At 42.2% G+C, this 288358-nt stretch overlaps 2 protein-coding genes across 3 annotated transcripts in view; both read right to left on the minus strand.

Moving 5' to 3' along the window:
• Nucleotides 1-1587: 1587 nt before the first annotated feature.
• MGAT4A (alpha-1,3-mannosyl-glycoprotein 4-beta-N-acetylglucosaminyltransferase A) lies at nucleotides 1588-123758 on the minus strand. Of its 2 annotated transcripts, XM_080814884.1 has the most exons (16): nucleotides 123673-123758; nucleotides 118894-119223; nucleotides 70122-70289; nucleotides 67847-67987; nucleotides 54173-54306; nucleotides 38563-38609; nucleotides 36751-36864; nucleotides 35073-35148; nucleotides 21051-21165; nucleotides 19813-19943; nucleotides 16217-16324; nucleotides 15893-16086; nucleotides 11124-11202; nucleotides 10330-10396; nucleotides 2055-2167; nucleotides 1588-1907 (listed from the first exon to the last, which is right to left on the minus strand). In XM_080814884.1, exons 2-16 carry the CDS (start codon nucleotides 118985-118987, stop codon nucleotides 1881-1883), a joined length of 1608 nt encoding a protein of 535 aa, XP_080671010.1. In that variant the 5' UTR covers nucleotides 118988-119223; nucleotides 123673-123758; the 3' UTR covers nucleotides 1588-1880. The 2 variants fall into 2 exon arrangements, with proteins under 2 accessions (XP_080671010.1, XP_080671011.1); XM_080814885.1 differs by lacking the exon at nucleotides 123673-123758 and having other exon boundaries at nucleotides 118894-119422.
• Nucleotides 123759-183653: 59895 nt separating this feature from the next.
• The window catches only part of CRACDL (CRACD like), a 130377-nt gene continuing 25672 nt past the window's right edge, over nucleotides 183654-288358 (minus strand). Inside the window, exons 2-10 of the mRNA XM_080814501.1 lie at nucleotides 239008-239087; nucleotides 227710-227878; nucleotides 220858-220993; nucleotides 220357-220521; nucleotides 214667-214894; nucleotides 207824-209459; nucleotides 186453-186625; nucleotides 185342-185486; nucleotides 183654-184485 (exon numbers count right to left, since the gene is read on the minus strand). Of these exons, the coding sequence (XP_080670627.1) occupies nucleotides 184343-184485; nucleotides 185342-185486; nucleotides 186453-186625; nucleotides 207824-209459; nucleotides 214667-214894; nucleotides 220357-220521; nucleotides 220858-220993; nucleotides 227710-227878; nucleotides 239008-239077 (2865 nt within the window). The 5' untranslated portion in view covers nucleotides 239078-239087 and the 3' untranslated portion in view covers nucleotides 183654-184342. The remainder of the gene's footprint in view (nucleotides 184486-185341; nucleotides 185487-186452; nucleotides 186626-207823; nucleotides 209460-214666; nucleotides 214895-220356; nucleotides 220522-220857; nucleotides 220994-227709; nucleotides 227879-239007; nucleotides 239088-288358) is intronic.

Below are 288358 nucleotides of genomic sequence, written 5' to 3' on the forward strand. Positions count from 1 at the left end.
CCCTAAAATCAGAGTGGGCTCCTGGGGAAGCAAGGAGAGGAGAGGACTTCTTAACCCACCCAGGGGTTTCCCTCCCGATACTTGGTGGTTCTAGCAGTCCATAATGTTCAACAGCTGCCAAAGTTTTACAATGAAAGGTTATTCTTTTCAAATGAAATTGGCCTGTGGGCATCAGGCCAGGGAAATGTAAGGACAACATAAAAAGTAAATTAAAAAGTGAAAAGTAAATCTAAAAAGCCCAGCAAAAATGTTTCACTAGACTTGGACGTAAAAATTATTCGTGGCCATGTGTAACTTTTTAATCAAGGAAAGTAACTGACAATGATTCCAACAGAAGTAATGGAAAGAAGTGTACCCTATCCATGTTTCCCAACATTTTCCACTCCCAACATACTGTACAGAAAACAAGGCTGTCTAGAAGCTCTTTGTTCAGCATCCTGGGTAACTGCGGGAGGCTCCCCCAGGCAAGAGGCAACCAGCGGGCACCTCCAGCACCCGGAGGCCTCAGGCACTGGCTAGTCCGAGAACTCGGGGGGTCAGTCTCTGCATATCTCTCCGGAACCCACCTGCAAGCCCCCTGATGCACTGGTTGGGAGCTGATGCTGATCATTCAGAACTTCTTAAAAGTAAAATACTTTTGTAAAGATCGCTGATTGCTAAGGCTGATAGTCTTTTTGTTTACAGTAGTAATAACATTTGGAATTACATGATTAAGAGCAATAAATGCTCTTCGGATATGAATTTACCTGTAAGTTCATAAAGCCAACAGAGCAAGTCACTTTGCAAAAACATACAACTGCTACAATATCTCTCCCTAAAAACCAATATTACATTTTTTTCTGTAAAATTCAATGATTTTGACTCATACAATAACATCACCTAGAAAACATTTTGTCAGAACTCACTAAATGGGTGCAGATATAAAAGGATCAACAAGAGATAATGCATCTAACTCATGGATTAAAGACACAGATTTAAAAAGAAAAAATAGTTTGTCATTTTACATATCAGAGGGAATGTAATGAGTAGAGTCCATGATAATTTGGGCTGAATGCATGACCCCTGCACATTAAAATTTATCAGACTGATTTTTTTTTTTTTACACCATAAACAGTATAGTAAAATAACCCTCAAGAAGGACGTTGGTCTTTAAAATCTTGGCTTTAAGGAATGACAAATGCCTTTGAAAATATTTTGTTCAGAATCACTGCAATTATAAAAGTACTTCAGTTAGGAAATCAATCTAGAATCATTCTTAAATGGCAGTGCATTGGAAAATGGCATTCATTTGTAATGTTTGCATTTCCAAAGAAAAATATAGAAAGAACTTAAAAAAGCAAGGTAACTTTTCAAAAAAAGTACTGATTCAAAAATTTACTGCACAAAAATATGTACTTCTTAAATGTTTCTAATAAATTAACTCCATAACATTTTTATGTATATTTATATATTTATATATATATATATAATCCCTGATAATCTATAAAAGAGGGTCTACAATAGTAAAATAAATGAACTTCAAAAGTACCCCCTTCATAAAATGTATTTAACATTAATTTTTCTCAAATTTAAAGAATGTAACAATATGTACAACTCTTATGTATTAGTATAATACCAAAATAGTACAAGTCATATTAACAGGCTGTCGTAACTGTAAAATGTTTGAGTCAAGTTAAAATTGGAGGACAGCTTAGGTTCAGAATGAATGCAATTATCCATGGGAGCTTCACTTTCCAAGTGGAAATGACAATCATCTTATCTACAGTAGATTTCACAAGAGGTAGTGTTCAAGTAAAAAAAAAAAAAAAAAAAGTACATGCTTAACTATCTTTAATTAACAAATTCACAGGAAAAAAATGTACTGGTTTCTTAGCAGATGATCAGTTGGTGACTTTTTTAATATGAATCTGAAATACAAAATAACGAGAAGTACAATAAAGGCCTTATGCATGAAATAAAAATGTGGTTAAAAAAAAAAACACAAAAAAACCCCACAGAAAACCAACAACAACGTACCATCTAAGCTTTATCACTGATAGCACACATTGTCTTACCTCATTAAGAATGGCCCAAACGGCAGAATTCTGAATAACTGAAAGTCGAAAGGCTGAAATGGGGTTTAGGCTAGGATCCACCATTCCTTCGGCAACACCATTCTCAAATTTTCCTTCAAAAGAAAAATCAACACGTGTTGGATAGCCTGAAATCAGCAAGCATAAAGTATCATGGACTTAAAACAGGGAAGAAAAACACCAAAACATTTCCAGTGGGTGTCGTCAAGACAGGCCTGGGTGAATTTTTTCCCTTCTTTCTACTTTTATTGAACTTTCAAATTTCTCACGAAGTGTATGCTTATATTAAAAGCACCTAATAAGAGAGGCAGAGCTATACTTTCTCTTACTGCAAATTAAACGTGTGTGTGTATATTCTTGCATCAAAAATATTTAACATGCAGGTTTTTAACAAAATGTGACTTAACCAAACCTTACCAAAGCGTACTCTGTACCATGGCTCAGTCCAACCCTTTGAAGGTTAAGTCAGTAATAGCAAATTTCAGTGCTTTCAGACGTAACATATAATGGTTGGCCTTGAGCAGGCACTCAATCTGTATGTATCCATTCCCATGTCACATCTAGAAGGAATTAAGAAGTGATACCTCCTCCAGGAGGTTCTAATAGAAAACTGCTATTACAAATGACAAGTTGAAAAAGCTAGGACCAAGAGGTTCTATAAAAAGGTAGCATGCTCCATATCCAATTTTTCTTACTGTGAGGAATATTCTTAAAACAAAAAAATGCAATGGAAAAAGTGACAGACAAATGGTTTGTTCTTGGCCATGTTTCTCTAAGCCAGGAGCTGGCAACCCTTTTATTACACAGGGCAGAGGGTAAATATTTTGGGCTTTGTAGACCAAGAGGAAAAGTAAAGATATCAGGTTGGCACTTCTACACGGGAAGAGGGGAAAAAAATGTCCACAAAATTTTTATTGATGAAATTCAAATTATAAGAACCACCATGCAGGTGTACCAAGGAGAACATAATTCCTTTTAGGATGGTGCGGGGCGGGGGGTGGTTAACATCCTTCAGTTAACTGGGATTCAAAGTGATCCTCCTCATTAAAATCGATTGTAAATGTTCATCTGTTCATATAAATCCATGAGATTTTACATATTCTATCTTGACTAATTCCTTTCACACAGCCTAAGTGCTGTGAAACACATCAGTCCACTAGCACGTGATTTTACTGGAGCATATTCATCACTTGGATGGTATTCATGGAATTCCATTAGGTTCTTCTCCCCAGTACTTGCCTGGCAAGTGTCACTACACTGCAGATGAGTCACTTTTGATCAAAAGTCAGGTGGAAGCTTCTTGATCAGTCTGATATTGGAGCTCAAATAATCACGGTCATCAGTGGCTTGGCTGGAATAAAAGGTCTGCATGGAAGTGCTATTTTGTCTTGTAATTTTAGCTTGAATAAAACGTTATCAAGTCTGCACCAAAAACTAACTTTCAAAGAGATAATAATGGTTAAGGGCAGTCCTCACTGGGAAAAAATTTCAATAATGTTCCTGGGCTTAAAAAAAAAGTTCTTGTTTTGTTTTGTTTTGTTTTTTTTCATTATAAAATTGATCACAGCTAAGCCCCAGAGCTGCTGTGTGGTCCAGAAGGTCATACTGTTCAGTTCCTATTTCTGACAAAAATTCACAGAACTGATCTTGGCAGAGTTCATGAGAATGAATCAAGTTCACTGATGACTCTGCTGGTTCAATAAAATAATGATACGTGACAGATTCAAGTAGTTCCTGTAAAGTACCAGATGAATAATAAAATAACCACTGGCTTCGCTTACATTTCCACAAGCTCTGTACATGTATCCAACTAAGCCTTCTTCTTCCTGGGTATCTTCACCACCATTCAGTCACATTTCACTTTAGGTTGTACTCAATTTGTGTTTTCTCAGCTTGTTGGAAAATATTCTTGCCTGTACTTGGTTCCATGCAGACTTTTCAGAGGCCAATGCTTCGGTTACTTCAAGGTTGGCATTGACTCCAAATAACTAGGCAGTACCTATAACCTCTATCAACTCATCAAGAGACCAGGAAACAATTTGCTTTGTTTTTTTTTTAATGGAAATGATAGAATTCAGCCTATTTTTTTTCTAGTGTTACCTTAGGGCAAGATTTTTTAGGCTTTCTTTGTACTGCAGGTCTAGATCCAATTTCCCACATAAATTATATTTGTTATGACTTTTTGTGCACTGAAATACCCCCAGATACTGTGCACTAGCAGGACTTCTGACCGTGATCTTGCAAATATCCTCATCCAAAACGGTTCAAAATGTGTTAGTGTATCTAATCCCTCACACACACAAATGCACAAAGACCAGGAAAAAAACAAAAACAAAAAAACAAAAAAAGGAGTGTCAAGCACTTGGGAGTCAACTAAATAAAGAACATTTAGTGATAATCAGGATTAATTTTGAGGAAAATGACACTATTGGGGTTTTAGAAAGAATAAACACCTGGCATAACGAAGTATTTGCAGTATTTTTTCCACCTTCTATGAAGGGAGCTGTTTTCCCAACAAGATGTGAATATCTGTTACATAAATATTAAATATAATTCTTAAAATTACAATGGGGAGGAAACCTTCAAGTACTCTAGGCTTAAATTTATTTTCTCTTTCCAACTCCTCCCCCTTTTTTTTAACATATCCATTTACCTATTTGTGTATATGTTTATATTTATATATATACTTTATTATTTATTGGTACTCTATGTACTATGTACAATGCACTTAACAGTCTGACTTCAAAAAAATTCTATCTTGCCAATTAGTAATAATCTTACAATGATATATTTAGTTGTTACCTTCCTGTCTTGTGTTCTCTTGTTTTCATGTAGTTTATCTTAAAATACGCTATAAATACCGTATCACATTATTAACACTTAGGCAGTCAATGGTCTTGCTTTGTCTTCTGACTGATTGTGTTCCCAGTGTCCTCAATTCTTCAAGCAGTTGATTGTGAGTTAAAGCTTGATGGTCTTAAGTTTATTTTATCTGCACACACATCTTTGGCTGCTCCAATTAAATACGATGTAACGTACCCCTGGTCATTGGCTTCATTTACTTGGCTAACACCCGAGTCACCCCGACACTCACTCTGGTTACAGCCTCATGGGCATTTATTTCTGGGAAGAAATTCTGCTGTCATGAAATACTGTCTGTTAAATCTTCTGATTTCCTGACCTCTGCTTTCCTGTGAGTTGGGAACAGCATGAGTGCTCAGGATGGCAATGTGTTCCCCAGACCAGCTGTCACATCACGGCGTAATAACCATGGCGATCTGCCATCCGATCTGGTCAAATACGCCTCATTTTCACGATGTTAAAAAGCACTGACATTCAAAGTCCACTTTCACAGTTTTCGGCATCATGGGTAAGCACTGGTTATTATTATTATTATTTTTTAAACGTCACAGGACGGTGGTGTGCAGGGACACGGTCGTATCATAACTGCATTGCCACTACCTGGAGCGCCCCAGCGCCACCTCCTTCTTGGCTGCAACTCTGGGCTCTTCTCTCCCGCTGGGGCATCAGAGTGCATGGACTGCACAGAAGTAAGCGAGCACCAATAAAGTGTTCCAATCAAACCTTTTTATCATTTTTACATGGCACAATATATAATTTTCATTTTTTTCAAACCATTGAAAAATAAAAACAAAAAAAAATTAAAACATTCTAAGCAAAAACAGGAAGTAGGGGGGGAAAAAAACCAAGAGGAAGAGGGCCAGACTGAGGCTATCTGGTGTGGAGATTATGCAGCCTAATCTAGAGTTTTACAAAATAATGATAGGCTTTTAGTAAGATATGTTCAACCTGAAAATCATACCAGAGAAAACTTGTAATATATTTTTTAAAGATTTATTTATTTATTTCAGAGAGAGAATGCACACATGCAAGCTGGGGCAGGGCAGAGGAAGAGAGACAAGTGGACACCACACTGAGTGCAGAACCCCACGTCAGGCTCAATCCCACAACTCTGAGATCACAATCTGAGCCAAAATCAAGAGTCCTACATTTCACTAAGGCACCCAAGTGCCCCCAAGAAGACTTGTAGTATTAAACGTATTTCTTATTTAAAAGTTATTAATAAACTTTTTTTTTAAAAAAGATCTTACTCATTTATTTGACAGAGAGAGATCACTGAGAGGATCACAGAGAGAGGAGGCAGAGAGGCAGGCAGAGAGAGAAGAGGAAGCAGGCTCCCCCACTGAGCAGAGGGCCCGATGTGGGGCTCGATCCCTGGACCCTGAGATCATGACCTGAGCTGAAGGCAGAAGCTTAACCCACTGGGCCACCCAGGCGCCCCTATTAATAATCTTATTTCATGAAAGTATGTCCATGCTGGGGCTAGACTGGGGTAGGAAGTATATGCTACAAAAAAGTATTATTGAATTATTGAGTTAGGCAGGGAACTTAGGGCTGAAAAATACTGTGAAACTTGAAACACTTTAATGAGGTATCATACTATCATCTGATGAGCTCATTTAATTAGAAAGATAATTACCTAATGATATAACTGGTCTCTTTAAAACACCTGCATCCAGGACGCGCCTGAGTGAGGCAGTCAGCTAAACGACCAACTCTTGGTTGTGGCTCAGGTTGTGATCTCAGGGTTGTGAGACTGAGCCCTGTGTTAGGCTCCGGGGTCTGTGAGGAATCTACTTAAGACTCTTTCTCTCTCCCTGCCCCTTCCCCCTGTGTGCATGCACACGCTCTTTAAATAGGTAAATCTTTAAAAAAAACAAAACAACAGGGGCACCTGGGAGTCTCAGTGGGTTAAGGCTCTGCCTTCAGCTCAGGTCATGATCTCAGGGTCCTGGGATGGAGCCCTACATCGGGCTCTCTGCTCTGCAGGGAGCCTGCTTCCCCCCCTCTCTCTGCCTGCCTTTCTGCCTATTTGTGATCTCTCTCTCTGTCAAATAAATAAATAAAACCTTTAAAAAAACAACAACAACAAAAACACTTTCACCCAGGATTTTATCCTGCAGATATCCTCTCACATGTCCAAAAAGACTACAAATTGTAGCAAAAACTGCCAACAACCATCCATCACTAGGTGACTGCCTATGCGAATTTTGATATATTAATCCATGGAAATACTAGGCAGCCAATTTAAAGAATGAAGAAAGAATACAAAGAATAAAGTACAACAGAAGATAATGTAGCTAAAGATCTACTTGCACTCTCAACGCAGAGACACTCTCATACATGTGCAGAATTGTTCAAACAAGCATTCTTTATAACGGGGGAAAAAGGAAACAAACTTTATAAGCAAACAAGAGGACAGACAGTGATATATCCGCTGTGAACATTTACACAGCAAGTAAATGAATGCGCCAAAGATACATGCATCTACATGGGTGAATCTCATGATGGGGAGAGAAAACAAACTGTAGACTACAGAAGGTTATTATTTCTCTCAGATTTAACAAGTGAAATAACACTGCGTGTTGTTCAGGAATACATTGTACATACGTAGTAGAAGTGGACACGCAAACAGTAACCACGAACCTTAGGACAGTAGTTCTCCTTGGATGGAAGGGGGAAAGAAGATATTAGGGAAGAACAAGTGAATTGGCCAATCTTAAGCCAAACACACAGATGCTCATTACATTATTATTTGTATCTTCTGTGCATCTGAAATGTTATGACCTTTTGGAATGTTCCTCTTCCATATATAATACTTGTGTATTTGATCAGGGAAAAGATGCAGAACAAAGGTCATACGGCATGTTATCACTCCTGTGTGATTGTGTGTTTTTAAAGAATATGCTCATATCTTCATTTCTGAACAGAACACTTCTGGAAGGACACAAATCCTTAAAGGAACTGCCTCTGGGAAGTACTGGGGAGGATGGAAAAGAAGAGCAGAGGAGAATGAAATTTATGTTTTCAGATTTGCGTTTGGTACCACGTGCCTGTACCAGCTTCCCAAACAAGAAATTTAATTTTTGCTCTTGACCCAGTGAACTGGTAGGTCAGCACTGAGAGACAGGAAAGAAGGGGGAAAGGAAGGAGGAGCTTACTGGAGAGTGACTAGAACTCCCAATTCCTGGTACTGGCCGAGACTTGCAAAGTCACGCCCTGCGGGGCTCCCCCTCCTACCGCACCCTGACCGCGCACCAGTCTGTCCTTCCAGTGTTTCTCTGATGGGCTCTTTGCCTCACCACTGGAACTGACTAGAAAGTGTCGAGAATAGTGCTCCAGTCTCACTGAGCTCAGGCAGTGTGGGGAATGCAGTGGGTCAGGTGTCTAAGGCCAAAGACTCTTCATGTTCTTACTCAGATTCAGATTTTCATGAGTAATGTCTCTCCATCTGCTCTATTTTTTTGAAAATAATTTTCGCCAGGTACGGCTGTTCCACTATGAGGAAGGTCTGCGAAGCTACTCCACTACGGCATACTTAAGGGAGTGGAATTGTTTCATACTCAGTTGAAAGAAATCAGTTGCTCCTTGTTTCTGATGCACCTTTTCATTATACAAGATCCTAGGCTGGCTGATTTACACATTCTCTTCTGTTCTAAACATGTCTGAGCTGCTGTCTTAGATGGTCATTATCTTCAAGTTACTACTGATGGTCAATTTCCTAGGCTTTCCCTAATCTAGAACACAACAGTCTCAGAAACTAAATAACGGACAAGTAATAGGGTTAATAAATGTCTTGGATATGCAGCCAACTTTTTGTACATTTCTAGATGTAACCCAAATATGAAAATAATGAAACTCATCTATTCACCAAAAGTACACAAAATCTAGGGCTATCACACAATCCTTGTAGCAGAAACCATGACACCAGATGTGAAAACTCTCAAGACAGTTTTCTGATTGTATCCGTCCTGTACACCTACAGTGTAAACTTACCAATATTCTCTTCTGCCTACCACTAAGAAAAGCATTACTTTTAAGAAAAAGAAAATACATCCTCATTCACTGAGTTGACACCTATCCAGCAACAGACCGTATGTTAACTGCAAGAGACGGCCAAGGGCCATCGCCGCCTGCCTTCCCCGCCAAGCACACAGGACCGCACTGTGACAGGGGACCACGCTGTGACAGGGGACCGCGCTGTGACATGGCAAGGCCACACAGTAAAGCGCACGCAGTGTGTTAGGAAGAGCAGACAAGAGGGGCAGCTGCAGTGTTTAACAGAAAATGAGAAAGCATTCATGAGGAGAAATATCAGGTGGAGAAAATGGCCAGAGGCACAGCTGCACATGAGCGTAAGGAGCATGAGAGGAACAAGAGACTCAGGACAAGGGAAACTGAGAATCAAAGGAAACATGATGTGAAAGTGGATGGAAGCTAAGGAATGTGATCATGGAAAGGCATTAAGATCTCTCCCCAGGCTAACATCGTGGTAACAGGGATGCTTTAGAAAGGCAACTGCTGGGGCTCTGGGCAAAGCGAGCGGAAGGACGCAGGGAGAGGCAGTCCTTCTCTGGCCCAGACCCAGAGGCAGAGGCCTGAGCACCAGCCCGGGGCAGGTGACTAGGCATTCCCAGATGGACATACTTTATGCTAACTGACAGTACAAAGTGGGGTGTGTGTTCAGGGTGTCTCCCAAGGTTGGGCTTAGGCAACCAGGTGAATAGTGACAGCAAAAACTAGGGTGACCAAAAGATATGACCCTGGCACAGATGCTCAGAGCAAACGGCTGTGTGGCCATGTCAGAAAGCATCTCAGGGGGTGTCCGGGTGTCTGCCTTCGGCTCAGGTCATGATCTCAGGGTCCTGGAATTGAGCCCCGTGTGGAGCTTCCTGCTCTGCAGGTGGCCTGCTTCTCCCTTATCCCCACCCCCTCTGCTTTGGTGCTCTCTCTTTCTCTCTCTCAAATAAATAAATAAAATCCTTAAAGAGAGAGAGAGAGAAAGCATCTCAGTACAGACCTGAAGCTCAGGAAGGAGGCAGGGGCTAAAGGCACAGAGCTTCTGGCACACGGACGTTGCTGGGACCTTGCAAGTAGCTACCATCGCCCGGTCAGAGAGGGCAGGAGACAGCTGAAGGCAGAGGATCTAGCAGTGACTATCAACCACGAAACAGCAGGTGGGGAGAGAAAGAGGAACCAGCAAATGAACCTCTGATCTGAAATCCTGGTTGGGTCAAGACAATTAAAGTATGAAACATGAGAACATACACAACTTGGGAGGACCTTGGTAACTGTAACCCTAAAGTGCTTAACATCCAACGAGAAGTTATAATTACTTAGGAGTTAGTCCAGAAAAGTCAAGGACATTCTACTAGGTTAAAGTAGGAGGTATTACCTATTCTGAAATAACCATCTTCTAATCGTTTGTCTTTGGTTTCTTTGCTTATTTCCAAACCTTCACTCTAAAATAGAACAAAAACATTAACTTTGCAAATCATTACTTCTATTTACAACAGATCTAATATATCTTAATAAACATAAAAGTGATGTTTGCAGCTCAGCTATTTCTAAAAAAGAAAAATGTCATCTCAGTCTTGAATCTTAAAAAGTTTATCAATACAAATATTCTTTTTTTTATAACTATCTGAATCTATGTATCTTTCTAGATTGGTTAGAAAATTTAAATATATAAATATAAATAAATAGAGATAGATGATACATTGATTAGAAAATTTAAATTTTAATTAATTTAAATTTAAACCAATTTAATAGGATACTATTTTTTTCACTAAAAATAAAAAACTGTGTTAACCTGAAAGAAAACTAAGCACTCCTTAAAGACCAGTAAATTAATTTTGTGTACTAAACAACAGGCATTCAAACCACATGGCATTTTGGGACTCAAAATATAAATACCAGTTAAGCACTAAAATAAAATGATGATTCACTTATTTTCCTAGTAGGAACTTCCAAGTTATTTTCCAACAGGAAACAAAATGGAGGCTCTATGAATAAGACAGATGGGACAATATACTAAGTGTTCCATATTTCAAAACAAAAATTAATATTGCTCATCACGAAGGTCCTGCAAACGAGAGAATTTTCTTTCACCTCGTCAGTAAAGATAACCTCAAACCAAGTCTCCTGGTCTTAGTTCTGAAGAAGAATTAGGGGAAGAAACAGGCATACCTTTAAAGGCAAAACTTCCACAGTTGTGTTGAGCAGGATATCTCCTGGATGTTCTTGGTTGCCACTGTGGAACAAGTAACTGAAAAGACAAACATAAAAGTATGAGTCAGACTAGACTTGACGAAGATTCAGGAAGACAGCCTCACCTCACAGTGAGCTTTCCCAGCAAGGCTCGGGGTGAGCAGGAACTGCACCAGAGCGCGTAGTGAGGGCACGTTACTGTTCCAAATAGTTGCAGGGAACCTAAAAACCCAAGGATGCAACCCTGAGGGGATGTGTTCCTTCCATCGGAAGGGGCATGTGTGGTGCTTGACGTAATAATGTATTTAACAGACTTTAAAAAAAAAAAGACAGTTTTAGGCTGCGGTTCACACTGTTTTAAACATACACTACTCTCGAGGAGTAATCGAAGCTGCAGCACCTACAGAATACTACTGTATCTTGTGCCCGAGAAAATTTTCACCAGGACGGCCATGAGCCATGGCAAGTTCAAAGACTAGCTTTATCCAATACAAATAATTTCAGTATTAGGAGCCTGAGAGTAAATTAACCAATTACAAATATCTGAATAATTCCACTTATCACTATGAAGAAACATCTGAATAGCAACTATGATCAATCTAAAATACTCCCTGGGTATGAGGATAATGTCCTCAGGTTCTGACACCCTGAAAACCAGTGTGTGTCTAACTGTATGTGGGGAAAGGAGGGAGGGAGGGCGGGTGTAAAACCCAGACAGGGCATCCAAAGCATATCTAAATCTAAACTGAAAACTTAAGTTTAGGGGTGCCTGGGTGGCTTAGTCTGTTAAGCGGCTGCCTTCAGTTCGGGTCATGATCCCAGGGTCCTGAGATCGAGTCCCCACACCAGGCTCCTTGCTCAGTGGAGAGCCTGCTTCTCCCTCTCTGCCTATGGCTCTGTCCACTTGTGCTTGCTCTCTCCCTGTCAAATAAATGAATAAAATCTTAAAAAAGAAAAAAAAAAAGAAAGAAAACAAGTTTAACTAAGTTAAACGGTTAAAAGTTTAGATTTAGAAAGACCTGGATCCAAATCCTAGATCTCTCATTTAGTCTCTCATTTAGAGAATTCTCACCTTTAGCAAGTTACATTAGCTTCCTGAGCCTCAGTTTCTTCTAAAAGTGCAGAGATTCTCACCCACCTCACGGGACTGTAGCAAGTTTATGAGTTTATGAGAACTGACAAAATACCCTGCCTATTCAAAGTACTCAGCAAGGAGCAGTGACAGGAGGCTAACGGTACAGTATGGTATTGGTGGGCAGAAATCATCTGGGATGAAGACCGGATTTTCCAGTGTTACAGAGGGAAGGGCACCCTCAGCTCCCTCTAGGCTACGCCAAAGATTAATTCCAACATTTTCAGATGAGAGACACCTTTTTTTTAAAAGACATCTTTGACTTGAAATGCTGCCTGCTATAACTATGGGCCACTCATGACCTCAGCTACAGACCAATACAAAACAGGGGAAGCCACTTTTAAGAAAGGAATGATGGACAGAATTTGCCGTTCAGACTGATTCAGAGGTGTTTACTATGAAATTACAGTGGAAAAGTCAGTATGATCTACAAAGTTTAATATCAGAAGAAGTAAATGATGGTATAGCCAACAGTGGGGAGACCGTGCAACTATTAAAATGTTTACGAGGGGCGCCTGGGTGGCTCAGTGGGTTGGGCCTCTCCCTTTGGCTTGGGTCGTGGTCTCAGAGTCCTGGAATCAAGCCCCACATCAGGCTCTCTGGTCAGCAGGGAGCCTGCTCCCCCGCCCCCCGCCTGCCTCTCTGCCTACTTGTAATCTCTCTCTGTGTCAAATAAATAAATAAAAAGCTCTTTCAAAAAAGGTATTAAAAAATGTCTATGAATCATTTATGACAAATTATGATGGAAAATATAAAACATAAACATAAATATAAATATAAAACATAAAATTACATATGTAATTTTATGAAAGCCATAATGGCTTTCAAAGTAGAAAGTGCCAACATGATCACAATGGTGTCTACGGGGTTGTGATTTTTTTCCCTCATTTTTTCATATTTTAAAATTTTTATGTAATCAAAACATATCATAATATGTAGTCAGAAAATATTTTCTCTACCACTTAATTTCTGTACTGATAAATACAACTTCTGCTTTTTCCCCCTTCTCAGCAAGTCCATTACTGTGCAAGTCAAAAGTGATTCCTTTTCCCTATTCTAGGCAAGGGGGGGGGGGTCTCTCCATGAACTCTGAGAAAATTCAGGTATACTCTGATTTTAAAAGAACTGTTTTACTAGAAATGGGTCCTCAGTGGGATCATATAAATTACTTTATAGAAGTTTATTGTAAATACATTTATTAAGAAATCTGATCTCCAATACAGGAGTTCTTTAGCAGATTCTTTGCTGGCACAATTTTAACTTGTTAAAAATAAACCATCAGAAATGGTCTGAGACTATTCTGATTTATGGAGGTGAAAAAATTGTTTCTAATTGTATGATGACTCTTTGTTTAGAAGTCTCTGAGTATAGCTGACCCACAATGCTAAATTAGCTTCAGGTGTACAACACAGTGATCCGCCATCTCTGTGTGAGTCTGAGCTCACCACAAGGGCGGCTGCCATCTGTCACCATACAGGGCTGCTACACTGTCACTCACTGTATTCCCTACGCTGTGCCTTTTATGCCAGCAACTTATTCATTCCATCACTGGAAGCCTGTAGCTCCTTCTCCCCTTCACCATTTTGCCCAACCCCCCCAAACCCCCTCCACTTGTGGCCACCAGACTGTTTTCTGTATTCACAGGTCTGAGTCTGCTTTTTGTTTACTTGTAGGTTGTTTTCTTTTAAGATTCCTGAGTGGAATTATGTGGTATGTGTCTTTCTCAGGCTGACTTACTTCACACTTAGCTTAATACCCTCTAGGTCCATCCACATTGTCACAAAAGGCAAGATCTCATCCTTTGTGTGGCATATTCCCTCATGGGTACATATACCACAATCTCCTTATCTTATCCGTATGTCCACTGATGACACTTGGGATGCTTCCCTATCATGGCTACTGTTAATCATGCTGCAGTAAACACAGAGCTGCAAGAATCCTTTTGAAGTAGTGTTTTCCTTTCCTTTGGTAAGTACCCAGTGGTGGAATTACTGCATCATACTGTACTTCCATTTTTAATTTTTTAAGGAACCTCCATATGCACCAATTTACATTCCCACCAACAGTGCACAAGGGGTCCCCTTTCTCCACACCCCTGCCAACACTTGTTCTTTCTTGTCATTCTGATTTTAGCCATTCTGACTGGTATAAGGTGAGAGCTCACTGTTTTGACTTGCCTCTCCCTGACGCCTATTGATGCTGAGCATCCTTTCATCCATCTGTTGGGCATCTATATGTCATCTCTGGAAAAATGTGTCTTCAGGTCCTCTGCCCCATTTTTTAATCAAATCATTTGCTTTTTTGGTATTGAGTTGTGTAAGTTCTTTACATATTTTGGATATTAACCCCATTTCAGATATTTATGATGACATCTTTTTTTTCAATGTAGGCTCCACACTCAGCACGGACCCCAACACAGGGCACGGACCCCAACACAGGGCCTGAACCCCTGACTCTAAGGTCAAGACCTAAGCTGAGATCAGGAGTCAGACGCTCAACCAACTGAGCTGCCCAAATGCCCCTATGATGACTCTTTTAAGTGTGGTAAATACTACCTCAAAGTGCTGAATATCATACTATCTAGTATAAAAATGAATATTAAATTTAACAACAAAATATTATACACTCATAAATGTGAAATATTACTCCAAAGTATTTTTAGGTTTTTCCAGGGATAGTCCCATTGCCCAAAACATTTTTTTTATTTTTAATTTTTTTAATAAACATACAATGTATTATTAGCCCCAGGGGTACAGGTCTGTGAATCGCCAGGTTTACACACTTCACAGCACTCACCATATTGCCCAAAACATTTTTACACACTTAAATTCCTCTTCAGAATCAGTTTAGAGTAATAAAATAAAATCAATAACATGATAACTATGCGCTATTTCTGAAAACCTTAGGAAGAATTATTCCAAATGAGTTTTGGTGGGTTCTAACAATGGGACACACCTCACACAAGAACACGTAACACAATGTGCTCCAGGCTACAGAATTATATTCCATCCAGGGATTACATTTAAGTGTACCACAGATGGTTTATAGTCTGGGGAATACACCCCAAACTGAGGAAAGGTTGGGAGAAATCATGACTGTTAAAAAAGGCAGAAAAGAGTCCTAAATTCTGTTAAATGAACATAAATTCTGAAAAACACAAAAGGGTTATAAATTCTTCCACGGTGGTCTAAAAGCAAGCCAGCATTTGTAAAATCACTGACTAGGGATGGTCACAGTCTGTCAAAAGTATCATTTCAGCCAATTTGCTAGGCAACTGACTAGCTCTCAGTCAAACCCTGAGGGATATTCTAGAATAAGGACATGAAAACTAATCTATATTTTGAGGAAGAGTTCTGCCTGGAAGTACTAAAAAACTATACTAAATATCTGTTCAACGATACCAAGAATTTACCAAACATGCTAAGAGCTGATGTCCTATCTAAAAACAACACACCCATTTTACTTCCAAGTTGTAGGAAAGTATTTTATAACCTAACACTTGGGACCCACTGTCTCCTCACATCTGTTATACACATAAAAAAAAATCCATCATAAATCACACTATGAAGAAGAGGTGTAAAATTTTAACACCAAATAGATTTCAACAGTCACCAACCTTTCTACATTGACTGGCTTATCAAATTTGAACAAGATGTAGTCTCCGGCTACTGGGGTTATAGCCCAGAAGAAATCCTCCCCCATGTAAGTTTTCTCCAGTGTATGTCCTTGGTAGACCTTCAAAGAAGTAGATATCTCTGCAGGTGGATTTACATGGATTTTAAGAATTAATGGTTTCATGTAATCTTTATCCTAAGAGGAGAAACACATAAGTTGTTAAACATCATATAGCTTATTTATACTTAAGAAGAAGAATAATCAGTAACTAAGCACTAAATAACAAACTGTATGTGCATGAAGAAAATAAAATTACATCACCAACCGTGAGTTTCTGTATTTTTCCTGATAGAGAAGAATGCAGACCAACATGTTGGAAAAGCGAAGGTCTGAAGCGAATTCGTAGATTTGCTTTCTGTCTATCACAATGTTTCTAAATATCAAAAAAATCATGTCAGTGTCACATTACAAAATGAAATCTTGTCCTCATCAGAAAAATCACAAGTCCTTTTATTTTCTTTTTCTTTTTTGGGGGGACAGAGTATGGGTCAGGGAGGGGCAGAAGGAGAGGGAGAGAGAGAGTTGTAATTAGGCTCCACATCCAGCACGGAACCTGAGATGTGGGGCTTGATCTCACAACCCTGAGATCATGACCTGAGTTGAAACCAAGAGTTGGACACTTGACCAATTGGGCTACCCAGGTGCCCCTGTCAGAAGTCCTTTTCAAGAATATTGAAAAGAAAATTCAGCTTATCTCATAATTCCAAATCACAATTCTTAGGGTCCTTTTTAACACATTGAGATTTGCTACTTACTAGATAAAAATATTTAATATGAAAAAAATTTAAAATAAGCACAGCTAAGAGAAGAGTTCAGGATTTAAGTTCAACCACCTTCAGGATACGTCAAAATGTCCATTTGACTTTTAATATTAAAATGCACACACTATAACCTAGAGGTTTGGTTCAAATATATATAATGTCTTTAATCAGATGATATATCGAAGGATTTGCAAATAATAAAAGGCATATTTTGTTGTATCAAAGTTATCTGAAAATGCAAGGCAACAGCTTGACCATAAGCATTCAGTTGGTCTTCTGCAGTATTTTATCTCCTATAGGGTTAGGTTCTAAACTGAGTCTGGGAGGTGAGAATCTCTGATAGTAGAAATTAAAACCATTTAAATCCTCTATAAATTTTAGCACACAGCCCTTTGGCCAGTTTGATCAATCTTTTCTGTCACTGCTCCTTAGGTATTTCAAGTTTCACAGTTTAACTCAGCACAGTTAACAGGACAACTTGTGTTTTCATGTGAAGTGCCTCAGGGCCCAGACTTCAGATTACAATCTGTCCTCACGCTTGGTCCCGGTATGGGAAACCCGGAATGCCAGCAGGGCGCCCCCTGTGGGTTAACTCAGTACTTGAAGACAGCCTCAGCTGTCGTGTCAGGCTTTTATCAACTCTTCTCATTTTCAGTGACTTTTACAAGTTCTGGGCCAAGAATGTACTTTTATTTGTAAGACATTTCCACTTGGAAAGGCCTCCAATAGTTTCCTGGGTACTAAAATGCTTAATTTTTCTCAAGAGGTTTTACTTCATTACTGTTATTACTAACACTACAGTAGAGATAATAGAACATACTCTATTTACACAAAATTCAACTACTCAAATGGAAGGTGAGGGAAAGGAAGGGAGGAAGAGTGAAGGAGAAGAGCAAGGGGGAGGGAGGAAGAGAGGGCAGGGGAGGGAGGGGAAGAAGAGAATGACCAGTGCCCGAGACTGAGCCCTGTCAACAGGCAATGGACTCACTGGTGCCTGAAGAGTCCAAGTGGGTTGATAAACCTGTTGAATTTTCCAGCCCAGTGTCAAAGAGCTACTGTTCTGGAGGCCGCCAGCATGTGGAGACAGTTTCCCCGACATCCTAGCAGAAGCACCTGAAGAATTACAGGCCACAGAAAAACATGGCCTAAGAAGCAGTGACAGAAAAGATTGATCAAACTGGCCAAAGGACTGTGTGCTAAAATTTATAGAGGATTTAAATGATTTTAATTTCTACTATCAGAGATTCTCACCTCCCAGACTCATTTAGAAGCTAACCCTATAGGAGATAAAATACTGCAGAGGACCAGTTGAATGCGAGTATACTGTAGGAGTGAAACGAACACCTGAATTTTCCTATGTCCTACAATAAAAATGCCTGTAAATCACAAAGAAAATACAGGTCAGGACTTACATCATAAAAATGAGTTGTTCAAATCAATTTATATGTTCAATCATTGTTGGAAAGTAGCTACTTTGCTATTTGGTTCTGTTCCATAAATTGCTCTAAGAAAGTGGTTTAAGAACAAACAAACAGACAAAAAGGAATGTAACAATACTTTACAAACACCAGAAGGCAGTGTCCTAAAAACTAAGTGGCAGGTAGGATGATCAAACTATTCTAGATAATAAGGTCATGAAGTCAAATTAAATGTTTGTTAGAATGAATATTAAGTCATCCCTGTAAAGACACATTCCCATAATAAAGACTTCCTGTTACTACATGTCAAAAATCACTTATTTTAGGGGATGCCTGGGTGACTCAGTCGGTTAAGCGCCTGCCTTCGGCCTACATCATGATCCCAGAGTCCTGGGATCGAGTCCTGCATCGGGTTCCCCGTTCCTCAGGAGCCTGCTTCTCCCTCTGCCTCTCTCTCTCTCTCTCTCATGAATAAATAATTAAAAAAGAAAATGACTTATTTTTAAGAATGTGTATTCACATTTACGTTTAAATTAAAAAAAAAAAGAATTTTTTTCCAGAGGTACAATTCAAACTGGACAAGGAAGACATAGCTAATTACTTTTTACAACAAGATTTCTATGGAAATAACATGATGAGACAAAAATCATCATTGACTCATTTACCTGCTACCATCACCCCAAAGGTCAGCATATGAACACTGGTTTCTTGCAAGTCATATACTAAAGCGCTTTTTGACTTGCCACTGCTTTGGTATAAAATAATCACTGCTATTTTATTTCTTATTTCAGATGTGCTGGGCCCGATATTGTCCCCAAAGTATTTGAAAAAAGAAAAATGACAGAGTATGAAGAAAGCTGAAATAACCCCAACCCAGGACAGATAGGAGAACATCTATAGCCCAGAGTAATGAAATACCAGAGCCTAATGACACCGCTAACACTTATCAGCATCTGAAGAAAGGTGGACTTCACTGATTTAAGGGATTTTTCCACTGTTATTTAAAAGTCCCTCTAATTTAGGGATTTTCTGTCAGTTCAAGAAAGCAAGCAAGCACTTCAAATGTCATTGCTTTCATTCAGCTATCTATTTAACTGTTTGTTTACAAAATCTGGCTTCTTGAAAGTCACTTTCACAAGATACAAAAAAGAAGCCTCTTCCCTTGGTAGAAGGTAGGGGAGGGACAGTAAAGTATCCCTCAAACTGGGAAAGCACGGTTTTATTCAGGGTACCTGATGGTGTAGGGTGTATTATGGGGGAGGGGTGGAATTGGGTGGGGTGACGATCCAACCATGCAGTGATTCTCTACAAGATCTGGACCTTAGTCCACAGGTTTTATAGAGCAAGAGAACACACTGTAGTGAGGAAGAACCCTGGAGTGATATCAAAGGGTTTGCAGGCACTTAACTGACAGCTAGCCCTTAATTAGCTCTCGTAGTACCACCTGGGTGTCAGGAAGGGCAAAGACTCTTCTCTCCAACAGATACAGGGGAGACCAGAACAAACCTCTCTCCAACCCAGCCTAAGGTGGCATTTCTAAACTATGTATATTAATCATCACGAGCCCTGAGCACGTGGCCCCAGGAGTGGTCATGGAATGAACACAAAAAAAATGATAGGCCTAAGATGGAAGTCATATTTGTCAGCACTCCTATATCCACCCTCATAAGAAATCAACTTACTGCGTCTTTTTCAGGGTTGCAGACTTTGACCCAGAGTATATGGTCCAAGAGCCAATCAATGGGTTTCTCCTTATAGAACATAAATATGAATTCCACGATCAGAGTGAGGTCTGGTGCTTGAAACATTTTACCTGGAAAAAAAAAAAATTCTCAGTCAACAGCTGTTATGAAGAAACAAGCAACAAAATGGCTTAAATAATGAGATCTAACAACAAATATATAAAAGCTTGTGCTTTCAAACAGAAGTCATGAAGAATAACTTCCCTACTTGTCTCGTGAAAAGCAAACAAACTTGCTTTAGCTAAACATTCTGGGTTGTCACCTGGGGATAAACAGATCTACTGAACTCCTGACTTTCTCCATTATAAAATCTATCATTCAGCTACTGGCTCGAAGGATTCAAGAACCAAGTCAGAGACTTTTCCTTCACGTCTTATTAAAATTCTTCCCATTTAAAAAAAAAAAAAAGGAAATTTAGGTTCTTTTAGGTTTAGGTAAAAAAAAAAAAAAATTTACCAAATCAGTAACTGCAGAAAAACAAGATTTCCTAATTCTGTCTGCAATGAAACTTTCACAAGTAAAGATGTTTTTTGCTTCTTAAGTTTTGAGATAAACGACCAACAAGGTCAAAGGCCCAGCCTCTAATACTTAAAGTTTTAAAGTACTACAGGAAGTGAAATGTTATTCTCTAGGTGTTTTTCTAAAACCTGTAAACTTCCTGCAATTCTTCAGCTTTCAATATGTTCTTTTTAATTACAGAATTTAGGGATTTTAGTGGAAAAAATATTTTAAATGAGCACCTTAGTCAGTCTATGAAAGCAACAAATGAGTACAAATTAATTCCTGAACAAGAACTTCAAGGACTACATCAAACACCAGGAATTCATACTAGAAAACATTTAGTGTGGCATTCTTTTTAAAAGAACCCCAATCCTACTAGAGCTCTGGGCACTAGAAGAGTGACTAGAGGGGTCAGAGAAGAAATCAGACATGCTGGAGACCATGGCTGGCCCTGTGTGTGTACTCCACAGTAAATACTGCAATCTTAGAAGTATCCAAATATTATTTTGGGTTGACTTTCATCATTTCATATGCAGGAGTTTACCTAAAATTCAATTTCCTTAAAAGCAATCCATTTCTGGGGGAAAAAAGACAATTTTAAGGTAAAAGAAATTAGTTTAAGATTCCAAGAGTCACAGTTATTTCTGAAAAGTAGGTAAATCTGACACTTTTCTTACCAATGAAGCCCAGCTGGGAGAACTCGAGTATCATCCATTCTTCAGAAGAAAGTTGAAGTGCAAAATTTTTTATAGTGTTAAAGTAATTCTGTTTGACAATAATATCATCTTCAAGCTAAAAAAAGTTGATCAGATTAATAAATCAGAGATGAAAAGATTCAGACAAAAGGACATTCTTTATTATAAGAAAACTCAAGCATACTTCATAATGCAAATCAAAAAATGGTAAAAAATGATGAAAATATAAAAATAAAAATTTTTGAAAGAAAATGAGGAAAACAAAAGGAAGAGGCACACAGCAAGTCACCTGAACCACTCCCTTACTGTGGGAAATCAGTCCACTCCATGAATACCCTTTTTTGGTCCTTTCATAGTGCCCAACATGATTTCACATTACCCTTTTTACTTTTCAAAGGAAAAGAATTTTTATAAGCCTTTAAATTTTTTTTTAATTTTTACATAATACATGTACTAAGTCAAAAAGCCAGTAGCTTTCCTCCTCTGCCCTCCAGCCTGCCAGCTGTGGCAACCAATGTTAAAAGCTGGGTGGGTGGGTGCCTAGGTGGCTCAGCTGGTTAAGCAACTGCCTTCCGCTCAGGTCATGATCCCAGAGTCCCAGGAGAGAGTCCCTCATCGGGCTCCCAGCTCCACAGGGAGTCTGCTTCTCCCTCTGATTGTCTCCCCTCTCATGCTCTATCTCGCTCGCTCTCTCTCTCTCTCTCTCAAATGGATAAATAAAATCTTTAAAAAACTAAAAAAAAAAAAAAAAAAGTAAAAAAAAAAAGTTGGGTGGGCATCCATTTGATGCCTTCTATAGGGCCACACAGCACAAAAAGACCCATCTGTACTCAGGTTCCCATTCCCATTTACATTTTTGTAAATAAGGGATCTTATTACCACACTGTCTTCTTTTCCTCTTACTGTATCATGAATATCTTTCCAGGTTAATAAATATTTAGTAGATGCATAATATTCCATGATATCAACTTAAAACAATTCAGTCAACTCTTCCCTCACTGTACGCATACATCCAGCTTGTTTCTCATTTCTTGACAGTGCAAACAATGATGCAATAAATCTGCTTATATTTACGAATTAGTGCTTTTCATTTCTGTAGGACAGATTCCGGAAAGTTCACTTTTGAAATTTTAAAAGCTGTTTTCAGGGGCCCCTGAGTGGCTGAGCTGGTTAAGTGTCTGACTCTTAATTTCAGCTCAGGTCACAGTCTCAGGATTATGAGATAGTGCCCCACATCAGGCTGTGCTCAGCTGGCGGTGGGTGGGGGGGGGTCTGTTTAAGAGTCTCCCTCCCCCTTCCTCTGCCCCTCTCCCTGCTCTCTCTCCCTCTCTCTAAAATAAATACCCTGTTAAACAATATAAACAAACAAATGATATCTTCAAGATACTTAAGAAACTGTGGTGATTCAGAGTGCCAGTTAACCCCATATGTTCGGCCAGCACCACGTGTTACTTATGCTTGGAATTTTTACCAACTGGGAGCTGACAAAGATCAGGGACTGTACTTATATGCATAAGACTTCCTCCCCAGGATCTCCTCTCATAAAATTTCCAAGTCACAAGGTGATTTTAATACCCTAAAAATTTTTTTCCTGTTCTTAATTTCATGTTCTCACTTCTAGTTACCTGGGCTAAGCAATTTTCACTTATTTTGATACGTAAATTTTTTCATGTATTTAAATCCTACAAGCTTTCTTTGTCTTACCCTGTGAAGAAACAGTAGGAGTATTTGGAAAGACAGGACATGGACCCACCAAATGTTACACTGAGCTTCTATTATGTACTAACCCTAGAGAATACTCTGGTGAACAGAAGACATGTTCTATGCCTCCCGAACTTTAGGGAAGCTGGAGGGGAAATTAGACAAAGCACAGAACCACACTGACACCTTACTTTCCTCTGAAAGAAGAGGGGCCCACGCTCAAACCTAAACACCGTCTACATCCAAAGCCAAGATGATCCCTAGTATCAGGCAGCTACAAACTTTTCCAATAGGTAACTTCAAAAACAAGTTTGGGACTAATTACATGCACAAAGATGTAGATGAAATAGTCAAAGGCCTATCTAAAAGTTGGTACACTCATTTTGGTTGCCAACTCACATTTTACATTCAATTAGGAAAATTGCTTTGTTCCACTCTCACGTCTCACTGAACAACTTCACTTTTACTTCTGGGTTCTCTATTCTGTTCCATTGGGCCATGTGTCTGTCTCTGAGCTTGAACCAAATTGTTTTCATTCCTACAGCTTTCCAGTCTTGGGTAGCTTGAAGTCTGGGATTGTGGTACCTCCAGCTTTGCTGTTCTTTCTCAAGGCTGCTTTGGCTACTCAGGATATTTTGTGGGTCCATGCAAATTTTAGTATTATTTGTTCGAGTTCTGGGGGAAACGCCATTGGTAAATGATAGGGATTGCACTGTAGGTTGCTTTGGGCTCTATGGACACTCTAACAATACTAATTCCTCCACTCCATAAGCATGGAATATCTTTCCATTTGTTTGTATCATCTTTAAGTTCTTTCATCACTGTCTTACACTTTTCAGAGGACATGTTTTCGTCTCCTTGGTTACAGTTTAACCTTAGGTACTTTATTCTTTTTTGGTGCAACTGGAAGCCAAATGTTTTCTTTAATTCCTTCTCCTGCTACTTTGTTATTAGTGTACAGAAATCCAACAGATTTCTGTATATAAGCAACTTCACTTATAAAAAAATTGGTAACTGTAGATTCCCATGTGGCTCTAAAAAAAATACAGAGATCCCGAATACCTTCCACCCAGTTTTCCCCAGTCTAACATCCTCCAGTATAACTGCACTACACTTGATTGACCGTATAATTCATTAATCTTCTTAAATTTCACCAGTTTTGCAGCATTCAGGTGTGTTAGGGGTGTGTGTGTGTGTGTGTGTGTGTGTGCGCGTTTGTGCATGCATGTGTATTTAGTTCCATGTAATTTTCGGAGACAGAACAATTCCATCATGAGCATTCTTTTGCTACTGCTACTCCTTAGATCGACAGCCACCTCCTCCCTTCCACACTTTCAGCATCCAGTAACCAACAGCCTGTTCTCATTTCCACAACCCTGTGATTTCAAAAATGCCATACAAATAGAATCGTACAGTACGTAAGCTTTCAAGATTGGATTTTAAAGTCCCCACGGGGAGAGGAGTCAAGATGGTGGAGAAGTAGCAGGCTGAGACGACATCAAGTAGCAGGAGATCAGCTAGATAGTTTATCTAACCATTGTGAACACCTACAAATCCAACGGGTTATCAAAGAGAAGAAGAGCAACAATTCTAGAAACAGAAAATCGATCACTTTCGGAAAGGTAGGACCTGCGGAGAAGTGAATCCAAAGCGACGGGAAGACAGACCTCGGGGGGAGGGGCCGGCTCCCGACAAGCAGCGGAGCACAAAATCGGGACTTTTAAAAGTCTGCTCCACGGAGGGACATCGCTCCAGAGGCGAAACCGGGGGGAAGCCCAGGCGGGGTCAGCGTAACCCCAGGTCCCGTGGGGTCACAGAAGGACCAGGGGTTTCTGAGTGCCACAGAGCTCGCAGGTATTAGAGCGGGGAAGCCGGCTACAGCAACAAAGCCAAGGAGTGAGCTCTCAGCCCGGGGTTACCTTGTGCCGGTTGCAGGCTGGGTGGGCTCGGAGCACGGCCGGAGGCCATGGAGATGGAAGCGAAAGGGCACTTTTCTCCAACTCCCAGCAATTGACTGTTTTCCTCTAGGTGTGACTAGAGGCCAGGGAAGCAGGGAAGGTTGGGCGCTTTTCTCTGAGGGTGCACTGAGGAGCGGGACCCCAAGCTCTCGGCTCCTCCGGGCCGGAGATTAGGAGCCCGCCATCTTCATTCCCGTCCTCCGGAACTCTACGGAAAGCGCTCAGGGAACAAAAGCTCCCGAAAGCAAACCCGAATGGATTACTTAGCCCGGCCCCTGGCAAGGGCGGTGCAATTCCCCCTGCGGCAAAGACACTTGAGAATCACTACAACAGGCCCCTCCCCCAGAAGATCAACAAGAAACCCAGCCAAGAACAACTTCACTCACCAATAACAACGGGATTCCAGAGGAGGAGAAAGCAAATCTTATCTGGACAAAATGACAAGGTGGAAAAACTCACCACAAAAAAAAAAAAACAAGAGGCAGTACCGAAGGCTGGGGACCTGACCAATACGAACATTGGTAATATGACAGATCTAGAGTTCAGAATGACGATTCTCAAGGTTCTAGCCGGGCTCGAAAAAGGCATAGAAGATATTAGAGAAACCCTCTCCGGAGAGATAAAAGCCCTTTCTGGAGAAATAAAAGAACTAAGATCTAACCAAGTTGAAATCAAAAAAGCTATTAATGAGGTGCAATCAAAAATGGAAGCTCTCACTGCTAGGATAAATGAGGCAGAAGAAAGAATTAGTGACATAGAAGACCAAATGACAGAGAATAAAGAAGCTGAGCAAAAGAGAGACAAACAAATACTGGACCACGAGGAGAGAATTCGAGAGATAAGCGACACCATAAGAGGACACAACATTAGAATAATTGGGATTCCAGAAGAAGAAGAGAGAGGGGAGCAGAAGGTATATTGGAGAGAATTATTGGAGAGAATTTCCCTAATATGGCAAAGGGAACAAACATCAAAATCCAGGAGATGCTAAAAACGCCCCTCAAAATCAATAAAAATAGGTCCACACCTCGTCACCTGATAGTAAAATTTACAAGTCTTAGCGACAAAGAGAAAATCCTGAAAGCAGCCCGGGAAAAGAAGTCTGTAACATACAAGGGTAAAAACATTAGATTGGCAGCGGACCTATCCACAGAGACCTGGCAGGCCGGAAAGAACTGGCATGATATATTCAGAGCACTAAACGAGAAAAACATGCAGCCAAGAATACTATATCTGGCTAGGCTATCATTGAAAATAGAAGGAGAGATAAAGAGCTTCCAGGACAAACAAAAGCTGAAAGAATTTGCAAACACCAAACCAGCTCTACAGGAAATTTTGAAAGGAGTCCTCTAAGCAAAGAGAGACCCTAAAAGTAGTAGATCAGAAAGAAACAGAGACAATATACAGTAACAATCACCTTACAGGCAATACAATGGCACTAAATTCGTATCTCTCAATAGTTACCCTGAATGTTAATGGGCTAAATGCCCCAATCAAAAGACACAGCATACCAGAGTGGATTTAAAAAAAACAAAACCCATCAATATGCTGCCTACAAGAAACTCATTTTAGACCCGAAGACACCTCCAGATTTACACTGAGGGGGTGGAAAACAATGTACCATGCTAATGGACATCACAAGAAAGCTGCGGTGGCAATCCTTATATCAGATCAATTAGATTTTAAGCCAAAGACTATAATAAGAGATGAGGAAGGACACTATATCCTACTCAAAGGGTCTGTCCAACAAGAAGACCTAACAATCTTAAATATCTATGCCCCTAACATGGGAGCAGCCAACTACATAAACCAATTAATAACACAATCAAAGAAATACATCGACAGTAATACAATAATAGCAGGGGACTTTAACACTCCCCTCACTGAAATGGACAGATCGTCTAAGCAAAAGATCAACAAGGAAATAAAGGCCTTAAATGACACACTGGACCAGATGGACATCACAGATATATTCAGAACATTCCATCCCAAAGCAACAGAATATACATTCTTCTCTAGTGCACATGGAACATTCTCCAGCATAGACCACATCCTGGGTCACAAATCAGGTCTCAACCGGTATCAAAAGATTGGGATCATTCCCGGCATATTTACAGACCACAATGCTCTGAAGCTAGAACTCAATCACAAGAAGAAATTTGGAAAGAATGCAAATACATGGAGACTAAACAGCATCCTTCTAAAAAATGAATGGATCAACCAGGAAATTAAAGAAGATTTGGAAAAATTCACGGAAACAAATGATAATGAAAACACAACGGTTCAAAATCTGTGGGACACAACAAAGGCAGTCCTGAGAGGAAAATATATAGCGGTACAAGCCTTTCTCAAGAAACAAGAAAGGTCTTAAATACACAACCTAACCCTACACCTAAAGGAGCTGGAGAGAGAACAACAAAGAAAGCCTAAACCCAGCAGGAGAAGAGAAATCATAAAGATCAGAGCAGAAATCAATGAAACAGGAACTAAAAAAACAACAGAACAAATCAACGAAACTAGGAGCTGGTTCTTTGAAAGAATTAATAAGATTGACAAACCCCTGGCCAGACTTATCAAAAAGAAAAGAGAAAGGACCCAAATAAATAAAATCATGAATGAAAGAGAAGAGATCACAACCAACACCAAAGAAATACAAACAATTATAAGAACATACTATGAGCAACTCTACGCCAACAAATTCGACAAGCTGGAAGAAATGGATACATTTCTAGAGACATATAAACTACCACAACTGAACCAGGAAGAAATAGAAAGCCTGAACAGACCCATAACCAGTAAGGAGATTGAAACAGTCATCAAAAATCTCCAAACAAACAAAAGTCCAGGACCAGACGGCTTCCCAGGGGAATTCTACCAAACATTTAAAGAAGAATTAATTCCCATTCTCCTGAAACTGTTCCAAAATACAGAAATGGAAGGAAAACTTCCAAACTCATTCTATGAGGACAGCATCACCTTGATCCCCAAACCAGACAAGGATCCCATCAAAAAAGAGAATTACAGACCAATATCCTTGATGAACACAGATGCAAAAATTCTCACCAAAATACTGGCCAATAGGACCCAACAGTACATTAAAAGGATTATTCACCACGACCAAGTGGGATTTATTCCAGGGCTGCAAGGTTGGTTCAACATCCGCAAATCCATCCATGTGGTACAATACATTAACAAAAGAAAGAATAAGGACCGTATGATACTCTCAATAGACGCTGAAGCATTTGACAAAGTGCAGCATCCCTTCCTGATTAAAACTCTTCAAAGTGTAGGGATAGAGGGCACATACCTCAATATTATCAAAGCCATCTATGAAAAACCCACCGCAAATATCATTCTCAATGGAGAAAAACTGAAAGCTTTTCCGCTAAGGTCAGGAACACGGCAGGGACGTCCGTTATCACCACTGCTGTTCAACATAGTACTAGAAGTCCTAGCCTCAGCAATCAGACAACAAAAAGAAATTAAAGGCATCCAAATCGGCAAAGAAGAAGTCAAACTATCACTCTTTGCAGATGATATGATACTATACGTGGAAAACCCAAAAGGCTCCACTCCAAAACTGCTAGAACTTGTACAGGAATTCAGTAAAGTGTCAGGATATAAAGTCAATGCACAGAAATCAGCTGCATTTCTTTACACTAACAACAAGACAGAAGAAAGAGAAATTGAGCAGTCAGTCCCATTTACCATTACACCCAAAACCATAAGATACCTAGGAATAAATCTAACCAAAGAGGCAAAGAATCTATACCCAGAAAACTATAAAGTCCTCATGAAAGAAATTGAGGAAGACACAAAGAAATGGAAAAATGTTCCATGCTCCTGGATTGGAAGAACAAATATTCTGAAAATGTCTATTCTACCTAAAGCAATCTACGCATTTAATGCAATCCCTATCAAAATCCCAACCATTTTTTTCAAAGAAATAGAACATATAATCCTAAAATTTATATGGAACCAGAAAAGACCTCGAATAGCCAAAGGAATATTGAAAAAGAAAGCCAAAGTCGGTGGCATCACAATTCCAGACTTCAAGCTCTATTACAAGGCTGTCATCATCAAGACAGTATGGTACTGGCACAAAAACAGACATATAGATCAATGGAACAGAATAGAGAGCCCAGAAACAGACCCTCAACTCTATGATCAACTAATTTTCGACAAAGCAGGAAGGAATGTCCAACGGAAAAAAGACAGCCTCTTCAACAAATGGTGCTGGGAAAATTGGACGGCCACATGCAGAAAAATGAAATTGGACTATTTCCTTACACCACACACGAAAATAGACTCAAAATGGATGAAGGACCTCAATGTGAGAAAGGAATCCATCAAAATCCTTGAGGAGAACGCAGGCAGCAACCTCTTTGACCTCAACCGCAGCAACTTCTTCCTAGGAACATCGCCAAAGGCAACAGAAGCAAGGGCAAAAAATGAACTATTGGGATTTCATCAAGATCAAAAGCTTTTGCACAGCAAAGGAAACAGTTAACAAAACCAAAAGACAACCGACAGAATGGGAGAAGATATTTGCAAACGGCATATCAGATAAAGGGCTAATATCCAAAATGTATAAAGAGCTTAGCAAACTCAACACCCAGAGAACAAATAATCCAATCAAGAAATGGGCAGAGGACATGAACAGACATTTCTGCAAAGAAGACATCCAGATGGCCAACAGACACATGAAAAAATGCTCCACATCACTCGGCATCCGGGAAATACAAATCAAAACCACAATGAGATACCACCTCACACCAGTCAGAATGGCTAAAATTAACAAGTCAAGAAATGACAGATGCTGGCGAGGATGCGGAGAGAGGGGAACCCTCCTACACTGTTGGTGGGAATGCAAGCTGGTGCAACCGCTCTGGAAAACAGTGTGGAGGTTCCTCAAAAAACTGAAAATAGAGCCACCCTATGACCCAGCGATTGCACTACTGGGTATATATCCTAAAGATACAAACGTGGTGCTCCGAAGGGGCACGTGCACCCAAATGTTTATAGCAGCAATGTCTACAATAGCCAAACTATGGAAAGAACCTAGATGTCCATCAACAGATGAATGGATAAAGAAGATGTGGTATATATACACAATGGAATACTATGCAGCCATCAAAAGACATGAAATCTTGCCATTTGCGATGACGTGGATGGAACTAGAGGGTATCATGCTTAGCGAAATAAGTCAACTGGAGAAAGACAACTATCATATGATCTCTTTGATATGAGGAAGTGCAGATGCAATGTGGGGGGTTGGGGGGAGGTAGGAAAAGAAAAAATGAAAGAAGATGGGATCGGGAGGGAGACAAACCATAAAAGACTCAATCTCAAAAAACAGACTGAGGGTTGCTGGGGGGAGGGGGGACTGGAGAGGGTGGTGGGGATATGGACACTGGGGAGGGTATGTGCTATGATGAGTGCTGTGAAAGGTGTAAACCTGGCGATTCACAGACCTGTACCCCTGGGGATAAAAATACATTGTATGTTTATTAAAATAAATTAATTAAAAAAAAATAAAGTCCCCACGGTTCCCTCAGATCCACGATGTGGTTTGTACCAACAGTTTGTTTCTTATCATTATTTCATGTCTGTGGTGAGATGTGTCACCTGAGGAACATCTGGCTTATTTCCAGGTTTTGGTTAGCACAAATAAAGCTGCTATGAACCCTCAGGTACAGGATTTTTAGGAACATATGTGCTTCTATGACATAGGTGTTTTGGAATGGCAAGAGCCGGTCTTGAACTAAAATCTTACAACTCACTAGTGATCACTAGTTTACAGAGGGAAGTTAAAACACAAGATGTAAAATACTGATTTTATAATATGTAAATGTGCTATCAGAAACCAAGCATTATATATTAGAATATTATATATGGAAGACTTTATATATTACATTTGGCTTAATTTTTTTTTTTTGAAGTACAAAAAGAAATAAAAAAAAAAAACAAAACTAGGGGTGCCTGGGTGGGTCAGTCTGTTAAGGGTCTGCCTTCTGCTCAGGCATGATCTCAGGTGCTAGGATGGAGCCCCGCATTGGGCTCCCTGCTCAGAGGGCAGTCCACGTCTCCTTCTCCTGCCACACACCCTGCCCCACCCCATGCTCACTCTCTCAAATAAATAAAATCATAAAAAAAAGAAAGAGAGAGAGAGAAAGAAAGAAAGAAAAAAACTAATGGTGGTTACCCATGAGGAAGGGAGAAAACAGAGTGATGGGAATGAAAGTGAGACTTCTGTGTATCTTACTTTATGCAATTCTGACTTTGGAATTTTTTTTTAATTACTAAAAAGGATAAAAATTCCTAAAAACTGAATATGAAATGAAACAATTAAATAAGTTTCATATCAATTTGGCAGCATAGTCAAAGAGTATAAAGAATTTCTTCCAGTGGCTTTCAAACACAGAATTTAGGATTAGGATATAGTCTAAGGAGGGAAAAAAAGGACAAAGAAAATTTAAATAGCATTCAGCAGTCTAAGAGTCAGTAGTGATAATGGTATTACTATTTTGAAACTATTTCAGACATACTGCAGAATAAAAGAATTATGTTAACAGGATAATGTTACTAAAAACCAAGACTTTTAATGTTATTAAAAACAAAGTCCTAAAATCTTCATTAGACTTGGGACTATCAATACGAGCTTATAGTTTTCCCCCTAAGAGATACAATACTCTTTTCTTTGCTAAAAGGCCTAGAAGCAAAGACATCTTAAGAGCAATGAGCATCTCACGCACCCAGACTGTGGTCCTAAATACTGTTTGCTTCTACAAAGAACAAGATTCCTTAAGAGAAATGACCGATTCTAGGAAATGTGCAAATCTTGTGCCAGTCAGCAAAGAAGTGATCAAAGACTGCTGGACTTACATGGAAGGAATATAAGAACCATTTTTTTTTAAGATGTTATTTATTTGACAGAGAGATATCGTGAGAGAGACAAAGCACAAGGAAGGGGGGTGGCAGGCAGAAGGAGAAACAGGACCCCTGCTGAGCAGGGAGCCCAATGCGGGGCTCGATCCCAGTACTCTGGGATCATGACCTGAGTTGAAGGCAGACGCCTAACCAACTGAGCCACCCAGGCATCCCATGAGCCAACGTGAAGAGATTCCCACTGGTTTCTGATGTACCAATCATAAATAACGATTGCAAGGACTAAGGCAAATCAAATCTATTTTAAAAATCCATGAGTTCACAATAATGTTTTTTAAATGACCACCACTGGAGATTTCTCAGATACCAACTTTAGAAAAATTAATGAAGAGAAAGAATAGGCATTTATTCTGCCTTTCCTTAGTGAACTATTTTTTAAGGTAACCAAACAGATAAGGAGGGAAAGTTCTTTACACAAGAACTCAGCTTCTAAGAACATTGCAAGTTACAGAATTAGAAAATTATCACTTGGCCACCTCTAAGGAAATGACTTATCTGGGGAAAAATAATCAATGATTTCAGAAATCACAGGGGGAGTGGCTGCTGGGGAGCTTTACATATCGGAGAGATGAGGCTGGCCACCAAGCCCACTGATTAATGTCAGCATCACTACAGCTGGGACAACTGCACGAAATGGGCATTGTGACACGATTCGGCAGCAAACACCCAACAGCATTCTAGAAGACACTCTTCAATTCCAAGTCAGCTGTGATACAGCACTTACCAAAGTGTGAGATTCTGTGACAGGAAACTTCATTCCAAGCCATAAACATAACACTAGAACAGGTGGCCTTTTTTTTTCCTCCTTTAGGAATACGCCTGTGCTGACCATAGAGTTGGCTGCCTTTTTAAAAGCACTCTCTCAAAGTCCTGGGTAGGCTACACCCCAGCAGATTTAACACGAAGACACACATCTAGCATAATTATCAAGTCTGTACTAAATCCCTTTGCTTCCTCACACTAATTCTCCCCCATTTTGCTGGGTGACCTCTATCCTTCACAAATAGTTAAAACCAATATTAAACTGAGGACTTTTCAGGCTAATCTGTTTTTCCCACTTTGTAGCTCATAATGAACTCAATGAGAGAATTCTATATAATATGAAATCATGTGAAGACTTCCATATGAAGCAACTCCTTTTTGGAGGCATAATTTTTGAGAAAATTGGGCAATTACAGGGATGTTCACTGGATTCATCTGTGACACAACTAAAGAGTTGGGAACAATCTCAATGACCAAGAATAAGGTCATTATGATATCTGAATAATGATACTTCAAAAAGTGATTAAAAAGTATTCCTACCTGTAATCACTGGCTTGTTAAGGTGTCTACCATAAGTGAAACAACAGTACAACAGGCTATGAGACAGCAGGTACAGTATGATCTTGTTCTTGCAAAAAAGAGTTGTATTAAATGAGTAAGTATGTGTAAAGCCTAAGTTGGAAAGAAAAATGTACGATGTGTGAAGTGTGTCTTAAGTGTCAGTTCATAGCTACTGTGGTTCTAACACCACATATACACACCCTGCTTAACCAAAGTTTTCTTTATCCCCCCCCCCCTTTTTTTTCCCTAAAGATTTTAAGAGAGAATGGGAGAGGAAGCACAAGCAGGGGGAGCAGCAGGCAGGGGAGAATCAGACTCCCCACTGAGCAAGGATCCTGACATGGGACTCGATCCCAGGACTCTGGGATCATGACCTGAGTCGAAGGCAGATGCTTAATGGACTGAGCCACCCAGGCACCCCCTGCCTTATCCTTTTTCTTCACCCTATCCTTTTGTTAATTTCCTAAACACTTACTTTTTCTATACTCCACGTATACAAAAAAAAAGCTTTAAGAGTCTATGAATTCTACGGTTAGAGATAAATTTAAAACCCATTTTAAAAGCAACGTAATTACACTTTTAAATGCTCTCTATAAAGTTCTTGACCATCGTGTAAATATACAGAGGCCCTAAAACAAACAGCAAGATTCAACTACAATAATATGGGGCACATGAAATAAAATGTTTTGAAGCTATTATCTTAAAATTAAAGTAAGACTTTTCTAAGACATTTAAAGGATACCATGTTTTTATACTCCCAACTCTTGTATACACAATGTTGTATTCTGACCCTATCATCATTAACATTTCCCAACCTGAGAACCAAGAAAGGGTGCCTGCACATTTGAATGCACGTGGCCCAAGATAAAATGTCCAAGGAGACAAAGTGTGTGCTCCATAAGACTGCCCTATCATAGAAAAGCAGGCTTTTCTTTCTTTCCTTCCCTCTCAAATCCCTGTCAGCAGCTGCAAAACCATTTACTTCCTTTCTGATTCAGGGACCCAGAGCCTCTTCTTGCAACTCTCATCAAAACCTCCTTTCAGGGAAAGATCTAATAAACTTTTTATACTAAAAAAACAAAAAAAGTAACTGACAGGCTTAGTGTGCTTCGCCACTCAGGGGTATCTGCATTTTGAACAAGGAATAAAGACGAAATAAAGATGAAATTCCAACTATAAAATTTAAGCTTAAGTCACTAGGGAGAATGAGATTTGGAAGAAATAAGAACCTCCTACAATTATTTAAGTTGTTGCCTACTGGCTAACTTAAAAGCCATATCATTACAGACTTATTCTCGGAGCCTCGCTGCTAAAAGCTGGACCATTACAGCTAAACGTCAGTTTACTATCTTCAATATAAATGTTCATGTATTGTAATATTAAAAAAAAAAAAGAAGAAGAAGAAAGAAAACTGTATTACTGTAAGACCAACAAAAAACTATCAGAAAATCCGGGTTCCTGGGTCGCTCAGTTGTTAAGTGTCTGCTTTCGGCTCAGGTCATGATCCCAGGGTTCTGGGATCGAGCCCCACTTTGGGCTCCCTGCTCAGTGTTCCCACTCTCCCTGCTTGTGTTCCCTCTCGCACTGTCTGTCAACTAAATAAATAAATAATAAAATAAAATATAAAATATAAAATAAAATATAAAATAAAATAAAATAAATATAAATAAATAAATAAAATATAAAATATAAAATAAAAAAAAAACTATCAGAAAATCCTTCTTTAAAGTTTGCCAAGTAATTAAACCTTAGCTCTTTTTAACAGGGGAGAGAGGGAGAATGAGAGCAAAGATGAAGGGATAGGAGAAGAGGAAAGAGATGAGTGACCTGCCCACCATCACACCATTAAGTGGAAAGCTAGTGTTTGTGCTAAACCAGAGAATGGAACAGCAGAGCCCACATTATCAGTGATTGTGACTGTGACAGACCCTTCTGCTCTCTGATATACTGTTATAATCTTATACATCTTAGAAGGCTTACACTTTCAAAACTTCTTGTTTTAATGAACATATACTCTGGATATTACTTTTTCCTTAAAAGTGTGAAAAAACATTACAGGACAAACCATACTTACCTGAATGTAATATATTCCCTTTTCCTGAGCATACATCATTAGAAAACAATAATCTAGGTTTTGCTTTGTTCTCCATCTAAAATAAAAATTTTCAGAAATGAGTTAGGAATCAGACTCAAATTTAGCAAAATAAGATTCATGCATACTACATGTTATATTTTATAATATATATACATACATTCCATACACACAGTAGACAATATATACAAAATATCTGTCGACCCACAGATACCTGTGTATCTATATACATACATATAGAATACACCCATGTAGGAGAGCATGAAAGAGAATTCACTTTCTCTAATGAAACCTTTATCAAAACACTAATAGTCAAGATGTCCTGAGGAAAAAAGGAGTCTAATGTCAAGTACATTTGCAAAGCATATATATCCCCCTTCTGGAGACATATTCATATATCACAGGCACTGAAACATCCAACAGTGAATAGATTTGTTGAATAAAAAACTTTTCAGTCTATTATTTTCCAAACTCCTTCGACTGAAGGCCCTTTTTTCAAATGTAATATCTTAGTGTTTCTGGGAAATGGTGCTTCAAGATTTTTGAGGATTTGAGACTCTGAGGATCACTGCTTTGCATGAAGGCAGAAATTAATAAAATATTGTACTGAATGCTTAAAAAAACCAAAACACATTAAAGTTTACATTATTAAGTCCTTTCAGGGAATTCCTAGTAACCTACAGAAACAGACTAATGCTGAATAAGAGAAGTAGTTGTAAAAACTAGTTAAAAAACAAAAAACAAACAAACAAAAAAAGGGTTTGAATCATACAAAGTAAACTTCTCCAGAATACACCTTGGAAGTTGTTCTGAATTTAATGAGACCACCTAGAATTTACCAGAACCATTCCCAAATTTTTTAGAACTAAAATATTCTTGAGAGACAACCGATTAGATGGTTATATCTATCTTTCAGACAAATAACTCAAGAAATATAATCTCTTCCCAAAACATGATTTTTTCCTTTTTTCTGGTGACATAAAATTAAAAACTAATGTCAATATCTCTTGGATTACATTGTTTTTAATAACAACACAATAAAAGTTTTCAGTCCTTCAATTTTAGAGATTTAGAAACAAATCCAGTTGACTGGATTTTTACATTATTACAATATAATTCTGCAAAACAGTAATATTGTTTTTATCACTTCCACTGAATCAGTACTCATTTACTTTGCATACAGATGTTAGGTTTCTATCTGAACTAGCTTTTGCATTATTCTGAATATACTCTTAAGTCATAACCCACAGAACAGCAGTTATAAAAGTTACTGAATGGAGTGGCTGGGTGGTTCCATGATTAAGTGTCTGCCCTCAGCTCAGGTCATCATCCTGGGGTCCTGGGATTGAGTCCCTGCATCAGGCTCCCTGCTCAGTGGGGAGCCTGCTTCTCCCTCTCCCCCTGCCACTCCCCCCAGCTTGTGTGTGCAGTCACTCTCAAATAAATAAAATCTTAAAAAAAAAAAGTTATTGCACAGAGCAAATTCAACCTCTCATTATAAACTGCATATTTTCCAATCAAATAACCAAAAATGCATTAGCTCTCACAAATTAGCTGAGCCGTAAAATGTGTTACATTTCAGTAAATACTTATTACATGGTAAACATTTATTCCATATCATACTCACAAGGGTGGGGGATCTTAAACAACACAGGCTCACCTTACTCTTTCTTTGGAGTCTCCAAATGTCTCCTTTAAGTTTGTCAGGTCAGGGTAATAGCTTTCAGGAGGGGATATTATTTCCACCAAACCAGAACTGATTTCTTTAGAAAATCTGTCATAAGAAAGATTAGCTAAGTTATTTAAGTTCTGTGGGATTTTATTTATCTTAATGCTCAACTTAGTGTGCTTAACATAAAATACATCAGTGAGGTATACTGTTAGGGTCACTGTGTGCTCATGGAAGTAGCTCATTGATTTTACTTGTCAGAAAATATGAATTTTTCGAATAATACAAAGGGGTTTTTTTAAATAATGCTTTAAAAACAGTGTAAAAAATGCTACTATCCCTAGAGAAGCATAGAAATCCTAAGCCAACTGCACGTATTATATTCCAAAAAGTATCAGAATTTTAAAAAATCAAAATGAAGGTATCACAGACAATAGAGAATTAAAGAAAAACAAACTAACGAATGTGTGTGTGTCTGTCTCGTACATGGAGCAACGTCTGGAGGAATCTGGTTGTCCTAACTGTGGGCTGTACTACTGACCTTAGCGGCAGACATCAGGGAGGTTGCTCAGTACCCTGGACACATAAGGGGATCCTCACAACAAAGAATTATCTCGCCTCCCGTGTCAATAATGCCAAGGTTGAGAAAACCCGTTCTAAAGCTTTTGTGATCAGCTTAACTAACTCAAGTGTATTCCTTCCACGTTTGCATTCCCCTCATTTAGTTTTTGCAAATCTCCACAAAATCCTTGTGCAACTACTCGCATTTACATAAATGTGGTTCATGCTTAGTCGTACTTTATTCTGGGCTTGGTGTTCCTACACACTGAGGAAGAAGAGAAATGATAAAAATCACAGCATAAACCCCAAAGACCTGACCATGTGGCCAAGGGGAGGAGGGGCCAATAATTAGTGCCCTGCTCCTAAATTTGAGGAATCTATACTAAATTCTGTTTATATAAAGGGCTGCCAAGAAATTGAGCACTTGAAGAAAAAACAACAACAACAACAAATGCACAACTTAGTTCTGCACTCTTCACAGGTTTTTAAGAAGTTTCTGGTTTCAGCATTTTGATAGACAAAGTAAGAACCACATTATTTTAAATCTAGGGTTGACAAATAATGGTTGCTTCCTTTTGGCTTTTTAAGTAAAAGATACATCTTTAGGGCAAAAATGGGTAAATGTCAATGAAGAAACCCGTATCATGACTAGTTTTTATGGTATCACCATTAAAACTATGAAGGCAGTATTACAAAAACTAATCATATCAGAAACTTACTAAGCTTTCCCCCTGTTAGCTGCTAAGTGCTTGCTCACAGTAAATTGTTACTCAGTCTTTGCAGAATAGAACAGATTTAGCCATAGTTTAGCACTGAGGTTTGGAACTACTACAACTACAACAAGCTACAACTACTACAAGACTATCCACCCTGACAGAGTGGTTTTTTGGTCGACTGAGGGTGAAAGACATAAGTAATCTTGTATGATCCTCTCTGTGGTCTTTAAGATCAATAATTCATTGACAGAGTTACATATGTATGGCATTCAAATCTTTTCTATACTGAAATACACCAATTCGTCCATGATCAGAAAACCGTATATCCACCTACTTTATGACAATGTAAAAGACCAATGATAGTGACCCAATGAACACTAAACACATATAGTTCCAGAAATGAACTATAAAAGAGGCATTTTCTTTTAGCAAAAAGCCAGCAAGTAACAGTAACTAAAACATTATCAAAAAAAAAAAAAAAAAAAAAAAAAATAAAACATTATCATTTTCATAATTAAGAACTTACTCTTTTTCCAAGTTGGCTACAACACTGTGTACATAATCACTATCTGTCTGGGAAAAGAAAAAAAAATTACACATACGTTACTGTTTTTAAATTTTTATTTAACTTTTAATACTGAATTCAAATAAATAATTCCAACATTCAAGGAAAGCATGGCATCTAATTTTGAGACATGGATCTGCATTTCTGTATTCTATTTTGTTGCATTACAGTATATCATGGAGGACTTACTAATACAATAAACAGAGGTCAGTTTTTATTACGTTCAGTGGTCTCTGATTCAGCAGAAAAAATGGTACAGAAACTATTTTTGCTTCTTCTGAAATACCCAAACTATAAGCAGTGAGTTAATCTCAGATGTACCACGCTATAGGGAAAGATTTCTCCACTTACAATCCTAAAACCTAGGTTCAAGATGTCTCCATAGGTACTTGGCCTGTATTAAGTGAAAGTAAGTCACTCTCGTGAGCCCTCCTTTCCTATCCCATTAAAAAGAAAAAAAAGGCAGGAGGAAAAAACACCTTAGTGTTATGACACTTAATGATAAAACCACTAATAAAAAGCTGTTGTTGTTTGTATTATTATTATCGTCATTATTATTAGGCTGATAATGAGAACCCAAGTCAAAAGCACTTTACCCAGAGTTAGAAATAAATGCTTATCAGACCTGTGTATTTAAAATTATATACAAACAGAGGTGCCTGGATGGTTCAGCTGGTTAAACCTCTTGATTTTGGCTTAGGTCACAATTTCAGGGTCCTGGAATCAAGCTCTGCTTTGGGCTCTGCGCTGGGTGTGGAGCCTGCTTGGGATTCCCTATCTCCCTCTCCTTCTGCCCCTCCCCACCACTTGTACAGTCTCTCTCAATCAATCACTCAATCAATAAATTATATACAAATAGAGATCTAATACTCCCTACCAATTTTAAATACATTCACGGCTTATATTAAAATGCTCAATTGTCAAAGGAATCAATGACCCATAAAATATGATCTAGGGTATAGAGACTGCCAAAACACTTAATACTGGAGAAAAACAAACTGAAAAAAAAAAAAAGATTAAGCTTAACCCTGGAAATTACAAAACTATTAAGCTACAAAAAGTTGTATAAAGGATTTTCTGGAAAAGTGTTTTACCTTTAATTTCTGTTAACTGAAAGTGATTTCTATTTTTATTACTAAACTTAAAGAATGAGGAGTGAGGCAGTAAGACCACATCCTTCAAACTCCTAACAGCTACAGAGATAAAACGGGCACATAACTCAAATCCCTCCGTATTCTCCCCACATAAACTCAAACATTAGTCAGTGATCTCTCTTTTAATAAATTATTCACAGACATGTGTAACCAACGAGTATCTTACCACTCATCAGCTCTAATTTTGGAGAATATGATCAGAATTTGTTTATACAAATTTTAATGTTTAAGCAACAACCTGATATGCAATATGACAAGCATTTATGAAGGGCCACTGATTTGCCGAGCCAAGGGAAAAGGAATACAGAGATGAACAAGACCGGTTCCCTCTCCCCAACAGGCTGTTCAAGAGGTGGGCTAAGATGAGTGGATGCAAGTGCAGATTTATTGTGCAATACATAATAAAAAGTATGGAACTCAAGTGAACCATATCTAATATCTAATTACACAGAATCCTTATTTTGCATGTTAACTGACATAACTTGCAAAAGATTTGCTTAAATGCCTGTTAACTGGTGTCACTTTTCTTTTTTTTTTTTTTTTAAAGATTTTATTTGTTTATTTGACAGACAGAGATCACAAGTAGGCAGAGAGGCAGGCAGAGAGACAGATGGGGAAGCAGGCTCCCCGCTGAGCAGAGAGCCTGATGTGGGGCTCGATCCCAGGACCCTGGGATCATGACCTGAGCCGAAGGCAGAGGCTTTAACCCACTGAGCCACCCAGGTGCCCCTGGTGTCACTTTTCTACAAGAGAATCCATCCTTTCTGGTACCAGCTAAGGAAACTGCTGGGAAGCCTCTGAAGAAAGCTCTTGCCCACCTGACCTCGAGAGGGCTGGCCAGCTGGGCTTTATCTCCACAGGGCCGTTCCCTGCCTCTCCCCTGTAAAGGAAACCATCTACATTGCACAGTACATTGCGCAGTAAAGGAAACCACTTACAGAAAAGGAACACAATGAAAAGGCAACCTACAGAACAGGAGGAGATACCTGTAATGGTAGCTATCCAAAATACATGGAGAACTGATACAACTTAACAAAAATCTCAAAAACCTGACTTAAATGGGGGCAGAAGATCTGAATAGATATTTTCTCCAAAGAAGACACCCACACAGGCACAAGAAAAGATGCTCCCTATCACAATTATCGGGGGAATGCAAATCAAAACAGCAATGAAATACCACCTCCAACCAGTCAGAACAGCTAGTATCAAAAAGACAAGAAACAACAAGTGTTGGCAGATGAAAAGGAAACCCTTGTACCCTGTTGGTGGGCAAATAAGTCAGTGTAGCCTCCTCTGGTAAACAGTACAGAGGGTCCACAAAAAAATTAAAATATAGCTTCCATATGGTCCAGGAATGCCACTTCTGGGTATTTATCAAAACAAAAAAAAAAACTACAAAAGCACTAATTTGAAAAGATACTATGTATCCTGATGTTCACTGCAGCATTATTGACAATAGGCAAGATATAGAAGCAACTCAAGTGCCCACTGATGGATAAATGGACAAAGAAAATGTGATCTACAAAGTGGACTACTGTTCAGCGATAGCAAAGAATGCAATCTTGCCATTGGTGATAACACAGGTGGACCTTTAGTCAATAAGCCAGACAAAGACAAATACAATATAATTTCACTTATATGTGGAATCTCAAAGACACAACAAATTTACAAACAGAATGAAAAGAGACTCCTAGATAGGGAGAGCTGGTGGTTGCAGGGTGGGGGGGGGGGCGGTGAAAGAGGTGAAGGAGATTAAGAGGTACCAACTCCCAGTTATAAAATAAGTTATGAAGATGTAATGTATAGCATAGGGATAGAACTCATAATATTGTAACAACTTTGTATGGTGACAGATAGTAACCAGATCTATCGTGGTAATCATTTTAAAATATATAAACATACTGAATCGCTATCTTGTACATCTGAAACTAGCATAATATTGTATGTCAATTATAATCCAATGTTTTTAAAAGTCTGAATTAGTCAACAGGCCATAAGATAGTCTCCGGAAAAGAGGTCATAAAAATAACAACAATATCCACCACCTTGGATAGTTACCTCCTAAATAACCTCTTAAGATTTTGTATCATTAGGTTGCTAGCATTATACTAGTCTTCTATATCCTTACTCATTTTTCTTTATTCACTCTATCGAGTGATGAAAGAAATTATACTTAAAATCTCAAACAAAGATTGTGGAAGAATTTGCTAACAACTCAGAAGCTCACTAATCAATGGTCTACAGCCCATGACATAGCAGAAGGCCAAGCACATACTCAGTGTGAACCAGCCCTTAGGCTGCCAACTAGTAGAAGGAATCAAGGTACCCTTTGATTCTTTGTGCTAATTCTGAGAAAAATGCCATTGTTATCTGGACAGATGTTACACTGTATCTGTATACTGCACTAACAGAATGCCCACATACCTGGGTGTCATGAGGATGTATGTAGCATGAATACTTTGTAATGTTGACTGATGAGATCTAAGACAATTCATCTAAAAATTTAGGAATTAGGGCGCCTGGGTGGCTCAGTGGGTTAAGCCGCTGCCTTCGGCTCAGGTCATGATCTCGGGGTCCTGGGATCGAGTCCCGCATCGGACTCTCTGCTCAGCAGAGAGCCTGCTCCCCTCTCCCTCTCTCTGCCTGCCTCTCTGCCTACTTGTGATCTCTCTCTGTCAAATAAATAAATAAAATCTTTAAAAAAAAAAAATTTAGAAATTAAAAACAACAGGCTCTTCCTCTAGCACTTTAAAGACATTGCTCCATTGTCTTGGACTTGCATAGTTTCTAACAAGAATCTATAGTATTCTTACTCTTCTTTTTCTGTGTATAATGTGTCTTTGCTTATTAGGCTTCTTTCTAGACCTACCCTTTATCTGTTTATAGCAATTTGATTATGACATACCTGACAGTGGTTTTGTGTTTATTCTGCTTGGATTTTTTTGGACTTCTTAAATCTAAGGATTTATGCTTTTCTTCAAAAAACGGAAAAATTTCAGTGATTATTCCTTCTTTCTCCTCTCCAATCTGGACTCCCATATGGTAGAGCAGTTACTATTATCCCATAGATAAATGCGGTGAATAACACTGTACTTTTTCAGTCTTTTTCTCTATATTCTTAATTTTGGGTAAATTCTACTGCCATTCTTAAATTCAATGACCTTTCCTTTGGTATCTAATCTGTTAAGATTATATAGTAAATTTTAAGTTTCAGAGATGTACTTTCCATTGCTATATGTTCTACCATTTGATTCTTTATACATCTTCCATTCCATTCCTCAGTGTGTTAAGTACTTGAAAACGTCTGTAATAGTTTTGTTGTCCTTTCCTTCCAATTCTATCACCTCTATCTCTTGTAGATTTGTTTTTATCAGCTAAATTTTCTTTTAGTTATGGTTCACTTTTTTCTTCTTGGCATGATAGCCCTTTTTTATTTGATGATAGACATTATAAATCCTGCATTTTTGAGTGTCTTAATTTTTTTTTTTTAAAGCACTGGGCTTTATTTAAGCAGGCAGTTATCTGTGGATCAGTTGACCCCTCACAGGCCTCTTTTTAGCTTTGCTGGGGTGGGTGGGCCTAGAATGACCACTTCAAAGACAGTCTGACTCCTCTGGATTCTCCAGTAAATATCCTGGATGACTACCAAGGACTTGCCATTTGGGCCCATCAGAACTCAAAGTGCATAAGCAATGGCAATGTTCAGGGTGCAGACCCCTGATCATTTTTCTCCCCAGATTTGTGTAGTGCACCCTGTGCACATGCACCCCAATATAACAAGGACCCAAAGGCACTCTCATTTTCTGTGCAGCAGTCTCCTTTCTGCAACTCTGTTCTGCAGTCTCCCTTTGCTCTCCCTGTGACTGCCTTTGTGCAGTGTGATCTGGAATGCATCTCCAGGCAGAAAGTTGGGGAAATTGTAGTATTCACTGCATTTATTTTTCTGTCTCAGGGAATCCTGTCGTGCACAGTCTGTGTCCAATGTCTGAGAGCAAAGGAATCATATTTTGTTCAGACTTCTAGCTGCTTATAGCAGGAAAGTAAGTCCAGTCCTTATTAACTCTTTCAGAGCCTAAAACAGATGTTACTTTACATAATAAGGAACCAAAGAAAATTCCAGAAAACTAATGTGTACAAGTGACAAATCAAAGGCACTAAAAGGACCCCATGGGCTAGAATGGGACTGGCAGCTCATAATAAATTTTATGTCCCTAGGGTCAAAGGAAAAGCTATTCCTATCCATCTAATGCTTGGCTTTACAATACTTTAAATTCAATGCAGACGTATCAGAAAGTCTAATAAATACCAGCTGGCCTTACCAGTTTCTAGTAAAACGGTCAAGCTGTTAAAAGAATAAACAAACATACACACACTTCATTTCCAATATGTCTATCACAGTCTTTCCTCCTTTCCTTCTCCTAAATAGTTTTAAACTTTTCCAATCAGAACGCATTCCGTTCAAATTCTCACCCCCTCTTCAATTATCCTAGTCTAAGCCTCCCCTGTATTATTACAATAGTTTCCTAAGCAGCTTCTTTGCTTTCCTTTCCAAGGAAGTCAGCGTGACCCTTTTAAAAGTAAGTCCTGTTATTCTCACCAAAAAATGCATAACTACAGTCCAATCACGAGAAAATAGCAAACAAATCCAGATTGACTGTTTTACAATGTAACTGACTAGTGTGCTCAGTGAAGACCTCCGAGTTCATGAAAGACAAGGAAAGTACAACCAGCTGTCATGGGTAGAAGGCAACTAAGGCGTCAGAACAACTAAATGCAAGGTGGTATTTAGGGCTGGTTTGCTAAAGCATAAAAACGAACATAGGTGGAAAAACATCGAATTTGAATAAGGTCTACAGTTTAGCAAATGGTATTATACCAATGTTAATTTCCTAGTTTTGATAGTTTTGTCATGGATACATAAGTGGTTAATATTATGGCAAGCTAAGTCAAGGGAATAGTCTATTATTTGCATAAATTTTCTATAAACCCCAAATTATTTATTATTAATATTCTTCTTAATATTCTTCTTCAAGAACTTACTACCATTTACTGCATTGTATATTTGTTTTTTAATCTTTTTCTGTAAGTTTCACTGGGAAGAGGCTTGTTTTACTCAAAGATATGCCTAGTACTTACCACTGTTTGGGTAAATACTGGTTGAATTATAAGCAAATTTAGTAGGATATTATGTATGTACCATTTCTTCCTAATTGACTTGGGTATGATCTGTAACAAATGCTTAAGTAAACGTCTTAAAATGCAACTGCTAAAAAAAATTACAGGCCCAAAACACTATTGACGCACTTACACAGTAATATGTAATTTAAAATGAAAACCAGAAACCTAAGACAGATAATCAGCAAGTCTATGTAAGATCTGAACAACACTACCAACTCGATCTAACAGACATTTATAAAACACGCCTCTTGGACAATAGCAGAATCCATTCTTTTTAAGCAACATGGAATCTTGTCCAGGATAGACCATATGCTAGCTCATAAACAAGTACTGATAAATTTAAAAGGTCTGAATTAGAAATAAAACAACAGAAGGAAATTTGGAAAATCAACAAATAGGTAAAAATTAAACAATATATTTCCAAATAATCCACAGGTCAAAGCAGATTACAAGGGGATTTAAAAAGTATTTTGATCTGAATGAAAGTAAAACTTGACATACCAAAATTTATGAGATGCAGCTAATGTGGAACTGAGAGAGAAATTTATAGCTTAAAATTGCCTCTATTAGAAAAGAATTCAGAAAAAAAAATCTAGAAAATCTAGAAGGGGGGGGGGGTGTATCTAAGAATTTGGAAAAATCTAAAGATCTAGAAAAAGAGTGAACCAAACTAAAAACAAGTAGAAGGGAAAAAGTAATAAAGAATGGAAATTAATGTAGCAGGAAAATAAAGAAATGATGAAGTCAATAAAACTCAAAGTTCTTTGAAAAGATCAAAGAATAATGTCAACTGAATAGCATTATAGGGAGGCCTGTCTGGTCTGCCTGGCTGCCAACCAGCTGGGTGAGAGGATGGAAAAGGTCTCAGAGGGAAGGAAATGGAGAAGGGAAAAGAAGGAAATTAGAGGGGTGTTAGGAAGAGTGAAGACAGGAGACTACTGTTTAGAATAACAAACTCCATAGACTACTGGGACTCTTCAGCCGTGTGTATGTATAATTAATATATTTTTTTCAAATACAGAACAACAAAAAAAAGTAGAGAAAAAATATCACTTTGTAATGCTACATTACAAGTTAAGAGCACCATTTCTTGTCCAGTGGATTTTTAAAAAAAATCTCCTCCAGTACCTTCTTCACCTTAGTACTTCAATAAATACATGTTCATCAAATGAAAGAATAATTAGAATGGTATCTGTACTTCTGCCTTTATTTAAAAAAGAGGACTAACAGGTAATTATAAGAACTTGAGAAAACATAACCAGACAGAGGACTACTGTCTCTGAGGCTAATGTAATCTTCAGATGCTTTGGGTGGGAAAAAGTTTCAAAGCATTCAGGGAACTGAACTCTGGATGAAAGCACACTAAACTAACTAGAAAAGATTGCGCCACTTATATAGAATTTGCCTAGGAAGCACTGACATTATACAGCATTACCAATGAGAAACACATACAAAACTGCAAACTCCATTTTCAGTAAGACAAATATTAATAACCAAATTTCTCAAGCTCTAAAGGAATCCAATGTGGTTCCAATAATCAGAGGTAGACTGAAGAATTACACAGACCAACTGTATTTGCAGGAAGCAGCCTGACTGTAGCAGCTACAAAGACAGTCTTTGATTAAAAAACAACTAGTCTGGAATACTACTCCTCCTCCTGTAACCTAGTGGCCTAAGGGAGAGAAAAAAAAAAAAAGCTATTTCCTTCTACGATGATTCATAAAAAAGGAACCAGCACAGCAACTATACAAAAAATATAAGAAAAAAAGGAGAAATTCAGCAAAACCTATGAACAAAAACAAAAAAAACTGTATCGATAGCCACAAAACAGATGAAAAATCATGACCAAACATTTCCCCACTAATTTAAAAGAAAAAACACCCAGTTAAAGCACTTGCTACTATGAAGCAACACTAGATATTAGAAATGATTGTGAAGATTCTAAAATGTGCATGGAAATGCAAAGGACCTAAAAAATCTAAATCAATTCTGATAATAACAAAATTGGAGGACTTAACCCGCTACCTGATTTCAATACTTATTCAAAGTTATAGTAATCAGGATAGTGAGGTACATGCATAAGGATCGACCTATAGGTCAATGAAACAACAGAAAAAGACCCACATTATATGGTCACTGGATTTTCAACGAAGGCATCAAAGCAATCCAGTGGGGAAAGGAAAGTGTTTTCAACAACTGGTACTGGAGTAAATGAACACCCACCTGAAAACAATGAACGTGAACACTGTTACACCACAACAAAAATTAACCCAAGATGGACTGCAGACCTAATACAAAAATTAAAACAAAGTTTTCAAAACAGGTAATTTTCACAATTTGGGGCTAGGCAAAGATTTCTTAAGGTCATGGAGAACAATAATTAGAAAGCAAAAAATTAATTAATTAGACTTCATCAAAATTAAAAACTTTTCCTCACCAAGAAAATGTGAAAAACATGAATAGACTTCCGCAGATTAGGAGAAAATACTCACAAAACACCCATATTTGACAAAGTAAAAGTATCCAGTATATAAAAAGAACTCTGATAACTCAAAAACAAAACACACAAAAAACCACCACACAATTTTTTTTAAATGGGCAAATGGGTTGAAGACAATTCCTGAAAGAAGATATATAAATACAATGGATTAATGATGAGTAAAGGATGGATAGGTAGGGATATGATAAATGAATACTAAAACTTTAGTAGTAAAATATAGGTGTCATATATGCAGACATAACTCTAAAATTCTTTCAACTTTCTTGTATGTCTTTAAAAGTTCACAATAAAAAGAACATTCAAAAGTTCTTTCCTGAAAATAAGTAAGATTTGATTCTGTATACCTAAAGACCATATTATGTGCCAGGGAAAAATGATCCACAATGGTTGAAATCAAGACGTGTTAGAGCAAGATTACTAGGCTTTAAGGATGGAAAAAGAATCATTTGAGCAACTGGGCAATATGGGTTTCTTACAGCAAGCAGTGAGAAACGTGGAAGGTCATCTAGCTGGCTTCAGCACTAGCACTCCCCTGCAACCTCCTAAAAAAAGAAACTGTGACTGGGGGCTTCTATACCCAAGCAAATAATAAAGGCAGAAGATAACATCTTTGACCACCCAGGACTTCTGGGAAAATTGCTCATGTGGACCTTTCTTGAAGAAATTAGAAAATGAACTTTAATCAACAGGTTTAAATAGATCAGCAATACAGAAACTACTTTATGCTTATTTAGGATTAAGCAAGTAAGCAGATACACTGTGAATCATGAGGCTAAGTTTCCCACTTAGTAAGAATAAGGAATTAGGGGAGGCTAGAATGAACCCTGCAGTACTGGACTGGAATCAAAGGTGTCATTACAAACTCGTGATTTTTTAACACATACAGATAAATGGACTTAAGACCTGTATAGATGTACAGATGTGTGTATATATGCATACATGTATTTCCTATTAAGAGATACCAGGTTTGTTTCTCTCCAATTAATTGGTTTCTCTTCAATTAAGAGATACCAGGTTCCCTCCGGACATGGCTGATTCCAGGTTTGGGGCAGGGAAAATACAAGATAAGCTGAGAACTTCTTACGCTGCTAGGATATAAGGAAAAATGATGGGGCATATTGAAAGAGCGACCAATGGCCAAATTTTAACAATTTTAGTAACAAAGTAAAAAATTTATCATAATATCCACAACTTCACACTGATATCAATAACCAACAAAATAAAATTGAAGAAAAGGATAGTTCTTCCTTACAAAATTCCAATTAATGTAGAAAAAACAAGGAAATCACCATTCAGCAAACATAGTAATTGTCAGAGGCAAGAATCATTAAGAATGATTAGTTGAGAAAAGTTAGGAAGAAAAACAGGATATATGCATGATCTCAAAGCATCACTCCAGAAGATAGCTTCTAAGTACATATGGAAAAAGAGCTTATTTATAGAAGAGAAACCTGTCAGACACCACTTTAATCAAGTGATACAAGTTAACAATGCTGATAATGAGATATGTCAAAATCATCTCAAAAGGAGTCTCTGAAAAAGAATACCATATCACTTCTATGGTGGTCTTGCTAAAAAATGTGAAACTTGAATTTAATCATAAGGAAACATGACACAATCCCAGATTGAGACATATTCCAGAATCCCTGCTTCTTTAGAAAAATACGTTTAGAAGAAATGTTTTTTTTGCCGGCATATAGAAAAATAAATCGATCTCATCCAGCCACCTTGACAAATTCCCCTATTATTTCTAATAATTTGTCTGTTTATTCTTTGGGGTATTCTGTGTTATCAAAAAATAATTAAGCTCCACTCAAAGTCCAGGATAGGAACATCCAAGTGGCTGAGCCCAGGTCATATGCCTGAACTGGTAAAGCAATTATCTGGCATTTTTAGTTTGTATAATGGGAGGGAGGCTTCCTCCCAGCCAGATTCATAAAATGCAGAATCCTCTAAATATAAAAACAGAACAGGAAAAACAAATTTTGCTGAAATCCCGAGTACACTGTAGGAAAACATTTTAATAATATGAATGATAATACAGTATAAGAAATACTATAAAATAGCATAAAATACATAACAAATAATGAGGCATACAGATAAAAGATCATTAAAATGCAAAGGTCATAATTTAAAGTAAAAGTGCTAAGTAAAAGTAAATGTGAGAATGATACAATCTTAAAATCTGAATATCACACTTGGATCATATCATGGATCCTTCAGAGCAACTGGAATTTATTCCTCTTAAGTCCTGCAATTCTAGAATAGAGTCAGTAAACTTTCAAACAGTACATTAACAGTCAACTCTCAAAACCTTGCATGTTCTATAAATGTCTCATCATTTATGCCCAATTGACCCCAGGGGAGAAATCACCAGAGAGGAACAAAGAACAAAAATAGAGCCAGGAACTACTTTTTTGTGTCTCCTCTTCTCCCAGAGGGGCATTCTCATGGACCCTCCAAGGAAAAAAGAACATGAAGAATGGGAGGTCAAATAGGCATGAAAAGATTATGATATATTTTAACATCTATATGCATTCTTCTACATCTCTTTTTCATTTTTAATTTTTTGCTCACACATTAAAGTGGACCAGAGGTAATTCACACCTTTGCAAAAATTAAAAATGTTTGCAAAAGATCAATTTACTTCTACCTATTTAATCTAAATAAATTTCATATAGGAGGCTGAGGACAGTTTCATAAAAGGGATGAGCAGGGACCTGAAGGATGATTAAGAAAGAAAGGAAGAGGGAACACGTCAGGCTAAGGAATAACACAAACAGAACTGAGGACAAGCTAGGTCTATGTGACAAACTGAGAGTAAAAGAATTGGAACACAGACTTATTAATTCTGTGAGGAAAAAAAAGACTTGAATAAACACATGGGAAACCTGGAAGAGAAGCAGTCTGAGAAAACCAGATTAACTTAGTTATGGACGGGTTAAAAATTGCTCATATAACATTCAACTACTGTTATCAAGTAGGCAGTTCGAAATGCAGGCTTAGGAAGATGCTAGAGATCTAGAGCCAGAAACCATGTGGTCACCTCCACAGAATATGTATTTGTTACTAGTGTTAATGTGCCTCAGGCTACCAAACACTTCGATTAATAACTACTAATCAAGGGGGGCACCTGGGTGGCTCAGTGGGTTAAGCCTCTGCCTTCGGCTCAGGTCATGATCCCAGGGTCCTGGGATCGAGCCCCACATCGGGCTCTCTGCTTGGCAGGGAGTCTGCTTCCCCACCTCTCTCTCTGCCTGCCTCTTTGCCTACTTGTGATCTCTCTCTCTCTGTCAAATAAATAAATAAAAAATATTAAAAATAACTACTAATCAAGGTAGAATCAAACATAGTGATTAATAATTTTCAATTGCCTAAAGGCAATTCAGTGAACTCTATAAATCCATCAACTCTTTAAATCAACTTTGTGGCTCAGAACAGATGTTCTTCCAGATGCTAAAATCTACATCAACACATATACAAACACCACAATTCGGGGGTCTTCAGACAACTGCAGGCAGTCACACTGAACTGTGAGCATGCAACACCTCTCCCTGTGTGTGATCTCACTACACCTGCCTGCAACACTATTGAGCTTACGAGGCTCAAGTGGCAGTTAACTGGCAGAATTCAGGCCTTGAATATGGGTCATCTACTCCACACCCAGTGTTATTACATCTTAGTGATCAGGTGAAGGGGTATGGCAAGAGGGTCCTGAATTCTTCCGTACACAAATCTGACCCTATAGACTGAAAACTATTTTTACGTTATGGCATTGTGATTTGTGATAATAAATATATATTTGGTCTTTGTCCCATTTCTGGCACAGAGCTCCCCAAACCCTGGCAATTTCGCAAGTGATAAGAGCAGCAGAAGTGTCTTCTCTTACATTAATGAGGTGGTTTTGGACCCACCCCTTCCCCCCACCCTAATGAAGGATGGGGGCTGGCTGCCAGGAGAGCCAACCATGTGATCAGAGTGTTGGAACTTTTGGTCCTACCCCTCTAACCTCCAGAGAAGGGAGAGGACCAGGAGGCTGAATCAATCACCAATGGCCAATGATTTAGTAAGTCATGACTATGTAATGAGGCCTCCAGAAAAACCCAAAAGGACAGGGTTGGGGAGGCTGCATGCTGGTGAATACATAAAGGTGCTGGGAGAATGGTGCCCTCAGTGAGCATGGAAGCTCCACACCCCTTCCTACTTACTTTGTGCTACACACCCCCTCCATCTGGCTGTCATCTCCATCCTTTATCATACCCTTTCATAAATTAGTAAACAAAAGTATTGCATAGAGTTCTGTTAGGCACTCTAACAAATTAGTCACACCCAAGGAGAGGGCTCTTTGGAACCTCGAACCTATAGCTGGTTGGTCAGAAACACAAGGCTTGCAACTGGCCTCCGAAGTATGCGTGCATGTGGGCGTGAGAGTCAGTTCTGTGCAAACAAGCCCTTAATCTGTGAGATCTGACCTTAACTTCAGGTAGATCGCATCAGAATTCAGTTCAACTGTAGGACACCCAGCAGCTGTCACAGAGAATTCCTTGGTGTGGGGCAAAGTTTCATACAGTTGCTGACCAAAAGTGTCCAGGAAGTGTCTAGGTCAAAGAAGAGACAGGGATGCCTGGGTGGCATGATCCTACCAGGGTCCCAGGATCCAGCCCCACGTCAGGCTCCCTGCTCAGCAGGGTGCCTGCTTCTCCCTCTCCTCTCCGCTTTGCCCTCACTATCTCTCTCACTCTCTCTCAAATAAATAAATAAACCTTAAAAAAAAAAAGAAAAAAAAAAAAAAGTAGAGCCACACAGGGAACAAACACACAGTAGGGAAGTAGTGAGTTTTTCCCTACACAGGAAGAAAAAAAAAAAGAAAAAAACCTGAGTCTTCCCTTTACCCAAGTACGTATTTCTTTTCTTTTATGGTGTTAAGGCTTTTTTTTTTTCCTCATTAAAAATCAGTACATGCTAAAAAAAAAAAAAAAAAATTCAGTACATGCTCAAAATTCTAATCTTATAAAAGTGTATACAAGAGAAAGTGGCATATCCCCATAATCCCAACTCTCACAACATGCAATGTATGTTCCACAAGACCATTATCTCTATTCATCTAATTAATGCATACGTAGGAGCTGTATAAATGTGTGTATAAGCCTGAATGTATTTACACACTTGAAAATGCTTCTACTACCTCAATTTTTAGAAGCAGAATGTTAGGTCACTGAGTATTTAATAGTACTTTAAATTTTAACAGCTATTGCCAAATTGCTTTCCAAGGAGACTGTCCCAATTTCTATTAGTTGACAAAAATTTGTATAAATAAAAATGGCCACATGACATAATAAACCAAGGAGACTATACCAATTTCTACTGACATACAATATGCGATTGACAAATACACTCTATAAATACAAAGGGTCAAAAGACATACAAACCAATATTTAATCCCATTTGGTAAAAAAATCCAAATTAAAAGAAATATATTCTTTTTACCCATCAACTTGGCAAAAAAAAAAGCCGAAGACCAGTATTATCTAGCAGAGTATAGGAACAGGTCTCTCTCCGACTGCTGGAAGAATAACCTGGCTCAACTTCTGGAGGGCATTTGACCATGTGCGAACACTTTAACATATGTGGACTACGAACAGGCAATTCCACATTTAGGAATGGATCCCACATCAGTAAGTATTCCAGTCCCCAACAATTTACTTATAGTAATGCACAGTGCAGTCTTTAAAAAAAAGAGCAAAAATTTGGAAACAATCTAAATGTTATCAATCAGAAATTAAGTCAATTATGTTAAAACCATATGATGGATTTTTTTGCAATCACATAAAGTGATGCTATGATATTCTTTTTAGCATAGAAAAATGTCCATGATATGAACAAATATATACAATGATCCCATTTACATATAAATGTATACAAGCCATAGGAAGAATGGCTTAAAATATATTTCAGAACATCAATAGTAGTTATATCTACATGGAGGAGTAGCCAGTAAATTTTCATTACACATTTCTGTAATTGTTTTAAATGGCACGCATGTGTTTACTTTTATATTAAAGAAATCATTAATAATATTTTCTTTTTAAAAGACATGAGAAACCAAGAAAAGTTGTGAATCAGTATGTTAGAACCAGAAAATGTCCTAAATCCTTTCATATTCTGAAATTCTACATGATAATTAGGAAAATATTTACTCCAGGGGCTTTTTTCCTTCATTATTCCCAAAAAGCATATTTAATATGCTTTCCCTAGATCTTGTGAGGAGAGTAAAATATAAGAAATGTTCCCCATCCTTATATTTTGACTTTTAAAATAATAATAATGGCTGCATCTTGGGAATGCAGAGTAGGGGTAGAGAAAATAAGGAAATGATAAAACTCCAACCCAGTCAAAGCCTTTCTCAGGTTTCAAAACTCCCAAAGAAAATCAGTGCAAATCTCTAAATTCAGGTCTGAGAGCTAAATATGGGGACTCATTGCTCTTAAAGATTAATATATATAATATTATCCTCCTCACAACAGATCACTATTTCTGGACTGTTACTGCAGGAGAGAAGTTAAGGAAAACACAAGTTAGACTTACGTTTAACTATCAGAAAAAAATGTATTATCTAACATTTATTCATTACATTTTTTAAAAGTATGCTTATAAAAGCATATTAAAACATTCATTTGTGGTTTCAACTCTTATACATTACATGTAGTAAAAAAAAAAAATAATAATGACAAATAATTACCTCTCCTATGAAGACAACTATAACACAGTCCAACTTCTCTTCAGGATACAGATTATCAATAAGGGAATGAAGAGTTTCTATGAGGTAAGATTTCACTTCTCTCTTCACTGTGGGAATTCCCATTACTATTGACACTGAAACAAATAATGATAGTAATTACATAAAAAGATTTCACAAAGATGGTACAGAGTAACACTAGTATTTCAAAAATGATTATACCCTCTCAAATTGAGAGCAACAACTGTGAAATTGAAATATACTACTCAATAATAATTGAGGAATCAAAATATACTATAAAATGTACAACTATACAAAGAAAAATAATCAAAGTCTATAAAAGCATAGCCGTAACAGTGTAATTCTTTTCCACAGGGCTTATCCAAAAAAATGTCAAAGCACTGTTAAAAATGAAGACATTAAAAACAAGTGACAGTAAAGTATTAAATATTTATTACACAAGTAAAAGATAGAAACACTGAACACATCTTAAAAATTAATGTCTCAAAAAAAACCCAATGTCTCAGATATCATGTATATAATGCAGTCAGAAGGACACAACATCCCTTCTGTGATCTTCTTGACAAAAATGCATAATCTCAATCTAACCATGAATATCAGACAAATCCAAATTAGGGGGGATAATCCACAAAATAATTGTCCAGGTGTTCTTGAAGTGTCAAGATCAGGAAAGACAAAGAAAGAATAAAGAACTGTGAGAGATGGCAGAAGACGAAGGAAACATGACAAGTAAATGAAATATGGGATCCTGAGTCTGATCCTGGAACAAGAAAAGAAGAATGAGAAAATGACAAAATCTGAAGAGACTCTAAGGTTAGTTAACATGACAGCATCAATGTCAAGTTCCTGGTTTTGATCGTTATATTATGGTTACACAAAATCTGAACATTTAGGGGAACCGGGTGAGGTATATGAAAACACTGTGTGTACTATCCGTGCAACTTTTTCAAGGCTGAAATTATAGCCAGCTCTACTATAATGGTTGTTTTGCAACACAATTTTTTTTCCTGAGAAATTAATGTATTGGGCAACTATCTAAGCATCATGTGGATTTTGCATTTGCTTATGTGCAATTTCTCCTCTGGGTCAAGCATTCACTAGGTAAACACAGAAAATGGCAACCATTTGAAATGAGTTAAAAAAACTGAACCAAGCAATGTAGAAATACACAAACAGTATATACTTCTAACTTCTACCAGCTGCCTCAGTTTGCTACACATGAAGAACCACACGTCTACATCTAGTGTTGAAATTTCCACCAGATTGCACGTAACCTGCCTTGTATCACACTTCTCAAAATCTTCCAAGTGGCAATCCTTTTGAAGCCCATTTTAACAGGCAAACCTCAAGCATTATTCAGTACCTTATTTATTGTAGTACTTAGTATTTCTTAATCATTTAGCATGTGTAAAACTGTGCTTTTTTTTTTGTCTTTTTGTACATGTAACTAACAAACTTTCTGACCACTGCGATACTGACTTTTCTCCTTTTATTGAACAATTCTATATAGCATAATAAATTTTAAGAATGCATATATTGTGTTATAATAGGACTGTAATCCACAGGCAGTTTTTTTAAATAACATCTTTTAAAAAGCCAGTGGAGAAATATTTTGCAAGTATTAAAAACATTTAAGTCTTAGTAATGTAAAAATTTATCAGAAATGCTACAAAATACTTAGAATTCATCAAATTCTGAAATTGGAAGGAAGCTGAAAGATCAGGGCTCAAGGAGTCCACTACCATGATTCTGCAAATAACAATACTAACATCCATAATTTGGCTATATGCAAAAGAAGGAAACTGGACCAGTTTGTTACACCATACACAAAAATAAACTCAAACAGACTAAAAACCTAAATGTGAGACATGAAACCATAAAAATCCTAGACGAGAGCATTGGCAATAATCTCTCTAACATGGGCCATAGCAACATTTTTCTAGATATGTCTCCTGAGGCAAGGAAAACAAAAGCAAAAATAAACTATCCACAAAACTAAAAGACAACCTACTGAATGAGAGAAGGTATTTGCAAATGACATACCTGATAAAGGGTTAGTATCCAAAATATATAAAGAATACAACTTAACAACAAAAAAATAATTTTTAAAAAATTTAAAAGTGGACAGAAAACTTGAACAGATATTTCTTCAAAGAGGACATACAGATGGCCAACAAGACACATGAAAAGATGCTTGACAGGACTCAACATCAGAAAAAGGCAAATCAAAATCACAATGAGATAGTACCTCACATCTGTCAGAATGGCTAAAATCAACAACACAAGAAAAGAGGTGTTGATGAGATGTGGAGAAAAAAAGAAATCCTCATGCATTAGTGGCAGAAATGTAAACTGGAACAGCAACTGTAGAAAACAGTACAGAGGTTCCTCAATAATTAAAAACAGACTACCCTATGACCCAGTAACTATACTATTGGGTACTTACCCAAAGAATATGAAAGCACTAATCCAAAAAGATAAGAGCACCCTTATGTTTACTACAACATTATTTACAATAGCCAATAATGGAAGCAGCCCAAGTGTCCATGGATGGATGAAAGAATAAAGATGTGGTATATACACACACACACTGGAATATTATTCGGCCATAAAAAGAATGCAGTCTTGCCATTCGCAACAACATGGATGGAGCAAGAGTGTATAATGTTAAGAGAAATAATTAAGTCAGACAAAGACAAATACTATATGATTTCCACCCATAGTGGAATTTAGGAAACAAAACAAAGGGGGAAAAAAAGACACAAACCAAAAAAACAGACTCTTAGCCACACAGAACAAAGAGATGGTTACTAGAGGGGTGAGTGGGAAGACAGATGAAATAGGTGATGGGTATTAAAGAATAAACTTATGATGAGTGCTGAGGAACACATAAAATTATTGAATAATTATATTGTACAACTGAAATGAACACAATATATGAACTGTATTGGAATCAAAATTTAAAAAGCAGTAACCACCATCCCCCCCAAAAAGAACACTAAGATCCAAATGGTTTAAAAGATAGCCCCAAAAGGTAGATGCCACACTCTCCTCTCTTCCATTTTGAGATGAAGAGCTTCCTGGGGCTCAAAAAGACTTCTGTCATATTTGGACTTCTGAGAAGATGGCAGAGCAGTAAGATCCTAAGCTCATGGACACACAGTGCAACTAACTCTGGAAAAGACTCAAAGACTGGCACAAGAGACTTTACAGTCAATCGCAGAGAAGGCCACATTGAGAAGTACAGGAGGGGCAGAAGGGGCAGAAACGCATTTAGGAACCAAACCTCTGTGAGACTAACTGCACACAGGAGGGATACCAAAGCACCAAGGAGGGAGAGGAGCAGAATCCACACCAGGTACCACAGGCAAGGAGAACCCACACTAGAAAGATGAGTCCCCATAACATCTGGCTTTGAAAACCAATGGGGCTTAACTTCCAAAGTTTTAAAATCAGCAGACCCTAACTCCAGGTATTTAAAAATCAGCTGGATCAGCTTCAGGAGAGCTGGAGGATAATAGAAAACGGAGTCCCCACCCTCAAAGAGCCAGCATAGCAAATACTTCTGCAGAGACAGTGCAAGGGAGAAGCAGTTTGGAAAGTGCCTGGGGTAGCTCACATTTTGTGCTAGAGGTGCAGGAATCTTTAGGAGACTTCAAGAACAAAAGTTCTAGCAAGTGCCATTCTTTTACCCTAGCCCCTCCCGCCCACCTTTATAGCCAGATACTTGTGGGAACCACCACAAACATTCTCTACACATATTGTTCACACCAAGTGTCCCACCTCTGCCTTCCCTTTTGGAGGTACCACATCCAACCTGACCCACTCAGCAGGCATGCCTCCAAAGCCACATCTTCCCCAAACACCATGCAAGCAACCCCAGCAGGTACCAGTGCCACTCCAAAGTGACTCCTGTCCTGGGGAGAAGGGAATATAACCATACAAACCAGTGTAGCCACAGTCCCAGCAGCCAAACCTTATAACTGGCAGTGCAGACATAGTGCCCCGCAGCTCAGTGTGCCTGCAGTCCCAGAGCACACGGACTAAGGGCAGGCATCCAATCTGACTGCTGACCTACTACAAGCCCCCTAAAAGCACAGGGACCAAACCCTGACCAATGTACCCCAAATAGCTAAAAATGGGCCCTTGCAGCCAACTAGACTAAAGGTAAATGCAATTCAGTCACACAGTAGGACCCACATAGCCACACAGGAGACACCCCTGAAGTGCCTGGTTCCAGTGAACAGAGAACACTGTGCTACAACACACCACAAAACCTCTTCATAAGGCCACTACTTTCAAGATCAGGAGATGGAGCTGATTTCCCCAATACAAAGAAATGAGCACAGAGTTAAACAAAATGAAGAGACAGAGTATTACAGCAAAAATGAAAGAACAGGACAAAAATCACAGCAAGAGAGCTAAATGAAATGGAGATATAAGCAATATGCCTGATAAGGGATTCAAAATAATGGTCATAAAGATACTCACTGGCCTTGAGAAAAAAGTGGAGGATCTCAGTAAGACCTTCAACAAAGAGATAGAAAATATAAAAAAGAACCAGTCAGAGATGGAAAATTCAGTAACTGAAATTCAAAATACACTAGAACAAATTGACAGCAGAAGAGAGGAGGCAGAACAACTAAGCAGTGATGTGGAAGACAGAGTAATGGAAAGCAACAAAGCTGAACAGCAAAAAGTAAAAAGAATAATAAAAAATGAAAATAGGGTCAGGGAACTCAACAATACCATCAAGCACAGTAATGTTCACTTTTTAGGGATCTCAAAAGACAGAAAGCAACAGAAAACTTACTTGAAGAAATTACTGCTGAAAATTTCCCTGCTCCAGGGAGGGAACAGATATCCAGACCCAGGAAGCACGGTGAGCCCCCCACAAAATTTACCCAAGGAGGTCCACACCAACACACATAATAGTTAAAATGACAAAAACAAGTGATAAAGAGAAAATTTTAAGAACAGCAAGAGAAAAGAAAACAGTTATACACAAGGGAAACCACATAAGCCTAACAGTTGATTTTCAAACAGAAACTTTGTAGGCTAGAATGGAGTGGCAAGATAAATTCAAAGCCCTAAGAGGATAAAACATGCAACCAAGAAAACTCTATACAGCGAGGCAATCATTCAGAATATAAGGAGAGATAATGACCTTCCCAGACAAACAAAAGTTAAAGGAGTTCATCACCACTAAACTAGGCTTACCAAACAAAACAAAACAAAACAAAAAAATATTAACGGGAATTCTTTAAAGAAGAGTAGAAAGAACAGGCAATAATTTAGTGTAAGAAAATTATGGAAGGAAAAAATTTCACAGATATAATAAAATAAAATGCAAACATATAATAAAAATAGATCGTGCAAACATATAATAAAAGTAGACTAATCACTTATAACACCAGTATAGAGGTTAAAGCACAAAGGCAGTAAAATAAATTATAACTATAAAAATCAGTCAGGAGATTCACAGAAGTATGTAAGTATGACATCATATACATAAACTGGCAGGGAAGCGGGAGGGGCACATAGAAAAAATTCAGTGCTTTTAGAATGGGTTCAAAACTTAAGTGACCACCAATTTATAGGTCTACATAGACTACACAGGATGTTGTATATGAATTTAGACTACATAGGATGTTCTATATGAACATAATGGTAACAAATAAAAAAAAAAAACACCTCTAATAGATACACAAGAAAAGAAAGAGAAAAGTATCCAAGCATAACACAAACAAAATCCACCAAACCACAGAGGAAAGAGCAAGAGAAGAACTGCAAAAACAACCCTACAACAAGAACAAAATGGCATTACCTATATACTTATCAATAATCACTTTAAATGTAAATGGACTACACACTGCAATCAAAAAACAGTAAGACAAGAAGGTGACTGAATGGATAAAAAAGCAAGACCCATATATATGCTGTCTATAAGAGACTGCATTTCAGACTGAAAGATACATGCAGACTGACAACAAAGAGATGGAAAAACATTTACCGTGCAAACTGAAGGTAAAAACAAAACTGGGGAAGCAAAATTTCTATCTGACAAAACAGACTATGCAATAAAGACTAAAAAAAGACAAAGGACACTACATAATGATAAAGAGAACTACCTGACAAAAGGATGTAACAATTGTATATATTTATGCACCCAACATGGGAACACCTGCATATATGAAACTACTATAACAGACAGAAAGGAAGAAATTAACAGTACTACAATAATATTAGGAGATACCCACTTACAGTAATGGACAGATCATCAAGACAGAAAAATCAACAAGGGAAGAATGGCTTTGAACAATAAATTAGATATATTCAGAACATTCAATCCAAAACCAGCAGTTTACACATTCCTTTCAAAGGGATTTGGGACAGTCTCCGGGACAGATCAAATAAACGTTAGACCACAATGTAAGTCCCAATAAATCGGAAAAGATTGAAAACATGGCATTCCATCTTTTTAAACCACAGTAGTATAGAACTAGAAATCAAAAGAAAAAATCTGGAAAGAACACAAATACTTGAGGATAAATAATAAAACTACTAAACAATGAATGGGTCAACCAAGAAATCAAAGAGGAAATTAAAAAAATACACAGAGAACATGAAAATGAAAACATAACAGCCCAAAATCTTCAGGAGGCAACAAAAGCTATTCTAACGGAAAAGTTTATAGCAACACAGGCTTATCTCAACATGAAAAATCTCAAGTAAACAACCTAATGTTTAAAGGAGCTAGAAAAAGAATAAACAAAGCCCAATGCCCACAGAAAGAAGGCAATAATAAAGATTACAGCAGAAATAAATGAAACAGAGACTTAACAATAAAACAGATCAATGAAACCAGGAGCTGGTTCTTTGAAAAGATCAAGAAAAAAAAGAGAGACTCAAATAAATAAAATCAGAAATGAAGCAGGAGAAATAACATCAACCCCTCAGAAATACAAAAGCATTTAAACTTTCATAAGAGATTATGAAAAGTTATATGCCAACAAATTGGACAATATGAAAGAAATGGATAAATTTCTAGAAACATACAGTCTTCTAAAACTGAATTAGGAAAAAACAGAAAATTTGAACAGATCAATTACTAGCAACAAAATTCAATCAGTAATTAAAAAACAAAAAACAACACAACTCCCAAAAAATATAAGTCCAGGGCCAGATGGCTTTATAGGTAAATTCTACCAAACATTTAAAGAGTTAATACCTATTCTTCTCAAATTATTAGGAAAAAAAAAAAAAAAAAAGAGGAAGCTTCAAAATTTATTCTATGAGTTCCAGCACTACCCTGATACCTAAACCAGAGGAAGGCACTAAGTAAAAGGAAAACTACAGGCCAATATCTTTCATGAACAGAGATGCAAAAATCCTCAACTAATTATTAGCCAACTGAATCCAACAATATGACAAAAATAATTCACCATAATCAAGTGGGATTTATTCCAAGGAAGAGAGGTTGGCTCAATATTCACAAATAAATCAACATCATACGTCACGTTAATAAGAGAAAAGACAAAACCATAAGATCACCTCAATAAATGAAAAAGCATTTGACAAAATCCAGTATCTGTCCTGATAAAAACTCTCAACAAAGTGGATTTAGCGGGAACATACCACAACATAATAAAGACCACATATAAAAAATTAACAGCTAGCATCACACCCATGGTGAAGAACTGAGAGCTATTCCTCTACGATCAGGAACAAGACAAGGATGTCCACTCTCACCACTGTTATTCAACCCAGGAATCAAAGTCCTAGCCACAGCAATCAGACAAGAATAAGATATAAAAAGCATCCAGATTGGTAAGGAAGAAGTAGAACTTTCACTATTTGCAGATGATATGATACTATATATAGAAAACCCTAAAGACTCCACCAAAAACTGCTAGGACTGATAAATGAATTCAATAAAGTCACAGGATACAAAATACACAGAAATCAGTTGCATTTCTATTCACTAATAATGAGATAGCAGAAAGAGAAATTAAACAATAATCTCATTTACAACTGCACCAAAAAGAACAAGATACCCAGTAATAAATTTAACTAAGGAGATGAAAGATCCGTACTCCAAAAACTAAAAAACACTGATGAAACAAACAAAGATGACACAAACAAATGGAAAGGTACTCCATGCTCATGGCTTCGAAGAATCCATATTGCTAAAGTGTCCGTACTACCCAAAGCAAGCTACAGATTCAATGCAATCTGTATCAAAATAACAACAGCATTTTTCACAGAACTAAGACAAAGAATTTAAAATCTGTATGGAATCACAAAAGATCCTAAGTAGGCAAAACAATTTTGAGAAAGAGCTAAGGTGGAGGTATCATAATCCCAGATTTCAAAATATACTACAAAGCTGTACTAATCAAAACAGTATGGGAGGTACTGGCATAAAAACAGATCAATGAAACAGAACAGAAAACCCAGAAATACACCTATACTTATATGGTCAATTAATCTATGACAAAGGGGGCAAGAATATACAATGGGAAAAAAAATACATTTCTTCAATAAATGGTATTGGGAAAACTGTACCACTTTTTTACACCATACACAAAAATAAACTTGAAATGGATTAAAGATATAAGTATGAGTCATGGAACCACAAAAACCCCTAAAAGAAAAGATAGGCAGTAATCTCTTGAACCAATGTCCAAGCCTTACCAACATTTTTTTGGGCCGTCTCCTCACACAAGGGAAACAAAGGCAAAAATAAACTACTGGGACTATACCAAAAATAAAAAACTTTTGCACAGCAAAGGAAACAATCAACAAAATAAAAAGATAACCCAGTGAATGGGAGAAGATATTTTTGCAAATGATATATCCAATAAGTGGCTCATATCAACTCAATACCAAAAAACCCACAAGTACTCTAATTTAAAAATGGGCAGAAGACACAAGCAGATATTTTTCCAAAGAAAGCATACAGATGCCCAACAGACATAAAAAGATGTGCAAGGTCATCAGGGGAATGCAAATCAAAACCACAATGAGGTATGACTTCATACTTGTCAAGATGGCTAAATTCAAAAGAACAAAAAATTACAAGTGTTGTCAAGGATGTAGAGAAAAAGGGACCTTCATGCACAGTTAGTGGAAATGCAAGCCGGTGCAGCCACTGTGGAAAACAGAACCGAGGTTCCTCAAAAAATTAAAAATAGAACTATCCATTAATTCCACCACTGGGTATTTACTCAAAGAAAAGGAAAACATGAATTCAAAAAGATATATTCACCTTTATGCTTACTGCAGCATTTTTACAATATCCAAGATATGGAAGCAACCTAAGTTTCTATCCATAAATGAATGGATCAAGATGTGGTACATACACACAATGGAATACTACTCAGTCATAAAAAAGAATGAGATCTTGCCATTGCAACAATATGGATGTACCTAAAGGCTATAATGGAAAGTGAAGTAAGTCAGAGAAAGATAAATACTATACGATTTCACTGATATGTGGAATTTAAGAAACAAAACAAGTAACAAAAAGACACCAAAAAAATGGACTCTGAAATACAGCAAATAAGCTGGTGTTTGCCAGATGGGAGGTGGGTGGGGGGACGGGTAAACAGATAAAGGGATTAAGAATATACTTATAACAAGCACTAAGTATAGAATTGTTGAATCATATTGTACACCTGAAACTAATATAACACTGCATGTTAGTTATACTTCAATTTTAAAATTAATTAAATAAAACTATTTTAAAAAGAAATTTCCCATATTTATTCCAAACAAATATTTACTGAACACCTATTGAACCCAAGGTATTATTCTAGGTGATAAGGATAATAGTGAACAATGTAGGTAAGGTCCCTCACCTAATGGAATCAATATTCTAGCAGAGGGAAAAAAATAATATAATCTTAGCAGGTGACAGGTTCTAACAAATTAAAATGTGGCAATATTAAAAAGAGTAGGTGGGGAACAGGGAAAGGGACAGATACCTCTATAGACACCAATGTTATGGAAGGCCTCTCTTATATCACCTGAACTGATAACTAATTATAAGAAAGAGCAGACGAAGAACATTCCAGAAGATGAAACAGCAAGGCCCCAAAGAAACAATGATCTTAACACAGTCAAGAAATAGAACAGAATGTATCTAAAGCAGAATGAGCCTAGATTCAGAGAATTAATTAGGGGTCGGATCAAATGTAACCTTAAATTTAGTTTTAACTGACTATTAGAGAAAGTCACTGTAAAGTTGTAAGTAGGGGAGTGACATTATCCAATTTTTAATTTTAAAAAGATTACCAAATTTTGTGGCAAACAGATATAAAAGTATTCAGAGTAAAAGTGTTTTGGGGAGATCGGTTAGAAGTTAGGTGCTCTGAATTAGGGTACTGGAGATGGGGCTGAGTGGCTAGACTGGAGAGAGAGCACAAGCAGGGGTAGCGGCAGGCAGGCAGGAAGAGAAAGAGAAGCAGGCTCCCCAAAGAGCAAGGAGCCTGACGTGGGGCTCGATCCCAGAAACCTGGGATCATGACCTGAGCTGAAGGCAGCCACTTAATCGACTGAGCCACCCAGGCACCCCATCTACCCCAATTCTTTGTGCCCTTGATGCAGTGTTCTAGAAGAACTACATAGCTCAATCGTTCAGACTGCTAATCTGATCTTCAGCTGTATCTACTGCTTATTAGTCCATCTATATGGTAATTTTAAATATAAATCGATGAAATTAGAACCAGAGATAACCAACTAATCCTTTATAAACTGGCCTCTCATCCCTCTAAAATATTTTCTAAGTTGATTTTCTAAATTTTCTAAAATAATTTCTAAATTACATTGTGCTTGCTCTGCAAATCCAATTTCCTTGAGTATTAAGTCATTCACAATGTGGGTTTCCTTAAATATTTTGTAACCCTAGCTGTACAATACGCCCTTTACCCATCTGTAGTTGCCGTATGTATTTATTGCAGCCTGCAATTTCATGGAAGGATCTAGAAAGGGTGTGGGTTCGGGGGGGTGGCTGGCAGGTTTTTGTTCTTCACAAGGAATTCAAGCCCTCTTTAGACAGCAGTTACCTGGAACATTCTTCCTCTTTAGTCTTAGGAAGACTTAACTGGTCTGAGTGCTGTTCCTTATTTAGTCAGCCTGACCACTTTATAACAATTTTTAGCAAGAAGCAGTTTTCTTTGATCTAAAAAACAGAAGAGGCACCTGGGTGCTCAGCTGGTTAAGTGTCTGCCTTTGGCTCAGTTCATGATCTCGGGGTACCAGGACTGAGTGAGCCCTGCATGGGGCTCCCTGTTCAGTGAGAAGTCTGCTTTTCCCTCTGCGTCCCCTTTGCTCATGTTCTCGCTCTCAAATAAATACGTAAAAATTTTGAAAAAGAAAAGTTCTTAATATAAAGTCCCTAAAAAGATTTTGGAGCTGCACAAAATCCCAGCATATATATATATACAGAATTATTTTTCTATGTGCATTTTTCTAAATAGAAAGTGTATAGTTTTCCTAGGATAGCCAAAGGGTTCTTTGACTCTAAAAATGTTAAGAACCACTGCTTATGGATTTAAGAAGGTGATTTTAATGTAAATCTGAGGGTTTTCTTTTATTTTTTTTTTCAAGTTGTCTGCTTTTTCTACCTCTCAAAAGTAGTGCCAGCTTGGTAACAATGCTAACTAGCAGAAATCTGGCTGACCAAGATTTCATTATATTTATGATAAAGTCATAAACGAATGGGATGGAAAGTAAGTATCTTCAAAAGGGTAAGAGAATGTCACATTCACAAAATAACAAGGAGCTACCATAGGAGAACCTATTAGATGTTGCGAACTTTTTTTTTTTTTAAAGATTTTATTTATTTATTTGACAGAAATCACAAGTAGGCAGAGAGGCAGGCATAAGGGGGTGGGGGAAGCAGGCTCCCTGCTGAGCAGAGAGCTAGATCTGGGGCTTGATCCCAAGACTCTGGGATCATGACCTGAGCCTAAGGCAGAGGCTTAACCCACTGAGCCACCCAGGTGCCCCAAGATGTTGCGAACTTTTAAATGACTTTAAAAATACTTGTACTTTCAGAATGGATAAAGAAGATATGGTCCATATAGATAATGGAGTATTATGCCTCCATCAGAAAGAATGAATACCCAACTTTTGTGTCAACATGGACGGGACTGGAGGAGATTATGCTGAGTGAAACAAGTCAAGCAGAGAGAGCCAGTTATCATATGGTTTCACTTACTTGTGGAACATAAGGAATAACACGGAGAACATTGGGATGTGGAAAGGAGAAGTGAGTTGGGGGAAGTCAGAGGGGGAGATGAAGCATGAGAGACTGTGGACTCTGAGAAACAAACTGAGGGTTTTGGAGGGGAGAGGGGTGGGAGGTAAGGTGAGCCTGGTGGTGGGTAGGTACTAAGGAGGGCACATATTGCATGGAGCACTGGGTGTGGTGCATAAACAATGAATCTTGGAACACTGAAAAAATAAAATTTAAAAAAATACTTGTACTTTCTTTTGATTTGATATTCTTATTAAAGACATCATCTAAACCAGCAAATGTACTAAATGACTGAGACACCCTACCCAAATAGTGATTATTAAATGGAGAGATATAATATCAACTTCAGAAATAATTAATGATCAATGTTCTAAAGAAAATAATTCAGAGTACACCACCCATCTTGTTAGTCTTTGTACATCCAGCACCTGCTGGATAAATATTTATTTAATCAATAAGGAAATGGAAGAATGAGTTAGTCTGAACATGATATTTTAAGAATTATCACTTCCTTAGGAAGGCAGAGTGCAATTTTAAATGATTCATAAAGTAGAAAGATGGCAGAACTAAAAAAAGACAAATATAAAAGCTTATGCTAATAGATCAAATAATATGAGAAAATGCAACACACACAAAAAAGTAAATACCCAAGAATCCTACTGAATCAAAAGCAGATTAAATCAGTGTTTCAGAAACATTATCACAAATATGAACCCCAATATCTACCGGGTAATGGTTTTAACAAAAGACAAAAGACTTATTAGGGGAGCAAAACAATATTTTGCTATCTACATTTTAAAACCTCCAAAGAAAACATTAATAAAGTCAAAATAGAGGAATAAAAATCATGAAATAACAGTAAGTAGGGCCCACAAGGAAAATTAAACCTCTGGCAGTTCTAACAAGAGGAAAAAAATAAACAATAAACTATATTTTCACTATATGAGAAAAAAAGCAAACCAAAGTATTTCTATTATTGTCTGAAAGGTTAAACAAAAGTGATTATATGCCTTCCAGCTCTTTAAGAAAAAGCAGGGGCAAACAGAAAAAAACGTCTCTTGATGAGACTGTGAGAACTATTAATGTAGAAAGAAAACACAAGAAAAAAAGTCATCTCAAATTTTTAAAACAGAAAAATTAAAAAGGTTTAAACATTTTTCTGCCTGGAGATGGGGCTTAAACCAGATTTCTCATGACCCTTTTCAGCTATATAATCTGATCTATGGAGAAAAATATCTAACTCCTTTCAATGTAAATGAATCCCAAGTTATTATGCAGAGAGAAGGAATTTTTCTTCTTTGACCTGCCAGACTTCTAAATGGTCAATGTTACACTCCAAGATCCAATTAAGACCAGCAGTACAACCACAGTAAGAAACAAAATAAACATACCTCCTGTTCTTCCGTTACCAATCTGCAGAGCAGGCTGAAGGCTTCTTTCATTTTGCAATAAATGAGGCAAATGATAATAAATACTTGGCACTTGAAGAGATTTTTTGCTTGTTAACTCCTTTAATAGCTTAAGGGTATTATCTAAAACAGAAAAGCATAATTAATGATCGCCTTACTTACAGAAGTTACTGATTTTACAAATAGAGCAGTAAAAATTTATGAGCACTAGAACTACAGAATTTTCTTTCCTGATTTCATACTTTGGTGAATAAGATCTCCATTTAAAATGAGAAAAGACACTTCTGCAACCAGAGTCTCACAGAGTCCCAATGTTGATACTGAAGAAGCCAAAGTACCATGAGAAGGCAGAATGCCTTAATCATGGAATGCTTTCATCGTTTGCTGTTATAAAGGTTCAGTTCAGAACTCAGGCCCTGCAGAACACACTCGAAACATGCTACTCGTTTATGAAAATGTAATAAGCACATTCACCACAATAACTTTCACTCTCCTTATGCTATTCTATTTTACTGAATTTTCACATGGAAGATTTTTTTTTCTTTCAAAAAAATACAAGTACAATAACTTAAACAGCACAATTTGAGAATGCCCTGTACAGATCCTAATTTTCAAGTAGTTCTTCTGTTTTTCTTGGAGGAGTTAATGAACCCTTTAACATAATATGAAATAAAAACTCAATCTAGTAGGCAATATTGTTTTACAGTTCCAACTCTATTTTAATTTAACCTTTTAAATACGGAAGTTGGCAGTAAGGATTTAAAGCCTCGAAGATTTCATTCAAAACTATATGAAACTCCATTAAAAATATGACAAGAATCAACAATTCACAAAAGAAATGCAAATGACTGTTATACTTAGTATAAGTTGATAATGGTATTAAATACTGGTGATAATGTGATACATGTTTCAGCTATTCAGAAGAGCATCAAAAACCCTAGAACATGTCTGCTTTACTAGTCAATAATTTCCCTTTTAGGAATTTCACTTTTATGCATGCAACAAATATGCATGCAACAAATATTTAGTGATTATCTATTTTGTCCCAGCCACTGTGTCATGTGTTTAGAAATGAACAAGCCATCAAAACATAGATCCTTGTTTTTAAGGAAATCATAGAGTATCGAAAAAACATAAGGGCTACCAGAAATGTGACCAATTTATACACAAAGATGTTCATTGCAGAGTTAGAAACTGGGGAGAAAAAAACAATATAGGAAAATCCTATTTGCCTAATATTAGAAAAATATTTAATACATTATGGTATATGGTTAACTGACATATGGCCAATGAAAATGGCGTTTTCGAAGAATATTCAAAGACACAGTAAAATACTAATAGCCTAATTCAAAAGTTAAAACAAGGCTCTAACACCCAATTTTGAAGAAAAACATAAATGGAAAAAAGACTAGAAGGAAACAAAAAATGTTAGCAGAAATCAACTGGCAGCAGGCTTATGGGTGCTTTATTTTTTATTATCTATCCCATTCCATAATTTTAAGTGTTATTGTGCCATAACACACATTCCACAATCAGGAGGGGAAACATGGAGCAGGAAAATTTAAAATAAGGTCAGGTAGTGAATCTAAGACAAGAGGAATGAATGATAAAGGATGGGAAAAGATGCTGCTAAATGAAAAAGTATATTATTCCTGAAAGATTACATAAATTCTGAGGCAAATGATTACATACACATGTCAACTTAATTACTGGACTAGTGAAAACACAGAAACAGAGAGAGGATAATTGTTACTCATCTTACTCTAACCACAAGTTGTCAGAGAAGCAACAGATTAGATACCCCCAAAAGTGCACACTGTAATAAAACCATATTTTTTTCCTGTAAGTCAGAGATAAGAGTACTAATTGTTTCAAATAGCTCAAAGGTTCTCTAGAGTCTATCTGAGGCCCATACAGGTCACAATATAAACATGTAAAAACACAAAATTAAACTTTAATCTCATTTGGAATATGGTTTTTAAAAGATCTGGCTTTTTGCTATTGCTATTTCCAACTGAAATCTAAATCTAAAATCAATATTAAATCAATATTACGTTACTCTCTTAAAATCAAAGTGAGTAACTAATCACAACTGTTTTATAATTTACCATGATAGGGAAGATTTGTGTGATGTCTCTCACTGAAAACAGTAATAAATGCTGGCTGATAAGCTACTTTACACGACTTTCAAATAAATTACGTCACATAACCCTTTGAAAATAATAACTTTTATAAAACTAAAAAGTATCATTTGTACCTGAAAATTTATTTAATGGATCCTTACTTCCATTTGCTTCTGCTCCTACACGCTTGAACTGCTGTACAATGGCATTTAATTCAGAAGAGCGCTGAGAGATTCTATGTTCAGCTATTCGAAGACGTTCTTTCAAGGCAAGAAACTCTCGTTGATAAGCAATCAGTTTTTCTAAAAGCAAAACCAGAAGTTTTTAATGTATTTTAAAAAAACAAAACTGTAAGACCCGAATTTTTACAGTCACATTTTTCCAGAAAAAGATATTCATTTGTGTATTGCTACAGAAGTGAAAATAAAAAAGAGCCCCAACCAGTTATATATAACAAAGCCTGCACTAATGTAATGCTCCTTTTTTTTTTCTTAGCATTAGAAAGCAATATATTTTTTTTTCCCCTGAGGCTTTAAACTTTTTTTTTTTTTTTGGTTTAAGTTCAAGTTAGTAAACATAGAGTGTATTACTAGTTTCAGGGTAGAATTTAGTTATCCTGGTCAGTTGCATATCACACCCAGTGCTTATTACATCAAGTGCCCTCCTTAACGCCCATCACCCAGTCACCCCATCCCCCCACCTACCTCCCCTCCAGCAACCCTGTTTGTTCCCTAAAGTTAAGAGTCTCTTACGTTTGTCTCCCTCTCTGTTTTTATCTTATTTTTCCTTTCCTTCCCCTATGTTCATCTGTCGCACTTTGTATCTGTAAGAATGCAAGGACTTTGGAGGAGGAGTCAAGATGGCAGAGAAGTAGCAGGCTGAGACAACATCAAGTAGCAGGAGATCAGCTAGATAGCTTATCAAACCACGTCAAACACCTACAAATTCAATGGGAAATCGAAGAGAAGAGGAGCAACAATTCTAGAAACGGAAAATCAATCACCTTCAGGAAGGTAGGACCTGCGGAGAAGTGAATCCAAAGCGACGGAGCGACGGGAAGACAGACCTCGGGGGGAGGGGCCGGCTCCTGGCAAGTGGCGGAGCAACGGAGCACAAAATCGGGAGTTTTAAAAGTCTGCTCCACGGAGGGACATCGCTTCAGACGCTAAACTGGGGGGGAAGCCCACGCGGGGTCACAGAAGGACCGGGGGTGTCTGAGTGCCGCAGAGCTCGCAGGTATTAGAGGGGGGAAGCCGGCTACAGTGACAAAGCCAAGGAGTAAGCTCTCAGCGCACGGTTACCTTGTGCCGGTCTCAGGCTGGGTGGGCTCAGAGCCCAGCCGGAGGTCACGGAGACGGAAGCAAACGAGCGCTTTTCTACAAGTGCCAGCAATTGACTGCTTTCCTCCAGGTGCGACCAGAGGTCAGGGAGGCAGAGGCAGTTGGGCACTATTCTCTGAGGGTGCACTGAGGAGCGGGACCCCAAGCTCTCGGCTCCTCCGGGCCGGAGATTAGGAGCCCGCCATCTTCATTCCCGTCCTCCGGAACTCTACGGAAAGCGCTCAGGGAACAAAAGCTCCCGAAAGCAAACCCGAATGGATTACTTAGCCCGGCCCCTGGCAAGGGCGGTGCAATTCCCCCTGCGGCAAAGACACTTGAGAATCACTACAACAGGCCCCTCCCCCAGAAGATCAACAAGAAACCCAGCCAAGAACAACTTCACTCACCAATAACAACGGGATTCCAGAGGAGGAGAAAGCAAATCTTATCTGGACAAAATGACAAGGTGGAAAAACTCACCACAAAAAAAAAAAAACAAGAGGCAGTACCGAAGGCTGGGGACCTGACCAATACGAACATTGGTAATATGACAGATCTAGAGTTCAGAATGACGATTCTCAAGGTTCTAGCCGGGCTCGAAAAAGGCATAGAAGATATTAGAGAAACCCTCTCCGGAGAGATAAAAGCCCTTTCTGGAGAAATAAAAGAACTAAGATCTAACCAAGTTGAAATCAAAAAAGCTATTAATGAGGTGCAATCAAAAATGGAAGCTCTCACTGCTAGGATAAATGAGGCAGAAGAAAGAATTAGTGACATAGAAGACCAAATGACAGAGAATAAAGAAGCTGAGCAAAAGAGAGACAAACAAATACTGGACCACGAGGAGAGAATTCGAGAGATAAGCGACACCATAAGAGGACACAACATTAGAATAATTGGGATTCCAGAAGAAGAAGAGAGAGGGGAGCAGAAGGTATATTGGAGAGAATTATTGGAGAGAATTTCCCTAATATGGCAAAGGGAACAAACATCAAAATCCAGGAGATGCTAAAAACGCCCCTCAAAATCAATAAAAATAGGTCCACACCTCGTCACCTGATAGTAAAATTTACAAGTCTTAGCGACAAAGAGAAAATCCTGAAAGCAGCCCGGGAAAAGAAGTCTGTAACATACAAGGGTAAAAACATTAGATTGGCAGCGGACCTATCCACAGAGACCTGGCAGGCCGGAAAGAACTGGCATGATATATTCAGAGCACTAAACGAGAAAAACATGCAGCCAAGAATACTATATCTGGCTAGGCTATCATTGAAAATAGAAGGAGAGATAAAGAGCTTCCAGGACAAACAAAAGCTGAAAGAATTTGCAAACACCAAACCAGCTCTACAGGAAATTTTGAAAGGAGTCCTCTAAGCAAAGAGAGACCCTAAAAGTAGTAGATCAGAAAGAAACAGAGACAATATACAGTAACAATCACCTTACAGGCAATACAATGGCACTAAATTCGTATCTCTCAATAGTTACCCTGAATGTTAATGGGCTAAATGCCCCAATCAAAAGACACAGCATACCAGAGTGGATTTAAAAAAAACAAAACCCATCAATATGCTGCCTACAAGAAACTCATTTTAGACCCGAAGACACCTCCAGATTTACACTGAGGGGGTGGAAAACAATGTACCATGCTAATGGACATCACAAGAAAGCTGCGGTGGCAATCCTTATATCAGATCAATTAGATTTTAAGCCAAAGACTATAATAAGAGATGAGGAAGGACACTATATCCTACTCAAAGGGTCTGTCCAACAAGAAGACCTAACAATCTTAAATATCTATGCCCCTAACATGGGAGCAGCCAACTACATAAACCAATTAATAACACAATCAAAGAAATACATCGACAGTAATACAATAATAGCAGGGGACTTTAACACTCCCCTCACTGAAATGGACAGATCGTCTAAGCAAAAGATCAACAAGGAAATAAAGGCCTTAAATGACACACTGGACCAGATGGACATCACAGATATATTCAGAACATTCCATCCCAAAGCAACAGAATATACATTCTTCTCTAGTGCACATGGAACATTCTCCAGCATAGACCACATCCTGGGTCACAAATCAGGTCTCAACCGGTATCAAAAGATTGGGATCATTCCCGGCATATTTACAGACCACAATGCTCTGAAGCTAGAACTCAATCACAAGAAGAAATTTGGAAAGAATGCAAATACATGGAGACTAAACAGCATCCTTCTAAAAAATGAATGGATCAACCAGGAAATTAAAGAAGATTTGGAAAAATTCACGGAAACAAATGATAACGAAAACACAACGGTTCAAAATCTGTGGGACACAACAAAGGCAGTCCTGAGAGGAAAATTTACAGCGGTACAAGCCTTTCTCAAGAAACAAGAAAGGTCTTAAATACACAACCTAACCCTACACCTAAAGGAGCTGGAGAGAGAACAACAAAGAAAGCCTAAACCCAGCAGGAGAAGAGAAATCATAAAGATCAGAGCAGAAATCAATGAAACAGGAACTAAAAAAACAACAGAACAAATCAACGAAACTAGGAGCTGGTTCTTTGAAAGAATTAATAAGATTGACAAACCCCTGGCCAGACTTATCAAAAAGAAAAGAGAAAGGACCCAAATAAATAAAATCATGAATGAAAGAGAAGAGATCACAACCAACACCAAAGAAATACAAACAATTATAAGAACATACTATGAGCAACTCTACGCCAACAAATTCGACAAGCTGGAAGAAATGGATACATTTCTAGAGACATATAAACTACCACAACTGAACCAGGAAGAAATAGAAAGCCTGAACAGACCCATAACCAGTAAGGAGATTGAAACAGTCATCAAAAATCTCCAAACAAACAAAAGTCCAGGACCAGACGGCTTCCCAGGGGAATTCTACCAAACATTTAAAGAAGAATTAATTCCCATTCTCCTGAAACTGTTCCAAAATACAGAAATGGAAGGAAAACTTCCAAACTCATTCTATGAGGACAGCATCACCTTGATCCCCAAACCAGACAAGGATCCCATCAAAAAAGAGAATTACAGACCAATATCCTTGATGAACACAGATGCAAAAATTCTCACCAAAATACTGGCCAATAGGACCCAACAGTACATTAAAAGGATTATTCACCACGACCAAGTGGGATTTATTCCAGGGCTGCAAGGTTGGTTCAACATCCGCAAATCCATCCATGTGGTACAATACATTAACAAAAGAAAGAATAAGGACCATATGATACTCTCAATAGACGCTGAAGCATTTGACAAAGTGCAGCATCCCTTCCTGATTAAAACTCTTCAAAGTGTAGGGATAGAGGGCACATACCTCAATATTATCAAAGCCATCTATGAAAAACCCACCGCAAATATCATTCTCAATGGAGAAAAACTGAAAGCTTTTCCGCTAAGGTCAGGAACACGGCAGGGACGTCCGTTATCACCACTGCTGTTCAACATAGTACTAGAAGTCCTAGCCTCAGCAATCAGACAACAAAAAGAAATTAAAGGCATCCAAATCGGCAAAGAAGAAGTCAAACTATCACTCTTTGCAGATGATATGATACTATACGTGGAAAACCCAAAAGGCTCCACTCCAAAACTGCTAGAACTTGTACAGGAATTCAGTAAAGTGTCAGGATATAAAGTCAATGCACAGAAATCAGCTGCATTTCTTTACACTAACAACAAGACAGAAGAAAGAGAAATTGAGCAGTCAGTCCCATTTACCATTACACCCAAAACCATAAGATACCTAGGAATAAATCTAACCAAAGAGGCAAAGAATCTATACCCAGAAAACTATAAAGTCCTCATGAAAGAAATTGAGGAAGACACAAAGAAATGGAAAAATGTTCCATGCTCCTGGATTGGAAGAACAAATATTCTGAAAATGTCTATTCTACCTAAAGCAATCTACGCATTTAATGCAATCCCTATCAAAATCCCAACCATTTCTTTCAAAGAAATAGAACAAATAATCCTAAAATTTATATGGAACCAGAAAAGACCTCGAATAGCCAAAGGAATATTGAAAAAGAAAGCCAAAGTCGGTGGCATCACAATTCCAGACTTCAAGCTCTATTACAAGGCTGTCATCATCAAGACAGTATGGTACTGGCACAAAAACAGACATATAGATCAATGGAACAGAATAGAGAGCCCAGAAACAGACCCTCAACTCTATGATCAACTAATTTTTGACAAAGCAGGAAGGAATGTCCAACGGAAAAAAGACAGCCTCTTCAACAAATGGTGCTGGGAAAATTGGACGGCCACATGCAGAAAAATGAAATTGGACTATTTCCTTACACCACACACGAAAATAGACTCAAAATGGATGAAGGACCTCAATGTGAGAAAGGAATCCATCAAAATCCTTGAGGAGAACGCAGGCAGCAACCTCTTTGACCTCAACCGCAGCAACTTCTTCCTAGGAACATCGCCAAAGGCAACAGAAGCAAGGGCAAAAAATGAACTATTGGGATTTCATCAAGATCAAAAGCTTTTGCACAGCAAAGGAAACAGTTAACAAAACCAAAAGACAACCGACAGAATGGGAGAAGATATTTGCAAACGACATATCAGATAAAGGGCTAATATCCAAAATGTATAAAGAGCTTAGCAAACTCAACACCCAGAGAACAAATAATCCAATCAAGAAATGGGCAGAGGACATGAACAGACATTTCTGCAAAGAAGACATCCAGATGGCCAACAGACACATGAAAAAATGCTCCACATCACTCGGCATCCGGGAAATACAAATCAAAACCACAATGAGATACCACCTCACACCAGTCAGAATGGCTAAAATTAACAAGTCAAGAAATGACAGATGCTGGCGAGGATGCGGAGAGAGGGGAACCCTCCTACACTGTTGGTGGGAATGCAAGCTGGTGCAACCGCTCTGGAAAACAGTGTGGAGGTTCCTCAAAAAACTGAAAATAGAGCCACCCTATGACCCAGCGATTGCACTACTGGGTGTATATCCTAAAGATACAAACGTGGTGCTCCGAAGGGGCACGTGCACCCAAATGTTTATAGCAGCAATGTCTACAATAGCCAAACTATGGAAAGAACCTAGATGTCCATCAACAGATGAATGGATAAAGAAGATGTGGTATATATACACAATGGAATACTATGCAGCCATCAAAAGACATGAAATCTTGCCATTTGCGATGACGTGGATGGAACTAGAGGGTATCATGCTTAGCGAAATAAGTCAACCGGAGAAAGACAACTATCATATGATCTCTTTGATATGAGGAAGTGCAGATGCAATGTGGGGGGGTTGGGGGGAGGCAGGAAAAGAAAAAATGAAAGAAGATGGGATCGGGAGGGAGACAAACCATAAAAGACTCAATCTCAAAAAACAGACTGAGGGTTGCTGGGGGGAGGGGGGACGGGAGAGGGTGGTGGGGATATGGACATTGGGGAGGGTATGTGCTATGATGAGTGCTGTGAAAGGTGTAAACCTGGCGATTCACAGACCTGTACCCCTGGGGATAAAAATACATTATATGTTTATTAAAATAAATAAATAAATTTAAAAAAAAAAAGAATGCAAGCACTTTCAACTTAGCACTTAACAATGGAAAGACAGGGATAAAAGGATGAAAGTTTTTAGAATTAACACTTCAAGCATAATACTAACATCATTTCTCAAAAGGTTCAAACAACTATAAAGACCTCATCTGTGGGGCGCCTGGGTGGCTCAGTTGGTTAAGCGTCTGCCTTCAGCTTGGGTTATGATCCCGGGATCCTGGGATCGAGCCCCAAATGGAGCCCCACATCGAGCCCCGCATGGAGCCCCGCATCTCGCTCCCTGCTCAGCAGAGAGCTTGCTTCTCCCTCTCCCTCTGCCTGCCTCTCTGCTTGCTTGTGCTCTCTCTGTCAAATAAATAAATAAAATCTTTAAAAAAAGACTTTATTTCTATTAAGAAGAGAGAGATAAAGTACTGAAACTGATGATAATATATCTAATAATAAATTACCTTTTATAGCATAATCATTTATTTCCATAGGCCATTTCCTCTGTACTTCCTATTCTGCCAAGATTTCCCTAGGCCAGACTTTGGCCAAATTCCTGATTCCTAAAAACTCTACCAGGCAGAAATAAAATCAACTGGGATGACCCCCATTAAAAATGATCCTTTTTTAATTTGAGAGAATCACAGGTCAGGAAAACCTGGTCTAGGAAATAAAAGTGGATTTTATGAGGACAAATGTAGGCATTGAAACAACCGGCTCAGAGAGACAAAGTGCAGAATGAGAAGAGCCCTAAGGACAGAACCTGACATAGAAATCTAAGGGATGGTGGGAGAAAAAGCATTCATTAATCACGATCAGCAATGCTGAAAGATAGCTGAGGCTATGGGAGTAGGAGGAGTAACTTCCACAACCTCATTAAACTAAGAGAAACCCTAACAATGGTTTTCTGCTTCTGTATCAAGTTAGGTAGGCTACTATTTTGACATCTAAACAAAACACACTTCAGAAAGACTACTTTTTACTTAATATTATTATCTCGGCTTTATTCAAGGATAGACTCAATAAGAAACAGACTTACAAAAAATAAATCCGCATGTTTCATAAAGCTAGTCTTAAAAACAGGCAATTATGTTCTTCGTCCCTTACACAAAAGCCCACACAGTAAACATCTCTTCAGAATTTTGTGGCAGGGAAAAAAAAAGTCTACCCTGCCAACTGTCATTCTTCCTTATATTGAACAATGACAGGCATGTAAACATCTGTACTGACCCTTAACTTGCTGGCTTTAGGAGGGAAGGAACGACAAAGCAGGCTGTAATTAGGTCAGATATAAAGGGAGTTTCCAGGTAACCAGCAAGGTCCTAATGACTGACCTGGGTAGTGACCCAATAAAATTCATTATTATGCATTCATAGTTTAGGCACTTGTCCATATGTATAAACTCATTAAATAAAAGAAATGTCAAAAAGATGCTATTCACAAATACAAAACTATCAACAATTATATTCTAACAAAAACTGTAACAATTGTAACAAGAGATACCCAAGATTCATGTGATGAAAACTACAAACCCCTTACTGACACCTGTAAGAGTAAATGAAATCATTGCTTAATCCTAAGTGAGAAGACTCAAACTTGTAAAAAAATTATAATAATAAAATAAATTAAAAAATAAAAATGAATTCTACCCTAAGTTAAATAATAAATTCAGTTCAATACCTTTCAAATAAATAATGAAACTTCTTTGTAATATGGCTTTTTTACATGTGATCCTAAAATTCACCTAGAGGAGAGAATGTGTTTAAAGAGGGAAAAAAGGGCACCTGGGTAGCTCAGTGGGTTAAAGCCTCTGCCTTCGGCTCAGGTCATGATCCTAGGGTCCTGGGATCGAGCCCCACATCGGGCTCTCTGCTCAGCGGGGAGCCTGCTTCCCCCTCTCTCTCGGGCTGCCTCTCTGCCTACTTGTGATCTCTCTGTCAAATAAATAAATAAAATCTTTTTTAAAAAAATAAATAAAATAAAGAGGGAACAAAATAAATAAATAATAAAGGGGAACTCGCTCTGAGATCAGAACACACTGGAAGGCTATAGAAATTAAAACACTGTGGACTGCCAGGTCCAGAAGCGTGGACAAGAGCCGATTACACCAAGCAGGCGATGTCCAAAATCAGCACTAGTGAACAGTCCTTTCAGTTCTTCCCTCTTTCAGCAAGTTAAAATCCTCTCGCAAACAGTCACGCAGTGCTGAGATTGTGGTTTCTTGACACCACCCACCCAAAAGAGAATTAGAACTCTCTGGAGGATAAGTTTAAGATGAACCTGAAACAATCTGGTATAAAATAAGAAAACGCTATTTAAAAACCACCACCACCACCACCACCACAGGACTTGCTGAAAGGGCACAGAAGGTACCTGAGGGGCTCCTGACCAAATTAGGGACAAATTTAAGCACAAAACAAATATTGATAGTAACAGATGAGGGAAATGGGTTTCTTTATAGCAGAATGCCAACTAATAAATGAAGAAGGATTAATGTTGGAAAAATCACCATTTCGCAGCTATCACAGAAATAAGTGATTCAGGCAAAAATTGAAAATGGATGCTTAGACCAGCAGGTGAGAGTGTGCTGAGGAAAGGGCTATGTATGTCACCTCAGAGTATCTCCCCACAAAGTGCTCATTACTTATAAAGGGAAAAATATGCTAACATTACCATGGAGAAACCTGGTAGATACTTTGCTTAAGTGATCAAAGTTCCCATCAGCAACCAGAAAACAGAGATGACATGCCTGCTGACGTGAGGCACAGAGGACACGCCTTATTCTTGTGGCATTCCTGCCAAAAATACATAATCTGAATCTAATCTCAAGGAAACATCAGACGCATCCAAACTGAGAGACGAGGTACAAAATAAGAAGCTCATACTATTAAAAAAAAAATGTCACGGTCATCGAAGACAAAAGGCTCGTGAGGAACTGCCACAGATGAAGAGACTGAAGGAGCCATGAAAACTCAATGCAAAACACAGTCCTGGGCAGAAACCTGGACCAGAAAAGATAAACCCTACAAAGAACATTACTGGGGGAAAAATCACAGAATATAGGCTAAAGACAAGATACTATGCCAAAGTTAAATTTCCTAAATTAGATTCTCATACTGAAGTATTTTGCAGAATTCCTTGTTCCTAGGAAATAAACGTTAAATTAGTTAGGGATTAAAAGGCATGATTTCTGTAATTTATACCCAAATAGTGCTGAAAAGAAACAAATTATCTCAAATAGGTGACAGAGACAAAATAGTCACAAGAGGTGAGATCTATAAAGTCATCTTGTGCTGCCCTTGTAACTCTTCTTCATTTGAAACTTAAAAAAAAAAACAATTTTTAAAAAAATTAGGACTTAAACCTGGCGATTCACAGACCTGTACCCCTGGGGATAAAAATACATTATATGTTTATTAAAATAAAAAAATTTTTTAAAAAAATTAGGACTGGAAGGCATACAGGTTAGGTCTTTTAGCAGCTCCGGATTGGGTGGGATATGGACCTGAGGGCAGTCTCTGTCCTTCTATGCATTTTCTTGGTACTTTTTTGAAACCACCTTCCCAGAAGTCAGCTTCACCAAATAGGGAGAGTAACCATTACCGCCAGAGAAATGCCCCCAGCCCTTACTCCAAACAACCGTTCTGCTTTGAGGTGGCCAGGCCATGCTCCTGAAAAGATCCCTTGGGCCCATGGAGTTCTGGATAAAGTCCTAAGTATTTCCTGTCAGCCCAGATGCTAGTGCTGCTGTTAGCCCAAAGTCCACAGCTATGAGAGGGCTCCATCTCTCACATCCATCCTTGGTTTCTAACTCCATATTTCCGTATTAAAAGGGTTCTCTCCAGACATCACAGCAAGTCCATACTGCATCTAGAATGCCAGGTCAATGAATTAAAGTATGTGTTTGGTAAAGCCCTTAGCTAGACCTGCTAGGATACCACAGAACGCTACTGGCTCCTCTCAACAGAGAAGAGTTATATATAATTTCCCCACAGCCCCCCTAGGAATGCAGTCTATCCTCCGTCATCTACCCAAACACAGGCTCACTAGTGACTTCTAGAATTTTCTATACCTATATTTCCCATAGTATTATGCTGCTCCCTTAAGGAGAGTGATAGATCATCCCAGAAGTTCAAACTTTAGCATAACAGACAAAAAAATTCCTTCAAATTAGTGATCACATGTTTGACGATTCTCTGTTCTCAACATTAGTAACATAATTCTTATTTTTGCTTTTCTTTAATCATTTAAATCAGTTTCTACTGGGGGATTGGCAGGAAACTGTGTGGGAACTCTTATACTATCATCTTACTAGGAAATGTCTAGTTTTGTTTGTATTGTTTTTATTGTAGACAAAATCTAACTTTTTTTAACTATAGAAAATTATATATCCAGATGAGACAATGAAAGTACAAATCATGCTAATCATGAACCTAAGACTCTGAAACATACAAATTTCCAAAGAAATCACTTTAATTCCTTCCAAGCAAATAATCAAGCCAGTTTTCCAGGGAAAAGTGTACCTACGGTACACTCAAAGACTTAGCAGGTTGACCCATATGAAACTGCTAATATTTGATCATTTTTGACAAAAATGTCAATTTCATGTGATTCAACAATTTAATTTAAAAATGCATGAATATAGATGAAAAATTAACAAAAACAAAAACTAATACCCAATATGTAATATATAAAAACAGAACAAAAATTTCACTTTTCAAGCAACAATACCTCTTTATTAGCAAGATGTGGGGGACACCACTGAATTCTATGAGCTAACATCAAAAACCAGCTTTTTATATTAAAATTAAAATTACCAAAAATTAAACCCACTTTTAAATTTTATTTTAAAATATATTAAACAATAAAATTCTGACACTGAGAAGAATGTTGATAAATAGCCTGGTTCACCCCTCTGTCCTTTAGTACTACAACAAACTATTTCATACAGATAAATATTTAAATAAATATATATATATATATATAGAGAGAGAGAGAGAGAGATCCCTCAGAAATAGATTCCACAATTTAACAAGCTTTACTTTTCAGGAAGCCATGGCCTTTGAAAAACATTTCACTTCACATTCATCATTCTTAGACAACCATTTTTTAAAAAAAGAAGGCCCAGATGAAATTATGGGCAGTTTCTCATTTAAAAATCTCTTAAAAAATAAAAGAACTGCTGGGGAAGGTATGTGCTATGGTGAGTGCTGTGAAGTGTGTAAACCTGGCGAGTCACAGACGTGTACCCCTGGGGCTAATAATACATTATATGTTAATAAAAAAATTAAAAAAGAAAAAGAACTGGATTCAGAAAGGGTTTAGAAGATCTAGTCTAGAAAAGCCAAAAGACAAGTGAGCAGGACTCTAAATGACATAGGTTGAATGGGATTTGAACAGACAATTCTAATTAGAATGGATATAGCTAAAAGTTACAAACAAGATGAGGTATCTCATTCTCTAATGTTCCCATGCCTAAGAACCACCTGGAAGAGATTGTTAAAACAAAATTCTGGACCCCCACCTCCAGAGATTTTAATTCAGTAGGTATGACATGGTGCTTAAGAATTTTAAACAAGTGGGGCAACCTGGGTGGCTCAGTTGGTTAAGTGTCTGACTCTTAATTTTGGGTCAGATCATGATCTCAGGGTTGTGATGTTGAGCCCTATGTCGGGCTCCATGCTGGGCATGGGACCTGGGCAAGATTCTCTTTCTCCTTCTGCCCCTGCCCCACGCCTCTTAAAATTTTTTTTCAAACAAGCTCCAAGGTGAAGCTTAGACATCTACTGAGCAGCACTAAGGTAACCAATACTGACCTCAAACTAGGTCTAGACTCAAGCACCCGGGAAATCTGTATAGCTCTGCTCTACTCTCTACTAGCTGCTTCTCGTCTCTTTGGCTTACATGTTAAAGGATCCAGGGACAGAAGGTTCTGGACATAATCCTCAAGATTACATCTGGAGCACAGAGGGATTTCAAAACTTCCAGTAGACACCTATTTCTAAAGCCTTCTTAAGAATTATGAAGAATTACCAAAATCATTCCTTGTTTCTGGAATATTCCACTCAGGATCCATCATACAAGCATGGATTAGAAAAGACCAGCACCCTTCTAAACTCAAAAGGGAAAATGTGGTTCATAGATATACAGAACCATATACTGCATTTAAAATAAAACAATGAATAAAATTCCTTTGTTCCCTTACATAATGTTTTCACTATGCTTACAAAACAGAATTCTAACTAGTGAATGAATACCACCAGATAAGCTACGGTCGAGAAGTTTTCTAGAATAAAATCACTATTTGCAAGTTGTCCCCTAAGTAATATAATCATTAACAATGTCATTCAAAAGAGATTTCCAGGTAGAGGTTTAATAAGTTAAAATTTATCCACTGACCTTATAAAGCACAATCCTTTAAGATAATCAAATGATGCTGCATATACCTGTTACAACAGACTCCTAGAAATATTTTCTTAATCTAAATAGCTGCAAATAATTTTCTTTGAGTTCTCTGAGGACAGGGAAATCTCTTCTTAGCAATTATCCTGAAGTCCCAAATTCCATTATCATAGTGAAAGGAGACAGAAAAACAATAAACTGCATTACTTAGGATAATGCTTACTATACTATACTTAGCCATATGTTTATAACCATTCTTTACTTTCAAAATATATCAACAATGATTTTATCAAACCCAATTTTTAAAAATTCAACAAGCTATAAGGAGCTCAGAGTAAATATTAGACAGTTACGAACTCTTTTCCCTGAGTACTTAAACTTATGAGCAGATGTTTTTCCAAAGAAGTGCTTTGTCCCCAAAGGAAAAATTGTATTCTAGAAGATATAATGGTATGTACTTTCCCATGAAGAATCACTCAAAACAGAGCATTATATTCTACATTAGAATCACCTTTATTTAAAAAGCAGAATACTGGGTGCCTGGTGGCTCAGTACATTAAGCCTCTGCTCTTGTAGAAAAGTGACACCAGGGGCACCTGGGTGGCTCAGTGGGTTAAAGCCTCTGCCTTCGGCTCAGGTCATGATCCTAGGGTCCTGGGACCAAGACCCACATCGGGCTCTCTGCTCAGCGGGGAGCCTGCTTCCCCCCCGCCACCGCCCCCGCCGCCTGTCTCTATGCCTACTTGTGATCTCTGTTAAATAAATAAAATCTTAAAAAAAAAAAAAAAGGCAGAATACTGCCCATTAGCCAATCCTACACTACGAATTAGCCCTACCAAGAAACATCATGTCCTCTTTCTGTAGCTTGCTAGATCTGGTTATTTCTTTTATGATCTATTTCACGCTTTCTTCTTCCCTCTTTACTTTCCTCTTGTTTCTTATTTTCCACCTTTCTCCCATAACACTCTTCTGCAAAACCCTTTTCAAATTCTTCTGTGTTTCTTTCTGGACTTCTCATTTTCATCCACAAACTTCATATCTCTCATCTCTTTCTTCTTTCATATTATTCACACTACCCATACCCTCATCTACCCTGCAATATCCCCACCTTTTCTGCTGTTTGTTTTAAATTACTGAGGACTTTTTTCTCCAATTGACATAAGCAGTCCACTTGCCTGGAGACATTAATTTTGCCGTCTTTTGTCTCACTGAAAACAATTGAGAATTTAGGACTTTTCCTTCTTGGAACCACAATGGCAAAAAAAAAAAAAAAAAAAAAGGACATTAGCAGGAAAACATCTCACCATTTCTCGATAAATCAGAAAATAGATGTGGAGATAAGTAATATCACTCTGAACTCCAATAATGTTGGCGAAATTGATTATAAAAGTGAAATCTCAGGGGCGCCTGGGTGGCTCAGTGGGTTAAAGCCTCTGCCTTCAGCTCAGGTCATCATCTCGGGGTCCTGGGATCGAGTCCCGCATCAGGCTCTCTGCTGGGCAGGGAGCCTGCTTCCTCCTCTCTCTCTGCCTGCCTCTCTGCCTACTTGTGTTCTCTCTCTGTCAAATAAATAAATAAAATCTTTAAAAAAAAATTAAAAATTAAAAGTGAAATCTCAGACTATGATTCTCCAGATGATAATATCATGAATGAATTTCATCAAGTTCAAGATCAAGGCTTCCAGTTACAGATCAAAACAGAGATGCCCCTAGCCTTCCCACTAAGTATAATAAAAACCCTGTAGATTACATATTACAACTACAAAGAAGACTCAAAGTAGAGAGAAGAAGGCAGGCAGAAGTGACAGTGGAACCCAAGGAACAACACAACAGCGAGTTCTCCGAGTCTCTTCTTTTTGCTTCGTATATTCCAGATTGAGTACTGGAGAGGCCAGCATCATGGAAACACCACAGGAGCACACAAAAACACCCCAAGAAAAACTTGCTCTCTCCAAAGGACTAAGGATGGAGCAACCTAGCAAGAGGGAAAACTTTTAGACAATAAACACCATATTTCTGACCAAACACCGTGAAAACAACCATGGTCCCATCTCCACACCACTGACAAAAACCAACCAGAGTCTAGACCTCCACCATTGTCCAACTGTAACAAGGTCACAAACACACACACACACACACACACATGGATGATATCAGAAAAGACTGTGTGCAGGGCATCTGGGTGGTACAGTCAGTTGAGTGTCCAACTCTTGGTTTCAGCGCAGGTCATGATCTCAAGCTCATGAAATTGAGCTCCACAATAGCCTCCAAACTCTACACGGAGTCTGCTTCAGATTCTCTCTCTGCCCCTCATGCTCGCTTTCTTTCTAAAATAAATAAACTCTTAAAAAAAAAAAAAAAGGAAAAGACTGTGTGAAGAGTGAGGACTTAACATTATCCTTCAGCAGTAATGTGCCTGCCTCCCCCCGCAAATGCTTATCAGTAGAGACCACAAGGAAAACAGTGACAGGGTACTTCCTCCTCTGTCAGCCAAAGTTAGTGTCATCAGATGCCTGACAAGGAACCAATCTCCCACCTCTGCACAAAAATAAGGAGGAGCCCCTTCCCACTGGGTATCAACAGAGGCCAAGTAAGGAGGATGGATTTCCACCTCAGGCAGTAATAAGGTGGCACTCCACCTTTGCCTCCAAATCCAAAATTGGTGTCAGAAAAGGTCAGCTAAGGGGCATCTGGGTGGTTCAATCAATTAAGCATCGAGTTCAGCTCAGGTCATGATCTCAGGGTTCTGAAATCAAGCCCTACATCAGGCTCCCCACTCATGTGGGGAATCTGCTTGTGTCTCTTCTTCTGCCCCTCTCCTGGCTCATGTTCTGTCTCTCTCTCAAATAAATAAAATCTAAAAAAAAAAAAAAAGAAAAGAAAGAAGGCCAGCTAAGACAGACAACTTAAACAAGACCCAGAGTCTCATAACGTAACATCCAAAATGCCCTGGATAGCTGAAAATCACCCATCATACTAAGAATCAGGAAATCTCAACCTGAGAAAGAAAAGACAATCAGTAAATGCCAATACCAAGATGACACAGATGTTGGAATTATCTGACAAAGATTTTTTTTTTAATTTTAAAAAAATTTTTTATTAACATTACATTATGTAATGTATTATTAGCCCCAGAGGTACAGGTCTGTGAATCACCAGGTTTACACACACCACAGCACATACCTTCCCCAATGTCCATAACCCCACCACCCTGATAAATATTTTAAAGCAGCCATCATAAAAATGTTTCAATGGGCAGATTTTTTTAAAAATGAAAAAAAAAAAAAAGAAAAGAAACCCTATGCAAAGAAATCAAAGACGGAAGTTATCGAAACAAATGAAAATTTTACAACAGAAAATGCCATAACTGAAATTTAAAAAATTTAATGTATGGACTGAATAGCAGAATGGAAAAGAAGAAAGTGTCAGTGAATCTTGAGGAAGACAACCAAAATTGCCCTCCAATCTGAATAACAAAGAGAAAACAGACCAGAAAAAAAAACATTCTCAGGAACCTTTGAAACTGTAACAAATGATCTGAGATCTAAACATTCTTGTCAACAGAAACCTAGAAGGAAAAGATATAGAGAGTAGGCTGGGAAAAGCAGTAGAAAAAATAATGGCTAGAATTTCCCAAATTTGGCAAAAGATGTAAACACACATAAAGATGTAAGAAGCTAAGAAAATAACAAAAAGATAAACCCAAAGAAACCTATGCCAAGAAACAACATAAATGAACTTCAGAAAATCAGAGACAAAGAAAAAAAAATTGATAGCAGCCAGAGAGAAATGCCACATTCCAGTGGAAAAAAATAATAATTTGAGTAACTGCAGATTTCTCCTCAGAAATCATGGCAGCCAGAAAAAGATGGCATGACATTTTTCAAGTACCAGGGGAGGGTGTGGGGGGTGGGGGTAGGGTGGGGGAGCGGCAGCAGGTGGAGGCAGGGAAGAAAAAAAAAAAAAGAACTATCAACCCCAAATTCCACACCTGGCAAAACTATCAAATAAGACATTCTCAAAGGAAAACCAATGGAAATTTTCATCAGCAAACTGACCCTTAAAAAATGGCTAAAAGGAAGTTCTTGAAATGGAAAGGATAAAAGAAGGAATCTTGCAATATCAGGAAAGAAAGAACTGAAAGAGCAAAAATAGGATAAATACAGGGGCACCTGGGTGGCTCAGTCTTTAAGCAGCTGCTTTCGGCTCGGGTCATGATTCCGGGGTCCTGGGATAGAGTCCCACATCAGGCTCCCTTCTTGGTGGGAGGCCTGCTTCTCTCTCTCCCACTCCCACTCCCCCTGCTTATGTTCCCTTTCTGGCTGTCACTCTCTCTGTCAAATAAATAAATAAAATCTTAAAAAAAATAGGATAAACACAATGAGGTTGCCAAATTATATTTGGTGGCTGAAGCAAAAGTATAACATTGTCTATGTACATTCTCAATGTAGAGAAAATATTTTAAAACAATTATAAACTATGGAGGGTAAAGGGCCTTAAAGGATGTAAGTTTCCATACTGCACTCAAACTATTTTACTGGTTGCTCTGTAGTGTTTTGAATGTATCCCTTCATACAGATATTTTACTGGTTGCTCTAGGTGTGATATAGATATATATATATATATATATGATATATATATATATATATATATATCTATATCACACCTAGAGCAACCAGTAAAATATCACACCTAGAGCAACCAGTAAAATATCTGTATGAAGGGATACATTCAAAACACTACAGAGCAACCAGTAAAATAACTGTATGAAGGGATACACTCAAAACACTACAGATAAATAATAATGTAGTTTTTTAAATATTCAAGCAACCCTTAAGCTGTTAGGAAAATAGAGAAACAACAAAAAAAGAGGGACTAGTGAATAAAAATAAAATGACAGGACTTTATAAAGCCTAACATCACTAATCATATTAAATGCTAATAGTCTAAAAATACCAGATAAAAAAGATTGACAGAGTGGATTAAAAATACATAATCTAGGGGTGCCTGGGTGGTGCAGTTGGTTGAATGCCCGACTCTTGGTTTCAGCTCAGGTTCTGATCTCAGGGTTGTGGGATCAAGCCCCACACAGGGCTCCACATGCAGCAAGGAGTCTGCTATGACTCACTCTCTCTCCCTCTTCCTCCATACCCCGCCCCCACAAAAATAAAAATAAAATAAAATAAAAATCTTAAAAAAATACATAATCCATTATATGCTCTCTATTCCATACCATGGAATGTCACTCAGAAATTAAAAGGAACACAGGGTGCCTGGATGGCTCAGTCCGTTAAGCGCCTGCCTTCAGCTCAGGTTGCTATCCCAGGGTCCTGGGATCCAGCAGAGCCTTGGGCTTTCCACTGATCAAGGATTCTGCTTCTCCTTCTACCCTTCTTCCTCACTGTGTGTGCTCACTCTCTCCTGCTCTCTCTCAAATAAATGAACAAAATCTTAAAAAATAAAAATAAAAAAGCAAACTACTGAAACACTGAACAACTTGGATGGTCTTAATTACAGTGAGTGAAAAACAAACTGTAGTAGGTTGCATACTATATGATTCTATTTGTGTAACATTTTCAACATAACAAAGTTATAGTAAGGAGTAACAAAATCAGTGGTTTTCAAGAGTCAGGGAGGTAGGCAGGAGCATGGGTGACAAAGGAGATCTTTATGGTGATAAAATTGTTCTTTACCCTGGGTGGTGGTGGTGGTGATGGTTACGAGAATCTGTACAAGTGATAATATGGCAGAGAACTATACACACCCATAGAACCAATGTCAATTTCCCATTTTGGCATTGTAATTACACATACATGACTTATAACAAGTAACCATTAGAGAGAAATGGGTGAAGGTTACATTGTATCCCTCTGTACCATCTGCAGCTTCCTGTAATTCTCTAATTTTAAATAGTTTTCTAAAAATCAAAACAAAAAAGAACCAATGGATGAACAATAATTTCTAAGGACAAAAAGGAAACACAGCATTTTCATCCAGTTGGTCATATAACTGGACGGACATCCTCACAAGATCTGCCAAAAAAGCAAGAACATCCTGTTTTGCTAAAAGGATGAATGATGGTCTTCTCTTGTCTAGCATGTATGTGTGCAACAACATTTACTGGATAAGTTCATAGGCAGACAAATGGTAAAGGCTAATGCACATGCAAAAGTCATTAAAAAGACACGATGCAGAAATGAAAAGACTTAACTGGCTTCATCATTCTGTTGTTCATCAATTTAATAATGAAAATGTTTTGTAATTAAGAAGCAAATAAGACAGCCATCTTCTCCTTCAACAAAATTATCAGCTGCAAAAGTTTCCATAAGTTTTGTGTTTGGATGATTCAAGTGCAAAAGAACTAGAAGTCATGGGGAGTTAAACCTATTACAGGTGTATTTAAAACCAAGAATTACAATTTATAAGCAGGGTGTGTTCCAGGTTCATGCACGACAGTTGATGAGCAGTTAGCTGTGTTCAAAGGACACTGCCCATTTCAATTTGTATACTTACCAAACCAAAAGAATGTGCAAAAATTTGGCTTTCCTAAATTTAAATTATTAAAATTTACAATAAAGTTGTTTCTCCCTACCAGACTTCATTTTTATTTCTGTATTATTTGTAAAATTACAATAAAAATTAATGAAGGTTGCTCACTGGACCCAGATGATAAACAATGATAAAAATCCGAATTTACTGTATGATAATATCATAATAAAATGATAAAACATTGTTTTTTCCTGGTAAAATGAGGCCTTTTAGAATGATTTTAAGGAAACTGCCACTTCCATCCACAGTTCATCGCTTCCCACACCACTTAAGGCAAACCTCAGTGTTTGGTGTTTCTACTCTAGAATCACACTGCAGAAAGGATCAGAGAGTCCAGAAAGGATCTCATGATTCAGTCCAGTCTAACAAAGCGACCTATCAGGGTAACAGCTCATCTACACTCTTTTTTTTTTTTTTAAGATTTTATTTATTTATTTGACAGAGAGAGATCACAAGTAGGCAGAGAGGCAAGCAGAGAGAGAGAGAGAAGAGGAAGGAGGCTCCCTGCTGAGCAGAGAGCCCAATGTGGGACTTGATCGCAGGACCCTGAGATCATGACCTGAGCTGAAGGCAGAGGCTTAACCCACTGAGCCACCCAGGCGCCCTCATCCACACTCTTAATCCCACTCTACACCTCTTTCATCTAATGACCTAAGGGCACAAAGAGAGGATGGCCCCACTCCTACAGATATCAGAGGTTGTAGTTGCTACAAAAAACACACACCCTGAAGTTCTCATTCACAGGCTGAGCAGACGTCTCAAAAATTCCTTAGGCCTTTCCTGAAGCTTTTCCTACATTGTGAAATTTCACCACATTTGCCCACCTTGCTAATCTATCCTTGCTTCTTTACACAGATGCCTCTGTAAACCTTCATTTTATCCTTCACCTGGATTAGAATATAATGGTTCTTGGTGCCTTCTGGTATTCATCTCCAACTATTCTCTGGATGATCGCATAGCTTACCTTCCAAGCTGGGAAAACTTAAGTGACTCCTGACTTATCTCTAATGTCACTTAGAACTATTTCTTGCTTTAACATTATAAAACTGCTTGGGTCTCTCCTAACCCGGTACAAGTTTTAACCCTCTCTGTGCATGCTGTCTGCTCATGCCCTTCTCTTTCTTCATTTATGAAATTCCATTCATCCTTCAAAATATTCCTTGGTCGTCTTCCCTATGAAGCCTTCTTTGACCTCTGTCCTCTGTTTAGCTCCTCTTTATCTTTTGTTTTTTTTTTTTTAATGATTTACTTGGGGGGAGAGGGAGAGCAGCAGGCTCCTCACTGAGCATTGAACCCAATGCTGGACTCAATCCCACAATCCTGAGATCATGAGCTGAGCTGAAATCAGGAGTTGGATGCTTATCCAACTGTGCCTCCTCTTTATCTTAATTACACTCCTATTTTATACCTACTACACTGTACTATAATTACATATACATCCCCTTTTCCCTACTAAAGTGTGAGTTCCAGGATAGCAAATATGTCAGGAATTCCCAAGACCACACCCAGGTTCGCTGATTCAATAGAAGGACTCACAGTACTCAGCATACAGTCATATAAGCAAAGGGAAAACGCACATGGGTAGAAGTCTGGAGGAAACCACGTACAAGCATCCAGGTCTTCTCCCAGTGGAGTAATACAGGACACACTTAGTTCCTCCAGCAATGAATTCTGACAACACATGCAAAGTGTCATCTACCAGCAAAGCCCACTAGAGACTCAGCGCCCACTGTTGTTATTGGAGGCTAGTCTTCTAGGCAAGCTCTGCCTAGCACATACCAAAATTCCAGACTTTAAGAAGGAAAGCAGATGTTCAGCATAAACTAAATTGCTTGTACAAATAATTTAGGCACAATAAGCCACTCTTATCACGTAGGCTAAGTTTTATATCAGTGTTTACCAGCCAAGTTCCCAGATGCGAGCCGAGAGGTCCAGCCTTGCAAGCAGGCCTTTCCCAGCTCTGTTGTTAACTCTCTTTGTAGCAGGAATCACATTTTAGATTTTTTCCCCCTAAATGTCAATGCCTTGTAGAATGCTACGTAATTAGCAGCTATGCCAGTGAACTGCAAATCCTCTTAAATTGAAAAAAAAAATTATAAGAAACATATGTATAAAACTTGTCATAGCTTTATTTACATGGTTAAGCTAATGATGGTAATTATATAATAGAATGTTTTGGACCCACTAAAAACCATGACATGGGAAACATCTGTGATATACTAAGCAAAAATGTTGGTTATACATCATGCCTGATATGATACCAATTACATTTATATTTAGTAGAGTAGCTCTCAAGCTTTTTGGTCTCAGAACTCTTTCACAGTCTTCAAAGTTACAGGACCCCAAAGACCTTTTGTTTATGTGAATTATATCTATCTATATTTACCATATTAGAAATTAAAACCAATCAACATGTAAAATATTTAAAACTATTTTAAAAACAATAAACCCTTTACATGTTAACATAAATAATATACTTTGCCAAAAAATAACTATTTTCTAAAACAAAAATTTAGTAGAGTGACATATGCTCAAATCTCTCTAATGTCTGGCTTAACAAAAATACAGCTGAATTCTCATAGCTGCTTCTGCTATTTCTTTTGAGAATGAAAAAGGCAATAACCAAATAACTTATCAGTACTTCTCCAAGAATAGTCTTGACTTCGTGAACCTCCTGAAAAGGTCCCAGGAATCCTCAAGTCCTTGAACCACACTGTGAGAACCACCAGTCCAGAAAAATGAAAGAAAATATACCAAAAATGTTACCAACGTAGTTCTACCTGCTAGATTCCGTTGACTAGCATTCTATTTCGGATTTCTGTGCACATTTATATTCTATTAAATAAGACTGACCTGAGAGCTCTTTTTTTTTTTTTAATGCTATTCTTCTCCACTACCGGTTTAAGGGTACAATGTACTTTATCCGTGTACTTCATTAAACAATGGAGCCTAGAGCTGGACAATTACTCATATCCCCAAAGCTTGGCTGGCAGTCTTTCGAAATCATCACAAAAAATTCAGTTAGCTAATGTTCTGTAATAATCCCGTGTTCTCAATTTAGTCCTCCTCTAATATGTCAACCATGAATAATATCCTTTCAGAGTTAAGAATACGTCAAGCATAGATTTCCACACAACCTCTGAGCACAGCACATGCTTAAGCAGCCTTCCAACCTAGAAAAATTAGATTAGGAAAATGTTTTAGGAAATGGACGGTAGCCAACGAAGCTGAACATAAAATAATGCCAAACCAAGCCCAAGGGATAAATCTGCCAACTTTAATATGTAAGTAAGAAAGGTGACTGGCCTACCTGGTAGAATTTAGGTCTATATTCTAGCCCTTCTTCAGATTCTGTTTTAAAATTAGGTCCTTATTTATAATGCCTCAGATATTAAAAAGTTCTTCCTCTCTCTTTTTTAGAAATTCATATGGCAAAAACTTTATGCCATGATTTTATGTGTATATATTTAGAGCCTGAAGAACCTTAGGTGTAATGGGTCTCAAGCCTGCCTACAAATCAGAATCACCTGACAGAACATTTTAAGAAATGCCCAGAGGACTTCTAACTTCTACCATAACAGACTGAGAAGGCCCACAGAACCTCTTCCTAACAAGAACTGAAAGCTTGCCAAACGAGTCAAAAAACAACTATTTCAGTGCTCTGGAAATCAACCAGAGACATACAACAAATGGTTTATTCGTGAAAACACTGTACTTTGAGTAAGAACAGAGTTAAGCATGTGACTTTTTTTTTTTTTTTTTTTTTTGCCAGGAACTGCCCTCATCCCTCCTCAGCTCTAACGCTTCAGAAGTTCAAAAAGGCAGGGGAGAGAGGCCTTGAAACCAACAGATTCACTGTCACGGGGGTGGAGTGGGCTCACTTGATTTGGAGTGTGGGTCAAAGTGGCAATCTCTGAGGCAAATGAATGGGAGGGTCAGTGTCTCCGCCAGCCTGCGGCTACTGAGCTATAGGGAGCAGGCAATGGACAGGCAGAGCAGCCAGGAGACTTCATGAGAAGTTCCAGAGAGTGAGACAGCAAGAGGGAGCTTAAAAAACTCTTCACAGCTCAGGTTGAGTGGAGGCTATAAGCACACACAGCAGAGACCAGAGCGGGCCCAGGCCACCCACACACGTTTGGCTGACAGAACCCATGCACACACAGAGGAACTGACTTTCTAAAGGCAAGAGGAAAGTAAAGCCAAGGCAGACCTGAGAATGGCCTCAAGTATGACCACTCCCCAAGTATCTGTCCCCAGAGAATGGAGGTCTTACCAGCTCAAACTGTTTGACTACAACCCCTGACCAATCTTTGGCTGAACACTATTCTATGTGCTTAAAAATAAGAACAAATCAAAAGTGTAGAGAGATTATCAGTAGCCACATACGTGGGAAAGATGGATTTTGAAGAGTTAGTCCAGTCAAGTTACTGAACAAATAAGGAAGCAAAACCACCAGCAGCTTCAGGGATAAAATTTTAAAAGAATCTACGTTGCATCAATATATTACCTAAAACATACAGTAGTCAACAAATATTTACAAGATGTACAAAGAAAAAAGAAAGTGTGACCTGTAATCAGGGGGAAAAAAATTAAAAGCAGTCCACAGAAATGTTCTCTGAGTGTTCCCAGATGTTGGATTTAATAGATGAAGACTTCAAAACAGCTACTAGGAAAGAACTAAATAAAACCACACTTACAGAATTAAAGGCAAGTGTGATAAAACTGATGTAATGAGTAGAGAAAATAAAGGGGTAGAAATTACAAAACGGAAATTCTGGAGTTGAGGCTCAACCCCACATTTCTGATGACAGAAGAATCCGTGACCTTGAAGTTAAATCATTAAAAATTATCCAGTCTAAAGAAGACAGAAAGAAGATTGAAGAAAGCTGAGCTACCACCAAGCATACTCAGGAGAGAAGAGAGAGAAAGTGATAGAAAAAATATGGAAAAAGTAATGGCTTTCCACAAATTAGAAATAGAGGGGAACTTCCCTAACATGAGAAAGAATATCAACAAAAATCTCCAGCTAATGTCACACTTAATGAGAAAACTAGATGCTCTCCTACTAAGAACAGGAGCAAGGCAAGGATGTCTGCTCGTACCACTCCTATTCAACATCATATGGGAAGTCCTGAATGATGCAATAAAGCAAGGCAAGGAAATAAAAAGTATAATTTGGGAAGAAAAACAAAATTTTGTTTGCAAAGGCCATTGTCTACATGGCACATTCCAAAGGTTGACCAAAAAACTCCTGGAGCTAATAAGCAATTATAGCAAGGTTTCAAGATACAAGGTTAATATACAAAAACCAAGTGCCTTCTTATATACCGGTAATAAACAACAGACTTGAAATTAAAGACACAATACCATTTACATTAGCATCCCCCAAAATTAAATACTAGGCTATACATCTAACAGAATATGTATAGGATCTACACGCAGAAAACCACAAAACTCTGCTGAAAGAAATTAAAGAAGATCTGAGTAGGTATTTCATGAGGTCTTTTCCTCCCAATTTAATCTAGAGGGGGAAAAAAAAAAATCAATAAAGCCAACAGTTAGTTCTTTGTAAAAATCTTCCCCCAACCCCAAAACAAGCAAACAAACAAAAAACCCAGGTTCAGATGGTAGTATCCATGGTTCCTTCCTCAGAAATTAGCATTATTCCAGGAGCTCCTGGCTGGCTCAGTCAGTAGAGAATGCAACTCTTGATCTCAGGGTTGTGAATTTGAGCCCCATCTTGGGCATAGAGATTACTTATAAAAAAAAATAAATAAAATCTTTAAAAAAGAAATTAATTAATACACCATGTTAGCAGAATAAAAGACAAAAAACCATGAATTTTAACAGATGCATTAAAAACATTTGACAAAATCCAGCACTCATTTATGATTAGAAAAAAACCTGTAATTCACACCATATCTAATAGGAACAGGGCAAGGATGTCCATTTATCACCCTTTTGTTTTATTTTTAATAAGCTCCATGCCCACCATGGAGTTCAACGCAAGGCTTGAACTTGCAACCTCCATGATTAAGACGTGAACTGAAATCAAGAGTCAGATGCCTAACCGACTGAACCGCCCAGGCAACACCATTCATATCACTTTTATTCAATGTTGCACTGGAGTTTCTAGCCAGTACAATAAAGAAAAGGGGAGGAGGATGGAGGGAAGGGGGGAAAGGAGACAGAAGAAGGAATATAAAATTTTCAAGTTTCTAAAGGGGAAGGGCAAACAGGTATACCAAACACAGGAGGACTTATCTCAACCACACTGAGTGCGACAATACAATACAGGCATGTCTTAAAAATTCAAAGGAAACATATTTTTCAGATTAAATTCCATTACCCAGCCATCAATTTAGTGTAAAACTAGAATTTAAAAATATTCAAAAGCATGTAACCAGTCAGGAAGCTACTAGAGAAGGTGCTCCAGCAAAACAAAGGAAAAAAGTCAAGAAAGAGAAAAAACTCAGGATCTGAACATGGAAGCTCAAAAGGGAGGCAAAGGGAACCCCCAGGATAATAAAGGACAGAGTTTCAGGAAGAAACTAACTGGAAAGAAAATAAAACAAAATGAGAATCAAAACACGATCAAAATTGACATGCAGAAAATTATACAAAAGAAGAATGAGACAACTATTAACACCAGGAAAAACAGAAAGTTGTACAATGAAGGAAAGGTCCAATACCTGGCTCAAAAGTAAGATATATTTACTTGGTCCCAATAATGTAAACATGGAGGAATGATTTAGCTAAAAATTGCCAGTAACCATACTGGAAGAATGAGAATGAAAAAGGGAGTAAGAACTAAACGTTCACCTGTAATAGGAAGTCCACAGATGGTATCTAAAAAAAAAAAAAAAAAAAATCAGAAATAACAGATATATATAATTTATAAATCTGGAAATATCAAAAAGAACAGCCAAAAGTACTAAATATAGCTCCTTCTAGGAACTGGGACTGGAAGAGTACAGAGAAATGAAGCTGGACCCCATTCTTTCAATACACCCTTTTAGTGTTATCCGGTATTTTTTAACTATGAGTATATCACACTTTCATAAAAATGATACTTAATTTAAATGCACAAAACACACAACACACAAACAGATAGTAATAACATGGCTTTAACTGAAGAGCCTAGAAAACAGAACCAGACGATCCACCCTGTTTAGTAAGAATACAATGAGAAACAGCCACAGAAGAGTCATGATCACAGAACTCAGGGAACAGACCTGGAAAGAGAGCGGAGAGGAAATACTGGCAGGAGGCTGAGGGTATTTCTGTCCTGACTTCCAAGACCAGTTCGTGGCCATCACGGAGCACAGGAGAAATGCTGGAAAGGAGGTGCCAGGAAGGGTCAAAAGGACAGCTGGACATCATGGGAGTGCTAAGGTATTTAAACCAGAATCTGTGGGACAGGCAAGGCTGTGGCAAAGAGGGTGAGGAGAGGAACATTTGCAAAAGTAAAAAAAAGGCAACACTTTTGGGTTCACATCAGGTGCTCAGGATAGTGATAACGTAGGAGATGAAGACGAGCTAAATCCTGGAGAGCACAGAGACGCCAGGATTAGAAATGAGAGCTGTACATAAAATTGGTCTGTCCTCATCTCACACAACCTCTCAGCAGCATTCCACATGACTGACCGCTTTTCTCCTTGAAACACTTCCCTCCATTGATTTCTTTGGTATCACAATTTTCTAACATCCTCCTACTTCACCAACTGCTTCTCCTCCTCTACTTGACCTCAGAGATGGAGTCTGGCAGGGCTCAATCCTGTAAGTTCTCTTATGCATTCCCGTGACTTTAAATTTCACCTGTACGCCAATACCAAAATGTGTATCTCCAGCTCCGGCATCTCAAATTAATCACAGAACTCTTGATGCCCACCTCTGCTCCGCACTCCCTCTTACTGGGCTCTACCTACACTGACTTTGTGTTCTTTCGACATGCCAAGCTTTATTCTTCTTTTTTAGATTTTATTTATTTTTAGAAGATTTTATTTATTTATTTTACAGAGAGAGAGCACAAGTAGGGGGAGCAGCAGGTAGAGGGAGAGGGAGAAGCAGGCTCCCCACCAAGCAGAGAGCCCAATGTGGGGCTCGATCCCAGGACCCTGGGATCATAACCTGAGCTGAAGGCAGATGTTTAACTGACTGAGCCACTCAGGTGCCCCAATGCTAAGCTCCTTCTTACTTCAGGACTTTCATACCTGCTATTCCTACTGCTAAGACTTCTCTTCACTCTACTTCTCTGGTCTCAATTAAACCATCACCCCCTCAGAGATGCCTTCTCTGACTACCTGTATTAGCCCTCAGTCCCACCTCTGGCATTCTCACATTAGCCTGTCTTACCGTCAGTATTCATTGCTATTCAAAACAGTCTAGCCCGTTCAGTTGCTCAGTTATTATTGGGTAACTCCCTCCCCACACCCTTAGCATCTCTGTAAATAGGTGATATCCTTGCTGTCACAGAGCCTATCTCATTCACAACTATACTGCAGGTGCCCAGTGAAACAGGACCTTATATATGCTCAATAAACACTAGGTAAATGAATGATTTAATGAAGCTAAAGAGAGGGAAAGGACCAGTATGAAGAAAGTTACTTACAAATCCACTGGCATTATGCCCATAAACCCCTATTAGCCTATAACTAAAAAGATTAGTGTATTTCCCTCAAGTATATTTCCCTCTAATTCACTACTATAGCAGCTGAAGCACTGAGACAGTTTAGCATATTAACTTCTAGACAGTCCACCAAAAAGAGCAGGGAAATACAACACACATGCAAGAAGAAACTTTCTTTAAGGAAGGTGAAAGGAGGACATCTTAGAGTGTCTTATTTCTACTTTATCTCTAATCTTAGTTTTCTGATAAGGAAGCCCAGGTTATCTTACCTCCTTGTATCCAGTCGGTTCAGAAAGGGCAAAACTCATTTCCCCTGAGAAGAGGGTTTATTAACCTTCTAGATCTTAATCAGCACCCTCAAAGATAACTTCCTTTCATGACTGCTTCAGCAAATGCTTGCTACCACCTCAGAAATGCTTCCCCTCTCCTCACGGTTTATACTCCATTCTTAAGGCATTCATTGCAATCCTGTGTGGGTTCCACATGTTTGATTGATACAACGGAACGTGCATTCCCTCTCAGGCAGGCAGGCTCACAATGATTCTGAATGATGCTTCTAGATCACGGAACTTCACTTCCCAGCACTACTGAATCAGTTTCCCTGTTTTGCCCAAACATGGCCAGTCACTATCATAGTCTTTCACTTCACTAGTAGGGAGACTACATATTTATTTACCTTTGCTCGGGGCTGTTGAAATTTACAGCTATTACCCCAGCATAACTGTTAATTGCACTTGCTTTACTCTCAAGTGGCCCACGCTGGACACAGTATCACTCTAACTGCAGAGGAAATAATGTCCAATGAACTTATCTATAGTCACGCAATGATGATGTGATCATAGAACAGTCTGAATTTAATGAAAATCAACTAACATTCCCATTACTAGATATCAAGAACCAAGTGCACCCAAACATTGAAAATGAGAACTACAATGTGGATGTTGAAGAGACTGATCATAACACAGGGGTTTTGGTGTCGTGTCCTAACCATTATCTACCATGTATGTAGGGACAAAAAAGTCACATTTGCTGTGCCATGACGTGAACTCTAAAAGGCAAACTTCTGAAGGAACAAGGACAAAAATGTTATATATCTAGTTTAGAAGAACTTGGAACAGAATCTTGCTGGGAGCTGGAGAACAGAAAGGTATGAGAAGCTGCTATAGTGTGACATCAGTGAAAATAATGGAGTAAGGCTTTCCAGGGTGCCCTCCCCCCCGGAAACAGTAAAATAATGTGAGTAAAAAAACCCAAGATGTTTGTATGCATACAGAATAATGCCTGCATGATACTATTACATATATAGCATAATGGTATCTGTGTAAACATTTTAAAACACACACATATACAGATATGCATATACAATTATGGGGTTGACAAATATAAATCCATGTATTAAAAAATGGATTAGAAGAATACACAAACAGGGGCACCTGGTGTGGCTCAGTTGACCAAGCATCTGACTCTCGGTTTCGGCTCAGTGATCTCAGGGTCATGAGACTGAGCCCACATCATGCTCCATAGGGAGTCTGCTTGAGATTTTCTCTCTCTCCCTCTGCCCTTCCCCCCGCTCAGGCATGCACCTGTATTCATTCTCTCTCTCTCTCTAATAAATAAATAAATAGATCTTAAAAAAAAAAAAAAAAAAGAAATTCATGATCCAGGCTAAATCGTAGTTCATTTTTGCTGGCTACTAGCAATCACTCCTTCTTCTTACAAATATTCACGGTGGAGAGCCTGGGTGGCTCAGTCAGTTAGGAGGCCAACTCTTGATTCTCTCTCAGGACATGATCTCAGGGTCCTGGAATTGAGACTCCCGTTGGGCTCTGCACTCAGCAGGGAGTCAGCTTCAGGATTCTCCCTTCTCTCTGCCCCTCCTCCCCCACTCACTCATGCTCTCTAAAATAAATAAATCTTTAAAAAAAAAAAAAAACAAGGGCACCTGGATGGCTCAGTGGGTTAAGCCGCTGCCTTCAGCTCAGGTCATGGTCTCAGGGTCCTGGGATCGAGTCCCGCATTGGGCTTTCTGCTCAGCAGGGAGCCTGCTTCCCTCCCTCTCTCTCTCTGCCTACCTGTGATCTCTCTCTGTTGGATAAATAAATAAAATCTTTAAAAAAAAAAAACAAAAAAAAAAAAAAAAAGAAAATAAATAAATAAATAAATAAGCAAGCAAGCATTCATGGTCATGAAGCATACTGCCACAAATGCCAAGCTCTGTAATTAGCAATACCCACCTTCTTTTCCTTTAAAAAAAAAAAAAAAAAAAAACAGACAGAAAAGAAACAAACAACCCTGTTGGCCTGCACTTTGCCTTGTAGCATTTTTCCCAATCTTTAAAATTGCCCCATGACCATTACCAGTAGAATGAAAATTAAAATTAAAAACATAAACAAAAAAAGCCTCCACAGAGTTCAAGTGACTTTTCCAAAATCAAGAAAGCAGCTACAAAGGAACCAAGAAAGGTCTCTAGACTCATTTCTCCCAAACGATAACACTGCCATGATTCCTCAGGAAAAGAAAACCATGAGCAGCATCTTTTTAATAACCTCTACACCCACCCTGTCTTTCACTTCTGGAAAGAGATCAAATCCTATTAATTCCTGAGTAACACTGGTCATTTACAATCACTGGAGTTCTTTCTGGATCTTCTCTTTGACTTCCAAATAGTTAAAACATCTGCTACAAGTCAAAAATTCTACACATTTGATGTTGTATCTGACCCGCAATATAACTCACTCCTAGAAAATGGTTTCAAAGTAACTTAAGTTCCATACTGCAAAACTACATTTTCTAACTACCAATAAAAATGTTGCCTCAGGTTTACCTTAATCGTTAACTCTATTATAGATCAAAATATATAGTAGTCAAGCCTATGTCTTCATCTATAATTTACTCAGTGTCAAGGTTATTTCAGTGAGCACAACGAACAATGCTCTGATTTTTCATTCATAATATACCAAATTTGTTTTAGTCATTGATAGTGTGTTTTACTTTAACCAAAGCCACCAGATTTATAACTGTCTTTCTCTACATCAAAACAATAAACCTAAATTCCTAAAGACTAATATTCTATATATTTCTGAGCCCCCCCCAAAAGATTATGCCATTCTAAACTATTACACACATTTAGGAAGACACTTTAACAGCTGTACTCAACAACAAAACAAAATCCATCATGACTCACGTTAACACAGACTTCTTCCAGAAATACTAGCAACCAATAATATAGACATTTCAATTTCAAGGTAACTTTGCTAGCGTATACAACGGATCATTTGATGACTTAAGTATCCTCTAACTAATGGCAGGGTGAACTAACTCTTTAACCTAGAAATAATCAAGGTAAAATAGATTTCTACTAAATTTACTGAAAACTGAAACCTCATACTTAAAAAAAAGGTAACATCAACAGATTGGGCTAGAATATGATTAAATACTAGCAAAGGAAATATTGTTTTAGCACATGAGAAAGTCACATTAGGTGACCAACAAAACAAGACTTGCCAAAGCTCCTATGGAGACTCCATTTAGGTGACACACTCTACTGCACAGGAGGTAGTAGGCAGTGTGTCTCTAAGATCTGCTTCCAATAGTATCAGCCGTGGGACCAGATACACCTGGGCTTACATCCTTTATCCTATCATTCTCCAGTCATGTAACAGAGTGGGATTAAATAATTCACTGGTTGCCTAAGCGTCTCCATGTCAAATAGGGATTTTTTAAAAAGACTTTTTTAAATTTATCTGTTGGAGAGAGCGAGCGAGCACAAGCAGGGGGAGTGGCAGGTAGAAGGAGAAGCAGGCTCCCTGCTGAGGAAGGAGCCTGATGCAAGACTCCATCCCAGAACTCTGGGATCATGACCTAAGCCAAAGGCAAATGCTTAACTGACTGAGTAACCCAGGTGTCCCTCAAATAGGGATTTAATACTCACCTACTTCCCTCAAGCTGTTATGAGAACTAAATGAGACCATGGATGCAAACGTAGCCAACAATGGTATTCTTCATTGTTCCCAAGTACCAACCTATGCTTATGTTCGGTCATGAAACTACATGCTTATTTCTCTTGAAATGACACCAGTATACAGCAGTAACAGAGTTCTAATCAGTCTTATTATTTTTCTGCAAAATCATTTGCAAATAAATAGGACCTTACCACTGATTAAAAGTAAAAAGGGGGAAATATGAATGGGTAAGACATTTGGGGAAATGGTACAGAGCTACAAAAGAGACAACTTGAGATAAATGCAAATTATGACAGGAAGCAACAAATAGGAAACTTTACATCACAAGTCTTGAAGGTCAACTTGTTAAGCTCAACCTCCACTGACATAATGAAAGAACAAGGTACCAGGGAAAAAGTCCATCATGACAGCAAGCCACTAGACATACAGTTTAGGATTATGATAGTTCCTGGAACATTTACCTCTTTTTTCCATAATTCACACACAGAATTTGTGAAGAATTTTTTTAATTTTTGGTACTCTGAAATAGCAATCCAGGTGCCAACAGAAATTTCTGTGCACAGAGGCTTGCCAGGACTCACAAAGAAGTAAATTAAGAAACAACTGACTGTTTGCCACAGTGAAGAATGAGATAAACTAGCTGGCAAACTCTTATCCTGTGTAACTTTCCACATTCTAAGAAACAAGTCCCAGACTGCTGAGTCTCCCTGCAAAACTCCAATCCTATTGGAAATTTCTCTTTATAGAGAGCTGGAGTTCATCGATATACAACAAAATTGTAGTGATCGATAAAACCTCACACAGAAGGGAAAGTAGAACACAACAATGTGGTTAGTTAAATCAGAAAAACCAACCAATGACCATTTCCTACAAACAAGAGCAACACTTTTGTCCATCAATAAGTCTTACGGACAATCAAATTTTGGTCTCTAATACAATTCCTTCTGAAAGGTGTTGGGTCCCCCAATAATGGGTCCATGGTCAAAGGAGCGAGACTGATACAAAGCAAAGGTCAAGCAAAGCTTTATTTTGTGCCAAGCATCAAGAATCAAACCGACCGTCAAACAGACCGGTCGGTGGGGTGGGGCGGGCTTACAGAGAGGACAACCCCTCCCTGCCTCACAAACTAACTTTTATAGAGCAAAGGCCATGTGGTTGAGCCTGGCCACACATAGGTGGCCAATGAGACTGTAATACACAGAGAAAGCTGCACAGTCATGCTAGGTCATACACGGGTGGCCAATTGAACTACAATTCACCCCATAGTAGACATTTGCACTAGCCTATCACCTTGGTGAGAAATGGCCCCCAAAAGGCGAGGCCCACACTCCTTGGTAGCTAGGGAGACAGTATGCGCACTTTACTGATTGAATGTCTCCACCTGACCTGACTCATCCCTGCATTCCCATCCCTGCATTCCAGCTATTATCTCTACCTGACCTGACCCACCCTTGTATTTGGGCTTTGTTACCTGGGACTGGTTTCCCTGACTTGCTTTTAAATAAGTTTCCCTGGTGGGGGCAGGGTCAATTTAACTTTTACTGCATAAACAACAAAACGGCTGTTCAAAGGAGGTGGGGCCGCTCTGGCTAAATAGGCCCTTACATTAGGAACTAGGACTCTCAAGGCATAGCTAACTCCATATCTACTGATGGAGGGGAAAAATTAGGATGTGTCTGTTGAGTGTGGAAATAGGATAGCAAAGCAAGGACGCTTTCAGAGATGTCAGGGAGAGTTCTTAAGAGATAAAGAAACAGCCTAAAAGGATCTCCAGTAGACAAGTGGTGACTACCTGGACATTTCAAGAAAAAAATTACATTAAGTGGATACAAACTTACTCTGTAAATAGAAAAAAAATAAAATATTCAAAAATAGGCTGAAATGTGAAAAAGATAAAGAACAGAACATGGTTAATTTTCTGTTAATTTAAACAAGTAGAAGACTGGTCAATATACTTGAGTATTTTTTTCCTCTAATAAGCATGTCTGCTTATAAAGTTTAGACATAAATTTTTATCTCTGTCTACCAAGAAATGGGGGGTGGGAAGATTCTATGCAAGCTCAAAACTTTGGAAAAAAATAGGAAAGGTAACAAGAACAAGGGGGTGGAGAAAATGATCAGAGTAATGGTCACACAAAGAAATTTGGTTTAAAAAAAAAGAAAGAAGGAAAATATTCCATGATCTGTCCTAAAATGATCAAACTCCTAGACTAATCCCTTATCTTAGAGGAAGAAAACTCAGGTGGCCTTCTAATCACAAGATTCTAATAAGGCATGCTTAAGTTTGCAATATCTCTATCAGGTCAGGGTAATGATAAAAGGACAATTAAGAATCCTATTTCAGAGGGAAAATGCCAGCATGGAAATACCAGCATGGAAAAAAACAAAAATCTAAATCAGCAATAGGAGCTTAAATGGCCTTATTAACCTAACAATTAGGTTTAATTGCAGAAAAGGACCCAACTAGATAATAAAAGATTTAAATCATCTTGGGAAAAGCAACCAGGTCCCCTGCCCCACTCAAGACTCCGTCAATAACCCAGGGCATGTTTAGCATGTGCGGTCTCAGTAGACATTCACTTCTTCTCCCCCCAGGCTAGTGAGATTCCTGAAACCTCAGAAAGGTATAAAAATAAGAATTCCATAACCTTACGAAGGTTCAGAAACAAGGAAATGAATGAAGCCCATGCCATTGATAGTTTAAATATAAATATGGGTGTAAATTCTGCAATATCTGTACTTGTCTGCTGACTGAGGTGTTTGAAATTCAAATGCAACAGCTGTACTGGGACACCTGGGTGGCTCAGACGGTTAAGTGTGTGCCTTGGGCTCAGTTAATGATTCCAGGATCCTGGGATCCAGTCCTGCGCTGGGCTCCCTGCTCAGAGGGGAGTCTGCTTCTCCCTCTGCCTTTCACCTCAGGCAAACATCCCTCTCTCTCTCATTCCCTCACTCTTGTTTTCAAATAAAATCTTTAAAAATAAATACATAATCAGCTGTATTTTAAAACAAAACTATGAGAAAAAAGATGTGTGCACACACATGCTAAGTGCCATGTCGTCACCTACTCAAAAAATGTACCCAAGTCTAAAGAAATAAGGTATCTTATTGGAAGGACAAAGTCACAAGACAATGACCCTCTTCATCATGACCTCTTGCCTTGCTCTTCAGATCTCTCACCTCCTCCCCAGCCATCATATGTGCTTCTGATCTAACAGAAGCTGCCAGTCTTCTGATTCCCCCAGTCTCTTCCCACTTTCCTTCCCCCCTTTATGCATGAGGTCAACACTTCTGGTCACTCAGGTCAAATGCTTCTGCCATTCAAGTCTTCTGCCACTTGTACGCACCGTGGTTCAAGCCAACATCTACCCTCTCCATTATCCCAGGGAGCACCTTTCTCCTATCAAATCCCGCTTTATCCTTCAGACCGGCTCACATGTCCCTCCTTACAAGGAGCTTTCCTAGGACCCCTTATCAGAATGAACTGTTTTTACCTTGATGCTAATCACAGCCCTGTGCCCACAGCTCTGGGAGAGCAGAAAGAACAATGGTTACTTGGAGCGCTGGTAGGGCCACTAAAGTAACTTCCCCCCTACCGCAGGTCTTGCGTCTCAATCACCCTTGCGTTCCCACAGCTTAGTACAAGATGGGCAAACAGAGCATTCGGTAAATCCTGGGCAAGCAGAAAGGCTAAATGCAAACAGCAGCACAGAGATGAAATCCAAGACTTGGTTCCTTCAGAGAAGTACCATGAGAGACACTGCATGGGCAACTTCTAGGGCAAACACCAACAAAATCAGGTGCCAACACACAAAGACACATAGTGCCACAATGTTCTCCTTCCGGGGTTTGTTACACAGATGGTGCCCACTTGGCGACAGCTCACAGAGCTATACTCCTACAATTGTACACTGATTATATGTACGTTAGACTTCAATTAAAACATCTACTTGAAGAAATAAAATTGCTCTGAAGACAGTAAGTATCGAAACCTGTTGAAATGAAGATGCACAGGCCAACTCAGTGTGCCCCTGGCTAGAAAATTCTATCTTATCACCTCAACTGTGAAGAGTAAAAAACCTGGCATGTGAATATTTACTACTTTTTGAATTGGAAAAGTAAGAATACTGACTGTAATCTGCTTTAAGTTACTTTCTAGCTTCCCATCAAAAAGGTATAAACAGGGGCACCTGGGTGGCTCAGTCAGTTAAGCGTCTGAACCTCAACTTGATGTCGCTCATGATGTCAGGGTTGTGAGATCAAGCCCCACGTCGGGCTCTGCACAGAGCATGGAGCCTGCTGAAGATTCTCTCTCTCCCTCTCCCTCTCGCTCTGCCTCTCTCCGTTTTATACACATATATAAATACATGCGTACACACACACATAAATACACATACATATATATAAAAATAAAATAGAAATTAAAGCTTCTTAAAAAATTGGCCTAGCTTTTATCTTCAGGTTTTGAAAATTATTATTTTTTTAAATATATATTTTATTTATGTATTTGACAGAGATCACAAGTATGCAGAGAGGCAGGCAGAGAGAAGCAGGCTCCCCGCTGAGCAGAAAGCCTGATGCGGGGCTCGATCCCAGGACCCTGAGATCATGACCTGAGCTGAAGGCAGAGGCTTAACCCACTGAGCCACCCAGGTGCCCCCAGGTTTTGAAAATTATAAACTAAGTTTAGGATGCAAACAAAAATATACTTCAACAAGAGAGACAAAATCTCCTTTTCCTGAGTAAGTTATTTAAATCTAAATGGTAATCAAATCAACTCTACCTCCAGACTTTCTTATTTACAACATAGGTGGCAACTACAGTTTTCTTCCAAAACATTAAGTCCTTGATTTCCCATGGTATGAAAAAAAAAAATTAAGGCTAAAATTAAACTTAAAAAAAAAACAAAAAACCTATAAACTAGATTTCCATTATTCAAGACCCAGCACAATGCCGGACAGAAAATATGTACTTAACATACTGAATACATGCATTAAAAACCTAAATGCCCCTAAAGGGGAGAGTGGTTGGATGAATTACTGTACATTCAACACAATGGAGTATGAAGTTGTTAAAAAAGAAAAAAAAAATGAGGAAGCCCTCCATGAACTGCTAAGAAGCAATTTCCAGGACACACTGCTAAGTGGGAAGAGCAAAGCACAGAGAAGTATCTATAGTATGCTACCCATCACTTAAGAAATGGAGACAAGGAAATGTTTGTGCCTCTGCTCAATTTGTGCAACAATAAATACAGAAAGAATAGAAGAGGAAACGAGATTGAATACCTACAAGGGAGAAATGGAAACTGGGTAGAAAGAAGGGAGAAATGAAAATGGCATAGAAAGAATGAGGAGGGACATTTCTCTTAGGCTATCTTTTCATACAGTTGAGTCTCAAAACAAGATAATGTTTCATATATCCAAAATGTAAATGAGGGCAGTAAACAGGACATGGAGGGGAGCCCAAAAATAGCGTGCAAGCATTAATAAATGAGCTTATGTATGGGCTTACATGTATTATAACTGAATGGGATAGCCACACTGAAAAGGAAGTGGCTAAGAAATAAGCTAAGTAACTTTGGGAGACAGCATTTCACTACATAATTTTAAGACAAAAAGACTTGTACACAGATATTATACCCTAAGAAATTTATTTTTCACCTGGATACTGGTTAACAATTCTGAAACTATTGTCTGTATATATAGTAAGTGAATAAATATATAACTATATTGGGATACTAACAGCCTTTTTTTTTTTTTTTAACTGTGGGAGACAAGAGGTAAGTTCAAAAAAAAGAAAGGCAGAAACCAGAATGAACCCAGCTGTACTGGATTAAAATGAGAGGGATCAGTATGAACTTCTGTTTTTTGTTTTTTTAATATATGTGTATGCACCCATATACTTTCTTGCACTATCTAGGGGAGAAGCTAAGTGGTGATGCCATGGTAGGAATGAGCACACCAAGACTCCATTCTTTAAAGGAACTGGAGGGTCCCTGAAGAGAGGACTACTTCCAGGGCTGGGGCAGAGAAAATGCAAGATGAACCTGGAGCATGTTACAGCACCAGAAAATCAAAAATGGCTCAAGAAATTAATGATAACGGGGCGCCTGGGTAGCTCAGTGGGTTAAAGCCTCTGCCTTCGGCTTGGGTCATGATCCCAGGGATCATGGGATCAAGCCCCACATCGGGCTCTCTGCTCGGCAGGGAGCCTGCTTCCCTTCCTCTCTCTGCCTGCCTCTCTGCCTACTTGTGATCTCTCTCTGTCAAATAAATAAATAAAATCTTAAAAAAAAAAAAAAAGAAATGAATGATAACTAGATCGAGGCGCTGGTTGTACAACACTGTGAAGGTACTAAATGCCACTGAATTGTTCACTTTAATAGACTTTCTATTTTGTTATGTGAATTTCCACCTCAATAAATTTGAAAAATATGAGAGGGGCATGTGGAAAGCACAGAAGCCAAGGTGAAGAAGCTCCCAATGGCTACCTCTGGCACAATGTAAACACCAAAATCATTAAGGGTAATAGAGGATTATAAACCACAGAACAAAATAAATACCCTTGAGTCCATACTCCTATCAAGACATGAGAAAGACAGGAGGAAGAAGAGACATCTCTTCCTTTCAGCAGAGTTCCAACTACTAAATGTAGAAGAAATGGCAGAAATGGAAAATCACATAGGGCAAACACCACAGTAATAAATTGTTGCAGACAAAAATAATCGATGAATGTTAAAATTTATGGGCAAGAATTTGATGAGAAACAAGATATCCGCTTAATTTTCAAGAAGCCTCCACAAAATGCTTATTACTTACAAAGAAGAACATAGTAGCTTTACAGTGGAGAAGCTAGGCAGATACCGGTTTAAGCAAGTGATCCACGTTCTCATAACCAATGGTAACACACTTCAACATCACGAAGCTGGTGATACGGTGTACTGAGAAGGACACAATGTCATATCCATGGTATTCTTGCCAAAATGCATTACCTCAATCTAATCATAAGTCATCAGACAAATTCAAATTAAGGGACATTCTACAAAATAACTGGCCAAAGGCTTTAAAAGTGCCAAGAACACTTGGGAAAATATTAAGGAAATTTCCCATAATGGAGGAGACTAGAAAACATAACTAAATGCAATGTGGGATCCTGGACTGGATCCTAGAACAGAAGGACATTAGTGGAACAACTGGTGAAATTCAAATAAGGTTTGAAGATGAGTGAATAGTACTGGATCAAAGGCAATGTGAGGGTTTAGAATATTATACTCTGTGGTACTGTAAGTTGTTCATATTAGGGGGCAGAGGGGAACTCTGTGTACTGTGCCTCAAATTTGTTGTAAACCTAAAATTGTTTCAAAATAAAAAGCTTAAAAAACACATTTATTATTCATCAGCTTACTGTTTTTTTATTTTGTTTTTTTGGCTATTTCCTTTCTTCCTCCCTCACATTAAAGCAGGGATTTTTCTGACACATTCAGTAATATAACCCAAACTTAATAGTGCCTGACACACAGAGGGCACTCGACAAACACAATTATACAACTTTGGTTAGCCAGAACTATGACGGTATACCCCAAACTCTAGATTTACTATTAATTTCCCTTACATCCTGTTTGAAAGGAGCATTTTTATTTTATAAAGAAAAACTTTAAAAAATCTAAAAGCTTTTTATTTACTGTTTTTACTTGTAAATAAGAGCCACAGTTTTACATATAATGTTTTATTTGGCTTCCATATTTCTTATATCTAACAGATTATGATATCCAATCTCTCCATGCACCCAAGGCTCCATTTTGGTTGCAGCATACTGAAAAGTCATTCCACTGGCTAGTGAGGCGGTGGTTCCACACCAGGAGAGGCAGAGCCAAGACCTCCTCATGCTACTGGTCCCCTCCATTCACCCAGTGCTCAGCTCCTCAAGTGGGAGTACCACTCAGAGAGAAGCTAGCCACTGTCCTCACTCCCACCTCCAGAGCCCTGGCTCAGAAATTCTGCTTGGTGGAAAAGCAGGCCATAAAACAGACAGCTCCTAATCTCTTCCCAAAGGAACGAGCCTCACTGCAACAGAGAGTTTAACAGCAGAAGTCATGGTGAAGGGAACTGGGAGAATCGTAGATGGACTGAAGATATAATCTAGATTGGAGGAGTTGGTGGCTAGTTTGCAAGAAAAAAACAAGGAAAAGGGACAGCTAGGAGGAGCCTTCCTGTGGTCAGAACAAATAGCAAAAACACCAAACACAGAAACATTTCTTCAAAGGAACCACAATTTGATTAGATTAGTTTGTAGCAGAATTTATGCTCCAGTGCACTGTTGTAAACAATAGAACAATCAGCCAGCAATTAGTGTAGTGGTCACTGAAAGAGTGGAAGAGAGTCCTACCAGTAATAAGAGTCACCCCAGGAAGATTGTGGGCATACCCAAAACTGTCTCCCTGAGGACCAACACTCAACCTTGTGGAGGGGAGAGGGAAGACAGACTAAAATAATCCAGCCAGTCACTAAACAAATAAATAAGCAAATAAACAAGCAAAGATAACAAGCCCTGGGGGTAGCAGTGGGAGAGTATCCAGTTTTGCCAAATTATATTATCTAAGATGTCCAGTTTTCAACCCAAAATTATAGGCATACAAAGAAATAAGTAAATATGACCCATACACCAGGAAAAAAGCAGGCAGCATAAAACACTCCCTGTGAATATGACTAGATGTAGGATTAGCAGGTAAATATTTCAAGGAAGCCACTATAAATACATTCACAAAAGTAAAAGAAAACTTCCCTGTAAAAGTAAAGGAAATCATAACAACAAAAGAGAGTATCAATAAAGAAACAGAAATTTTAAGAAAGAACCAAATGCCAATTCTGGAGTTGAAAAGTACAATAATAGAAATTAAAAATATACTAGAGGACCTCAACAGTAGATATGAACTGGCAAAAGAAAGAATCAGCCAACTTGAAGACAGATAAGTAGAGATTATTTAAACTGAAGAAAGAAAGAAAAAGATGAAGAAAAATGAACAGAATCTCATAGAAATTTGGGATACCGTTAAGAATAACATCATAAATGTACGGGGAATACGAGAAGAAGAGAGAAAGGTAAAAACAACAACGACAAAAGCAATACCAAAAAAAAATTAAAAAAAAAAAAAAAAGACTGAATACTTCCCAAAGTTACTGAAAACCAGTAACCTACACATCTAAGAAGCAAAGCCCATCAACAGACACATCATGATAAAAATGATAAAAGCCAAACACAAAACAATCTTGAAAACCACAAAAGAAAAATGATCCATCACTGACAAGGGAACCCTAACCCAAGGAGAACAGCTAACTTTTCAAAAGAAATACTGGAGGCCAGAGGTGGTAGGATGACACAAAGTCCTTCAAAACAAAACAAAAACCCTGCCAACCGGGAATCCTAAGTCCAGCAGAGCTGTACTTCAAAAATGAAGGTTAAAAAACACATATCGCAAGATAAACAAAAACTGAAAGGATTCATTGCTAGCAGACATTCGTTCCTTACAAGAAATACTTAAGGAAATCATTAAGCTGAAAGCAAGTAATCCTAGACAGCAATTTAAATCCACCAAAGAGTACCAGTGATTATGTAATTATAATAGACACTATTAATGCACACCTTTTCTTTCTCTTCAATTATTTAAAAATAGTATAAAACGATATGCATATAAGTATCACTGAGTCTGTAACACATGGAAATGTAATATATTTGCCAATAACAGAACAAAGGAGGTAGGTGAGAATAAAGCTGCAATGTGCTAAGGAAATAACAGATGGTAAAATAATAACAATGTATTGTTGGGTTTATAATATTGACAGACGTAAAGCATAAAACAATAACAACACAAAAAGAGGGGGCAGCACTAAACAGAGGTAACATTTCTATATATTACTGCAATGAATGTAGCATAAATCTGAAGCTGATTCTGATATGCTGCGATGTAAATGATAAACCCTGGAACAACCACTAAAATATACTCAAAAAATAGTGAAAAAAGTCATTAATGAAATTAAAATGCTACATTAGAAAATATTCAATCAATGCAAAAAAAAGTACAGAAGAGGAAGAAAAAAGATATGAGACACGAAAAACAAAATGATGGCAGATATAAATCAAACTATATCAATAACAGGAAGAATGAATGGGTAACAGTCTGAGCAAAAGGTAGACATCTTCAGACTAGATCCAGAAAACCATGACCAAACTATAGATTGTTGACAGGAGTCAAACTGTAGATTTAAATACAAATAGATTAAAGTCGAAGAACAGAATAAAGCATAAAATACAAGTAGAAGCCACAGAAAAGCTGGAATGGCTATATACTGATATACTGACAACAGACAAAACAGATATTTAAACAAAAATGTTACTAGAGATAAACAGGGAATATTCAATAACAATTAATAGAATAAAAATAAAAATATTTTAAAATAAAAAATACATGTACCCAATAACAGAACACCAAAATACATGAAGCAAAAAAGACAAAAATGAAGAGAGAAATAGATAATTCCATAGCAATAGCTGAAGTCTTCAATTCTCTACTTTCAATAATGGATAGAACAACTAGAGATAAGGTCAACAAGGAAACAGAAGGCTTGGAGAGCACTATTACTCCAGCAGGACCTGACAGACATCTACATGACACTCCACCTTACAACAACAGCATATAGAGTCTCAAGTGCACATGCAACATTCTAGAGGATAGAACATATGCAAGGTTATTTTTAAAAATCTAAATAAATTTAAAAGGATAGAAATAATATAAAGTATGTCTTCTGACCACAATGAAATGGAATTAGGAACCAATAACAGAAAAATTTGGGATACTCACAAATCTGAGAAAATTAACACTCTCCTAACCAACCAACCGGTAAAAGAAAAAAGAAATCAGAATACACTTTGAAATGCTTGAAAATCAAGACAGAACATACCAAAATACGGGATGCAACTAAAGCTGTGCCTAGAGGGAAGTTTACAGCTGTAAATACCCATATTATGAAAGGAAAGAGATCTCGAATCAATGACCTTGCCTTCTAAAGAAACCTTACCTGCACCAAAAAAAGAAGAGCAAACTAAGCCTAAAAGAAACAGAAGGAAGGAAAGGATCAAGATTAGAGTAGAAAGTAATAAAATATATGATCTCTCTGATGTGAGGAATTTGAGAGGCAGGGTGGAGGGTTGTGGGGGGTAGCAAAGGAAAAAATGAAAAAAGATGGCATCAGAGGGAGACAAACCATAAGAGACTCTTAATCTCACCAAACAAACTGATAGTTGCTGGGGGGTGGGGGGTGGAGATAGGGTGGCTGGGTTATGGACATTGGGGAGGGTATGTGCTATGGTGACTGCTGTGAAATGTGTAATCCTGACGACTTACAGACCTGTACCCGGGGGGCAAATAATATAATATATGTCAATAAAAATAATTTTTTTTAAAAAGTAATGAAATAGAGAGTAGACAGAGAAAATCAAGAAAACAAAAGCTGGTTCTTTGAAAGGTCAACAAAATCGACAAACTTTTAGCTAGTCTGACCAAGGGAAAAAAAAAACCCTAAAACTATTAGAATACTAAAAGAGGGGGCATTGCTACTGATCTCACAATAGGAAGGACTATAAAGAAATATGATGAACAACTATACACCAATAAATTACATACCTTAAATGAAATGGACAAATTAGTAGAATACAACCTACAGAAATTCACTGGAGAAGAAATAGAGAATCTGAAAAGAACCATAACAAGTAATAAGATTCTATCAGTCATCAAAAAACTGACAGAATCTTATTACTTGTTATGGGTCTTTTCACAAAGAAAAGCCCAGGCCCAGATGATGTCAGCGCTGATTCCACCAAACATTTAAAGAACACTTATTTTCCACAAATTCTTCCAAATAGACAAGAACACTTCCCAAATCTTTCTATGAAATGAGTATCACCCTAATATCAAAAACTGACAAACACAAAATAAGAAAACTATAGACCAATAACCCTTCTGACTATGGATCCAAAATCCCCAACAAATACTAGCAAACCAAATCCGGCAACATCTAAAAAGAATTATACACCATGCCAAGTGTTACTTATCCTAAGGATGCAAGGTTAGTTGAACACCTACAAATCATTCAATGTAATATAGCTTATCAACAGAATACAGAACAACAACAACAACAACAAAATCACTCAATAGACACAGGAAATTCATTTGACAAAATTCAACATATTTTCATGATAAAAACACTCAGCAAGCCAGGACTAAAAGGCAACTTCCTTCACCTGAAAAAAAGACATCTACTTAAAAACCACAGCTAATATTCCACTTAAATAAATGTAAAGACTGGCTGCTTTCCCCTTAAGATCAAGACAAGGAGGTCAGCTCTCACATTACTTCTATTTAACACTGAAATGAAGGTTCTAGCCAGAAAAATTAAACAACACAAAGAAAAAGCATTCAGACTAGAAAGGAAGAAATAAAATTATTTGTATTCACAGATGGCATGATCTGGTACACAGAAGATCCTAAGGAATCCACTATAAGAATAAATAAGCTCAGGAAGGTTGCAGGATACAAAATCAATATACAGAAATCAATTGTGTTTCTATACACTTGCAATGAAAACTGAGAAAGTTAAGAAAACAACTCCATTCAAAATGCTATCAGAAAGTATAAAATACTTGGGTATAAATTTTTAAAAAGAAGCATAAATCTTAAACTGTGTAAATGTATGCAAAAATTGTTGGAAAAAAGTAAAGACCTAAATAAATGAAATCCTATGTTTTATGGATTGGAAGACCCAACACTATTAAGATGGTAATGGTACTTAATCTGATCTACAGGCTCAAAGCAATCCCTATCATAATCCCAGTTGACTTCTTTATACAGATTGACAAGCAGATGTTAAAATTCACATGGAACTGCAAGGGGCCCAAAAGAACCAAACAATCCTGAAAAAGTATAAACTAACAGAATTTATACTTCCAAATTTCAGAAGTCACTACAATGTAATAATCAAGATGGTGCTGTAATAGAAGGAAGGAATATCAATGGGCTAGAATTGAGAGTCCAGAAATAAATCCATACATTTATGATCAACTGATTTTCAACAACAGTGCCTAGACCATTCAATGGGGGAAAAACAAACGGCTAGGACCACTGAATAGCCAGATGCAAAAGAATCAAGGTGGACCTTTACTTCATACCAAACACAAAAATTGACCTAAAAATGGATTAAAAGCCAAGACTCTTAGAACGAATGACTCTGGTCCCACTCTCACAATGTCTGCATACAACTTTCCCAACCTGTCTATTCCACATAACTGGAATTCTGCCTCATTTAATTCTGCATGCCCTGCTAAAATTGGTATCCCCAACCCCAAACTCCATCTTCCCTGGCTGGGTTCCTAACATGCTCCCAAACTTATGCCAATCCCATGGACCAACTCATGTATTCTTCCAAGTGTTAGATGAAGACTTATGAAAAATAGGTTAAGAACTGCACTGTGATTACCAACTAAACCTTGAGAGTTGAGGAGTCTTACATGCCTATGAAACTGAGTGTCTCCTAATTCCAAGGCACAAATATGCTACACCGTTTCAGGAGCTTTGTGGCTGCACAAGGACCTCTCTACCTGACATGCCCACTATCTACTACTCTGCCTGGCATCACCTCCCTATTTACTCTTCCTCTGTGAAGTGATTCAAGAATTAGTAGCTTCAGTCTCTGCTCTTCTGGGAGGTAGACCAATAGCTAAGAGCATAATATCTGGAACCAGCATGACTGAGCTCAAACTTCACTTTACCACTTAAATGTACCACCTTGTCAAGTTTCTCAACCACTCTGCCTCAGTTTTCTCATCTAGTGAAAGGGGGTAATTCTTCTTCCCAGGGTTGTTATAAGGATTAAATGAAATCATATATAACATGTAATATGCTTCCCCAGCACTGGGTTATTACTTCTATCTCAATCTATTGATGGTATCATATTTGTTTTGTTTACCTGAATCTTCTCCTACCAGTCCCTGAGCCTCTCAAAGGTGTTAAGTTTATTATTTCTTTCATATTCATAGTATTTAATGCAGTGCTAGGCAGTACATTAAGGGGCCAATGAGTGAATGAAAAATAAAAACTACTAGCCCAGCAAAGTCAATGATTATGGAAACCATGCTTTCAATATAAAAATCAGACCACATGGTTGATGAGTGTACTAGACCTGACTATCTAAGAGCAGGCCTGCTCTGGAAAATCCAGACTATCTGACTGGCAGAATGATCTAGAAAGAATCCAAATGCTCAGCAGTTAAATCAGTTACATAAATGATAGCATTAAAACACAGAGGACTAGGGCGCCTGGGTGGCTCAGTCCATCAAGCATACGCCTTTGACTCGGGTCATGATCCCAGGGGTCCTGGGATTGAGCCCCACATCAGGTTTCCTGCTCAGCAGAGAGCCTGCTTCTCCCTCTCCTTCTCTCTCTCCCAAATAAATAAAATCTAAAAAAACAAAAAACAAAAACAAACAAACAAAAACAACCAGGATCTTATATAACCCTAACAGGAGTCATCTGCTGACACCTGAAAAAGTCTGGACTCAACACTAAGCAGAAAAACAGAGCAGAAGAATATGCATGAAAGGATTACAGAGCTGGTCAAAGAATGATAATCAAAGAGAACAGACTTTATGTGTATCTAATATCACAGAATGAAAGAATATTTCTGTTTTAAATTTTGACTCTAAAGACAACTTTTTTAAAGATTTTATTTGTTTATTCGACAGAGAGAAAGCACATGCCCGCATGCAAGTGGAGCAGCAGGCAGAGGGAAAGGGACAGGGAGGAGGAGGCTCCCCACTGAGCAGAGTGACATGGGGCTCAATCCCAGGACACTGGGATCATGACGGGAGCCCAAGACAGGTGATCAGCTGACTGAGCCACCCAGGGGCCCCTAAAGACAACTTAATCCAAAAAGAAAATAATGCTTATAATGCCTTTACACAAGAAACAAGACAAGTGGAATAGAGATTCCAAAAGTTTTAATCCCTTACATAAGACTCAGTGAAAAGGATCACATTTCTCCATTACTGTAACTCTGAATAGATAAGTTTCCCGATAAGAAAAAAATCCAGATATGCCGCTTATGGTCAATTCTCTTATTTCATAAGTAAACTTTTAAGGCCAGGCATCTGTTTTGGTCGTGTCTGGGACAATCAACAGTTTATTAAATTAACCAGTCAAAGTTCTTCCTAAGTATGTCTTCTCCTTTTGGTGCAATTAAAAAACGAAATCCAAATTGTATATATATGTCCACAAAGAATAAAGGTCTTCTGCAAGTTTTTCATTCATTTCTCCCTGAAACAGTTCCTCTCAAAATTACAGCCCAACTCAGGAAAAAAAAAAGATAGTATACTTGCTCAAAGAACAGATCCTATGCTTTTCATTTAATCAGCTTATTTTATACATATGTACTCACACAGATATATACACATCTACATATACATACCTATGTACACGCCAGAGGAAAATTAAGTAATGAATGCATCTTTTCAGTTATCTTCATATAAGTTACTAAAACAGGACCCCAATAATCTGGAGATGATGACTACTCTAACTTGATTCTAAAAAACCAAATATGTACTGCCATCCTTCTATGCCATCAACTTTCCCTAGATTTACATAGGAATGGGGGCACCTGGTTGGCTCAGTACACTGACTGTCCAATTCTTGATTTTGGCTCAGGTCATGATCTCAGGGTTGTGAGATTGAGCTCAACTCGGGCTCTGTGCTGGGCATGGAGATTGCTTAAGATTTTCTCTCTCTAAGGTCTCCCTCTGCCCTTCCCCCATTGTCTCTGAGCTCTCAAATAAATTTAAAAAAAAAAAAAAAAAAAAAAGCAAAGGCATTATCCCTGAATATCACTTAACAAATAACCTTCCTTAAAAACACAGTTTAACAGTCTAAACACAATAAACTTAAAACTGGTTTCCAATTTTCAGTAAGAATTTATCCTCACCCACTTCATAAATACTCTTGCCCAAAGAGCAATCTGTCAACACATGTAGTTTAAATCATTAACTACAACAGCACCAAATCATTACTATAATCAGCATGTAAATTTCATGAAGGCGCTGATTGTGTCCTTTTAAGCACTTTAAACAACATCCAGTACAAGGAAGCTTATTAAACATTTATGATGTTTAATAAAAATAAAATGCCAAAACAAAAGTCTTTGTTAGTCAGCTTGGCTGCCATGTATAATATAACCACTGATCAGTATCTATTTCTCCAAGAGCAATTATAAGAAATCGAAAACAAACCCCATTCAGATTAGAAATTCTGCCTCCTCTGTCCAAGAATACAGTTTCATTTTTGCATCAGAAAGAAACTAGCAGGCCTCCAGCAGAGAGCAGGCAAAATGCAGATTGTTGTGGTGCTTAACCTAAGCATTTATGCATTGTTTACTACTACATTTCATGCACATTTCTGGAGATATTTGCCTTACCTTTCCCATTTTGCCACGTAGTATACCAAGATAAAGTCAGGAACGAAGTGATAAATGCTAAAACAGTAGCTACAGTTCCATTTCGGAGCCTCATCTCATTTCACCATCACACTGGTTCATATGTTTATGATGATAACCAAAACTGTTCTCTTTCTAATCCTGAAGTCAACTGAATCCAGTACTCCTGGCTCGGGGCCAGTAAAAACAATCAATAAGAGAGGTTCATTTCAGATGCTCTGCAGAAGGAGCCCAGCAGCAACACCATTCATAATTGCAATTCTGGATTGTCTTCACAGTCTTCATAGGCTGCTGTCTCAGGCTTCTTTCTTCCTGTTCAGGGGGAAAAGAGAAAGGAAAACTTGTTCAATAATGCAAAATACTACTTTCTTCATTTATCACTCACCATTATGAACAAACTTTTGGCTGGGCTAACCCCCAGCTACCAAGATTATACCCGCATCTAAACAATTCATTTGATATACTAGAATCATACGATGTTTCTCCTCCAGAAAAAGAGCTTCAAACTATATTCCCTCCTCCTTGATTCGGTTTTGTCTGCAAAAAAAGAAAGTTATGGTTAGGGAGAGGTTCTGGGGCTCATTAAACAAATAGGAAGCCACAGATTTGAAGCTGATTAACTCTGAGGATCACGCAACAGTTCCTACCTAACATAATCGTCATACTCCTCCACTTTCCTCTTGCAAAGTAATAGTCAATGTTTTGAAAACTTTAAGAAAAACTGGCAGACTACAACATACAAGCATCAAAAAACCTGGGCTCTAGCTCCAGCAACATCATTATATATAGGACTTCAGGTGTGCCACTGATTTAGGCCTTGCAGTTTCATCCATAAAACAAGCAAACCACCCGGCCTGGCTCCACTTCTAGGACACAAATAATGTTTATAAACAATAGAAAAGTCACAGTGATTATTGCCATTTATCCTTATCATAAAAGAAATGTAGTTTTTCAGGTGAGTAACCTGCTCCCAAGGTGTCAACTGGGAATACAAAAAGGCATTTAGGAAACGCAGCAACCCAACCAGAACACCGCTGGACCTAGGACCTCGCGCTGCTTTCACGCAGAAAAACTGAACATCGAATTCAATCAGGTCCACTTAATAGGTTCTCCATAAATGTTAACTGTGTTAAAAAATAAAAGCAAACCAACCAACCAAACAAACAAAACTGCAGCCAGCCACGGGTTTGGTCTGCACTATGCATAGCCAGTCTCGTTCCCTGGGGGTATGTCAGGCACTCTAAGATGTTCACGGATTCCCAGTGGCCTCAAAGGGACCACAAGATGCACTTGGCAACATACTGAGACACACTCTACTGGGGTAAGTTAATGCACCTCCAAAAATGCCTCACAAGCCCCAGGAACAATTGCCTTGGCTACAAAGTATGGCTGATTAAAGTAGCCATTGGTAGGCAATTCAGAAACCACCATGTCAGCTACAGTTGTAAAACTGAACATAGTGACTAGAAATCCCCCCTAGACTAAGGGATAGTACTGATGGTAACAATGACAGACTCTACAAGACACTGAGTGTTTCTATGCAACCACTATATGCTTTAAATCTTCAACAAAACCCTAAGAGGCAGGCCTTTTCTTTAACTAAGTATAACTGACACACAATGTCACATTAGCTTCAGGTAATGAGACAGGCATTATTAAACCGGAGAGGGAACACTGATCTGTAGGACTTCAAAGTTCAAGCGCTTACCTAGTGCCCTTTGCCTTTCAAACTAGGTCACCTGTACCTTGCAAGTATGAAGAGAAGGGCAAGGGCCACTCCCAGTCTAGAGAACCTTCCTGAGGTATTAACTTCACCCAACAGTGTGTCAATTTCAAAAAAATTTTCTCTCCTATAATGAATATGTATGTATTAGGAAAAAAGCTGCAAAATTCATAGGAAATTTCTGAGTTTAAGCCTAAGACTTTTTTTTATTTTTTAAAGATTTTATTTATTTGACAGAGAGAGATCACAAGTAGGCAGAAAGGCAGGCAGAGAGAGAGGGGAAAGCAGGCTCCCTTCTGAGCAGAGAGCCCAATGCGGGGGCTCGATCCCAGGACCCTGGGATCATGACCTGAGCCGAAGGCAGAGGCTTAACCCACTGAGCCACCCAGGCGCCCCATAAACCTAAGACTTTAAACAAATTTCTCACTTCCTGTAACCTCTGGCTAAGCACCCTTCCCCCACCACACATCCAAGCATGCCTTCTAACCCTCCTTGGCCAACAGCTCTCACTGTGGTATAATATTCTGGAAGCACTGAACCCCTCTACTTCCTTGCTTCCTCTTACTATCTGAAAACAAGGAACTCCAAAGGTATTCTCAAAAGTTATCACTATTTTCTACAACCAAAGTTATTCATCTTCTATAGTTAAGACAAGTTAACATCAAACACGCTCACATTGATGGTTTAAATTTTAAAATCTTTGTGGTGAAATCCTACAATTTATACTAAATTCCTTAAAGTGCCTAATATATAGTCTTATGTTAATAAGCACCCTAATAATGAGTTCTGATTATAAAAAGAGATGTGATAACTCAGTGAATTATATAATACAGAATTACAATCCTGGTGCAACATTATATAAAAATGCATATAACTTTCTGTTGCTACATACTTAGCTGCACCCTACTTCAGGAAGAATTTTGTCCTAGTAAAAGATCTAAAAGTATACAGGTTATTAGAGTAAACATTCAATTAATACTTATGGGGAAGTAAAGAAGAAATCGTAAAGGATATTTTAAAATAGTTTTATTAAATACAAAAAATTCCCATATGATAAAATTCAGTATTAATACACAGAGACAGTAAAAGTGAATGACTTCTAAAATCAAAGTAAGCTATAGATATGCTATTAATAATATGTAAAGAATATACCAAATATGAAAAATTAGATCCAGGAAGCCATTAAGCTCTGGTTTGAAGAAGATACTTATCAATTCTACTAACAAATAAGACCTGAAATTCTGCAGGAGAAATGTAAGAGCATTTTACTCAGCAAGAATGTAGTCGTACATTTTAATTAGGGTTTCCAAACTAATCAAGTTTAACTGCACAGTTAACTGAAGACTCCAGACTAAAGCAAAACTAATGATCTCCATACTCTTCAACCAGGAGAGGCAGTCAGGCTGGACAGCCAAGAGCCCTCTGGACTGACTGACTACCTAAAGCAAGAAACAAATTGTCATTTTTATCGGTATCCACATTTGTAAAAATTTCAACCTAACACCTTAATACTCTCTGAGATTATCACTTAACGTATCTGAATCTTTAACAATAAAAAATGTGACAGCTAAAACTTTCAATCATCTTCTTCACCCTCCCAAAGACATACGGAACATCAACTCAAGACCGCAGACTGAAAAACCTGTTTTATTTGACTGCCCTATTGTTTTATTATTGGATACAAAAACCCTCATTTAAAGTGTTTTCTGAAATATTCAATACATTTTATGGCTGAGAACACTTTGCTGAACACTTGGCATATTCCCTCATTATGCCACTGACAGGACAGAGGTGCCTGAAGACTGAAAGGCAGAAGCATGAAATCCATGACGTAAGCTATATAACTTTATACAAATTATGTAAAAATTCATTTTAGATTTATCAAAGGATTAATACTTTTCATTAACACAGCTTACATAATTTCATCGTCCAGTACGTTTTTGGATTTACAAGTGTGGACTAAAGAAACCCATGCCACGACAAGCTGTTAATAAAACTATTTTTTTTAACATTCAGAAAACGAAAGATAAACCACAAAAGGCATTATCTGATTCTAAATTTAGGTTCTATATTCCACCAAACGACGCTATCATTATCTTTCATGACAATTCGTCCGAGAGCAAAAGCAGAACAGCAAAATACATGGAAAGCATTAAAAACATACATTATGTCTGCTTATATTTCGCAATTCGGACTGTAAGCAAATAAACGGGCTCAGGAGAAACACACGCGGCGAAGAAATAAAAGCGGGCGCGCAAGTGGTATGACTGCCAGCTCATAAAACACGCCTCATGAGGTGTCACCTGGTACACTTTCTGTGCAATCACCCAGACCCAATCTAAGGGTCCCACTTGCAGCTTCCTCCTTCAGGGCAACTGGGGCCTGGGGGGATGGCGGTGCTCTTTCACACCGGACCCGCACACCTTCACTTTGTAGAAATATTCGCTACGACGGCTGCACACCGCCTCCACCACGGCGGGAGCACCCCTGGCTCCATGCCCCGGACCTCCTGGCCCCCGCCCCACCTGCCCCCGGCCCCGTAAAGGCGCCCACCCCCGGGCCGGTGAGGGCCCTGGGGCGGCCCGGTCCCGCGGACAACTCTCCCTTCCTCCCAGTACCCCCTAAGCCCGCACTTTCCTCCACTTTGCCCCGAAGTCGACGAGCCTCGCCGCGCCGGGGAGCGCCGGGAAACGCACCAGGCGCCCTGCCGGCCACCGCCAGAGCGCGCGGCACCGAGGGGCTGTAGCGGCGGTGGCGCGGGGCTGACCCCACGACCAGGGCGCCCCGGCCCGCGCCCCGCCCCGAGGCCCAGCCAGCGCCCCGAGCCGGCCCCGCAGCAGCCGGAGGCACGAGCTCCCGGTCGGGCCGCGGCGCGGGCGGCTCCGTTACCAGCAGGTGGATCTCCCGCGACCCCGGCGCCTCGGAGCCCAGCAGCCGGCACCGCCCCTCCATCCCGCGCCCCTCCGCGCAGCCGCCCTGCGCCACAACCTCGAGGCCGCCCGCGCGCCGCCGCCAGCCGCGAGCCGCGAGCCCCTCACCCGCCGCTGGCGCTGCCAGTTCTGCCGCGGCCGCCGCCGAGGCTGCTGTGGCCGCCGCTGCAGCCGCTGCCGCTGCCGGGTGCCCCGCCTCCCCAGCGCGACTCCGCCCCCGCCGCTGGAGCGCCGCGGCCGCCCCGCCCTGCGGCCCCGCCCGCGACCCCGCCAGCCATTGGCCGCCGGTGCTGCGCGCCCTCCACTGGGCGCCCCCGCGCGGCAGAGCTGCTCGCGTCAGTGGCCTGCCCGGCTGTCATTTAGGGGCGCCGACTCGCAGCCTACATAACTCTCCTGAGATCCCTTTCCTCCCCCCTCCATTTAATGTCACGGCGAGGTCTCGCTCTGCGTCTTGGTCTCCGGTCCCAGGCTCCGAGAGCTTGGCTTCTCCGCGCAGCCGCCCCTCTACCCCCTGCGCCCCGCCAAGCCACATCTGGCTTTAATCCTCGCCGGCGTGTGCAGAGGCAGCTCAGACTGCCAACGGAAGGCCCCAGGGAACCCTCGGCCTCAGCCTGGGCGCGCGACCCGACCACCCTGGGCTTCCTCAATCGGAGCCCCTGGCCCCAGCTGCAAGTCCCATTCCTCGGTCATGCGGCCTGGGCAGCATTCCTGGCGAAAGGTCCCGCTCTAAACCAACAATAGCTTCCGAGGCCCAGCAGTTCCAGGACCTCAGCGACTGTCTCTGACCTTCACAGCATCCCTAGCGATAGGCATCCTTATCCCCAATTTACGGGGACCCAGAAGGAAGGACTAGCATAAACATAGGAAGAAAAAATACAAGGTTTAAAGGCAGATCGTGTGGGTGCCAAAGCGTTTGATTTTACCACTTCATCACATATCCTGCCCCTTTCTCCTGGGCCCCATGTTCTAATCTTTCACCATGTCAAGTTAACCAACTAGGTAATCATCTATAGAAAGCCTGAGTGGTCCACCTCTCTTTTGCTTAGTGTTCATATGTATTATGACTTGTGTTAATAGTAACTACCATTGAGCACATCATCTTTTGGTTATACCAAAGATGTCTTATTTTAACCATTACCATAATCCTCACAACAGCCCTCCAAGTTAACATTTACAGGGAACTACCGGCCAAAGAACAAGGGGACATCCTTCTTCCTGCCAAGCTCCCAAAGTAACAAATAGGTTCTTTTTAGAAATTCATAATCCAAAAATTCAAAACTCAAGAGACAAACCTCAATCAGAATAGTTTTCCCCCCAGCAAAATTCCTTTCTTTTGTCTCAAGATAGCGGTAATTAATAATCAGCTATGACATGCATGGGTTTCTTAGTTCTTCCATGGTGATATTTCTCTCCATGACTGTTGAGCTGTTTTAAAGGTCCAGGAAGACATACATGATTCTTTCCTCTCATGGTTCTCCCTCAGTTCAGGGGGAGTAGACAAAAAGGCTCAAAGGCTCCTCCACTACCCAGCACCATGAACATAACTTAGGCATGACAGCCATGACACCGAATGACAACTTTTCTCTCTGCCTTGGGGGCCGGAGAACCAGATTTCCTGTGTTCTATGACAAAGACATTTCCTTGTAGCAAGCTGACAATAAGATTTCCAGATGTAAGCATTAAAGACTGAGGCCATCCTAGGATACAACCTTTGAGACACTGCTTGATATATGTTACTGAAAATATCTTTTGGGAATGGAAAATCCTAGACCTTATTATACATTGCTCTTAATGACAGGCCTTTTGCAAACAGAGAAAGCTCTGCCATTTGACAGATGATGGAGAAAGCCACCAAGCCATGCCCACAAGATTGGCCAAAAGAACAAGTACCTGCGTAGCTACTATTCTTATTTTACAGACGAAGAAACTGAGGCTCTGAGAGATTAATTTAGCAGCTGCAAATAGTAATTTAGGCAACTAGTAAATAACAGAACCAGAATTCACATCCAGGTCTGTTTGATTCCAGAGCCCCTACATCATTCCACCTCACCAACTCTCTGCTTGAGTCTTCAGCAACTGACAAAATTTTGTTGAATGGATGAATATCAAAAAGATAGGTTTCTCTCCACTTTCTCCATCTTTTTCCCTCTCGCTAAGAGACAGAAATGAAAGCATTCACAAACATTCTGTAGAGGAATATGTCAGAAGAGAAAGCAAATCCTGGAAGGCCAAGTTTCAATTGCAGACTCAATGGTCTTATTCAGGAAGATGGCAAGAACTCCCCCTGGACACTGGTTAGTGGCAAAACCTATAGCAAAAGATGGAAAGCAAGCAGAAAAAAACAACTGCCTTCCTTTTGGGGCCTTTCTGATGATATGTTGCTTCTATACCTGTCAGCAGAAGGGTAGGTTTGGGAAGAAATTTGGCCCTACAGTTAAAGTCATCACAAACCATTCACATTTTAGCTCAGGAAAATCTGGATTTCAGTTCATTGTCCTAAAAACTGGAATGGCATGGAATATGGGCCTCCAAAGCATAGGTCATAATTGGTTGCTCATTTGTCCTAACTTTGCAGAGCACAGGATCCTGGATTTTCAACTACATCTGTGGTATCTGTTTAATAAAGACAGTCACACCAAGCCCCACTGAGTCCTCTTTTTCTTATCTTTTCCATGATGATTCCCTCTTTTACTCCCTCTTTGTTGCTTCTCTACTGTGCAGTTTCTTTTTGCCTTCTCCAGGCCTTTAGTTCAGAGTCAGTGGAAATAAGAGAAATGTTTAGGCAAGAAGTTCTGCCTGTAACTTCACCGATCTGGATTGTGTCCCTAGCATCTTTCCACATTTTCTGAGGGCCTAGGAGGTGCAGAGGTAGCCGGTATCTAACCATAGGGCCATCACACACTACTGGGAGAGGTAAGTAAGGAATTAAACCCCAAGATACTGCCACAAGTTCAAGGTACTAGGACAGAAGATAGGATGGGGCCACCAGTCAGATTCTCAGGACAGGGAAGGCTTCCTGGAGATGACACGGGAGCTAAAAGCAGAGGCCACACCAAAGCTAATCTTTTCCCTTTATTGCTTTGATGGGGCATAGTTATTGGTGGGGCCACACCTACAGTAATCAACTTCTAAGAAATGAAGCAAGTCATCTTCAGTTCTCTTCAACCCCGGTCCCCTCCAATTGCATCATATATGAATGTTTATAATTGTTGTGATTCTGGGGCACCTGGGTGGCTCAGATGGTTAAGCCTCTGCCTTTGGCTCAGATCACCACCCCAGCATCCTGGGATTGAGCCTGCCTTGGGTTCCCTGCTTCTCCTTCTGCCTGCCACTCCCTCTGCTTGTGCACTCTTGCACTTTCTCTCTCAAATAAATAAATAAAATCTTTTAAAAATAAATAAATGTTGTGATTCTGGTTTGTTGGCTACTCACTTAAATGGGATCATTTTTCAATTATAAAGGCTTCAAGAGGAATCGCCCAGGAGGTCCTTCCTGGCTCCTATAGACCTGGCAGGAACCCTCTCATTTCTCGTGGTAAACAGTGTGCTCTATCACTTTTAGTCTAGAAGCTACAGGAGAACTAGGACCAGGATGGGCAGTAAAAGCTTATGTGTTTTCAGACACAGTGTCCAAACTGTTTCTGCTGTGTAATGAGACAGGGCACACAGGGACCAAGAAATTAATGAGACAATTCAAATAGAACCAGCCTATTTAATATTCAACTCTAGGTGGGCATGAAGTTTCAGCCAGATGGACAGCAGAGAGCTAAATGATTTTTACTTTATTTTTACAATTCCTCCTCACACCTTTGCTTATCCTGATGTGAAAGAAACCTTGAAAGAGGCCTTTCCATTTCATTCACATTCACATTGTTGGGGTATAGGGGTCTATCCCATTATTCAGACAAAAACCGACCTGGGCAGCTATGTAATTTTGGAATTGTGGGTCCTCACTATACTTAAATGCTGTGGTCGGTGCCACTTGTGTATGTGTACAAGCCATTGCTGTAATTGTTCAAGAAAACCCCAAAGGAGGATCCTACCATCTTACTGGGAAAGGGCTCCCTTCCAGGCATTGTTAGAACAATCGGCAATGCCCCGTGGCAGGGAAAGTCTCTGCCAAGAGTGTTTAGGAGGATTGGAGGGATCACTCCCTTTTTAGCCACACCATTAAAGCTGACTCACTGGTTTTATTATATTTGATGTATACTCTGAAGGCACGAAGGAAGAGAATGGTGAGCCAGAGAATTACAGAGCTTTGGGGATTTTTTTTTCCTTTCTTTTTCTTCCTCTGTGAATTTGGTAGTTGTAAAATGTGTTGGGTCAACAGCCCTGTGTCTGAAATCCATCCATGCATAACACCAATTCCAGCAGTTCAACTGTGCTACTCTATCCGTTCCTTTCAAACAGGATAAAAACCTCTACTCAAAAAATACACGCAGGACCATCACTGCCCAGTATCAGGCCATTTGGAGCTACGGATAGCTGGACAACATAATCGTTGTCACCTTTTTCACAACAACCAGTATTTCTCGACCCTCTCTTACAGTGGTGGCTTACCGCCCTACAAGCAGGTGGGTGTATCAGCCAGGCACCAATCAGAAAAGAAAAAAGAAACAATTCTAGGTATTTTGCACAGAGGAACTAATACTCAGGAGATGGGTTGCAAAGATGTTGGGAGGGTGGAATGAAGAAAGAGGGTAAAGAGCAGAAAGAAAGCAGGATGGTTACCCAAGGATCCTGGGTTGCTGGTGCCTCTTGGGTGGACACTGGGAGCTTGCATCTGCGGCTGAAGTATTGGTTCTAGAACCCTAAAAACATACTGCCTCCGCTTGGGGGGGCTGGAGACAGGAATCACCCCCACCCCTTCAGCTCATGCAGCTGTTGCCAACAACCTCCAGCAACCCTTGGTCTCGGAAGCAGGAGGCTTCTCGCTCATCTATGCCTTCTCATCTCCAACCACTGCCTCCTGTTGGCAGACGCTAACGGGAGGCCTCAGGGAGCCTTGGGAACGGCTGCTGGCTCCCTCCCAGCTCCAGCCTCTCAGGGCAAAGGACACAAAGGCAGCACGGGTGAGGCTAGAGACCAGGGGTAGATAACCAACCCAGTGTCAGAATAAAAAGCCATGTCAGGCATTCTGTAAAGCGAAACCAGAGCTTGTCCTGGAAACTTGAGGGACTGGAGAACTGTACGCCTGTCAGATCTTTCCGCTCCAGTGGGGTTCACACAAACTCTAGAAAACACAGTTCACATTCACGTTGCTCTTAAGGGAGACTGTTCACGTGTCTCATGGCAGCCATCAAGACCTGTCACTAGTAAAGAGAGACTCTGCCATCAGACAAGGCCATATTCAGCCGTTACGTGAGTAAAAGTTTGGAAGATGCCGAATTGTAAAATGTGGTGTCACCCCTCCAGGTGTTCGGATTCTGGCTGGGAGAACACCCACAGCTCTCCTAGTCTAACACCCACTTGCCACAAGAGCCACATTCCCCCTGCCCCCGCCTCAAGCTGAGCCACGCCATCCTGAATGGCTCCCTGCCTTCCACAAAGGGCACAGGCGGTCTCCTCTGGCGCCTCACTCCCTGTCCCCATTCCACCACCCTCGGTGGCCAGCTAACATCCTTCAGCAAGATTCAGCTTGCTGCCACTTCCTGGGAAGCCCTTCCTTACCTATGAGCCTGGGAGACAGACCCACGGCACTCCCGTCCCTACTCCTACATACGGTTTCATCGCTCTGTAGCATCATCCTGAGTTTCAAAGCTGGTGTTAGTTGGAGGAAGGGAAAGCTTTGGCCCCACTTGGCCTTTAGAGTGATTGGGTCAGATCTGACACAGCTGGAGCCCTCCAGCTACAAACAACCCCAGAGCCATGAAGAATGTTATCATTTTCTCTGTGTTTTATTAAGTGAAAAAAGGTGGGCTGTGCCAATATCATTGTCTGCTGACTCATTCACTCATTCACTCAGCTGTTACACTCTTCAGGGCTGAGACCATCTCACTAAGCTATGTAGGACGGGCCTGAGGGAGTTACCCTGCACGTGTTTGTTGATGGAATGGAGGGTTTTGTGGAACAAGACACACCTGCTCTGAGTCTTTAAGAACAGGTATAGGAATTGGGCAGGTGTAGGGAAAAAAGAAGCATTACAAGAGAACGAGCACACACAAATACACACACACACACACACACAGAGGGCAGTGCACACTGGTTGCTCATGGCACCTGGGCAGGAGGGGGTGAACAGAGGCATTGGGGAAAATATGGCAGGTTATGGAGGAGAGTGCAGGAGAGTCCCAGCCTCAGGCTTGGGTAAGAGGAAAGCAGGAAGATTTCTGAATTGAAAAGCAATGTTACAAAGCAAATATTCAAGGGTAGAGAATCAGACCATTGACCAGCAAGAGAATTGCTGTAGTATTTTTACCTAAATTTCAGAAAATGAATCTTAGGATTATCAAATGGGTATTTACTGAACTTCTACTCTAGGGCCCATCTGTATACCTCTGCTAGAGGCACTTAGTAAATATTTACTCATTGCTTTGGTTGTGCTTCCCACTTTAAATTTTACATTGGTCTAGGATCAAAATCACAAGGTTTATGAAATGCTGAAGGAGAATGAAGAAAGAAGTTTCTCTTCAGTAAGTAAACATTCTAATATTGGTGTCTCAGACACAACCAAAAATACAATATCACTTCAGAAATGAACTATTGTGACAACTAAGGCATCTCTTCAGAGGAAAGATTCTTCCAGAACTCTGAACACTCCATTTAATAGACTTCTTCATAGTCATGCTCATAATAAGGACTTTGGGGAGGTAGAAACATTGTAAGCAATCGAGAATGTCTTCTGAATACAAAATCTTGGTACACAGAGGTACCAGTAAGACATTCCAAGACAATCACAACAGAGTGCTTTGTAAAACTAATTTTTTAAAAATTTTCTACAAAACTTTTGCACAGCCACTGTTCTGTGTCCTTAACACATGCTGATTGAGGGTATATACTGTAAGAGTGAACTGCCTGTGGTTCTCTGTATGGGAAGGAAATGGAGGAGCAAGTTTCCACTCATACCCTGGAAGTAAGAGGGGGTGTCAGCAAGTGCTTCCCAGTTTAGGGGACAAGAGAACAGTTCGAACAGGTACAAAAACCTGAACACAGTTGAGTTAGGAGCACAGAGAGCTCCTCCTAGGGGAACTCAAGTCTGGCGCAAGCTGGACCCTGTTCCTTTACCCCTGGGCCCCCAGCCCTGGTTCATTGCCTCGTGCTATGGTCTAGCCAGCTGGCCTGGCTCTTCCTCAGATGTTGACTTCTTTCACCATCTGAATAATTGTCATATCCTCATGGCGGAGAACATTTTATTCCTGTCCGTTCTCCTCATAAGGGCGCCACAAGTTAAATGTATTGAGTAACCATTTCCCTAGTTTATCCAGTGATACACAGACATACAGATAGACAGAGGCATACACAGTCAAAAGTTCTGGCTCACAACAATGCGATGGCCAACTCAGAGATGGCTAGCCATTAACTGACAAGCTAGTGTCCCAGGATACAGGGCCCTAACGCATGGACCCTCCCGTATTTTTAAACTGGCTGGAGACCAACAGAACTCAGCACATCTCTTCTCTGAAGGGCTCTGAAACAAAGACGTGCAGCGTCAGGACAGAAACAGAAAGACAGAGGATGGAGTACACAGAAGCCATGAGCAAAGAGGAAGCCAGAGGTAGAGAGGAAAGCAGAGAGAAGAGAAACAAGTCCACAAAAGGGTAAGAAGCAGCAGCCTGACCGGGAAGCAGACTGAGCAGTGAGGCTTAGTCTAGTGCTGGACCAGCCAGTCAGGCCAAGCCGCTGTGGGACAGGTGTGCCTACTGCGGGCAGGACAAGGACAGTCAGACTTGAACTTGCCCAGGAGGCTGAAGGCTTGCTTCCTGTTCTTCTCAAAACTTCCTCTCACAGGACTTTTTAGGGAGAGCAGAGCAGAGGGTCAGGGGTTTGAGGAAGGCTGCCTGGTCTTCATAAGTAGGATTTGACTGTTTTTGTAAAGGACCATGAACTCTTACAAGATCACATATCCAGATGCAAATACAAAACCTCAAACATTCTGGAATCAAAGCCATATTTTAGATTATCCACAGTTCACGTCATGTGTTCCACTATTCCATTCCCCTGTCACCTGTGAGTTGAAAAAATAGGTAATTATACTTATTTCCATTTTGAAATTTGAATTTAAGACAGTTGGGCATGGATTGAAAAGGGAGAGAGGCCAAGCTGCTGAAGCTCATCAAGGCAGCCAGAGATTCAACAAGGCCAAGGTTGGATAAATGTGTGACTTATAGATGTCCTCATATAGAGGGCAAAAATGATCTCCTTCTGATAACAATGATCATAATTTCCACACTTCATTCTTTTCCCCAAAACCCAAAACATGAGATCACTCAGATAAGTCCTTTTGCATTTTGGAATTCATTAGAACTGTCTGTGTGGTATTTTTTTTTAATCAGCCTTCTAATTTTCCAACCTGAATCCTATCTCACTGGCCACATTTATGTTGCCATTCAACGGTAACAGAGATGATATTCAGAAGTACCAGGGAGTTGGATTCAAACTTCTAGCAGGATGTGGATTTGGCACCGTGGGCTTCTAATGAAAAAAATATAAGAACTGCTCCCAGCTAATGGAAAAATAAATTGGAATTGTATTGGGAAGGTGCCCAAAGGAACTTGCCTCAAATGAGAATTGAGTTTTTATTAGAAAAATCTGATAAGAGTAAAAAAAAAAAAATCTTCTGATCCCTCTAATTATCAAATGGGCCTTATAATTTATTGTTTCATTGCCCTCTATAAAGGGATATTACACATGAGTGTCTGTCAAATGTTCTGTAATTATGAAAGTCCCCTCTGTCCAGCAATGTGAAATAATTTCCCCTCTCAAATGAAAGCTTCAACCTTGCAGTGAAAAGTATGTGTGCCAATTTCTGTAACGTCCAAGTGCTAAAGGAAAAGTCATCATCTTGGCCTCTGCAGAGAAGAACAAATATTTAGGAAGCTTCTTCCTCATTTTAGCGTTTGCCATAGTTGCTATTTGGCTACATATCATATTTCTTTCCTCTTCAACAAATATTTACTGAGGGCTTACTGTGTTCTGGGCACCAAACACTGTGTGGCACACACAACTGAATACAGTTCTTCATTTTGTCTGGAGTGTGGGGTAAGAGCAGGAATATAGCAAGAAATGAGGCTGCCCTGAAAGACTGGTGTCTAGGGTTGGTTTCAGGGGGAGGAGACTGGGGGAGGACTCTGGGGCTAGCATAGGGAGTATGGACTTCTTTCGGTAGATAATGGGAAGTCACCAGATGTGTTTGAGAAAGGCGGATCGGAGCTGTGGTCAGGACGTGGGTCCCGATCCTCCTGGTGGCAGCCTGCACTGTGGGGTGGAGGGGAGGGAGGGTGGATCCTCTGGGCAAGCACAAGAGAACAAGAGAGAAGAGATGGCAAAAGTGGCATGGAGATTTTGAGCCCAGTGATGGAGCTGACAGTAGCATCCCAAACCAAAGCGGAAATTACAGGGATGGAAATGTTTGGGAGGAAGACAACTTCCATTCTGGCTCTGCTGAATCAGAGTTGTTAAGAGATACAGAGATGAAGCTCTTTGGCAGGAGTGGGAAATGAACAGCAGACCTTAGGAGAAAGATCAAGCGATGCCAGCAAGATGGAGAGAAACAGGGGTGAGCAGAAGCCACGGGGTTTACCAGTTAGCTCATGGGCCACCTTCACCAGAGCCATTTCATTGGAACAGTGTCCACAAGAGGCTTCAAGGCCATTTGCCCAAAATGAGTGGGTGGTCAGGAAGTGACGGCAGTGACTGTGAGCTATGCTTGACAGGGTGAAGAAAAGCCTTTCTGGTTTTCTTGATCAGATACATTTGAAGATGAAGAAAAAGGGAATCTAATTGATGCATCATAATTCTTCACTGGCTACATCCTACTGAGCATTCCCTTTTAGATTTGCCAGCTTCGTATTCCTAATCATTCCTTATGTCTCTGCTATTTTTCTATAGTTGCAAATAAGAATGAAGTAATCATAAATAGAGCTAGCATTCCCAAAACATTTATTTACCCTCTGCCAGACATCACACTAAGAACTCTTGAAGCATTAATTAATCTTCACGACAGCTATAAGGTTGAAACTCTCATTTTGCCTGTTACACACACAAGGAAACTGAGGCAAGAGATATTAAACAACTTGTGTAAATTCACACAACTAGGAAGTCACTGAGCTGGGATTCAGCCTGGGTGTCCTGCTGAAGTCTGTGGTCTTTAGTTGAGATGCTGGCCTCCCCCCACCACAGCAAAGGTGTAAAAGGAGTCCTAGGAACTTTATAGAAACTAAACACAATCATAGAAAGCTTTCAAGTACATATTGTATTTTGAGAGTGACTTGGGCTAAGTTCATCATCCCTGTTTCAGGGCCAAGAGTTATACAGGGAACTTGAAAAATCTGCCAACATCCTAAGCCTAGAGTTGATGACCCTAGGAGGGAGGAGGAACCCAGAAGCCCCTCTGGTCAAGTGCTTTCTTCACTTAAAAAGAAACCACCATCTGGGGTTTCTGGGTAGCTCAGTTCGTTAAGCGTATGGCTCTTGATTTTGGCTCAGGTTGTGATCTCAGGGTCCTGGATTGGAGCCCCACATCCAGCTCCAGGCTCAGCTGGGAGTCTGCCTCAGAATTCTCTCTCTCTTTCCCTCTGCCCCTCCCCCCACTGGCTTGCTCTCTCTCTCTCTCTCCAAAATATATATATATATATAAAAGAGGGACTCTGGGCGGCTCAGCCACTTAAGCATCACCTTTGGCTCAGGTCATGATCCCCGAGTCCTGGGATCAAGTCCTGTGTCAGGCTTCCTGCTCAGTGGGGAGCCTGCTTCTCCCTCATCTGGCTCTCCCCCTACTTGTGCTCTCTCTCTCTCTCCCTCCCTCCTTCTCTCTCTCTGACAGAAAGCAAACAAGCAAGAAAGAAAGAAGGAAGGAAACCACCATCCAGAGAAGCAGGGTGGCTTGGCCAAAGTCACATGACCAGCTTAGGGTCAGCTAAGTTCAGAACTCAATATCTTGAGTCTTCCTACTGCACCCAAAGGAGCTGGAGGTGGAGGGGACAGGGGAGGGTGTGTGTGGGGTGGGGGGTGGTGAAAGCTACTGGGGCAAGGCTGTGCCCTAGAACCCAGTTCAGGGTGAGGGTGAGCAGTACCAACCTGTCTCCAGACCTTTTCCTGAGAGAGCTCCCTGAGGTTGTGTGTTCTCATCAGCCATATGGTGCCACTCTGATTTCCTAATTTCACCCCATCTCCACCCACCCCCACATCCCCACACTGTCTGTGCCCAGAAGAAAGAGTGGATGTGGATGAGGCCTGGCATGCAAGTGCTTAATGAATGTTTTAAAATTCATTAATTGACCCACCAAGGAGTGAATAATTAAGGGAGACACATGCAAAGGAAGAGCATCTCCATGGGTCTCCCCTTGATCCACTAGGGAAGCAAGGACATAACCTGGAGCAGAAGCTTCTGGAATCCTGCAAAGTGCACACACGTAGTCTGGACCAGTGACCGGAGCTGCGCGGTACTGGTACCGGTCCATTTCTTCTTAAAATGGAGGCTCCCACCGTACGAGCAGCAGTTGGTAACTTTCACCTTTTATTGGCATTTCATTCTGCTGCCAACAGGGACACGAGAATGTGAAAACACTAAATGAGTGTCTCTCGCAAAAACAACTTTCCACAGAAAAACTCACTGTGCAAACACCGCTGCTCCCTAAATGGCCCTACACATAAGGCCAAGAGACAGAAAGCACATTTTGCAGAATAACGGCCTCTCCCAAAACTGTTAGCGTTTTCGGGGTGGTGTTAAATCTCATAGGCAGGAGAGGGCGAAGTCATGATGATCCAGGGATGGTCTTTTGTGTTCGGCTTGGAGATGCATGACGTTTTGAGGCCATTCTATTTGTATGATCAAAGCAAATGACTTCAGGAAAATACAAAACACTGTTCGTCCTCATGACAAGAAAAACTTTTTTTCTGACGATGTATGGTGATGGATGTTAACTAGACTTGTTGTAGTGATCATTTCACAATGTGTTCAAATAGCAAATCTTTCTGCAGTACCCCTGAAACTGATACAGTGTTACATGTCAATTACACCTCAATTAAAAAAAAACCCAGAGATAAGAGATCAAAACAAACACACAAACAACCCACTTCTTACAGAAAAAATGTAGCAAATTTCCAGCTTGAATTTGAAAGTATGCAGAATTGGAAGTTATGTATATGGGCTTCATTTCAGAGATAGTGGGACAACCCCAGACAAAAAAATATTTTTCTTGGTGATTCTCTGCTGCCTGAACATTAATACTTTGTTATGATTTATCACCTAAGTGTAAGGATTTTCTCTTTGATCATTATCTGGATCTTGGTAATCGTTCTATAATACATGTTTCTCAAATCATGTCGCACACTTTAAATATATACAATTATAGTTGTCAAGTTATTCTATAATAAAGTTTTTCGGTTTGGGTTTTGGTTTGTTTTTTTTTAAGAGCAAATGCCCCTGGAAAGGACACTGCGTTACCCCAAGGCTGCCCCAGGCCTGCGGGTCCAGACAGGTCATCACAGCCAGTGACCAGAGCTGGAAGGGAATGTGTTCTGCCCCAGGGCCACAGCTACACAGCTCAGCTTGTTATCACCTCCTGTGGACAGAGGCCCAGAGGAGCCTGATCTGCTTTTTCAGAAGAAAGGGAAATTTTTGTTCTAATGTTTATTTTCCCTATATTAAAGTAACAGGTGGACCAAACAAGACACATTTCTAGCCATAGATGAATGGCAGATCTCAGCTTCCAACCTTGCAAGATATTCTTGGTTAATAATATCTTGACGTGAACCGATGGATCTGATCCTTAGACTTCGTTTGAACCCCAGATCTTCCATTCAATAAATGTGTTATATATCGGGATGCCTGGGTGGCGCGGGTGGTTAAGTGTCCGCCTTCAAGTCAGGTCATGATCCTAGGGTTCTGGGATCAAGTCCCACATCGGGCTCCTCGCTTGGCAGGGAGCCTGCTTCTCCCTCTGCCTCCTGCTCCCCCTGCTCGTGCTCACATTCTCTCTCTCTGATTAAAAAAAAAAAAAAAGTGTTATATATGAATACGATGTATATATTTTTAAAAAAGATTTTATTTAGTCATTTGAGAGAGAGAGAGAGAGAGGATGAGTAGGGGCATGGAGAGGGGACAAGCAGACTCCACGCTGGGCATGGAGCCTGATTCTGACAGATCCCCCACCCTGAGATCAGGACCTGAGCTGAAACCAAGAGTTAGACGCCAACCAACTGAGCCACCCACTCAAAAAATATTTATGATATATATTTTAATAATCTATGTGCTGCATATTAGTATAGATATTATACATTATATCCTGCATATTATATTAACATATCAAGTAATTAGGCCTCCTTATACTTAACGCTTAGAAGCCCAGTTTTCACACCTATGAAATAAGTATGACATTGGCCACCTTGCAGAGATGTCGTGAGGATTTATTGTATACACCCTTTCCCATTCTGATTGGCCATCTTGGAGGAGCTGCCTGACACCAGAGGACTCCTACATTTGTTATTGTGTTCATAGCTTGTGCTTAGCATCAGCAGAAAGCAGTCAGGGATGGGATCAGGGGCCTGGTGAACATGGGTAAGTCTGCAGCAGCCACAGAAAGGATTGCTGAAGACTGGACACATTTTCTCATCTTCAGTTCTCCTATTTTCGTGACTGGTTGAGCCTTTATGAAGTTCAATACACAGTCCTCTCCAGGAGCATTCACCCTTCGAGATGGGAGGAAGGATAAATGGAGAGAGCGCTCTGGCGGGGAGGGGCTGGGGAAGCCACACCCCAGGGCAGGAAGTGGCCCCTTTCAGATCTAGGGAGTGGCTTTTCCCACCATACTTTGCACCTGAGGCCCCAGCGGCTCCTGTATCCTCAAGTTCTGCCCTAGCCCAGCCCTGCCCAGACAGTGGTAGTCACGTTAGGTTAATAAAAGCAACTTACACTGAGTGTGTAAAATACAATTCTAACGTCATAAAAGGAAACGTATACTCTGATATGCAAGTATGGAAACCAACGTGGAGAGAACCCGGGAAGTGTGGTGGTGGTGGGCGGGGCTTGGGGCGGGGTTGTCCGGAGAATGTTTAAGCTTGCAGAATGGCCATGGCATAGTCCTCATTCTGGATTTTTCCCCTTTCCCAGCAGTGTTCAGCTCTGCTGGGGTAGCTCTGAAATTCCTTCTGCGGTACCACGCACAGTGCTTGACTGTTCTGTACCCTCTCTAGGTTTGAGTTTATGCCTTCCTCCCACCCTGCCATGTAAAGGGGTATAAGTTCTGGTGCTCCGTGGAGGCCTCTCGTCCTCTTTCTCCCTCTGCTTTCTACCACTGCATCCCCCGACCCCCACCTCTGCTCCCAGCACGCCTCTCAGGAAGCCAGCATTCTACATCACGGCCACTCCTGCCTCTTTGTCTGATCATCTCCAGCCCCTAGACTGTCCAACAAAGCATCACCCGAGAGGGGACTCTCTCCTCAAATGTTAGTGACCAACTCCCCTCCTTCTTCCCTTCTCAAACCAAACTCATCATCTTTCTCCAAAATACATCTTCTCCTGCCCCTGCCCCCATCTGAGGGGTCAGTATTCCCTTGCTCACAGCAGCTGAGGCAGAAATTTCAGACTGAGCCTTTGCTCCTCTCCCTTTCTTCTCTTACACATGGGGTCAGCTGCCAATTCGCATCTGTATGCCTTTCATAAATGGTACAGGCTTCTGATCTTGTTTCTGGTGTCTCCTCATTAGGACAAGCCCTCATGACATCAGCCTTCCTGAAAAGTGTTACAGAAACCCCGGCCACCTAGCTTAAATGCAAAAAAGGGAGCATCTGGGCTTCATGAGGGATGGAGCCAAAACCTAGAACCAGAAACTGGGGCACACCTGGTGATAAGTTAGTAGAACGACTGGGGAGTGGTGGGGGGAATGGAGAATTCCAATTATTGCAAAGGGTGAACCCCAACCTCTGGGGACTGGCCCTCAAAGCTTGCCTCGGATGTGCTGTTTCCTGCCCAGCCAACAGTACCTCATTGTATTTTGTTCTCAAAAACACATGACCATTTTTGCTTCTCTTTCCTGATACTTTTCAGAAAAATATGATTTTAAATCACAAGGGGCCTTATGCAATAAAAATGTCTGAGAAAAGAAATATGTCTCTTTAAGATGAAGCCCTCTTTCTCAATACAACATATGTAAAAATGAGATTTAATATGTCTTGCTCTTTTTAGAAAGTACACTTTTATTTCACTTATAATTAGCGCATATGGCATCGGTGTTTCTTCTGCTGTTTACTGAAGGAGTCCCATGGGTTTGAAGAGAACTCTCTCTACTGGGTGTCTGTTGGCTTGGCTTCTGATTAACAAACATCCTTGTGACAGAGACAAATAGTTGCCTTTCCAATATAAATTTTCCACTTGTCTTTACCAACTGAACCCTGATTTTTCTGGGAATGGCAATGTATCCAGCTAAATAAATACATTTCTCAGTCACCCAGCAGATATGGGTGACAATAGGATGAGGTTTCTGCCATTGACAGTGATGCAGAAATCATTACGTGAGGCTTTTACCCTGCCCTTCATCAGACCCAATGGCTGAGGCTTTAGCAGTTATTTTGTGACCACACCCCGAGGGACAGTAAAGCTCAAGTTTAAGAGGAATCTGGTTCCCTAATGCTTTGGGAAGCTGCCACACCAGCCTTGAAGGGCCTAATTTTAGATTTCTCACATAAAAGAAAAACAAACCTCAATCCATGGCTCTGAGCTTGAGCTGCCCACAGGACTCATCAGAGGAGTTTTAAAAATTAGTGTTGCTTGGGCCTCACCTCAAAAGATTGTTATGTGATTGACAGGGGCTGTAGTCTGGACATACAGTTTTTTTAAAACTTCCAGATGATTCAGTGCACCAAAAGTTGAGGTCTGCTGCCCTACTCCATGTAAGCCATTGCTTTCCCAATTTTTGTTACTTGCAGCCAAATGCAACGACTCACAGATATGATCTCTATTCTTAATGACTCAGTGTGTTTCTAGTTAGAATGACAGTCAAGAGTACACAAGCTACTACATAAAATCAGACCCAAGGATGGATGGATAACCTAACCAGGAACGGTAAAATAAAAACCAGAAGCAAACCAGGAGAATAACTTCATGACCTTTTGGCAAAGATTTCTTCAATAGAATAAAAAAAGCACTAACCATGAAAGAAAAAATCAGAAGGGTTTTCTTTTCATTTTGATTAAAATGAAAAACTCGTGTTCACCAAAAGATACTAATAAGAGAATGAAGAGGAAAGCCATGAGTGGGAGAAGATCTTTGCACTACATATATCCAACAAAGGACTTATGTCCAGAGTATACAGTGAACTTCAATCAATCAATAAGAGGCTGTCAACCCAACAGAAAATGGGCTAAGACTTGAACAGACACTTCATGAAATACAATATCTAAATGGCCATAAATATATAAAAAGGTGCTCCATCTTCTTAGTCATTAGGAAAATGCAAAGAAAAACTATAATGTGATACCATTGTATACCCATTGTATAATGGTGTAAAACGGCTCAAGTGAAGAAGACTGGCCATACCAAGTGTGGCTGAAAATACAGAGTAACTGGCAATCTTCCATACTGCTAAGGGGAGGGTAATTAATACCACTGCTTTGGGAAACTTTGTTTAGAAGTAGCTCTAGGGGCGCCTGGGTGGCTCAGTGGGTTGAGGCCTCTGCCTTCGGCTCAGGTCATGATCTCAGGGTCCTGGGATCGAGCCCCGCATCGGGCTCTCTACTCAGCAGGGAGCCTGTTTCCCTTCCTCTCTCTCGGCTGCCTCTCTGCCTACTTGTGATCTCTGTCAAATAAATAAAAAATCTTAAAAAAAAAAAAAGAAGTAGCTCTAAAGTCTTTTGAAGGGAGAAATGTAGAAGAATTTTTTGGACATCTTTTATAACCACCAAAAATCCCACGCCAACCCCAAATTCTGAACACTTTAACAAAGAATAAAGAAAAACAACCCAGCAAACTTTGATGCAAATCACATCCGGAGGACCAAGTAAATTGCATGTTGTTTATAGTAATGATACATAGCAGGGCCATATTGGCTGGAGAACAGAAATACCATCCAGTATAAAGTGTAAAAGTTCTTTAGGAACATAACCCTGAGGTAAAATGCAATTAGTGTGTACTGGTCTATATTGATAGAATATGATCTAACATCACTATAATGATTAGGATAACTTTGAATGTAAGGGCTAGAAGCCAATTAGAACAAAAATTAGCAAAAAAAAAAAAAAGGATTTTTATGGATGAATGCTACGTTAAGAGCTGTAGAAGAGACAGCCTCAGGAACAGCTGGACCTAAACAGCCCTGGAATGCCCTTGTCCCCCTCAGCTCTGCAATCTTCCCCATGTGTGGCTTCCTTCTTCTTGCTGACTACATACTTGCCTCTCTCTACATAGTAGTCTTATGTACAATTTCATCCCTGGGAAGATACTGATTTTTTTCTCATTTCCAGTCTTAAAATTCCAGGGAAGGAGGGTGATTAGCTCCATAGGTCAAGACCCCACCCCTAGACCCCTCAGCTGTGGCTTGGGGATGGGACTGACAAAGACACTATGATGTCCAGCCCCAGCCAGGTGCCCTGTCTGAACTCTGGCCAGAAGGCATGTTTTCAAAATGCCTCTTCCTGAGTTCTCATGAAAATAAGGTGAACATGGTGGGAACCAATACCAAGAAACGTAGGACACCAGATAACTGGGGAGAAGCACATTCACTTTAGGGAAACTTAGATTTTCCTGTTGAACACCAGGTTATGTGATTGTGTTTTCCTGTATGATCATTTCCCTCATGCAGCCTCTATGGGGACTGGAATTGGAAGAAAATCGGCCACAGCTCCTAGTCACTATCTACTTGGACATGTATCCACAGGGAGCCTGACATGCCTAAAACAAGACTGCCACACTCTATCACCCATAAACTGTACTTCCAATTATGGGATTGGGAAGCAATATGTACTCAGAACACAAAATGTCAAGCATGTCCTGCATCAGAAAATGTAGACCGTGTAGTATGCCCAAAAACAGAACTCACGGGTTGCTAGCTGAAGCCCAGTTATAAAGTGTGGGGCAACAAAAGTGTTCCCTGATCTCACAGAGCTTGCGGAAGGCACACTCAAAGCATGCAATCTATTCTCTGAAGATAGACTGCTTGGGAGATCCCAAACACCAAGGGCAAGTCAGTGTGTGTTGCTCAAAACAGAACATGGCGGTGCCTGGGTAGCTTAGTGGGTTAAAGCCTCTGCCTTCAGTACAGGTCATGATCCCAGGGTCTTGGGATCGAGCCCCACATCGGGCTCTCTGCTCATCAGGGAGCCTGCTTCCTCCTCTCTCTCTCTCTGTCTGCCTCTCTGCTACTTGTGATCTCTGTCAAATAAATAAATAAAAATATTAAAAAAAACAAAAAAAACAAAAAACCAGAACATGGAGTCAAAGGTATATGCCCTCCCATGCAAAATCTAGTCTCTGAATGCCCCCTAGCCTCAAAAGTGGGGATCAGGCTGTTCCCCTGCTCACTACAGAGAATCTTGGAAGGTCTGTGTTCCTGTCATTAGCTGCAGAAATCCAAGAAAGTCCCATGAACTCCAAGACTGGGTAGGCCAGAGTCTTCTGGAACTAATTCTGTGTGTGCGTTGGATTTCTCTGAACAATAGTAAAACTCTGTACTTTGTATCACATGTTTCATCTACCAACTTAGAGTATTTCACAGGAAGTTGTTCTTCCTGTATTTTTACCGGTAAAGTAGATGTACTGTGGCAGAACTCAGTCTGCTCCCTGCACCATCAGCACTCTATCTACTCATGGTGTGGCCCATGAGTACACACACACACGGCAGACTTCCTGCTATGCATCTGTCTGGGTTTTTGCATAGGTGGAAGCAAATGTTACTTCATGGAGTGTTTCTCAATTCATTTCCTGAAAATACAGCTGTCTTCTTTCAATTCCCTAAAATGTGCTTTAATATCTTTTTTATTTCTTTATTTTTTTAAGATTCTATTTTTAAGTAGTCTCTATACCCAATGCGGGGCTTGAACCCACAACCCAGAGATCAAGAGTTGCAAACTCTACCAACACATCCAGGCAGATGCCCCCGTGCTTTATTATCTTTTGTAGCTATAGCATAGTTCTCAAAATTTTGACTTCATGCCATAAGGAAGATAGTGGTCTGGATCTGCTTCCTAGGGACAGAACTCAATTTGTGACTTTCTCAATGCTACAAAAACAAACAAACGCACAAAAACCAAACACACTGCCTGTTAGGCTAAAAAGAGCCAGTTCCCTAACTGAATTTTACTTAAGGTTTTGGTGACTTATACAGACAAAGCCTAGGTTTCTTGGGGACCCCAGGGCATGTCATCAAAGACAAAGTATCTGGTAGAATGCGGGAGAGCATTAGGAGGCAGGAGGCCTTCATCATGAAATAAACCCCAGAAAAGGGAGCAAGTTCCCAGAGATAGTGGGCACGTGGGAAGCTGGGAGCCAGGTGGGATGAATGGTGATGGGTCGGACATGCCTCTCAGTTCTCTAGCACTGCCTTAAATCAAAGGAGAGGCCTTCTGAGTCCTGACCTGGAATTCCTCCCTTCTCTCCTGAGCTCCTGCCCCCTTGGTCATGCCGTGGCAATGTGATACATAAGCCACGGAAAGGGACCTTTGCCCACACTGTCTTATAGATGATGGCATGTGGCCAGGAAGGAGCCATTAGAACTCCTGTTTGTGCTTCCTCCTCTCTCCCTGTGTCTGGAGAACCTCGGGTAACAAAAAAGAAGGACTCCAAAACATTGATTAAGGTGGCAAGTAAGAGTTTAGTTCTGGAAATCACATTTACTGTAAGTGCTATGCAACGTGCCTGGTGGGGTGAGGGGGGGAGAGAGCAAAAAAAAGAACGTGGGAGAATAAGAGGGAGTGTCCCTTCCCACAAAGGGCCCATTTATACAGACAGACAAGATCAGAAATTAGAAACAGCCTGGTTGAATTGGACCAAGAGAAGGGTTCATTTGGTCCCCAAATTTAAAAAACAGGAGATTTCCACAATAAAATCTGGTAATTGACTTCTTGTGAAAATGGAAAATCACAACCCCAGATGTGCATCCTCACAAGGCAACAAGCTGCTGGGGTCTGGAGGGCCAGGCATTCTCCACTTGGGAACAGACGGCACCACTCCCTCTTGCCTCACTCCTGAGCACTGTAACTGCGTGAGTGCCATAGCGTATCACAGAGGAATTTGTCATTCTTGGCTGGGACACCAGAAACATGAAATTAGAGGATGATTGTATAAATTCAACAAAAGGCCACTTCGAGAACCATCACGAATTCTTGTGGAAAGAGGAACACCGAAACTCAGTTCCATAAATTATCTCAAGCTCTACACTCAGGAGTATGGGGTTGGTGCTGGAGGAATCCATCTGGCTTCTGGCAGTTGGACAAGGCAGCCTAATTGTAGTGGCCGACCTCCTAGTTTCTGGGCCCACTTGGAGGAGAACCAATTGGAGGATGGGGCATTCTGTACCCAGCTGCTCAGCACGGGGTCAGAGAAGGAGCGCAGGTCCTGCCTTGACATCAACCTTCAACAGAAGAGTGCCACGGGGGAATCCATGAATAATTCAGACCACCACCAGATAGATGCCCAGTCAGCGTCAATGGCCATGAATTACCTTGTGTGTATTTCCTGCCTACATGTCAGTCCATCTTTTCACTGGCGTCCGTGGCAAGTTTATGAATGAGCACATTCTCTAACGCCTCTGCTGTAGGCAAGGCCGTTTCAGGATCTTGGCCCAAGTTTCCAAATTTCTGACTTGTTATTTACCAACCGTACACCATAAGGGATCGAATAACTCATGACTAAAAACATGCCCTCACTGGGGAGCCTGGGTGGCTCAGTGGGTTAAGCCTCGGCCTTCGGCTCAGGTCATGATCTTGGAGTCCTGGGATTGAGCCCCACATCGGGCTCTTGGCTCAGCAGGGAGCCTGCTACCCCCTCTCTCTCTGCCTTCTGCTCTGCCTACTTGTGATCTCTCTCTCTCTCTCTCTCTCTCTCTCTGTCAAATAAATAAATAAATAAAATCTTTAAAAAAATAAAAATAAACAAAAACATGCCCTTGCTAAAGAGGAATGTGGGTGGAAATAGAAGAACAATATTTCTTATAAAGCCTCTGGAAATTTGCGTATGTCCAAGTCATGAGACTTGGGTGTTCTGGTGAGAAAATGTGGTAGGGAAGGAGCAAAACCATTTATGGAAGACTCACTCCTTGGGCACCTGACACGTGGTCTGTTAACTTCATTTTCCAGGTGGAGAGACAGAGGTTCTGTGACACCCCTGTCTAACTGAAATATAATGTAGATCATGTTCCTAATGGAAGACTGTCTAATAACCACATTTTTAAAAGGTAAAAATAAAAGGGGGAAATGAGTTTGAATAATGCATTTTACTTAATGTGTCCCAAATAATTGCTGAAATATGTCATCTATATAAGTTACCAATGAGATGTTTTACCTTCTTTTTTCAGACCAAGTCTTTGAAGCCCAAGACGGAGTTGACACTTAGAGCTCATCTCAGTTTGGACCAGCCCGACTGCACGTCAACCTCTGCATGCGACAGGGGCACAATGCTGTCCTGGTGAACAGTAGGTGCACTTGAGGCAGCATGACCTTGGGCAGATTGCTGAACTTTTCTGGTCCCTCATTTCCTTATCATGAAATGTGAAGAGTAACAGTTGGACAAAGCATGAATGCACAGTTCCTCGAGGTCTTCACGATAACAGATTAGCCGGACACAGAGGCCATTGTTACATGAAGACAAGAAAACTGCGGGTGCAGAAAAATGGCAACATGACCCTCTGTGACGTAATTACAAGTTGTATCTCAAATCTAGGGGATGCAGCTCATTAAAGGCAGTTTTCACAACCATCTGGACTTTGGGGTGACACCTGGGACTTCCTCCAACCTGTCAGGCCTTCGCCTGGACAGGAAAATTCAAATGCCCACAGCCACAAGCATCTTCTTTGAGGAACTGGGGAGATGACAACCTTCCTTAATCTTATCACAATGAACTGTAACTTGTCTAAGATTTGCATGTCGGATATTTGTTTACAATTATTATTATCCCAGAATAACAAAACACATGCAAAAATTCTGTATCTAACTACTGAACATTCGTTTGTTCAATTTTATTCAGACCAATCAGATGGTCTTTTTTTTTTTTTTTACCATTTTTAAAAGTTTTTATTTAAATTCCAGTTAACATACAGCATGATATTAGTTTCAGGTGTACAATTCAGGGATTCAACACTGCCATACAACACCTGGTGCTCATCACAACAACACAACAAATCCCCATCACCTGTTTCACCCCCGCCACCACGTCCCCTCTGGGAACCATCAGTTCTCTATAGTTAGGAGTCTGTTTCTTGGCTTGTCTCTCTCTCTTTCTTTTTGTTGTCTGATTGCTGTGGCTAGGACTTCCAGTTCTGTGTTAAGCAACAGTGGTGAGAGTGGACATCCCTGTCTTGTTCCTGACCACAGAGGAAAAGCTTGCAGTTTCCCCATTGAGGGTGATATTAGCTGTAGGTTTTTCCTATATGGCCTTTATTATGTTGCAGTATACTCCTTCTTAAACCTACCTTTTGAGGGCTTTTATCATGAAAAGATACCGTACTTTGTCAAATGCTTTTTCTGCACCTATTGAAATGATCAGATGGTTCTTATCCTTTTACTAATGTGGTATATCACGTCGATTGATTAGCAAATATTAAACCACCCTTAGAACCCAGGAATAAATCCCACTTGCTTGTGGTGAATGATTTTTTTTAATGTATTTTGGATTTGGTTTGCTGGTATTTGATCGAGAATTTTTGCATCCACGTTCATCAAGGCTATTGACCAGTCCTCTTTTTTAGTGAAGTTTTTACCTGGTTTTGGTATCAGGGTAATGTTGGCCTCAGAGAATGAATTTGGAAGTCTTCCATCCTTTTCTACTTTTTGGAATAGTTTGAGAAGAATAGGTATTAACTCTTCTTTAAATGTTTGGTTAATTCCCTGCGAAGCCATCTGGCCCTGGACTTTTGTTTGTTGGGAAATTTTTAATTACTGACTCAGTTTCTTTGCTGGTTATTGGCTCTGTTCAACTTTTCTATTTCTTCCTGTTTCAGTTTTGGTAGTTCATATGTTTCTAGGAATCAGGTTGCCTTTTTAATATAATTATTCAAAGAACTAACACTCTTAAGGTAAAATCTTAGTTAAAGAAAGTCAGGTAGAATGAGAATTTTATATAAAGGAGAATATCTTTATTATCAAAGGGGAAGTTTATTCTGATAATAGAAAGCCCCAGTATAGAATAAGATGCAAGTTAAAAATATCAGAAATAGGGATGGGACAGAGCAGGGACTGGATCCCCTCAACACTGAAGGCACAAGCCAGCATTCTTTGGCTGCCGCCATGAGGAAAAAAAGGAAAAGCTCAAACTCCATACCTCTTCAGTGCGCCATCTTGCAGGAATGCGGAGAAAGGATGCTAACTGAAAGGAGGATGCTTGCTCCCAAGACTGGACTTTGGGATGAAGACAAGACCAAACCAGTCGGCGCCAAGGTGGACCCTAGGGCTGACCTTTCACCGACTTTCCCCCTCATTACAATACTAAAAAACACCCCCAGGGGTGGAGATTTAGCATGTTAATTAGACATGGGGCACAAGAAGCATGACCTTTAATTGCACAGGTGCTAATAATAAATCCCCACCTCTACTTGCTTAGATGTCATCCTTGCCCCACCTAGGGTCTTTAAAAACTCTCCCTGACCTCTTCCTGGGAGTCAGTCTGAGGACCCTCTCCTCTGTGCTGTCTCCCTTGTGCAGAACATAAGCCTGGATAAAGCCTTGCCTGAAACTCACATTTGGCCTCTTGTCAATTTCTATTGTTTAGGGAGCCCAAGGGCCGTGTTTGGTATCATCTTTGGGGGACCCTGCTAGGACCCCAGAAGTTCTTTTTCTCCCATCCAGGAGGGAGCATAGGACCCATGGGGGCAGCCAGAGGCAACCTCTTGGCGGCTGACTAGCCATCTCAGAACATTTGTTTCTGTGTCATTGCGGGACATAAGGCTACCTCCTGTGTCACGGGGTTCCCACTACTCTCATTCAGGCAATATTTTCCCCTTTTCCCTTCTTTCCCAATTTCCTTCCTTCCTGAACTCCTAACCTCCCTCTACTTTTCATGCTCTTTTCCCTCCTTCTCATACTGTGGGCTGGCCATAAGACAGCCACCACTTTACTCCGCTCAGGCTGGGAGGACAGGTTCGCAGTGCCATAACCGGCCAGTGGAGGTGGAAGCGGCCACCATGTACCCACAGACCAGGGTCTCCACAAGCTTTCCCCAATGCCGGACTCGTGGGACCAGTGGATGTGTAACCCTCACATCATGTAGTGCCTGGAAATCTGATAGTCACAGGAAACTCTTTTTTTCTCCACTCTCTGAGTTGCCTGAATACTTGCCAGAAGTATTCAACTTCCTGGAAGTATTCAACTTGCGGGAAGGTGAGTTGAGGCTGGCTCCCTGGGCCTGATCACCCCAGTGGGCAGTGGACAGAGTACCTCCCTCCACTGGCCACCGTTTGGTTCCTTTGCCTAAGTAGACATCTGTATGGGATGGGTTGAAAGGTCTTTCTTTCTTTCTCTCTCCTCCTTTTCCCTCTTGCAGCTCCTTCCACTTTGCCCATGGCCCACTTCCAACCTGGAGATTCCGTGTTTTGTTACCCTCTTTGAAATGTTGGGTACTTCTCCATCTTCTGTTCCCATCTGTGGGGAGAAGAGTGTGTGGACTGCCCTGTGTCCTCTCTAGTCAGGCTGATCACCCGGTTAGATGTCTGTGAAGACCCCCTAAATAGTACCTGGGCTCCCAAGGAAGCTATACTTTTAACATTTACCAAGGTCAAAATTACTGGACAAATCCTTAGAGCATGGGTTCTATTTCTGCCCCCAGCACATATTGTACATCTGCTTCATTAAAAAAAAATAATAACCAAAATGGGGCACCTGGGTGGCTCAGTGGGTTGAACCTCTGTCTTTGGTTCAGGTCATAATCTCAGGGTCCTGGGATCGAGCCCCCATTGGGCTCTCTGCTCAGCAGGGAGCCTCCTTCCCCCACTCTCTTTGCCTGCAGCTCTGCCTACTTGTGATCTCTCTCTCTGTCAAATAAATAAATAAAATCTTAAAAAAAAAAAAACCAAAATGGAACATTAACATAAAGAGTAATACCTCCCCAACTTCTCATGAGGTTGAAGCCATACAGCCTTGCACAAGACTAGAATATTAAGATACGTAAAGATAAGGTCTGCAACTTTCTGAAATGTCCTTTATCTAATGATTTGTAACTTTTTATGTTAACCCTGCACCAAATGTTCCTTCCCCAGAGCACTTTCTTCTTTGTGAAGATTGTGTACCCCAAGCAGCTGTCCTAACTTGGGCTGGAATGGAACTCTTTTCCTTTAAAATTAAAAAAAAATGTTCATTTTGCATCAACATTTCTTAGCATAGTCAGCAGGATAACAGAGCAACTTGCCTGAGAACACCTGGGATTCCTCTGGAACTCAGCATTTGGTGCCAACACAAACCATTTGTGCCCCTCTAGCTTCTCAGCACCCCACCAATGTAGGGATGAGTTCTCCTGATACCTGGACCTACTCAATTTGAGGTGATGGTCCTGACTTTCATTCAAGCTGTTGTGGGTTACCGGTAATGTTCTGTAGGTGGGAAGAACCTAGAGGTGCTAAACCTGATGGGTTGTTTTCATTTGGCATTATACTAATTGATGTTATGGATACAAGGCTTGAGTAAATGTTCTGGCTAGAAATATGAGTGACTATGTCATTCAGCTCCAAAGAGAAATTACTCAGAAGTGACTCTGTACTAATCTCTCTTGAAGGAGGGGAATCTGTCTGGCTGAGAGGTACCACATCTGTCTGTTTCTGGAATCTGTATAAGGATAGGAGAACTTCATTCCATCTCATCTCAGAGCCGGCTGAGATGAATTATGTCTGACAGGCATACTTATAGTTATGATCCTGTATCCAAAAGGAAATGATTGTTTCATTTTAACACTGCCTGGCCTATGTATATGTTAAGCTAAGAGAAAAGATGGCTACTAACTGGCTCTCTTGCACTCCTTGCTCCCATTTAGTTGCCTTCAAATAGGGAGTTTGAGTTTGATTCTCTTAGCTTATCCATTTGGTTTAGTAGGTGAAGCTTCAACTTTTGGGGAGGAACACATGCTAACAGGGGTACTCTGGGCTTCATTTATTGTTCTTTCTGGACCTTTGTCTAGGAAGATGGGGAGTACTCCTGTTCCCCCATCACCACCCCTGAAAAAAAGTCCATTAGGACATATTTTAAATAAATGGTGCAGAGGAAAAGCCTGTTTTGCAGGAGGGAGAGATAAGAGGCAGAGAGTAAGGAATGTTAGTACAGACTTTAAATCTGCCTCTGGCCTTGCCAGAGGCACCTTATCTTTGCACCTCCCCCCACCCTGTTTCTGCACCACCACCAGCATGCATTAGGTAGCCAGCTACTAGACCATCAACCCTGTTGCCCCCAGCACTGTGGCTCTTGTTCCTCCCACCCTCACTATCAAGGAGCAAAAAACACCCCAAGCTGTTGGGCCACTTCCTTATGAGGTTCAAACTAAAGCCCTTCCCAGAACAACATGAATGGGTCCAGAGGGCTCCTCTGGACTTGCCCTGCCCAATTCAGATTCCCCAGCGCCAGATCTCCCAGGAGTTCCCAGTGGGGAACAAATTGATGACTTTTCAGTGGGTACAGGCTTGTGTGGACACATTTGGTATTAAAACTAATTTAAGTTTTGTGCCTTAATTGAAAGAGGCATGGCTTAAGAGTTATCAGCATTAAACATAACACTTGTACTCTACCAAGGTTTACAAAAGGTCAAATAAGCTCCTGTTATCTCTGTTGCAATTTGTCAACAAAAAGATGATTTTCCATGATGGTTCATTTTTGTCTGTCTCTCCAAGTTTTCATAGGTAATTGTTCAGAACAAGTAGGTTGAAGAAGCAAAAGGGTGTATGGTTTTCACGATCTTTGGTAACCTAAAACTCTATAGTTTTGCTAAGTTAAATAATAAACTGAATAAATAAGTTCTTTAGATATCTAAGTCTTTTCCAAATAAGACAGATTGCTAGAGCATTGATTACTGAACATAGCTTTATCTACTTGGGCTTTTTTTTTTCTTTTTCTTTTTTGGCTTATTATAGAGAAACTAAAGATAAATTTAGGTCAGCTAGTAAGCATGTCTTATGCTTTATTGAAAGTTGAACTATAAAAAACCCCACATTTCTAAAAATTATGAACAGTATGCTTAAATTTCCCATCTAAAGAATTCTGATGTAACAATAGCTTACTGCTTAGTTTTTACTAGAAACTGAGGTTTCTAAGAATTAAAATTCTGATCAATGTAATTGATACTAGCAGAAATGATAAGGAAAACAACTTTGTATGCAAGAAAGTGAGATATATTTTTAATAAGAAAGGTATGAGAAATGAAAATATATTTCTGTTGAGGGAAGAGAAAATAATTTTGTCCTAAAATAAAGACTGGTTATTTAGAGTGAGAAGGCTTAGGACAAAATCTAAATTAAAAAAAGAAAAAAATTTAGAAAACTTGTGAAAAGAGAATCTTTAGAAAAGAACTTTATGTATGGTTTAAGGACAAAGACTGAGACAATGAGTTTTAAAAGCACACTAGTGGGGGTGCCTGGGTGGCTCAGTCAGTTAAGCAATCTGACCCTTAATTTCAGCTCAGGTCATGATCTCAAGGTCCTGGGATTGAGCCCCAGGTTAGGCTCCCCACTCAGTGGAGAGTCTTCTTCTCCCTCTGCTCCTCCCCCTACTCGTGCTATCTCTCTCTCTTTCTCATAAATAAATCTTTTTTTTTTTTTAGATTTTTAAAAATTTATTTATTTGACAGACAGAGATCACAAGTAGGCAGAGAGGCAGGCAGAGAGAGAGAGAAAAGGAAGCAGGTTCCCCGCTGAGCAGAGAGCCGGATGCCGGGCTCAATCCCAGGACCCTGGGATCATGACCTGAGCAAAGGCAGAGGCTTTAACCCACTGAGTCACCCAGGTGCCCCTAAATAAAATCTTTTAAAAAAATAAAAATAAATTTTAAAAGTACCCTGGTATAAGATTGAAATTTGGCTTTTCTCTGTTAAAACAAAACAAAACAAAACACAAAAAAAAAACAACCAAAGTTTTCTTAGCTTGTTGTTCTACTCTGTTAGAAATTCTAAACAAAGATTTTATTTATCTGTCTGGAAAAACAAAGCTTCTACGTTTTGTCTTTATCAGGTCTTTGGTTACTTAATAAGCTTAAATCCTCAATTTCAAGAGCTAAGTTTTGCTAACAACTAAGTAACATCTAGCAATTGCATTACTAGGTATTCACCCAGGGAATACAAAAATACTAATTCAAAGAGATACATGCACCCCAATGCTTATGACAGCATTATCTACAATAGCTAAACTATGGAAATAGTCGAAGCATCTATTGGCTGACGAATGGATAAAGAAGATGTGGTATTTATATACAATGTGATATTACTCAGCCAGAAAAAGGGAATATATTTGCCTTTAGAATCTTTTATTGCCACGTTGGTTAAATAGATAAGATTTGAGTTTTATAATGATCTGTGATCCTATTTAGGCATTTGCCTTAAAGCCTTTTTTTTTTTAAACAAACTTCCCAAGACTCAAATTCTAAATAAAGTCCTTTTTGACTACTTAGACCTGCTAACTATTCCAGAAAGTATATTAAATTCTTAAAGTTTTAATATGTCCTTTTATAATGTCATCAAGTATAATTCTAATTACTAAAATGTGTGTTGCAGAAATAACTAGATTTCCTTGTCAACTGCGTTATAATGAGCTCTTACCAGATTTTTAACCTGTCCATGTTTGAGTCTTTTGTCATTTATAATTATTGCTCTGATGCTCTTGAAAATGTGTTTCATTTTCAAGGAGATACAGATTTCTGTTATCTTTAAGATCATAAAACTAAACTGGGTAAGAATCTCCAGAACAAAGGGGAAAACTACATTCAAACAGAATAAGAATTAATAACGTGGGATTAACTAAATGAAGAAAGGACTATAGTTTTTATGACTCTTGTGTAAAACATTGCTGATTCTTTAATGTTTGCTCTTCCAGATTTAAGAAAACTTTTTCTCTTGAGATATCTATGACTTGCAGAAATACGTTAAAATATTCCTTTGTGAACGGATTGAAGCATTTATCTTTTCTCCCTACATGAACCCTCCAGAATGCAGAAACTCTCAGTGAGCATTCTTTCTTTCATGGTAGTTATAATTGCTTGCATGAAGTTCAACAAGAATCAGCTCTCCTTGTAACAGGACACCATTGGAAACATGGGTTATTTTCCCAAGGCTTTGACTAGAATGTCAAATTTGAGAGAGACATACGTAACATAGATAGGACCAGACAGCTTTAAGGAATTAAGGTTGACTTTATGGAGTTGTTGGCCTGAAATGTTGGCCTGATACCTTGCTTACAGAATTCCCAGCAGTAAAGAATGTCACCTCCTGGCAGGTGCAGGAAACCTTAGGATATTTTGGGGATCTTGAGAAGAGGAATACACCCAAATCTACGGGTATTGCAGGCAAATCTGAAGGCAATTTTTGCCTTGGCATCTAGCCTTCAGAGGCTATTAAAAGTTCAATCTAAAATTCCTTATAAAAAGTTCCAGCGAATCAGATTTAAAAACAAACAAACAAACAAGGGGTGCCTAGGTGACTCAGTGGGTTACACATCTGACTCTTGATTTCAGCTCAGGTCATGATCTCTGGGTCCTGAGATTGAGCCCTGCACTGGGCTCCATGCTGGGTGTGGAGCTTCCTTAAGATCCTCTCTCTCCCTTTCCCTCTGCCCACCCCCCTTAAAAAAACAACCAAACATACAAACAAAAACCTATATGGTCAGTCACTATTCTAGCTGTGCTTACATAAATAAGCAGGCCAAGTTTGTTAAAACTATACATTTTTGGGATTACCTGGGTGGCTCAGGTCATGATCCTGGAATCCCAGGATCGAGTCCCAAGTGGGGCTCCCTGCTCAGCAGGGAGTCTTCATCTCCCTCCCCCCTCTCATGCTCTCTCTCTCAAATAAATAAAAATCTTTAAAAAAAAATGAGTCTTCCTTTACAAACAAATGAGTCTTAATTTGATTCTCTTTGACAAAAGTGAGGGTAGCTTTACAGAGCAAGATTACGTTTCAATGACACACCTTTATGAACATTAGATTCTGGTTCTGATTGTCTTTAAATGTTTATTGTTTGCCTATAAAACTGGGCTGGATCCTAAATTGTTTTGGAACATCATCCTCAAATATCTGGCTATGACTCACCAAACTACAGCCTCCAATTTTCTTTCATTTTCTTGACTTGGGATCGTTCAGAACTAGAACTAAACCTGTCTTTTACCCTCAAGCCCTGCAAACCGACACCACTGGACAACTTGAGATAAACTTCAGAGAAAAATGGCCACAATGGCCCATGTTTACACCATCTTTGTGCTTGTGACTCGGTGGGGATAATAAAAGTCTTCTGTGGACATATGATTATTTAAACCGCTGGACAACAGGACAGACTCCCTGACTACTGTGTGAGTCTGCTATCTCCAAGGTCCAGACCAGCGATGGGTCTGCTGATTGCCAAAACAGTCTGCTTGGTTGGTTTGTTTCCTTGAGAGGTCTAGCCGGGGAAATAATTCACAACAATGCTGTCACACAAAATATCACAGCCACATTGTCTACGGTGGTGGCTGAAATGGGAAAAGATTTTAAATTCATAACAAAAATCATTGGATTCTCTGGCTTCAATGGTCTTAGACCACTGATTTGCCTTGGATTATGTACTAGCTAAACAAAGAAGAATATGTGCTATTACAAATACATCTGGTTGTTCTGGACAGGTGGAACAAAGGACTGACATCATTCCCCAAAAGGCTACATGGCTACATAATTTTAACAATGTCACCACTCAGACCACCTGGGACTCCATTAATAGTACCCACAAAATGCTACTTGTTTCTTGCCTTTCTTTGGCCTCTTAGTTGGCCATTTTTTTGCTGTTACTCTTGGGGCTCTTTTTCATGTCCTGGTAATCTTGGTGTCTTCTTGGCCTCAGCATTTCCAAGTTAAGCTAATGGTGATGCAAGGATTCCAACCTCTATCAGGATGGGAGGATCCGAGTCCCTATAAATCATCAGAGCAGTCAGGGAGAGATTCTTACACCTCTAGGGTATGCAGCCCCAGCTCAGCAGGAAGCAGCTTCAGATGAGAACTTTGGCCCCCTTTCCTTAGGAATAAGGATAGTAAAATCTCTCAGAGGGGAATGAGACAGAGCAGGGACTGGACTCAGATCCCCTCAACACTGCCCACAAAACCCAGCATTCCTTGGCTGCCTCCATAAGGAAGAAAAAGAAAAGCTCAAACTCCGTACCTCTTAAGTGTGCTATCTTGCAGGAATGCAGAGAGAGGATGCTTACTGAAAGGAGGATGCTTACTCCCAAGACTGGAGTTTGGGGTGAAGACAAGACCAAACCAGTCGGCGCCAAGGTGGACCCTAGGGCTGACCTTTCACCGACTTTCCCCCTCATTACAATACTAAAAAACACCCCCAGGGGTGGAGATTAAGCATGTTAATTAGACATGGGGCACAAGAAGCATGACCTTTAATTGCACAGGTGCTAATAATAAATCCCCACCTCTACTTGCTTAGATGTCATCCTTGCCCCACCTAGGGTCTTTAAAAACTCTCCCTGACCTCTCCCTGGGAGTCAGCCTGAGGACCCTCTCCTCTGTGCTGTCTCCCTTGTGCAGAGCATAAGCCTGGATAAAGCCTTGCCTGAAACTCACATTTGGCCTCTTGTCAATTTCTTCTGGGCCCCCCTGGGATGAGGGACAGCAGACACACCTTTGGAGCTGATGGACCTGTGCTCACCTCTTGGTTTCTCTACAGTTTTCTTTGTGACTTTGTTTAAATTTAAAACGGGAAAAATTTTAAATGCGAAAATTATGTCCCTTCCAGAGCCGCAGGATGAAATTAGTTTCTCACCAGGATAAATGTTAGTACCCCTTTTTATCTACATCAGTGAGAAAGGATGGGGTAAAACAGTCAAGAAAAACATCAGGCAAAGACCTTTTATGTTTTGTTTTTGCCTTTTTTGTGTCCTAATTTCTTTTTAACAAATAACAATAATCTCTCTGATTAGGAAAATAGCAGATTTGTTGCAGAAGATTTGGAAAATACAGCAAAATATATTTTTTGAGTTGTGAGCAATTCTACCACCCAGAGATAAACACTATTAATGTTTTTGTGTTTGTCCTAAGCATGGCTGCATGGAAAGATTTTTCTTTCTTTTTGCAAAATTGGGATAATATTATTATATAAAGTGTTATAGCCCATTTTCACTTTATGTGTAGTCTTATTTTTTAAAGTTTCTTAAGAAGTTTTGGAATTTCTCTTATTTTAAAAATATTGTTCAAAAACATAACTTAATGGTTATATAATATTTCACTATATTGATGTACCATATTTTACTTAGTCCTATTTTGGGGCAGTTAGACTGTTTCCAAGTTTTCTCAAAATAGAAATTCTGCATGGTAATCTCACACACACATTTTGGTGCACATCTGTCGATGTCTTTAGGATAAATTTCTAGGAGTGGAATGAGTAATTCTAAGGGTTTTTAAGTGGTCATAACACATTACTAAATCACCCTTCTGAAATATTGTAGCAATTGATGAATGATAATTTTTGTACCATCTGGTCTCAGAACTGAATGATCAACTACATTTTGAAAGTAATAGATTGAGAATTGATGGATTATAGTTACATATGGGGGTTCTATTTATCTTTCTATGAAGCTCTCTATGTGATTTTCCACATTTTGTAATTAGGATGCAGAGCTGCAGAAATTTGGGAGTGAGCCAGATGATTTCCGGAGAAGAGACTGGCATGGGCATGGAAAACGGGAAACATTTGTCAGTTCCGTAGATCAAACACAATCAAGTACTAAGACTGAGGAAGGTCCACACAATTGGGAAGATGCTGGGTCAGCCCCAAGTTTTAAAGGGGAACTTGCACTAGACTTGACTTCCGTACTTGGTGAATGAGGCTTCTGGCTGCCTGCCAATTAGGAGCAGCTAGGGACAGAATGGCACGAGAAACAGTAAGCCAAAGTGGGGGCTGGGAGGCACTGGCAAGGGGCTGGAGGAGAGGGACCACGGAAGGGGAAAAGCTGCAAGAAGGAGGGTCTGGGTCTGTGATGCTCCTGGGGCAGCTGGATGCCCTGCTGCTGCCATAGCAGCAGCTTGCTGGAGACAAATCACGGAACTTTCCAGAAAAGGCCAGGGTTCTCTGGTGCAATCTAGGAGGATAGTTATTCGGGTGCCTGGAACTGTCAGGAGGATGTCCCTGACCAATGTGGGGAACACCTAGGAGGCAGTGTCACACCCTAAGCTTGGCCTAAGCCAGCAGCTGCTATGGCCAACAGCTGGCTCTAGGTTGTGTGAAGATTCAACAGTAGTATTAGGAGTTTGGAGATGATATGGAAGTAAAGAATTAATTTATATTTATTTAAACTAGAGATATGCACAAAACACAAGTCCTGGTGATTTAGAGTGCCTAAAAATCGCCATGGATTTTGATAACTTTAGGAGAATTAGCAAGGTAACTAAATAAGAAACTGATAAAAATCATTCTCGGGTGGAGGGGGGTGGTGAAACAGGTGAAGGGGATTAAGAGGTACCAGCTTCCAATTATGAAATAAGCAAGTCATGGGGATGAAAAGTACAGCATAGGGAATATAGTCGATAATATTGTAATAACTTGGTGCAGTGACTGATGGTAACTACACTTAGATTGTGCTGTTCATTTCCTACATAATTGTCGAATCATTATAATGTACACCTGAAACTAATACTGTATGCCAACTATACTTCAATTAAAAAGAAAAAAGAAAATGATGCTCAGAGTTGTCACAAAGGAAAATACCTAATCCTAATAATTATGGGTCCCCTGGCTTTGGGCTCAGGAGCTGGAGCAGGCCGACTAGGGGTTTTACACAGAACTTGGGCAGGAAGGGGGCTGGCCAACTCCCAACAAGTGTCTTTTGGGGGACCCCAGTGGAGGAGTTTGGATGCTCTGAAACACCCTCACTCTGGCCTCCAGACCCACAGTCTCAGCAGGCACGTTCTGGCTGGGCACAGACCCCTCCACGCTTCTCTTTGGAGACCTGGCCCTAACTGTTTTCCAAATAATTATGGATCCCGTACTACTTAACCCACCCCAGGACTAAACACAAAATGCTCTTCACTGGCTTTGGGAATAACAAACCCTACCAGACCAGTAAAACTCTACTGGTTCTAAGTTTGGTAAATCAAAGGTTATCATTTACATGATGTATGTTAACTTCAGCAAGGGGTTGAAACTCCTCCCACATAAACCACTCAACAAGCAGAAAAATATGGTCAAAGTGTTGGTATTAGAAAACACACAGTGTTTTCAAAGGCTGGTCTTGGACCAGTATATCCTAAATTTTCACTGGCAATGGTACAAGATGGCGCATATGAATAAATCAATCAAAGAGATGACCCATTTTGGGGTTGGAACCTACTATTACCTTAACTCTCTATCTAAGGTGGGAGACAAAGACTTGGAAATCAAAACTCATAGATCTATGGAATTCGGTTTGATAGCATCGGGCACAATAAAGAACAGAATAAGCAAACAAAAAATGGGGTGAATCCATAGTGTAGTAAAACTTCCACCTTCTGGAGTCTGCAAGAACAATTCCCTCCAGAAAGCCAAGTTTTCAGCGACTGAGATAACTTTAAGCATAGATTTTAGGTTTTTATCTATTTTTAATGGAAAATTTTTAAAAAGCTATCATTCACCGTTTTTTGTAAAGGATGAGTATAATGTAGCTTTTTCATTATGACACAGGGCAATCATTTATGATCAATTTCAATTCAGTAAGTATTTCCTGAGCATCTTTGCTTTGTGCCAAGTACCGTATATTGAACTTTAACCATTTTTTATTTACTTTAAAACTAGATTTTTGGGAAAGAAGCCAGCCACGAAGGACCACAAAGTGTGTGACTCCATTCATATGAAATGCTCAGAAGAGGCAAATCTGCAAAGAAAGCAAGTAGATGGATATTTGCCTAAAGCCTAGAGGGAGTGAGTGGGGGAGGGGTGTATTGGGGCATGGTGGCTCAGGGGGCACAGGTTTCTTTTGGAGATAGTGATGATGTTCTAATGATTCACAGCTCTGTGGATATACTAAAAAAGCCATTGCATTGTACACTTTAAATGGGAAAATTCTATAGTATGTGAAGTATATCTCAATAAGGCCATTAAAAAAACAACAGGTTGTCAATATTCAGAGAACAGGAAGAGACCCCTGAGCAAGGAAGGGGAGGGTGGACTGCGCTGCACAGCTGGGGAGGAACCAAGATATTAAACTCCTACTCAGTCTCTGCCCCGGATGACTGTGCTCTCTTCTCGCCCTCCTGTCCTCATGCCTGCCGGTGACATGTTCTGTGGCATCAGCTGCTTAGCCATCAGCTCTGCTTCTGGAAACCACAGAGCTTCAAGGCCAGGCTCAGTAGTCAGAAAGACCTGGGTTTAAGGACTGATGGTGTGATTGTGGGCAAGTTCTTTACCTTCCCCTTTCCCCAGTTCCCTTATCTGCAAAACAGGGTCGATAATATCTACCTCATAGTGTTGTTTTAAGGATTAAATGAGATAAAGCTCGGAATGTGGCGGCTTTGTGTCTGACTCACCCTCAGTGTTCAAAAGAAGTTTGTGTCTGGAAAGTGAAAGTGTCACTACCAAGAAACCAGTCCTCAGAGTGTGACTTTGGTGATACTCATTCTGACTATTGGGCTGTTGAGCAGGGTAAGGACATCTGTGTCAATGAATGTTCCTGCCAGATGAGGTGTTACCGAATTACCAGCTTTCCCTAACATAGTACAAAAGGAATAAACATTCGTTGAGCCAGGTACTTGACATTCAGGATCTCGTTGAATCCGTATAATAATAGGTCCATGCTGTAGATGGGGAAACTGAGGCTCACACAGCTCACCCCAACGACAATACTACTGAATGCTTTTACGGTGTGCTATGGTTGAGTACTCATTCATTTAATCCCCACTAACCCTGTGAGGTCACATGATATGGTGATTTATAGGAAATAGATATGTGGTCTGTGTCCCCACCTCTAACAGTTACCCAAACCCTCAGAACTTTCAGTGAGGAGAGAGATATGGGTCTTTTGTCATGTTAATGAGGTGAATTCCAGGCGACACCCAAGGGCAGGAGACCCAATCAGATTAGAGGGGTAAACCGGTTAGTCCCCGCCTCCTGACTTCCGGACAGGGGGGCGGGGCCAAGAGGGTTGGGGGTTGAATTGGTGGTGTGGCCCATCAGTTAATCAGTCGTGCTTATGCAGTGACGCCTCCATAAAACCGTAATGGACCAGGTTTGGAGAGCTTTCAGTTAGTTTGGTGAACGTTGGAGGCTGCAGGAGAGGCTGCACCGGAGGGCAAGGAAGCTCTGCCCTTTCCCTGCCCTCTCCCCATCCCTCGCCCTCGGCATCTCTTCCACATGCCTGTTCCTTTTATAATAAACCAGTGATCAAGTGAGGAAAATGTTTCTGAGTTCTGTGAACTGCTCTAGCAAAATAATCGAACATGAGGAGGAGGTCATGGGAACCTTTGATTTAGAGCCAGTGGGTCAGAAGAAAACGTAACAACCTGGACTTGGAACTGGCACTGAGGTGGGGGTGGGAAGTCTCCTAGGACTGCACTCTTAACCTGTGGGACCTGAGGCTCTCTCCAGGGACACTGTGTCACGATTGTGTTGAATTGTAGGACACCCAGCTGGTGTCAGAGCATTACCTGTTGTAGGTGTGGGGGCAGCCCTACACACACACACACACACACACACACACACCCCAAAAGAGGTAGTTACCATCATTATCAACATTTTACATATGAGTAAACTGATGCACAGAAAGAATGAACTTGCCCAGGGTCACGTATATTAAACTGCAGATCTGGGACACAAACAGAAATAAATCTGATTCCAAAGCCTGTGTCTCTTCCACATCTGTGCTGTCCACTAAAACACAGCAGAAGGTCCTAGTGGTCCCCGTATCTAACAGGAAGGCATGCTTCAAAAGGCACAGTGGGTGGGATGTTGTACAAATTAAAAAGAGGACAGTCCCTAGCTTCAATCAGGGAGTTGTCTCTTTTGGGGGCATGAGGAAGCTTCATTAGGTTCTTCTAGACCTTCCTACCTGAGAATACATACAGAGTACAATTTTTTTTTTTTTTTTTTTTTTTTTTTTTTTTTTTAGCTGAAGGCTACTTGTGGTTTTGGGTTTGTCAAAGGGCTCTTGACAGGTGTTAGCCATTGCAAGGCTACTGGGTGGCTGAGTTTCTGACATCTTTCTAGCATGTTTGTAGTTGTTTCTCACATGGTTTTGATAGCAGAGAGGAAATTCCTGGGGGACTGGAGAGGCTAGGAGACCTCTGAGGCCTCACCTACCTACCCAACCTGCACTTGACAGCCCAGGTTAGTCTTTTTTTTTTTCCCCCAATATTTTATTTATTTATTTGACAGATATAGATCACAAGTAGGCAGAGAGGCAGACAGAGAGAGAGAGAGAGAGAGGAAGCAGGATCCCTGCTGAGCAGAGAGCCCAAGAGCCCAGATGAGTCTTAAAAGTTTGCGTGGAGAATGAGGAAAGCAGTCAGGACTCCCGTTAGGTCCTTTGATCTCCTATTCTTCGAGTCCACTCTAAATGGAGCAAGGAACAGTCTCTACTCTGGCTAATCCAATGTTAGTGACTTCTGACATTTGGACTGGGGAAGTTTTCTTACCTGTAGACAACCCATGAGAAAACAGATAGTGGCCAGCTGTTCCCAGTCTCTGCGGAGCCAGCGATCCAGGAAAAAGGTTCGTACCCTCCATCTTCTCCTTAAACCATCCAGACTCAACTCCCTTACTCCCTGCTTTTAAGTCAGGCCCATCTGACAAGGTTGTCCATAGCCTAAAGATAACTGCATTTAATCGGTTTACCTTTGCAGGGGAAGGGGTAGGTGTGGTGGAATATATTTTAAAATGTTTTTCATGGCTCAGATAGCTAGAGAAATACAATTGTAATATTCAGATCCCTTCCCGAAATGTGTTTTCTCCACACTGAGGGTTGTTTTGCTCCGGGTCAGTGACCCATGCTAGAGGAAGAAATCCCCACAAAGCAAATTGCTATTAGAGCTTCTTTTCCTTGTGCTCTTTCCAGCTACAGATGTGTACTATTAAGAAAAAAAATCACTGTACTTACTCATGGGAAGAGAAGTATCCCAGCGGATTCTAGCACGGGCGGAGGTGGGGGGGCGCTGGTCCTCTTAAACTTCTCTCCCACCCTCCATCAGAGGCGTGTCAAGGTCTCCCACTGCAAGAGGACACTCCAGTCCCTTTCATTAGGATGGGATAGCCCACACAACTGGAGGTGGCCTGAGGAAACACCTGGCAGCAGTTAATATTTGATTCCTACAGGACTGCCATTCAAAGGGCTTCCAGAGAAGAACAGTGACCACCTGGGGATGGCTGTTGCAAACAGGCCTTGGGAACGAGGCAGGTGCAAGGCATGGCCTTGGATGGGGTGGGGACAGGACAGATGGGCCCCTCCACTCCCCTGCATTTCCTGTCTGCTCAAAGGTGGCTGTTGAGGTTCAAAGTACCGCTCAACTTGGCTTCTCCTTTCCTGGGCTGGGTCACTGCCATGATCAGGGTAATATATGAAGCTGTTCACAGTTCCTTATACTTTAATAATCTCCAACATGCAGCTGCCAAGATCAGGTTTTAAGAGAGAGAGAGGGAGATCTCCATGAGGGCTAGCCTGGGTGGGGACCCTTAGAAGCAGAGTTGAATGGGAAACACACTGTGAGGACACTGAGGATGGTCCAAGGACCGGAGCACAGATGGCGTATTAGCCTGCTCAGGCTGCCCTCACAGAGACCACAGACAGGGCTTCCACGACAGAAATCCATTTTCTCACAATTCTGGAGGCCAGAAGTCCAAGGTCAATGTGCTGGCAGGTTTGCTTTCTCCTGTGGCCTCTCTCTCCTTGGCTCACACATGGTCATCCCTCTGTCTGGGATGTTCACTTGCTAATCTCCTCGCAAATACTTCATCAGGCTCTTCATGTCATCTCCAACTCCTTCGTCATGGGGCCAAGATTCAAAGGGTTTCCAGGGAAGAACAGTGTCCACCTGGGATTGGGGACAACTGTTGTAAACAGGCCCTGGGAACAGGGCAGGTGCTTAACAATCCCATTTTCAACTAATTGTCTCTTTAACAAAAGACCTCTCTTTGGAGGCCTTTCCTTCAAAGTCAGTCACTTTCTGAGGCCCTGAGAATTGGAACTTCAACATATGAATTTGGAGGGGGATGCCATTCGACCCTTAGCAGATGAAGAAAAGGACAAACTCCAAACACAGCCTCCTTCTCCAGCTTGTGGCAAACATCAGGGTCACATGGCCCTGCGAAGCATTTCCTGAGAGACGGGTTCATTCTTCCATCCAAGAAGATGTCCTAGGCCTAAGGGGCCCCGCAGACCAGGGGCAGTCGCTGCAGGCTCAGGGCCTGGCCTACACCCTGAGGGCCGGGCTGTTGGGAGGGGTTCGGTTTTGTCTGAGCAGGAGACCCAGGCGGGAACCCAGAGGCCCTTGCCCTGCTCCACAGTTATGAAGCATACTTGCGGGAGAATCAAACTCCGTGCTAATTTAATAGTTATTAATAATTAATAACATTCATTCCTCAAGGATTGTTTGCACAGTGCACGGAGGCTTGAGAATTAGCGATAATAAAATTTTAGCGTTAAGATAAAACTGGGTTAACAGTTTCCCTGCCTTCGTTTTAAATGTGTGTATATATAAAATATTCATTATGAGTTATAAACTAATAAACAAGGATGTCCCCCCCCAGGCTCCAGTGTGTGAAAATCTAATGTGATACTGTAAATCAAGAAAAAGTAATAAAGAAATTATAAGAAAATGATCATTTGGTGCACAATGAATAACTTATTAGAGTAATAGGTCAACACAAAGAAGAAGAGGACAGGAAGGGGAAGGGGCTGGCATTTTCTTCTGCCCCATAATTTGTGTTGATATGCGATTCGAAGCTTTCACCTTTACCTTAATAGGCATCTACTGGGCAGCTACGATTTGACAGATGCTGGGCTGGTCTCCCCACAGCTGGGAGATGGGTTCCACACGTGGTCCTCACTCACCTTCCTGCCCTTCTTTTTTCTTCTAGAGTAATTCCATGAATGCCAGATGAAAAAGAGAAGTAAAACACAGATGCTTTGGGTTCTTAGGCCAATGGCGGTGGATGTGTGCAGTCTCCCTGTCTCACCTCTGGTGGCTCTTTCTACCCAGTCTCTAAATGTTGGTGTCTCCAGGGGTTTTTCCTAGAGCTTCTGTTCTTCTCTATCTACATCCTTTTCCTAGTTGGCTTCTTCCCTTCTCATGGCCTTACAAAGTGTTGACACGAACAACTCCCAATTTATATGTCAAGCCGAGAGCCTCCTCGGAGCCCCGGACTCACAGATGTTTCTCCTGGACATCTCCACTTCAATTCATTCAATTCTCAAGGCTTCCCAAACCCCCACCCTCACCCCCGCCATCACCATGCCTCCTTCCGTCTCAATAAATGGCAACACAGTCACTCCCCTGCTCAAGACCAGACCCCAAGAGACATCCTTAATTTCTCTCCTTCCCTCACTCTGCATATCCAACTCATTAGGGAGTTCTTTCAGTTATATCTTCAAACCCATTTGGAGTATGACTGCGTCTATCCGTCTCCTTGATTACGACACTGTGTCTGGTCAGCATCATCTCTGGATGACATTTGTGCAATAGCCTCCCAGTGGGTCTCCCCATTGTTGTTTTGCCTGCCCAACCAGCAGCTGGAGTGATTTAGAAACAAAAATTTGGTCATGTGATGCCACTTATACCCCTTAGTCTACGTAAAATCCTTCAGTGGGTTCCTGTTGTGCTTAGAATAATATCCAAGCTTCTTACTGAATCCCCTAAGCCTTAACTAAACATGCCCCACTCTCCTCTCCAGCCCCATCTTGAACCATTCTCACGTCTCTCACGACATTCTGGCCAGATTGCCCTCCAAAGTTCCCTTAGGATTTTCCTACTGTAACTGAAATTTCTGGATCAGCAGTCTCAGAAACTTGTTAGAAATCTCAAGATCTACTCCAGACATCCTGAACCAAACTCAGGATTTCTACAAGATATCCAAGTGACTTGTATGCAAATTAAAGTTTGAGAAGTGCTGCTGTAGACTAGAATACAACAAACTCTTTACCTCAGGGCCTTTGCACATACTGGTGTTCAAATGACTCATTCCTGAAATATCTCTGGAAATGGATATAACAAACTATAGCTGCTTCTAGAGAGAGAAACTTGAAGTCTGGCATCAAGGACGGGAGGGAGAGTTACTTTTTATAAGATACTTTTACTCACTTTCCAACTTTATAAAGACATTTAAATGGATTTCTCCTTTCCAATCTTCAATTTTGTTTATGTCCATCACTCTATAAAAAGCAAACTTCCAATTACTTGGTGTCACAGCATCCTTTTATTTCCTTCATAGTGCCTGCCACTATTCTGTAATTATGTGTCTTCACCTATCACTTGTCTTGCTCCCCAGAATGCAGGGAGGATTGTGTCTGTCTCAGTCACCACTGTATGTTCACTGTCTTCAGTTCCATGCCTGCACATGGGCAGCTCTCAGATTCTTCCAAAAGTGGCTGCTCTGAAGTCTTACATTCAGATACTCTCCCTGCCCCTGACACCTCTCCCATGCAGTGGGTGTTCTCATTTTCTGCCAGCAGTCCCACGTCATTCCTTCTGACAGCCTTGGGTCCCTTGCCTGCTCTCTGTCTGCCTCCCACCTCTTGTCTCGCAGCCTCTTGGGTTTGGATCTCTGGTTGCATGCCTCTCTTTTCCTCTCCTCCCTCACACCCAGCCCTTGACTTTAGTCCCGGTGACACGCAAAAATGGAAGTCACCAGGAAGAAGTCCTCACTTCTCAGCCCTGAATCCACAAAGCCAGCTCTGTTTGCTGCCACCTGTTTGTCTTCCTGTTTGCCAAGATGAGACCCACCGCCACTATCCATTAAGTGCTCTCATCTCAGGGCCCTGTGGTGTGCTGATGAATGCCTAACACCAGGCTCTCTGGGAATAGAGAAATCTCTGGTTTGTACAGTCCACTGATTTCTGTGGTGTAAATACTCCCACCACAGCCAATTACAAGCTACCAATGTGGTATCACTAAGCGCAGTTTGAAGACATGCACGGAAGTGCGTTGTCGTCTAGAGCACTTTTTTTTAAAAAAAAGATTTATTTCTTTGACAGGACAGAGAGCACAAGTGGGCGTAGTGGCAGGCAGAGGGAGGAGAAGCAGGCTCCCTGCTGAGCAGGGAGCCTATGGATGACAGTCATGTCACATAGATTGAAACAAAAACTTTGCAGTGATTCTTCATGGGTTTTAAAATAAACTCTAAACTCCTGAACATTCTCTCCACAGGGACCCTTCACCCCTCAGCTAATTCCTACTCCTGGTTCGGGTTTTCATGCAATCCTCTCAGACATGGTGTTGCCTCCTCCACCCTCTCCTGAGTCGGGGTCAGGGAGGCCTACTCCCATGGGGTCCTCTGTCTCTACAGCAGTCGTTACGTGCGTCCCTGCACAGGAGGGCCACGCTCTCTCTGCCGTGGGACCTGACTCTTCCCCTCTGTTTCTCCCCTAGTACGTATCCAGTTCCCTGGCTCATGATGGATGGTCAGTACATATTGTCCCGAGAAGCTGTTAAGAAATGAGCCTTCTGAGACCATGAGCCAGCCCCCAAGAATGCAAATCCCAGTGTTGTTGGTGTTGGAAGCATCTGGTCCCTGGAGTCCCGCCAGTCTCTCCTGGGTGCTGTAGACTGTGTACTCAGGAGGCCTGGGGACTTTCGGACATGCCAGGCTCCAAGAGATACCAGGAACACGTGATTATTTGCTCCCTCACGGTCCACCTCCTCTTTTACAGCCACATTTTGAATGTGTCTTGAATGCCTGACCACTCTGTGAAACTTTCCCTGCCCATCTTGGGGAAATACGCAGCTCCCACCACCGGCCTCTCACTTGGTGCTCGCATGCGTATTTTCTTTCGAGCTCAAGGTCTAATTACTTTTTAAAAAAAGGTTTTATTTATTTGAGAGAGAGAGAGCACGTGCAGAGGGAGAAGCAGGCTCTCCACCAGACATGGGACTCGATCCCAGGCAGACACTTAACCAACTGAGCCACCCAGTTGCCCCTCAAGCTCTAATTTCTGATTTCTGTGTGGTGCCTCCATTTACAGCTTGATTACACACAACAAAGGGATGCTGTGCCTTGTCGTCGAAGCGTCCAGGCCGTTGGATTGTGAACTGCTCTGGCAAAAAGGCCAAACAGTGACTTTTATGTGTAGCTGTCGGCATGAGGCCTCCATGGGTACCTCAAGGATTCCTCGGGGTAGTCACAACAGTGCCAACAGAATGTCCCTTCACTCTTGATTTACTCTCTGGGGCTGTGCTAGATGCCGAGCAGAACACAACTCCCTGGGTTCCTGGAACCTGGGATCAGCTATTCAAGTCCAGCAGGAAACGTCTGGAGCTGTTCTTTCCCTAACTGGATTCCTAGCTCAGGGTCCAGGGACGTGCAGAGTACCCCGGGAGGAGAATGGCCTGGAGAGACCAGGAAAGGTCTGCATCCCCTGTAGCCCACTTGGGCCTGAACTGAGGCCCATGCTGGGCCCCTCACCTGCGGTTGGCTCACTGGCAACAATCAGAGGAAGCAAGCGTGGACTGCGTCCCTGCGAGGCTGGCTCTCAGAGCAAACTTGCTGGGCTGCGGCTTAGCTGTAAGGAAGGTGTAAGATGCCAAAAGCGTGCCAGAAGGCCCATGTGCCCCTGTGTCTTATAGATTGCGCCACTTCAGGGACCTTGGGGTACAATCTCAAAGAACCACAGTGAGCTGCATGTGGGAGGGAGGGCGCGGGGAGGACAGTCCTAAGCTCTCCTTCTGAGCTGGAGGAAAACCTTCACAGGGGCATGGGGGAACCCTCACCTTTCTCCAAGCTGGCTGACAACCAGAGGAGATTCCCCAGTCAAATTAAACACAGAGCCTTGTTCCTGCCCCTGGTTTTAAAAGTGGAAGTTATCCTAACGTTCTCCCGGGGGCCCTCCTGCCCCACAGCCCCAACTTCGTGTGTGAATGGGGGTGACGTCACACACTTTCTTGTCCACTGGGTTTCACCAACCTGTTTCCCAAGTAGGGGGTAACTGCAGCAGGTAAATTACCAGTTTGAACAACCCCTCCCCAATGTCATTCTGGAGTGAAAGGTGTGAGGACAGACAACATAGTTATTGTCCTTGAAATACAACAATGGAAGTAAGTGCTAGGTGGTGTATTAGTAGGGGTTTCTCCAGAGAGATGGAACCAATAGCATTACTTTGTTTGTTTACCTTTTTATTTATTCTAAGGTATTGGCTCACAGGATTCTGGAGGCGGAGAAGTCTTGTCTGCTGATGTGGGAAACAAAGGCAAAAGAAAAATTTAATGTTCTTTACTACTCACAGCCCATTGTCAAGACCTTGAAACAGGCCAGTGACCTCCCTCTAGGGACTCTGCTGCCTTAATGTTAATACTTTGCTAAGGACAAAGGGCAATCTTAGCCCAACCCCCACGACCCTGCAAGTCTACTTTAACATTTAAAAGTTCCTTTGGAAACTTCCTTTATCTCCACCTACCAAGATACATGTTGGTAATCATCCCCCAAGCATATGACCCACTGATATACATCGGAAAAGTCTCATGTCTGAGTTTTTACTAAACAGTAATAAATGACATTTTCTTAACAGCGTACCCCCTCCAGGTCCAGGAAACCTTGCTTCCAAAAAACCTAGGATGCTTACCCTATCCCTAATCCCCATCCAGTTTGAAAGCATATAATGTTCCACTCCTAGTGCACACTGCTCTTTCTGCCCACAGGTCCTGTCCCCTTTAATAAAACCACCTTTTGCACCCAAGATGTCTCAAGAATTTCTTCGTGGCCATCGGCTTCGAACCCTAACATCTTCCCTGCGTCTCTGTTGGCAAGCTGTAGGCCTAGGAAAGCTGGAGGTGTAGTTTCAAAGCCTGAGAGCCAGAGAGCAAGAAGTAGATCCCAGTCCAGGTGTGAAAGCCTGAGACCCAGGAGCCCCGAGGGCGGAAGAAGACAGAGATGCCAGCTCTGAAATCGGGCAGAGACAGGACAGATCCAACCCCTCCTCTGCCTTTTTGTTCCCTTCAGGCCCTCAACAGATTGGAAGGTGCCCACATGGGGAAGGCCATCTGCTTTACTTAGCCTATTGATTCAAATGCTAATCTTTCCTGGAAACACCCCCCCCACACACAGACACACCCAAAGATAATGTTTAACCAGATAGGGCCGCATCCGCATCCGGAGATCTAGGGGAGCTCACAGGCAAAACCAACTGTCACAGGTCATGGTGGTGGTTTTTTTTCCCTCAAAGTGGCTAAAAGAACGGCTAAAAGAACAGTGTCCATTTTACCTGATTACAAAACGCAAACTAGTGAACACCTACGTGCTTTGGCATTTTCAAAACAAAGTCCCTAGTCTGGTGTGTCCCTGGAGCGGTACGAGAAACTGCTTTTCATTCTGAAGGCCCAACAGGTTCGTAAACGTGCCTGCAGAGTGGTTCCAATTTACAGATGAATATTAAAGTGGTACATTATAGAATAAGAAAAAAAAGACCTTTGTTTTTTCCCCTATTTTAAGTAACATTCTTGGCAACACGATTGTGCTTTTTGTACAGAGGACATAAGTGTATGTTGTGGCAAACACAACTGCATACCTTGCAGGGTATGCAGGTACGTAGGTAACACATACCATACCTTGCATGGCCTTATTAATCATGGCATTTATCAAAGGCTCAAAAAGGCACCAGCACTAAATCATGGGGCTTCAGAAATGCAAAAATAAATCTGCAGTTGAGTCTTTGCAGAAGAAATATAAACTGCAAATCAACTGACCTCAGACAATTCATTTATTTAATTTATCCTTTGGATTTATGAAGGAGTCCAATTAATTTAAAGATGCCTTCATTACTGCTGGCTGCTGTGGATGGTTCTTCAAGAATGTTACGTTCCTGGAACCAATGACTCACATCTTACATTTCTGTGCATCCTGCTCAGCCCCTTGAACACACACAGGCTTCTCTGTCTCAGAAGGTCAAGGGATTAACCCTTTCAACACCTTACAGGGGTTGCACCATCTGGATTGAGATGCTAGAAGGACTTTTCTCCCAAGGGAGAATCCTGGAAGCAAACAGACCCATCCAATCACCAAATGCTGCCTGAGGGTTTCCAGAAGCTTTGCTCAGACCTCTGAGCACCAGGATGGCAGGAGCCAGTGTGTGAGCTCAAAGCTCCTAGAGGAGCAATCAACTCACTCCTTACTTTGTGCAGCTTAGGCTGCTGACTTCGTTCACTTTTAGCTTTCCAGGCTGGTAATATGATCAATGATATCAATATACAGAGAGGAAGGAAAAAACAGTTCTGCCTAATGGATTAATAATATTCCTTCAAATACCCCTAAAATATGAAAAACTCTGCCAAAAACTTACTCTTTAGAGAAGGGGAAATCCGGGTTTGAAATTCTGTCTTAAAGGTGTTTAGGCACTGGCAAATCTCTTTTTTAGCAGTATTTATTCCTTATATTTATTTATTTTGTTTTAAAAGATTTTATTTATTTATTTGACAGAGAGAGAGAGATTACAAGTAGGCGGAGAGGCAGGCGGGGGTTGGGGGGGAAGCAGGCTCCCTGCTGAGCAGAGATTGGGATGCGGGGCTCTATCCCAGGACCCTGAGATCATGACCTGAGCCGAAGGCAGAGGCTTAACCCACTGAGCCACCCAGGCGCCCCTGTTTCTCATATTTAAGTATGGAAAAATCTCAACAATTGTTTTGTTTATTTATTTATTTTTAAATTTAAATTCTAATTAGTTCAATATTGATTCAGAAGTAGAGTTCAGTGGTTCATCATTTACATACAACACCCAGCACTCATCATAACAAGTGTCCTCCTTAATCCCCATCACCCATCTAGCCCATTCCCCACCCACCTCCCTCCGTCTCTGTTTGTTTGTTCTCTATTGTTAAGAGTCTCTCTCTTGGGGCGTGGCTCAGTGGGTTAAAGCCGCTGCCTTCGGCTCAGGTCATGATCCCAGCGTCCTGGGATCGAGCCCCCGCATCGGGCTCTCTGCTCAGCAGGGAGCCTGCTTCTTCCCTTCTCTCTCTGCCTGCCTCTCTGCCTACTTGTGATCTCGAGCCCCCGCATCGGGCTCTCTGCTCAGCAGGGAGCCTGCTTCCTCCCTTCTCTCTCTGCCTGCCTCTCTGCCTACTTGTGATCTGTCAAATAAATAAATAAAATCTTTAAAAAAAAAAAAGAGTCTCTCATGATTTGTTTCCCCCTTTCCCTCTTTTTTTCCATCCTGAATGTTCATCCCTTTTGTTTCTTAAATTCCACATATAAGTGAAATCATATATGTCTTTCTCTGATTGACTTATTTCACTTAGCATAATATACTCTAGCTCCATTCAAGTCGTTGCAAGTGCTAAGATTTCATTCCTTTTGACAGTTGAGTAATATTCCATTGTGTGATTATATATACCACCTCTTCTTTATCCTTTCATCAGTTGACAGGCATCTGGGCTCTTTCCATAGCTTGGCTATTGTTGATAATGCTGCTATAAACACCAGAGTGCATGTACTCTTTTGAGTGTGCATTTTTTTATCCTTTGGGGAAATACCTGGTAGTAGGCATTTTTATTCCCCCAAAGGTAAATCTATCTTGTGTATTTCAACCAGTGGGCAATTGTACCCCACAGCTGCAGTTTTTCTAGGTTCCTGCTGATGGTTTAAAAAGCAAAAGAAGGACAAGATTGAAGGCAAACGCACACATTTACCTTGCTTCCTTCTCACAGTTTCACTGAGAAGCCTATAGAATCAGGTAAGAAATGGAGTAATCTTACAAGACAGCGAAGAACAGAAGGGGATACCAACAGAGATCAGATTTGGATAGAATTCTGGAAGGTGGAAAGTGGATGTAATGACATAGCAGAGTGAGCCACAGCTCAGAAGATACAAAAGAGAAAAACTGCCTGACAACAGAGCCTTTGTCTTAGCTCCCGACATCTCTGTGTTCAGAATTCAGTTTTGTGCCTGGGCACAATTAAGCCTACCAGACGACCTTCCCTGTCCATGGACTTGGTCTTCCTATTCCAGAAGAAGATCTGTGGAGAAAAGGGCTACACAAGTACAGAAGAAACCACAACAAACTCCCCAGATCAACCAGTTTGGCTTTCGTACATAGATACAAATGGACAATGAAGATAGCCTTGAGGATAACCAACCGTTTCAGAGAGAAGAACTAAGACAAGAAACCCAAGGATGGTTCCCAGGGAAAGGATAGAGAGAATTCAAAACACAGCAGTCTTGGTGAGACTCTCGGTGAGAGCATTGCGTCCATGAAACAAGGAATAGGTCAACATGGAAAAGGAGCAGAGAACCGAGGTTCTTGAGGATTAATGATGGGGTTTTTAGGATAAAACTGCAAACTAATACATGATACGATTATGAATATTTGCTGGAGTATAAGAAAAAACAATCCACATGGCTTTGATGCTTGGAACATTCTCTGTAGAGTGATGGATTTCGTACCAGAGGATTACATTTCTTTTTCTAATCACACTACTTGGTTCTATAGTGATTAATATTTATATAATTAAAATGTTGTGAATGCTATTTCTTTGTTTGCATTTTTAGAATTAACTTTTGGCAGAGCACCAAAGACCTAGTCAATATTCAAAATGGAATGCAACTATTATAACATGGGTACTGGAAAGTTAGCAGGAGTTGACAACAGTCAGGCAAGGATAGGGAAGAGTATAAGGTGAAGAAGGAATAACCCGATCCTCACATCATGGAGAATCAAGAGGAATGGTGTCCTGTTAACAGAAAAAGAAATAACAAAGTAATAAAGGTAAACAAAAGAAATACTACAAATATGTATGTTTATAAAAGTTGAGTCTTGGGGAGTAGCGGAGGGAAGAGATAATATGAGTCACACAATTTTCTCATATTTCATAAGGGGCTCAGTAGATGCCATGTAAGATTAGTAAATCAGGAAATAAAGTTATAAGCATATTACCTAGAATTATGGGTGTAATCACCCAAAGAATACAAAACTGGGTAAATGTGTTTATTCTGGTGAGTGGGACTGCCTCTGGGAATGCAAGGCTTTGGTTTTTCATTTCATATTATCTTGCAGCTCAACTGTCAGCAAAATATGGCCCCAGACAGGCTGCCTATTTCTGTAAATAAAGTTTTATTGGAACACAGTCACACTCATTTATATTACCTATGGCTGATTTTGTGTTAACAATAGCAGAACTGATTAATTATGGCAGATACTCTATGGCCTGCAAGCCTAAGATATTTACTATTTAGCCTTTCACAGAAGAAGTTTGCTGGGATTACCAAACAGGTTATGGTTTTTAAAAATTATGTGCATTATCCTTTAAAAAAAAAAAAAATCTTTACACCAGATGTGGTGCTCGAACTCACAACCCCAAGATCAAGAGTCACATGCTCTAACGACTAAGCCCACCAGGTGCCCTGCACACATTATCTTGATTCTTTTCTTCCTTCCTCCATCCCTCCCTCCCTTCCTTCCTTCCTTTCTCTCTCCTTCCCCCTCTCCTTCCTCCCTTCCTCCCTCCCTTCTTTCCTTCTTTCAGGTAGGCTCTATGCCCAGCATGGAGCCCAAGGTGAGGTTTGAACTTACAACCCTGAGATCAAGATCTGAGCTGAGATCACGAGTTGGAGGCTTAACCTACTGAGCCTCCTAAGCGCCCCATGCATTATCGTAATTCTTAAAAAAGAAAATTAAAGTGGGGGGAAAAGTACACTTCCCACTTTTCAATACTTATTTTCAAACCACTGTAAACTTAACTCTAAACCCTAAATACAGACCACACTAGACTTGTGTATTAGTTTGCTAGGGCTGTCATAACAAAGTACCACAGAAATTTATTTTCACTTAACTGTGGAGAATAAAAGTCCAAGATCAACATATCGGCAGGATTAGTTTCTTCTGAGGCCTCTCTCCTTGGTTTCTAGATGGCCATCTTCTCCCTGTGTTGTCACATGGTCTTTCTTCCCTGTGTGTGTGTGCATGCACATGTGTGTGCCCTGATCTCTTATTAGGACACCAGTTATATTGGATATGGGCTCACCCTAAGTGACCTCATTTATTAATTACCTCTTTAAAGGTCCTGCCTCCAAGTACAGCCACATTTTGAGGTCTTGGTGGTTAGGACTTTGACCAATGAATTTGGGGGGATACCATGAAGCCTATAATAGCTTGCAAGCCCAGTGCCCTGTGGGAAGAGTTCACAATAGAAGAAAATGTCTGGAAACCTACTACAGTCAGCGCATGCACAGAACCACGCCTTTAAGGGCAGGAGGTGCTGAGACCTCACTGCCAAGAAACCTGGCTCCCAATTGGCCACTTTGAGGTTAGTACTTGACCCCACCTCCTTTGTAAACTCTTGCTATGCTTGGAGCTCTGAGAGGATAGGGCAATGTGAGGCAGGGGCTCTGAAGGTTGCCTTCCACTCATCATGACCTCCTTGGAGCCGGGGCGGCCCACCTGGCAGGAGTGCCTGATCCTTACAGACAAGATGGTAGATGAGGTGTGGGTGATAAGGAAAACAATCTGATCCATTCCTTCTTCCCCTACCTTAGGGAAGAAAGATGGGGCATCGACATTTAAAGGTTTCAGCTTCTGAAAGATTGGGTTTATTTTGTCTAAAGGACTCCCTAGTGATTTGCCTCTATTTTCCTTTGTCTCTGTAGCATTTTGCATTTTTCTAAATTTGATACCAGAATTCCTATCCTTGTGGGGAATCTTTCAGATGCAAGTTGTTCTTTATTAGATCATGGGCTAAATGTTGAATTTCTGTTTTTCTGCAAATGTAATAGCAATTGTCAAACCAGGCGCTGGGCAGGGAGGGCTGCTCTTGCTCACAGGCATGTGAGTCTGGAGGCTTCTGGCTTCTCTGCAAATACTTCAGGGTGCTCTTAGGGGAGGTTAATGAGCAAAGCCCAACCATCAGCCTGACTGCTGTTGTTTTTAATAATCTTCTGGGCATCACAAACATATCTCTCCTTTATTTCCCTGCTAATAAGGATAATTTCCCTATGGAGAAGGCGGGAAGGATGCTAGACAATGCATATAAAGCAAAAGTCAACCATTGCCTGAACACCTGTGCTATTACCCCAAATGCATGCATTCAGCCCGCATTATTTCTGCTATTTGGTCTTAAATATTTCCCTACACTTAGGAGTTAAGTAGACTGACGGGACAATTCAGGGGGTGCAGCTGGGAAAGCAGATCTGCATAGCTGCCTCCACCACGTTCACCCATAGAGAGGAAACATGAAGATCCCATCTTCTGACTGGTTGGTTCTGTGTGGCTTCCTTCTCTTGGTAATAAAAAGCTTTCAAAGCACTCTGGACAACCACATTCCACATAAAAGCCCATTTGGATCATTTTCTGGATGATTACTTCTTGATAATAATTAGTATTAAGAGGAATGTAATGTAATTACATTATAAAACTAATGTAGGAGGCCCTGCCTCAGACTACTCCATGTTGCAAACACAGAGTAACTCTAGTCCCGGGGAGGCCACCAGGTCCAAACTCCTTGCCAAGGTGAAGATCAGGACAGCCTCCCAGAGAGATGGCTGTTCTCCCCCTCAGCTTGCTCACTTTGAGTGTCAGGGAGGTTTCACTCCTGGCTGGGCATCTTGTTCCATGATGGACAATAACAGTTAGAACATTCTTTGTCCTTCTCTTGAACTTTTATTTCTAGTCCTGGTTTGTTCCCTGTAGAATTGCACAGAGTAAGTTGATTCCTCTTCTTTCTTCAAACATCTGAAGTTGCTTCTCCTGCCTCCCCTTGGTCTTTCTGAGCTTAATGCCGTATCTCCTTTCTCTGAAGTTTCTTGCACAGGATACTTCCTTGTCATCTTGTTTGTCTTCTCCTGAGCTCTCTCTAGAAACTTAGGGCTTTGGAGGGATGCACATCACTGCCACTCACAGTCCCTTAGCCAGAACTCAATGACAGGGTCCTACATATAGGTGGATGTGCTGGGTGGGAGAGGGCTGCAGCTGGAGATGTAGTCACTGGCTGGACATCTGCTTCTAGGAACAACTTCATATTACACAAGGGGATCACAGGTCTTTGGTGCATCCTCTCCCCACCCCCACCAGTTATCTCTGCAGCAGTCCCTAAGACAGACTGAGGTTTGGGAGGTATTAGTAAAATTCTCTCACACCATGCTTATGGTTACATTCTTAACCTCAAGTAAAATACCAACTTTAAAACAAGGGAATTTTCACTTTAAGACCCGGAAAAAGTATATGAAACTACTGTATTAGGTACCAGTTTCTATGTAACTCCAAACCTTAGTAGCTTAAAACAACATTAAACATTTACGACCTAACAATTTCAGTGGGCAGGATCAGGAGCAGCCTTGCTGGACAGTCGGGCCTGGGATCTCTCGTGAGATTGCAGTCAATAGTCAGCTGGGTTGCAGTCATCCAGAGGCTTGACTGGGGCCGGAGGGGCTGATTCTAGGGTGGCTCCTTCACATGGCTTGCAAGCTGGTGATTGGCAGGGGGTGTATTAATTTGTTGTGCTGCCATAACAAAGCACCACACACTTGGTGGTTTAAATAAGAGAAATGTGTTTTCTCACTGTTCTGGAGGGTAGATGTCTGAGATCAAGGTGTTGGCAGGGTTGATTTATTTGGAGGCTTGTAGATGGCCATCTTCTCCTTATATCATCCCATGGTCTTCCTTTTGTGTATATCTGTGTCCAAACTTCCTCTTCTTATAAGGACACTAGTCATATTGGATTAGGACACCCCCTGATTACCTTGGTTAGACTTAATGTCTTCTTTAAAGGTCTTATCTCCAAAAAGAGTCACCTTCTAGGTACTGGGGGTGGAGTTAGGGCTTCCAAGTCCCGGGGGCAGAGTTAGGAGTTTAACATATGAATTTTGGGAGACATAACTCAGCCCATAACAGGAGGTCTTGGTTCTTTCTGCATGGGCCTCTCCACAGGCTGTTTGAGTGTTCTCCAGACATGGTAACTAGATTCTCTCAGAGAGAACAGTCCAGAAGGTAAAGGCAGCAATGTCTACCATTACCTTGCTTTTGGAAGCCTCACATAGTCACTTCTGCTACATTCTAGAGTTTAAAATGGGAATGAAGTCTGTCTCACACTCAAGGGAAGGGGAATTAGTCTCCACTTTTGAAGGCAGGATTGTTAGAGAATTCATAAATATATTTTAAAACCACTGCAGCTGCCATAGGAATATTTCTCTATTCTTTTCTCTCAGGATCCAATATAAAGATTTCAGGTTTTCCATCTTTTTTATTCCTCCACCTTCCACTTAAAGCGGTTGCAAATCTAGAACCACCTCACCAGTTACATTTTTCCTAAAATTTCACAGGCACATGCACTTACTCAGTATTTTTTTTTTCTTCTTGATGAATTCTGTCCTATGAAACAGATGAGCAGTCTCTCCTCGGTGTGGTTGAGGGAGCCTTGGTTATCCTGCAATTGGCAGCCTTGCTCAAGCTAGAGACAGTGACTGTAGTCTTAGGGAAAGACTTTTTCAAGCCTGTATGAAGTTTGGAGGGAGATAATCTCCAGGGTTTTATATGGAGTCCTATAAAATGGATGCTTTGGGGAAAGAAGCATGACAACTCAGGATGGATGGAGTCACAAGAACTTCCCAGGAGCCACAGATCCTGCTGCTGGTGGTTTTAAACATTAATCAAAGGATAGGCTTGAATGAAGTGGAGACAATTTTATTTATCAAAATTTCCCTCAGCAAAATGACTCCATTTGTTTTGAAGAAATTCTGATAAGCCTCTTAGAGTGATATATGATGTGAGAGACGGAAGGCAGGCCTGAGGTGCTCAAGACAACCAAGAGCAATTTGTCCTGATGGTGGGGGTGGGCTATGGGACTGGGAAGCTAGAGAGGGATAGGGCTTCTGGGATAGATCTCTGCTGTGTGACTCTACCTTCAAATATTTAGTAGACATGACCAAAGAATGTCAGGTGTGCATGGATTTCTTCTGCAGACTGCCAAGAGCCAAGTTCTAGAGAAGGACAGCAATAAAAATGCATGAGTCCCAAGAAAGAAGGTGGCTGTGGGAATGGAAGACCGAGGGCAAGCAGGGGAAAGACATAACCAGGACAATGTCATCACAGTTGGGCCTCTGTTGGCAGCTGGATCAAAACCTGGAGCTCCTATCTTTAGGAACAAGAGCAGCTCACAAGTGCAGGCATTCATCCTTGTGGGAAGTTCTGAAAGGCAAGGTGTGCTTCAGCAAGACCTACCTCAGCAATTTTTCCTTCTCTCCTCCTACACATTAATTCCCTTCTGCACATAAACACACTCTTGTTTGTCTTTTCTAACAAATGAACAAACCCTCTGTTGGCCACACACCCCTTCCCCTTTCTAGTGCCACTTCTCCCATTCACAGTAGAATTTTGAAAGTTGAATACAGTTGATGTCTCAACAGGCTGGCTGACCTTGACTCACTCTACTTGTCCTTCTGTCCCCAGCATGCCACTGAAATTGCTCTTGTCAAGGTCACCTATAACTTCCATGTTCCCCAAGCCCATGGTCATTCTTGTTCCCATCTGGCTGGATCTCTTAGATCCCAGCCGATGCAGCTGATACCTCCCTCTTCCTTTCAACACTTTCTTCTCTTGCCTGCTTTTCCTCCTCCTTCATAGACAATTCCTGTCTCCTTTGCTGGCTCTGCTTTCTTTAGATCCTGAAGCATTGGTATATCCTAGGGTTAATCCTGAGAGCCTTCTCTTCCTTTTCCAGACCCTAAAATCCCTATCCAATGTAAATGCTGATGATTTCCAGCTATATGACTTTATTTTGTATTTCCACTTAGCCATTTAATGGAAATCTGAAAACTAAGATGTCCAAAATCATACAAAAAAGGAGGCAAAGATAAACGATGGGAAAAGGCTATGTCTTCAACAGATGGTGTTGGAGAAACTGGACAGCTACAAGCAAAAGAATGAAACTGGACCACTTTCTTACACTACAAACAAAAATGAACTCAAAATGGATTAAACACCCAAATGTGATACCTGAAACTATAAAACTCCTAGAAGAAAACATAGGCAAGAATCTCTGACATCAGCTGTAGAAACATTTTTCTAACTATGTCTCCTTTGGTAAGGGAAACAAAAGAAAAATTAAACTATTGAGACTATATCAAAATAAAAAGCTTTTGCACAGTGAAGGAAACCATCAACAAAACAAAAAGAAAACTTACTAAATGGAAGACGATATTTGCAACTGACATTTGATGAGGTGTTAATATTCAAAAAATATAAAGAACTCAACACCAAGAAAACAAATAATCCACTTTAAAAATGGGTAGAAGACATGACAGACATTTTCCCAAAAAAGACATACAGATGGCCAACAGACACATGAAAAGATGCTCAACATCACTCATCATCAGGGAAATGCATATCAAAACCATAATGAGATACCATTTCATACCTGTCAGAATGGCTAGTATTAAAAAGACAAGAAATAGCAAATGTTGGTGAGGATGTGGAGAAAAAAGAACTCCATTGCAGTTGGTGGGAATGCAAGCTAGTGCAGCCACTGTGGAAAACAGTATGGACATTCCTCAAAAAATTAAAAATAGAATTACCATATCATCTAGTAATTCCACTTCTGGGTATTTACCTTCAGAATTTGGAAACACTAATTCTAAGAGATATATGCACACCTATGTTAATTGCAGCATTATTTGCAAGAGCCAAGGTATGGAAACAACCCAAGTCTCCATCCATAGATGAATGGATAGGGAAGATGTGGTATATATACACAATGGAATACTACTCAGCCATAAGAAAAAATGAAATCTTGCCATTTGCAACAACATGGATGGATCTAGATGGTATAATGCTAAGTGAAATAAGTCAGTCACAGAAAGACAAATACCATATGATTTCATTCATATGTGGAATTTAAGAAACAAAACAAATGAACACAGAAAAGAAGAGACAAGCAGAAAAGCAGACTCTTAACTATAGAGAACAAACTGGTGGTTACCAGAGGGGAGGTGGGTGGAGGGCATGGGTGAGCTAGATGAAGGGGATCAAGAACACACTTATCTTGGGGCACCTGGGTGGCTCAGTGGGTTAAAGCCTCTGCCTTTGGCTCAGGTCATGATCCCAGGGTCCTGGGATTGAGCCCCCCATCAGGCTCTCTGCTCAGCAGGGAGCTTGCTTCCCTTCCTCTCTCTCTGCCTGCCTCTCTGCCAACTTGTGATCTCTGTCAAATAAATATATAAATAAATCTTTAAAAAAAAAGCACACTTATCTTGATGAGCAACTAGTAATGTATGGAATTATTGAATCATATTGTACACCTAATATTAATATAACACTCTATGTTAATCACAGTTGAATTTTTAAAAAATATCCAAGAGTGAACTCCTTTTTCTGGCATATACACCCCCGACTCCATTTCTGTAAATGATATCACTACTCATCTCGGGCTACAGCCAAAAACTTGACTGTCATCTCTATCTACTTCTATCCTTTCCCTTTCACACTAAATCAAACCCACCAGCATGATGGATTTTATCCTCCCTTCAAAAAGTATTTTGAGGGACGCCTGTGTGGCTCAGTTGGTTAAGCGGCTGCCTTCGGCTCGGGTCCTGATCCCAGCGTCTTGGGATCGAATCCCACATCCGGTTCCTTGCTCAGCAGGGAGCCTGCTTCTCCCTCTGCCTCTGCCTACCACTCTGTCTGCCTGTGCTCACTCTCTCTGACAAATAAATAAATAAAATCTTAAAAAGAAAAAAAGTATTTTGAATCATCCACTTCTCTCTGTCTCCATCATTACACCTAAACCAGACCACCATGATCCCACATGGACTATGGAACAGGCTTCTAGCTTTGTTTCTACCTGTGCCCCCATACAATACATTTTCACCTGGAAGCTACAGCCATCTTCTTAGAATGTAAAGCACATCACCTCCCATCACTTTTCGTCATTGACTTCCCAAAGAACTTAGAACAAACCCATCTCCCCATATGGCCTGCCAAGCCCCTCACAACTGGTCCAGCCTGCTTCCTGGTATCTGTACCTGCTCCTCCCCCTTGTCCTGTATACACCGGCTACGCTTCTTCCTGAACATGCCAGTTCTGAGGGCCTGGGACTTTACAGAGCTGTCACCTCTACCCAGAGTGCTCTCCCCTAGATCTCTGCACGGCTGGTTAATTTTTATAACTAGGTTGCCTCTTCAGCAAATCCTTTCCTATCCACCCACTCTCAAATAACCCTTTCTGCCACAACAAAGTCCCTCTGTTTTAGGCTCACTATTGCAGGTATTGCTGTTTTCCCCATGTTTCATATCTATTTAGTGCCCCCCACAACTAGAATGCATATTATCTATTTGCTCACCAGTGTGCTACCCTGGTCAAGTAACTGCACAGAACTGTCAACTGAATGAAAGAATGAATCACAGTTCGTGTAGGTACTCATGATGAAAAATTACGAAAGAACCCCCATATTTTCTCTAGTCCTTCTTGGAAACTGAAGGATAAGGGTGAACGCAGTCACCCAGGGAAGCATCATGAGGGGGTCCATGCTTGTCTCTAAAACACATTGTGTCTTAGTCTGTTAGGGCTGCCATAAACTGGACAGTTTATAAACAACAAACATTTCTTTCTCACTGTTCTTGATGGAGGCTGGGAAGTCCAAGACCAAGTCGCAGGCAGATCCAGTGTCTGATGAGAGCCCTCTTCTTGGTTCACAGAGAGTTGTCTTATTGCTGTGTCCTCAGATACTGGAAAGAGCAGGGAGATCTCTGGGAACTCTTTTATAAGGGCACACTAATCCCATTCATGAAGGATCCACCTCCCAAAAGGCCCCATCTCCTGATACCATCACACCGAGTGTTAGGATTTAACATGAATTTTGGAGAGACACAAACATTCAGTCTACAGCCATGTAAGAGCCCTTAAGGTCAAATTCAGGGCTCCCTTGTCTATATTACATTTTCAGGGACATAGATTCACCTCCATGCTAATGGTTTTTAAAAATGGGGTTGTCGCTGAAGGGTAGTGTTGAAAGGCTGGAGTCAATTACTGGGTACTCACCTGTTGTACGATCTTGTGAGATCTTAACCTTAATGTGCCTCAGTTTCCTCAACTGCAAAGTGGAGATAAGTACTTACTCCCAAAGGATTGTGGAGCGAATTAAAAGTTATACTTATGACGTACTCAGAGCAGGGCCTGGCATACAGAAGTGCTCAGTAATTGTTCGCTCTTTCTTGTCAGGAAAACCAAGCATGGCAATTCCCTGCAGACTTGGACCATCTCCGCTGCCACTCTAGACTTCATTCAGCATCTCGAAATTTTGGCCACTGTCTCAGCTTCTCCTGTGATGGCAGAAGATCACAACCTTCACGCACGGGGCTGGCAGATACAGGGCTAACCTCCCGCCACCCCCTGCCCCTGCCTTGAATTCTCCCAGTGTCTTAAAAATCTATACCCTTCTAACTTACCAGGTGCCAAAGAGTATGAAACCAAGCCCTGAAACACACAGAGAATACCAATCTCTATTTGAATAAACTGAACAAAGAACTTTTGATCTTATGGTCAAATCTACTGCCTCAAAATTGTTCATGTGAAACATTCTGTTAATAAGGGAAATGGTGGTTTGGGATAGTAATGGCCAACAAAATTTTTTTCCTAGTTAAACTTATTTATGTCCAAGCTGTTGGAGCAATTCTAGATGGACAGAGTTCTTGTTTAGAGCACATTTATCACGGCATTCAATATTGATGTTCTCTAAGAGACTGAAATTAATAAATCAATCTGGTTAGGAAAAAAAAGAGCTATCCAGGAATTTTTCAATAAAGGAAGTCTAGATCAAGTTCTAGTTGATCAAGATCAAGTGTAGTTCTAACAGCTAGAAAAATAATTATTCAGGAGGATACAAAGTACAATAAAAGTAGAACTCAGGGTACATAAAATCAAATTATAATATCTATAAAGTCTTACTGATTTTGGTGGCTACGTGCTCCCAGCTGTACATATTCTTATGAAGATTAGCTTGTTCAAAGGAACAAATTGGAAATATTTTTAAAAATAGAGGTATTACATAACTGAGACACAATTCTGAGATCCTAAATATACACTCTTCCTCTGCTGGCTTCTCCACATTCTACATTCATGGGTCATCCTGGCTAATACACTGATAACCTAGTTTTCAACAGAAATGTGCAGGTTAGATTAATTTGATACTCAAGAATTACAACTTTTTAGAAATTTCATATTTTTAAATGTAGTACCAAGTAGATGAAAACAGGAAAAAAACACCCCACATTATCTTCCAAAAATAACAGAAATTTTGTAGAAAAAAAGAATCTCAAAAACCCCCAGATCAGTCCAACTGAGATTCTACAGTATGCACACACTGAATCTCTCTCTCTCTCTCTCTCACACACACACACACACACACACACACACTGAAATTTTATACACTGCATTTCACTTGTTGCTGGAGGACATTCTCCAAGTGTCAGCAGAAAGAACATTTACACGTATGACAGAGGCATGTTTGAAACCTTTTATTGAACAGGCAATACATTGTGCAATGGTTAAGGACACAGATGCCTTGTGGAAAAGTTTAAAAATTATTTTTGGAAACAGTCTGTGAATCGATGAACCCGGCTATGTTCCTTCCACTCCTTTGTAGAGTGACTATCTTCAGGAAGACGGTTTTATAGCTGCTCTTGGAAACGGCATCCCTGTTTTACCAAAAATGTCATGCCTAATAGTGAACATGAAAGGAGAAGACGGGATCCACAGGCAAGACGAGAACCGGAGACACAGGTTGATCTCAGGTGGAAGCACAGACACACGTTCCCCTGGAAGACCTTCTCCTCTGACCTTGCAGGCGCTCCTGACTTAGGCATTCACGGTTCACTGCCACTTTCTTCCTGTCCGAGCCCTCTTTATCAAGGCAATTCTCAAAGCCTCACATTCATACCTTTGGGCACAGGACCTTGTTCCTGGCCCTTTTCAATGGTGTTCTTGTTTTAGAGCACCTCTGGCCCAGGATTGTGGCTGTGTGTCTGTCTTTGTTGGCCTGGTTCCTTCCTCTTCCCCAAGCTCGCTCTCCCCTAACTTGATGAAAAAATCACTCTTCAGTTTCACAGTCTGTTTGCCTTGATTTACCAGCAGTTTTTGACTCAATGACCCGTCAAGGAAGTGGACATTCTTTAGCAGCAGGCCGTCAGCCTATTTTATAATTTGGGGCATGTCACTCCAAGCTTGAGATTTCTTTCTGGCAAGTTCCATCCAGGACGGCTGATCTGCACTGGCATAACTGGCTCTCTTCAGCTGATGCAATTCCTTCTCCGTCATCACTGCAGACTGAGCTGCTGGAAAGAAGACAAAACAAACAGAAACACGAGAAATGAGTTTGGATTTCCACTTAAGCCTCTTGTGTTTCTTTAAAATATATGTCAAGGTCTTAACTGTGGTCTCAAACGTAAAATCCATTAATGTGCAAACATGTAAAGAAGATTTAGGCATAGAATAATTTATATAATAAAAAGTCTTAAGAACAGCAGGCTCAAAAACAGTTCTAGCAATGCAGTGAGGTGAGAGAAACTTCCAGAATAAAACTGTAGGAACTCTGAAGATTGGTTTGCACCACAGTGTGTATATTCTTAACACTGCCAAACTGTATACTGACAAATGGCTAGGATGGTAAATTTCGTCATATGTGTCTTACCACAGTGAAAAATAAATTTAAAGATACAGATACATGTGACAATAGAGATGAATCTTGAAGACACTATGCTTGGTCAAAGAAGCCAGATACAAAAGAATACATATTTTATGACTCCATTTATGAGAAATGTCCCCAAAAGACAAGTCATATGGAGATAGAAAGTAGATTAGCGGTTGACTAGCCCTGGGGTTGGGGACGGTGAATGACTGTAAATGGGCATGAGGTTTCTTTTTAGGGTGAGGGAAGTGTTCTAAAATTGGATTGTGATGGTTGTACACGTCAGTAAATATATTCTCATTGTCAATATATACTTGCTGAACTGTACATTTAAAACGGGTGAGTTTTACGGCACCTAAATGACATGTCAGTAAAAGCTGTTTAAAAAATCAATGTGGCGAAGTGATTTGGAAAAAGAAAATAAAACAAACAAACAAACAAAAAGAGCAGGACCAATCCTGGAAAAGCATCTCAGTGTCTGGTACTGCTTGCAGGCTTCTTACCCAAGTTCTGATGGGACAACGAGATTCCTCTTTGCAGCCCCTCCTGGAGGCAGAGCTTTGTCCCCTGCCTCCGGTCCCCAGAGGGCTTGGCAGGAGCCACCAGGAAAGACTTGCTGCGGATGAAGTCGACTGGCTTCATGGGCTCCTATTAAGACACAAGAGAGACACACACTGTTTGGTCACCTGAGAGTCCCACAGGGGGCAAACATAGCCAAAGGCAATGGGCTACGGCATTTCTAGACAAAGATGAGTCATGCCCCTGGTACTCTCTTGGCAGAACTTGTGCCCTTGCTGAGAGGGGCCTTTAGAATGGCAGACTCAGACTGGCATGTGGGGCTCTGTGTTCAGCCCACACAGACATCATGGCTTCTGCTCAGTCCCCACACCTGGCCTCAGCCCCCATGTTGGATGGCAGGGATTCCATTGAAAAGTCAGAGTGAACTGTGTCAAAGCGAAATAGCTTTGAGATTTGTGATACCTGATATGAACGTGGATGGTGGGTTAATTGGCTTTATAAATTCCATTGTTCCAATGAAGGGAAGCAGGTCCTACTGCAGGTTCAGGCTCATTTTCTCACATGGCTGAAACACGCTTATGGGTTTATCATGGTGGCTATTCGGGGGAATACAAAAGCTGTGGGTCTCATCCTGCTTCTAAGTGTAGTCGCTTGGGTTTGAGAACACTGTTTCCATCCAGAGTGCGAAGCAGAAACCCAGGTCCCAGCCCTCCAGCTCAAGGTGAGGAACAAGGAGCCCCAGCAGGCAGCCCACAGAGCAGTAAAAGCAGGGCTCGTCCATCACCACACAATGAGCCAAGATGGAGCTGCTGACATGGTCTCCAAGCTTCTAACTGAGAAGTTTTTTAACCCCGTTCCATGTCTCCTGATGCTGAGCTGTGTTGCCTAGGAGGCAGGGAGAAGGGAGCTGTGTCCACTGCCTCAGCAATCCAGCCACTTCTAACAGCACAGCACACAGAGGGGGCAGACATCAGCAATCATCACAGACAAGGGTCCCGGTGATGACCACACAGAATGCGTGGGGTGCCAGGCCCCAGCTCCAGCTGCCTGGTCCCTCCTGTACCTACAGAGACAGAAAGTATTTGCTCTAAGCACCTGGGCTCTCTCGGGCGCCTTGGCTTGCTTTCCTATTTCAGACCTCAAGGTGCGGGCCCCGGGCTTGTCTTCCTGGTTTGGGGGCTGGTCTGAGGTCCCTCGTCGCTTCTGCCGAGCGATGGTGATCCAGGGTGGTGCAGGCTGGCCCTCAGCTGCAGGAGGAGGACCCTTCTCTGTGGGTAAAGACACAAGGTTATGCAAAACATCCCAGCCCCTGTCGCATCTCACCTTCGGCTTCTCCCACTCAGAGAACACTGCACAGAGGGGCCGCAGGCTGGGATAGGTGAGGCAGGAGGAAAGAGAACCCGGGAGCCTTTCTGGAGAGACTATTACTTTTCTTTAGGGGACTTGGTTTTCTCATTTAACGATGCATCAAAGAGATGATGCTCCTCTAGTCTGAGCCACAAAATATTAAACGCAGCTGTTCCTACACACACATTTTAAAGCCACCTTCCTCCCACGGAATACTTTCTGGAATGAGATAAAAGTAAGTACATAAATAGATAAGATTTCTTTAATATAAGCCTGTCATTGTGGCTAGTACATACTACATGATTCCTGATTCGCTTGGAAATTTTGCAGACACACGGTTATTCTTTTTTTTAAAAAACTGTAAACATAACCTTCCTTTTGCAGAGAGTCACACCACAAGAGCCATACTTGTTTTCCTCAATGTTCTGGAGAGAAGAGAAGTGGTGCCTTTAAAACTTTCTTCAAGGAAACCTACGGATTAAATAGTGGCTTCTCACAGGTATATCAAAAGTACACTGAATCTGAAGGTTCGCCATGACCCTGCCTGTCGGAATGTTTGCCTGTCACCACACAAAACAAAGACAGAAGTGCACCCCCACTGACAGTGTAAGAGGGGGAGATGCAGCAAGATGTTGGGAATAGAGCTACCCTATGACCCAGCAATTGCATTGCTGGGTATTTACCCCAAAGATACAGACATAGTGAAAAGAAGGGGCACATGCACCCCAATGTTCATGGCAGCAATGCCCACAATAGCCAAACTGTGGGAGAAGCCGAGATGCCCTTCAACAGATGAAAGGATAAAGAAGATGTGGTCCACATACACAAGGGACTATTACTCAGCCATCAGAAAGGATGAATACCTACCATTTGCATTGACATGGATGGGACTGGGGGGGGATTATGCAAAGTAAAGTAAGCCAAGCAGAGAAAGACGATTATCATATGGTTTCACTCACACGTGGAACGTAAGCAATAGCACGGAGGACCACAGGGGAAGGGAAGGAAATCCAAAGGGGGAGAAATCAGAGAGGGAGATGAACCATGAGAGACTATGGACCCCCTAGAAACAATCTGGGAGTTTCAGAGGAGAGGGGGTAGCTGGGTGATGGGTATTGAGGAGGGCACGTGCTGTAATGAGCACTGGGAGTTATATGTAACTAATGAATCATTGAACACTACATCAAAAACTAATGATGTACTATACAGTGGCTAACTGAACAAAAGGAAGGAAGGAAGGAAGAAAGGAAGGTGAAAGAAAGAAAGAAAGTAAGAAAGGAAAAGAAAAAAGGAAAAGGAAAGGAAAGAAAAGGCATCCCCATATGCCTGGCCCTACCCCTTTACACTTCCTCTTCAACATCTTGGTCGGCAAGGGGAAGGCAGGATCCATGTCACAGCAGTGCATGCAGAAGTCTGGGATGAGTTAGTGTTGTTGTTCTTGGTGGCCTGACATTCGCCGCCCCTTGCTCTGCTGTGATATTATATGACTCTATTTGTTCTTGTTCCTGCCTCCAGTTCAGCCGGCAGTCTCTTTCTTTCTGTCCACACAGGGGCCTCAGGCCGGGGTGGGTGAGGCAGGAGGAAAGAGAACCCGGGAGCCTTTCTGGCAAGACTTCTACTTTTCTTTAGGGGACTTGGTTTTCTCATTTAACGATGCATCAAAGAGATGATGCTCCTCTAGTCTGAGCCACAAAATATTAAATGCAGCTGCCCCAAAGAGGGGACAGCAGCCACAGCTTGGCAAGCTTCAGTTTCATGTCAGAGTTGGGAAGGGCCTCTGGCTTCACACACTGAGCTCTCCCTGGCCTGGACAGCTGGGAATGGCTCCCGCTCTCCCGGCTGCTCCCTGGGGCCTCCACCCCAATGGACTGGTCCCCAGGGAATCCCGCTCCATCTCTTCCATTCGCCCCTTGACCCTTCCTGCCTCTTCAGGCTCTCCCTGGCTCTCCTCTCTTCCTTGATGCTTTGCAAAGTGCCTGGCTCTCCAATGGCTTGAAAGGAACTATCTCCACTGAGCCTCACCATCCTCTGTTCTTCTCCACCCTCCGCTCCAGTGGCCTCGGCCTGTGTCTCTTCAGCTAATTCCTGATGGGGCCACACCACAAATGCTGCTCTCTTCATCCACCTGACCGCTAAACCATAAATCCTGAGGTCTCCCCATTCTGCATCTGCTCTACCCCTCGCAGCACTGATGGAGCTGCATAACCTTGCTTGGGAGGCCTGCCCTCCGTGGGCATGCCCTCTCCAGGTCCTTGTTCAGGACTCTTGCTCCTAAACCTGGGAATTCCTCCTTCCTCCTGACCCTTAACTTTCATCTCTTCTTCCCCTAAATGTTCTCTGTTCCATGCTTGATTTCAACATTCAGATCTTCTCAGACTACTTCTAAGTGTACAATCCTTTCTGTTAGCCAGAGCCCAACATTTCTGCTCTCTTGCTCCTCCTGCCTACCCCCTGCTCCTTCCATCCTTCCTGCCCTCCCTCCTTCCAGGGTTAATGTGTAAGGACTGTGTTAAATGCTAAGGTGGAAAAATAAACCACCAACTGTCTGTTCTGTCAAAATCTCAGTCTATTGGGGGAGACTAAATACAAATAAGCAGCTGTGGTGGAAACTGGAAGATGCTAGAGTTTACTAAGTGCTGGGTGAGGAAGGGCCTGACACTGGTACGCGGCAGGTGAAGTGGTGTCTGGGTTGGGACCTGGAGAAGGAACCTTCCAGGCTGAGCAGAGGGGTAAGGAAAGGTCTCCCAGGTGAGGGGGGCAGAAGGCAGAGTTGTGGGCAGGCTGGCCATGAGGCACTGAATGATCAGGCACGAGGCAACTGAGAAGGGTCTTCTTGGTCTTTTTCCTGTCCATCATGGGAAGCCATGGGGTTTGAGCCAAGGGGACACCCTGGAGGCTGTGTGGAGAAGGAGTCTGACTGGAAAGGGATGGGAAGCTGGAAGGAGAGGAGGGAGGCTGTGGCCACAGTCTAGGAGGTGATCAGGGACTGGACACCCTGTTCCAGAATCATCCCTGTGTGCCCATGAAGTGTCTGTCCAGATGCTGCCTCCTCCATGAAGCCTGCTCTGTTCAGCCTAGCTGAACATGCTCTCCTTTTCCTAATCCTTCTGTGACTCTCAAGAGATTTTCCTCACAGTTTGGTGCTAAATATATCTGCTCGTTCACTGTCTACCTCACCAATCTATGCTTTTGGTCATTAGAATTTCTTATTTATTCAACAGACACACTCCAGAGACTATGCACCCTGTAGTGTTCTAATATCAGCTCATTTATGAGGTTCTTTTATGTTTTGTCTCTTGTCCAGAGAACCCAATGATTGTCGGGCACACAGAAGATGGTTCCATGTTTTACAGAAAGTTTGCATTTCTCATCCCTTAATCTCAATCCCTCATTCCAGGGAGTCCTCATGGTCTTTCTGGACTTTAATTTTTTTTCTTAAACAGGTTTCTTTCCACTTCTCCTTTAATTTCTTCCTCACGCTCAGTGACAGTCGTGCTCTGCTCCCTCCTGGCCCAAGGGAGACGTCTGGTGGTGCCATTCTCCCCGAGACTTTGCCACAACACAGGCCTACTGGAGAGAGGGCTTTCACTATGGGTTCAAAGTCATTACCTCAGCCAACAAAATATTCTGAATAGTTCTGTCAAGACAAAGTGTGCACAGAGAGAAAATTCCCATCCCAAGTTTTAAACTGGAGGCTGAGCAGCATCTCTGAGTGCTCTGGCTGGCTCCCCAGACCCTCGGATCTGTGTGTGGCCATGGACACACATATCACTCTCATCGCAAGGGCACAAGACAGCTCTGATGAATTCCTAAACACTATCTGAGCCAAAATGAGTATTTAAAAAATCACTGGCAAAGGTTCTGTACAACAGGGGGTCTGTGGCACTCCTAGGAACCGTGCTGATGTGAGGTCTACAGCAAGGTGGGGGATTCCAAGGGCAGACTGAGGCTGGGGGCCCTCGGGGACCAGGGGCATATCCTGTTCTCCTGTCCAGTGTGCTCACGGAAACAGTAGTCTTGTAAACAATGCAACCAGGTCAGTCTAGGCAAGAGGTGGTTTTTCCTTCCTCACACTGAGAGAATGCTGCCAGATTTCATCCCAAGCAGGGAAGGGGCATGGGCCTCTGCTCTGCCTGTCAGTGGGCAGCCACGTTTCTGGGTGTCCTCTGTGTGTAAGTGTGGGCAGATGCCTCCAGCGTTCATGGGAAGGTGCATGGGAATGAGTGAGTGCTGCAGCTGTACTGGACCAGTGTGGGATCAAGTGACCTACAACGGCAGCCTCCCCAAACCTGGGCCAGGCATAAGGCCAAGATCTTTCACCAATCACTTCTCTTTTGGAAGTAAATGGCCTTTCCTTGTATTCTGTACTCTGTCCTTGCCCTCTTTGCTCCTTGTCAGGAATGCAAGCAGGCCACAGGGACCCTGACAGCCTTTACCTTTCACAGGACGGTCCAGGGGCAGCCTCCTGGGTGGAGGGCACAGGGAGGAGGGGTGGGCGAGATTCCAGACCCCGGGGTAGGAGGGAGAAAAGCCACAAAGCATCCTGCCATTGTACCGGGGTTCAAAGAGGCCTGCGATTCCACCTGGAGGTTCATGTAACCCACATAAGTACCTGTCCCAGGTCAGCCCAGGCAGAGCATCGGGAAGAGACTCTGTTCTGATCTGTGGTGGAAGGCCCAGGTGGTCTGCACACCCTTCCCTGCACTTGGAGCCACAGTAGGGGCAAGGGTTGAGGGAGGGTGCGTGTGCCATACTCCACAAGGAAAGGGAGGAGAAGGGCATCGAAGACACAGGTAGTGTTCAGGATAACACAAGTTTCAGATGCCAAAAAACTTCCTAGGTGATAGCTCTACAGCATGAATACTGTAGGGTCAAGGTTCAACCATAAAATAGCTTCTGAGATTAAGCATGTTCAAAATGTCATTAATCCTAGGATAATATAGATGTGGCAGTAGATTAAATAAAAGGAGATGAAAACACTCCTTTGTTTACTTCTTTCTGCCTCAACACAGACAACCTTAATCTCCTGGGGATTTGGCTAACGGGCTCTGACATCTCAATTTCTCCTCCCCAAGTGACAAGAGGTTTTGCAAGCTGTCAGTTATGCCTGGGTTTACAATGAACAGCCCAGGAATGGTTCTCCGCACAGGGAACTATCAGTTCATGTCTGTATCTGTGTGATCTCCTTTACTGAGAGCCCAAAGGAGAGGGACTCCCCGAAACACATCTCCCCTGGAAAGAAAGACCGCAAACTTGACCTGTTGTACAGCATACGTAGAGTAAAATTTCCGGAAGACAGAATGCTCCAGATGCAGGAAGCTGTGACAGCCACAGAACTTGCCCTAAATAACTTAATTTCATAGGAGGGCAACTTTTGGTGGGGGAAACTAATTTTTTGTTGTTGTCATTTTGAGGATATGTTCTGTCAAAGAGGGAGGCTATGAGGAGTTTATACATTAGCTTTTCTCTAGATTCCTTTTTCTTAATATGCTCTCCCACCTCAAGAGTTTAGTCTGAAAAGTGTATTTATTGTTCTGGCATTTATTTCCAAGAGTTCTTGTTCTTGAGGTTGGTTCAGTAGGCTGTGGTAATAAGGACTGCTTCCTCCCTGGGGCCAGGAAACAGCAGCTACTGATGTGGCCCTGGGGCCTCCATGTCTAGGAATAAGGCCTCGGGCTAGCAAGGTGCTTTTGGGCAAATTCCAGAACCTCTCTGTGACTCAATTTCAGTGTAAAATGAGGAAAGGAGCAATGTGTACCCCTCTTAGCGGGACTGAAGATCGCACAAGATCATCTACTATCCCTGCCTCCTACGTGATGGCGAATATGTGACGGGATGACACAGCACACTCAGCACTCAGCACAGCGTCTGGCTCCGTGTGAGCTAGAGAGGGTGAGCTGCCCCACGGCGGGTGCTGTTGTTACTCTGTTGTTGTTGCTGCTTGAGGAGAGAGGCAGCCTTTGGTCAAATTCCAGCCAGGACAGGATGGCGGCCAGGAAGCCTTTTGCCAGTGTCCTCTCCTGTGATAAAACAAAACAAAAGAAAACCCAAAGCAAGCACTGGGTTGTCCTTCAGCCTTCTGCCTAGCTAGGGGGCCAGACTCTTGGTTCCCAAGGACACGGTCCGTGACAGTTCAAGCAGACGTTAACCTGATGCTGTGCGTGTCCTTGTCTCCTCAAATGTCTTCCTTGTTTATAAAAGTACACATGCACATCGTACAAATTCAGAAAGCAGATAAAAGTATAAAGAAGGAGAAGAAAGTTTCCCATAAATCAATAACCCGGCAGAGTTGTGCTAAATAACACTTTGGCACGCTCCTTTGAATCCTTTTCCGTTATGCTGTCATCTTAAAAATAAGTATCAACGGCTCATTCCCAGCTTTTCAAAACACTCTTTGCAGAAGGAGAGGCCCGAGTTTAGGCTCTAAGATTTCTGTTCTAAAGTGCATGCATCGTTAACATCTGTCACAGCCAGAAGAAGCCAGAACCGTGCCATGGTGCTCCAGTAACAGCAAACATCCTCCTGCTCAGTCTCCCCTCCAGGTCCTCTGCCACCGCTCTGGTTTACATGGGGGTGATGAGCTGTATAAACACACACCACGGGGACTGCTGGAGTGGGGGGTGGCATCCTGGACTCTGGGGACACGTGGGGCCTCATTTATGCTGAGGATTTATGCCAGGCTTCCTACATGAAAGGTGAGGTTTATTTTATTTTTTTTTTAAAGCATTTATTGATTGACTGTTGGTCTCAGCTTACACAGACAGTGCCTGATCAATACATGCTGGATAAGTCTGCAGTTGCTCCTCACCAGTTCTGCCCGTGAGCCAGGCTGGGCAATCTTATAGTAGAACTTGGGCTTGTAATTCTCATGTCAGCATCTGTCTCAACACTGTCTGAGCGTTCAGGAAGTAAGGGCTTCTCATGGAATGATGTGTGATAGAGCTGTGCTCTAGTTCTACCTCCAAATTAGACGAATTGCCATTCCTTCCTTTTCTCATTCAACCAACATAGTCAGTCCTCACTGCTTGTGGATTCTGTATTTGTGAATTCGCCTACTCGCTAAAATGTATTTGTAATGCCCAGATGGGTTCTTGTGACCCTTCATGGTCATCTGCAGACATGTGCAGAGCGGTGAAAAATTTGAATATCTGGGCGAGCACGGTCCCAGCTGTCAAACAAGGGGACTCTGTTTCTTTCCTGTGTCTCCTTTCATACTATAAACAAATGTCCTTTTCGCGGTAAACTTAGTGCCACATTTTTTGCATTTTTGTGGGGTTTTTTTTTTTTTTTGGTAATTTTGCTGTCTAAAATACCCCCCACATCTACTGCTAATGTGCTAAGAAGACTGTGAGGAGCCTCACGAAGAAAATACGTTCGTCAGATGAAGTTCATCTCATCAGGGCTGAGTTTTCGGTTTTGTTGGCTGTAAGTTGGATGGTAATTAATGAATAATACATATAGTACGGTGTCTTTAAACAGAGACACACATAAAACAAGGTTATGTGCTGGTCAGTTGACAAAATGTAATCAGAGGCTCACTAACTCTGATTTCTACTCTATTTCTTCTAGGAGCAGTGGTTTGGTGTTCACTAATTCAGTATTTACAGCAACTTTATGGAGCATAACTACTCTAAATAATGAGAATCAGCTGTACCTGATTAATGCCCAGGAGGCACCACGCCATGGCAAGTGCTGAGTCTATAGACAGGAAGGCTGTTCCTAAGCTAACACTTCTCTCCAGGGCCCCACACACAGGCTCTTCTGAAAGAGTAATCAGGAATAGAGGGATCCTTCAACAGCTAACACGTGGTCCGTGGTCTATGGTCCATGGTCCAGGAATGAGTTCCAGAGTCTGGGGGCAAGGGGTACGAGGGGCCTCTGGAGCACTGGTCTCATTCTGTTTCTTGTCTGGTGTGTTGGGTGTGTGAAAATTCATTGAGCTGCACACATATCTGTGCCTTTCTTTGCACGTGTATCATTCTTAGTAAAAAGCAAACAAAACAACCCACAAAAACTATCTAAGATCATCAGGACTCACTTGGTGCTTGGATAGCTGGAGGAAGGGTCCAACTGCCTGTCCAGATACAGAAACAAGGCAAGGCTGCACCATGGAGCTGTTTCTACACTGCAATTAGGCAAGGCTACTGCCAGAGGGGGCCAGGGTTCTCCCAAGGATGTTCCCCTCCCTCGTCAGCAGAACCTTTCCATCCTCTTCATATCCCCTCAGCCCTCAAAAGCACCAGGAGGTCCTTGAGCCACTTGCCTTTCCTACTGCTGTCCCCCCTCACCCAGCCCACCTCCTTCTTAACTCCAGCCTCTGAAGGTTTATCCTGAATCCTCCTTCCTCCATTTCCTCTCCAAAATAAGACTCCACAGCTCAGCAAGACAGAGAACAGATCTCTCTAAACACTTAGCTCACAGCCTGATGGCAAAATGGAGCTCTCAAGAAGATAGCAACTGTGTCTGGGAACCTCTTTCCTGGCTACCAGGGCCAAACTGTCCTCACAGCTTTTCCCTCCTCCAAGTCAGGAGGCACTGCGGGGATCTCCTCCTCACCCTAGCTCCTGAGACCCACCTTCAGACCTACACATTTTCTTTCTCACAATCTTCACAATCTCTTTCCCACATGACAGGGGGAAAAAAATGCCACTGCTGTTTTAAATGGTCCTGGTAGCTTGTTTATATCATAAGCTGTGAGAGCCTATGAGGGCCAGGACTGCCCCCCTTTACCTGGTATCATAGTCAGTCTCCACAGAGCATGTCACATTTGCTCACTGACGTGGGGCACACTCGGTCAAACAATACTGCTAACTCTCAGGGTGTCACGGTTGTACAAGTGATTAGACCTAGGGAAAGGGCTAGTGGAGTCAGAAGGCTTCCCGGGTCGCCTAGGTGGGCTCAGTGGGTTACGCCTCTGCCTTTGGCTCAGGTCATGATCTCAGGATCCTGGGATCGAGCCCTGCATTAGGCTCTCTGTTCAGTGGGGAGCCTGCTTCCCCCTCTTTGCCTGCCTCTCTGCCTACTTGTGATCTCTCTGTCAAATAAATAAATAAAATCTTCAAAAAAAAAAAAAAAAAGGCATCCCAATGCCGGCATTCATGAGGGTCTGATAATATAGCATATTCCCCGGGGGTGGGGTGGGGTGGTCAGTCCTTGCCCAAGGGCAGGGGTGTACACAGGCCTCCACAGTGGCAATTTATATGAGTCCTTCCCCCAGTGGGAGCCTGGGGTCTGCTTTGCTTTTCTTCTTCTCGTTGCTATGGCACTAGTTATAACTGCTTTAGGGCTCTATTGCTCCCAGGTAAAAAAATCTGTGAAAAAAACATTTAGAAACAAAAACCAATGCGAGAATCACATCTGGATTCGGATGTGTGAGGTCGGGAACCTGGTCACGTGCAGGCACATTTATTGGGGGCACCCCAGGCATGAGATGCTTTGCCAGGCCCTTTGCTTAACTTCAGGTACAGCTGCCCAGTGTGCAAGGGCAAGGTTGGCAGACATTCCTAAGCTGTCCAGCCCAATACCCTCATCTCAAAGTGGAGACCCCAGAAGCCAGAGACAAAGCTCAAGGTCAAAGAGTTGTGATGTACAAGCTTGGACTCAAAGTTCATTTGCTCACCTGTCGCTGTGCAATTAAAACAACCTCTGAGCAGAAGGCAGTGACCAAAGTCCATCTCTGGCCATGGAGACGGCTGCTGTCTGTTACCTGCCAGGTAATATAACTGAGACCTTATAAAGATATGGGGATAGAAAGGCACTGCTGATCTGAAAATAATTTTGAGCTACAGCAGATGAAGGGGAAGAAGTAGTGAAACTCTACTATGTGGCACTCCCTTATAATTCAGCATGTCCACAAACAACCCACCTTGGATTCCTTGTGGCTCTCCAGGGACAGCTGGAATTCTCCAAGATCTGTCTCAAGTGGCCACTGGAGAACAAGTGATTAGTTTTAGGGATGGCCCCTGTTCACAGGGCTTAGATTTTCCTTCCTCTGTTATCCCTTGGCCCTCCCTCACTCGCCCTGGACAGGTAGGGAAATCTCTCCCCATCCAAGAAATGTTCATGGCTAAGGTTTATTCAGTCTTGATTTTCAGAGCAATATCATATTCCTAATGACGCTCGCAAGCCTCCTTGTTATGTAAGAACCTTTTCAAGCCCCATTTCAGAGACAGGAGCCCCATTCAGAGAATCTCACGGAGTAAAAAGGACTTGTCCAAGACCATATGGCTGATATGTAACAAAGCTGGGACATGAACACAGGCTTTGTCTTTACTCTTCATTCACTATATCTCAGACCATCTCCTGTTAAGGAGTATAACCCTCCCCCCTTTCCTATACACCATTCTCTCCCCATGATAACTTATTCACTGAGTGGCAAACAATAGTTACTCAGCCTTGGCACTATCGAGACTTGGGGCTGGATGGTTCTCTGGTATTGAGGGCTGTCCTGTGCACTGCGATATGTTCAACCCCTTGCACTAGATGCTGGCAGTGTCTCCTTTCTGCCACAGCTGTGACAATCAAGTAGTCTCCAGACACTGCCAAATGTCTGCTAGGGGACAACGTTGCCCCCAGTTGAGAACCACCACAGTACGGCATAACAGTGAAGATCACAGCTGCAGGGGAGGTCTACATGGCACCAAACTCCCCTCCCCAGGTCACCTGCTATGTTCCTTTGGGCAAGTTCTTTTGCTATTTTACGGCTTTCCCATTTATAAAATAGGATTGTTGTTGGAAATTAAAATGGAAAGCATGTATAATGATTTTTGGCACTTAGTGACTGCTTAATACACATTAACAATTACTGTCATTCTTCACCTGTATACTGAGTCTAAGTGGTGGGTAAATCCAGGGCAAACCCTGACTTTGGGAAGCTGATGTAGTGTGGGAGACGGACACACAGAGAAACAAGTGAAAGTATTAGGGGAAGAGCACAACGCTTACAGACTGCTACTTGCCCCAAATCAGGGCCATGCAGTGGTGGAAATGATCTCTGTGCTGCCGGCTAGTCACAAGATACGGGGCTGCTGAGTCCTTGAGATGTGGCCAGTGTGACTGAGGAACTGATTTTTCAAATTTAATTGCAATTCATTTAAGTTTACATTTAAACAGCCACACATGGGGCGCCTGGCTGGCTCAAGTTGGTAAAGCGTGCAATTGATCTTGGGTCCTGAGTTCGAGCCCCACATTGAGTTTATTAAAACAAAAACAAAAACAAAACAAAAAACAGCCTCATGAAACTAACGGTTCCATGTTGGATAACACAGATTTGGATCCCTGCTACTCAAATGTTGGTCTGTAGACCAGCAGTACTGTCCTCATCAGAATCAGAATCTTCATTTAAAGGAGATCCACAAACATTTGTAAGTTTGAGAAGCGCTGCCCTAGAATAGGTGTTCTCACCCCTGGCCTCACATCAGGATCACATATAGGGCCTTTACCACTCCATTGTCTGGGCTCCCCCTGCACCCATCAACCTGAACCCGTGGAGGTGATGATGCCAATTTGCGGCGAGAACTGGGAACCGATGATCTCAATGCTGCTCCGAGTGTCTGGCCTGAGGGAGCCTTGGAGAGCCCACGATGCTTTCTGGATGACACAGAGGGCCTGACTGACCAGGTGATCCAATTCTGGAATTGGGCTGATGCCCTTGTTCCAGGCGGATCCTTCCAGAAATCAGCCAGTGCCCCCTGCCTTGTATCTGGACATCCACTCCAAGGGCATCCCTGCTGGTGTCTCTGCAGTCCTGGACTGGCCTCACCCCTCTGGCTTTTGGCACCCTCTGCCCAGGACACTTGCCCCCTCCTGTCATGAAGATGCTGCCTTCTCTCTTCAAGCCCACCTTTCTCCCACTGTACTGAGCCCTGGGCTAAGCGCACAGAGGGCTTCAGTTCCCACATGACGTTCACAGCTGCCTTGGAGAAAAGTGCTTCATGCACTCGAAAGTGGGACTTTAGTGCAGCAGACGGAGAGTGGGGGGCACTGCCCCTCCACACCCTAGGGTCTGGGCTGCCAGGTTTTAGAGCAAAGGTTTCAGAGCATGGCATAACCCTGATGTCCTACAGTCCATCACACTGCCCCCAGATAGTTACCAGAAGATTCTCAGTATCTTCCTGGTATCCACATTAGGATGACCAGGGCCTGCTGACTAAAAAGGACATTTTCATCCACTGGATTGAAAAAAAAAATGATAGACTTACAATACCTCATGCTGATAACAGCGGGGAAAAACAGTCTCTATTGTGCTATATTCTGCACACACATTCTCTTTGGGGTCTTGTATTCTCATGTTGGCGCCTTCATTGGTTTAAACCGGACAGAGAGAATCCCATTCCCACAACTGTTCTATGCAGCTCAGATGAGGATATTTTGGTACATCCTTAGGAAATCATGACTGGGCTGCTGGAAACTGCAGCACATTTTGTAGTTACAATGCTTTTGCTGCCCCATGTATTACTATTAGTAATAACTTCATTTTACAAAGGAGGAAATGAAGACTCAGAGGTTAAGAAAGTCACTTGCTCAGAATCCCACAGTCCCCAAAGGGGGGACCTTGGAGTAAAACCTCCATATCCACAATCTTCAATCTTACCACCCAGCCCTGTGCCTTGCCCTTGTTGTCCTGCAAACCACAGCACTATACACCACTGCAGGCCAGGAGACCCTCGGGCACGGATACTCCACAGAGAAAAACAAAACCGTGGATGTACTCAGGGGTCTAAAGATCAAGTTCAAGAATGCAGAGTGTGCTGGGGGCAAACAGGGGTGTGTGCAGAGTGGGGAGGGGAGCTGGTGGCAGGGGTGGGGCTGGAGATGTCAGAGGAAGTGAAGGAGTTAGCAGGCAGACTTAGGAAGGCAGAAATGTTGACCTTGGCCAGAATCTACAAAGCCTTAAATGCCTTCCCCAGGCATCTAACTTTTATTCCCATATACAGTGGGAAGGCACTGAGAGTGTTAAAGAGGAAAGCTCCATGGTTAGACTGACACCGGGGAAGAGAGAGTTGTAGGGAGATGCTGCGGCAGGTTAAGTACCAGGAGGGCTGACTCGGGGGCAGGATAAAGGCACTCCACGTTAGCATGGCCAGGACCTGCTGACCAAAGAGAACATTTTCATCCATCGGATTGAAAAAAAAAAAAAGTGACAGACTGACAACACCTCGTGCTGATGAGAGGGGGGAGAAAGTCTCTATTCTGTGCCAAGAGGTGTAAACTGGTACCACCTTAATGGGGGCGGGGGGCAATCTGAAGCTGTCTGTTAAAACTGTGTATGCCCTTGAGTCAGAAAGTCCACTTTTAAGAATCTACCCTAGAGAAGCAAAAGTGTGACTCCATTGAGATAAAAAAGATAAGAATGTTAATTGCGGCAAAATGAAAAAAAAAAAAAAACCCCACAAAACTCAAGGCACTCAGAATGCCCTTCAGTTCAGAATGGTTAAATAAAATGCAGTACGTGTACTCTGTAGCCCTTAAAGGGAATGAGATTTACTGACTCATTCTGATCAGAAAAGAGGCCCATATCTTATTGTGGAGTAAAAATACAAATTGTGAGCCAACACGTATAGCATTTTTGTGATTAAAAAAAAAGTTTCGTGTCCCTCTATATGTATGTTGATAATGATGTAGCACTGACTGCAACATGTATGAGAAGGAGCTGGTGGTGGTTCTTCCTGTGGGTGGGATTTCTGAGGTTCAGAGAGGGGTGGAGAAGAGGCAATGGTCACTTTTTTGTGCCATTTAAAAGATTATTTTAAAATTTACATAGAGTAAAACTCACCTTTTTTTTTTGTTAAAGAGTTTTGTTAAAGGAGTTTTAACACACTAAGATTCTTGTATAAAGTCACAAATAGGTTACAGAACAATGTCAACACCCCAGAGAGTTCTCTAATGTTAACCCCTTTGTAGGGACCGTACCTCTACCCCTAACCCCTGACATCTACTTGTCTGTTCTGTCTCTATAGTTTTGCCTCATCCAGATGTCATACGAATGGACTAATACAATTTGTAATCTTTCAAGACGGGTTCCTGTCACTTCGCATATGCATTTAAGATGTTATTGTGTGTACTGGCAGTTCATTCTTTTTTTATTGCTGAGTAATATTCCATTGTTTGGTTGACTGAAGGGTATGTGGGGTGCATCCAGTTTTTGGTGATTATGAATAATGGTGCTATAAACATTCATGTGGCAGGCTTTTGTGTGCACCTAAGTTTTCATTTATCTGGGATACTTAGATGTGGAATTGCTAGATCACAAGGTAAGTGTATTTTTAATTTTGTAAGCAGCTGCCAGACTGTTTTCCAAAATGACTGCATCATTTTGCATTTCCACGGGAAGTGTATGAGTTGCTCTGCATTCTCTCCAGCATCTGGTCATTCTAGCTTTTTAATTTCAGCCATTCTAATATGTAAGGATATCTCATTATAGTCTTAACTGGTGTTCCTCTAATGGCTAATGATTTTGAACATTGATGATTTTCATGTGATAATTTGCTGTTGGTATATTTCCATTGGTGAAATATCTGCTCCCAATTCTGCCCATTTTCTAATTATATTTTTTGGCTTTGTACTGTTGACTTTTGGGAATGCTTTGTATATTTTAGATACTTGTCCTTTACTGGATATGTGGTTTGCAGACATTTTCCCACATTTTGTAGCTTTTCTTTTCATCCTTTTAATGGGATCTTTGGCAGAGCGAAAGTTTTTGGTTCTGGTGAAGTCCGTTTTATCCATTTTTACTCTTATGGATCATGTTTTGCTATCAAGTCTAAGAACTCTTTGCCTGGTCCTATGTTCCAAAGATTTTCTCCTAAAGTTCCTGAAAATTTTATAGTCTCACTTTATATTTAACTCATTGACCCCCTTTTGAGTTAATCATGGTACATGATGTGAGACTTAAGTCAAGGTTCCTATTTTTGCTTATGGATGTTCATATGTTCCAGAACCATTTGTTGAGAAGATGAAATAAACCTATGCAAATACAGCTTTTTTAAAACAAAGGCAAAAATAATTTGCCTGAGTTTCTTAGATCTGCAAATTCATGTTTTTCAAACATTTAGGAAGTTTCCAGTCACTATTCCTTCAGATATTTTTTTCTGCTCAAATCTTTCTCTTCTCCTTCTGAACTCCTGTGATATGAATGCTAGACATTTTCATATTGTTCCAAAGTCTCTGAGGCTTTTTTTTTTCTTTTCACACTCAAGCTAGATATTTCCTATTTATCAGTTTTAAAGTTCATGGGCTCATCTGTGATCCCTATTCTACTGGCTTCTTCTAATGACTCTTTTATTTTTGTTACTATGCTTTCCTTTTCTAAGATGCCTGTTTTTTTTTTTTTTTAATGGCTTCTACTTCTTTGCAGAGAATTTCTCTCTTTCCATTCATTTCAAGAGTGCTCACTCTTTCTTCATAGAACATGGTATACTTTGTGCTTTCAAGTCTTTGTCTAACTTTAATTCCAGTTTCTGCTGCTAAAACAGAACACAGCAAAGCTTTGAGCCTAAAAACAGATGGTTAATAATAAATTTCATATGGTGGCTCTTACTAATATTCACAGAGAGCTTTATATTCAAGCATAAGAGGGCACAAAACAAGCAGTTTTTTTTAAACCACAAAATCATGAGTTTTTTTTTTAAATGAACACCATTGTTAAAAATAAAAACAAATAAAAAATAACGTGTCTAATAATGTTAACTTTTAGATCACCTCAAGGTTGGCATTTGCTGATCACTTTTTTCTTAGAAAATTTTTTATGTTCTCCTGATTTCTTTTGAATTTTGAATACTTCTGGTTTGTATCCTAGATATTTTGAGTGTTATGTTGAGACCCAGTCCTGTTAAAATTCTCAAAGGTTTTGCTCTGTTGATTCTCGTGGGTCTCATGCAGGTGCAACATGGAGATGAGTCCTGGGCTTCATACACATAGGTAGAGGACCTGTTCTCAGGTGTCTCCTTTCTGTGATTTCCACCCCCAAAGTTCTCTGGCTGGAAACCAGGGTTTAGCCTCTATACTGCAGTGTGTTCTCATGACTGGGACCCCTCAGGGCAGAGTAGCGAGAGAAAGAAGCCTTTGGGACCACCAAAGGCTTCCACCACCAGTACATCTGTCACTGTTGCCACTGCTGCAGAGGGGCTGTAGCTTCATGACTGGATCTCTGCCAGGGAGCTTTCTGGAGAGCTAAAGGGCTCTGAGCCTTAGGTGCTGCTATGGGTGGAGGTGGCTGCCTTTCTGCTGAGTAGGGTTGGAAGAATTAAAAGAGCTCTGCCCTAAAAGATGCCATTGCCACAGCGACCAGGACGAGAGCTTCCAGTCTGCTGCTGGCACTTTCCCAGTCAGGGATGAGAAAACCCAAGGTGTTCCACCCTGCAGGGACTGTTTTCATATATAGGGGCTTGCTGCTTAGCTGCTGGTGCTCATAGGGAGTAGGGCTAAGACCATCCGACAAACTCAGTCCTGTGGAGCTGGTGCTGGGCCTGGTGGCAGTTGGCAGCAGGAGGAGCAGGACTGGAGAATCACTAAGCTGGGGTCTGCTGATACCATGGTGGTAGGGCAGGGAGGTCTTCTGCAGGGAGGTCTTCAGAGTCCTATCTATCTCTCTACCCAGCACACCCACTCTTACCCGCCTTCCAGAATTCTGACATTCACTTCCTGCATTTTGTCCAGGGCTTTAAATTTTATCAGTGGGAGAGATAGGGTGGTTTACTCCATTTTGGTCAGAAATGCAAGTTCCTTTTTATGTAACTGTAGGAAAGCAGAATTACAAGGTGATTTTTCTTACAATTTTTAGGCCTTTCAGTATTTTCCATATTAAAATCTTTTTGATGGCTTGGAGATCTCTAGCTTATCTGGATAGTTGGGGGAACGGAGAAGGAAAATGATCTGTGGTGGGGGAGGTGTGGATAAACTGAATTATGAATGTTGAGATGTCAAGTCAGGTGTGCCCACAGATGGCCAGGGGCTGGATACTATGGGTGAGGGAGTCAAGAGAAGAGAGAACTTGAGGAAACAGGTGGGAACCTGAGATGTGTTCTGTTTCAGGGCACCAAGGAGAGGCTGGAGCACTGGGAGGCAACCAAGGACAAGAAAATATATGTGGTCTGAGGGGCATAGGAATGGTGGAGAAGCGGAGGCCCAGAGTGTTGACCATACTTGCTCAGGAAGGGACTGTGAAGGGAATGATAGACCAAAAAGAAAGGCAGGCATGAACAGAGTTGGTTTTCTTTAAGAATTCAAGATGTATGAACACAGTTGACCCCTGAACAACAAAGGTGTGAAGAGCTAGGGTCCATTTATTTTTTTAATTTTTAAAAAAATTTTTAGTTTTTTTTTAAAGATTTTTATTTATTTGACAGAAAGACAGAGATAGTGAGAGAGAGAGAGAGCAGGAATGGAGAGGAGGGGGAGAAGCAGGCTCCCCACTGAGCAGGGACTGTCCCAGGACTCTGAGATCATGACCTGAGCCAAAGGCAGACGCTTAACTGACTGATCCACCCAGGTGTCCTAGGGTCCATTTATATGTGAATTTTTTCAATAAATATAGTACAGAACTATAAACATACTTTCTTTTATGATTTTCTTAATAATATTTTTTGCTAGCTTACTTAATAGTAAGAAGATAGTATACAATACCTGTAACATACAAAATAATATGTTAGTTGACTGTGTTATTGATAAAGAGTTAAGAGTAGGCTATTTGTAGTTAAATTTGGGGGATTATATGTGGATATTTTCACTGCATGGGGGGCTGGTGCTCTTAACCCCCACACTGTTCAATGGTCGACTGTATTTTTTTAGCATAGTAACTCAAATGAACTTGAATTTGAGTTCCTGTCCTCCAGAAAATGCCCCCAGCAGCCAAAGACAAGATGGGCATCTATCTACACTCCCCTGTGGCATCCAGCTGCCACCTGCCTCCTCAGACCGGTAAGCTCCTTGAGGATGAGGTCCACGTGCTTTTCCTGACTGCCTTTTGGGAGCCAGCACAGTGCTATGTGTATGGCAGAAATACATGACATATTTGTTGCAAGAATGAATGCATAATGAGTGACTACTAGAGTCTAGAGAAAGAGGTTCAGAGACCTGGGTGTGCCACTGTTATCATCAGCCCCATCTGGACATAATGAGCTTGGACTGGAGGCTCATTATCAAATGAGGCCCCTAAGTGACAATGGCAATTTATCCAGCTATTCTCCAAAATATCCCACATGTGACTGCAACTACATGAAATATAAATTACACACAGAGAAAGAAGAATGACCAGAAAGAAAAGCCAGCAGGGATAACATCTAGAAAGCGGACTCCTAAGTGGCTGTTTGTTTCTATATACTTTCTGTATTTTACTATTTTTCCACACGAAAGTCTTGAACATCTCTTACTCTTTTGCCTAACTCATCCTGTGCTCAGAACGTGCTTTCTGATCTGCCATTTAGACTCTGATATGGACTATCCTACCAGGAGGATGGTAATGTCCTGCACAGATGAATAAAGTTGGGGGCCATTTGCCTCCTATTAACGGTCTCCTTTGCATTGATGAGCACAAATATGGTACTGGCCTTGCAGTAACCACCCCAACGTGGCCCTGTGAGGTCCAGCACTTAGCAAAGCTGGGGTCCTCTGTTTACTGCAACAGCTGGGGAATCCTCCCTGCCTCCCCCACTGAAGGGTTCTTCCATGTCTTCAGAGAAAGAACAAAGAGTGTAGATGAGAGGAGGAAGGATAAGCAGGGGTGCTGAGGACAAAGTGCTTGGGTCCCTAAGGTAGAACTGTGCACCCATCTGGGACACCTCAGTAACCTAGCTTTACGGTGTGTGCCCCTGAAAGGGGTGGCAGCCCATCTGGGAGCTCTGGGTAAAGTACCTGCTACCACAAGATAATAAACAGCAGTAATAAGGCCTCTTTGGAAAACTGAATAATACTGATATTAAAACTTTTATTATCTGTTTTATATGAATTTAATTGCCTCCGGCAGCTATATTTTGGGAGCAATGAGGATGACAGAAATAATAAGAATGAATTAAACCACAAGCAGATCCAGTATCTGGGGAAGACACAGATCCAGCTTTCACTAAGGGGATTGACAGCACCAACTCTGCAATTCTGCTCTAGTCTACATGACGCAGCCCCAAGACCCCAAGGTCCCAGGCAGCAGCCACAGCCTGTCCTGATATTTGCCCCTCAAAGATCAAACACACCTTGGGAGAGCTGGTGTCAAGCAGAATGAGAGTAATTCTTCCCTTCCTCTCTCTGCACTGAAATGAAAATCACTACCCCTGCCCTCAAGTAACTGGGATTCTTTCATTCTGGAATTCATCTGGATCAGTTATTTCTGTGGCTTAGAAAATGTTAATAAATGGACAAGGAAATTCTTTTATGCTATACTTTTAAATAAAGCTGTTAACATATACTATATTGTATTTTATAAATTAAAGAAAAAAAATAAGGTCTTTATAGACCATTCCAGGCGTTTGACAATAAACAATCCTAACTCTCACAGTCTGGGCTGAGGAAGTTATAAATTATTAACGTGTCAAGCACTGCCCTCTGAAGCTTCTTTTCCAGCTCTGACCATGAACCCAAGTGTCCTGTATTTTAAGTTCCATTCAGGCAGCAAGCCCCTGAGACACATTTTCAATTCCAGGCCATGAAGGTGGACGGTGCTGATGTCAGGGTTTCACCTACACAGAGCAAACCCCCTCCTCCCTTGATATTTCAACGGGTTTTTGAAACACTCTACAATAGCTTCAATAACCTCGCTGGCAATTTGTGGAGTGGATCATCAGCTCCAGCTTGAACCTCTCCCAAAGCTCCTCCACTGATTATCCTAATGTAGCGGCGGTAGCAGCAGCAGCAGCAAAAAATCACCACTGAGCCAAGAGGCCTTGGATCACAAAGGCTCTTGGAGGGTGTTTTCTTGGCACTTCTGCCTAGAGCTGTCACCTTCACAACTTAAAGCACTATATATGTATATGTGTGTACACACACACACACACACACATTGCATTTTCACTCACTTTCCAGGAAGGAGGCAGAAAAGATAAGAATTTCTTTGAGCCTGTCTTTGCATTGCTTTCTGTGAGCTTATTTTCCCCTCATATGTGTGCACTTTCAGGGTGTGGGGTCCCTAGAAGAACGGTGTCCTACTTCCTCTGTCCCACAATGTGGTGTTTCAGTGGAGTCCTAGACTTACAGTAGCCATTCAAAACATCCTGAAAGTTTTGTTGTTGTTGTTGTTGTTTTCAAACAAAATTTGCCATGGAAAACTTCTCCTCAGGGCCTTCATCACACGCACATGTGACTCGTTTGCATAGTTTTGTTTCTGGCACACTGATTTCCATTAATAAAAGAACCCAGCAATGAAATAGTCTTCAGCTCTGCCACAAATACCCATTTCCAACAGATTGCTTGTTTCATCTCAAACACCAAAAATAAAAAGTGACAAATGTCAAAGACCTAGAAAGGTCATCTATTTTGTTTCTGCTCATTTTAAAGGACAGTTGCTTTAGAAGATTCTTACATACTGCCCCAACCTTCACACCATCTCTTTTTTGGGACAGGAAGTTAACGCCCACCCCAAGGGGGCTCCCCTTTTACCAAAGGCTTGTGACTCCAATAAATGGGATGCTTCCCCCATGAGGCTGGGCCACGTGAGTCTGATTACTAAACAGGAAAAAAAATCCTCCTGGGGGCAGGGAAGGGGGCGGGTAGGTCAGAAGGACACTAAGTGACAGGGAAGCCAGAAGCTTCATTTCTCACCAAGAAGTGGTATAGGCCGCGGGGTACCTCCATCTGTCAGAGTACCCATATCCCAGGATTCTGGAACTCACTGAGCTTCTGAGAGAAGAAATGGAAGAGGCATCTGAGTGATTCCCTGGAGGGCCCATCTCCTCTTAGGGAATAGCTGCGAGATATTTTTCCATCTTCCTGACTTCTCTGAACTGCTGCAGAATCCTATTTGGTTCCCCCTTCTTCAGTTTCTAACTCGACCAAACGTGTTAGTGGTACCATGAGGAATTCTGATTTTTAATCCCAGTTCCCCTGCAAGGCTTTCAGCCCAAGCGCTGACATACTCCGTATCGTGGGATTTGCCCACGGCCCTGCCCCTACCCCACCGCGACTTGGGCTCTTACCAGCTGCCCTGTGCGTCGACCGCGTCTCGGCCATCCGGCTGTCCCGCCTGGAGTCCGGGGGCGGCACGACCTTCGCAAGCTCGCCGGGACCGGTGTCCGGGGGCGGCAGGGGGCGACTGTGCAGCAGCGGCTTCCTGGGCAGGGGAGGCTTGGCGCTGAGCGGCTCCGAAGGCCGGGCCTTCCCCTTTCCCGGCTCGTGCGGGGACCGTGCCCCTCGAGGGGAGGGGGCCTTCGCGGCCGGACATTTCTCGTCTTTGGGGAGCAAAGCCAACCCCCCTTTTTCTAAACGGATTTCAGCGCTATATCTCTTTACCCCTCTGACTTCGACAGAGGACGCCTCCCGGTGCTTGAAGGACAGAGAGGTGGAGCGCAGCTTGACCGGGAAGGGGCCTCTGTCGTCGCCCGAGGGCGGCTCGCGGGCGGCCGGGCAGGGGTCTCCAGGGGCATCCCGGGGGGTCCGGCCCGGCCCGGCCGCTGTGTCCCCCGAGTCCCGAGAGGCACCGCTACCGCCTGCCGTCGCGGGTTTCCCGCCGTGGGGCTCGGGGGCCGGCCGCAGGTCGTCGAGCGCCGCCTCGCTCCTCCACACCAGGCTGCTCTTCAGAAGCGGCAGGCGGCCGGCCGAGGGGCCCGCGGGGCCGCCGCGCTCCAGCACGCGGGCGCCGCCCGATCGCGGCCACGCGCGGCCAGACGACACCGAGAACTTCACGGCCCGCAGCTCGCTGCCTCCCCGCTCCACCTTCCGCTCCGGCGCCAGTCTTTCGGGAGCCCCCTGTGGGGACTCCGCGGGTTCGGACCTGGGCTGCTCGGCGGGAGCGGCCTCTCCGTCCAGGGGACGCGGAGCGGGCTCCTCCGCGGGCGACTCGCAGGCGGGCGGCACGCTGGGGCCTGCGTTCACCGCCGGGGCCTTGTGCTTCAAGCAGCTCTTGGGGGCGGGTGGGCTTGGGGCGGGGGCCTCCGGAGATCCCTTCCCTGCTCCCTCGGGCTCGGGCTCGGGCTCGGGCTCGGGCTCGGGCTCGGGCACGGGCACGGGCACTTCCAGCATCAGCTCCCCCTCCTTCTGGACACTTGTGTCTGGCCCCTCTGGACCAGCGGGAGTCTCCAAGGTGGTGGCAGCGTCAGTCTCGGGAGGTGTCGTGTCCTCCTCAGGGATACAGGGAGATAACCGAATCTCCACGTCTGGGGAAGCGCAGACCACCTCCTCAGCGGGTTCCCTGGCTGGGGGACACGTGCTTTCCAGGGACAAGTCGTCCCTCTGGTTTTCCCTGTCGGGATTATGGTGTGGGGAACCTTCCAGCAGAGAGAGAGACTCGGAGCAGGGGGCCGGGCCTGACACGGGTTCGGTGACCTCGGGGGTGGCCGGGCGGCTTGAGGGGTTATCCCCAAGAAAGCTCTCCTCCTCCTCCTCAGCGCTGGCACTGAGGGCTGGGCAGTGCTGCAGGCGGGCCCGCCTAGCGCGTGGCCCCCCAGGCTGCAGCGTGGCGGCTGGCCCCCCAGGCTCTGGGCTTCTGTCCAGTACCGCATCCTGCTGTGCTGAACTGGGGCTCTCTTCTGTATTTACTCTGGGTAATGACTTCTCCTCGTATTCCTCTTCCTCTGGGGTACAGGTCAGATCACTAAGGGATTCAGACTGTGCTCGCTTGCAGGAATAAAGAGGACAAAAGACAGCATTATTATGTCGAATATTAGGAAGCCTATGACCTTTCCATTTTGTACAAGATTTAATATGGTTTAAAGGAAGCAGTGTGTCTCTTAAGCTGGCACCTAAGCAGACATTCACACATGGTGTCTCTTCTTAATCCTTCCCTTACCCATTTCTTTGGAAACTTGCCTTAGAAGTTCAGCTTTCAGCAGAACAGTGGTGGCTATGCCCTGAAAGTAAATACTGCTTAAGACTCTAGTGATTGGGGGGTGCCTGGGTGGCTTAGTGGGTTAAGCCTCTGCCTTTGGCTCAGATCATGATCTCAGGGTCCTGGGATAGAGCCCCACATCGGGCTCTCTGCTCAACAGAGAGCCTGCTTTCCCCCCCCCCCCCCCGCCTACTTGTGATCTCTCTCTCTGTCAAATAAATAAATAAAATTAAATTAAAAAAAGACTCTAGTGACTGAACTACAAAACCAGCGGACACTGCTCTAAAAAAGGAAGCAAAGGGGATCAAATAAGCTGGCAGTCTGCTGTGCTTTGCACTCCACACCTATTATTTTATTTACTCTTGATTCATCCTAGTAAGGAAGGATTATTTTCTTTTTGCACTTGAAGAACTAGGAGCTCAGAGAGGGCCACACCTTGGTCAAGATTGAGCTTATTAGTTCAGCTGAAAAGCTGGTGCTCTCTCCATGACCCTGTGCTGCCAAGAGCTAGTTTCCCAGCTCAGTGCTCTCTCTCCAGGGATGGGCCCCATGGTGAAGGGAGACTGGTTTGCCTAAAGGATGATTCTTATCACCTCAGACACAGTCAAGGGCAAACCACATCTTGTAAGGTAACATCCCAAACCATAGCTGATGGATAAAGTCCAAACATTTCAGCTTAATTAAAAGTCCTATGTTTTCCGGCCTTAAATTATTTCTCCCAATCCCTGCTCAGGTCAAGCCGGGCCCGCACTACTGAATATGCCAGCCTCTGGGCCAAGTGACTGGCCAGCTCCTCTGTCCCCACACCTCCAGGGTGTTCCGCCAGCAGCCCCCCAAGAACAGTCTCAGATTCCACTCCTATAGGAGGAAGTCTTGCCTCTTCCCTGCAGCTTATGGTGCCCCTCCTTTCCTGAAGCCCTATTGGTTTGACAATCAAACACTGCCTTGTATTTTTCTTCTGAAAAGTGTTGGAATTTAAATTTAGTCCAACTTCCTCCTTGCTGTACCCAAAGTCAGTCACTGCTCGCTTAGGAAGGAGAAGAGACCAAGGTAGTCATGAATTATTCAAAAATACTATGAGAAAGTGACCAAAAGCTTGAGGGTATTGAGGTCACTCTTTTTTAAAAAAGTTCAGGACATTAGAAAACACTTCGATCTTCTTGGAAAAAAGAAAAGTTCACGACAGTAGACCTCCTTTCCTTTATGTTAAGAAATGTGCAGGAGTGTTTGTGTTAGGTTTTTGTTGTTTGCTGGTGCTATTTTAACATTTGTTGTTTGCTGGTGCTATTTTAACATCTTCCAGCTGGCCTCTGCTTGCTAACAGAACACAGGATAACTAGGGTGTTTGCGACAATACCTTAGCTAATTCTTGCCAAGGTGCACAGCCCTATGACCCTGGATTGGAAAAAACGAAGATGAGCAAAGAAATCTACAGAAGAATTTTCAAAAGTCGCAGGTTCAAAAGGTGTCACTGGCCTTCTGCTACTACAGGAAATCACTGATGTTGAAACCTGTTTAGGATGTGGGTCGCATTTTAAAACTATCACAACCCTCGAAAAAGGAGCGGAAAGCTGAGAAGCAGGCCCAGCTAGGCATATCCCACCTTGAGCCACTGGAAGCTACAAGGAGGTGACAGTGAAGGGCTGGGCAGGATGAAGGCAGCATGGAGTGTGGACTTGGGACACTGAACAGAGGCTCTGCAGGGAGCAAAGGGGCTTCTGACTCAGCCTGGGCTAAAGCCTAGGGTCCAGCAGGAAGGCTGCACATACCTGCTCCATCTCCACCACCGCTGCCCCTCCCCTCCTCCTCTGGGCCCTGACAGCAGCTTCATACCCTGCAATCCTCTGGAGGAAGCGAGAGTGGAGGACCCACTGCTCAGCCGGCACCAAAATGGAGACAATCACGGCTGCCTGCTCATCAGCCTCCTCTCACCAGAAAGAGTGAGTTTCGGGGCAGCAACTGTGTCATCTCTGGGCAGAGGACACTGCTGAGTAGTGTCAGTCTCTAAGGCCCGGAACTCATAGTTGGTAGTTCTGTCAGCCACAACCTGGGGCTACTCATATCATTGTGCTGCTCCCACTAAAAGAGAATTAATATTCCCTGCTCCTGGCACTGCTGGAGTGGGGATGAGGACTAGCCAGGGGCAAGGTGCTGGGGTAAACCTTCAGTTCACAGGCATCTGCTTCCGGCACGTCAGAGCCCCACACAGGCCCTGCTCCTGAGAGCAGGATAAAATGCTGAGATAATAGCCAGCCTTTGTCTTTTGTGTGTTTCTCTTTCCCGACCTCTGCTTTGGTGGGGCAGAAGGATGCAGCCAAATGCACTCTTGGAAGTGTTTTTCCAAATGGTAATAAATATCATGGTCTTAATAGCCAAGGTTGGTTTGTTTTTTAACTGTGCCAAGATGGAGTTTTTAAGGCAAGAAAAGCCCGCCCCGCCCCTTTTTTTCACTAGAGCTCCAAAGATTCAGAGACTAGATGGTGTCAGGTAGAGGGTTCGCCCCCTCCACCCCATGACAGAGCTGGAAGGTGCCTGGCCAGGCTGGACAGCTGTTCTGCCCAAAGGGAGGACAGAATGTGGACGGCGGCAGGAGGGGTCTGAGGGGGAGACTCAGAGAGAGATGCCTGAGTGGGGGCAGCGGTGAAAATGGGGAGGCATAAAGAAACCTCAGATGTTATGGGGGATCAGAAAAGCGGGCAAAACTTGAACCTCGCTGTTTGGTGAAATTGGAAGGAACCCTGACCTCTGCAGAAGTCTCCAGGGTTCCAGGGGCCAGTGTGGCAGCTCAGCCTCACCCTGGGAGCAGAACAGGAATGCAGGAAAGCACCCTGATCTCCAAGAGGGGTCAGAGTACCAGGAAAATCTTCATGGTTGGGAGGAGGAACCTCACAACCAAACGGCAAAGTGTGCTATGAACACTGAAGGACAGAGGCCTCCACCTTAGGGCCCAACAGTGACACTGGTGACCACTAGCCAGACACCTCTGCCCAGTCAAAAACTGAAGGGTTTTAATCCCTACCAAGAAGGGAAAGCAAAGGAGGAGGGAGGATATGTAAATGACAGTGTTTAAATCAAGAAATGTTTACCCAGAATGCCTAAATCAGAATTTCTGTTGTTCTTTAAAAAAAAAAAAAAATGGGGTTTGAGGGCTAAGTCAAGCTGAAAGATGGCGAGGTACAGCGCTATCCAGTGGAGAGCAAGAAAGGATGCTGCATTTCCACCTGGAGTATGAGCCGGGCTTCCCTCTGCCACAAAGTCCTGGCCAGGCTGTGGCTGGCCCTTTGGTTGTGAGGTCCCTCCGCCCAACCATGAAGATTTTCCTGGTACTCTGGCCCCTCTTGGGGATCAGGGTGCTTTTTGCCATGCCAAAAGACATCCCCATGGGAATAAAGCCCAGACTTGAGGCCAGAGGGAGCTGGCTCTGTCCCTGCCCTGTGGCTCCACTCAGCATGAGGACAGGCAGGTTGGTTACTGGTTCCAGCCAAGTCCCACAGCACCAAGCTTTTAACTGTAAATGTGTTGGGTGTGCGAGCATTTGCACAAGTACCCTAGTGACCAGCTTGCACAAGGACACATTAGCCTGAGGGTAACCACAGCTCACTTCTCCAGTGTCAGTCTCCTCTAAAGTCACCCCTGCTGGCAGGCGTTTAAAAAGCACCTTCCACATGCCCAAAGGAAAACCTACTATCCCTAGCTGAGCACCTAGCTTGTCCGGGGCCTTTCATCACCCTACAATCTTGTCTCCAGGGAAGGAAGGAGAGAATGTTGGCCTGTGGGCAAGTCTTTCTCAGCACTGTCATTCTCTGTGGCCAGGCTGGCCCCACACCCTGCTCTCAGATCCTCCAGGGCTGAGACATTGTGGTAACCACCGGGCAGCAGAGAAGGCAACGATCTTATGTGGACCTTGAATGCACTATGAATCCAAAGCACCCCATGAATTAGTTCTTGGCTCTTAGAACTATGAGCCGATGACTACACAGGCAGCATGCCTGGGGGTGGGGGCACAAACCCCACACTACTAAGTAGGTCCTTGCCCAAGGCAGACGTTTGAGCTAGTGTGTCAGCTTATCTGTCATTGTTCATTCCCTCATTCATTCATCCGTTCAACAAATGTACACTAAATGCCAGCTGTGCAGCTAGCACTGCTCTAGGGGCCGGACACGGGGCTGGGCGAGGGCTCAGGAAGACTGGTAACAGGAACACCGGGGTGGCTCGGTCGGTTAAGTGTCTACCTTTGGCTCACATCATGATCCCGGGCTTCTGGGATCGAGTCTCACATTGGGCTCCTTGCTCCATGGGGAGCCTGCTTCTCCCTTTGCTTCTGTTCCCCCTGCTTGTGCTCTCTGACATATAAATAAAATCTTTAAGAACAAAAAACAAGACGACTGGCAGTAAACAAGTGAGCACACACATTTACAAACATCACTTCTGTGTGTGGCCAGGGCTACTACGAAGGAAGGGATTGTGCTGGTCGGAAGGTGGGGCTGCTTTCCACAGGGTGGTCAGGTAAGACTTTCTGGGGAGAGGACCTCCAAGCTGAGACCCACAGAAGGAGCCAACCAGGAGGAGAGTGTCTCAAGCCGTGGATACAGCAGGCATCAGGCCTGAGGCCAGAGACAGCTCTGGAGGCTACAGTGTGTTGAGAGAGAGGGAGAATAAGAGGAAGTCTGAGAGGTAGGTAGGGCCTGGTTGTTCCAGGCCTGGAAGTACGGACCTTATGCTGACCTTGCACTGCCATGGGAAGGCATGGTGGCTTCATGGGAGCTGTTGCAGAACCAATGAACAGATGGCATGTTTATGCAGGGAAGAGACCTACATGATGTACATTGAAAAAGAGGAGCAACTCCAGCTCCTGCAGATGGTCCCCCTGATCGTGGGGGTTTCTTACAAGGGGCATGTGACCCTGAGAAGAGAGAGGCCAGGGTGGGAGGGTGTGGGGGTGGGGGCGACCAGGCCTGTGTAGCCTGCCTCTGCATGTATGAAGAAGCCCCATTACCGAAGACAGCCGCCTCATTTTGCTGGACCGCTGGTTGCGAGGCTTAACCAGGAGCTTGTGCTTAGCTGCAGAGTTGTCCAGGCAGGAGGAGAATTCTGGAGGGTAATCAAAATCAGCCACGGGTGCCGTGCTGCTGTCCGAGGTGCGGGGGGAGATGCCGGCATCGCTTGCCTGCCTGGAGAAGAGCTGGTCTGGAGACTGTGGCCGGGATGAGGAAACTAAAGAGACCTTCATGGGACAAGGAGCAAGCAGGCCATGTGTTAACTTTTCAGTATGAAATGGGTCCAGCCAACATATCAGCTCCCTTCTTTTATCGCGCTCAGTCTTCCCACGCCATCTCTGGGCTTTACATGGAGGGACAGACCTACAGCCTGACTTTCAACAGGGAGGACTCTAGGGGACTTCCTTAGAAAGGAGTTTTAAATGTTGGGCCAACCCCTACAAACTTCTCACTCATTTCCATGGCCATGCAGAGAGCCTGCATCCCGGGCAGCCTCGGTGAGACAACTCTGCCTTCACCCTTGCAAGCAGGTACAGGCACTTCGGTCAAGAGCCTCTTTCTCTGATGAGACAGACCCACCTGATCTCTCTAAGAGCAGGCATGCTCCTGCCTCTGGAAGCCGAGAGTATGGCCCAGAGGTAGTTTTACAGGCTGCAGCAGCGAGGCACTGACAGTCAGCCAAGGGCAAAAGCGCTGCCAGGGAGAAAGGGGATTTTGGTAGTCACCTGGAAGAATGAGAGTAGCATGCTCTTGCCCGCCCACTGAACTTGGCCATTCCCTTCACTGAGTAAGGTCTCAGTGGGTTCTACTGCAAAGAGGTTTATCAGCACGAAGAGGCGGAGGAGGGTACCCAGTGGGCACCCATGAGCAAATGTAACCCTCACAGAAGCAGGGTGCAGAGAGAGAATCTGAGAGGTGCTGGGCTTTAGTTATAACCCTGTCCCCTGCTTCTATTCTGTATGGTGCTCAGCATTAGTGTCAAGTTTACATTTTTCTCCCAGTGTTGTTCATCTTCCACATTTTGAATGTATACACACGACAAAAGTTACCATTGTAACTGCTTCTAGCCATATGGTTCAGTGGCAGTAACGACACTCCTGTTGCTGGGCAACCATCTGCAGACTTTTTCTCTCATAAAACTGAGAGTCTGCGCCCACTAAACAACAACTCCCCATTGCCCCCTGCCCCCCAGACCCTGGCAACCACCATTCTACTACCTTCTATCTCTATGACTGTGACTACTCTAGGTACCTCACATTAAGGGGAATCATACAGGATTTGCCTTTTTTTGTCTCACTTGTTTCACTTAACATAACGTTCACCCATGTTGTAGCCTGGGTCAGACTCCCCTCCCTTTACAAGGCTGAAATATATTCCACTGTATGTAGATACCACACTTTGTTTATCTGTTCACCCATCAATGAATGATGCAATAAAGCAATGTGGTTGCTTCCACATTCTAGCTAGCGTGAATAACGTTGCTGTGGACGTGTGTGTACAAACACCTCTTCAACAACTGACTTTCAGTTCTTTCAGTTATATACCCAGAAGTGGAACTGCTGGATCATACAGGGGTTCTATTTTTAATTTTTTGAGAACCTCCATACTGTTTTTCCCACAGTGGCTGCATCATTTTGCATTCCCACCAACAACGTACAGCAGCTCCAATCTCTCCACATCCTTGCCAACACTTGTAATTTTCTACTTCTTTGATAGGAGCCATCCTGATGGGTGCAACGTGGTGTCAAGCTTACATTTTAACCTAAGCCCATAATTTTGGGCATTTCACAATGATTTAGTAAGCCCCCGTGAAGATGGTCTCCTCGGGAAGGAGGCAGCAAACAAGATGTGGGCAGTGGGCAGACTCCCAGCGGCCTGGGTACATGTTGCTCAGTTTCTTTTCCACAACCCTGGAGCCCCACACAGAGCACGTTGCAATAGCTTCTGCTAAACTAGGAGACCCTAGAAGAATGTCACTGTTAGAGAGACAAGCTGATGCAGGGACTGTCCCTGCAAGGGAACTTCCTCGGGAAAACGTATTTTCCCTCTTAACAGAAAGGTCCCTTATATATTCTCCTGCAAGTATGAAGTTTATTTCTGTCAAACGGGGGAAGACTATTACTACAATGAGGGGAAAAGGGTAATAAGCAGACATAATCTATTTTAATTCTCTTGTTTCAGCTACATGGGTTCTTACGGGAGTAAAGCAAGAAAAATTATTAAAAAAAAAAAAAAATAAACCACAGGACAAGACTCCCGGCTTCCTCTGTGCCTGTGGCTTTGGCTTCCACTGTTGTAGCTGATGACTCAGTAAGTCACCCAAGATTGGACAGGTGACACCTCTCCCAGGTGTCCTCCCTGAGGGTCACCATTAGAATGGGTGCATTCCAAAGGTCATAAAGAATCCTTCATTCCACCCTTGTCCAGAGGAACGATATGTATATACACACGGTAAAATTTGGGGTTTTGTTTTCCTGACTGTGTGGGACTTAAGAGAACAGGAAAACAGGCCAGATGAGCTGCTTCTGCAAATGCAGTGACTCCCAGGTGAGAATGATTATGCCTTCTGTGAGGACATGGGCTTTGGTCACCTTCCTATAAACACAAAGAATGAACCTTCCCTGTCTCCTCTCCACTCAGCTCCCCGGCTCGTGCACCACCTGAGCAACTGGTCCTGGGCTCAGACCCATTCCAGCCCTGGGAGGGCGGGGGGTGCAATCTGGCAATGGGCTTAACTTCACAGAAACTCTGACCACAGTCACCTCTGTCCCTGCAAAATGCCTGCACTGGCTGTCACGGCTGGTCTTTCCTGCAAGGGCGCCCAACTCTCACTTCTTAGTCTTTGTGGTCATTCCGAGAGTTCTTGGGGCCTGAAAAGACCAACGCCTTTCTGACTCAGGAGAATAACGCATCCCGTCTTTGATCAGTGCAGCAACTCTGTGAGGTAAGATAGGACAGGGCAGGAAAGGTGACCTGTGTTTTTATCTGTGGGCTGGAACCATTCCCATTTGCACTGCTTGCTTCCAATCACCTGGTTTGTCCTGAAATCTGTGCTTCTGGATGATTCTGGAAGTGAATGATTTAAAAAGTCTAGCAGGTGGCCAGCCCTTCGTTGGAGGAATGGGACTCAAACGGGAAAATGGCCTGGGGTTCACGGGCTTTTCCATGGGTGACCCTGGGTGACAGCTGCTTTATAGTGTTTGTCCTCAAACAGAGGGGCTCAGCCAACAAGGTGTGGGCTGAGGCTTGTGCACATGGGAACAGCCTGCAGACATGAAGCAGGGCCGGTGGGGCCTTTCTGGGAAGGAGGAGCCTATTGGCTTCGCATCCCCAGCTGAGGGCAGGGGAGGCAATGACCTACCAGATCTCACATAATCCTCTCCAAAACCCTCTGAGGACATGGATGCATTTCTGCTAGAGCCTATGTTGTATCTCCCCATGTGATACCTGCCCTCATCTCCCGGGACAGCTTGTCAGCTGGCCACCTTCTACCCAGTGCTTTCTACTTAATAGCAGGACACTTAGCAGATGGCTAGTTGGATGTCATTTTACCTTAAAACTCGCCAAATAAAGTTTTATTCATTGTCACCTCATATTTGGTAATGAGATTTTAAAAATAATTCTAGGCATTTCCTGAAAAACTCACTCCATCAGAAAATACAACCTTGGCAGTACCATGAGATACTTGTTACTGGAAACATTTTACCACAATAATCTTCATTAAGTTTCTCTATCACACATGTGGGTCTGCTTCAGGAGTCACAACAGGAAAAAATGAAATAGCCCACAATCCCATCCTTTGGGGATTTAGGGTACCATTATATCAAATATCACATGTTATATGAAGACATTTTAAAGGGTGCACTGTTTCCCCCTCTCAACCAGTCCATTGTGCCCAAGAAACTTTCAGGGCATTAAATATGATCACTGTGTCTTAAAAATCATGATAACAAAGATTACACAATTTTTTTTTAAGTCTTAAAGGCTCCAATTTTAGTTTCCCATTACCCAATTAATGAAATTACCCAGTTAATAAAATCTCAGAACCTTGTTTTTTCAGCAACATGACCAGGGATGCTAGAAGGATGAGGCTAGCCCTGCCCGGTGAAAGGAGCCCCCACGCAGCTAACAATGTATTCTGTGCACTGTGGTGCTTTGCAGGTTCAGCGTTGGGCTCATGCCTTAATGAATGGAACTAAAAACTACCTATTCTCCTGTATGGTCCCAGCTAAAGGCAGAGAGAGCCAGAGAACTGTGGGATGGAGTGAGGGCAAACCAGTCCATATGGCTTATAAGAGTTGTCTCTTCAGCACGTGGCCCTAAAACTTACAACATCGCATCTGTCCCTGAGGCTAGAGACGCTGATGTTCCACATCTCAGAGTACGAGATGGGTCTGCCACGTGACAATGGAGTTAGCCATCGCCTGCCAACCTTCCCATCCAGGATTTTAAGGGTTGGCTTGAAACCCATCAAATAGGCCAAATCATCCTCCTTGTCTTCTCCTCCTTCTCTTCAACGTGGGAGAACAGATGTGGGTAGCTCACTGCCTTCAGACCCTGCTCACGGAACAAGCAGGGGCAGGTTCACCTTAGAGCAGAATTCTGGAGAGAACAATTCTCTAGCCAGCTCTGAGCGAACTCCCAACCCTGGGGCTTACTTACGTGTAGCTATACCACAGTCCTTCCTCTGGCTTTCATTAGTGATGCTCAGGGGACCCACAACCGCACCCAAGTTAGATAAATATTCTTTCCCCTGCCTTTGCCAGGGGGCTTCTTGTTGTCCAAGCTGAAGTGACTGCTGACGTATTACAGAGTGGCTCAGAATCTACAAGACAGTGGTTCACGATGAGTCCCCGAGATTCCCAGTGAACAGCCCTTCACTAGGGCACAAGCCAGAGCTCCAAGAATGCATCGGGCAGGGGAGTGGCTATAAAACATGGACTCTGGCCTTTGTTTTTCAAGTGTGAGCGAAACACATATAACTCCAATTCTACCCACCCCTCAGCAGGGCTGGTCTAAAGGGAAAATGATCATTTATGTACAAGCACAGCCTATGGGCTTAAGATGGCAGCACCACGAGCGGGGTGACTTCCTCAGGGCGCAATTCTTCATCCTGTTTCCTAATGGGGAAGGGTGTTATCCACAATCAGCTCCCCTGCCCTGCTGAGGTCATAGATACCCCTCCTGCTTGTCAAACTTCCCCTGTTGCCCTGTTTTCCAACAGCACACTACCGCATTCTAGCCCTAGACCAACAGGTTCTTATGGTCCTAAACTAAGATCAGAGAGTCCAGATTAAGTCACGTATGTTCACCACTCCCTCTCCCTCCAGCCAGATGTCATGACAACAGAAAACACACATAAAGGTGTTTCCCTTCTTTCAGAAGGGATGCCTGGTCTGGTCATCTGCTCAGACAGGAAAAACCAGGTAGAGGATTGATTGTATCAGATCTGTAACCATTACAAAAAATGTTACCAAAACCGTATCTCCTGACAAGGTTGACATTTCTGCTCAAATAATGGAAACAGCCCAAGACTGTGAGCTCCACTGACCTGGTCTGGAATACCGCCTGGCCACACAGACCATGGGGCTCTTACAGGAGCACACGGGGGCCACCAGAGCGCACCCCCACCCTCAGTGCCCTCTGAAGTGGGTGCATGCCAAGCCACGGTGGCACAGGCTTCACTTGCCTTTATGGTTGTGCCAGGACCGATGTCAGGTAGCAGGGACATCTCTGGCGGGCTCCTGGGTAGACCGTCGTCCTCAGAACTCATGCCGGCGTCATCTCCCCGCTTGGCAGGAAGGCCCCCCGGAGGAGGTGGCGGCCCCATTTTCACATTACACTGTATTTTTAGCTAGATTGTAATAAAGAACATTTGCTCTTATTTTCATCAGCAACTTTTAATCAACAAATCTTCCTGCTCCGATTCATTCATTCAGGGTCTATTTTCAATGCCCCTGCCTGGTGTAGTGGACTGAACTGAAAAGCGTTGTCTGCCACCATCCCTCCTGCTCTTGAAAATGAGCGGTGACAATTCAGGATGAGTCAGGATCCGGCTGTAAGTAATTCGGAGTGTCCTGCATGCAATTATACTTCAGGATATGTCAAATAACAGGCAGAAAATAACTTGAAAACGTCTTGACTCGTATTTGACATACATACCAAGTGTCACTGCCAAGGAGAAGTTTACCTGCAGGGCTTTAATCCGGTCGCACACATTTTCTTGGGAAAACACACGCACAGGTCGAGGGGGATCCTGTCCCGACTCAGGAATGAAAATACTGTCATGCGACAGGGCCCGGCTACCCAGTGCGCTCCTTGACTCCCTAGGACAAAAGAGGCACCGTGAGAGTCTGCACTCCTCCCTGTCTCATGCTAGGCGCTCAGGATGGACAGGAGGGCCGGGGCCTAGCGGCACAGCCACAGTAAGCCCTCAGTTGTATTTATTTTTTAATGGCTTTTGACTCCGGTTTATCCCCACCCTGTCAAACACCACAGCCAACGATGAGGAGCACTGTAGAGGTAGGAATTTTCCTGATGGCTCTGAAGGTTGTGTGAATTCTTTCTATTAATGGGAAAACCAGGGTTGGATATGGTGTGAGGTCCAAGACAGCAGGCCTGCAAGAGGAAGGGCTGGCTGGGCGGGGTGGGAGGTGTGTGCAGAAGACTGTGGTGGATGCCTGAGGAAGGTGAAATCATTCCTGTGGGCAAACAAGCCGGTCCTCGGTAGGCTAGAGGTCGTGCCTGCACAGCAGCTGAGGACCTACCTGACGGAGGCATCCTGGCAAGGTGGTCCAAAACACACATCCAAGGACTGGGTTTGAAATGGGAACTGCTGATCTGCAAAGCTGTGCCCTCTTTTCATTACCTGCTGTGAATGATCTGTCTAATCCAGCTTGTGTGCCTAGCCCTGGAGCACAGACGGTGGGCCCTTCCATCATCCCCATCCCAGCCTCTGTCCCAGCCCTGAGCTCGAGACTCCATTTAGGAACCGAACGCACAGGACATTCACACAGTGTCTGTCCTAAGAGGATGTGGGGGTTAGCTGTCTGAACAATAGGTGGAAGGAGATGATTGAGACCTGATGATGAAGGAAGGAAAACCTGCCCCACCGGCACTGGGCATCTGTGCTCCATGCTCCCCCACCCACAGGCTGCCCCAGGCATCCTGTTCACTGTGTGGCATTAGGAACTCTTGGGGGTGGTCCCACTCCACTGTAGATCACGTTTTGTTGGTTAATGGTGCTTGCCAACTTCTTTCTAGCTCACGGTAGTGAGTCTGCAGCAGGGGAACCTAGAGGCTCCCAGAAGGATGTATCCTTACTCTTCTGGGAGGGCATGAAGCCCAGTGAAAGAACCCGGCAGGCCCTCCCTGCCAGTGGCATCTCCTGTTACAAAGATCACATGCACACCTGCCTTTCCCTGCTACTGTGGGTAGCCCATGGCCATGCCTTTTGAGAACCATAACCACTGCTCCAATGCCTCTACTCTGGGTATAAGTAGGAGTTGAGACAGCATGAAAAGGCCTCTGCAAAGATACACTGGCAAAAACATAGAAGGTCATATGCTCAGGGCCATTCGTTACAATTACAGAAGGAAAAGACCACCAACATCCCAAATGGCCCTCAGCAGGTATCTGCATAAACCAAGGCACATCATCTAATGAAGACTCCCTCCCACCCTGCAGGTGACCACGTGGTAGGGCAGCACCAGACTGTGCCGAGTGGAAAATGAAGCAGAGCGCACGACAAGGTTTATGGTATGTCAGCTCTATGTGGGGAAGGGGTGTCTGAATATAGGTGAACACAGGTGAAGAGGTATGTTGTTTGCTTACATTTTAAAACATAAAAATAGAAGGATAAGTAATAGTTTCCGTTGAGGGGAGGGACAAGACAAGATCGGAAGACAGGGTGCCAAGGCACTTATACATGTATAATTTTGTCTTTAGAATTATGTAAATATTTTATATAGTTAAATGACAAAATCAGACAAAAAGAGAAATAAGATAATCTCTGAAACTAGAAAACAAACAGAAACAAACGAGCCTAATTTTATATCATATTGTTGGCATAACTGCACAGAGGACAGAATGATTTCAAGTGATTTTAACTCAACATCCAAGTGACTGTTTTTTTTTTTTTTTGTGAGAGAGAGAGAGAGGGTGAAGGAGAAGTGAGGGGAAGGGGGGAGAGGGAAAGAGAGAATCTGAATCAGGCTCCACAGCCACCATGGAGCACAACAAGAGGTTTGATCTCACAACCCTGAGATCATGACCTGAGCTGAAACCAAGAGTTGGACATTTAACTGAATGAGCCACCCAGGTGCCCCCCCAGATGACTTTTGACTCTACATTCATAACAGGATAAATTCCAAGAACAAAAGAACCCACAAAGTTATAAAATTACACTTGATAGTCTTTTTGGTAGCAATACTGATTTTAAAAAATGGTACAGAACAATCTTAATAGACGTAACCTCTATGTGGGAAAGCGCGGTAATGAGATTATTATAAGTATATTATATGAAGAAGAAAATGAATAATTTTGTTAATATCACTAGGAACCAAGTGTATAAGAGAACAGTGAATTCAAATAATTAAAGTAAAAAAATTTGTCTTAAGTTTGAACTGGACATATCAGTGAGTTATTTTTCTCTTAAAAAATAGAATTTATTTTCTAGTATCTAATCTACTGAAGAAGTCTAGAAGCAATGAGAGCCAGCTAGCAATCATCACCTCTGGCAGCTAGACTGTGGTCTCTAAAAATCATTTCATACTAAAAGGAATGGGGACCATATGAAGAGGCTGATCGTAGGTCTAGGCCAGGAAATGTACCAAATAAAGGAGGGATTGTATAAGGAAGCAAGGAAGGTTTCAAAGACAAATGGGGTCATGCCTAAAGAACCCAGGAGCTAATCTGAAGTGACTCCCAATAGTGTAAGATGAGGCATTGTGAGCATAAAAATGAATACTGTCATGTGCTAAAGCAAATAAAATATATAAAAATCCATGCATTCACAGTGATATATATTTAAAAAAAAACAAAACAGAAAAAAACCCCAAAACTCATTGGTCAGTGCTGGAAGTTAGGGTACCAGCTAGAGCACCAGAGCATTACTCTGAAGGTAGACTGGTGAAAGGAGAACCAGGCATTATTCTGCCTTTCTTGGACAACTTGCATGTTAAAGAAACCAAGGAGTTGATGAAAAAAAGGTCTCCTCCATGTAAGAATCCCAGCTAACATATGCAGAATGAGTGATACAATTAGGAAAACCACCATTTTGCAATAAAATAATGGATCCAGGCAATGATCATCAGCAGGTGTTGAAACCATTAGGTGAAGGTTTGTGGAGCTATCACACTGAGAGAGACCCCTGGACCCACTGTTCTGTCTCAGTGTCATGAGAAGTGGGACAACCAGATGGCATGTGCCTCATGAGGCGATGTGACAGTAAGTACCCAGTACCATCTTGAACCTAATTCGAATTAAATATCCAGATCCAGCTAACACTTTACAAGAGATTCAGAGACTAAAAAATGAGTTAAATCACACCAAGAGAAAGCAAATCCAGAATGTGGGCTATTTGGCAGAGAAAATTACCCTGCTTCTCCATCAGATCAATGGCATGAAACAAAGTGGGGTGGGTGGAGAGGGAGAAGGCAAATCATTACAGATTAAGAGACTTAAAAAGCATAACAACACAGACACAATAAATGGGTGTCAGCCTTTTAAACCCACAGGGTCCCATGTGGTTTGCCAGCATTAATGCACCTTGGCAAATGGAACTCTTTGCCCATGGTGAAAGATGAGAAGTTGCTACAGAATCTAGAAAGCACACAGACTCTCAAAGGGGCTTAAAAGTGCCTCTAAGATTTTGTCCCTTATATAGTCAATTAATTTATAACAAAGAAGCCAAGAATATACAATAAGGAAAGGACAGTCACTTCAATAAATGGTGCTGGAAAAACTGAATAACCACAAGTGAAAGAATGACACTGGACCCTATCTTATACCATAGAAAAAATGAATTAAAGACTTAGATATTAAGACCCAAAACCATAATACTCCTAGAAGAAAACAGGTAGTAAGTGACCTTGACATTGGTCATGGCAATAATTTCTTAAAAGCAAAGGCAACAAAAGAAAAATAAAGAATGAGACTACATCAAATTTAAAATCTTCTACACAGCAAAGGAAACCATCAACAAAATGAAAAGGCAACTTATAGAATGGGAGAAAATATTTGGAAATCATATTATCTGATAAGGGGTTAATATAAAAAATATATAAAGGACTCATATAAATCAATAGCAAGAAAAAAAAACCTGATCCAAAATGGGCAGAGGAAGTAAATAGACATTTTCCTAAAGACACACAAATGGCTTACAGACACATGAAAAGATGCTCAATATCACCCATTGTTGGGGAAATGCAAATCTCACACTTGTTAGAATGGCTATCATCAAAATGATAAGAGATAAATGTTGGTGAGAATGTGGAGAAAAACAAACTTTTTTGCAGTGTTGATGGGAATGTAAGTTGGTCCAGTCACTGCGGAGAACAGCATGGAGGCTCCTCAAAAAATTTACAATAGAACTACCATAGGATCCAGCAATTCTACTTCTGGGTATTTATCTGAAGGAAATGAAAATAGGATCTTGAAGAGATATCTGCCTTCCTATATTCACTGCATTATTCACAACAGCCAAAATATGGAAACAATCCAAGTGTCTATCAATATGAAGAAGAAAATGAATAATTTTGTTAATATCACTAGAAACCAAGTATATAAGAGAACAGTGAATTCAAATAATCAAAGTAAAACCATTTGTCTTAAGTTTGAACTGGAAATATCAGTGAGTTTTTTCCATCCAGATGGATGGATATAGGAAATGTAGTCTGAATGTGTGTGTATACATATACATGTGGTATGTTACTAAGTCCTGAGAAAGGGGGACATCCCTTGGTTTGTGACAGCATGGATGAGCCCCAAGGGCATTACACTAAGTGAAACAAGACAGAGAAAGATAAAAACTGTATGATTTCACTTATATGCAGAATCTAAGAAAGTTGAACTCACAGAACACATAGTAGATGGTGGTTACTAGGGGCTGCAGGGTGGGGGAAGTGGCACAAACTTCCAGTTCTAAGATGAGGAAGTAAGGAGATTGACAGCACAGTTTTGTATGGCACAGTCATTATTGTTAATACTCTTGTATTGCACACTTGGACATTGTTAAGAGACTAGATTTTAAATACTCTCACCTTAAAAAATAAATAGTAATTAGGTGACGTGATGCAGGTGTTAGCTCTACGGTGGTAATCTGTTTTTAATATATATGTGTATTAAATCAACATGTTATATGCCTTAAAATTCCACAAAGTTATGTATTAATTTTCTTCCAGTAAAGTTGGGGGAGGAAAAGATCTTGTCTTATTCTCTGTGTCGCTCCCTAAAAGCAGTGCACTTCCTGGGCCTCATCAGACCCCACCCCTAGCCTAGCATCACTTCTGCAAACTCCTCCCCACCTCCATCAAGGAGCCAGATGCAGGGCTTGGTCTCAGGACCTCGAGATCATGACCTGAGCCAAAGGCAGATGCTTAACCAACTGAGCCACCATGGAGCCCCTTCAGCAAATTTTTACCAGTAATTGAGAACCTGGCCCCTGCCAGGTGCTGGGAACATAAAGATAAAAAGGAAATTGTCCCCATTGTCTGTGGGCTCCAGGGACAATGAGGAGACACACAAGTAGAGAGGTCATTTCTCACAAATGTACAGACACACACACCCTGCTCCCCCCTCTGCTGTGGTCCTATTCTCTGGTTGGAATGGCCACTGTGTTCGGGTCAAGAGACAAGGCATGGGTGGTGAGTGAGTGTTATAATTTCCCTGGGGCTGGTCCAGTGAAGACATTTACTAATCAGCAGGATTATCATGATAATGTCTTGTTTCCCCAGAATTTGGAGCACACTGTCTTAAAAAATGCGTGTACCGCCCGTCCTCCACGCTCTTGATGAAGTGTAATGTGGGTCCTTCCTGCTCCCTGTCAGCACCAGGAAAGACAAAAAACCCACCAAAACCCCTGAAAGAAAAAAAACCTGTATCTTTCTACTTCAGTCATTTGGTGCCACCAAGTGGTCAATGCAATTTCTACTCCTCTAAAGCAGGCAAGGAGATTGGGGGGAGAAGAAGGGGACCCGTCAGCATCACCGGGATCCTGAAACTTATGACCCTGTCCTAGCGGGATCTGTTCCCCCATCCCACGGGTCATTATGCCTTCTGTGGGGTTTTATTCTCAAACTAAAACAAACTACGTTTGTTGCATGGCAACAAATCTGTTTTCTCCCCCCTTCTATTCACAGAAGTGACTTCTGGAATCACTGAAGCATGCATACTATAACTATATTTTGGTGAGGTACCAGTTCTAGAAATAAGGATTACTTCACTAGATTTCCCCCAAGTTTTCATACCTATTGGTTCTATTGTATCCAACAAGATTTTTGGATGATTTTTCCAAGACTTAACAGCAAGAAGCCTTTCCCCCACCCCTCCCTCCTTCTAATGGAAAATTTTCTTATTAGATAGTTCAAAGTTCAGGCTTAGAGAGATGTATTTTCCTGGTATATATACTATGCCTTCAAAAGAGTGTTAAGTCAAATAAAATCATGACTTGTGTCCTAATCTTACAGCTTTCAGTTGCAGGGCAATGGGCAAGTTCTCCAAAACTTCTCTAGAGCTTGGTTTGCTCACTTATAAGATGGTAGTACTGGCCTCCTCTCCCACAGTGATTGGAGACTTTTAATAAACACAGCACTTGGCACATAGGTATGTGATAATGTTTTCCCTCAACCTTCTCCATCCCTATGTATGAAAAGACAGAAAATACAACTTCCCTGGAAGAACCTCCAGTGGAATTCCCTAGAAGAGAAAGAGACTCAGAAATCTAGCCAGTTACCAGGACACCAAGACAGAGTATCTGGGTCCTCCCGCGCTCCCACTGGCTTATTGGGGCACAGGAGCCTGAAGGATGAACGGGGCAACTTACTCCAGCTCATCCTCGGAGTCATAGCCCACTGGCCCTGACTCGATGGCAATCACCTCACTCTTCGCCTGACTTTGTTTCCAGGTGCTATTTCCGGTGGAAGACGGCGATTCCTTTCTCTTCTTTTTCCCGAAGAACTTCTTAAATGTCTTGAACTTGGACTTTTTCTTTCCTATGCAGAAAGAATGCATGTGGTTACTTGCTGAGCAAGTGTGAGGTGTGCACCATGCATCCATTACTCACTCCTGGGAAGTCCTTTTTCCACACAGAAGTACGTGAAGTACACAGACAACTGCTTTTGCACATCTGAAAAAATCGATCCCTCGACCCTGTGATCATGACCTGAGCCGAGATCAGGAGTAGGATGCTTAACCAACTGAGCCACCCAGACACCCCCACATGCTTCTTTTTTTAATTGCTGAGTAACAGTCCACTGTACAAACGAGAGCAAGTTTTAATATCTAAAATATACAGAGCCAGGGACGCCTGGGTGGCTCAGTTGGTTGAGCAGCTGCCTTCGGCTCGGGTCGTGATCTCAGCGTCCTGGGATCGAGTCCCACATCGGGCTCCTTGCTCGGAGGGGAGCCTGCTTCTCCCTCTGCCTCTGCCTGCCACTCTGTCTGCCTGTGCTCGCTCGCTCTCTCTCTCTAACAAATAAATAAATTACAAAAAAAAAAAAATTAAAATATACAGAGCCAAAAGCCAAAAGACCTGGTGAGGTAAAGGCCATGCGTTAGCTCAAATTAGTTTTCTGAATAATCCTCAACTGTTTCATTTCTCATGAATATGTGCACCAAGGACAATCAGAGGAGACCCAGCCTCATGGTGCTCACTGGAATGCCAGATGCCAGGAGGAGCTAACAACTTTTGGTGGAAAAGAAAACGTCAAATGGTGGTGGCAGCACTGATCCCCCCCACTGTGCCGTGCTTCCTGGATTGTTAGAATTTATGACACTTTGAAACACTTTGTGATCTCTTCTCTGATGCCTCCTTTATTCTCACCCACAAATTGTATCATGTTCAGGATCCTGTGACACTACATGACTAGCTCAGGGAACTTCATTCCTTTCCTTCTGAATATTTATGATAACAAACAACAGAAGGATGTAACATCAGAGATCACCAGGATATGTCAAACATATCTTGAACATTTCCTAAAACAATTTATTGGTTTTATAAGTAAACAATTTTGTAAGCTTCCTTTAAAAAAAAAAAAGATGTTATTTGAGAGAAATAGAGCAGGGGAAGGGCATGAGCAGGCAGGAAGTGTAGAGGGAGAGGGAGAAGCTGACTCCTTGCTGAGCAGGGAAACCGATGCAGGGCTCAATCCTGGGCCTCTGGGATCATGACCTGAGCTGAAGGCAACCGCTTAATGGACTGAGCCACCCAGCTGCCCCGAGCTGACTTCCTTTTTTAAAAAACCCAGTATTGAGGGGGGTAGGGAGAATGTCGTGGGGTGATGGACATTGGGGAAGGTATGTGGTATGGTGAGTGCTATAAAGTGTGTAAACCTGGCAATTCACAGACTTGTACCCCTGGGGCTAATAATACATTATATGTTAATAAAAAACAAAACGAAACCCAGTATCTTTATATTTATAGGAATGTCCCCTTGGAAAGTTCACATGATCTTGCCTTAATGTGGAGAATTACTTAGGATTACTCTAGCTGGGGGTCCTTATTTATCTTAGGTGGGGCAGATCCCTGCACAAAGGGATATCAGTCCTATAGCTCAGTTTTCTTATGTTCTAGTGGAAGTTTCCTTACCTTAACAATCACAAAATGTTTATGTTGTTAACTGATGGTTCTCAATGAGAGTTTATTTATTTACTTTAAAGATTTTTATTTATTTGTTTGACAGAGAGAGAGATCACAAGTAGGCAGAGAGGCAGGCAGAGAGGGGGAAGCAGGCTTCCTGCTGATCAGAGAGCTCGATGCGGGGCTCGATGCGGGGCTCAATCCCAGGACCCTGAGATCACAATCCGAGCCGAAAGCAGAAGCTTTAACCCACTGAGCCACCCAGGTGCCCCCAATGAGAGTTTGATATTTGGAAAGTCTTAAGAATTTTCTGCATTTGCCAGAACACCATCTGGCCTTTGCCTAGCTGACACACAGGTTTGCATCTCTGAAGGTCTGAACACACGTGCAGCCTCCCCACCCTCTGCAGTCAGAGACGCTGTTTCTGGGTCCACGAGCATGGCTATGAAGACCTGGTCGGTAACTGCTGACCACTCCTGTCTGAACTGGAAGTGCCTGGTCAGCCAGCCACTTGGGCTCATGTTAGATCTGTTCACCTGCTAGGCTGTTAAATTCAATTTCTTTAATGGTCACAGGAACTATTTGGATCTTTTACTTCTCGAAATTGTTTTATGAGGTTATGTTTTTCTGGGAATTTGCCTATTTTTCCAAATTTTCAAATTTGCTGACATACAGTTATTAATAATATCCTCGTATTGTTTTAGTATTCACACCGCCTGTAATAAAGCCCCCTTCCTCAGCTCTGATATTCATTCTTTGTGCCTCCTCATTTTCCCTTGATCAGTGGTACCAGAGATCAATTTTATTTGCCTTTAAAAAATGTTGGCTTTGTTAATTCTCTCTGTTGGATGTTTATCTTTTTGTTCTATTAATTTCTGTTCTTATTGTTATTCTTCCTTTTCTTCTACTTTCTTCAGATTTACTGTGCTATCTTTTAAACAACTTAGCTAATTAATTTTTAGGCTTCTTTTTATGGTATATACATTTAAGGCAATACATTTCCCCCTAAATCCCTTTTAGCTGCATCCACATTTTTTTAACAGCATGGAAGATGTTTCTTTCTTTCTTTCTTTTTTTTATTATTATGATCAGTTGGCCAGAAAAGAGTACATCATTAGTTTTTGATGTAGTACTCAATGATTCATTAGTTCCAAGTTTTGATATATTTTCATTATTACTGAAATATTGTTGAAATATTTTCTAATTTCCATTATAAAACCTCCTTAGGCCTAAAGGTTATTTAGATAAGTGGATCTTAATTTCCAAGCATTTGGAGATTTTCTTAGTATCTTTCTATTATTGATTTCCAGCTTAAGTACTCTGTGGTCAGAGAGTATCTGGGTGATTTGAAACCATTCAAATGTGTTGATATTTGCTTTACAGCTTACCATAAATTTGTAAATGTCCCCAGTGTGCTCGACAATAATGTATGTTTGCCAATGTTCTATATGTGTCCATTAGGACAAGACTTTTTTCTTTTTAATTATGTTGTGTAGGTATGTGGTACCTTTACTAATTTTTAATACATTTGTTCTATCAGTTGCTGATGGAGATGTATTAAAAATAACCCACTCTGCATATTTTATTTTTTTTTAACTGTCAATTTTTCCTCTACAAATTTTAATATTACAATGGTACAAAGAAAGGTACAATTCTTATTTTGCTGGGGAATTGAACCTTTTGTGATATGGCCCTCTTGGTCTTTAGTGAGCTTCCTTTCTCCTAGTGTTTACAAGATGCATGTTTTTCTATCCTTTTACTTTCAGCTTTTCTGAATCCTTCTACCTAGGACTTAAGTTTTAGAAATCCAGTCTGATGATCTTTAACTTCTAACTGGAACAATTATTGTAATTAGTTTACTTACACTTACTGTAACTACTGCTATGTTAATAAAAACAAGTCTACATCTTAATACTTTTCCTTAATCTCCTTTTCTTGTTGTCTTTTGGATTAGCTGACTTTTAAAAGTTATTCCACTCTTCCCACCACGAATTTGTAAGCTATGCCTTTAATGTCTGTTTTCTTCAGTAATTACCTTAGAAATTATGCTATGCATTCTATTATAGGACAAGACAAGGAACTTAGAATACTTCAATCCTATTTATATGTCCTATTGTTTTCATTCTTTGACAAACCCAGAAGATATTCTTCTATGTTCATTTAGATGTGTCTGCTTGTTTCTCAATTTCCTTGCTTGTCATTCTTCTTGTGTTCCAGACCTTCCATCTAGGACAATTTTCCTTTAGACTCTGCTTTGGGAGGGTCTGCTGAGTACAAATTCAGTTTCTGTTTGTCTGAAAATGCCTTTGTACCTCCTTCATGCCTAAAATATATTTTTCCTAGGTATAACTTTCTAGGTTGGCAGTTATTTTTTTCTAAGTTATTCTTTCAATAATACTGAAAGATTATTTCACTGTTTGGCGGTTTCCATTGTGCAGTCGAGAAGTCAGTTGTCAGCTTCTGCTCCTTTGAAGGTCATCTTTTTTTCTCAGAATGATTTTTCATTTTGTCTTTTATTTTCTATATTTTCACTGTATATGGATTTCCTTTTATTTATCCCTCTTGGGGTTCATTTGATTTCTTAAATCTGTGGGTCGGGTCATCATTTTAAAAAATCTGTTCCAGAAAATTCCCTGCTACTCTCTCCTCCCTGGAGACTATGCTCATGTGTATGTTCTACCCTTTCACTTATTTTTTTGCCTCTTACACTCTTCTGTCCTCCCATCATTTTACCATTCAGTGCTACATTCTGTATACCTTCTTGTGATTGGTCTATCCTGAGCTGATAGATTCTGCTGTTAAACTCATCCACTGAATGTCTAATTGTAACAGTTTTAAAAAAGCCATTTGACGGTTTTCAAATCTGGTATGTCATTTTTTAAAAAGTTATTTTATAAATTATACAGTAAAACCAGAGTGCCTGGGTGGCTCAGTCAGTTGAGTGTCTCTTGATTTTGGCTCAGGCCATGATCTCAGGTTCATAAGTTTGAGCCCCGTGTTGGGCAATGTGCTAGGTGTGGAGCCTGCTTGGGATTCTTTCTCTCCCTCTCCCTCTTTCTGTATCTTAAAAAAAAATTACATAGTAAATTTCACTTTTTTGGGGGGACATACAGAGCTGCATAATTACCTCAAGATACAAAACTTTACCACAACTCTTCATACTGTCCTTTTGTAGCCAAACTCGTCCCCTAGCTTTAACCCCTAGAAACCACTGACAGCTTCTCTGTTCCTATAGTTGTACCTTTTCCAGAATGTCATATAGATGGATTCATATAGTATGTGTCCTTTTGATTCTGGGTTCTTCCTCTCAGCACTACACATTAGAGACTCACCCATGTAGTTACATCCATCAGTAGTTTGTTCCTTATTATTGCCAAGTACATTGTAGGGAAAGACCACTTTATTTAAACATTGAGCAAACTGAAGGACATCTGGATTCGTTTCAGTTTTGGGCAATTATGAATAAAGTTGTTATAGGTTTCCTTTTTTTTTTTTAAGAGAGAAAGAGAGACTGTGAGTGAGGGGACGGGGAAAGGGGAAGAAGGAGAGGGAGAGAGAGAATCTCAAGTAAACTCCACCCTGAGCCAAGCCGGACAGTGGGGCTCGTTCTTACCACCCTGAGGTCATGACTGGAGCTGAAATCAAGACTCGGAGGCTTAACCAACTGAGCCACCCAGGCGCCTCTTGTTCAAGTTTTCTGTGTAGACGTAAGTTTTCATTTCTCTTAGGTAAATACCTAGGAGCAGGACTGCTGGGTCTCAGACTAAAGGTATATTTAATTTGACAAGAAACTGCTGAAGTATTTTTGAAAGCGGCTGTACCATTCTGCATTCCCAACAGCAATATGAGGATTCCAATTGCCCTGCATCCTCCCAGCACCTGCTTCTGTCAGCTGTGGTGTTGTTTCTGTTCTGCTATTCTAACAGGTGTACAGTAATATCTCATAGTAGTTTCAACTTGCACTAACTAAAAGTTGAGCACTTTTTCATGAGCTCATTTGCCATCTGTGTATCTTCTGGGGTAAAGCATCTTTTAGAACCTTTGCCTATTTTTTTTTAAAGATTTTATTTATTTATTTGACAGACAGAGATCACAAGTAGGCAGAGACGCAGGCAGAGAGAGAGAGGAGGAAGCAGGCTCCCTGCAGAGTGGAGAGCCTGGTGCGGGGCTCGATCCAAGGACCCTGGGATCATGACCTGAGCCGAAGGCAGAGGGTTTAACCCACTGAGCCACCCAGGTGCCCCCCTCTGCCTATTTTTTATTTGAGTTGTTTGTTTTCCTACTTCTGAAGTTTGAGAGTTCTAAACACAAGTCCCTTATCAAGGATGACTCACAAATATCGGCTCCCAGGCTGTGACTTGTCTTTTCATTTTCTTAACAGGGTCTTCCACAGAGAAAAAATTTTAAATTTTAATGAAGTCCAAGTTAGGGATGGAGGTATCCTATCTAAGAATTCTATGTAATTCTAGGTCACATACATTTTCTATGTTTTCTTTGAAAGGTTTCGTAGTGTTACATTTATGCCTATGATATATTTTAAGTTTACTTGTATGTCATCTGTGACGTGTAGGTCAAAGTTCTTTTTTTTTTTCCCATCAGGATGTTCAATTTCTTCTAGCACCCTTTGTTGGAAAGACAACCCTCTCTGCACTGAATCAGTGACCCATCTTTGTCAAAGGCCACTTGACCATATTTGCACGGACGGGTCTGTTTTTGGCCTGTGCTCTATTTGTACGTATCCATCCTTTTGTCAGTACTGCACTTGGCTTCATTATTGCAGCTTTACAGTAAGTCTTAAAATCAGGTAATAGGAGTTTTCCAATTTTGTTCTTTGTCCAAACTGTTTTCACTATTCTAGTTCTCTTGCTGTTTCATGTAAATTTTGGGATCAGCTTGTCAATGCTGGAAAAATATCCCGCTGGGATTTTGATTGTTTGATTTTATTCCTCCTCCTCCTTCCCATCCCTGTCAGGTTATTTCAAAGCAAATCCTCCCAGATACTATGATCACTTGCTTCTTCCTAAATAAAAAAATCTTTGACTCATCATGGAAATCAAATAAATGATCCCTGGTCAACACTCTTGCTACAGGATACTGAACCATGTCCAGCCTTCCCCAGCGGACGTATAAACTGTCTCCTCTCCCCCACAGGTATGAACGCACCATTCTGACGCTCAGTTTGGGGAGAACTGACTGACATTGTAGTGACACTGAGTCTTCCAATCCGTAATTGTGGTTTTAGTCCATTCGGACTTCTATAATAAAGTACCACGGACTGGGTAGCTTATGAGTAACAGAAATTCATTTCTCCCTGCTCTGGAGATGAGAAGCTTGAAATCAGGGAACCAGCATGGTGGGGCTCTGTTGGGAGCCCCCTCATGGGCTGCTGACTGCAAATTCTTGCTGTGCCTTCGCGTGGCAGAAAGAAAGCAAGTAGCTCTCTGGCCTTTTCTGATAAAGGCACTAATTCCATTCCTGAGGGCTCCACGCTTGTGACCTACCTGCCAGAGGCTCCACCAACTAATATCATCACATGGAGGGGTTAGGACTTTAACATATGAGCTTTGGGAGGAAATCAGATATTCAGTCCATAACGCTTAATATGCAACTCCATGTATTTAGGTCTTTGCTGATCTAGGACTTCCTTTAAGCAACTCCTTTTTGTATTTTTCAGTATAGAGAGCCTGCATATATTTGGTTAGATATATTCCAAAGTATTTTATTTGTGCTATTGTAAATGATACTTTTGAAAATTTAGTTTTTCAATTGTTCATTGCTAGTTACAGAGAAATACAATTGATACTTGTATTTTGACCTTGCATCTAACAGTCTTGCTAAACTTGAGAGATCTAAGTACTTTTTTGACATTTTATATAATCATGTCATCTGCAAATAAAGATAGTTTTATTTCTTCCTTTCACGTGTATCCCTTTTATCTCTCTCTCTTGCCTTTGAGCACTGGCTCTGACACCTTTTACAGTTTCTGGTTCTTTCCAGATACTTTCAAACTTTTAAAAAATTGTCTTCGAACATACTGTGCACAATTGTTTTATAGCACATACTCGATAGTTCTGATATTTGATGCCTTTGAGTGTCTGTTTCTCTTGTTTCTCCTGTATATGAGTTTGCTAGGGCTGCTGGAACAGTACCACGAACCAAGCAGCTTCAACGACAGAGTTGCTCTGGAGTCTCAGTTCTGGAGGCTAGAAGTCTGAGGTCAAGGTGTTGTTGGCAGTTTACTTCCTTCGAGTCACGGTGACAGGGAAATCTGTTCCATCTCCTCTGACTTCTGGTGGTTTGCTGGGAACTGCTGGCATTCCTTGGTGTGTAGATGCCATCACCCTGATCTGACTTCGTCTTCACACAGTGTTCTCCCTGTGTGTGTCTGTGTCCATATTTTCCCTTTTTATAAGGGCATCAGTCCTAGTAGATTAGGGGCCCACCATCCTCCAGTATGACCTTCTCTTAACTAATTACATCTTAAATTTGAGACACTAGGGGTTAGGACTTCAAACTATGACTTCTGGGGAGACATAACTGAACCCATAGTATGTCGGTTCTCATTCATGGTGCCCTACTGCTTTATATGCGTGATCATCACTGACTGTATGTTTGTCATGGAGCTGAAAACATTTTCTTTAATAATTTGAAGTCTAGATAGAAGGCACCTTTCTTCAGAGAAGATTGCTTGATTCTATAAGGTACCTATGGTCATATCCAGCCCAAGAATACTATTACCCAAGGTCAAGGGCTGAGATTCTCTAAATTACCCAAGTGATGAAAACTCAAGCTACAAATCTATAAAGAGTTGACTTACCCCTGGTTCACACTTACTCAGATTTTATTGCTCCTTGGGCTCCCAACTTATTTTCAGGAGGGTCATCTCTTAGACAGCCCACCTGGAATGGACCTGTACTTTGATATCTGACCCATTGCCTCATCTACCACTCCATGAAGATGTGAAAATGAAATTTCAAAACTTCCAAGATTGGTAAATGATCTGAGGGCAAAAGTGGCTTCTATGCTCATTTATCTCTCTGGATTACCATTTCTTTTTCAATTCTGGCCTTCTTATTTCTTACTTTTAAAAAGATTTTTCTTATCTAGAATTTTTGAATCATTTTATTTTTCTTTATCATAAGTGTACTTTTTCATCCCCATCCCCTATTTCCCCCCCCACCCCAGCCACCTCCCCTCTGGTACCCATCAGTTTATTCTCTATAGTTAAGAGTCTGTTTCTTGGTTTGTTTCCCTCTCTCTCTTGCCCCCCCCCCCGCCCCTTGCTTGTTTTGTTTCTTTAAGAAATGAGTGAGATCATATGGTATTTGTCTTTCTCTGACTGATTTATTTTGCTTAGCATTATACTTTCTAGCTCTATCCATGTTGTTGCAAATGGCAAAATTTCATTCCTTTTTATGACTAATATTCCAGTGTGTGTGTGTGTATGTGTGTGGGGGCACGCACATGTGTGTATGTGCATTTATGTACACTACATCTTCTTTATCCATTCATCAACTGATGGGCACTTGGGCTGTTTCCAAAGTTCAGCTATTGCAAATAATGCCACAATAAACACAGGGGTGCATGTATCCCTTTGAGTTAATGTTTTTGTATTTTGGGATAAATACCAGTAGTGTGATTCCTGGATCACAGGGTGGTTCTATTTTCAATTTTTTGAGGAACCTCTATACTGTTTTCCACAGTGTCCATACTAGTTTGCATTCCTACCAACAGTGCACAAGGGCTCCTTTTTCTCTAAATCCTCACCAACACTTGTTCCTTATGGTTTTGATTTTAGCCATTCTGACAGTTATGAGGTGATATTTCATTATAGTTTTGATCTGCATTTCCCTGATGATAAGTTATGTTTAGCATCTTTTGATGTATCTGTTGGCCATCTAGATGTCTTCTTTGAACAGAAGTTCAAAATCAGATATCATGTCTTCTGCCCATTTTTAACTGGATTATTTGTTTTTCGGGAGTAATGAGTTGAATTAGTTCTTTATATATTTTAGATACTAACCCCTTACTGGATATATCATTTACAAATATCTTCTCCCATTCAGTAGGTTGTCTTTTAGTTTTATTGATTGTTTCCTTTGCTGTGCAAAAGCTTTTTATTCTGATGAAGTCCCAACAATTTATTTTTGCTTTTATTTCCCCTGCCCATGTATCTAGAAAAATGTTGCTATGGCCAATGTCAAAGAGATTATTGCCTGTGCTCTGTTTTAGGATTTTTATGGTTTCAGGTCTCACATTTTCTTCATTTCGAGTTTATTTTTGTATATGGTAAAAGAAAGTGGTCCAGTTTCATTCTTTTGCATGTGGCTTTCCACTTTTCCCAACACCATTTGTTGAAGCTTATCTAGAATTTTAAATTTTAGTGAAGGGGTTGATGTGAATAATTTAGTTCACTTATTCGGAAAAAAGAATACTTAGTTTCTCTTTTTCTTTTTAAAAACTGATTCCTCATGGTAACCTCTGTAAATATCCCAAACTAGTGATTATGGAGGTTGTTTCATACTAAGGAAATACTTCTTCAAAGAATATTTTCTTGTTTAATTAATAATTCAATATCCTGGAATATGAGAGGTTTTGAATTCCATTTTCTCTTACATTTAATTTTTAAAACCTCACCTTGTATTTAGGCCTATTTGGTGTCTATCAATATGTGACAGAGGAAAAGTAGTTCTAATACGGGATAATAAGGAAAATCTGTCTATAAGATATGAAATAGAATCTTTAATGAAATTTTAATACCTGAAGCTAAAGGTTAGCATGTAGGATTTAGTACTAATGGAAGTTGTTCCTCCCGGACTATATCAAAGAAAATCATTACTAGCATTTTAACTTTAAGACAGTGATGGAGACCTTTGTTACTGAAATAAGGGGAGTATAAATGGCTAATCTAGGAAAAAGGTATGTTGTCCAGGGATCGGTGTTTTTAATGCCAATTTTACAACCCTATCAAGTCACAAATAACAATCGACAGATAACAGTGAACCAATCACATCACTGGGTAACTCTTAGAACATGTAATGAGATGATGAGTCATGGGCCTGGAATTTAGCTCAGTAAGGGGTATAATAAAGGTCTCCAAAGGAGAATAAAAGCCATAAAAGAGATCAAAGGCTCTTTCTTGATAATATTATTTCTTCTGCATGATCAGGCCATCTCATACTTTTTCCAACCACCAGTAGATCCTTTGGATGTTCTTAAGTGATAAATGATTCCATTGCTTTCAAGTCAACCAAACGTGGGGTCAGATTTACCTCCAGGAACGAGTAAAGTGACTTTAAAAGCCCCTGTATTTGACAGGTATGAGGTGATACTCAGGGGTACTGCCCTGAGTGGCCTGAAATCATCTGGATGTGTTCTCTCATCACTGTAGGAAGGGCATGGGGGTATTTGAACACACTCTGAACTGAACCCCTGCCCCTTCCACCACACACACAACCCCAAAGGCTTGGCTCCATCAGCCTCTCTCCCTGGCCTGCAACCAGACATGGGCTCTTCCCAGAGAAGGAGAAATGAGGGCCTTACCTGTGCTGTCCTCCCCAAGGCCTTCTGCAGTTTCCCGAAGCTTAATATCCATCACCCTTGTGGAAATCATGTCCAGCTCACTAAAATCAGATGGAAATTCTTGTTAAAAGGGACATGCTTAACGGAAGGTAACAATGAGTAAAACGGCTTTGCTGACTGCTTTTTGCCCACGACTTCATCTGCACACACCCCAACAAAGAGAGACTCCAGGGCAGAGTACAGGGCAGCAAAGGCCAAACACATGTCCACAGCTCAAGATTAGTAGCCTCATAGGCGTTTATCTAATCACCAACCAGAGCAATTTCATGGAAATCGATTAACTGGAACGAATGCTACATTAATTTAAACAATACAGATTTGTTTCCTTTCTTTCAAAAATGCTTTTTTCAGAAAGTATGTTTTGATTTCATGGGTGAAATAAAGGGGATTAAGAGAACACTTGTCACGATGAGCACTGAGCAGTGTACAGAAATGCTGAATCATTACATTGTACGCCAAAACTGCTATCACACTGATTGTTAGTTATACCTTGAGAAAGAAAAGGAAATTATAATTTTCTCTTATTCACTGTAGAAAGTTTAGAAGGTAGACAGAATGAAAATTACCCCAAATCCCACCTTAACCAAGGGTAACCACAATTAATGTTTTGACTTCCTTCCAATATATTTGTGTGTATGTGCATGCCCACTTCTTATTAGGAAGACTGACTTCTTGATTTTCTTGTATCATATCCTTAAAATTCTTCATAAGTGTTACTGTAATGGCTAAATAATATTTTGATATATAGCTGCAACATCATTAATAGTGAGTTCCTTTTTTTGAATTTTTATTATGAAAAATCTCAGAGAGATACAGAAATACAGAGAATGTATAATGAACTTAACATATTGTCACTCTTGTTTCATTTTTACACCTTCTTCCCCCCACTCCCACAAGGTTATTTCAAAGCAAATCATCCCAGATATTGTTATCATTTCATCCATACAGTCTCATGGTTTCTTCCTAAATTAAAAAGCCCTGACTCTTTGTGGAAGTCAATTCAAGCTGTGTCCCTGCCTTCCACAGTTGACTTTAAAACAGTGTCTTCTACTCCATACATACTAACTCACCATTTATATGGAAAGCTGTTTATTACCGGCACTTACTATGAATCCTCAGACTTCATAAGCGGCTCAAACATCCAATTAGCCAACTAATATTTACCACTTGTACACAGCACATAATGGGAAATAATGGGAGAATTACAAAGAAAATATTTAACAGAGGAAAGGAGTTGTTGGTCTTTGCCAGAGTTGGGTCTAACATTTAGGTTTTTAATATTAATGTCAAAATGTCCATCTTCTAGTTAGCCGATTCCCGAAAAGGTGAACAAAGTTTTACTGATTTTGTTTCTCCAATTTGCATATAATTTGGCTTCATAAAAATGTCTGGTCAACAGAACGAAGGGGAAAAAACCCACATGATCATCTCAAATGATGTGGGAAAAAAATGGCTGACAAAATTCAACACACTTACATGGTAAAAACACTAAATAAGAATAGGGATAGAAGGAAACTCAACATAATAAAGGCCACATCTGACAAACTCAGAGCAAACATCATCCTCAACAGTGAAAAACTGAAAGCTTTTCCTCTAATATCAGGAACAAGACAAGGGGGACTGATTTTACCACTTCTATTCAATAGAGTATTAGAAGTCCTAGTCAGAGAAAATTAGGCAAGAAAAAGAAGTAGAAGGCACCCAAACTGAAAAGGAAGAAGTCAAGGTATTTCTGTTTGCAGACGACATGATCTTATATGTAGAAAACTATAAAGATCCCCCCAACACAAAAAACTGTTAGAACAAATCAATGAATTCAGCAGAGTTGCAGGACACAAAATGAACACATGAAAATCAGTTGTTTCTATACATGAACAATGGACAATCTGAAAAGGAAAATAAGAAAAATGCTTCCATTTATAACAGCATCAAAAAGAATAAAATACTGAGAAATAAATTTTACCAAGGAGGTGAAAGACGTGTATACTGAAAACTATAAAATGTTGCTGGAAAAAATTAAAGAAGATACCAAAAAATGGAAAGAGATCTTATGTTCACGGACTGAAAAAAGCTTATCATGATTTCCCCAAAGCAATGTACAGACACAATCCCTATCAAACTCCCTGAGCCCATAGTGTCCTGATATTCTATGAAACTGTGGTGGGGGCAGGGGGATGTGGTACCAGGGCATTTATATGGAAATAAAGATGGAGCAAAGAAGCAAAAGCAGGAAAATGTAAGAAGCAAAGAGAATCAAAATCATAAGGATTGGTTAAAAGTAAAAGTAACCAACTATTTCCCTGGGTATCATCCTTAACGCTGCTGCTGAACTAGAAAGTCCAAGGGCAAGAGCTTTCTACTGTTTGAGCCACAACAATTGTAATGAACTCTTAAGCACACAGTGTATCATCTGAACTACCTCATTTAATCCCCAGGAATCTTTAGTATTCACATTTTGGGACCAAGAATATATATTAAGTAAGTATATTAACTGGCTCAAAGTAGCAAAGCAGAGACACCAACCTGCATATTCATGTTGACTGTATATCTAACAAAGGTGGGCACTTCTTTGGCCTGGGACACAGTGTGGATGAGACTGACATGCTCCCTGCCTCTTGCAGGTGCTGACCCAGTGAAGGCGAGAGTCCTGAGCTATCATCAGAGGGGCTTCAGAGAAGCTAGGAAATCCAGAGGATATGCACCTCCTACTGAAACGACTCTGTCTGTCAAACAGCCCTGTGCAGAAACATGCCTGCACCCAGAGGCCAGAGGCCCCAGGATACCAGCCCCTGGGTTTGCCAGAGCATCTCAGTTTAGGGTGAAGGGGTTCGAGGCTGTCATTCTATATTTGTTATCACCCTTGAGGAGTCATGATCATGCAGGTCTATGTGGGAGAGTGTGTGCACAAGCCCCAGGGATTGGGGTATAGAAGGGCACTGCATCCCACCGAGGGTGGAGCAAATCTGGATGCTCACACTGGCTTCTGCCTGGCGTGAATGATGCAGCTGTGGTGAAGTCATACATGGCAGCAGGTTCAGGAGCTGGTGGGAGGCCCAAGAGAACGGCCCAGTCTTCAACTTGCTGTAAGGCACATCCTGGTGAGGCTGGATACAGGGAGCACCACCAGATGCCAAGGCTGTTAATGGACTCACACACAGAGGCAAAGATCACCCCACAGATGAAGAGATTATATGGGAATCAGGCTCAGCTTACATGGGAAGTTTTAGAACCTGCTTATATTTTCTGTTCCAAGCATCTTTATACCAAGAAGAGTGTAATATGGTGCAGAGGAAAAGGGCAAAGACTGGGACATCAGGCAGTCAGGGGTTGAAACCTCACCCCACCACACACCAGTGCTGAGCCTCAGTTTCTCCATATATAAAATGGGGATAAAAGAAAACTTTAATTAAATGGACTGCAAACACAGCACGCACAAGCGCTTGCTGAGAACAGCTGTCAGTTTCTGCAGCTTGTTGCCCACCTCATACTAATGCATGTTTTTGCCTAAACGTCAACAAAAGCATGCACAACCAGCATGTCCTGGTAGCGGGGGAGTTTGGATCTATCTCATGAAGACAGTCTGCTTGTGCAAGAGGCTCACGTTAGAGCCGACGTTACCCAAGATCAAGACATCTGGATTCCCAGAGGACCCCTGTGCTTTCCAATGCCCTGCAGCCTGAAGGACCCTGTCGAGCAAGGAGAACCAAACCACTGCCAGGTAACAGGTGAGAACACACTCCAGGCCACAGCGGAACATCCACCCCTTGGGACTGTGGAGTGTGCACATGGAGGACCTTCCTCTTCACTCAGACACCCCAAGGGGTAATACTCCAGAGCTGTTATGACGGAATGTCTTCTCTACTGGGCCCAAGGGCTCGCCTTTCTAAACACACGTTCTTCTACTCCTAGTAAAATTCAAGGACATGCCAGAAGAAAGAAAACCATAATGAGAAAGGTAATGTGGCAAACACCCTATAATTTCCAGCACCCCTTTTGCTTGAACTCCAAGTTCACCTCAGGCCACCTCAATGCCCCCCACCAGCTTTCTGCCCTCTAGCACCTTCCCCAACCCCTGTTGTTCTGACAGCTCTAGTCCAGGGAAAGGAAAACTTATTCTTCAAACTTAGACCTGAGTGGATCTCTTCAGGGGTTCTCACTGATTTAAAAGGGGACTGAGCCTCCAGCCCCCTCTGTAGTTTACAGCACTCATCAGTGTGATGAGTAGTAGGGGCACCTACAGAATCTAGGGGAGTCCTGCGTCTAATGAAGCCTCCCTGGGGGGGGCTGCCCCACTCCCTCTCTCTGAACCCTAACTGTAATCACAGGCTCATGGCAAAATTTCATCATTAGTTGCAGCTTATATTGAAAAATTCTACAAAACTTCATTCATGTGAAGAATGAGAATAGTTTTAATAAGGTATTTTACAGGTTCTAATCCATTATATTTACCTACACAAGGCAAAGAAAAATATCTGTAAACTGACTGCATAACCTGAGCACATAATTATGTACGAAAGTCTTGGTGTTCATCCCTACAGACCCGCCAATCCCACCACACCCTCCAGGCCATGTTCAGATCCCTGTGGTATTCGTTCTCAGCCCTTGTACCTTCTTTCACAATGCTCACCAATGCTGTTAGCAAACTTGTTTATAAGATGTGTGCCTAACATTACCCTCCCTTTCAAGACAGCGAGCTTGGCGGGATGAGCTCTGTGCCAATTACATCCATTGCTCTCCTACCAGCACCCAGGACAGTGCCTGCAGCAACGAACGGAACACAACACAGGACCAAGACAGCTGACAAAATGAGAGATGTTTCTGCAGATGACTGACAGATGTACCAAGAGAATGAAAAACGGTAAATCATCCAGTACCAGAAATGGATCTATTCTTACAATCTGATTTAAGACTGGGGAAATCCTCCAGGAAACTGATACCTGACTTTATAAAAAATAAATAGTCCTGGGGCACCTGGGTGGCTCAGTGGGTTAAGCCTCTGCCTTCGGCTTAGGTCATGGTCTCGGGGTCCTGGGATCGAGCCCCACATCGGGCTCTCTGCTCAGTGGGGAGCCTGCTTCCTCCCTCCTCTCTCTCTGTGCCTGCCTCTCTGCCTTCTTGTGACCTCTGTCTGTCAGATAAATGAATAAAATCTTAAAAAAAAAAAAAAAGAATAAATAAATAAATAAATAGTCCTTATCATGACCCTTCTCAATGGAAACTGAGGGAGGACTGAAGGAAGCTGTATTTTCTTTACAAAGCAACACAACTTTGAAAAGATTAAAAACAGAGGTAAATTTGGCCCAGGTGAAGGTATTTCAGTGAGGCCAAATCTAGGTGTGCTTCTCTTGTGCTTTTTCCAGTGCCTGTGGCTACTTGGTATAGTCATGAGTCCTGGAGGAAGCTGACTCTACCTTTGCCTGTGTGGCTATACCTGAGATTCTCAGGGTGAGTGATGACAATTACAATTAACTTTTAAGAAAATTACAAACCAGTGGTCACAGAACCACAAATGCAGTTTATGTTTAAAAATAACTCAAGGACACCTGGGTGGCTCAATCTGTTAAGCATCTGCCTTCAGCTCAGGTCATGGTCTTGGGGTCCTGGGATCAAATCCCACGGCAGGCTCTCTGCTCAGTGGGGAGTCTGCTTCTTCCTCTCACTCTTCTTTTGTGCTCTCCACCCCACCTCAAATAAATAAATAAAATCTTAAAAAAAATAAAAGTAAATAAAAATGAATCTGAATACCAATGTTCATGTGCCAGATCATCTGAAAAATCTTAGAACCATTCCCAAATACCTGTCTTGAAAACGTCATCTGATCACTGAGATCTTTTGCTTTCCAGTGTCCTGAAAATGGGAGAACATGGACAGAGAATTCAGAGTCTCAGAGCTAGTGCTTCTTCCCAGATGATGCAAAAACTGACAAATATAAAATTCAACAATAGCTGAAGATTTTAACACCCTACTCTCAATAAGTGATAGAACTAAGCAGAGTATCAACAATGATACAAAAGATTTGAAGAACACCATTAACCAACTGGATCTAATAGAAATCTATAGAGTACTCCACCCAACAGAACGAATAGCCTTCTCAAGTGCGCATGAGAGATTCTACAGAATAGACCACAACTAGGCCATAAAACAAGTCCAGATAGATTAAAAGGCTTGAAATTACAGAAAGTATGTTTTCTGAGAACCGTGGAAGGAAATTAGAAATAAATAAGAGAAGGAGATCTGGGAAAATCACAAATATGTGGAAATTAAATACTATGCTCCTAAATAATCAATGAAATGGCTGTATTAATGTCAGAGAAAAACAGATTTTAAGAGAAAACTGTTACCAGAGATAAGCAGAGTCTTTCTGTAATGATAAATTGGTAAATCCATCAGGAAAATAGAACACCTATAAACAGGTATGTACCTAAAATCAGAGCCTCAATATACATGAAGCAAATATTGATAAAATGGAGAAAGGCAATTCAATAATAGTTGTGGCAACTTCAATAATTGGGGACCTCACTTTCAAAAATGGATAGAACAAATAGGCAGAAACTCAACAATGATGTAAAGGACTTGAGCAAGTCTATAAATCAATTACAATATATTTATATATGTACCACTCCATTCAACAACAAAATACATAGTTGCCTTCCCTGCTATAGAACATTATCCATGACACCATATGGTAGGCCATAAAATAAGACTCAATAAATTTAGAATGAGTTAATTCAAATAAAAGGCACTCTTTAATCACCATGGAAGTAAGTTAAAAATCAAAAGTAGAAAGAATTTGGGGAAATTTACAAATACACAGAAATTATACAATGCACTGCTAAATAACCAATCAAGTCAAAGAAGAAATAACAAGTGATAACATACTTTGAGATGAATAAAAAAACACAACCTACCAAAACATGTGAGATACAACTAAAACACTGCCTAAAAGAACTTATACCTATAAACACCCACATAAAGAAGATCTTAAACCAATATCATAGCTTTCCACTATATGAAACTACAAAAAGAGAAAACTAAACTGAAAGAAAACAGAAGAAGGAACATAATAAATATTAGAGCAAAAATTAATGAAATATAGAATAGGAAAACATTTTGAAAATCAATGAAACAAAAGTTGATTCTTTAAAAAAGATAAACAAAATTGACAGATCTTCAGCTAAATAAAAGGAGAGAAGATTCAAATTATTAAAATAAAAAATGAAAGAGCATTACTACCAGTCTTAGAGAAATAAGAAGGATAAAAAAAGAATATTATGAATAATTATGTTTCAAAAAATAGATAATTTAGATGAAATGGACAAATTCCTAGAAAGACCAAAACCACTGAATTTAAATCAACAAGACATAGAAAATCTGACTACATTTACAATAAGTAAAGGGACTGAATTAGTCACTTAAAATTTCCCACAAATAAAAGCCCAGACCCAGATATATTTACTGTTGCATCCTATCAAACATTTATAAAGGAATTAATAGCCAACTTTCCCTTTCCAAATTGTTCTTCAAAAAATAAAAAACAATAACAACTCCCAACTCAGTCTATGAGGCCAATACTATCCTGAAAGTCAAACCAGACAAAGACTCACAATAGAAGAAAACTATAGACTGACATCACTTACAAATATAAACACAAAAATTCCCAAGACAATACTAGCTAACCACATGCAGAAAATGTAAAAGTGAGATTTATACAAGGAATGTGGGTTGGTTTACTATACGAAAATCAACTAATTTAATGGCTGATCCCTTGGCACAGAGAGAGCCTACAGCAATTGGAAAAATAAAAACAAACCCCAGCAAATCCTGAGGAAGAGAGAAAATCTGATTTCCGGAGTTACCACATTATTAGAATCAAATATCCAGTTTTGAATCTATCCCTAAAAAAAGACCCAAGGCAGATCTACTGGACAAAGACCTTAAAACAAGTATCTAAAGAACTAAAGAAAGATGTGGAGAAAGTCAATAAAGCAATGTACTAACAAAATGGAAATGTTAATAAAGGAGAAAACCTAAAAAGAAACAAAAATAAATTCTGGAACTGAGAAGTACGGTAATTGAAAGAGTCACTAGGATTCAAAGGAAGGATTCAGCAGGCAGAAGAAAGAATTGGAAAACTTGAAGGCAGGTCAATGGAAATTATTGAGTCTGAGGAACAGAAAGAGAAAAGACTGAAGTAAAATGAACAGAGCATAAGAGCACCACCAAGTAAACAAACCTAGGCATTGTGGGAGTCCCAGAAGGAGAGAGAAAAAAGAAGCAGAGAGAATATCTGAAGAAATAGTGACTCTAAAGTTCCCAAATTTGATGAAAGACATGAATATAAACATTCAAGGAGTCAATGAACTCCAAACAGGATGAAATACCCACACTGAGATACGTTATAATCAAACTGTTGAAGTCCGAAGATAAAAGGAATCACGGAAGCAGCAAGTCATCACATGCAAGAGATCCCCAATAAAGCAGATTTCTCTCAGAGAGTCTAGAAGGCAGAAGGCAGTGGGCTGATGTAGCCAATGTGCTAAAAAGAAAAATGTCAACCAAGAACACTATATGTGGCAAAGTTGCCCTTCAAAAGGGAAGGATAAATTAAGATATCTCCAGATAAACAAAACCTGAGTTCATTACCACTAGCTCTGCCCTGCAAGAAATATTTGTTCAAGGGTGTCCTGCAGGGTGAATGAAAGGGCGCTAGACAGTAATTTGAAGCCATGTGAAGAAATATCTTAGTAAAGGTAAACACATGGGCACATAGGTTTATAACTCCACTTTTTATTTCCTATGTGACTTAAGAGACTAATATGTAAATGCCGAGGCCACTATGTACAGACAAAAGAGGGGGAACTTTGGTTCTTGGCCTCTTCCTCCTTGGACAGAGTCATAATTTCATCCTTCTTGGCCTGGAGTCACTCTTCAAGGCACTTAGGTGCTTTCTTAGTCTTAGACCTGCAGGCCTCAGTCCCAGAAGCTTCTTGTTAGCCTTGTATGACTTCAGCCTATGGATGTGTTTAATGAGAATGTGTTTGTTTTTCAACATGTTACCTCCACTTTCAAGTACAGGCTGTGACACATGTGGCAGTCAATCTTCCTAGGTTCACAGTATCTTCTAAGCAGCCAGCACATAATTCTCATCCTCCTCATCTAGGTAACCTTCCTGGTCATCTGAGTGCTGGCAGTAGCCTTTCACTCCCCCCGTGCCAATATATCTGCTTTCCAGCGGGGCCAAAGTGTTTTTCTGCCATGGACTCCAGGAATGGATAGTCACAGGCTCCCAGATGATCAGCCCATCTTTGATCAGCTTCCAGATCTGTTGGTGGGAGTTGGCCCCAGTAATTACATTGGTCTCATTGAGATCCAACCAGACCTTTGAGGTAAGCCTCTTCCAAAGCCGAGCATGGCAGCGGCCATGGTGGTGGAAAGACCGAACTCCAGTCTGATACATTTTTAATTTATTTTTATTTTTTGAGAAGAATTAATCTACTTCTTTGCTTTTTAAAAAATTATTTTTAAGTAGGCTTCCACACCCAGCATGGGACTTGAACTCATGACCCTAAGATCAAAAGTTGCATGCTCTACTTAGTGAGGTGCTTTTTTTTTTTTTTTAAGATTTTATTTTATTTTTTTTTTTTTTTGAGAGAGAGTGTGTGTGCACAAGCAGGGGGGAAGGGGAAGAGAAAGGGAGAAGTAAACTCTTCATGGAGCAGGGAGCCCAATTCAGGGCTCAGTCCAGGACCTGGGATCATGACCTGAGCTGAGGGCAGACTCTTAACCGACTGAGCCATCCAGGTGCCCCACTCTAAAATGTTTCTTAAAAAGGAATTAGTAGTCGAAGAGCTTGCAATGTTGTAGCTTTGGTTTGTAATTCCTCATTTTGTTTTCTACATTATATAACAGAATGATGTATTTTTAAATTATTAGTTTATGTTTCTGGACACACAATGCATAAAGATGTTATTCTGTGACATGAACAACTGAAACAGATGAAGACAGACTTGTAAGGGGACTGGGGTTTTGTGTGTTACTAAAGCTAAGATGGTATAAATCCAAATTAAAGTGTTATAACTTTAGGATGTCAAATGTTATTCCCATGGGAACCACAAAGGATGTGGCTACAAAATATGTACAAAGGGAAAGAAGAAAGGAACTGAAACATTTCACTACCAAAAAAATCAACTAAACACAAAAGAAGACTGTAATGCATGAAATTAGTGATAAAAAAAATCTGTAAGATATAGAAAAAAAAAACAGCAAAATAACAGAAGAAAGTTTTTCCTTGTCATCCTTAAAAAGAAGGCGATTCTTAAATAAGCTACAATGTGGAGGAACCTTGACATTTTGCTAAGTGAAATAAGCCAATCATGAAAAGACAAATGCTCTATGATTCCACTACTCAGAAGAGTCAAAATCATAGAGACAGAAAGTAGAATGGTGGTTTCTAGAGGCTGGGGAGAGCTGTAATGGGGAGTGACTGTTTAACGGGAACAGACTTTTTGTTTTGCACCGTGAAAAGCATTCTGGAGACAGACAGTGGGGATGGTTGCACGACAATATGAATGTACTTAATCCCACTGAACTGCACACTTAAAAATGGTTAAGATGGGGGCGCCTGGGTGGCTCAGTGGTTTAAGCCTCTGCCTTCGGCTCAGGTCATGATCCCAGCGTCCTGGGATCGAGCCCCGCATCGGGCTCTCTACTCAGCAGGGAGCCTGCTTCACCCACTCTCTCTCTGCCTGCCTCTCTGCCTACCTGTGGTCTCTGACTGTCAAATAAATAAATAAAACCTTTAAAAAAATGGTTAAGATGATAAATTTTCTGTTGTGTGTATTTTATAACCAAAAAAATGAAAAAGAGAGCGCACAAAAACTTGTCCACCAATGTTCATAACAGCATTATTTCTAATAACCAAAAAGTAGAAATATCCCAAATGTTCATCAGATGATGAGCAAATAAAAAAAACATGGCGGCACCTGGGTGGCTCAGTTGGTTAAAGCCTCTGCCTTCAGCTCAGATCATGATCTCAGAGTCCTGGAACTGAGCCCCACATTGGGCTCCTTGCTCAGCAGGGAGCCTGCTGCTCCCCTGCCTGCCATTTCCCATGCTTGTGCTTGCTCTCTGTCTCTCTCTCTCACACTCACTTTAATAAATAAATAAAATCTTTTTAAAAAATGTGGTATGTACATATGATAAAATATTATTCAGCCATAAAAGGGAATGAAGTACTGATTGATGCTACAATTTGGATCAACTGTGAACACTACGTTGGGTGAAAGAAGCTGACACAAAAGAACACAACCTCAATGAAATACCCAGAATGGGCAAATCCCTAGAGATGGAAGGTAGATTAGTGTTTGCCTAGGGCTGGGGGGTGGGGAGCTGGGGGAAGAGAGGTGGAGTGGAAAGAGACTGCTAGTGGGCACAAAGTTTCTTTTGGGTGAGATGAGTACATTCTAAAGTTAGATTATGTTCATAGTTGCACACTCTATAAATCTCCAACACCTGTTGACAGTGCACTTTAAGCAGGTGAAGTTTATGGTACATAAATTATATGTCAACAGAGCTCTTGGATTAAAAAAAAAAAAAGTGTTACCAGAAATAAAAAAAAGGGGGGGTGAGATAGCTTTTTGGAACAAAAGACGTGATACAATTTGTCTCCAGCAATCCCACACTAAAACAAATGCTAAAGGAAGAAGGATATGATCTCAGATGGAAGCTGAAGATGTGGACAGGAACGGAGAGCAATACACAGGTGGGTAAATCTGAGTATGGACAAGAGGGATGAGGAGTCTGGATTTCAGCCAGAGGCCCTGTGTTCAGATGGCACAAATGTGTGCCCTGGCCCTGCTCTCTTTTCACACAACGCTCCATTTCCTTCCAGCCCAGGGCCTTTGCAGATGCTGTTCCTCTGCTCGAACATGCTCTTCCCTACCCTCACACCCTACTTTTTTTCTTCATTAACTCCTACTTATCCTTAACTTCATTTCCTCACAAAGACCGATGTGTCCCTTCAGGATGATCCAGGACCTCCCACAGCACACCTCCTGGTGACAGCATTTGCCAATTTTAATCATTATCTGTGTTTGTATGATTCTTTGATCCAGTTCTGTTTTATAGATTTAAGTCTGCTTACATTCCCTATACATTTAATCAATTTTTCCTTTTCTTGGGAAAAAAGATAAAAATAAACTGTGACTTAACTATTGTTCTCTAGTGAATCACACCAGGATCCGCCTGTACCTTTTTTAGAAAAATAAGTTTCACATTACTGAGGCAAATGGAATGTGTAATGCTTGCAAAGCTCCTGTGAGAAATCTCTCTTCAAAAATTGTGGCAGCTCTGTGATTCATGATAGATATTATTATCCTCCAGAGCAGCCTTGACCACTGTACCCACCCCAAAGTGACAGGGTTGTCAAGGCTGGCTTCACCACAGCCATATCTCTGACACCTAGATGCGTGTGCAAAAAACCCTCTCTGTCCACCTGTCAGAAAGGAACCGGGGGTGGGGAGTGGTGGATAGATCCATTTTGACATTTGGGAGAGAAGAAAGCCAAGAAGTCTTACGAGCAAAGGGCTGAAACCGAAGAACTCAGACACTGAGTCACAGTACTTTGAGTGGAGCAAGAGGGGAGAGTAAAGGAACATGCTGGGTGGTAAGTTTTGAAGTTTCCAGTATCCTGTAATTGTTTATCTTATGAAACACTAAAATTAGGCTTGGCCTAGGGGAGCGAGTCATCCTGTATCAAAACTTGAAGACTAACTTAGCATTGGGAATGTACAACAGGTGCTCAGTAAACACTGCTGAATGGAGGAAGGAAGTGGGGTGGGGGGGGAGGAACCAGATGTACCTATAACACTTGCTAGATAAAAGAATCACCTCCTGATAAAAATGAGACAGCCTCAATTACCCAGTCAATCCCCAAGGCCACTTCTCACTCCACTTAGCTAAACTATGTCACACTTCTTCAGTCCGAGTTCTGCCTGTCCATTGTCTTCCTTTAGACATTACTGAGGGACAATCATGCAGAGCTGAAGTTCGATGGCCTTCAGGAGTGAAGGAATATGGATGCAGAGGATGGCCCTGCTCCAGATGCCTTGGCCCCATCCTCAGGCTTCCCTTTGGCTATGGGCTGGGCAGGAACAGCAAGGAATTCCAGAAAGAATGAGGCACTGGCCACATTTCACTGGCCTGTTTCTTTGCGAAGAAACAACGAGTTTCTTGATGAAGTCCCGGAAGTTCATTTTCGCTTTTGTTCCCTTTGCCTTTGGAGACGTTTTGCTTTGGAAGTAGTTGCTATGATCAATGTTGAAAAGGTTACTGCCTATGTTCTCCTCTAGGATTTTGATGGGCTCCTGTCTCACATTGAGGTCTTTCATCCATTTAGAGTTGATCTTTGTGTATGGTGCAAGAGAATGATTGAGTTTCATTCTTCTATATATATACTTCATCAAGATAAAAAGCTTCTGTACAACAAAGGAAACAGTCAACAAAACAAAAAGACAACCCACTGAATGGGAAAAAGATATTTGCAAATGACACTACAGATAAAGGGCTGGTATCCAAGATCTATAAAGAACGTCTCAAACTCAACACCATCACACAAATAAGTCAAAAAATGGGCAGAAGACATGAATAGACACTTCTCCAAAGAAGAAATACAAATGGCTAACAGGCGCATGAAAAATGTTCAACATCATCAGCCATCAGGGAAATTCAAATTAAAACCACAGTGAGATATTATCTTACACCAGTTAGAATGGCAAAAATCAACAAGACAAGAAACAACAAATGTTGGAGAGGTTGTGGCAAAAGGTGAACCCTCTTACACTGTTGGTGGGAATGCAAGCTGGTGCAGCCACTTAGGAAAACAGTGGGGAGCTTCCTCAAAAAGTTAAAAATAGAGCTACCTTATGACCCAGCAATTGCACTACTGGGTATTTACCCCAAAGATACAGATATAGTAAAAAGGAGGAACACATGCACCCCAATGTGTATCACAGCAATGCCCACAATAGCCAAACTGTGGAAAGAGCTGAGATGCTCTTCAACAGAGGACTGGATAAAGAAGATGTGGTGCATATATACAAAGGAGTATTATTCGGCCATCAGAAAGGATGGGACTGGATTTGCATTCAACATGGATGGGACTGGAGGAGATTATGCTGAGTGAAAGAAGTCAAACAGAGAAGACAATTATCATATGGTTTCGCTTATTTGCGGAACATAAGGAATAGCATGGGGGACGTTAGGGGAAGGAAGGGAAAAATGAAGGAGGGGAAATCGGAGGGGGCGACGAACCATGAGAGACTATGAACTCTGGGAAACAAACAGGGTTTTAAAGGGGAGTGGGGTGAGCAGATGGGTTAGCCTGGTGATGGATATCAAGGAGGGCATGTACTGCATGGAGCACTGGGTGTTATACACAAACAATGAACCATAGAACACTCCATCAAAAACTACTGATGTACTGTATATAACAGAATAAAAAATTATTAAAAAATTGTTGAATCACTATTTTACCCCTGAAACTTATATAATGCTGTATGTTAATTATACTGGAATTAAAAATTTTTAAAAAGAAAAAAAAAGAAAGAAGTTTCATTCAAACAAACTTGGTCATCCACAAGATAAACAGCACAGTTTATGAGCATATAAACAAGTATCTTATATTGGATAACCTATGCCATTTTTTTGAAATTTACATAACAGTTGATTTCATGGTATTAGGAATCCTTGTAAATGGGCAAACTGATAAGCTACTTAGCCAGGAATGCCTACGGTGCAGTGTGTACATGGACACAGGCACACATGAACCTGTGTTCACACATGAAGCCTAAGCCTCCGTGAATATTCCTCAATAAAACTTACATCTCAGACTGTGGTACATGCCAGCTCTCACAGGAGGAACCTGCTTTTACACATCCAGGAGTGATAGTTTGCATATGAAATTTGAAGAACGCTGGTTTAGACATTCTTGGGTTATTAAAGTGAAAAAAATTCTGTTAGAGACTTCTACAAAACTATTATTTCAAAAAGAGGTGAGCATAAGACCTTCCAACTTTGCAACCTTAATGTAGATACTGTATTTGCACAGTTCTTGGGAAAACAGCATATAAAGTCACTCTAATGCTGGGGATGTCTTGCCAAGATGCTGTGTGATTTAGAATCTTTCCGTCTTGAAGGGAGAGCTATACCTTGTGCACATGGCCGCACACACATCTGACCAAGGGGACACTAGAACCCAAGGCACAGGGAAGCTTTCCCAGGGCTGGGAACTTCATCAGTTTACTGAGATAATAAACCCCCCATTTTCCAAAAAGATTTTACTTATTTGACAGAGAGAAAGAGAGAGAGAGAGGGAGGGAGTACATGCATGAGCATGAGCAGGGGGAGGGGCAGAAGAGAGGGAGAAGCAGACTCCCCGCTGAGCAGGGAGCCCAAGATGGAGCCCAGTCCCAGGACCCTGAGATCATGACCCGAGGTGACGTCAGATGCTTAACCAACTGAGCCACCAAGGTTCCTCAATAAACTTGCTTTTTAAATGACATATACCAAAAATACTGACACAAAGAAAGTTCTTACAGCTTCATTTATCTAGGATGTTACATATGTGATTGGCATTTCAGCAGCACGGCAGATGCAGAGCTGAGATTTTTTTGTTTTGTTTTTGGTAGGAAGTCATGCTCCAAGGGCTATTAATAAGGAGACATAACACCACCTCTCATTCTGGCCCACTCAAAATAGGCAGACTCAGACACTGAGGTTGAATAATTATCAGTAAAAAGATTTTTCTGAAATAAGAACAATGATGATGAGGACTCCCACGCATAGGGCTTTACACAGCACAAAGGCCTGGCTTCACAGGGAATCCTAAATTCCCTGTGGGTGGCTGCCCCTTTGTAACAGAAGAAAAGAGTGAGGCTCGGCGGGGTGGGCCATCTACCCCGAAGTCCCTGAACGTCCCCCACATTGCCAAGGGGTGTGCTGCCGAAGGCACACATCTACATCCCAAGACTATCCAACCAGCCAGGTGACGCACAGATGTGACAATCACCTGACTGACAGAGGCTGCCATACTGAGAAATCTCCATCGGGGAACCAGACCTATAACTCGTTTCTCCTGAGCAAGTGAAGCTCAGTCAGGCCACAGCTCTGCTTCCTCTGCACCACTGTGACAGAACCCACTGCACTGGGAACCGCACAGCTTCAGAGGATGCGGTCGTGGGCAGCAGGGCAGCTCCCATAGCCCCGTCTGTCGGCTGGGGACAAGCCCCCGGAGCTGGGTCCTGAAAGGCAGGAATAATTCTAACCGTCTTTTACTCTGGCCTCTGCTACATTCTCACCCCCTCCCCCCGACACAGTGTACAGACTGTGCCATGGGGATCCAAGTGTCAGGCATGGCACATGAAGAGTAAAATGCTCCCAGTCCTCTTTCCCTCTCTCTTCCTTTCATTCCCCCACCACTTCTGCTCCCTGCTTCTCCTCTCTCCGTATATGCATGTGCCACAAAGAAAAATAGTTTGTACACGCCAAGGAGATTAATTAACGTCTGTAATGAAGGAGGGCATAAACATACTAGAAAACATGACAAGAGATGCGGAAGGTCTATTCTTTTGCTCCAGGGGATGGCAGTTGTGGCCTCCCACCCCCTGCCTCCCATCTCTCTGTGCTCAGAAGCCCACCTGGGCTCAGGCCTGAGGCACTGCTCACAGGAAGCCACCCTCTGGGTGCTGAGTAAGCCCCCTGCACTTTCGTCCTGCTGGAAACCAGCAGCAGGGCAGGAGAGAGGGGCCTTCCCGGTCCCATCCCCCACATCTCACGGTGGCCAGGGCCCTTGGGACACTGTCGGGTGCTGATCCAGAGCCTTCTTCCTTGTGTCCCCAAGCAGCCTCACTGGGTCTGGCAACACTGTCACCTCCCCGGCCACGAGAAGTGGGGCCTCTGCCAAGCACAGCCACTCCTGAGGCCCTGCAAGCCCCTCAGGCAGGGGTGAAACACACAGCAGTAAAAGCTAAGAACACATTCACTTGCTTCTTTCACTCCAAGTTGGGAAGGTCGGTGGGGGTGGCCCGGCACCGCAGGAAGCTGGTCCCGAGCCGGCACCTGCCTCCTTCTGAGTCGCTGCCAAATGGCTGAGGATGAAAAATAATCAACTTTGTTTCAGTGGGCTTTGTTTCACTGAGCTCGCCACAGGGGCAGGCAGAGGGCACCGATGGGGTAAGGCTGCCTTTTCCATCTGGGTAGGCGCTGACCCCGGGAAGAAGTAAGATCCAATGCTGAAAAATTCCCAAGCGGATTCTGAGCCTAACACAGTCAAGTCATATGCCTCCCTCCCGTTCCGGCCCCAGGAACACACAGCACGGCCCGCCCTCCTTTAAGTGTGCCTGCCACCTGCGGAGCGAGGGGCCACTGCTGGGGACACCTTTGTCTCTGCCACTGAACACACACTCCTTAGCTTTGCTTTCTTGTTCTTTGTTTTTAAAGACCCATCATGTTATCCTGGGTCCATGATAGGCTTTCTGGTCTGTTTTCCTGGGATCCTCCAAATGCTTGTGCTCGTGGGGCACTGGCTCATCCTACTCCCTGGCAGGGGCCCCACCTGGCAGGGGCACAGACCATACCACTGGAGAAAGCACCAGTTGCTGCCGGCTTGGCGAGGCTCCCAAGCCTCTCCCCAGCACGACGCCACCCTCCCTGGAGATGTCCTCTCATACCTGCAGCTGGGTCACTTAGGAGTGATAGACTCCCAAAACCCAGCTTTGCAATGCCACCTGCCTCCTGTTTGTCCAATGTCTCAAGGCTGCTTAACCAGGACAGTCAGCAGTTTCCAGGCAACGTCTGGAGGGTTGACAGAAGGCTCTAGATGACAAGTGTGATTCTGTATTATCACTGAAACCAAGGAGCAGGCAGGCAGCAGGGGGTGGGGCTGACTTCGGAAGATGGTTCTAAGAAAGTCCTAGCTTGCTTTTCTGTTTTCCAAAATGCATCTATATAAAGTTCTTGTCAGACGGTTCACAACTTAAACAATAAAGCATGAGCCGTGTATGTGATGGTGACAAAAGAAAGCAGTGAATTGAGAGAACTTGGGAAATAATCACCAAGAGCTTTGAAGGTTTTTATATATACTCGCCTTTGTGTGCTTTAGACCTGAAGGCCTCCTGCCTCGATGCTGGCAGGAGTCAGCTGCTAAGGGTTCAGCCTCCTCCCAGAAGAGGGACAACAGGCTGGCAGGGTCCCTCATTTCCTGTAGGTCTTTCAGGGGCCCATGAGGTAGAATGAACTACTGAAGGGCCAGGGATGGCCTCAGGGCTCATGTCTCTGGGGTCCCAGGTAGCAGCCCTCCCCCAGAGGCATGAGCTGGTCAAACCCAGCAAGACCCAGGCAGCAACCCACTCCTGCTCAAGGCCGGCCTTGCCAGCCACACTAAGCTCTGAGCCCACCCCGCTGCCACCTGCTATGGCCTGCCCCATCTTGGGGTCACAGTGCTGGATGTTTCTGGGCCCGAGAGTTATAGGGGGGAAGATGGGCTCCAGGCGGCTTGCACAGGCACTCCTCTGTACCGCGCCCCAGTGGGTGCTCTGCGGCACAGTTTAGATCTTAAACCTCTGCTCAATTTCAAGAAAAATGTTCAGGAATTTCCTTTCTCTGCTACTTTCTTTGCCCATCTTTGCAGTGCCAAAGCCATACATCCCTTGGGACATGGGAGAACCAAACCAAAAGGCCAGTAACGCCCCTGGTGCACTACTATTCTAATGGAGTCTATAAACCCCCAACAGGAAATCTTTCTGCAGGGACATCAAAGGGCTTTGTGTCAGGGCCCTGGGCTCATTTTATTCGGAGGAAAGAGACTAAAGCAGGTCCCAGGTCTCAGATGGCTTATACCTTCTCTCACGGAATGCTCACGAGCCTCTCTGAATTAAACAGCACATCTCATCTCCTTTTTGTAGGTGAGAAAAGAGGATCAGAGAAGTTAAGCAACCTGCCCAAGATCACCCAGCCAGGAAGTGGAAAATCTGATCCTCAAATCAAAGCCTGTACCTCACCCAGGTGTGGTACCAGCCACCCACCTGCTAGCCTCCTACCACGGATTCTGCTTGAGCCCGCCTGGGCTGGGGCTGACAGGCTTGTATTTCTACCAGGTCCCCGGGGGATGTCGGGGATGCTGTCCATGGGCCTTCCCTAGATGAGCACTGTGCTCTAAAAGAGTGCGTGCAGCAAAACCCACTATTTTTTGAAAGTCTCTGGATGTATACAAGGAACACAGGCAGGACCACAAAGAGATGTGACCTGCAGTTATTTCTGGGTCATGTAATTGTAGGTATTTTAAGCTCTCCTTTTGTGCTTTTCTAGGTTTTGCAATTTTTCTGATTGAAACTGTATTTTATTCATAATTAGGAGAAGCTCCAGTAGTTTCTTTTGAAGATAAGGCAGGGACTGTCAGGTGACCAGGACTTGGGGTCTTCCCTTCCTGAGTCTGGGTCTCCTGACCTGGCAGCCTGAGTAGCGGCTAAAGCTGCGGCAGCTCCGGAGTGCAAGTTCCTGCCCAGGGCCGGGCACATCGAGGGCTCTCATCCACTGGAACCAAGAGCTCATTTGGGAGACACTGTGCCTGTCATTTCCAAGGTACTTTCCCACTCGTTCCCCGTGTCTCCACATCATATCTGTGTCCGAGCTGGAGGAGAAAGTACCCCTACAAGGCAGGCAATCCTCTCAGCCACGCCTGCCAGGCACGTCCAGGCAGGCTGGCCCACAGTGAGCATGTGTCACAGGACGCAGCTTTCCTTCTGGTCCTACCACGTCTCCCATCCCACTGGTTGGCCCTTCCCACTGTGTTCTGTGCCCGCCTGCCCCGAACTGCCCTGGAACAAGGATGCAGACCTGGGGTCCCCGAGGGCCTGCCAAGAAGCCGACTGGGAGAGACTCCACGGGACATATGGCACTTAGCCTCTGTGCCTCTAGAACAGCCCCCCCACACTCTTGGGACTTTAAAGATATCACAGTGTGGTAACCAGCTCTCCCAAGTGCAAGCCTACTGGGGCAAATGTGTCATTTCCTTGGCTGCCTCATTCCTGTTATGTTTATTTTTTTAATATTTTTATATAAATGCAGATACTTGTACCTCTTTACTTCCATCAGCATGAGCAAAGCCCATTCTCTGTGTTGTCTCCCAAAACCCTGGATGCCCCACACTGAATCATTACCTGATAGCTGGAGCTGCCAAGGACTGGCCCTCATAGGCATGTGTGACATCATTGGTCACCACACAAATGTGGCCTGCTGGACCATTCAGTTGCCTCTGGGTCATTTCTCAGATTTTCCATTAGCCAGCTTGATCCCAGGTCAAGCCACGAGCCCCCAAATTAGCTTCCTGTTATTGAGAGCAAAAGCCAGAATGCTCCAGTGATGGGTCCGAACTGGAGAACATTCAGGTTTGGAGTTAGATGCGAAGCTTTGAGGAAAGTGTAAAATCCCTGAAAACAAATTCTAGATCTGGATTTGTTTGCCTTTGTTTTTTTGAACTGTGTAAGGATACAGGTAATCTTATTTTAACGCGTTAATAGGTCTAACATTGCCTTGTTGATTTAGCTCTTAAAACAGTATTCACTTAGTTTTTAATTGACTTAGAAGAAAACAGCTGATTTAGACAACCAGTACAAATGCACTGCAGAGCGTAAATCTGTCAAATCACTTTTCAGAGTTTTCCCATTCTGTTACAGGCTGCTGACGTTCCTTACTGAACACGGCGTTGGCCCTGAGGCTGAGCTTAGTAAGGGCCAAGCTACAGGGGATATGGCTTTGTGTCCCCAGCACCGAGGGCTGTGTCAGAGCCCAATATGTGGTTACTGACTTACATGAATATCTTGGAAGCCTCATTTTTAAAGTGACCACAAACCACAGTTTCTGTTTTTTGTACTACTTTGTTTTTATCATCACAAGGAAAGGTAAGGTGGAATGGCAACACGGGCCACGCCCATGGCCGTTCTCCCATGGCTTGCCCCTGGCACACATCAGTAACCAAGCCCAGCATCATTATCAGAACGACTTCCTTCACAGGACTCCAGGAAGCTACTGCGTGTTCCTTGGGGTGGCAACCCCGTTGGCAGAAATGGCGACATATAGAACGCTTCTAGCCTTGGCTCCACCACTAAAGAGCTACTAAGCGGCTGAATGACTTGGAATGAATCATTTCCCTCTCTGGGCCTCAGTCTCCATTATGATAGGAGTGGCTTGGACTCGTATCTGATCTCGGAAGAGACGATTAAGTTACTTCGGAAAAATAAAGTTCTGTGAAATTAGCACACATTTCTCTTTCTGCGAAGATGTGTGAGTCAGCCAACACATAAAACATGTTGGAGCTGAGGAGAACGTATAGTGAAAATACATCTTGTTTTCTTTTGAATATTTTATTTATTTGTCAGAGAGAGAGAGAGAGAGCACGGGCAAGGGGAAGGGAAGAGACAGAGGGAGAAGCAGGCTCCCTGCTAAGCCAGGAGCTCCATGCGAGGCTCGATCCTAGGACCCCGAGATCCAATGACCCGAGCAGAAAGCAGATGCTTAACTGATTGAGCCATCCAGGCACCCCCAAAATACATTTTCCACATCAGGTTCTCAAAGTACTGCTTGTTTGTAATCCACAAATGGAAGTACAATAGTAATCCCACCCTCCTGTCTGGTCCCACCCCCCCCTTACTTCCTCTCTTCTCCCCCAGAAAACCACAGGCAGCCATGCCCGAGATGCAGCACACCTGCCCGGAATTCCTGCTCTTCACCTCCCACACTCGTCAGCAACTCCCACCACCAACCCAGGCCCTGGGAAAATTCTGTGCTTGTCTGGCGCTCTGTGTCCCTCCTGGGAACCTCCGGCCAGTCACCACATTCTTTCTTACACATCTCTGCTCCTGGACCTTGTGTTCCTTAAGAGCAGAGATGAGCTCTTTTCATCTCTGTAGCCTTCACCTACACACAGTAGGTGCTTCATAAATGTGTTCTCAGTGAGTGAGCCTCACCACTGATGCAGCGAAAATCCAAGGGCAGCTTGTGTTAGGTAACAAATCCACAATCACTTTTAAGGAGGTCTTTCACTTTGTTAACTTTCTTTGGAATGTCTAAGAAAAAAAATCTCAAATAGTCGATTTTATTTCAGCCATTTGGTAAGATTCCCTGACAAAGTGCTCCTGTGTGATTCAAATGTGGGGGCTGGCCGGGTTTGACATAAATCTCTCCTATGCTATAATCTAGAGACACCACGCTTGGAGAGTAAGGACATGGAGCAATGTGAACTTACACTTGGCTGGTTATGTGAAGATATTTAATGTTCCAAATTATTCCAACCTCTCTGGATTTTAAAGACCTTTAAAAAGCAGCAAAATCCCCATTTCCTGAAATATTTCCATGGGATTTGGGTGTAGTACACAGAGCTCCCACAACACTTAGCAATCAATGACTTTTGCAGTCTCATGGGTCATAGCTGGCTTCTTCGATTAGACTGTGAATTCTTTGAGGACAATACCAATAAATCTGGTTATTTCTTTTTATCCCAAGGTGCCAAGTGTGCAGCAGGTGCTTAATAAATGCACAGTGATGAACACAGTGCAACATATAAATCGTGTTCTCCTCCCACTGGCCAGGGTCATTTGCAGACACAGGACTAAGCACGGTACTCGAGTCTTGCAGGGAGAACGGCATGCACTCTCTACTTGGCTGATGCACAGGAAAGTGACCAGAGAGAGGCAGGTGCGTCAATCCGGCAAGACCTCATGAACATGTGAGAACACTGGGGATTTCTCAGATTCTGCCTTCTAGTGAGCCAAAGCCTGAGGGTGATGGCAGCTCACCACGTGCCAAGAATTGCTGTAAATATTTCATATATGTTTACTCCTTAAATGTTGGCTGAACTGAGTACTATGAGTGTCTTGTCCATGCCAGGCAACTCTGAGTCGTTAATCAGGGAAAGAGTCACCAGGTGGCAGTGGGCAAAGCAGGAAGCAGCAGCCCAGGCATGGGGAGGAGGAGTGCTGAGACCATGGGGCTGCTGTTTCTGAGCGTGTTTACCCGGTGCCTGCTCCTAAGGCAGAACAGGACTTCCAGGTCTCCGGCAGCAGATCAGGTAGCCGCACAGCTCGGAGGCTCGCTTCCCTCTCCACCTAGTTTCTCTCCAAAGGCAAGGGCGTCGAAGCAAGAAGCAACCCAGAATACCCGATAGTCACACTGGGCTCTGAGGGAGGACAGAGGTGCTGGGGAGCCCACTTCCTGGAGCTCTCTCTGGGAGTTGCATCAGCTAACCTTGTGGCCAAATCTGACACCCCCACTGCCATCCAAGGGAGGGACCCTCCTGCCCCTACTGACTGCCCCCAGGGACCAGCCGCCTCAGCATTGCCTGGGAGCTGGGGGGTGGTGCAGACTGTCAGGCCCCGCCCAGACCTACGGACACAGAATCCCCACTGGAACAAGATCCCCCAGGTCATTCCTCTGCATGTCCAAGTTTGAGAACCACTGCTTTAGGGTGGTTGTTCCCAACCCTTGTTGCACATCAGAATCACCTGGGGGAGGTTTTGAAACTCCTGATACTCAGGTGATGCCCCAGCCCAATTGCTGGCCATGGGACCCAGGTGTCAGTATTTTCTTAGTTGTTTCAGTGGCAGCCAGAGAACCACTATCCCACAGGTGTGTCAAGACTTGTGAGTGTGGCCCTCACGTCATTAGGTGAGCCTTCTGGTGAGACACACAGGACACGTGTAAGGACACAGTGCTTGCCCATAAGGATAAGAAGCAGACACAAGACTGGTGCCTGCACCATCCAGGCAATGCTAGTGTCCATGACCTCGTGGTGGGAGCTGGGCACACAGCATCACTGGCTGGGGGAGGAGGGCTGTTCACACTGATCCAGCCCCCTTCTGAGATGCTGCTTACCATATAGGCTGAGGGTAGCCCAGAGAGATCTACCTGCCTACTCGTAGCTAGGCTGCACTCAGAAGGGCTAGAAAACTGGACTTCCCGGGGAAGGGACAGAATGCTTCCTAGCCCCCAGGGGAGCGCCAGGGAATAGTAGGGCTGATGCAGCTAAAGCACACACTGGGAGTGGAGTCGGGAGCACATGGGTCTGCGTCCAGTGCTGCAGCCTCCACTAACAAAAGGTTTTCCTTTAAGTCACTGAAGTTCAAACAAAGCAAAACTGAGGACTGCAGCCTCTTAGGAACAGAAACCCATGCAGCAGGGGAAGGTTAAGACTGTCCAGGCTGCATGACTTCAACTGGCTGGAAGGGGCAGCAACTCCATTCCTGGGCAAGGCTGAACAGGGAGGGTGCAGGAGGGGTGGAAACCATGTGAGCTCATGGATTCAGTAAGAACCTGCCAAGGTCTGACTCTCAGGCCACCGTGTGGCCCAAGACAGGAGCTACAGCGATTGGCCAGGTCAATGTAGTTCCAGCCCCTAGCAAGAGTGGCTGTTGCAGGGACAGACACACGACTTATTTCAGGCCAAAGAAAGAGTCAGAGCTTTTCTGGAACTGTTGAAAATAATTCTTTCCTGTTGAGTCTAGGAAGATGTGAGTCTAGAGAGGAAAGTGGCACCAAGACACGACGAGAGAACCGCAAATGCACCCGGGCACTTTCTTTAGAGTCCTGGATCCAGCTGTTCCTAAAGCCAGGTATCCATGATGTTCTAGCCACAAAGTCTGTCTCCCTGGTTTTTTAAATGCCAGACAAGGCTTTGCAAGCCTTATGTACAAAAGAAAGTGTCCCAACTAATTCACTGAGCAAACAGGGGCTGGATAAACGAGGTCAAAACTATCTGGACCCTCTGAAGTCACAGACAAACTTTGTTTGGCTCCACTTTTTAAGATCTGCAGGACAAGGGCGTTTGGTGTACTTTCAGGACAGCTGCACGCAGGACAGGCTGGAATGCGTGATAAAGCAGGTATAGGTGAGTGAAGGCGGAGTTCACTGTAGATTTGCATGGGGGCAAAGGCATAACCCCTGTGTCAGAGTTGCTGATGTATAGCTCAGAGGTGGGCAGAATAAGCAAACTCTATGCCCTGTGGCATTCCCTGCATGTGCCCATGGGGTCATGGGGGCCTTGCCTCTTCCCTCTGGTGGGAAACAGCCTGGCAAAGGATGAAGGGCAAGGACCTTAGAGTGACACAAACCCAGATGGACGCAGGCAGCAAGATTCTTGGGCGGAAACAGCTATGTGGGGTGCTCAGGAGAGCAAGGCTTACTTTGTCCAGGGGCCTTCTAAGCCCCAGGAGAAGCAGGGGGCAGAAGAACTCTCACATCTCAGGGGTGACCTGGGGTAAGGCAGGTCCCCAAAATCCAAAGGACAACAGTGAGGGAAGCCTCAATGCCAGCCCAGAGCAACTGGCCCAGAAGAGGGAGGACAGGGGTCTTGACAGGGGTCAGGGCACCAAGCACCAGAAGCATTTCTCCCATAGGGATACCAAGCACCACAGGCCACCTCCCAGAACACGGGTGCCACTCCCTGGGTGCGAGGGCTGGGAGAAACACCACACTGGCTGAGGTCAAGACTGGAGCCCATGCACCCCTGGGAGCTCAAAGCAGAAAAGAAGCGGAGCTGCAGGAAAACTACATTGTTTCTCAGGCACCTACGCTGGCGGCCAGAGACCTGCCCCTTGGGAGCCCAGCCTGGCTCCCCGGGGCCTCAAACCACCTTGAGGAGATTGCGTTTGGCCGATGCTAACACAAAGTGCAACTTGCACAAAGAGCCAGAGGCAATAAAATTCTAACTCAAATAGGGGGGAGCACTTGTGACGAGCACAGGTGATGTATGGATATGGCTAATCACTCTATTGTATGCCTGAAACGAATACCACACTGCATGCTAACTGGAATTTAAATAAAAACTTTAAAAAAACCACAAAGAAAGACAGGGGAAAGCTGGGCCTGAGTAGAACAGAAAGAGTACCAAGCTGCTGTCTGCACTGGAGTCCTGGCTGTCACTTTCCAGTCTGGCCTCAGTTTCCCACTTCTCACCAGCAGTCACATGGGCTGCTGTGCAGGACGGAAGGAGGTGATGTAATGCATAAGAGAAGGATGGAGCTAATGGGAGGGATCATTGCTCACTGTTATTTTTGGCATCTCTCGGGATGCAGCACATGGGTGCCCACCCACACCACCTCCACAAGAGGCCTGCTCTAGCTGTCCCGTCCCTAACTCGCGGGGATGTGGAAATAGTGCCGCCCACAGGAGATGCTCTGTGGCTGGGGAGCAGCCTGCATGGGATGGGTGGGCTAGAGGGAGGGGTGGCAGACCCACAGGGGCAGGGTCCACATGGAGACAGAGGCTGGCAGAGGGCGCAAGGGGCCCTGTGGGTTAGAAGCTGGTGCCGGTCAGCAAACACCTGCTCCCTGCTGCCTGCTAGGGACTGAGCCACGCTGAGGAGGGTGAGCAGGGACCAGCAGCAAATTCCCTGCATGGGCCAGACAACTCAGGGGCCTGCAGAGCTCCCAGAGCTAGGAGTGGGGCTCAGCGCAGACGACAGGACATGGCAGGGGTCCTGTGGAGCCATGGACCCATCACAGGCTCATGTGCTGGCCTTCTGCAAACAAACATGCAGGAGCTGGAAGCCAGTGAAAAGAGATGTAAGATGGGGCAGAGGGGTTGATCAGAAGGCTACTCTCTCCCACAATGACTGACGGCCAGCTCGCCTGGCCATACCACCAGGACATCCATGACTCATCCGTGCCAGCCAGCCCCACTTCGGTGGGGAGAGAAAAGTAGGGATAATGCTCTGCCCACCCCCACACCACCACCTGTAGTCTCCTGAAAAATGGCAGGATGAACCTGAGAGGGGTGGCCTGACCTTGAGCCCCAGAAACAAGAGACCACGGGGTTGGCTTCACCTCACAAGGAGGGGAGTGAGAGGGCACCTGGAACAGAAATGCACAAGAGTGTGGGGAGGGGATCTGTGTCCATGTCCATTGGGCATCTGTACTACAGAACCACCAGAAGGAAGCTGGAACCCAAGAAAAGGAGCTGCACTTCACGGAGATGATTCCATCAAGATGGTGACTGAAATCCATGACTGGAGAGTGAATTCAGTGACTGAGTTCTCCAGCAGCCTCAAGAAAGGGCTCAGGGAACATGGCGTCTTGCCTCCAGACTTGGAGATCATCCCTCTGCACATGAGGGCTGATTTAAAGGCCTCTCCTTCCACTTCATGCGAAGGAGCTGCTAACCCGTGATGTTGGTGGGAAGAACAACTGCATTTTTTTTTATTATGGTAAAACACACAACAGCTGCATTTTTAATTTCTCAGCAAGAATAAAAAGCCAAAAGCCACAGTGATGCTACTGGAAGAATATTTACAGTTCATAATAAAATAATAATTACAAAAATATGATTGACAGAGTGTGATAAGAGGTTAAAAAAAGTTAACTCAGTAAAAGCTGCATTAGGAAGAACTGAGAATGCAGATGAAAATATGGCCATCAGAAGCTCAGAATTTAGGAGGCGGGAAACACTGGAGTCTTCACTTGACAACTAACCATTTTTCAAGCAATGGAACTGAAGCTGAAAGGTTCAGCTGAAAGGCCCAGGATACAATGAATTAACGACAAAACTGAGTTCTCTTAGCTAATCAAATATGATGATGCCAAGTATTCAGTGTGATTTAAAATACTTTTATTTTTTTAAAGATTTTATTTATTTGAGAGAGCACAAGCAGGGGGAGGGGCAGAGGGAGAAGCAGGCTCCCTGCTGAGCAGGGAACCCCCCTCCTCACCACCCCCATGCAAGGCTTGCTTGATCCCAAGACCCTGCAATCATGACCTGAGCTGAAGGCAGACATTTAATGACTGAGCCACCCAGGCGCCCCTCAAAATACTTTTAATAATAAAACTGTAAGCAGGTGATATCAATAAAAATGGTAGAATAAGGACCTCCAAAAAATCTCTCCTCCAAAAAAGCAATGAGAAAACTGGGGAAAATGTTAGAATCAACTTTGTTACAACACTGGAAATTAACCAAAGGCTTGCAGTACTCCATGGAGCATTAATCAAGAGACATGCTGAATCTTGGTATGAAGTGAGCTTTGTAGCATTTTAACTTGCCTTATTCCAACCCCCTGCTCTCCAGCTCCATGGTAGCCTTGAAAGCCAACAGCTTTACAATTACTCTGCAAATCAGCAGTCTAGCAGCCACTAGAGGGGGAAGAACCAAGCTGGAACTTCTTCAAATCTCCATTCCCAGAGAACTATCATTCTACCTCTCTGGTGGTTCCCTGGCAAACCCTAATCTGACCTAAGTCAGAGCTCCCTCAGTGTGAAAAGCCTCTCCCCACCACCACCCACTGAGGTATTTGTTGAAAACAATTAAAGGCAAATGTTTACATTAAATGGAAATGGGTTAAATACTTCAAATAGGATACAGAGACCGACAGGATGAATTTTTAAATGATCCAAAAATATGCTGTCTATAAGAGACACATTTTAAATTCAAAGAAACAAATAAGCTGAAAGTGAAAGGATGGAAAAAAGATACACCATGCAAAGAATAACTAAAACAGAACTGGGGTAGCTATACTAGTATCAGACAAAACAGACTCCAAGACAAAATTACTAGAGACAATGTGGAAAATTATACAATAATAGGGTCAATTCATCAAGATTTAACAATTATATACATATAAGCACCTAATAATAGGGCTCCAAAATACACAAAGCAAAACTGACAGAATTGAAGGAAGAAATAGACAACTGGGCAGTAATAGCTGGAGTCTTCAATGTCCCATTTTAGTAATTATAGAACAACTAGACATAGTATCAACAAGGAAACAGAAAACTTGAATACATGATGAAGGAACTAGATCTAACAGATAAGAACACTCACTCAGTAACAATAGCATGCACAGTCTTCTCAAGGGCACATGGAACATTCTCCAGGATAGGACATTTTTTAGGCCATAAAACAAGTTTCAATATATTTTAAAAGATTAAAATTATACAAAGTATGTTCTCCAACACAAAAGAATTAAAAATTAATAACTGAAGGAAATCTGGAAAATTCATAATGTCTGGAATAAGTTAAATAACATGCTCTTAAACAACAATAGGTCAAAGAAAAAAAATCATGAGACTTTAGAAAATACTCTGAGATAAATTAAAACAAAAACTTACTGAATACAGCTAAAGCAGTACCTAAAAGGAAATTTACAGCTGTAAATGCCTATATTTAAAAAGAAGAAAGATCTCAATCAATAGCCTAATAACCCACCTTAAGAAATTTAAAAAGGGGCACACTCAACTGAAAGCAAGAGAAAAATAAAAACAATTAAGATGAGAGAAGAAATTAATGAAATTGAGAAGACAAAAACAATACAGAAAATCAAAAAAAGCAAAAGTTGGTTCTTTGAAAACATCAATAAAATGGACAAACCTTTAGCTAGACCGAGCAAGAAAAAAGGAAAAAGGCTCAACTTACTACAATCAAGAATGAAGAAGGGGCCATCAGTACTGACCTTACAGAAATAAAAATGTCTATAAGGAAATACTATGAACAACTGTATGCCCACAAACTAGATAAACCAGATGAAAGGGACACAATCTGAGAAAGACACAAACTACCAAAACTAACTCAAGAAGAAATTTGGACTTGACCTTTTACAACTAAGGAGACAATTGGGAATTTTGAAATCTTCCACAAAGAAAATCCCAGGCTCAGTCTTTCCTAGTGAATTCCACCAAATGTTTAAAGAAGACTGTTAATGGATATGTACTTTCTTCTGGGAGATGATGAAAATGTTCTGGACTCTGGTGGGATCTGAGAATTATATCTCAATTATTTAGAAAGGGTTGGAAAACAAAATCAATCTAGTACAGTTGTAACAATGTAATTCCTGGACCTTTTTTTTTTCTTATTTGATGAAGTTGAACATTATTTGGATCGTTGTATGTGAATCACACACCCCTATCTTTTTTTTTAATCTTAAAAGTAGGTGACTTTTATTTCATCTCTTCCAAACCTTTCCTACACTGTGAAAGTTTTTGATAATATTGAAAGACATGAGTCAGGTGAGGAGGAAATATATACAATATCTATGAGAAAGAGAACACATATTTCTGATTTATAAAGAACTCTTACAAAGCAATATGGAAAATATAAACAACTCCACTGAAAAGTGGGCAAAGAATATGTAAAAGTATTCACATGATAGGGAATAGCCAGTGTATAAAAAATAGTAAATAGTAAGTGTATAAAAAATATAAAAATATAAATATAAAATATAAAAAATAAATATAAAATATAAAAAATAAAAAATGGCCAACTCCACTAACCAAATGTAACAAGACTATCAGAAATTTTTAAAAAGGTAGATACTATTCACCACTGGTAGAGTGTGAGAAATGGTACTCCCGAATGCTCCTGTTAGGAGTTAAAAAAATGACGTACCTTTTTTCAACAGCCATTTGGCAGTTTTTATCAAAATATTAAATGTAGCATAGCAATTCCACTTCTGGAAATTCATTCTATAGAAATATTCAGAAACACATAGGGATAAATGAGCAAATATGTTCCCCACAGCCAGATTTGTATTAAAATTTAGACATATTGTAAATATTCCTTCATATGGGAATGGTTAACCGAATTATTTAGAATACTAAGGAGTGGTTAAAAGAAATGAAGTAGATCTATTTACTGACAGGGAAGTATTTATAAAATACCCTGTGAAGTTTAAATAAGGATCTGTAGGAAAATATGCAAACATAGTATTTCATTTTTACAAAAAATGTGAACCCCAATATGTGTGTGTGTGTGTGTGTGTGTGTGTGTGTGTGTGTAAAAATAACCAATTATAGACCAAGCTGGACTCCTCAGAGTAAAAGCAGAAACCTACAGCGTCCTTCCTCACACTCTTACTAAACTCACTCTGCAGACCTGTTCCTGCCACCTCCACACATCTCAGCCAGAGCTTTTCCAGGCTTTCTGAAATAGATGAATAGACCATCTATTTTTGGTACCAAGCACTTCCAGTTCCAGTCGACTGGAAGGCAGAGTCCTTTCCACAAGAAAATGTCTTTACTCCCTGGCTAACGGAGGCCCAGAGGCTCATGGGGGAAAATGTGGGCACCTCCCTGCCTGGCCCACCACCTGACTTGGACTTGGACAAAGGGTCCCGAAGGCAGACCCAGTCCAGGGCCAGGGTCCTCCAGGTGGTCTGAAATCCCCCTCTCTATCCCTATTTCCACCTTTCTCCAGCATTATTGCCCCTGATCTGGGCCCACCTCCTCTCTGCTGGCTCCCAAACTGTCCAGGAAACCCTTTGGCCAAGTCCCTCTTGGGAAGCCCTCACCCTGGCCACAACCCTGGCAGGACTGCCATCAGTCCAGAGACTTTCCCAAGAGCTTTCCACAACCTCTGGGCACAAAGTACCAGGAAGGCATCTTCTCCTTCCAATGGAAAGGTTCAGGGAAGAAAATGGGCTCACTTGATAATGTCTCCAAAGAAATTATCTCCCCCAAGATTCTAGGTCTTCAGCAGGCTGGAGACAGGTGGGGCCAATGTGCCCCACCACTTCACCATACTGTAGAGATAATAAGGGCTGTGTGGTACCACACAAGTGTCCTCAGTCAAGAATGCAGAAGGAAATGCTGCTTCATATTCTGTTGTCAAAGTACAGAAAAAAATTGAAAAGATACACAATGGCTTATCTCTGGAAAAGGCATTATAGCTTTTTACTTTATATGCTTCTATAGTGGTTGATTTTATTTTTAATTACTCACGTAATTAAAAGATAATTAAAGACCCCCCCCCCCAAAATGTCTCCTGAGTCTATTTTCTGACCTTCTCAGCCTAAGCACACTCTTTTGCTGACAACACCCATGCCATCAGCAGGAGCCTGGCCAAGGGTCTGAATCCTGATGTCCACCCGAATCCCCCTGAGCTCTCAGAGAGTCACTGGGGCACCATCCCCAGAGATTCTGATGTCATTGGTGAGGAAGAGGTTTGGGCATGAGGATGGGTTAGGAACTCCCCAGGGGATTCTCATGTGTAGCCAGGGTTAAGAAGTAACAGGCTTGCTCCTTTCAACAGGGCCCAAACGCTCCTAGCCATCCCTGTACCCACCTCATGCTCCCCTACCTGGGTCAGTACCACCTCCTCCTCACCAAAGGGAGCTAGAGAGACAATGCAGAGGTAGAAGTAGCATTTGGTGAGATGAATCTATGGAAGCCCACAGCCAGGCATGGGAGGGTTGACATTAAGCCCCAGTGTCACTCACTTTCCACCGAATGCTATGGCCAGTCCACTGGAAAGGAGACCCTTTTAGTGGGACCTCAGAACCTTCAAGAGTCAGGATCTGTTAAAGCATTCCCATTTTTCTTCAGCTTTCTTCACTTATTCTGGATCATCAGCTGCCACTGTTTCACGTACATCATGTAATCCTTGAATGTGTTTCTTGGTGTTTTTTTTTTTTAAGATTTTATTTATTTATTCATTTGACAGACAGAGATCACAAGCAGGCAGAGAGGGAGGCAGAGAGAGAAAGAGGGGGAAGCAGGCTCCCCGCCGAGCAGGGAGCCCGACGCGGGGCTCGATCCCAGCACCCCGGGACCATGACCTGAGCCGAAGGCAGGGGCTTTAACCCACTGAGCCACCCAGGCGCCCCCTTGGTGTTTTTGTTTTATTTTGCTTTTTCCTTTGTCTGGAAGGTCTCTTTGATTACCCCTCCCCGCCCCCGACGCCCAAATGGCATGTAAAGGTGAATTTTGAGCTCCTGAAGACACAAAAATGTCTTTACTGGTCCTTGCACCTGATTAACAGTTTAGTAGAGACAGTTTAGTGTGTTAGGCTGGAAACCATCTCCCCTAGACCTTGGCAGATGTCACGTCACTGTGGCTTCCAATGGTGCTGACCAGAAGTCTGCGGCCAGTCTGAGTCTGCTCTTGTTGGCAACCCACTTGTTCTCTCCAGAAGTTTTAACACTATCTCTTCACCCTTACAATCCTGAAGTTTTGCTGGAATGTATTTCCCTCAGGCCTCTCCTTTGAATGGGAGGCAAGCTGTGGCTCTGGCTGGGTCAGTGGGACTCTCTCACAACTGCCAAAAAGAAAACAGCTTCAGCTCTGGGTGGAAAGGGTGTGATGTCTTTTACTCCTGGAGAGCATCATCTTTGCCCTTTTTTATTCTCCTCAAGGTCTGTGGTCACCTCAGGGTGTGCAGTAGTTCTTTCTCAGACCCTAACACCACCACCAGAACATGCCCAGTCTCTTCAGCAATCTGAAGAGAAAGCTCTCAGGGTTCTGTCTTGGGGGCAAGCTCTGCCCTGGGCTACTCAGCAGTCCTCTTGGTGGAGGGCTCTTTTTTTTTTTTTTTTTAAAGATTTATTTGAGAGACAGCACTAGAGAGAGAGAGCAAACATAAGGGGGGCGGGGCAGAAGAAGAGGGAAAAATAGGCTCCCCACTGAACAGGGAGCCTGCTGTGGGGTTTGATCCCAGGACCCTGGGATCATGACCTTAGCTAAAGGGAGACGCTTAATTGACTGAACCACCCATGTGCCCCAGTAGAGGACTCTTCTAATTCTGTTTAACTGACTGGTGCTTGGGGCATCTCCAGGGCTCCCATGAAAGACTCAGGTCTAGGGTGTTGGGCTTTAGTGTCTTCTGCTCTGGTTTCCTTGTCATTCCAATCTGTTTTTACCTTCTAGAGATTCCTCTGCATTCCCAGTTTGCTGAGGAAATTAGGATGTCACTTCTTTTGGCTTCACACTGTTTATCCTTTCATTGGGACCAGGGAGGGAAGAAAGTGGATGTGCCTAGACTACCATCCCAAACCTATAACTCCCAGGAACAGTAAGTTTATTAAATCAAACTTTTGAAAAGAATCACAGTGACCACACCTCATCTGAACTGCTCATTGGAGAGGCAAGGAAACAGAGACCCAGAGATGTGTCCCACCAGCTGGTAATTGGGAAGTCAGGACAAATTAAGGGTCCTGCCACGCAGGCAATGCTCGTAAGCCAAGACCACGGGACTTCCCAGTTCCTGGAGGTCTGTTTGTAATCAGGAAGTCAGACAAGGCTTTAAACAAGGACACGTATATGCCCCCGGCCCTGGCAGAACACTGAAGCCAGCAGAGCTTCTCAGCTCTCTGTGACAATCTTGATGGCTGTGAGAGCAAAGCAAAACTTTCCAAAAGGAATGCTAAGACCAAGAAGGCAGGCGGGCTCAGCCCAGCACTGGACCCAACTTCAGAGATGGCTGATCCAGGTCTATGCACAAAGCACACCCCCTTCCCTGCCCCGGAGTCCAGCAGTGCGGATGGTCTGAGCAGCGTGCTCACCCCACCTAGCACCCTGCAATCACCTGGGTCTTGGGCCGGAGCACGGGAGCCAGAGACTCAACCTCAGAGCTTCTAAAAATCCCCTACAAACAGAGCTGGACACAGGCACTTCTGACAACAGCTCCCGGACAGACCACAAGATAGAGACTGCTTTTGGAACCCCTCTTGGGTTCTAATCAGAAGTACATGTGCTCAAACTTTGATTGAAGACACTGTGTTTCCCAAGCAGAAAGCCATCTTTTAAGGTGTAGGAGAAGTACACAGGAGCAGGAAGAGGGAAGAAGGGAGAGGAAGCCCTTGTCCCACCACATCTCTATGGACATTTGGCTGAGGACCACTCTGCAGGAGGGGGATAGCTCACCAGGGGCTGATTTGGGAAGTGTTTCCAGGTTGATGAGGGCAGAGAAGCAACAGCACAAGCATGCCATGTAAACACAGTGTGAAGGAGAGAGAGGTGTTGGGTCCAGGGGCCACATAACAAATTCCCCCTGTGATGTGACAAGAAAACCTCTGAAGCCACCCACAGAGGGCGAGGGGCTGGCCCTCGTGGTTCACTGCAGATGAGTGTTTGTGTGTTTCAGGGGGGTGTCAGTCCACAGTGACAGGCAGACATAACAGGCAGAGAGTTGTGGGGAAAGCAGCTCTGGGAAGGTTCCTAGCAGCCTCAACCCCAGATGCCACTTTAGCCCCCAGGCTCTCCTGCCAGGACCCTGGAGTCCATGTCACATGGATTAAGAGTTACTCTCTCTCCCACCAGACCATAAGCAATTCCGAAGGTGGGCACTGGCTCCTTGAAGTCATTAGATTCCTGCTGGCCTGCTGGTTCTGGGGTTTTGCAGATGACTGTCCATCACTGTAGAATTTTTCCTCAGCACCTTCTAGCTCTAAGCACAAGGCCAGGCACCTGGGACACAAGAGCGACAACACAGGGAGGACCCAAAGATCAGGGAACAATTATGATACAGCATGGCAGATGCTAGGATAGAGAAACAGGCAACTCTGATGCCAGGAAGGAGGGCTGCTCAGCACAAGAAAGAGGGACCTAGCCTGAGGATGGGGAAATGAATAGAAAATCTGTCAGACAAATACTAAGTGAACAAAACCTGTTCAAGCCACTCTAAGAAGCATGAACACTGGACTGTGGGAGAGTAAAGACATTGAGCTAGAGAAATAAGCAGGAGAAAGTTAGATGATTCTAGAATATTAAGCAATGTAAGGTGTTTGGGCTCTATATTGACAAGATTTTCAGCAGGAGAATGATATCTGAGTGTCAGAAAAATCCCCTTGGCTGAAGGGTTGAGTCAGGGGTGTGTGGGGATGAGGGTGGCAGTACGGGATGGAGAGGAATGGGTCGATCTGAGGGCTGTTTGGGAAACAGAATATACAAGACATGGAGTGTAAAATAGGGCTGTTCAAAAATAACAGGGAGCAATTCTGGGTTTCAAAATCAGACATGTGCGTAGGTGGCGGATCCCTTGCTCAGACAGGGGCCTCAGCAGTGCTGGACAGAGACAAACGAAGATGCATGTTTTCAGAGAAGAAAGAAATTAACAACCGACAGAGTAAACGTTCTAAATCTATGAATTTCATACAAGCACATTCCTGTAAACATTCACAGGAACATATACAAAAGGACATCCTGGGAGTGGCCAAGAAGTTCCCTCAAATTTGCACCCCATGTCCATCTGGAGGGGCAAGTCTGGAGCGGAGGGGTGAACGCCACAATCTTTTTACACAACAGAGAAACCCAGATCACAACCCTGGATACATCCCAACAATGGTCTGCCAAACGGCACTGGCAACCTTGACCTGAGCCAGGGTTTGGATGCCTTTCTAAAGCTCTCAGCACAGAGGTGGTTACTTCTGGGAGAGGCGTGGGGGCCCGAACCTGCTGGCCGTGACCATACAATTCAGGCACTGATTGCCCTTCTGGCATTATTTTATTTGTCAGTGATCATATAGGCCATCTGACTTGTCCGTGGCACACAGTTCCAGGAATCCTGATGCATGTATAGATTCACAAAGCCACCACCACACCGGGACACAAAACAGTTCCATCACCACCACCCCCCAAACTCCCCCAGCCTGCTCCTTTGCACTCACACGCTCTCCCTCCCCCGCTCCCTGGCAACACCGATCTGTTCTCTACCACTGCAGTCCTGCCTTTTCGAGAATGTCACAAAAATGGAATCGTACAGTGTGTAACGTTTTGAGACTGGCTTCTTTCACTAGGCATGATGCTTTCGAGATCCGTCCAAGCCAATGCAGAAATCAATAGCTGTTCCTTTCACCCTTCTGGAATTAAATGCAAAAGAACCAACAGCATTGCAAATCTATATTTGCTTTGCTCCTTTTATCACCTACATTGTTTCCTTCATGGATGCCAGAGAAATCGTCTCTCTGCCACAGGTGCCCCGAGAGAAGCAAACCAGATCCCTAGTAACGAGTACACAGAAAATCAGTGACTTCTGCTAAATTAGTAAAACACAAATGCCCTGCAGGTTCTATTAGGTATAACTTTTTTGATCATTTTTAACTCCTAAACTTAAGGATGCTCCATGTAACCCAATGAAAAGAAAAATTAGCCTTTACTTTAATTCTTTACAAACCTAACTTGGGAGACACAGTTAAGTCTTAGTTACAGGTTCTCCTACCCATTCTTACAATATCAGAGAGGAGAAGGAGCACAGGGCACTCATGTATTCAGCAACTGATAGCAGTCTGAGCTACAAGGCAACTCTGGAGGGCATGCTCGTCAGGCCATTTCTTCCGCAGACGAAACTGAGTGCCTGCATATGCACAGCACAGTGCTGGGAACAGAGAGGTGGTGCATCCCTCTGCCCTCAAGGGACAGGGTTCCCGATGGCCCCCAAACCCTGAGCCCACTGTGAGGTTTCCTGTAGCCAGTGGACTTCCCTCATTGCAACTTGCTTAGGTTCAATTTAAATCATGGTGCTGGGGCGCCTGGGTGGCTCAGTCGGTTAAGATTCTGCCTTCGGCTCAGGTCATGATCCCAGGGTCCTGGGTTCAAGTCCCTCATCGGGCTCCTTGCACAGCAGGGAGCCTGCTTCTCCCTCTGCCTGTCTGCCACGCCCCCTGCTTGTGTGCGTGTGCTTTCTCTCTGACAGATACATAAAATCTTTAAAAATAAATAAATCAATCACAATGCTCCTCACACCGTCAATGAGGTGGGTCACAGGGCCCCAAAGCTTGCTGAACAATGGGGGAAGCTAATATGGGATTTACAGTTTGTCATATATAATCCCCACATTGAGACCTCACACATAACAGTGAAGAGTTGACTGCATTCAGGTTTAACTACTCTAAAGAGCAAGCTACAAAGATTGTGGGATAAGCTGAAGGGAAATCCTCTACGGGTCACTTGACTGGAAAGTGGAGTGTTACTGCTGGCTATCTTGGGGAGTTTTATTGTGTTTTTTACACAAAAAAGAAAAAAGTCAATAATTAATACTCATCAAAAGGGCCATGTGCAAGTCAACTTGGTAGGCAATATGGGGGTCTTGAAGAGATTGGAGAATTGAGTCCTTACTCCCCTAAGATTATGGGGGAAAGAAGACGGGCCTACAAGAAAAACATCAAAGTACAGCATCACGTGCTGAGCACCAACGCAAGACTCCAATGGTAAATGCCATGAAGCTGACAAGAATGGCCAGTCAGCTCCTCCAGGATCTCTACCAGGCAGGGCACAGCTGGAGTCCTCGTCTCTAGCCACCATGAGCATTCTCTGGGTCCAGGGCACATGCCCCTGGCTCAAAGGGGCTTGTTGCCGTTGAAAGTCTGACCTCCTGGGGCCAGACACAGCACCTGCCTGTGGCTCCCATGCTGTCCAGAGCTCCGCAGGACCCTCCAGACACCCTTCTGCTGCCTCTGCCACCCCAGTAGCACAGCAAGGAGCCTTCACGGATGTGCGGAAGGGAGGCCCTGTATCCCGTCACTGCGAACCATAACCCGTGATGGCCAAAGGCTACAGAAATGTCGCTGTGCTCAGACAGCACAAGGGCAGACTCTTTTCCTTCACAGGATAGCAAAAGTCTAGGTCACATACCTTTTTTTTCCCCTTCTTTTTCTTAAATAGAAGAATGCACTAATTTCTGCCAGAAAGGGTGCTTCTTTCCAACAGAAGGAAGACAGAGGAGTTACAATCCAGGCCTGCATACCCCAAACATACCCTCTGCCTCTCGGAACCTAAGAGGGACTGACAGAAGGAGTGACCTGCGCTGCAGGCAGAGCAGTGGCAGAGGACGTGGAATGCGCCTGCTGCCCTGCGAGCCAGGTCCTCCAGCCCAGGCTCCACTTCCAGAAAAACTCCACGTGGCCGCTCTGCTTCACACAGCCCATCTGTCCACTCACCAGAGACAGCCCTGGGCCCGGCACCGGCCACTTGGTAACGTGAAGGGGTAAGACAAGGTCTCTTAACCTCAAGGTTTTGATCCTTTCTCTCAAAGTGAAAACTGTTTAGTTTGCGCCCCAGGATGACAAAAATTACCAAACGTGAGTCCAATACAACCTTGTAGATTTTTGTGGGGAGGACAGATGTAAAAAGTGCAACGAGGCCCCGGGATAAAGGAAAAATATCCTGAAGGTAGTCCAGGAGCAGGTGCTAGGTGGATGGGCGAGGACGGAGGTGGCTCTAGGTCTGGAGCCTCGGGGAGGGCCTCTGACACGGACAGCAGCCACGCTCCAAAGAACAGGTAAGGCCATGTCCAGGTGAAGAAGCAGAGGTGAGGGTTGCAGGTAGCCCCGGGGGAGCACCCGAGAGCAAAGGGCAAGATGTGGTTGGCAGATGGACTGGCCCCATCAGACAGGAGAAAAAAGTGGCTCAGGAGGATGTGAAAGAATAAAGGCTGGAAAGCGGATGCGGCCCAATGACAGAGCTCTGGAGACTGGGCTCCCCCGCTGTGTGTTTGGGAAATCCTGGCCCAAGAGGAAAGCAAGGGCTGGACAGGTGGCTCAGTATGTGGCGTGCCCTGGTCTTCCCTGTGGCCCCAGCCAGGCCGCAAAACCCACGCGGCAACAACTCTTCCAGGTGTCACAGGGAGCCGGGGCCCAAAAAGAGCAGAGGTGGGACTCAGGGCCTGGCTGTCAACCATGCCCCCGGGGAGCCGTGGGACGGTGGGCTGTTTTATAAACCACAGAGGAGGGCAACCACATGCACTCGTCCCATCCTGACTGGCGCCCCGAAAATGACTCAAGGGCCCCAGCCCAAGCAAGGAGGGATCTGCGCCTCCTCCCAAAGCCTCGCTGGGCAGAGCTCGTCAGCCACAGAAAACAATCAGGGATGGTTTCAGTTCCCCTCTGGTGGTGGCTGCCAAGACGGAGCCCTGTCTCAGAAAGAGCCTGGCATCCAGCTCCACATTCTGTGACCAGACCAATGGCTGGGGGAAGGAAGAAGAACCACAGGGAGAAGATCCCAGCCCTCTCCTTGCTTAGGAAAGGAAGTGGTTCAACAAGGAAAGGGGTTGGGTGGGGGGTCAGTGGGCCCAGGGCTTAGAGCTTTAAAAACACAGGGTTTTGCAGGCCTTGGGTTTCGATCTTGTCTCTGCCACTTAGAGAAAGGTGGCCTCTCCTTGCTTTCTCATCTGTGAAATGGGACCATGCCTCCTGGCAGGGTTGCTGAGAATTCAGTGAAGATGTGTTGGCTTAGGGCCTGGTCTTAGGATAGGCTCAATAAAAGGGGACCCTTTCGACCATCAGGAAGACTTGGAGCCCTTGCAGCAGTGGGAAAGTTGCCAGCATTGCACAAACAGTTTTCTGGTTCTGGTTCCCACGTGGCAGAGACAGCGGTCTCCCCAGCAAGGGTCTGCCCATCCCTGTTACACAGGGCATCTACAAAAGCATTGTCCCAGGGCTCCCTTTCTCCAGAGAGTTCAGGGGCCTGGAGGACGGAGTGGACATCCCAGGTGCCCTGGGGGTCCTGACACAGAACAGCACTGGCACCTCAGCCAGGGGGCTGCAGGCTGATGTCACATCCACTGAGCACCCAGGCCACGGTGCTTCCCCGTGTGTGATGCACCACACACCAGACAGAGCACAGGGCCCACGCTGCACAAGGAATCCTTCCGTCATTTCTCAAAGTCCTGAATCATAAAAATGACACAGTCTATGGAGATTCTAGACTCAGGGATGCGTTCTCTACTAGAGTCCAGGATGGGCAAAACTGGTGCGCCTCGTCTGGGCGTGTGTCACTGGCAAGTGGAGTCCAATGTCAGCAAGTGTGGATGACAGTTGGCTGAGAACATGCTGTGTCCAGCAGCCCCAGGCAGAATCAAATACAGCCTTTCCTCACAAGGAGCCCGAGAACGAGCTGAAGTAGTAAGACACAAACAGCAGAGAAGCCCAAGAACAGATCCCAGCAGAACGTTTCATGACTGGACAACAAGACAGAACGTTATGGGTGTCTGCAAACAGAAGGAACCATTTGGAGGCTCACCAACCCTAAAACGTGACTTGGAAACACAGGCAAAGGAGATTTAGATGTCAGCCTCCATGGAATCACTGAAAGGGGTCGGGACAGATGTAGTCACAGACACGGGACCGGGCTTGCCTCCCTGAGTGTCACCAAAGGTATGGTGAGGGGGTCCCTGGAAGCCTTCACCCATGCTCCGGCCTGCAAGCCCCAGTGAGGCCCCCTCTCCCACAGCCAGAAAAAAGCCCCTCTCCTTGCCTAAGACTATGAACAGCTCTCACTGGAGACTCTGTGCACAGCGTACCTCTGGTGCATTGCGTGTGCTCCCTGAGCGTGCGGGTCCCAGGAACGTGTCCTCAGAGCGGCAGGCACAGGGGTGCTGCTCTTCAGCACAGACACAGGTGCTGTCCTAAATTTGCCAACCAGGCTGTCAGCTTTCAGAGCAGTTCTGACTGAGCTTGGTGAGGGACAGATCCTTGGTCATGGCCAAGGCCTGATCACCCCTCAAGTTGGAGGGCAAGTTCAGTAGGACCTAGGGTCCTGCCCTAGAAAGGGGTCTTCCCACTGGGCAGAAACACCCTGAGAAGGCCAACTCTAGGGACTTGCCATGGCCTGCCTCCCTAAACTCTGCAACCCGGTATAATCCGCTGACCTACGGGTTCAATATTTCTGGGCAACTGTCACCTCTTCATTCAGAGGACACATGCTGATCTACATGTCATCTCTCTAAGACAAGCCAAGAAGCCCCAAGTTTATCAGACCTATTAAGGAAAATTTACTAGCTGTCCCAGTACCCACAACCAGCTTTACCAGTGTCTCTTCTGGGGAGTTCAACATTCTGAAATGACAAAACGCTTCCCCCTGGGGTGCACCCCTGCGGCGGCCCATGCTGGCACCCTCATCTGCCTCAGGTACATGGGGGAGGGGGACCATACTCACAGACCAGGCGCTTGCTCCCATCTGCTACGTGGTGGGCTCAGCCTCCCTCCCTTTGGAAACCTAATCTCCAGGATAGCACAGAGGCAGGCAAGAGCTCCCTGACTTCCTGCAAACCAGCAGAGCCAGCACCCTGAATCCAAACAGCCTGAAGCAGAAGCAGCTCACTCCCACCCATTTCCCTGAACTGTGCACATTAACACAAGGACAGGCCTGCCAGCGAGCGCCTGGCAGCAACTAGGCAGAGGGACTGGCTTTCCTCAACCCCCACGTGCCTGCCTCTGGGACACATGACCCTCCAGAATTCCCTGATTTGAAACACACTTTATTTTCCCCCTCCTGACCAAAAATCTCGCCCAAGAAAAAAATAATGGAGCCCTCTTACGATTTCTCAGTGAACTATAAGAGAGGACGTCATGCTTCACTGTGTCATATGATTCCGCCTGTGGGAAGAAGCCACATCTCAGTGGGCACCGGGACCCAGGAGGAGATTTAAACTACTACAGACACTTAAATCAAGGAATAGATTTTTTTTCTTCCTAAAGCAACAATATAGCAATGACAAAAACACATTTGGGCTTTGATTATATCCAAACTCAGAGTGAGCTAAGCCTTCTTAACATGACTCACCTGACAACTGCCCTGCAAGTTTATCCTAGTAGTAATTTTTATTTGACGTATCACTACATCATGAGTGCAAAATCATTCTTTTCAGCATTATACACACACACACACACACACACACACACACACACACAGAGAGGTATGTGGTCTTGCACTCAGAAATGGTACTGCTGGGGTGCCTCTGTGGCTTAGCTGGTTAAGCGTCTTCCTTCAGCTCCGGTCATAATCCCAGGGTCCTAGGATTGAGTCCTGCATTGGACTCCTTGCTCAGCAGAGAGCCTGCTTCTCCCTCTGTCTCTGCCTGCCACTCCCCATGCTTGTGTGCACACTGCCTCTATCAAATAAATAAATTCTTAAAAAAAAAGGAAAGGAAAGGAAAGAAATGCTGCTGCAGTCGTGTTGTTTTTGTGGTCCTCAGTCGGGGTGGCACTCTCCGGTCTGGCCTCACACCCAGAGTGACATCTGCAAAGCATGGCCCACAGGCTCATCTAAGAGAGCCCAAGCCAGGCTCATCAGGGCTATGGGCAATACTCTGAGCTCCCATTAGCTCCATGCAGACCAGAGCCTCAGATTGGTGAGGACAAGGTAAAGTGATCCCAACAGAGTTTTAAAAAGTGAGAAGATATGGCCCATATATGTAATGGATTATTATGCCTCCATCAGAAAGGATGAATATCCAACTTTTCTATCAACATGGACGGGACTGGAGGAGATTATGCTGAGTGAAATAAGTCAACAGAGAGTCAGTTATCATATGGTTTCACTTACTTGTGGAGCATAAGGAATAACATGGAGGACACTGGGAGAAGGAGAGGAGAAGTGAGTTGGGGGAAATCGGAGGGGGAGATGAACCATGAGAGACTGTGAACACTAAGAAACAAACCGAGGGCTTTGGAGGGGAGGAGGGTGCGGGGCTGGGTGAGTTTGGTGTTGGGGATTAAAGAGGGCACGTATTTCGTGGAGCACTGGGTGTGGTGCATAAACAATGAATCTTGGAACACTGAAAAGATAACGTTAAACTAAAAAAATAACATATACAATCAAAAAGTGTGAGAGATCACTGAGAAAAGTTGACACCGAATATACAGGTAGGCATCAAAGTACCCACCTCCTTACACACGCCTCATGAGAGTTCATTTTAATTCCTTTCTTTACTTTGGGTGCATACTCTCATCCTTTCCTAGAGAACAATCTTTGGGAAGCCTCCCCACTGTGGTTATCATGGTTTTAGTCATGATATGATGCCTTTGTCCCCGTCACTCTTGGTGATCTGCCCAATGCATGAGGCACCTCGGGTGGAGCCCTTCCAAGGAGCACTTGACTTGGAGTTCCAAGACTTGGTCCTTGTCCCAGATGTGCTACCTAATATGGAAATGCTCTTGGGAAATCCATATGATTGCTCCCTGCCTATTTCTTCATCTGAGACTGAGAAGGTATTTTTCTTGTCTATTTTGAGGATCTAATGAGATAACCATGTACACAAACGCCCAATATCCTTTCATTTGGCAAAGGTCCCAAGAGTGCTTATTGACACAAATTTCAATCAGAGAAGAAAGAGGCCACCTTTATTTTTTCCCCTGGGTTCCCACAGGGCTCAAGGGAGCATGTATTACAAAAGCCAGGGCCTAGCGGAATTGCTCACACCCACGGACCGCTCCACAGTCTTCCCGGGCTCTCCACCTGTAGCTTAAGCCAGCCCATTGTTCTGGAACCCTGAGGACTTGGATCTCGGGGGCCCTCATTCAACCCCAGAGCCAGCAGGACCCTTCCTGTGCCTCTTCACACTATGAAAACATCTGCTGGGCTGACCTCAGCCTCCATTCCCATAGAGCCTGTCTTCAAAGCAGACCTCAAAAATCAGCAACATTCTCTTCCTCCACCTGCTGCCTCACCTTCAGCACAGGTGCACAAAGCAGCAATATCAGAACATTTAACCTCATGAAAATCAGACCTGGGGGCTGCCTGCCCACAAGTGACCATGCAAGAACTTGGTTCCAGGAGCTGTTTCCCAGCACAGGACACAGTGGCAAGGGATATGGGATGGAAATGCCGGACTCCTGGCTTTAGCAGCTCTGTACAGCCCTGAATGGGTAACAGAATCTCTCTGACTCACCATTCGACCCATTGCATCACCGGGCGCTGTGCGGATCCAGTGTGGCAATGCCCAGGAAAGCACTTTGCAAATGATGGTGTGCCATGCAAATAAAACATGCCCTACAGAGGCGCCTGTCCCACTGTCCCACCTCAGGACTTGACAAGACATCACTGTTTTTAACGGAAAATTTTCTTTCACACTAAAATACATGGATTTTTCAAAAAATAAAATGGCAGATTCAAGGGCCTACCACACCAAAGACTTGCCCATCAGGGTTTACCCCCAAGATCCATCCTTATTAGCACAACATTTTGTTCTGAATCACCCTTAAACAAATATTTATTGACTGCTGTTAAGGTCCAGGCCATGCTGGGCACTACAGATTGGGCAACAAACAACCACAAAAGACAAAATCTTTGTTTTAATGTTCCAAGGGGAAGAGACAAGGAACAAATGTATCCAATATGCCAGGTGGTGATGAGGGAAAGACTCGCCTTTAAATGTTTTAAAAAACAAAGCAAGGTTGGGAGGTGCTATTTTATTTTAAAGATTTTATTTCAGAGAGAGAGAGAGAGAGAGAGAGCGAGGTGCAGAGGGAGGTGCAGAGGGAGAGGGAGCTGTAGAGGGAGAGGGAGAAGCAGGTTCCCCACTGAGCAAGGAACCCAACACAGGGCTCAATCCTCAGACCCCAAGATCATGACATGAGTCCAAGGCAGACGTTAACCCACTGAGCCACCCAGGAGCCCCAAGGGGTGCTTTTTTTTTCACATCTTAATTTTTTTTTTCTGTGTTCCATAGAGGTGTTATTTTAAATAAGGTGATCAGGAAGGCCATCTCTGAGAAGGTGACAGCTGAGCAGAGACTTGACTGGAATGAGGTAGTGAGCCAAGGCTGTTTGTGGGGGATGGGTGTGCAGGCACAGGGGAGAGCCAAGTCCCTCTGAACACAGCAGAGGGAGCCAAGGGGACAATGGGGACAGATCAGAGACATGGTGGGTGCCTGGGGAGAGGAGCCTACCCAGCAAGCAGGCCATTTAGCTCACAGGCAAGACTCTGAATTTCATTCTGAATGAAGTTAAGATGTCATCAGAAGGTTCCAAGTGGAATGCTGGCACCACTGGGACACAGTGCAATTACATTTTCCAGTTACTGTTGCTAGTGTACAGGAACACAATAAATTTTTGCATGTTGCCCATTGATCCTATGACTTTGTTAAATTCACTTATTTTTTTTTTAAATTAAGTGCAATTAGCCAGCATGGTTGGAACTGGAGGGTATTATGCTAGGTGAAATAAATCAAGCTAAATTCACTTACTAGTTAAGATTATTTAGAATTCGGCCTTCCACAAACAAAGATAATTTTCCTTCTTCCTTTCCAACCCTTATGGCTTTTATTTCTTTCTGTTACCTGATTACACGGACTGGGACTTCCAGTCCTATGCTGTACAGAGTGGCGCACACAGATCTCCTTGCCTTACTCCTGATCGAGGAGGAGAGAATTCAATGTGTCACAGTTTAGAATGATTTCAGCTGTGGATTTTTGAAAGCTGTCCTCTAACACATGGTGGAATTTCCCTTTTATTCTGAGTTTGCTGAGAATTTCTGATCATAGGCTGTGAGTTTTGTCACATGCTTTTTTCCTGCATCTACTGCACAGATCATATAATTTTCCTTTTTTATTCAATTAATGTGGTGTATTACAGTCACTGAATTTTCACATGTTAAAGCAACCTTGCATTCCTGGGGAACCCCACTTAGGTATGAGGTATCATGGTTGCTGTATGCTATATGCTAGGGGTTTTGTTATTTTTGGAAGAAATATTGGTTGTAATTTCTTTTTCATTTTTTTTAACATGGTTATGCTGGCCTCATGAAATTATATGGGAAATGTTTTTCTCTAATTATTTGGAAAATGTTTCCTTGTTCATACTGGCAATTTAGTTTCCTTTCCTTTTTCCTTCATTAGTCTTCTTGGGGGGTTTGTCAATTTTATTCATCTTTTTAAGAGCCAAATTCTGTTTTTATTGATTATTCCCTATCATATGTCTATGTTTTTTCATTTATCCTCCTCTCATCCCTTGTCATATATCTTACTGTTACATATATTATAAACTCCTAAATAAATTGCTACTATTTTGCTTTAAACCATCAATTGTCTTTTAATGAAGTTTAAAAATAAGAAAATTAATTCTTTTATATTTACAACACATTTCCCTTTTTTTTTTAAGATTTGATTTATTTATTTGACAGACAGAGATCACAAGTAGGCAGAGAGGCAGGCAGAGAGAGAGGAGGGGAAGCAGGCTCCCTGCTGAGCAGAGAGCCCGATGTGGGGCTCCATCCCAGGATCCTGCGACCATGACCTGAGCCGAAGGCAGAGGCCTTAACCCACTGAGCCACCCAGGTGCCCCTACATTTCCCTTTTTATGGCACTTTTTATTCCTACATACGGATCCATTCTATCTGGCATTTCCCTTCAGGCCGAAGACTTTCCTTTAATGGTCCTTATTCCGCAAGTCCGCAGCAAACAGTTTCTCTCAACTTTTATCAATCTGAAAATGTCTTTGTTTCACGTTTATTTTTGAAAGATTTTTTTTTTTTTCAGAACACTAACGACAATGTCCTACTGTCTTCTGCTTTGCATTGTTTTGATAAGAAGTCGGCCGTATTTTTACATTTGTTCCCTTATATGTAATAGAGCTTTCCTCTGGCTGCTTTAAAATTTTATTTTTCTCTTTTGCTTTCAGCAATTTAATTCTGGTGTGCCTAGGTGTGGTTTTCTCCGAGTCAACTCTGCTTGGGATTCCTTGAAATTTGGGAACCTGAAGATTGAAATTCTTTTCCTACCAAATTTGAGGGAATTTCCTCAAATATTTCTCTGCCCTAACCTCTCTTCTTATATAATTCCAAATATACTAGACTACTTGATATTATCTCTTACATGTCATTGAGGTTCTGTTCATTTTTTTTTCATGTTTTTTCACTCCATTCTTCAGTCTGAATTGTTTGTATTGATCTATTTTCAAGTTCATGGGTATTTTCTTCTACAGTGCCCAAACTGCTGTTAGATCCATCCAATCCAACTTTTCATTTCAGCTACTACATTTTTCAGTTCTGGAATTTCTATTTGGTTGTTTCTTAAATTTTCATTTCTCTACTGAAATTCCTGTTTGTTCATTATGCTTGGATGGGTTTTTAATCTATTGATCTTTTCCTCTTCGTTATCACTAATACTACCCTGCATGCCTAGTGTTTTTTTTTTTTTAATTTTATGCTGGATGTTGCAGATAATACTTTGTTTAAATAGTGTTGAGTTTTATTCTGCCAGACAGTTGGCTAGCACATCATCTGATCCTAACAGGGCTTTCTTCTAGGTTTTGCTATAGGGGGTTTAGTGGGGTGCTTAGCCCAGGCTAGAGTAGACTTACTCTTAAGGTGGTGGCCTTTTTGTGGCCTCAGGTAAAAGACTGAGGTGCTCATAAAGTTTCCCCAGTCTGGCAGGTTATAATGCTACCCCTCCCAGCACCGTGTGACCCCCAGAATCTCTGCTCAGCTCACTACCCAGCCCTCAGGAGAGCCTTGTCCTATGTAAACACAGATTAGTATTAGCTAAGAATCTAGGGGACCACTTGGAAGATTTCTGAAATCCTTGCTCTGCTTAGAACTCTCCTCTCCAACACCCCGCCCCCCAAATGCCAGCTGCCTCAGCACCCCAGGATTCTGATTCCCATTCCCTCCAATGAGCTCTGTGCCCGAGTCCACCTCCCTGTGCCTTGGTTGCAGAGACACCCCCCGCCCAGCCAAGAGCAAGCCAGGATGAACACACAGCTTGCCTCCGTTTGCACCACACACTGGCAGGGAGTGACATCCCAGTCTTAATAACAGTTGCTTCATCTGTTCTGTCCAATGTCATAATTGTTTAGGAAAGGAGAATAAATCTAACATTTATTAGTCCATCATGGCTGGAATCAGAAGTCTGATTATATTCTAAATGGTGGCTCTGGCTGCTGCACAGAAGAGGCTATAACACAGATGACCTACCATGAGAGACCCCACAAAAAGGACTGATGATGAAGCTTCTCTCAACACAGAACACACAAATGATCTGATACTGACTAAACATCGTGCAAATCCCGCAAGGCATTGGGAGTCAAATGCGTACCTGTAGATAAACCCATGGGAACATGAGGCCAGTTCTCGTCTCTGACGCCAGATACAGACCTGTGGTTTGGAAGTCTTGGAGAGACAGGACCCCCTCTCCTAGCCCAGCTGCAGCGGGAGCAGGAGGAGGCAGTCCCTGAAGCTCCTTCTCTGTTCAGAGCTGACTGGCCACAATCTGCTAGACTGGCCATCTCATCTGGAAGACCAGCCACAAGGGCAGAGGAATCCAAAAGTATGGCCTGGAGAGCTCTGAGGTCACCCTCAAGTATCAGGTCTCTTCAGGATGACTCCAAGTCCTCAGCTGCGGGGCAGGAGTCGGTCACACGTGCTCTCTCTCTCCTGCAACTGCATGATCAAGTTAATCCTTCAACAAAAGTCATCTTCCTTGTAAATGTCTGGCTGTGGCACTGCAAATAGGGGTATGGGTGGCTGACAGGCCAGCAGTCCTTCCTGACCACCCAGCTAGAGGATTCTGTGGTTTCTCCTGTCCAAATCCCGTGGATGGTTTGTCAACCAAAGAGTTTAAACGTGTACAGGAAGATTTTATCAGCCCAAATAAAAACGTAAACTCAAACCTGCCCTATCACTGTGGATATCTATCAGCAGATAAATAGCTGAATGAGCCATCCCCTCCCTTCCCTGGTACAAGCTGTTGCTTGCCCTGGACAACAGACCAAGGCTCGGGTTTCCAAGGTGGCTTACGGATCCAATGACCTCCCCCCCCCCCCCCCGCCGTGGCACTGCCTCCAACAGAGAAGGCACAG

The sequence above is a fragment of the Martes martes genome (genome assembly GCF_963455335.1).
Source record: "Martes martes genome assembly, chromosome: 9".
Taxonomy (NCBI): Eukaryota; Metazoa; Chordata; class Mammalia; order Carnivora; family Mustelidae; genus Martes; species Martes martes.

Bases quoted from the DNA above. Each gene is read 5' to 3' on its own strand.
- MGAT4A (XM_080814884.1), bottom strand. From the start codon at position 118,987: ATGAGGCTCCGAAATGGAACTGTAGCTACTGTTTTAGCATTTATCACT. The intron at 36,865-38,562 runs GTAAGTTCTTAA...TTCTTATGACAG, and splicing joins GTAGCCAACTTGGAAAAAGA to ATTTTCTAAAGAAATCAGTT. The intron at 19,944-21,050 runs GTAAGAAAAGTG...TTTTTTTTCCAG, and splicing joins CTCCCAGCTGGGCTTCATTG to GTAAAATGTTTCAAGCACCA.